Consider the following 218,769-nt stretch of genomic DNA (forward strand, 5'->3'; position numbering starts at 1 on the left):
TGTGGGTGGGGGTGAGAGAGCCAAAGGCACGGCACAGCACCCAAAATAGGCTATTAGGCCCGTGCTGAAGAAGACGATCTCATCTAGCTGCTTTTGGCGATGTAGGGGATTTGGGATAGCCGGCCGCTGTCACAGACGTGATTACGTCCTGTGGCGCTCGACTAACAGCTTATGGCACAAAGCTGGCACTAACGACGAGAGTAATTTGAGCTCGCGCAAGAGTCCCATCTCCATCGCGGAATACCTGTTCCAAAGTCAGTTAGATTTGGAGAGTGATGTGCATTTCTATCGAGCTTCTGATGCATGTGTGAAGAGCCAGCCTTTCCCTCCTGGGTATCTTAGTCGGCCAACCAACAGTCACTTACATCAAGGCGCCCCAGAATGACTATCAAGGGCTTCTTTCTCAGAAGAGCTACCCGAGAGAGAGATATATGAGAATCTTTCGGCCTGTTGACATGCCCCAACTGTGTACAGTACTTGGTCCCTGAGATATTGGGACCTAGTAGTATGCGTGGCTGCAAAGTCCAGCTAGTGTCTGACTCTTCCCATGGTGAGAAACGTAACTGGTGTTCATCCGCACATTTCGGTAGACGGATTCTGAAATACAAGTATAATCTTCAAGAGGTTGCCTCACAGTGCATCCAGAAGGAAGCCGGAGTAAGACCAATTAGGCGAACCGTAACGTCGTACAGCAGGCGGCACCCACCAAAGCTATGCGTCGTACATCGTAATGCGTATTATTAGGTAGCGCAATAGTCTATTGCCTCGATCAGTTCTGTCACAGTTATCAGCTAGTATTGGAGAAATAGTTGAAAAGGTCAACGGTAATGCCTCCGTTCACCCTGTCAGCAGCCATCCCTCACAAGGTGAATCTAAGATTCTCACAATACTCGTGCCGATGCGGAATACACTGCGCTGCCGACACGCTTATGCGCCCTCGAACCGAAAATCAGGAGTTCGTACCAGCGGCACAGGATGTAAGCAGGCCAATCTCATCAGTCATCACGTCCGGTCAAGTTTCTGCTTGGCAAAGAGCCACACTGCTCAATAGCACAATCTGAATTAATATGCCAATGCATATACGAAAGGCTTCGCGGTCTAGATTCTTCGATCCTCGTGCGCCATTGGCCATTTGCTCAGCTTCGTCGCAGGACAAAAACCAGACCCAGTGTGACGAGCTCCTCCAGGGCGCACAATGCGTCCGTCTTCTCATGGTAGCGGGGGCGTGCAACTGAGCCGGCTTCTTCCCGCCCCTACATACATTAGGGCTGAGGGAGATACACCAAGCGCACATGGAAACCGCATGGTGCTGACAGGTACTCATACTTCCCGCGCCGGGCCACGCAAGCGGTACAGCATAAGCTTCAACGACAGCCGCACCATCGGGTCTGTTGTGAAGCCATCGCGAATGCCGGTGAATCGTGCCATGACGGATGGATGGCGCCTTGCTTTGCCTAGGGGGCTAATGGAGGGCATCGCAAGTCATAAACCACCTTGCCAATGACCGTTGGATGCTACCGAAGACTGTTGAGAAGCACGCAAGGCCGAGATGCTGGTCCATGCCATGGAGGTTGGTCTGCTCCTCCCCACCCAGCAGCATATGCATGTGTGAGCCTGTGCAGAATGCCCGGAGTCTGGCGTCTTGTAAAATCCCGTAAATGGAGTGGGCCAGGCAAGCGATGCGATTTGTCGTCGCCAGAGCCAAGGGAGCGAGCCAAAGGAGCAGAGCCAACCGGTGGTGCCTGTTCCCTGAGATTATCGACTCTTGTGCATAGACTTACAGTAATTTGATCTCACCTGAACAGGCTGCGGGCGACCAGTCAGCAGTGAGAAGAGGCGAAATGGGAGAACACGAAGCGCCCAATCGAATCGAATCTGCCCAGTCATGGATCAATAGCACATACGAACATACGAAGCACAGCTGGAGACGAAAGTCCTAGGGTTTCTAGGTTGTGAATGGTGAATTTGACGAGAGCAGCGCCAATCTCCGCCTATGGGAGACTCAGAAGCAGTTCCTGCCCTCTGACTGGCTGTTAAGCCGCCCTGGTTCCTTCCACCCAGGCCCATGCATTGGGGAGGGGTACGCAGAAGGAAAAAAAACTGAACCTGGCATCGACATTTGCATTTGCATCAAAATACGCCCCAAAGCAAAATCTGGCCTCAATGCACGAGCAATTGAGAGAATTCATCTGGCTGGCTCTCATCCGGTCTCCCAAGCGAACACTGTGTTTTCTCTCCATCGCCTAGCCGACCCCGGTCTCTTTCCCGTGTCCTGCAAAGGACCATGCAGATGAGCCCAGCGCAAACGAATAGGCGTCCAGCATCGCTTTTCAGCCTATAAACCAAGACGGGGCCATTCCAACAACTAAGCTTTCTTAGCCGGCTGCAAGGATGCACTCTTTATCGTCTCTCAGCGGATTATAGCTCTTACTGCAGACCAGCGCAAGTGCACTGTAGCCTACAAGCCAGGTGGTCTGCAAAGGCGACGATTGCAATTCCAAACATCCCTGCACAGAGCGGGGATGCAGCGCCCCAATCGTGGGGAGAACAGCCCACCGCATTCCACACAAGTACGGAGTACTCAGAATACAGTAGGTATCAATCCTCAATGTTTATGCTACTACCTGCTACAACAAGAACAGGTGGTATTAGTATGCCCAGGTTACGTTTCGGTATATGTATGCTAATCTGTCGGCACAGCTATATCCCCGATTGTACGTTTGCATTTACCGCTTTCTACAAAGACGGGTCTCGTGATAAGCTACAAAGCCGCCAAGTCCGGTTGCAGGGTCTGGGTCTTGCGATCAACAGCATCTGAAGATGCATCGTCTTGATCTGTGTCATAGCTTTCTACATCTGTGGAGAAGAAGGACGGGCCACCTAGAGACAACTAATAACGACCTGCCTCACATGCAGGCTTGCAGACGGGCTATTGACGCCATTGACGACATCAGATATAACTAAAAGCGAGCGAACAATTCCTAAAGAGCCATACCCCGAAGGAAAATGCGGAGGTAGATGCATATCTAGGCGAGAGGCACATGCCGCCCCCAAACAATTCAGTCACAACCTCGGCATGCTATGGTCCTCGAAGTGCCCGCTCTCTACATGGTATTTCTTACAGAAACAGAGGTACGCGTACTGCAGTCGTCAAAGCAATCGATGAGAATCGATCTCGATGCCACCTGTGGACTCCAAATCAGTAGCCCGGGTGAGCAAGTAGTCACCCGCGGCCCTGAGCTCCAGAGTTGGCGGAGAGCAAATTGAGTACCGCTCTCTGAGCTCCGTGAGCGCAGTCATCGTGAATCTCGCTTAGAGCATCTCATCTCCCGCGACGGCCCTACGAGTTATGTCGATCATTATGTGCTTTCCTCTAGCGCCAGTACAATTGTCAGATGAGGTCGTACTCGTAGCAATCGAGTCTCCTCGGAACAAGCTTTACACTATGTAGAGACCAAGATCTTCACTGACCTTCAAAGGAAATACTAGTCATAAGCGGTGCCGTTAGGTGGTCATGCATCTGATCAAGCCACTATCTAGCAACCCCGCGATTTGGCATTTCAGGGACGATGCAACATGCTAGCCTCTAAGCGCTACTCACGACGAAATACTCTGATAAGCATACCTCCTGCGGCTTTACTGGAATGATGTACTCTTTCGATAATATCGTCTTTCGGATCTCCTTTAGCTATTGATAAGTTCCAAGGTTCAATGGCACCTCCTGGTCACCTGGAGCTAAATCGGTCACGGTCACTCAGAACAGAATACAAACCGCTTCACCGTTTCCGCTTCACGTATCAATTGGACCCCAAGTTTTAATTCATCGACTCAGAAGCCAATTTTTAATGCGGCCAACCGGCCGTCGATCTCAACGTGGTCCTTGGTTTAGCCTCTGACGTGATTCGTCCAGTTTCAGCGCCAAACTTCTAGTCTCAAGCTACGGAGTACTAAGGTGTATTTGCGCTACGGGTTCCAGATTGTCGGCGACCAACAGACAAATACGACACAAGTACAGTACGAGTACACACTTGATGTAATGGAAAGGACACCGTTACAGAGAATGGATCGCGGCATCGGGCTTTAGACGATGATCAACCCCAGTTTGATGGGCCCCGGGGCAGTCATTTACATTCCCTTACAAAGAGACGATCTTTCCTAGCCGTCCACCGAGAGCGCTGCTAGAGCCCCTGATGGAATGCCCGGCGGATTTGCCAGGGGATTTGTCTCAGTAGTAGTTCCATTTGGTTGCCCGACACTACGGAGTTGGCTGCGTCCGTGTACGAGTCCTACTCGTGATGGACGGTCAGCGCATCTTATCGAATCTCCGACGACACCGGCAGTCCTCCTGAGTCCATATGGGGAAAAAATTGGGGGTTCCTGAAGCTGGTGCGGGCAACAAAATTAGTACTTCCATTCAAGTCATTTCGATACGGCCGCAGACACAGAGAGGACTTGTATGAATACGACAGAAATGCCTTTGATCCGGACCGATGGTAAATTGGCATCCATGGGAGCCCTGACTCACAAGAAACCAAGAACCTTGCCTTTCACATGGCGGCACGTTGTCAGTTCCATCCACCCTCGATGCAACACCGGCTAAAAGGATTTGTTAATTCATGCGCTTGACCTTGGCAACTGACGATCGATCTCTCTCTTTCTCTTTCCGTCTTTCTTCGTATCTCTTTGCCCAAATAGTCAATTTCGACCCCAGAGACGTTGCATACATACATCTCTACCTTATCAGCCTGCATTCTTACACCAGTTCGGCGAGGAATGCATGGCCGAAATACTACCTGTATTCGCCTACATGCATACAAGCTCGCTTCGGTGATTGCGCATCTTTCCATGCTGTGACTGGCGGTGTGAACTGCAGACGGAGACCCGATTACATTACTGTACGGAGTACTGTATGTGCAAACCATTTCCGTGTGCATACGCTAGCACACCGTCGTGTACCAAACTTGTTTGACGCTATTCTTTGAAATCAAAGATGAAATCTGGGCGACCTCAACCTCCGCGGGCTATCAAAGTCGTGATTTTCAACACAGGAGGTAGGCTTTGCGCCTCCAAAGTCGGTTACCAGGATGCGGGTCGTGGTTGAATGCCAGTAGTACCAAGGCTGTCTGGCCAAATCGGGCAATGTCGTTTCGATGCAGACTCGGTTATGTTGCCGTCTTCGAAGTTCTGAAACCAACGAACGTTTCCGGCCTTTCTCTCGGCCGGAATACACTTCTGAATCTCACAGGTGGTAGGTCAACGAGCCTGACTAAGTCAACGTGACAGCTGCCATTACAAGCATGTTATCACAGAAGCACAACAACTTGACACAATTTGAGAATCGAATTCTTCCCATTCAACAACAAAATTCCCAGTGGATGAAGAATGTCTGTGCTTCTCGGAACTTCTCACCCCGGCTGTCCGGAAGTTAGCGCAGTCTCGGCAGCCAGATATTTGATCAACTCTGAAAGTTGACCTTGCATGGGTCTCGTCGTGGGCCGCAAAGCCAAGGCAAGATAGCGCAAGCATTCTGTCCCTCGTATGGGGCATGTACTGCGTACTCAAGCTTAGAGAACGGGGCCGGAGCTGAAGCCCAGGTGCACTATCGCCAACTAAGCTTGAAATCAGTACGGAATACGGAGGATAAATCTGCTTCCCCATTGCCGGGAGAGCTGGGAGGTAAACTTGGCATCCGCGCGCCCTACTGTACTCCTTCGGCGGCAGTTAGCTAAGATCAATTACGAAAGTCGACCATACGAAGACACTACTGTGGCCGCAAAAGCTAGATTGGACCTTTAGGTTCGATATGTTCAAAAAGGGAAACCTGGTGAAACGATGGTCCGCTGTCAAAGTAGGCAAACGACACCTGACAGCAGGCGAAACAACCCCAAAGGGACTTGGCCGTGGGGACCTTACCAAGCGCACATCGTACGAAATTCACAAACTATCAGCCGGCCATGGCATCATAATTTCGAATGGAATGTTCCAGGGACAATGTCTCAGCTAACAGCTCGTTTCAATAGCGGTTCTTCTAACATTTGGCGACTGAGATAAATATGACACAGGCAAGTTTTTGAGGAGAACGCAAGCCGGAAGCATCTACCAGGCTATGAGACGACTGCCAGACCACCATCTACAAAACTGGAGCCGGATGCCACCAGTATCGGCCGTAGTGGTGCGGATATAGCCTACCTGCTCGTATCTGAGTTGGTAATACCTTGTACAGAGTACAGCTACTGGGGAACGAGCAGGTATCTGCTCTCATTATCCCCTGCTCGTATGAGTACGCTTTCCCTTGCAAGGCTCTGGTCTTGAAATCGCATCTTTACAGTACAGGCACGGTACATGTGAATTCCCCAGCTTGTCCACAAGGCTAGGTAGCAAAGTCTCAAAAGATCCGACGTACATGTACATACCGGTACCCTGGGTAGAGCAAGAAGCCGCGCGGAAAGGTTTATTATAACCTGCGCAGCTAATGCGAAGGAATGAAGCATTATATGGCGATGAACAGCGCCAAACGGCGCGACGAGTCATGCATATCGGTACGGTACAGCTGAAAAGCGCACATGGAGGGTCCCTGTGTGTAGCTCCTCTGTCCACAAAACGTGCAGGTAAGAAGGCTGAGCATGTTCTTCGTCAAAGGGGGACCCAAGAGAGGTTCCCTTGACGCAATCTGAAATTCTCACTCGCAAGCGACGGCCACATGAGGAACCCCTGACGTGCACCAGCGGCCGGAATATACCCGTAGGTATTTACGGGCAGTTGGATGAGCTAGACGTGGTGCTAACGAATTTCATCTCCCTCTCGGGCTCAATCTTGCGGGAGGCGTTTCTTGGTCCGTCCCCTGTTAGCGGCAGCTTCTATCCTGTTTAGGCCCTTAATGTTTCTCGAACACCGTTTAGACGCGGGCTTAGTTTCTCGCTTGGTTGAGATTTGCACCGATGTCACCACGGTCGATAAGCTGAATAGATGGGGGTTCAGAACGCTGTCTTTCTCATTCGGCAGAGATTGCCCGACGAGTAAGCAGAGTCGTGCCCGCGGGACGCATTCTCCTCCATCTTATGCTTACTCGCCATGGATTCGAAAGCTGGCCCTGAACAGTGATGATTGGCCAAGCATACGGAATATAACACCCAATGAGTGAACACTGAGAGCTCCACAAATGCAGGTACAGAGCGCAGAATATGTACGAGTACAGGTGCGTGCGAAGTACCGTGACGTGTGATGCGAGTAAGATGGCCCGCTTCCAGAGCGCGGAGCTACAGATGGGTCTTTTACGTGGAAATGTGATGCATTGCGGAGTGTCTATGGAGAATACTGGTGCAAGAATACGGAGAAGGAGTACAGTCTAGAAAAAACAAGGCGGCATGATGTGGATAAGAGGAGCTGATTCGAAGCAGCGCCGTTTTACTATACAGCACAAGCGTTCTCACCGGCGGCAGAGATGTCACCTGCTTCGATTTAAGCGACAAGTTCCTTACTACGGAACTAACTAAACAGAGCGGCCGAGTATCGTTTTGAGGATCTGCAACGGTGGGAATAAGACCGGCTTGATCCATGTGGCTCTATGGAGTCTGCATCTACGTGTATCCCCAAGTCCACCAACGACAGTGTTGGCCTGCGAGCTGGACATCAGGGTGGCATATAAATTGCTGGCACGAACGATTCAAGGTCTTGTCCCCGAGCCCATTGCATGTACATGAGACAGCAGCAAGGCTTCAGGCTTCAACCAGGGGTCTCGCGAGGAAAACGAGCCCAGCAAAAATTTCATCCAACATCTCAGGATGAAGCTGTGTGCGCACGGCGCCGGACCCCGATGCTTGTCTTCGGCAGCATGGCCGACTTGGTCCTAGTCTTCTCCTAATGCTGCGGCGGAGAAAAAAAAAAAGCACGCGGCGTGGCGCTCTCTTGTGGCGTCGTGATCCTTGAAAGAAGATGCCCACTCGGGGGGGCGACGGATGGCAAGAAGCGGCCCATAACGCCGATGGCACCCAGCGTTGTGTCCTTTCGGGTGGAAATGGGTTTATGCCGATCGTGGAGCTACGGAATGGCGTTTGCTTGAGAAGCTTCCATGGCACTTTTTTTAGGCTTCTGTGCCGTGCCCAGAGTGGTTCTGGCAGGTTAACCTGAAATTACTAGATGCTAGCCTTGGAGCAACAACGCTGGTGCGGCGTGGCGTCGACAGGGGGAGGAAGGATTACTTAGGACGCCGACTAGAATACGGACGGGAGTGGGATGCAATGGTGATATCCCGCAGTTCATGGGAACACCGAAGTGGCGCTTTTCTAGAAGGCTTCTAGTCCAACGGGCATGAAGGAGTGTAATGTGAGTGAAATGAGGTTAATCACATTGCGCTGGGAGTCTTTGCCTTGGCGGATGACAAAGTCCGGCTACGGTGCTACGGGTGTCCGGGGTGTGTGGTTCGATAGCAGCGTTGCATTTGCGGCTCAGCAGCTGCAGCGACTTCTCGAATCGACACATTCGTCCGGGCTGCTGTTGGGTCGTTGGATCGGGGGGTCAATATATGCTGGCTAACATCGCCAACCAGCGTACGAGTACGGATATACACGAGTCAAGCATACAGGATGCCCAGACCTACCTACCTGGCACGTCACTTGAACAAAGGAAATACGGATATCGTTGGTTGTATTGATTATCAAGCACCGACTCTTCCTCTCGACTTCTGCCCGTCCAACATACATTGTATGCTTGCTCGCCTCCATCACAATGTCACCGTGCGTTATGTGTTGAAGACAACGGTTTGTGGGTTCAGTTCTCATTGAATTGCGCCCAGCACTTCGGACGAATTCACACTCAGTTGCACGCAGGCCGCGTCAGCGAGGACAACGGCGATGGGCTTCTCCAGAGCAATCTTAATCGGCCAACCTTTTCTGTTTGTGAATCCTGTGTGATTTGAGTGCAAGTAGCTGGCAAGGTTGTTCGCCAGAGTGCTGGCTAACGCTTCAAGCGTTTCAAATGACGACTGGCTCATGACCTGTTGACCGCTCAGTATCTAGGACTGCCCGTATCCGGCTTTCGGAAAGCTACGCTCGTAGCATGGGGTTTTCGAACTTACCTTGACTGTCTCTCCTTCTATCATTGTGAATATGTCTTTGTCAATATCAAACTTGTCGATTTCAATACTAGCAACAACGACCTGCTTGGCCTGCCTCTCATTGTCGTTGACGCCGATGAGAGTGGGAACTCTCAAGTCATGGATCTTAAGGCTCAGGCCTCTTGGTTGAGGTCTTGACTCGCCATCTCGTCCAAAGAGGGCTATTCTGGTGAGACTCACGCCGCCTCCCAGCAGTGAGGCCTTGGGCAGGTGCACGGTGAGCTCGAGGCATCGAATCGTCGATGGTTTCAAAAACGAGGTCTGGGCCTCTGAATCTTCATCCGTCACCTTGGCCCTTCCGTTGCAGTCCTGACCGGTGAGATCCTCCCAGATGGTGTTGACGATGTCTCGTAAACTTGAAAACTGACTTTTCTTAGCTGTGTCGCCTGATCCTGACTCTCCTGCGTGCTGGCTCTGTTTCTCGAGTGAAGCCAATATCGCCTTGCTGAGCAAGCCGTAGTGAACGGTATCGGCCTGCACGCTGTCGGCAGAAGATGACCCGTCGAAGGCCTCCTTGAGCATGACGGAGGCGGAGACGCTCAGCGGCTGCGGTTTTCCTTTTCTGTTCCAGGCATCGGATGGTCCCTCAATGGATGTCTGAAGATTCCGAACCTTCACTATGGCGGGAGGCTGTCCTGCCAGGAAGCGGACACGCCAGTTTGGCTCCAGGTCCGCCATGTCTGTCTTGTCTTCCCCCGGCTTATATGCAGCTGAGAGTTGGGGCAGCAAGCTATGAGTGAGGTGGGTGTTGAATAAGCAAGATCGACGCCCTTCCTTTTCTTGGTGTTTGGGCCGTCACGGCCTTGCGGGATGCAGCAAGTCAGAGTTTTGCCGAGCTGACGCTGTTTCTTCCTCCACGTTTGAGAGCTTCTCTCCTCAGCAGGCCGTGAACCAAGTCTCTCTTCTCAGGGCGTTGCAAAGGCAATGAATTCCACGTCAATTTCTCGTATGTCTGGCGTTTTACTCTGGTGATGCAAGCGGTCTGTTCTGTTCTGGCTCACTGAGACGGTGAGAGAAGGAGGGAAAATGGGAGCGAAGGCGGGGTTAGAGGGCCAGCGAAAAGAAAGTCTGGCTGTGCAACCGAAAAAACGTTGTGGCCAATGCAAGGGAACAAAGTGCCACGCAAGGCGAGACAATTTAGAATTTGGCTGAAACATGGCCTTATCGGTGGCTTGAAGCCGCATTGTTTCCCAGCATATTCTACTTTATTCTAGGTCTTATCTTGCGCATTTTTGCTCTCTGATTTTCTTCTGATTTGTATTTTTTTCCCGTGGTAATGCAGGTGGCCCGTTGGAGTTATGCACACTGTTAGCGCTCTTTTGTCCGAATTACCCTACAAGGTAGTAACATTTTGAACAGTATGATGTTATATAATGCGACTGATGACGGGATTCAACGACACGGACACGAATAGATACGTAATTCATATACGGGTATTAAATTATAAATGAAAATCTATCTTGATGAGATGGTACACAGTCCTGCTGTGCGCCATGATCTATGCGGTCTAATAATGCCTTGGGTTCCGTTTAATCTACCATCTAAGTATTTTGTAATTCCAAACCTCTATCCTGTAAACGAAGGACATGAAAACTCCAGTCTATTCTATCCATACATCAAAATCATCAAAAACATAAGAAAAAAGAAAATGGTCATTCAATCATCAGGCATGTTCGTTAAATGTCGGCCTTGTCGCACTGAGGCACATCGCCGTTGGTCACTTCCTTGATGAACTCAGGATCTGGGTTAAAGAGCATGACGTGGAAGTGTTCCACAGCATGAATAGACTTCAAGGCTGCCCAGTTCTTGAACCACATGACCTACAAGCAAAAACGTCAATCAGAGATAAAATTACCACAAGAGGAGGGGGTGATCCCAACTCACCGTGTTGGCGGGCATTCGGGATCGGAACGTCTTGGTCACAAAGTCGTCAATCTCCTTCCTCGCCTTGTCCGTCAAGTCCCCCGTAGCAGAGCGTGCCTTGAGCTCAAACTTGGTCCAGACGACCAGGTGGACGATGCGGCGATCAAGACCGTACGGCCAGTCGTTGTGCAGGATCTTGAAGTCGTCTTCGTGCTGGAAGGGTGCGCCGCGGGCCACGACGGGCATGTCCCAGCGCAGGCGCTCCCTCAGGACAAAGTTTGCGATGCTGCCGTGGATCTTGCCCAGGCGGTAGGTGAAGGCCTTGTAGCGGCGCAGGTCAGAGGGCACGCGCTGGAACCGCTCCAGGTTGTTTGTCCGGATGAGGTAGCTGACTTCTTCCCATGTCTGGGTGCGATACTCCGAGTCGGGCGTGGAGACGGTGCGGAGGTCTTTGGGATTGAGGCCGACGAGGTACGGCGGGCACTGGGTGGTGCGTTCCGTCTCGGGGACGTTGATGTGCCAGAAGGGGAGGCTGGCGCTGGGAAGGGTGATTGTGATGTTGAGGGAACCCATTGTTTGTTGTGATTTTGGGTTTAAAGTTTGTTGACGATATTCCCAGGTGCTGGCGTTGAGAAACACGGGGAGATGGAGAGTTGTGGGCCGGAGAACGCCGAGGTGGGATTCCGGAACCGGAACGGAAAACGTTGCCACTCTGCCCGTCACGATAAGCTTCGAGATATGGGTAATAACAAAGAACAAGGTCTCAGCAGGGTATCCCGGGTTTCTTCAGAGATGGCTTGCTCAGTGTCATGAAGCATTCAAGAGGGTGAGAAAGGGACTCGCGGGGTACATGGCGATATAAGAAGCAAACGGTTTGCTCGTTTCGTGCCAGAAGATTCTCCATCAGGGCACATGAATCTCTGCAACATTCGACTCCACCGCAGTGCGCAAACTGGAAGCTCCGGAATGTGTCATCGCGGACTCACCAACGGCGCATGTGCATTGGTGCAAATGACGCCGTTTTGGCACTATCTGGGCGGACTCTTGCTTGTAACGCTTGGAAATGTTTCCTTTGACTTCTTTTTTGCATCAGATGCAACGTTGTCGTGGAAAATTCGGAATGCTTGGGGGCACGGGCCATTCAAGAGCCGGCGTGCCGCCACGGGGTCTGAGTGGCTGGCTACAGGGCGCTACAGGGCGTAGTTTAGTGGTTGCAGCGGCACTGATGGGCGTCGAGGCCCGCTGGAATGCTCTCCAGTTCCATTTTCTTGGGGGCACGGGATCCTATCTATGGGGCCTCTTGTGGCGTCTGGTACTATGTAAGCCGAATGGCGTTGCAGCGATAAAGAAAATGGCCATCTGCAACCTTGACTTTATCTTCTTCTCCAGTCTCCACGACGGGGGGGAACAAGGCCGATTAAGTAGTTTCTTTTTGAAGAAGAAGCACTCTGCACTGATATTTGTAAATAGAAGCCTTCTCTCTTCTTCTCACCGTCCACCCCTGGTCAGGAGAATCCGTTTGGAGACTGGCGTTTTGCACCGTCGTTCGATGCTACAAGTTTATACAGAGGCGGAGCTACAGCGGGAAATTATCGTCATTTCTTGCAGTGGACCAAACCTGTTGTTAGCGAAACAGTAGCAATATTCTGCATGACCATATTTGCTTTTTTTCCTTCTTCTTTCGTCTGTTGCTAATGGACGAGATATTGCAAAGTACCTCCCTTTTTTCCCGTTTCTTTCTTTTTGCCCAATGCTGTTTGAGCTGATTCCGAGCAATGCCGATGCTCCCTTAACCCCACGTGTTTGGAGCCAAACCGGGCCGTTATAGGAGGTCCGGAGCTGATACGGAGGTCGTATCGTGGTAATGTGTCGATGCCTAACTAGAGTCCCGTTTCCGAGTTGAGCAATTTTCTTTCCAGAGACATTGGGATTGGGATTGGGATTCAGTCGCGATATTAATATATGAAGTATGCAGAAAAGGATTGAAGAGAGAGAAAACCACGCGATTGCTGCTGCCACAAGTACCAGGACACATCCGTCTTCAGCCAGGCGGGAGGCTTTCCGGATGACCTCTACCGAGCAGAGCCGGCAGTAGTGCCGACTAGCAGACGTTAGTACCTTGCCTGAGTAAGGATACAGATGATGAACCTTGCGGAACGTTGTCTGAGAAAAGAAAAAGAGACATGTCACCCGTGCGACTGATGACTTTGTGCCTGAACCTTTCAAGTACACGACTCCTTTTTGGCCCTTACCCGTCCATGGCCAGAGTCTAGAGCTTCAATCTCGTTGGGAGTCGAGGGATTTTTGCCTGCTTTGAGGGATTACAGCATGGGCACGCAGCCCAATGGCAGTGCCTTTGGGCAGCCAGACGCAACATGCATCGTCATGATTTGCCGCTGCCTGTGTATCGCATCTGGGCGCCGATGCATATCGTCGTGCATATATACATGTGCGAGGTACCCCTAACACGAGATGCAGTGAGAATAATAGAAACCAAAGCTCATGATAGCAGAGGGATAAAAAAAATTCTCCTTCTGCCACACACACTTTTGTCTAGTTTCTCTCTCGCTTTGCCTCTTTTCCCCTCAATCCCTCACACAAGCAGCTGAAGCGTGGTATTCTGTTGGGAACCGATTGGCACGGCGGCACAGGTACATGTGCCAAGCTCAAAGAGAACATGAACACCACCCTCTCACACAATTGGCCACTTAGTTAATAAGCTTGGGCCGTGAAACCAGGCAGACAAGAAAAAAGAAAAAAAAAAGTGGCGGGGTTCATTGCTGAACTGCGGATCCCACCTCCCATTCACTGTGCAAAGTGGATGGCATTCAGAACAGGCTTTTTCCCGGGCCTCTTGTCTCCGACCTGGCGGCGAAAAATAGACTTGACCTGGAAGCATAGGAGTAGGAGAGAAACGGTCTGGCTCAGCCCCGAATGATTGGTGGTCCCCTCAACCCCCGGCCTTTGGGCTCCTGACAGCGAGGGGATTCGGCCGGGATAAGTTGCGCGGGCTCTCTGCTAGTAGGTCGATGCGAAATGCTGGTGGAGCGTCGTGGTTGTTCAGGGGAATCGACACGACACAGCACAGCACAGCAACGATGGGATCCAGAAATTACGGTCAAAAGTTGCAGCAACAGCCATTGACCCAATAATAAAGGGGCTGCCCCGTTTCTGTTAAAGCCAGAGGTTCTGCCGTCGATCTGTGGACATAGGAATTGCTTCTTTTTTTCTCTTCATCCATAATCCTGATCCTGCCGGAGAATCTGTGTAGCAAAGCCTTGGGAGCTAAAGCTGCTGTTGTGTCCTCGTACGTATTGCCTCAATCTCGATCCCGCCCCCTCAACCATCATACTTGCAACAAAAGATGCCGTGAGCCTGCTGGCGGGCGTCACTGATTGACGTCAACACGACAGAATCAATCACAATCAGCACCAGCACATGCAACAGCAGCGTAATTAACTGGGTCGTGCTAGATTGGCTAAACATCCTGCTTGGGGCAAAGCTCAATTCAAATCCACCCCGCCAGTCCATCATCCACCCCACCTTAAGACCTGATACCTCCCCCCTTCTCGAACCGCCAAACCAAACCAACCTCCATCTCAATCTGCCTTTCTATTAAAAGCTGCGAATCGCCGCAAATCGACGCGTACGAGCTCGTCTCACAAGCAAACACTCGAGCAAACAAAACACACTCAATCACAATCACAATGGCGGGAGTCAAGAGCGCTCTGCCAACGCACCTCATGCCAAACCCCGAAGACAACGGCTTTGAGCAGCGTCACCATGGCAAGACTCGCAGTCACATGGCAAGTAGCCCCTCGTTTCCTTCATTCTACAGTCTGTTGCTCGTCACCGTCGTGACATTGGTCTTTACTTGCGATGCGAGCCCTTGTGACGAGAGAAGAGACAGCTAGCTCGCGCTTTGGCGGTATAGCTATGGGGAGCTCCCCTCAGTCTGACTTGATGACGGTACCCCTCATGGCTGTGCCTTGGTCATGGTAATGCGCGCACCACGCCAGCTGGCGAGGCGACATGGCCATTGAGTTTGGAAAAAAAGCCCTTGGGAAAAACTAAATGGCCGCGGGAGCTACCTGACGTCTTTTGTGCACTTGCCATCAGGTGATGGCATTCCTGATTGCTGAGGGTTCGCAGAAATGGTGCATCTGATCACTGCCAGCCAAGCTCTGCCTATGTCAACAGCATCTTCTCTTCCCTCTTTCATCTTGCCCGCAGCACGATTTGATTTTGTCTCTTTCTTTCTTCCCATGACCGAACTTTCAAAATGTCTCCCAGCGAAGTGCTTCGTGAGCTCCAGCTAACCGATCATAATCAGGCTTTCGAGAACACCTCGACCAACGTCGCTGCTGCCCAGATGCGAAATGCCCTGACCAACCTCGCCGAGACCGTCGAGGACCCCAAGGAGAAGAAGGTTAGAAATAATGATATACCAACCAAGGCGTTGCGCAGCTCTGCTAATGCATTGGCATTTTTAGCTGTTCGAGACTGAGATGGACAACTTCTTTGCCCTGTTCCGACGATACCTCAACGACAAGGCCAAGGGAAATGCGGTGTACGTTTTATAACCCCCTCTTTCTCTTCCCCAGTGATACTATGCGACGAGGGTTGCTGACAAAAGAGCTATAGTGACTGGGACCGTATTGCCCCTCCCGCCCAGGGACAGGTCGTTGACTACGAGGACCTTGCCAACACTGAGTCCGTCCAGTTCCTGAACAAGCTCGCCGTCCTCAAGCTCAACGGAGGTCTGGGTACCTCCATGGGTTGCGTCGGACCCAAGTCCGTCATTGAGGTCCGTGACGGCATGTCCTTCCTCGACCTGTCTGTCCGTCAGATTGAATACCTGAACCGCACCTACAGCGTCAACGTGCCCTTCATCCTGATGAACTCGTTCAACACCAACGATGATACCGCTGCCATTATCAAGAAGTACGAGGGCCACAACGTGGACATCCTCACCTTCAACCAGTCAAGATACCCCCGAATCTACAAGGACTCGCTGCTGCCCGTCCCCAAGTCATTCAACTCGTCCATCACCGAGTGGTATCCTCCCGGACACGGTGACGTCTTCGAGTCCCTGTACAACTCTGGCATCCTCGACCAGCTGTTGGAGCGCGGCATCGAGATCATCTTCCTGTCTAACGTCGACAACCTGGGCGCCGTCGTCGACCTGCGCATTCTCCAGCACATGGTTGAGACCAAGGCCGAGTACATCATGGAGTTGACCAACAAGACCAAGGCCGACGTCAAGGGTGGTACCATCATTGACTACGAGGGATCCGTCCGCCTGCTCGAAATCGCCCAGGTGCCCAAGGAGCACGTCAACGAGTTCAAGTCCATCAAGAAGTTCAAGTACTTCAACACCAACAACATCTGGCTGAACCTCAGCGCCATCAAGCGTGTCGTGGAGAACAACGAGCTGGCCATGGAGATTATCCCCAACGGCAAGACCATCCCCGGCGACAAGAAGGGCGAGTCGGACATTTCCATCCTCCAGCTCGAGACGGCCGTCGGTGCCGCCATCCGCCACTTCAACAACGCCCACGGTGTCAACGTTCCCCGTCGGCGATTCTTGCCCGTCAAGACGTGCTCCGACCTGATGCTGGTCAAGTCTGACCTGTACACCCTCAAGCACGGCCAGCTCCAGATGAGCGCTGCCCGATTCGGCGACGCCCCTCTGATCAAGCTGGGCAGCGACTTCAAGAAGGTGTCCGACTTCCAGAAGCACATCCCCTCCATCCCCAAGGTGCTGGAGCTTGACCACCTGACCATCACCGGTGCCGTCAACCTGGGCCGTGGCGTGACGCTCAAGGGCACAGTCATCATTGTTGCGACCGAGGGAAGCACCATTGACATTCCCCCGGGATCTATCCTCGAGAACGTCGTCGTTCAGGGTAGCTTGCGTCTATTGGAGCACTAAACGCGTCATCCTTCATTTTTCATTCACCCAAAAAAATACCCAGTGCTCCAAGATTTGGAATTCATCATCGTATCTATTATCTCCATTTTTCTTTATGTGCTGGCATAACGAGCGAGTTAGGGACTGGCCGAATAATGAACAATCAGCTGAGCTGGTAGCTGATGGAAAAAAAACATGTAGTGAGGCAAGGGCGGAGGGAATGTGTCAAGGACATTCATGATTGTACCGATGGCTAGGTCGGCATTGTGTAAATACAGCTATGGCCTAGTAGTAATTGATGCAATGAGATGGCATGTGTTTTCAGCGTGATGTTGTGTGTCCTTCATCTATAAAAGAGAATGGAGAAAATGTTGGCTCTCGCTTTATTATCATCCATATCCAATGGAAAAGAAGAGCCATGGGGGGCGACGAGCGCTAAGCCGCCAACGGGACCGAAGGACCATGAAATGGACGCTCACATTGATTGCAAGGCGGGATCAACCTTGCAATTGCAGCCGTAGTCACTGGTATTCAAGCCAATGAGTTAAACCTGTGTGTCCGTCATGGCCACCTCATGCTTGTGCCGATCTCCTGGCGGCACGGCAAGTTCTCCTTTTCTTTTTTCCAGGGCGAAAAGTGGTGGCGTCTATTTTGAGACACTTTGGCATTTACGGTTTTGATTTGATGGCAATAGCTTCAACAAGAATAAATGGAACGGAACTATTACTCGGTGGCAACCAAACTATCGCTTCATGTTGGCACTGCCGGGAGCATTTTTCGACTAAGAAACTCGCCTCTAGCAACAATTACTGGCGACCCACCCTATTCGGACGGGGTAAGCTGGCTAAACTACCTAGTCAGAGTGTACCTTTTTGATACTTAGAATTCATTATCTACAGTTAGCAAATCAATGTACCTATGTGTAGCGTTTGCTGAATCGAGATAGAAATGGTATCATTCAACCCCTTTAAGTGGCTACAGCTACTGTATCGCGAAGTCGACAACGCGTTCACAGAAATCAACGAACATCCAACCCAATCAAATCCTCTTCGCCAAAAAAAATGCCGCTCCAACCTCCCCCAACCGACAAGCACTTCGCAACATCAGACGAGGCCTTTACAGCGCTCCAGGCCCACGCGCGCAACGAAGGCTTCGCCATGGTCAAGAAGCGGCCGTCCTGCTACGAGGACGGCAAGCCGCGTCGCTATGACATTGCCTGCGTGCGCGGGAACGGCGCGTACAAACCAAAGTCTGCAGGGCTGCGAAAGTCCACGACGAAGCGCACGGGGTGCCCGTTCAAGATGAAGATTGTGCAGAGGAAGGACTCGGATGATCTTTGGGTGCCGGGGATTCTTTGTGGCGAGCATAATCACGAACCGGACCTTCCTATTGCCTTTCCGGAGCACCGGCGTGGTGCGTTGACGGATGCCCAGAAGACCATTATTAGGGCGCTGCTGCATCACTCAAATCTCTCGGCGAGGGGCATCATTGAGGTGCTGAAGCATCAGTATCCTGATGTTCTTCTTACAGAGAAGGATATCTGGAACTTGCGGCGGGAATCTATCCTGTTGGGGTGGCCCATTGTTAAAGAAGGTACTACTACTACTACAAGTACCGGAACTACGAATACAGGTACTACGAGTACATAGTCCGCTACGGAGTACTAGCAGAAAAGACAAACTTGAATCCATCCTCATCCAGAACAGCCGCCATCTGACGCAGTGGTGGAGTCGGGTAGGGGGCAGGAGATTGCCTATCGATTACTCTTCTCCACACGGAATGTGAGACAGGAACAGGATTTCCCCTCCAAGCGAGGACCCAATGGGCTTGGGCTCTTGACGCTCTTTTGGAGATTTTGCGGGGATGGCTGAGCATGAAAGAGAGACAGGGGGTTTGCTCGGGGAAAGAGGAGAGGCACGCCGATTTGGCAAAAGAGGAAATGGGAGAGCGATACAAATTACTACAGCACGAGTATACTACTAGTTGAGGGACAGAAAACAAGCTTGTTGTGGAACAGAAATAAAAAAGATGAGGTAATAAAAAAGGGGGGCGGAGCTGAAGGTTGTTGATGAAGCTATTGGATGAGTTAAAAGAGGGAAAAGGGGGGCCTTGTTTTTTGGTGTTATTGATTTTCTGGCTAGTGATGTGATTTCGGTGGATGAGCGAGCGACCTGGGCGAGCACAGCCTCGATGCATCGGCTGGGGGAGGGGGAAGGACGGCTGATGGTAGAATGTCATGATTGCCTCTTGTTGCGTTCGTTTTGCATTGTTCTCACCAAAGGATGAAAGGGGATGGGGAGAGGGCAGAAAAGCATGATGTTGTTGTTACGTATTAGGGCCGCGTAACGTGCAGATGGGGGATTCGTGTTTGCGCATTCAGAGTTCAGCTATGGGCTGCGTGCAGTGGGATGATGCCTGCTCGTGGTGCTATGTTCGTGGGGAATATGGCGAACAAGTCGATGACATATCTGCGTGAAGGTTGCGATGGAAGAGGAGCTTTGCATAAGTCTTCGTGGGTTTGGTGTTGTGGAGCGGGAGCGGGCTGTGTCGAAACTCTGACGGGACTTTAGGCAATGATGAGGAACTTCAGACGAATGGAGAATTCACGAAAAGTTCAATCAACCAACATCACAAAGGTGCGTGAGGTGCTGTGCTCTCTTGGGAAATGTGCCGAAATGCATTGCATTGGATGGGCTGCTGATCGCGACGCGGACGCTATAAAGGCGTTTTTTGGTGCTGGAGATTGCCCGTTTGGGAATGAGCCGGACAGGGGCATGAATTGGGGCCTGAGTGGAGTACATTATTCTGCGCGAGGCGGGTTGGCTTTAGGGGAAAGGCTAGAGCAATTGGGCTTTGTGATGGTTGGGAAATATATGGGATCAATGGGATGGGATGCTTCGGCTGTTGGTTGGCTTTTGATTGCGGGATTGCATTTGGGGGGTGTTTTCCAGGCCGCAGTGGGACTTAAGACATGACAAGAGTGAGTTGCGAAACGGCCTGAGCGGAAGAAAGCTTGAGCTTGTCTGAAGTGAGGCGAGAAGAGGAGAGGCAAGGAGACAGGCAACGCGCGCGAGAGAGAGGGGAGCATAAAAAGAAGCTTTTCAGGCTGCATATGGCGCGGATGACGATGCTGATGGACCCGGGTCTACACGAACCTCTAAAAAACACGAAGTCGATAAAAAAAGTCAATGGCGCGCTGAAGTAAATCCCGTATTTGACACAATTGTGGCAATGAGCTATCGACAAAGTGTGGCGGCCGGATTGGAGCCAAAAGGGTGACGCTTCTGCCGTCGCCATTGGCCCTGGGAGTTGATTTGTCGGCGCCGGCAGCTCAGAGTTTCTTTTGATGACATGGACAAAGCTCGTTTTTGGCTCACGCCGAAACGAAAAGGCTCTTGCATTGCATTGGATTGCATGACACAAACACGAATATGGAGATGGAGAGATGGAGAGGACGAGCAGAAAAGCTGTAAGCGAGGCGTAGGATTGCGGTTCCCCAAGACTCCATGGCGCCAATTTCGCTGCCTTGTGCATGCGTCTTGGTGTGTGTACCTGCTACAGTGCAAGTTTTGACAGCAGTGTTGATGTACTATTGATACTGCCGTCGACCTCTACTATTGACTTGCTCCAGCTCTGTGCAAGGTGCTGACTCAGGCGCTTCTTCTCTCAATCTCTTGGCTCCAATCTCTTCACTGTTTTTCTTCTCAGGGCTTCTTCTTGTTGCCGTGCCGTTGCAGCCGCCTGGCATTGACCCGGTGGAATTTGATGGCCCGGCGAGATTGGAATGACAGACAGCCCAGGAACAGTGGACACGGCGCTAGGCCAGGTTGATGTTATTTCCCGGGGGGCACAAAAGCTTGGCCTTGCGCAACGCCTGCGAGTGCCTGGAACCTCATTCAACTCCATTGAGTGGAAGCCCGCGATTCAATCTTACTCGTCGAGCCGCTGAGGGCCTGCTAGTCTCTGGTAGGTCTGGTGCTGTCCATCCATACAGGTTCCAAGATTGCTGCTCGAGCTGCTAAAGCTCACTGCCCGCTAGTGGGTGGCGCTGGGCGGGCTGAAGGGCTGGCCAGGGGTTCCTGGGCGGTGCTGATAGGCCCACTTTGCAAAGCACTGCAGCAAGTGACGTGAAAACTCCAGTGCAGTCGAAGCTTCAAGGTCTGATGCAGCACGCTAATCCAAGCACAACCTTGGAACCCCCCCCAGGCAGGCCGTGATGGGCGATTTGGGACTGATCGCTAACACCACGGCGGCTGCGCTCGGCCCCCTCCAATTCCCGCGCCCCCTGCTCGAGACGAGATGCTGGGAATGGAGCCTCCTGGGGGGGCTCTTTTCGTCCAATTCCAGGCCGCCTGCTCGCTCCACTCCTGGCGTTGTCTGCTTCAGACTTAATTACCCGTTGCCGTCCTGCTCCGGCCAGCTCTGCTCTTTTTTTCTTGATTCTGCTTTCTTTGCTCGCCATCTTTGCCTGATCACTCGCTTTCTAGGCCCTTGTTTCATTTGAGTGTAAGTTTTTTCTCCATCTTTTTATCGAGTTTCCTGTTGCGGTGTTGTGTGTCTGTGTATTAGTTGCTGTCTTTGGTTGGAGATGGAGACAAGAAAAGGCGATCGATTCCTCGTATTCACACGAGATCGATCGCCTGCGCGCAGCTACCCCTGCCCTTTTTCTTTTTTCCTTCCTCTTCCTGTCTATGCTGTCAATTATGTCCATCGTGGTCGAGCCAGCAACTCCGCAATGACAGAATCCACTCTGGTGGGCTTGCTTTACAGCGTTTGCAGCTGAGCCTGTATCAATGGCCTGCCAGCTGAATGGTGAAGAGGCAGTGGCAATGGTTTGAAGACAGTTGAAACCGTTCGGCGGCTGTCTGTCGGACGGAATGCGCGTCTGCCAGCTGTAAACGGCCCAGTCCTTGCCTCCTGTTGTTTCATCGTCCTCATTCCTATGCTTTCCTCCCGAAACTTGGTTTCCTCCTCAACCAACATACCAGTCACATCATACTCGCTGCTTGATCGACGTAACAAAAAACTGACCATTTCTTCCTGCATCAGTCAAACGCTTCTTCTCGTCTCTCGTTCAGAATTTATTTCGCGTCCTTCAAACAACTCAAAATGAAGTACTCTGTCGCTGCCATCTCGGCCTTTGCCGCCGTCGCTCTCGCCAAGCCCGAGTTCCTCAACTCTGCTTTCCAGGTCCAGGAGGGCAAGCCCTTTACCCTCGAGTACTCTGGCTGCTCTTCTGGCTGCGAGATTGTTCTCCAGACTGGTGCTAGCACCAACCTGAAGGACGTCAAGGTTCTTGCTTGTGAGTTTTCTCTCCTCATTGAACAGGTTGCCAAACAAATTGCTAATCGACTGTGCGACAGCTTCTGCCACTGGTTCCTCCACCACCGTTACCCTGGAGGACATCCCCTCTGGCATCTACAGCTTCAAGATCACCGACAAGAGCGGCGAGAGCAACTACAGCCAGCAGTTCTCCTACCAGGGCAGCGGCAAGGCCGTCTCCAGCGCCTCATCTGCCACCAGCGCTGCTGAGTCCAACACGGCTGCTCCCACCTCCGAGACCACTACCGCTGAGCCCACCAGCACCAAGGCTTCCTCCACCAAGGAGCACTCCACCACGCTGGTCAAGTCAACCACTGCTCACTCCACCACCGAGGAGGCCTCGAGCACCACCGCCCACTCTTCCATCCCCCCCAAGCACAACTCCACCACGGTTGCTCCCACACACGCGGCTACAACCACCACTGGTACGTATTCTTTGACTTCTCGGCAAAACTTGTCCTTGTTTGCCTCGTACAAAGCTCGCTTCAGAACCTCGCTAACCGATGTCGCTTTGTGGTTACAGGAAGACAAACCACTGCTGCTTCTACTTCCTCAAACCCCGCCATTACCACTGTTCCTCCCGGAAGCGCCGCTGGCCGCCTCTCTTCTCCCCTCGCCCTCGTTGCCGGCGTTGCCCTCGCCATTGCCTTCTTCTCTTAATTTTGTGGATAGGAGGCATGGGGGGAGCGGGAGTCCCCTCCTTATTTTTTGCGCATTAAGGATTTTTTCTCTGGTACACGGTTAAATTTAATATCTTGAGGCAAGATTACGTTGTTGTGTTGCTTTTTTCTTCATACAGCAGGGCAGGTTGTTAGGAAATGGATGGAAGAAGGGGAGGGTGACGTATTCCCGGCGTCTGTCAACTTTTTTCCTATTTATTGACGATTGCATGGAATACTACCTACTCTTCTTTTGACGATAATGTCAGCCCCTGCATGTACTCTAGTGGTATACTAATGCATTATATCCCCCGTTTTTTTCTTTACTTTTTCTTCTTCTTTAACTTGGGGGATCTACACGACGATGTCCTATTTTGATGCTGTGTGCAAACGTGATTTGTCTGTTGATCTATGTACGTCTACGTTTTAGTGTAAGAAGACTGGGGTGGGCTGCGAGTTCGCCGTTTCTCGTTGGATGAGATTGAACCGTCGCACACGGATTGACAGGCCGGATCGATGCAGGAACTGACCGATTGTAACGGTCTGATATCATAATAAGCTGACGCAAGGGGCCGTTTCTTTATCCGTGCTCGGAGCGAAAATCGGGAACATAAGCAGAGGCTACGTACTCGTACACGTGGTAAGACGTTTGTCGCTCGTGTGCAGGTACGAGGAATCCAGCAGAGTTTGGAGATACGAAAGCTTGTTCCTAGATATCAGCTTTTGTGATGTCCACTAGGTGCAAATCTATCAGGGGAAAGAAAGTCTTCGTAAAGATTGAAGTGCGGGCAACTTAAACTCTATATACTGGATATTCGCCTAAATCCTATCTGTCATGGTTGCTCTCTAGCTTCAATGCGTCAATTGATGTACCCTGCAAGGGGCTCTCTCTGCCTCATCACGTTCTGCCAAGGTACTCGAAGCACTCAGCCGTTGATTGTGATTGAATATGCACTCAATCCTGTCGTCACACTCTGTCATTTCCTCAACATCTGTGGCTGGTTGCATGGCTTGTGAGTAACATATCGATTGGGCACCTGGGCACTAATATGCATGATGCGCTCCTTGCGATAGTAGTTGCGCCCCGGCAAATTGCCGTGCTGTGAGGCACGGGATTTTAAGTGTCACCGGCGTCTGCGCTTGAGAGGATGGTTTCATAGGGTCACAACGCATTAAAATTGAATTGAATGCAGCCCGAGCACATATGAGGAGATTAATTGGTGTGCCATTGTGTGTAGCTAGCTAGGTATAAAAGAGTACTGATGCCCGACCCGATACCCATAGCACTACCAAATAAATCGCCCGTATTTTTTTTTTAGCAGATATAACTTGAGAGTAATCCAAAAACATGCCATCCTTGCGTATCATCAGTCATCCTCCCATATCGTACGTGTGAATCGTTTCTTCCCCTGACTTTTTTTTTCTTATCTGGCCATGAGTCGCCGTCCGTCGGTATTCAATACGGCGACTCAAGACATTAACTAGACCAGATTGGAGGGCCGAGGCAAGGGAAACCCTTATTAGTGCATGTGGAGTAGGGGAGAAAGACGGTCAGGACGAGTAGCATCGGACCGATGCTCCGCGCATATTCTTCCATATTTCCTTCTATCCCTTAGTGGTGGTTGATTTTCCTTCTCTTTGTGTTCTTTTGATGTTTTCCGTGTTGGAGCGGGCAAATGCGTGTCTCAGCTCTCATGTGCGAGAGGACTGAGACGCTACTGTCCCTTGCTCCGGATTTCATATGAGACAGTGTCGGCACAGGCACGTGTCTTTGAGTTGGGATTGAACGACTGCCGGAACGACAATTGTTGGCAATGGTGTCGTCTTCAGGTATGCTTGTCGTCCAATCCAATTGGTTAAGAGTAATTGCTTACTCTTTGCGCAGACTACTGAGGTCATCCTGAACCCAGGGCGCTATATGCGAGACCTCATGGTCGACATAAGGATCGTTGGCTGTGCCGTACGCAGAATCGCCAGCCTTGGAGTCTGAAGTGCCCATGCTACAGATACTCATACCATCTGCATTGGTATAACTGGTAGAGGTCTTGCCGGCACCACCGGTAGGGCGATCCATGGCGGCCAAACCAGCCGGGAGTGTTTGGACGTTTGGCCGCGAGAGGTCATCACGGGCACCACCGTTGGCATCGTCGACGCCTCCGCTGCCAACGACACCATCGGTATCTGTGGTGTGTGTGCTCTGGCTGTGGCCAGCATCGGTGGCCGGTCCGCCTTTGTTTTGGACGTCCTCCCTCCCGGGCTGCGAGAGAGAGAGCAAAGCAGGGTTCCCAATAGCGTTGGTCACGCTTGCGAATGGCTTCCGGATGGCAAGGCCTTTGCCCTCGGTGTTGGGCTCTTGTGGGTTTCCGGCGGCAGCGGGAGAGAGGTCGAAGCTCGTGGGGTACTCCATGCTGGTAATGAAGGTGTGGGTTAAGCGTCAAGGCTGTCAAACAGGAGTGAGCGTGGAGAAAAGAAAGAACGAATGGCGCGTTGCAAAAGGAGTGTCGAGTGTCTGGGGACGTGATGGATTGGGTTGAGGAGTTATGCTCGGAGAAAAGGGGAGGGTGGTGGATTGATGGGTATTTATACCTCGAGAGCCCGCTAGTGGTAAGGCATCCAGGCATGAAGCAAGCAACGAGAGTGGCTTTTGCACGCGATGGGGGAGAAGGCGAGAGATGTTGGAGCAGGGGCGGATGGGGATTCGTGCTGATGTCACTGGAAGCCAGCTTCGCAGTGGCACTGTTAACGCGTCGCCTTGGGTCGTGCCTTACCGATCGTTCCCTCTCCACCCAAGCACCGCCCGGGTTGTCGACTAGCGGTTTGCCTGAACTAGGAGAGATGCCGTATGCGAATGGGCTATGGTACGGCTTTGTCCCAGGCGGAACGGTTTATCGACGGCAGCGCGCGAGAGCGAAAACGAGAAAAATGACACACGCGGCATTGAAGAATACGGATCACGGGATAACGACGGACGCGCGAGTACTGTACGCGAGACGGTAATGCGCTAAACTCAGGGTGTATGCCGGTTTGGCACTGGTATCCTTGGGGCGGCCAAAAAATAGACCAAGTGTGTGAGGGTACTGTTGCATTGGAGACAGGGCTTGCAAGGGTGAGAGGAGCCTATATCATTCAAACAGCTGAGCTTTGCCGGCAGAGCTTATACGGTAATGCTCGTCTCGCAAAGAAGCTCATTTCTTGCTGGCAATGCCTTACCCATGGAGGCAATGTACCTTGGGTGGTCTGGTGCCTGATTCCCCCTTTTCGCGCCATGCGTCGACTGTGCTGGAGCTCGAGCTGAGGGCGATATGATTTGCCAAGCAGCCGGCCCTTAGCCCACATGAATGGGAAAGGCAAGCACCAGATGCGCTGGGATATCACGAACGACAAATGTCCGCTTTGGCTGGCCGATCCCGTGCCTACTAGGACATGTGGCCTTGGCGGTGCGCCTCAAGCCGCTTGGTGCTGTGAACGCCGCCTTGCTGTATGGCTCCCCTGGCACTGCCTTGGAACACATTGCATTGCATGCATGAAACAGCTCGAGGGGGATCATCAAGAACACGCAGCTCCGTTCTGCCTTGCTCGTGGCTTCAGACAGACGGGGTGCTGGTTCTCACCTCTCGGTGGCTGAATATACGGTCAGGGCTGAGTTGATGCGTGTCTAGGCAGCCTCTCCGAGCGAGCGCGATTTAAATCAACATATGAATTCATGGCTGTCAATTTCGCCACTGGCCTCGGTTCCTTGCAGCTTGCCTTCAGAGAATCGAAATGCAGCAGGGAAGGCTGCCATGCGTGATGAGACTAGCTTGAGGCGCGGCCAGAATGTACCAATTCGCCTAGCAGCATGCATGTGCATACATCCGCCCCAGAAGGGCCATGACCGGTGGTGCGCGCTCTACGAGTACACACTCAAAGGATTCTAATGAGGCCCAGCTTGAATGAGTTTAGCTGCCCAGCAGAGGGCGTCGTCAATGTTGATGAGGTGCCCGTTATATCAGCTGGGCAGGTTTGCTCACCGCAGCATACTGCAGCGCCTTGCTCCGTCACCGACCCTGTGTGTGGCACCCAACCTTGGGACGAGCTTACGAAGACGCAACAGCTCGTCTCATCTTGAGCAGCCCACAGGCTTTTTGATGCTAAACTTTCCAATTGGATCCTGCAGCTGCGTAGCGTGCTCGTTTCGACTAGCGATGACCCAAGGATGCGAGCGCAGGTACAGAATTGATGCTTCCGCGTACCGCTGTACGTCGTCCGCGAGCCAGTACTCGTATTTAGGTGTCAAGGTACTGAGGCGCCTCTGCTATACGCAAGGGATGCTCCTTGATGTGACCCCGGATGGCGTGAAGAAAAAGATCCATGGATGCCTCGTGTGGCTGTAGAGAGAAAATGTGATAGATCTGTTGTGCCATGGCTTGCTCATGTAGCCGCCTCCCACAGAATATTATTCTGTCAGTTTCCTAGGTTCCCTCCTAATGTATCCAGTGTGCAGGAACAAGGCACTTGTCGGCTGCATGAACAGCAGGTTTGGAGCATCTCACCTGCTGTACTCTGCAGCCTGCCAAGCTCGTTTTGAGCCGACTGGCCGAGAACCCCGCGGCAGCCGCACCTTAGTAGATACATGCATATTGGTGACACTCCAGGATAGTAGCCGACTTGTTCTTGTTCCTGGATTTATCCATGTCTAGAATCATCCAGGCCCAATCGGCGGTCGCTGATATGCGATCAAGCGTGGTTGGAGCTTTGCTCATGACCGACGTTGATCTGGACCCCTCATTGGCAGATTACCTTGCACACCAGCTGCAGTTGAGGGAGGGGCAGCAGGCGACTACCGACTGGAGCTTGTTTCAGAGGGATGGCTGCGTGCTTACTCCGTAGATACGGTACCAGGGCATCGAATCTGAAGACCTGACAGGCTGCTTCTTCGGGCACTTGGAGAGCGCAAGCAGGGCCTAAAGGCCTAGGCGCAGATCTCCGTCCAAGGAACATGCCAGTCCGGGAGTTCCCAATACGGGAGTCGATTGGCCAGAGTCTCGACCCTGACAGCTTCGAGAACGCTTCTTTCTAGCGCGATAAGGTCTGATTCGCTCATCGTCTATTAGGTGCTAGGTAGGCAAATTAACCACAGCTGTCTGTCTCACACGGCCGAGGCCCGGACCTCGTAATTGTCCACAGGTGTCAGAGTCCGAGACGCGAGGGCGCCTCACTCGTTAGCGATCTAGACTTCACCTGAGCGGGCAAAAAGCATTCATCCAAGACAAGTGGCCTTGGCATTGCGAAGAAGCATGGGACGATCATCTTTTCGACTAGCCACTTTTCCCTCTAGGCCTTCAATCTGACAGCTCAACTGAGCACTCGCGCCTCTCGTATCCGCTATTTTTCTGCATGTCTCTCCCTCCCATTTCCTGCTTTGTCTCAGGTACTCGTGACTCAATTTTCCAAGGCGGCCAGGGCTTGGTCCAGAGTATTACCCGTCAATCTATTTGCTTGGTGGTCAGCATTTGCTTCGTGTCAAGTAGGTGAATTGTGACGAGTTGCTTTCTGTGTACCCACCTCTCAAACACATCTCTGTATTTCTTCGCTGTCTCCTGGACAACGGTCTCGGGAAGCTCGACCTAGAACACATCTGTCAGCCATCACCTAGTCACATTTTGGTAACACGAGTCAGGGTGTTGAATTCTGGACCCTCCCCCTCATATTCTCTCATCGGATTGTTTTCTCCCATGCGGAGATCGGGGAATAGGAGCTAGCCAAGGGGGAGAGGGACAGCCCTGCGATATGTCTTACATTAGGTTTACCCTTGAGCCCATTGCTGGTCAGGTAGTCGCGGACAAACTGCTTGTCGTACGAAGGGGCTTCAGTGCCGGCCTTCCATTCGGTGGCGTCCCAGAATCTTGAGCTATCACTGATTTTTGGGGGTCAGTAGGCGTCTATGTTTTAAAATTTGGAGTGCGCTTTGGGTCTTGCGCGCGATGGCACTTGACAGGTCATAATCTTGGATCTCCTAGGAGCTCTCCGATCATTCCGGTAGGGCATGGGGTGGGCGATTGGCTGATTGACTTACGGGGTCAAGACTTCGTCGACCTTTGAAACGTTAGTTCATGGTTATTTTGGGATTTATTCAGAGGCAGCCTGGCTGGGCTTGAGGTACCCGCTGCCGACATGTGAAAGGAAAGGTTGCCTTACCAGAACGACTTCATCGGTAGCCTCGTCAAGGGCAAATTCGCTGTATGGAGCTATTAGCTGACAGTCCAGCAGGCAGCAAGGCGAGAAATTATGAGAAATCAGGTTTCAGGGCATGTATGCAGAGAGCGGCAATCCCAAGGTGATCGGTCAGTTACACAGGTCTATCCCCCCAAAACAAGGGGACCCGCAACAGAAGGATTCATGGCTGCATGAGAAGTGGCAAGGGGAGACCGGAGCGAGATGAGAGCAACTCACAACTTGGTGTCGGCGACAATGATGCCGCGCTCACGGGCGTAGGCAGCGGCGGCGCTGTACACCGACAGACTGAGCTCTTGGATGCGGGCGGCATACTTCTCGCCTACAATTTCGACGGCCTGCTGGGGGGAGATGTTCTCATCTTTCTCGCCTGCAGGGGCCTTTGTGGATGGGGTGTACTATTTGTTGGTTGTCAGTTTTTGAGTCGTTGCTGAGCTGAAGGCCGAAGCCAAGGAAGCGGTGGCTGTTGTGATTTGTGACAACGATAGACTGGCAAGCAGAAAGGGCTATTGGACGAGGAGAGCCGTAACTTACGATGGGTCCGTTGGGGAAAGCGCCGCATTTCTGTAACCCAGCAGGCTGAGGAATGCCGTGGACGGTACCATGGGCGACGCTGAACAAGGATTGTTAGCATCTTGATCAAGAGAGCCGGGGGGTGACTGGTGACCGGCGGCGATGGTATGATGGCTGAATGCCGAAGGTTGTGTGTTGGCCAATAGAGCTAGATGGGTGAGGTGAGATGAGGCGAGATGAGGAGAACGTACTATTCGCTCCAAGCGCTGCCGGTGATGTAGCCTCTCACAATAGCTTCCTAGAACGTCGAAAACAAGAATCAGCGGTCTGCGGTCCGTCGATAAAAATAGAGCATCTCGTGTGTCAAGAGATGTCACCGGCAAACTCACAATGGGAAACACCTTGAGCCGGCGGCACACCATGGTTCGACCCCGGAGCAGGCCACGCTCCTCCGGCGTCAAGGGAGCTGAGCTCGGCGCCGACAGGGATAGCAGGTGGTGTTTCAGGCCGGGCACGCTCTTCTCGAGCACGGAGAACCAATGGGCTGAGATCTGGGTCAAGATGAGGCCCTTGCCGGGGACGCCATTGGAGAGGACGACGTCGTAGGCTGAGATGCGATCGGTGGCAGTGAAGAGCAGGGACTTGTCGTCGAGGCCGAAGAGGTCGCGGACCTTGCCTGTGGAGAGCTTTTCCAGGGACTGGAGGGAGATGGAGGTGATGGCTTCGGAGGACGACATGGTGGGCTTTGTTTTTGTGAATGATCCTACCGTGACGTTGATGCCCGATTATTGATCCTTTTTGTTTATATCCAAAAGGTTGCGTGTAGTTGATGAGTGGATAGGTGAGTGACTAAGATCTAACTTTCAACACTGAGATGAAATTTTGCATGTGGGGGCCGTGATCTACTAGCCCGCCGATTTGTGGCGTTTGTCCCGAACAAAATACGCTCACTGGTCTCGCCGTTTGTATGCGAGAGCTATTTTTGGGCGGCTGAAGTTTATTCGCAGGGTACGGAAAGGTAGCTGAGTGGAAAAAGATTTTGGACTACAAATGTGTAAGTTGGATGTTAATGACAACATGAGATGTAACACAATGGAGATGAGCTTCCATTTGCTTGAAGCTCTGTCATGAGCTCTGGTGGATCCAGTCTTCGGCCGTATGCGGAGGCTTTCCGTTTCGGCGCCCCGCTTCACTGCCGTGACTGTGAGACGGATTTGAGTGTTCGAGTTAATATTGCCTTCCCAGCTGCGAAGTGCCTGTGGTGCTACATTACCCCAATATATGCCTGAGATTTTATTCATCACGGGAATCTTCACCGATGATGTCATGAGCACATTTTCCAGTATTACATGGATATTGCCAGTGAATCAACTCGTGCGAACCATCATAATATACATGTACACACCATATATGTAATAGCGCACTTCTTTAGAATTTTGAGATCAATTTTACAGCTTTACTGGCTTGAAATCTCAATTGAGGGCGATCTCATGTAGTGGCGGCGGCTGGCGCTTCGGAAAAGTCGCCTCCCATGCGCTTTGGGCTTGAATCAGCAGAGCTTCCTGGTGTGCTTTGGCCGCAATTTGCATGCCAAAGGGCCTCCCGTTGAACTCGAGATAATCAAGAGGCACCGTAGCAACTGGGTAACCTAAAGTACATTTGTTAGATTGACATATATAATCTTTCAGGGTTGCTTTCGGCCACTCACCTGCTGTGAGGGCAATGCCAAACATTGGGCCATCTCCGGGCCCGATGATGATGTCGACATCGTTCTCCTCGAGTGTCTTATCAATTCCATTCTTACCACAGAGCTCGCGAGCGCTGTTCATAATATCGTTATACTCGTCATCGGTCATTTTTGCCTGCACGGCTCTGAGGAGAGCTGCTTGATTATCCGCACCTGCATAACTGATCAGACCATGAGATCATTTCATCTATACACACATGTACGTAGGTACGTGTAGACTCACCAGGGGGAAGTTCTTTGTCTGCATGGGTTTTATTAAACTCGATGAGATCTTCAAGTGAATGTATTTTGCTGTTGTCAACTCCCGAGAGATAATCTTTTATGAGATCCTTGAACGTTGTGTCTAAGTGGCAGTCAATGACATATTCCGAGGCGTGTTATTTGGTGTAGCTTTACCGAAAGCGTTCCATATTTTAATTCTTCCATTATCGGTTGATTCCTCTAGTGAAATAAGAGTTACAGGTTTTACAACTTTGACTACAGACTTCAACGTCTCGTAAGCCTGTTTCCACTCTCGTAGCTGGCAATGGTGTCAGTGAGGAAGCAGATTGGAATGAGGGGCCAAACCATTTGATTTGTTGCCTGTTCTTCATATTTGACGAGTTTCGTATCAAAAAGCCATTTTTCAGGCTCCAAGATGCCGACCCGGATGTTGCCCCATGAACCAGTCGCGGCGCTCTTGTATCCACCTTCCGGTATCGTCGTCTTGCTCGGATCTACAAGGATTTGAAGAAGATTTGCGAGGTCCAAGGCCGATTTGGCCATAGGACCAGCGGAATCCAACTCAAGAGTGATGGGGATGATGCCAGTTTGCGACACAATCTTTACGGTAGGCTTAATCGTATACAATGCAGACCTATCGCTGGGCATGATGAGGGAGCCCATGGTGTCGGCTCCGACGGCAATGGGCGAGAATCCAGCAGCGACTGCGACAGCAGAACCGGTGGAGGAACCTCCAGGGCTCTAGCCACTTGTTAGACGTGCATTATCCCGAAACATTCTTTGGGGGTGATAGTTACGCTGTGACCGCCAATGGAATCATCCTCGCGAAGGCCACCCCGGACATATGCAGACTGCGTCTGGCCACCCACAGCAGACCACCCCAAACTCGCCATATTCGACCTTGATTAGGAATGAGCGGCATTCTTTTGTACGGAAAGGCAGACAAACCTATACCAAGACCACTCCTAAGACAAGTTAGGAAAGGTTGCCAGCACACCTGCATCGCGATGACTCACAGATAAGTTTGCTTTGCCAATGATGATGACGCCAGCATCTATGAGCTTTTGATGGGTTAGGTCTCTTCCCTTAAAACTTTTTCTGAATTTTATTACCTGGTTAACGATTTCTGCATTCTTCCTCGGTCTGGAACCGACAAGTGCAAGACTGCCGCCGGTGGTGGGCAATCCTAGCTTCGGGACGGTGGCTATGTTGTCCTGGAAAGATCTCACATGTTAGAATGAGATCTAAGTAATGAAGATACTGGGACGAGAATTGAGCACTTTGAGAAGAATCGGAATGCCATGTAGCGGCCCACGAACGTTGCCTGCAGCTCGTTCCGCATCAAGCCCAGCTGCTGTCTTGTCCAGAAGCTCTTCCGGCGCAACGGCAATGACAGCTTTTAGATATCCGTTGTATTTGGCTATTTGGCTGAGGTAGAGCTTGACTAGTTGCCTGCTGGTGATGGAATTGTCATTGAGCTTGGTTTCAAGCTCAGATGCGGTGACGGTGAGAACGTTGATGTCAGTCATGATTGGTGAGGATGAGGCAACGTGTGAATGCAAAGATGAGAAAATTGTTAAGTGAAGAGTATGTGAAATGAGAGATGATAATTTCTGCCAGTTTGTCGCATCTTAAGGAGCAGAGCACGAAGGATTCGACCACCAGTGTGTTGGCTGACTGACTCATAATTGCATTTGGTGTGCACTCTCTCCATTCATACAGACTCTTCAACATGCGGCTATCTGTATGGTGTTTTTAGAGGCAATTGTGGGCCATTTTGTCTTTTCATCACTGTCATGAGATTTGATCCTCATAGACCTCTAAATGCAGTCAAGTACATCACTTGGTATGCGAGTCCAGGTAAGGTGTTGCAAATATATACTTAATTGCGGCAATGGATGCGAAAGAGCTTGATCATAATGCTATACCGGATCGTCCTTCGGCATTTAGAAGCTTGCTGGAAAGCTGAGCGCTCTATAAAGGGGAAAACCGACTTCGATGGAGCATCTCGGCAGATGCCACGTGAGTTAGCAAGTGTATGAGCAGGGGAGAAAGCACCGATAACTGCGTATAGCTGCGTATTACGCGGAAGACCCTCTCATTTTACGCTGAACAAAGTCCAAACTTCTACAGATAGCGATATATCTGAATTTATGTCTCGTAAAGTCTTCTCCGTCGGTCTACTCAGTTGTCTAACGGTGTCCGGACTTCGCTTATACTAGTGCACAATAATTGAGACAATTAGGCGTCCTCAACATTGAAGCTCATTCATGAATCTTTCATGCGGACTTCGATCTCCAAACGCTCTCGATATGAACCATTTAGTCAGATATCAGTCTTCGGGTAACGGCATTTGTATCATGTTCAGGCACTCCGAACCCCATGTTTGTCGCCTATCTGTATGTGACGACGTTTACCTGGAGCCTGCCGGGTGTTCAGCTGCGGACTTGGTTGCGGATCGGATCTGGATAGATATTAGGCACTTGTAAAAGCGAGCGGAGTTTCAAGGGTTTTGTACATCGCTTAACCAATGGAGTTGTTCGGCATTCAATTGTTAGATCTCGACGAGGTGGAAATGATTTGCAATCATGTGGGGCAGGCTTTCATTCCATCTCCTTGATTACAAAGTCCGGAATCCTTCGACTGAGAATACATGTATTCAATCACCAATAGCAGACCACTATCATTGCCTATTCCGTTGCTAGTGTATCTGCATTCGCCTAGTTGATTCACATGTTTGACTAGCACCCGGTGAACCAAGACCCTTGGATCTCTGTGTAAGTAGATCATACAGTGCAGGGCGTGCGCGTCGACATAACCTCATTTCTACATCATGTACGCCAGCCTAAAATTGAAGATCGGTTTCGGAAATGTCTGTCGCGGTGTATAAAGAGGCTATGGACTTGCTCCACCAAACCATCATATAGATGATCATCTATCGTTCATAAGATTTTGTTGCTCTCATACTATCATAATCCGACTCTGTCCTCTTATATTGAGCGATGGGCCAACCTCCTATTCCACCCACTCCAAGTGAGGTCAATGTCGGTGGTAAGACGGTCATAATCACCGGCGGCAATGCTGGTTTGGGCTACGAGGCCGCCAGACAATACCTTACACTGGGTGCCTCTCGCGTGATTCTGGCGTGTCGTTCCATTGCTCGAGGAAAAGACGCCGTAGCATCGCTCCGAGCTGACCCTACCGTCAAAACGTCCAATCCCGACGCCTTGATCGAAGTGTTCGAACTCGACCTCGACGACTACCAATCTGGACTTCGATTTGCTAAGAAGGTGAAGGATGAGGTCAAGGAACTTGATATCCTCTTGAACAATGGTGGACAGGTCTTTTTAGGGTATGAGAAAAGCAAGAGTAACCATGAGCGGAACATGCAAGGTGAGAGAGAAAAAGGAGATATGACCCGACGGCTGTACAGAACTGAGAAAATGCTGATTTTTTTTCCATTGATTTAAGTGAACTGCTACACCCACCTTCTCATTTGTCTTGAGCTGTTCCCGCTCTTGCGATCTACCGCCGCGGTTAGAGGATTGCCTTCTCGTATCACATTTACGGGCTCTGCCACCCAGATTAAGCAAAATACTCTATCCAAAAAACCTATAGCGCCTGACAGCTCGGTACTCAGCCACTTTGATGATGAAGCTACTTTTAGCAAATTCTTTCGTTACGCTGATACCAAAACTGTTGTCAATGCTTATGTTCGCCGCCTGGCTGCATTGGCGCCCTCCGAAGTCATCGTCAACAACCCATGTCCTGGCCTTGTGCAAACGGGGCTGGATAAAAATCTTCCATTCTACCTGAGGATCCCAATGGGGCTCGTACGCAAGTCTATGGCTCGTACAGTGGAAGAGGGAGCGCGAACGTTGATCTTTGCAAGCGTCGTTGCGGGACCTGAAACCAATGGCAAGTTTATGCAGCATAACAAAGTCGACCCGTACGTGCACTCGAAAATGTATACCAGACCATCATAGCATACACTGACAACAATTAATAGAGGCGCTGCTTTTCTCAATACTCCCGAGGGAGAAGAGTTTATTGGCAGATTATGGAGGGAGTCGGTGGAAGACATTGCCGCCTTGGATCTCGCACTTAGTGTCTACGCTTAAATTTATGATTTCCACGGTCTCGTCATTCCTGTGTTAATAAGATCCAGAGCAGTTCATTATGTATTAGTGATTTACATTTTGGGACATTGTTTCAAGCACCTATTTCCACATAACGAGTACTTATGTAAAGTAGGACTACGTACAAGAAAGTAATGTCTACTGGAATTTTTTCTCGAAATGTCGTTTGACAATTACCATAGCTAGATCCTGAGCCCGCCTTTTCCAACCAATCAGAGTTAGCTTCGCTGGCATCACCATGTACCTGATTAATATTTTCAGCAGCGAAAACTCCAAGCCTACACAAAAATATCTGTGAGCTTTTCGTTGACATAACGATTGCATACGCAGAGTGCCTGTCAGTGAAGACCCAGGCCGCCAGCATCTGCAGTACAGCGGATATCCTGGGGTTGTCATAACATTGAAACATTTTGTGCTTGGTCCACAGCGCGAAATTGTCAACGATGCACTACATACGCCTTCTCGCACCGCCCAAGTTGGCGATCAGCGGCTCCAAGGCTCGACTAGACCTCGTCATCACAATAAATACGGACCTGAGCGACTCGCTTCTGTTTGTGCAAGACTCTCTCGAAATAATCATTACGGCTGAAGTGGCGTCCTCCTCTGGCAAGACGACATGGGCTCTCACTGGACGTAACGAGTTGGTCTGGAAGCCAGGCATGAGAATTCTCAAGCCAAGCCTCAATCTTCCCTTACAATTTATCAAGGCGTTGGCGGCCTCTTCCAAGACTGAAATATGTATTAGTGCTAAGCCAGCACTTTCAGCGACGGGGGTGCAGAGCATACTCATGGATTCAATCAACTCTGCCCAGGACGAGTTTGGAGGAGGATTAATCATGCCTGTATGGGCGGAAGTACGCGCAAAAGGGCATAGCGACGACCATATTTGTACGCGAAGACTATATTTCAGCGGCGAAAATGAAGGAGGAGAGTTTCTCGAGATAGAGGAAGAGCTAGGTGAGAGTATGGCTCGCCACGTCTGGGACGGAGGACTTGTTACACTTTGCGCTGTCGCCGGCATTCCCGCAGGCAAAAGTTACGCCTCGAATCAAGGGGTGACCATGACCGCCATGCGAGACATATTGTGCACTGCCAGCGAATTAAACATTCTGGAGCTTGGTTGCGGCGTCGGCACATTGGGCACTGGTCTCTTCGCTGCGCTCCGACATATGCGGCCGGCTGGGTCTGGAGGTTGTACCGTCTTGCTGACCGACTTGGAAGATGCAGAGGCCCGGGCAAGCCGTAATATTTCTCGCCTGCAAGAGAGTGCGCACATGACTGGAGAAGACACCGCTCAACTGTTGTATGAGAACCTGGACTGGGAGGATGGCAGGGAAGGCCGCTTCGGGCCGCAAGTCCAAGCCAGGCGTTGGGATCTAATCGTGTTAAGCGACTGCACCTACAACGAAGATGGGCTTCTCTCCTTGGTTGAAACACTGTCGGCCTTGCACGCTTCTAATGTGAACAAGGCCACGGGGGAGTCATTCACGACCAAGGTCTTTGTTGGGACGAAGCCTCGGCACTCTTCTGAGAATGCAGTATTTGGCCTTCTTGATCAAGCGGGCTGGCAAATGCAGGCGAAACAAGTATTGCCACTCCCTGTCCTAGGATCGGAGGCTCAAACGGTCGAAATGTACCTGTTTGAGAAGTCATGATGGGTATCCACGAATCGGGGAACCTCAATTGTTGGGCAGCTCCCGCTTTGAGCTGCAAGTAGCGTCAAATCGACTGCATAACTGGTTCACACAAACCTACTGTCCAGATTGCATGATCAAACCCAAATTCATATTCGATAGCAGTCATTATGATCCACTCGGTAGTACGTCGCTCTACGACTCGGAAACCATTTTGCGACAGAGCTCAGATTTCACTGGCGAGCAATATCTCCTGAATATAGCCATAAGCGCTGCGGATCAAATTCTCGAATGGGATGATTTGTCTGGGCTAAAGTCTCTCTTCGAGAGTGAAATTGGTCAACATCTTCAGAACTTTGAGTCTTTTCAACTACTCATACAGCGATGATCTCATAGTCCTTCCAAAAAATATCGTGAGAGCTGGAATGTGGTATTGACCTCATGGATTATATGCTGGATATCATGATCAGGGGCCGATGGGAAAATAAGTTTCTATGCATGGCTGCGAGCAAGAATCACGTGCTCGTTATCCGCCGATTGAAAGAAGGGCTCAGCAAATGGTAGAGTTCAAGGCCGACTTATTGGACGGGCCCCAACCTGAGTCACAACTGATGGCGAGAGTGTCTGTAGAAACCACCTCGGAATTGTAGAGCGTTAGTCGGACAATAAAAATATTAAGAACTGAGCTGTTGTATGAAGCACAATACCCGCGCTCTTGACTCTGTTTTTTACCTTATTTGTTCTTAAGGCTTTCATAAACTTGTGATGTGCGCACCGGCCTAGGCTCACTAGCTGATAGATGTGACTATAAGTTCTGAGGGATATGTCGATCTTTGGTGTCTGCTGTAAGCTCTCTCTGATAGGACTTGATCCTATACCACCGACTACATAACCCAGATTCATTCAATCCACGTCAATCCCGTGTTCAACTACATTCTCGGTCGCCCAATACGACAACCCATCCAAGACCTCGCATCGTATCCATCACTGAAGCGGACAATGTTCCAACGTAGACTCTGACGATGATCCGCTTCAATGAAGAAATAGCTGTCAGTTGCTCATTAATTCGCAGCAATGCCTTTCGAATAAACTGCGAGTTGTCCTCGCATGGCTCGGTCAAGAAGCTGGAATTATTGCCGTGAACGAAAGTTTCCAGTGTCGTTAGGTTAGCGCATCTTTCTTGAAGAAGTCGCAAGCTCTGCCGGCTATCTTCCCTGAGTTCGACTCCATAGGATCGACCCTTTCTTTTCTCCACGACAGGGAAATTGATACATAAATGAGTGAGTAATTTTGTATTCACAGGTCCGATGCGGTCCAAGAAGGATTGAAGGAGGCCAACTTGTTGCTGCGTTGTATCTACCAAAGTAAAGCGATTCATACCGTAGAGCACTGCACATGCCTCGCGATATATCTGTCCATTGATATGTAGCAAGGCGAGCCAACGAATGGGTATATCGGGCGCAAATGTCTCTACTCGAGATCCATTGTCTTGAAAAAGATAGATTGGGTGCCCCATCACCAGCACTCGCTTGTATATATCGAAGCGAACCCTTTCGGGCAAATCTGAGAACCCCATCATACCAGAGACCGGTGGCTATGAGTCACGCCAGGTGTCGAGTCCGCTCGAGGTGATGGTAAGATGTTTTGGAAGGGGAAGACAAATGAGTTGAGATGTGAGCCTTCGTATCTTCGAAGCCCGTAGGTCGGCCTTTTATTATTGAGGTACGATATTATTATCAGACACTCGGCGGGGCGTATCGAACGTCAACCCTTTGAAATACGTCCGGGGTAGTGGTTAGCCGATCTTGGGCGGGTGGGCGTCTCAGGGCATGGCGAGGCTGTGAGGAGTTATGATATGGTCTTCGTATGTAGGACATGTCGCAATATATTTGTCTACATACCGATTGTGATGAGCCTCTAAGCGTAGCTCAGAAGAAGGATAGAGAACAAGTTAGGATATCTTTGGCCTGCTGGTGGCGTTTGAGGAGAGAAAAATTGTACTCGTACCTATGCATAGGATCCGTGCTTCTTGTTGGGTGGGCTGTGAGCTAGCCAAGAGGAATGTTTATAACCTAACAATACTAATGCGACATTCTACCAATGTTGGTGCTGTACTTTGTACAATTAAAAGTAAAAAGGCTACGAATACCTCTCCGTCTCCCATTTAAAAAGGAATATTGAAATGAATGGGCTGTTGCACTTGTACGGAGGGTACTGGTTACATGGAAGTAGAGCCCCAGATGTGCCTGTGCCGAAATTTTCTGTTGCTGCCTCGGGTCCCGCATTTGGCACTTATGTTGGAATTAATGACGTGGATTTTATTATGCCTATCTTTGTGAGATCTTCTCGAGCAATTCACTCTGTGCCATATAATAGTCGCTTAAATTTACAAGAAATAGTAATTCGGCCGTTCCTCTAAAAGTTTGCTCCACCGCACTGGATTGACCGGGCATTGTGGAACCAGTAAGCCGGGAAATCGGCCTTTCTTGGCTCATACCACTGGCGAATATCTGCCAGGCCGGAGGGGAAGATAGTCTGGGATCGGAAGTTGCCAACATCATCCTGGCAGTCGCCGGGCTTGACGGTAAATGTGCAGACAACGTCTAAGAATTCTGTTAGCCATGAACATTGTAGGCTTTCCGATATGAAACTTACTATCTGGCAACCAAATCGATCCAATCGTGTCCCAGCCAATGGCCTTGCACTCATTAACGGTGTTGTAAGTCAGGCTCTGGCTTGGGCCGGTATAGTTACTTTTACAAGTCAGCAGCTGTTCGGCAGACCAGTATTACTGAAATGAACTTACGGGCCAGCCCAGATCCAGATAGTGTTTGGCGCACGACGAGCGAGCTATATAGCCTTAGTAAAAGATAGTATTGGATGTTGTGCTTTATTACAAACCTCTGGGATGGGTGGCTCAGTTTGGCCTGTAGGTGTGCAGTTGCCAATCTGAGCAAGAGCTGCAATAGAGAGCAAGACGACGTTCTTGATGCCCATCATGGTCGTAGATTGACTGGTTCCTGGAGCAAAATGATGAAGAGGATTGAGTTGCAAAGAGTTGTAGTGAAGAGGAACTAAGCCAGTCGAATATTGAAGGCAACTAGGAGCCGACTTATATATATTTCCTAACTGACGTGAAGAATAAAAGTACTAATACGAATCTCACCATATTACATCATGCACACAAGGCTTTGGTATAATACGAGTCCTGGAAGGTATTGTGAGGATTCTATTGGAGCAACTAAGAAAATCCAGGGCAGGGGCCGTGAAGCTAATGTCGGTTGCCTGCAAGCAATGTCTCGAGGCGGTGAAAATCCGTCCATAGGCGTTGACTATGGTAGAATTGTAGACAGTTAAAGACAGAATTAGCCTCGACATAGGTCTTACGTCAGAATCAAGAAGGGGAAAATGGAGTCTTATTTAATTTACTGCGGATGAGCTGAACGAGAAGGATCAAGTTGAGGCACTACTAGCAGGAAGGATCGCTAGATCGCTAACGGAATACGATGGCCTATAATCTTGGATCATGATTTGCTCACGGAACTCCGCGGGCATGTGAGTGGGCTGAGCTAAATATAAGCCTAAACAAAATCCCGACAATCAACAGGGTCACCTCTAAGACGAATGCATTTGCCGAGTCTCTGCTGAGAATAGTTCCGACAAGACTAGGTAGACATGCTTCCTATCTGTACCCCTGAGTTTCTGTAATTTTTAGTCAGCCAGGATTGAGCTGATTGGGCACTGGAGCCAAGCTGACTGCAGCCACGTATTACCGTATACGGAAATATCACACCACACAACCGCTCAACTCAACTCTTTGCAATATACGACAGAACACGATCATGATCTGGCATAAAAAAAAACCAAAAAACATACAACAACCGGTGTTCGCTGATGGTCACCCACTCAACTACTAATTTGTCTCTCATTAGCTTGACTCTGGGAGAGCGGACGGGATCCCGTATTTTCTAATGGATATGGTCGTATGTGCCAGGACCATCGCAACTCGGACTCAAATTCCAGCTCGCAACACAGCAGCCAAAACTTCAAAAAATTTGCAAAAACATACAACAGCCGGTGTTCGCTAATGGTCACCCACTTAACTACTAATCTGCCGGTTAGTGGCTTGTCTATGGGGGAGCAGACGGGACCCCGAATTTTCCACTACCTATGGTCGTATGTGCTTGGACGAGGCGTTGGGAGTTCTCATATCGCCGATGCTTCTGAAGCCGGTGTGCGCCAGCGGTCATCCAAATAACTACTAATCTATCTCTTATTAGCTTGACTCTGGGAGAACAGGCAGGATCACGTATTCTTTCCATGGCAGATATACTAGTTTGAGGCTATATTTTGGTTGCTATATGGGACTATCATGGCGCCTAGATAGAAGGCTTCAATAAGTCTCAGTACAACAGTCCACTAGCCAAACCGCTCTAGTTACCGCTGGGAAGACCCTCTATATGTTAGCTTATGTGACTTAGGAACCGTTTATAACTGACAGCCGATAAGCTGGATTAAAAACCCTCAGCCCGGTATACTCCCTAGCACACTTACTATAGTAGTATGGGTGTAGCGACCTCAGCAAAATCCACTCTGTACATCGCACTTCGTTCATAATGTAATAATAAGGTATTCACAATATACAATTAAAATTTTTAGTCTTTGTGCAGAGTGTGGAATATGGAGAATCAAATTAGCGTTGAAGAATGTTATTACTATCGGCCCCTTTATTATATATAGCTTTTTTCACGGGCATTCCCTACCTGAAGGCGAATACTGTGTTTTCGACCCTAATAGGTCTGAGAGATGCAATAATATTTATTCCAAGTGAGCTCTAGGTGTTCCTATTATCGCCGGAATATCTCATGGCCTAAATAATCCTCACAGACCATACTCAAGCTGAGGATAGATTGGTTATACACTTTCCAGGGCAAAGATTTGGGATCAGCTGAACTATCAAGAGACGAAATGAAATCCCGCAACCTCTCGTTGAGCGGCAGTCTCTCATTCGTCCAGGCGGCAGTATCTCTGTAGCGGATAGAGTATTGGATTCCCAAAGGCTGCATAACCTCTTTCTCGATCCGCTTGAGGCGAGAGGCTCCCCAGTCGCTTAAGAATCTTGGCCAGGGACCCCTGAAAAACTGTTCAATAATTCTCCTGAACTTGACGGGATCCCTCGTAAAGGACTCGTCAAGAGATGTGCGACTGAAAATACCGACCGATCCCTAACGAAACAATAGTTAGAAAATCGATACTGTTCTCAAATGACTACCCTAGTCAATCTTACCGTTGAAGGTCGGCCACCACGACTTGGTCGATCGGCTGTGACTGGTGGTTGGTTGGTAGAGGTAGGTGCTCGCGCCGACAAGCCCTTTATCAGCTTCTCAATATCGGCGATCTGGCTGTCCAGTTTCTTAACTTCTTCTTGAAGAAGTTGTGGTTCCGACTGACTGCGAGGGGTGGCAGGGGGAGTCACCGGTTGCTTCGATCCTGGAGGGCCAGCAAGATCTGTATGTTTACTGTCAGTATTCATTGTTATCTTTCATTGTTAATAGCACGTGTTCTACAAAGCTTAACTAACCAGTAGCCTTTAGATTTTGGATACGGTGATTCAATTGGACAACCTGAGCGATCAAATCACTAAGATCAGGGCCTGATTGCTGATGGACTGGTGGAGGGAAGTAGGAAGGCGATTGCTGAGCAGCGGGAATAGCAGGGAGAGGAGACGGCTGCAAACTGGGAGCAACTCCAGCTGGAGTGCCATGGCTTTCGCCGCCTAATAACGTCAGTACGCCAGGAACAGATTAACTATGTACTTGAAGACCACACCGGGTAGGGACTCACTCTGTCTCAGCACGTCGTGTGCCGGCGGACTGGATGTAAGTTCCTGTGCCGGAATATGCTGGAACAGTTCTTTTGCACAGGCTGCTGCAGTTGCTGCTGCGTACCGCTGCCACGTATCGTTCTTGTGCGAGTCCGCATAGTCGCATATGCCCCGTATAACCAAGCAGGGGAACGTGTTCATGAGTCCGGCAGCCTCCATCTCAAAGCAAATACAGTCCTCTCCCGTCTGTAGCGCAAGCACTTTCCTAGTACTAGCATCTTTAACGAGCGTATTACCTGATGCGATAACTCCATAATGGATCTTGGGATTTTCGGAAACCCTGGGGTTACGTGGTTTTACCCTGTTCAGGTCACAGGTGGAGGCGCAGTCACCATCTCCAGTGTGTCCATAAGAGTCCTCAAACAGTCGGTCATTATGAGCCTCCTGATAGACGTAGGCCTCGCGCATACCAGGGTTACGCTTGAGCATGGCTCGGAGGAATTCGGGGATGCGGGTGATCCCCCGCATCTCGTGCTGTTTTTTCAGAGCAGAAACTGCGTTAAGAAGCACCGTGGGAGGTCTGTTTAGCATGCCCATACGCTTGAGCGTCCCCCCTTGGAGAACGTCGACAACATTCTGGATAGCTTTGACGAAGTCATATTGCACAACGCCACCGCTGGTTCCTTTGGGCTCACTGACGACGACGTCGCCAAGTCGAATATCCCTGTCTTGGCGGGGGACGCCAGCTCCAATACCGACCATGAGCCCAAATCGGACCTCAGGAAAGGACATCAGTAATGTTGTAGCAACATTTGACGCCGATGTAGTTCCGTATTCTCCAGCAGGAAGCGATGCTATGACCACGTTGTGGACATCGATATTGCCCCATGTATATACGTTGGTGTCTTGGCGAGGTTGAATAAAGTCGAAAGGCTTCTTGTGTTCATCATCTAGCATAGCGGTTGCCGCCGCTGCCTCCAGGGGAAGGGCGCAAATCCATCCGATGGTGTATTCTTTGAAGCTTTTTGTAATTGAAGGTAGACTCGCCATGGTGGCCGTTGTCGGAGATATTTTTCGGGTAGAAGTGAGTTATGTGTGTAGATGTTTGTCTTGTCCAGAAATTGAAGCTGGAATGGCATATCTTGAGAGAAGAGCTGCCGGGAGAAGAGCTACTCTGAGAAAGAGAGCTGGTATTCCTCACTACACGAGGCAATACTCGGAGCACGGTGTGAATCTTTGGAAAAGAAATGTCAAGGGCTTTTCCAATCTTGGATAGCTGATGTAATATGAGGCTCTTCTCATTACGCATGCATTAGATATCGCTGGTGGACACGCATGAGCACCTCGTGATGCCCACACGTGCCGAATCCTGCTGCATATTGATGGAAGTTTGTTGGCACGCAACGCCCAATTTCGCCTGTAAGACATACCGGTTCAACTACTTCATCCTTTGGGTTCCCAGCTCTTTGTTGGCATGAATATCATCGAGGGCTCTAATCTCGCCACGTCATGTACGTATGGATTGTCTCATGCACTCCCGGTTGGAAAAGCGGGACATGAGTCCCAATCGCTTTCGCTCATGCTCCACGAAGCAGTGGTTGGGCTGGTTGGGCGTCGAAACTTGCAGGCCGCACTATATCATTATCTGATAACCTTTCCGCTGCTCAGGCATTAATACTTCATCGATAGACAGCAACAGGCATATTTTCGGTGAGAAGGTGGATATATCTCAAGTTCTCAACTTACATGAGGTTGGGTTTATGACTTCAATGGCAGTAGACCCACTCTTTCGCTTTCGTGGGGGCCATAGCTAACAGAACATTGAAGCTTTAAACCTCTTTACTGCTAAGGTAGTTAATAACGAGATACAAAAAAGAGAAGTATATAATGAGCATATTTTGTAATTCTTTAATATAACTCTGGACTCACTGACATGTTGCGATTCCTTTCACAATCGTAGTATGTACCTGTAGTTTTGGAACTGGCGGGGTAGATCTGATGATGGGATCGGAGCTGAGGAGCTGGGCGACTGAAAAAGGGGAAAAGATCCAGGAAGCTCGCTCCGGTCCGGACAGCAATTCTGCCCCTATAAATAATGTGATGTAATATCAATCAATCAGCCTTATATCGAACTTACACACAACAAACCTCCACCCATAATGAAGATTCCCATAAGGCGCCTCCTAAAAATCTGAAGCATCCACCACCGGCACTGGCGTGGTCGTCACCTCTCCCCCTTCCTCCGCCTCTAACCTCCTAGTACAAATGGCCTCAGTGATTTTCTGCTCAAGGAAACCGAGGCAGCCCTGGCCACACCAGCTATCGTCATCGGTACGAAACAGCTCCATCACAAGGCGCAAGGAGCTGTCCCGCGTCGTGCGAAACTCTGGATCCTGTATCTTGTTCCGAAGATTCAGCAGATTTTCAAACACTTTGTCTTTAACCTCCTTGACCTCTGTGACGCGCTTGAACTCATACTTGAAGCTTTCTGCAACACTCTGGGCCTTATCCCGGAGATTTCCCATGCCCGTCCAAGTCTCTTGATGAAACATCTCAAGACGGTGCAAAGCCTCGATGCTATCGCACGCCGCTCTTTGCTGGTATAGATTCTTATGCAGTCGTTGCTCAGCCTCCTCGACGTCCCATTTCAGCCGCTCTCTGGTACTTCTACTAAAGAAACCAAGGAACCTATTACTCCAGCTCGAGGCTGCGTCACGCGCGAGGTAAACCCTCCGCTGCCTCTCGCCCTCGAGTGCTTGGTAGAGACGCAAGCTCTTCTCGTGCTCTATCTTGGTATCACGGACGGCCGCGCTCTGTATTTCCAGCGCTCTCATCTCACTTTCGAGAGTGAACACGAAGCGCGTGGCATTGTCGCCGTCAGCCATGCACATTGTCGCCCTCGTACCAACCTTCCACACAACTTGCCTGCCGAGTTCGCATAGGTGGCTAAACCGCTTTGTTACCAGGTCTAGCTTCACTATCATACTTTTGTCGACTCGCTCAATACGAGCCGCACCCCGCTCGATCGTCAGTAATTCCGTAACCACATGTTCGATGGCGGAATAGGCATCGTGCCCGGTGTCGCGTAAATTCTCGTCACAGTCGCTCTCAAGGTGCTGGATCTCATCTAGTCTTTGGCATAGGCTTGTCTGGAGGTCTTGTGTCTGCCACTTGAAGAATATGAGACCGAAATATATCCCGACTGCAGTACATGTAACTGTCAGCTAGAGCGTCACTGTGGGTGGACATAATTTTCCCGTCAGGTTAACTCACCCGTCCTACCGCTAGGATTCTCGCTGAAGTCGACTGCTTCAGCCCCCCTAGCTAGGGGCAACCTGGTGATTTTCTGAGGGCCAAGGCCTACAACACACCTGACCATTTTGCTGATGCTGATCAAGTGTTGTATGATGAATGGATCATGCAGAGCGCAGAGGTAGGACGCTTGTTAACTACAACCACCACAACATGCTACAATGTCCACATTCAAGACCACCTACTCATCGTACTCTTGGGCAGAAATACATATTGGCTAGTTACATGGATATATTTCTGGAGAATTGCTATTCGGGCAGTAATCTTTTGTTACTTAGGTGGTACAACTCACAGGGACAGCCGGCAATGGTAAAAGAAAGGGTGAAGTCTTGGCATTTTTATAATTAATATAAACAATGATTATAATTAAACCACCATAATACTGAATTAGTAGGAAAGAATTTCGGGTATTAATTAAATATGGCATAAAATATATATTAATTAAATTTATCTGGTGTATACGACTCTGACAGAATGGTTTGTTGGGCCGCATTCAACCAAGATAGCGCTAGTTATATGTAATCACACACCTACATGTATGCGGCCCAATGATTACCTAGCCTTCTCATTGTTTACAGGACGAGCAGGTTGGGGAGTTGTTGGGCATCGAGACTGGTATTGACAGTTGAGTACCACCCAGTATTGATGGCGCCTCTATATATTTCCATAGGTAGGCCTCGAAGGCAATCCCTGAATATAGGTACCTAGCAACGCACAGCATCAATTGAACTACTCTGAGTTGCCACAGACTTCCAAACACCTGTTTGACCAGAACGCCTCACCCAAAAGAGAGAGGGAAAAAAGATACCTACAATGGCGGCAGCTGACACTATTCAAAGCATCGCCGTCGCGGAGCAAAGAGTCCTCACTGAGGAGTATGGGGGCAAGTTATCGAACAAGTTCATCGACGAGCTCAAGGCCGCCACACTATTCCAATTCGACTGGGGCGAACTGCTAAGCGCTGCCCCGACTGCCTTGTGCTTTATGGGCTCCTGCTGGTTGGCAGCTGCGAACCCGACGGCTGAGATGATCTCTTTGGCTGATGTAGTGCCGGACGGGGGTTTCAAGTATATGACAAACCTAAGGAACCCGACACTTAGGGCGTGTCTTGTCGACGGTACGTGCCTAGGCATTTATATCTAAAGCAGGAGAAAAAAGAAGAAACACATGCTAACATGATGGGCCTTATGTAGTGTGCAACAATGGCGGAAGGCAGGCTTTCACCATTGCCGGCCAAAATATGGATGCTTTGCAAATAACGAGTCGGCGTATCTGTGATGAGAGAATTGATATCGTATTCAAGCGTTTGGGACCGTGTACCGCCAGCAAAGATGCCCTTGAGGATTTCAACGACGCCTTGCAAGATTTGTCTAGGGACACACACAGGTGTGCCGAGTTGGCAGCTGAGACGCGCGAGGCCTTTGGCAAATGGAGCAACATGGTCGGCGAGTTGAACATGTGCATGGAAAACCAGATGGGTAACACGAGCATCCATGCCTCTGACGTCACAAAAGAACAACACGTGGCTGAGATCGAGGAGAAGTTCGCTGTTGAGGCATCCGAAAACACCAAGAAGCAGGTCATGAGGGCGGCCCGTGAACTGGAGAAATCGGAGGGCCGTCTCGACAGAGCCCTAAGCGACGTGCCCGGCCCATGGGCGACGGTCCTCCAGGGGGCCGTTGTATGCTACACTCAGACCATACCAGTCCTCATGGCCGGCATGCTTCCCGTCATCTTTGGTAAAGAATACAAAACCGCCGACGGAACAGCGCAGGCCGGCCTTCCTCAGGGAAAGTGGCCGCCACCACATGACGACCCGTCCTTCGCCAGGGCCACTGAGATCCGGGATCTAGTCAATCACTTCTACAGCTTTATCGGTAACGAGAAGGGTCCTATCGACTGGGAAAAGTTCAAGGGGTCACCAGGAGCGGGCGCCAACGAATTCCAGGGGCTGACATACTTCCTGGGCAACTTGCGAGGGCTACAGCAGACCACAGATGTGACCGGTACGAAGGCAAACAGGAAGCTGATGACGGCCTATACCACTCTCATAAAAGTTGGAACTGAGATTCAACATCACCTGAGCCAGCAGAACAAGATAAATGCAGTGACCAACCCCAGCGAAAACGTTGTCCGGGGCTGGAAGAAAGAGGTCAAGAAGGCGCGGGACACCGTGCTCAATCTTACAACCCAGGCCAACGCCAGATCCTCCGGCAGCGTCCCGAGGCCGTTTGGCAACGTAAAGTTCCACTGCAAGCCTGATTTGTCGGCGCAAAAAGCGCAGCTTAGCACGGCCTTACAAACAGTGCAGATAGCGCAAGAGGCAGTCGAAAGCGCGCAGTCAACATATGATGCCGCCCTTGATAAGCAAGAGAAGACTGCAATATCCATGGCTAGGATCCAGGCCAAGCTTAAGCAGCTCCATGAGACGGGCCAGAATCTGGAAAAGATCAAAGACGTATTACGCGACTGTATCTCGGTCCTAGTCGACCTAGCTGTTCAGATCCGTAAGCTAGAGCAGTTCTTTCTTATGCTAGCGAACGTCATCGATCACATTGTGCTGCCACGAGCTGAGACCTTTACACGCGAAATGACCAAAGTCGGCCGCCGTGCAAACAGAGACGGCGCTATTAACGCGGACGATATCACCAAGCAGACGATATATACCTCAACTTTACAGATTAAGGGCTACTTTAGCGTCTTGCAGGACGTCTCGGAAATGTATACACTCGTGCACCGGAAATATATCAATGAGGGTGTTGACTTGTGCTATCAACTCTCCAAGGGCACAGCGAGCAACGACCCTATGTTTACACTACAGGAGCGGCTAGCTAGTTATTCAGACAAGTCAGCCCGGGAGATCTCCACGCTGGCCTCTAACAAGCAGGCAGAGGTCCTTCGCTCTCTAAAGGACCGCGCCCGGAAGGCCCTAGAGCACACGCAGCTGATTGAAAACGAGGTCACCAAGAGGGGTATTGCGGTTGAAGAGTCGGACAAGTTGGCTATAAAAGAGGGCGGGGAGGAACACAATTCTGAGGCCAAGAGTATAGTGGACAACGACGTGGGCCTGACGGCTTCGGAACAGATAGATAGTTCAAACTTTTGAAGAGGGTGCTGGTCTCAAACAGCCAGGTTATGGTTAAAATGGAGCCAACTTCCACCACATGAACTTTGTAAACCATACTGATAGCAAATTATTATTCACATTCCAGCGGCAGTGAGTATATTTTCTCGTGAATTTTTTTTTATTTTTTATTTTTATTTTTTATTTTATTTATTTATTTATTTATTTATTTTTGGCTGTCGTTGATGTGAGCTGTTTACAAGACACTTAGTTCTGTGATATACCTTCAATATATAACGGAAATCATTCGCATGTAGCCGAATCAAATGCTTCTCCCAAAGGTCCTAGGGGAGGCAAATCATTCGGAAAACAAACTTACATGAAGTATCATTCAAGGTACTTCTGGGGTTAGCCCTAAGTCAAATATTGACAAACAAATTATAAAGTGGAAGATTCAGAAGATCGCAAACTTATAGAAGACGAGATCGTGCGGAAATTTTCAGCAACGATAGTATATTGAGGTCGCTGAAGATGTTGCCACAGATATAGCAATGTATGGACGTTTTGGGCTGCCATATCATCATAGCTTATCCGGGGCCGAGACAGGGGCTACATGCTTCAATTCAAATAAACGAAAAGCGAATCTCCTCCCGCACCTTATCCGCCAACTCCAGCGCCTCTCTCCTCCCATTTCTCGAGAAAACGTTGAAATAAGCCAAAAAGCTGTTGACTCCTGAGCTCGGATGCGGCACCTTCTGCCCACGTTTGACGAGGCAACCACATCGGCTGATGTGTTTTGCAAGGTCAGGCCTGCGGGCTTTCAGCTCTGCACAGATATCGTCCGAATCAAAGATGCCTTGGCAAGAGGATGGATAGTCGGCCGGAATAAAGACCATGACACATGTGTACTGAGCTCCATGTTTGAATGGCTGAGAAAGAGAGCGAGCGCGAGACTGATCCGCAACGGCGATGAGCATGGCTAACCCCCAATAGTCGACTCCGTACGTTGATTCAATGACCTGCGAGCCCGTCATACCGAGTGGACGCGGATTTATTTCAATGAGCCAAGCAGTGGGCTCTGGAGCTTCGGACACAGTGTCGCGAGGGTGTAAGTCGAGAACTCCATCCTGCGTTTCGTAGTCAACCGACGAGTACTCGACGCGGCCTTCCAGATGCATGATCCCGTTCTGCAGGCCGAGCTTGAGTAACGTATCCAGGAAGCTGTTGCGAAGCACATCGATTTCGCGAGCGGGCAGTGCCGATGGGTATACGCTATTCAGCTCATGGAAGCTGTTGAGCGACCCGACGCTGGGACCGTTGAAGTCGGCGGTTTTGGGGAAATCGTCGCACGCCTCGAAGAAGAGGATTTCGCCGTCTAACAAGACGAAGTTTGCATCAACTTCCGGCCCCGAGCAATATTTCTCTATCACAAACTCGGACCCATGGCGAGATGTGTTAATGGATTTGACGGCCGACGTGAGAGTATCAAGAGAATCAACGCGGAATACTCCCTCCGAGCTCCACCCATTGCATGGCTTGATGATAAGAGGGTAGGGAAGATTGTTTTTGCTGACAATCTCGAGAGCTTCGTCTGGACTAGATGCCTGATAAGCTTGGTGCCCTGCAAACACGCTTGTCAAATACTTGTTCGTAGCAATGCGCAGCGCATCCGGTGAAGCAGTCTGAAGACCTAGCTGCTGCGCGGCTTGAGCAACCTGAGTCGCATAAGAGTCGCAGAACGTTACGATGCCGTCCACTGGTTTACCATAAGTTTTCACAGATTTGATAATTCGATCGGTGAAACCCTCTTCTGGGGGGTCTGTTAGCTTGGTTGGAATAAATGCTTCACGCCAGTGTGCATATTCCGGCCCTTCTAACCAATGTCCCGAGTTGTCTAGAACCACCATGTTGATACCAAGGGCTGCGGCTGCGAGATAAAGGGACGGCGCTGTACTACCACCATTATCGGGGTGCGCGCGAGTCCCTTCTACCAACACCAATGTTCGACGTCGAATGTTCTCAGACGATATCCAGGGGAATGAGAGCCTATTCTCAAGCTCGGATTCGACGGCGAGAGACAGTGCTTCAAGTTCATCGTCAGATTCTTTCTCAGAATCATGGTGCAAGATCAAGCCAGCTGCGGCAGCCGAGAAGAGTGCCACAAGGTTGCTGCTGTCTGAGGGCGTAATTGCTAAGCCGCTGTAGCTCTCGAGAGGCTCTGCAAAAGACACAGCTGTTTCCACGAATTGATAGTCCCTTAGACGCAAAGGGATTATGTCCGATCGCACGATATGTCCCTTCTGCAGAGGGACGATAAGCTTCACCACACGTCGAAGCCCGCCGGAGGATGCAGTCGTGGCGCGGAGACATTGGATGAAGAACTGAAACGCTCTGGCCGAGCCAAAAGATTCGGGCGAGATGCTCTGGCTCGAATTTTCATTTTCGATATGGATATCATACGCGCCCTCGAGGTTGTCAAAACGATAGGCTGAAGTTGACGAGTTAATGTGCTCGAGAACGATGTCCAGCGACTGCCAGAGGCTTTTATTGATTGGTTTGTTCAGGAGACGCCATGAACATTCCAAAAGTAGCGCTATTGCATATTAGTGGAGGGGGTTATTGCAAGCTGAAGTACTCGTATGGACGTTGCCCACCTCCATCGCCTGTCGACCGAACATGAATCTTTTGAGAGGCCATCACAAGAAAGTCATGTAAAATACAAATACATGCTAAACACGAATTGTATTCACATTATATTTAAATATTGATCTTCTTTCTCTCCTCTTACAACTGTTGGGGATCGAGGATAAGACCAACAACACACTCAGTTCACCCGTGTTTATCCGGCGACAGTTTGAAACGATTTGTGTGACTCACTCATTGCTCAAGAGGATTTGATGGGTCTAAATACCTTACCAATCCCAATCCTACATGTTGTCACGCTCGCACTATACGAGCTCTGACCGCTCCATACATTTCGGAGTGTTACCCAAGACTGTATTTCCACATACCTCTCTCCTTAACGACTATTTCCTTTTTCTCTCAAAAAGCCGAGCGGTAATATTATAGAATATATAAAGCACAAGGTATCGAGTCATCATGTTATTCACATGACCGTCGTTTTAGAAGCTAGCCGTATGAAGTACCGATGTTTTACTAGTGATTGAAACCAGAACAGGCTCAACAAATATCAGTTGTGTGCTCTAGACTTTCGAGATTTCTTGGCAAGAAATAAGTATAGAGTACTGATTCATCTAGCATGAAACTATGAGAGAAATATCTGGTTGATCAACTGGGAGTCGCGCTCGTTTCGTAAAACCTCAATTGCACTACCACATCGCGCGCCGGTAATTACGGGATAAGCCTGTAAATAAATATTAGGGCATCGCAGAAGCGCAACCCACCCCCTAGACGAATTAGTAATGGATGCGATTCTGGCTGTCCGCCTAACTACATGTTTATTGAGTTACGAAATCCTCCTACAGTCTCTGTGGCACCTCATAAATCCACAAGTAAGAGTAATTTATAACAAAGTCTGATCAATGCTATTTCTTCCTCTTTGGTATGTAGACAAGTCGCTATCTTAGCTCTTACTTCCGGTGACTGACCTTTGCAGGTTTAATATTCATCAACTTGCGGTGAATTCGCTCCTCACAGAATTTCTATCATGGTCCGCCCAGACAAGAGATGCGATGGGTGTTGGACATGTCGACTTCGCCGAAAAAAATGTGATGAAACACGACCTGAATGCGCCAATTGCACTGGGCTGCAAATTACTTGCCATTACGGCAGGCTAAAACCCGAATGGCTTGATGGGGCTGAGAAGCAGGAGGCTATGGCTGCCAAAATCAAGTCGCAGATTAAACAACAAGCCGGCTATCGTCGAGAGAAACATCACGCTTCAGCAGTAGCCATGAGCTTTGCAGCAACAGCCCAGGAAAGAGAAGATTCCGAATTCGTCAATCTCTTCCCGAGACATGACCTCTCTTCAGATGAAGCGAGATCCCACATTGATGCCATGTGGCCAAATGCGACAACTACATTAGGAGGCGATGGCCAAGACTCGATGGGGGTCGACCTGAGTAAACACGAAATTCCCGAGACTCTACCAGGATTCAACTTTGCATACAGTCCCCAGTTGGGGTCCAGGCCTGGCTCAGAGATACTCTCGTCCTGGGGAGAAGATGAGATGAATCATCTTATGAGATACTTGGACCATGTGTTTCCGTTTTTATTTCCATTCTACCGAACCAGTCTGCTTGATCCCGGACGAGGCTGGATCTTCCAACATATTGCACAGAGCAGGGTCTCTTTTCATTCAGTAATAGGTATAAGCGCCTATTTTTTCAGCGTTGCTCTAAGCGAAAAATATTCAGGACGAGAGCATGAAATGTGCAAGACAGTAGTCTGGTCCAAACTCATACAACAAGCGGATATGTGTTTCGATATGTTGCAACAGGATATACAAGAGCTGAATGACCGGGGCGATGAAGCAAGCTTGTTAGATAAAGTTCGAGTCATGGAGAGTATTGTCCAGTTTCTCATTTTTGAGATGGCAGTAGGTAGGTCGGCAAACTGGGCCAATCATTTATCGCCTACCATCGCTCTCTTCCGAGGCATATTACAAAATCACGACCTGAACAACTCTATATCTCCATTAGTCGATATTTTGAGTAAGATTGCTCAGCGTCCACTGTATGCCCTCAAGAAAGATCATTATGTTTGGGACAATAGACAAGAATGCTTTCGATTCTTCGCCGGCATTCTTCTCTTCATTGACACTATAGCGAGCACCTCTCTTAGACGGCCACCACAGCTACTGGAGTATCATCCACAGTTTCTTACCGATAAAGATGATGGAGAATACATCAAGGGCGAGGCTCCCATCCGGCTATCTAGACTTGTTGGTTGTCACAATTGGGTTATTCGTGTCGTTGCAGAGATCTCGGCGTTGGATGTCTGGAAGAAAGAGAATATGAGAATGGGCAGCTTTGAGACAGAATTGGCTGAGCGTGCTCGCTACATTGATCAAATTCTTGAGGAGGGTATTTTACAGATGGACAATTATTACGCCACCGATACAGGTATGTGACGCTCCGTTGATGCTAGTCGGCTGCATCATCATAATTTGTATCATATATCTGACATTTAGGCAGTAACATCGACAAGGATCTGGGCTTACGCGGCGAGAATATACCTTGCCGTAGTTGTCTCCGGCTGGCAGCCAATGTTGCTAGAGGTGCGGTCTGGTGTAGCACATGCGCTTCGTTTATTACAGACAGTAGTTGGTTCCTCGCACTTGCGAGTACTAGCTTGGCCGCTCTGCATCGCTGGTTGCATGGCTGAGCGCTCTCAAGAGCAAGCCTTTCAAAACCTCTTCTCTGAATTGGATAAGACTGCACTAATTGGGATATTGGGCGAGGCATTGCGAGTCATGGAGAGCGTGTGGCAAAATCGAGGAAACATAAGTAGTGAATCGTGGGATATAGAGGCATGCTTGAATATCCTTGGCACACCAGTTCTGCTAGCTTAGGGGAATGCCAATCTGTATCATACTCAACAAGAAGAATGAATTGTCAATATTCTAATGTATGAAGCTATCGCCGAACCACTGCAATCCTCGCACATAACCAAGGCAACACTTAATGACGGCCAGTGAAGAACTAGGTGGCTGTGAAATATCCATTCTTTCCATCTATTTACCCTTCCAGAGGCCTACAACTTCTTCCACTGTGGTAGTTTTGACCTCGGGAAATACTTTGTTGAGAGATTTCTCATCCGGTGTATCAAACAAACCGGCGATGATGTATTGGCCGAATTTAGAGAAATACATCTGCAGGATGTGTTTTGGCAAATGTTTATACTCCGCAGCGTTAGAAGGCAGCTCACTGGCTTCACCCTTCTCGAGCTTCTCCAAACTATCATAGGTAACCTTGAACTTAGATCCTGATTTTTTATTTTCATTGTTAGTGTCTCGCAAAAAGCGATGTACCACATAGCGTCTAGAATGCCGGTGAGCTTACCGATAGCTTCTTCAAGCAATCCTAAAAACTGATTCAAGGTCACTTTATCACCGTAGCAAAACATTTCTTCCTCCCATTTAGGCAAAGTGAGTGCCTTGACAACAAAGTTAGCTACGTCTCGTGTATATGTAAATGAGACGAGATCGTTGCCAGTGCCAGGGATGACTGCCGCCTTGTTGGGAATATCAAAGATGAAACTGATTAGTTCCGAAATATGAGTCTCTATATATGGCATTCCATAATAGTCGAGGAAGTAGCCATTGTAGAATCGTGTCCATTCGAGATTGCTTTCGCGGAGTTGCTCGATCGAGGCGAGACGCACTTGATGTTGTAGTAAGCGTAGGCTTTTTGCACCCATCAGATCCATGTTAGCAAATTGCTATTGAAGTTAAAATTAAAACAACGGTATATACTCCAAAAGAAAAAGAAAAAGATGGTAGTTAAGAGTGCTTACTTTTCCTGAGGTATAGGTACACCCCATTCGCTCTGAATAAAACGCTTTGTTGGAGATGACTTTGCAGCTGCCTTTATGAGGTTCACTTCAGACACTCCAGCTTCCGGCGCTATCACTTTAATGGCCGATATTACGGTGTGTACATTGTGCTCCTCCAAAATATTGGCTACCGCATCGATATCACCGTAGTCGACGTTGATCAGAGGAGGGGCGTTAGGGGACGAATCCGCAGAGGCCTTGCAATGCATTCATGTCAAAAAGAGACGCTTATTAACGCCATAGCAGCATGAAGCGAGTAGTCAGTGATAGGTGTTCACTTACCCCACGAGCAAGCAAGATGACTTTGTACTTCGCGGTGGCGACGAGGGCGTCACTGATAGTCCTACCAACGTTGCCCGTACCACCAGCGATTGCAATCGTAGTAGACATGATGCTTTAGGATGAAACAACTTGCGGTGTTGTACAAAGTGCAATAGTTGAAAAGAAGTCGTAAATGGAAACGAATAACTGTATTGGAGAGATTGATGCTGGATTTGTTAGGCTACCGAAGCCGATCCGGTTCTTTATATACTTATTTCTCCTCCCAGAAACCCCCATTAACGCTGTTCCCCTCAACATTACGAATAGGTTGCAATTTGTCATAACGTGCTCTATTTCGCTTGGCTCGGAGCTGTAACAATTTGATAATTGCCATGTATATCTGTGAATATCTGTGATTCTCCTAATTTGGCATGTCTCTTCTTTGCTAACCCCCATTGGGCGTACCGCGCGCGGAGCTAAGAAAGGGATAGGATAACGACCTTAAACCCTTTCCGGTCACCCGCGCGGCGAAACAGAATTGTCGTAGGATTATACAGGAACAGGAAAGGATCTAAGTAAAGGTATACAATTAACGAGAGTAGATAACAGTTACTAAAATATTGTATCAATAGTGTGGAGACTGTACCAATGAGCACGATGGCTCTCTGATAACCTGACGCCTTAATGGGCAATGACAACACTGGTTACAAAAACTCATAAGTTTCTATGACATTGACTTTTCACATGAGCTATATCTCTCGTTTCAATAATATGACTACGTTCCGAATAATAATTAAGGTGATTAACTGGGTTATAAAATTAGCATAGGTTACTATTTCCCCTATGTAGGTATGCCCCAGAAATTTTACCCATTACCAAGACTTGCGCTCCCAAGCCTTCACAAGCTCATCTACCTGTTCCGTGGCATCCACCATGAGAAATTTCTGCTTTGCCACTACAGATCTCGTGGGCTGGAAGAATTCAGTCAAAAAGTAGATTGTATGACCAACCTCAAAGCTGCCAGTGGTGTAGCCACCTTCTTTACTCAGGGTTTCATCCATAGGAACCAGGCCGAGATATTCAGCCGTCTTCCAGTTGTTTTTGCTCCCAATCACACGGTTACCGTAGAAGTCATCCGACCAAAGGATAACCTTGCCACCATATTTTGACGGCAACATTAGACCGTCTCCTCCGCCGGTGTAGTTAGTCGGGAATCCCTCCGGATGCACATAGGTCGGAACTCCCTTGGACTTGTTGATGTCAAAGGTTAATAGCCCCGGAGCAACTCGATCGTTAATGACAATCTTGTCTCCCGACCGAACAATACCACCCGAAAGAAGAGTATCGTTGATATTTTTTGGCTCATACCATATTTGTGGCGTACCAGCCTTGTTAATCTTGACAATAATCTGGCCAAATGTTCCTATGACGTAGGTATTCCCTTGACCATCCTCTGCCATATCTTGGAAACCGGTGATCAGCTTTCCTGTTCGCTGGAATACTTGTCTCTGTAGCGGCACCAGGTCCGTTATCCAGCGAATTGTGCGGTCGTTGGTGTCATATTGAATCACACTGTTGGGGCCGGTGAAATTTGCCAGCGCTGGGTTTCCAGAAGTTGTTGCTTCAAAGGCTGTGTACGAAGTAGCTGCAAAGTACATCGACCCCATTCCATCGTAGTCTATTCCGGTAATGGAGTAGTCGTCATTGCCGGTGATTCCAGGTATAATGATCTCCTCATATTCATCACGATAAGGATCATAAACAGCAACCGAGGCATTGTAGTAGAGACTGCCATTTGTCAGATATAGACTTAAGGACAGAACAAGAGAGATAGAAGAATAGCATACCCAAAGTATATTTTGCAGTGCACCGGATCCCAATCCGCATTCTCTGGATAAAGGTCCAAAATAGTTGCATTGAAAGAACCTTTAAAAGGAGGACATGCGCCAACAACTGCACTCGCAAAATATGCCCAGATGAAAGGGCGTGAAGTTGATGTATACATGATGAAGAATTTGATTATACCAATTCAAAAATTGCTGTCTAGTCGCCAAGAAGCCAATCAATAACTAGATGATCCAGCCAATTCATTTCCTCCAGAATCCTACTCTTATATATATATATTAAACTGTACTTACACGAAGCTCTGATCAAAGCTGCGTACTCGTATGCATACCTAGGTGAGGGCTTAGACGAGGTTGAGCTGACAACTTCGTCACCACGGATATTCTTCTCTTAACTCCGGGCATTCTTTACCAGTATTATGCAATGTCCAATAATCATCTGTCAGCGTCCTCATCGCAGGCTGTGCAAATTTTATCCTTTTTTTCCATCTCCTATGTTAATAGCAGCGCTATGCTTCACGCCTTCTCTTTTTGAGGCTCATTCGTTAGTCTCTATTTGGGGTACAAAATACGGTGTAAATGTATCAGGAGGTATTGGTCATGCTTATTCATTTTAGATTTCATTTGAAACCACCACTTTTTGGCTTGCGACTACGGGTTTGGGGTTCGGTACTCCGAACAAGGCCGAAAATCGACAGCAGCGGAGGCACGATCGCGGATTGTATGTCTGCTAATGAAGAACGAAGACTTATCGGACTCCCGGCTATTAGACGAACCCGTTATATCTGGAATCGGCGTCATGGAGCTATGCTTTGATCGAATCCGCCACGCCTTTGGAAGGCACTTTCACTGGGTCTTGAACATTTGGGAGTAACCTGATATACACTTTCATGTGCCTCTCTAAATCTACCAATCATCTATCAGGTATAGTGACCAATTGTAAATGAGGTATACGAAGCAACCTATAAGTATTTGCCTAGGCTGCAAGCTATTCATCTGTTCGTCTGTTAGCAGCTTTGCCCATCTCTCTGCTGACAGATTCGTTCTGCTATTTTAGATGAGCTCCGCCTTGATGGCTTGAGAATCTATAGCATATTGATTACTACGACGCTATTCCGGAATTAATATCTCCGCGCACGAAATCCAGAATTGACAGCACCAGAGTGGAACTATCGTTGTCTTAACATAAATACCTATAAGAGCATTCTAGGAAGCTTCTTGTTGAATCATGGTACGGGATTTATATCAACTATGGGTGGGACTGGGTGATGCTGATTCTACCGGCGATGCTAATTATTCAATGACATCGAAGGAGCAAGACCTGTCGAGATCAACTTACCAAAAAAACCATATCAGATTACTAGACAAATACTCCTATCCTATTTGAAGCATGAGAAATTAAATCTCTATCTCTCTATGATATCGCTCATTGTGGAATGCAGCGACTCAAAGAGTTCGGCATCATTGTTGCCCGAGCCGATGCACAATAATGTGCTACTGAGCATCATCATCAATTTGCCAAAAGATCGTTTCTAAATAAGTGTTGAAGTATATTCAAAAATACTCTCAGCTAAAATAATCCCCTCCTTTAATCATCTCTTCGACAAACTTGAAGCTTGCAGATACAGCTTCTTGAGTTCCATATCCTTTAGCTAAGTGTGCCGCGATCACCGCTATGATAGGATTAGTTTCTTATTATCTGAATTATAGCAGGTGAGCTCCAATTACTTACGAGGGATGGAATAACTTGCTCCAAACAGCTTTTTAGGGTTCTCAAAACGAGATGCCACTATAAGAGGCTCTTCACCGCCGCACAAAACAAAATGCAATGTCGTCATCCCATCGGTCTCCTCAAACATCTCTCTTTTAATAATAACATACTCGGGCCCTAAACTTTGTAGGGTATTTGCCATTGATTGTACGTCCTGAATACTTTTTGGATAGTCGACCGGGATGCCGGCCTCATCCAACAGTGCTTTGACTTCAGGAACTGTTGCAGAAAGGACCTTTACTGATGGAAGTATTTCTTTCCTGAGTGCCGTAACTGCTTCTTGTTTTGGGGCAGGGCCTGTTTTGAAGAATAATTCAGCATCCAGAACTGTCATTAAATGTTCACTTTGCTGTAAAGTTCTGGCCACAATTCTGATTGACTCTGCAGAAAACAAAGCTCCTATAATCACAGATGTCAGGTTTGCAACATTTAGCAGTTTGTATATATGATTATTACTAACCGATCTTGACCACTTTGCAGTCTATCTTGCGAAGAGCATCACCTGTCTCATTTATAAGGTCTTCGAGCGCTGTTGCAGTAATATCTACAGGCTCCTCTCCATTTCGTATAGCTGAGCCAGCAGAAACTGTTATAACGGGCACTCCCTGTGCTGTGATTGCCCTTTCGTCAGCTTTCAGGCCTCTGTTGATATCAGCTCCAATTCCCGAAAAGAAAAGCGTGTGTAGAAACCTACGAGTTCACCAACTCATCTGAGCATCCAAAGACTAACACGCCACCAGGTTGCATTATTTCAATATTATATTTAAAATTGTTATATGTAGTGCCTCGTGTAACAAATTTTCTATGAAAAGTAAAGCAGCCAACAGGGTGCGCAAGAATGGGATGACATGCTGAGGTATCTACGGGTAAGCCAAGTCCTTAAAATGTCTTTGGGCTTTTATGGCCTAAAAACACGGCACCGTTGGACCGAGTCATTTAGGCGTCCAGGGTGCGGGAATAAGAATCCATGTTGATCCTTTTGCTAGCCTGTCTGCTAGATTGGCCCGCGATGTAACACATACGGCTATTAATATGGTGCATGCGAGTTCTGAAACATGGGACCAGCCTATGAGCTATCGTATTGGATAGCACAAACAGACCTTTTGAATAGTGTGGCCGTTGAGCCAACACACAGTAGCTTTACTTGAATGTCCAGAGCGTTGAGATATGATTAACCTATAAAACCTTAAAATAGACAAGTATAAATTATTGTGCTAAGTAGCATCAGGATGCGTCTTTAGGTGTTTATAGGTATTTATGTCTCAATGAAATGCAATTGCCCTGAAGCTCAATGGAAGCCTAACACTTGATATACACCAGCTGGCTAGCTACGGTATTGATAACAAATTGTGTGTCCAGCTTGGAATATACTCAAGGCCATATAAACAGATGGATACACAGTATATTATTCCAGAAAAACTGCCCGATCATCCTTTCCTCACCCTGAGCCTAGCCGTGTGAAATGATGGCATTTGAGTTCTCAATACACTTATTGTGACGCCTATAATTTATTTTTAATATGTCAGTAGATGATTGCACAGTCTTAATGAACAAGTATCCACGTACAGCATCTTCAGGAGTTGCTCCGGGATAGAAACATGACACTCCTGTATCAGTAGTGACGCAGCCTTCCTGTAGCTTAGAGCCCCTGCCATATGCCTCAATATCTGCACTTGTGTAGGTGCAGTAAATGCCCTCCTCCGCTTGCTCACATTGTGACTCAAGAATGGCGCGTTTCGCAGTGACACCATCGCGGAGCTTGATTGCAAATGCCCAGTACTCACGAGCAGCAATATCAGCTTCAGGTGCACGCTTCTCCTTTGCCGAGTCATCGCGGAGCTTAATAGCAAAGGCCCAGTACTCACGGGGAGACATTTTGATGGGCTTCGCCAACAGAGTTAGCCATGTATACTTTTACCAAATTTGCTCTGTTAGACATTACCCCGAGTTCATTGATAGGATGGGGAGCAGCAAGACTGCTTGCAATCAAGAAGGCACTGGCGACGGCGCTGGTGAACAACATGGCGATGGATGGATGCTCACGAGTAGAGGAAGTAGAAGATATGGTAGAAGACAACGACTGAGATAATTCTTAATGTTAGGTCAAAAGTAGAAGTCAAAGTGAAGGAATGTTACGTCTTTTATCCTTGGTTCAAGATCTCATCATTCAGCCGATGCCCTAGTTCAGAGGTACAGTACGGAGTATACAACAGCTAGACACGACTACCTATCCATTCCCTTCCCTCTTTCAACTTTGCACACCTACTTACACATCGTTTTCCGAACCACGGAGGAGTGCTTCGTAGTTGGGTATCAAGCCCTAATTTTGGAGATAGGCCGCGTTTCCCGTGAACATGCCTCTGTCTAGCTGTTAGTACTGAGAGCGGATTTCCGTGATGACCACCAGACCAAATTTGATGTTCTTACTTGTGTCCAGACTTCTTAGTGGTGACTGTAACCTCCGCTCTGAAGCAAAAGTTCGCTACAAACCCATGCAGAACTCGATGAGGAGTCACTGTGATCCTCAATCCTTGCGCCGAGTCAGCTGCCGATGAGCCGACAGCCTCCGCACCACCCCGGATTGTGGTCATTCCGATCCATCTAACCGCCTTACCAGTTTATCTTTCGTGTAATTTTGGACCCCAATGCTACATCTGTTGCCGCCCGGAATCGAGATGGAACCAACCATGGGTTACAATGCCGGGGTGGATCTGCGTCAGGCCCCCTGTGGCTCGCCTCACATGTGCGTCGCTCCTAAAGGAAGATGCAAGCCATCAACCGTGCATGAGATAAACTCGCAGGATTGTCATTTAATCAGCATAGGGCAGGAAGCGTGGCTGGTTACGGATCCTTGGCTCAGATCTGACTTCTGACGTCGCTTGGCCTCATCGTGATGATTGGAGGCTTGCTGCCGATCTGCTTTTATTCTTATGCCACACCTTGCCACACTGACTAGCAAATCCTTTTGCAACAACAAGTCTTTACCTTTTTATTGGCCGCAGTCATTGAGTCGGCTATAATTGACCGTTTCCATTATTAGGAAGATACAGGTATCTTAGTAACCCGTATCATTGACCTCTGGCGCTGCTGTTGGTCGCTATCCCTGCAAGTGACTTAGAAGCTGCCTTTTTGGCTTCAAGATCATGCAGTTGGTAGCAACAATCACCAAGTCTATCCATTCCGCTTGCATTAGGGGGACATCGGCCTGTCTAGCCTAATTCACTATCTCGCCGAGAAGTTGATGCCTCATTACAGGTACCATTCTGCACCTCGGTCAATACAGAGAAACCGTCGAGCTACACCAAATCCTAGAGTTTGTTGGACAGAGCTGCAAGGCACGCGATACTACCATAACTGAACAGCTTAGCAAGCCGAACAGCGCTAATAAGCGCTTATCTATTGACGCGGGGCTATGATCCATTCCCCTGTTTAACACTCATCGTCTTTGTTCCATCCGATCCATAACTCTTGGTAAGTTCTGTTGTCCAAACTGACTCAAGTCATCTTGCATGCAAGACACGTTGCTAATGATGCTGGTTGATTTGGTTTCGACGGCAGGTAGTAAGTTGGATACATGGCCACCTGAACATTTCTTTTTTGTCTATTCCACCACAAGTGTAGCAACCGCAGCAACTACAGGTATCTATATTTAGTGGGTTCGAATGGATTCTGAAGTCGCGGTTAAGCTTCCCACCTGTCTTTGCCTCAGTACATTCCTCCTGATCTTGAGAAGAGATACATGCAGGAATACGCAAACAAGACCACTCGTTCAAATAAATGACGCATGGAACTTTTGCAATTAGAAATCCTTTTTTATTTGCGCGAGTTTACTCGCCATCTATTGATGCCAGGATTGCGCTTCCTGGAGGAGGATCTATGGTGGCAATCAACATTTACATGGATATGGCGGCACAGAAGATCAAGACGTCTGACTCTGCTTGGTAGCCAATCCTAGGAGAAGACTTGATCCATCGCTTGTAAAACTAGCCAATGATACCAAAAGAACTGATATTGTTGGTGATGTTGGTCATTGACACGAAGAGCCGCCAGGTTATCCAGCCCTAGTTACTTTCGACAACTTGCAAGCCGAGGGATCTTTTCACATATGATCAACAAGGGTATGAGTATGACTTGAGTATCCATCGGGGAATAGACTATTGGACTGTTGGACTGGTACTATAAAGACATCACAAGGATCATGACACCCCGTTGTATCTTCAAAAGTTCCATATACTATCTCTAAGTTCCACCGACCTTGACAAAAATAGTAATGTCCTAGGTAAACCAATCTTCATCCATTTGGCGGGGGATTGGACGAGAAGTTTGGGGTCCGCTCATTCAGAGTTTGCTCTGTCTCCTGGCGATCGCGCTCCTTGCCTCGTTGTATAGGTATGGTTGGATATGCCTCGTATGTTGTCGCGGGGATTTGACTTACGGAGTTCATATTCCGACTTCAGATGCTTGCCCAACTTATTCTAAGATCCCAACAGGTCTCCATCAACATCCCCATCATTTCTTTTTGTCTTTGACATTTTCCCTTCAGTCATTCTTCATTGTGCCTCATATTCTTCTTCAATCACATATTCGCTAAAGAATCCTCTCTAGCTCCTTTTACTTCTGTAGATTCAATCCGACCCCCTTTTCCAATGTTAGGGCACAAGGAGTATGACTACTCTTCCGTAGAGGGAGAAGAAGAAGAGGCCTTCCTAAGCAATGGTACTTCCGAGAGAAATGAGAGACAACCGTTGCCATTGACAAGGTCAAAGCTCTCCTGGTTGCTATATGCCACCGTAACGGTAACCTCGCTTCTTACAGGAATTGTCATTGGTTACAATTCTCGAAGAGGAACAGTTGAGAAAGGTCTTACGTTTGCAGACACCTCTCACCTCAGACTCTGTAAGAACCTCTTGTCCAAATGTCCCGCTCACAAGGCTAAGATTTTAGACAACGGAATAAATTTTGAGACGCACGAGCAACGATTCAATGGTTCGCTGTTCAAAAGAAGTGCATACAGTGGCCCTCCAACTCCCGAGATGGATCAAACCTGGGGTCGCTTCACTGAAGCTGGCAGTAGTATGTTGGTCAAAATAACTGAAGGTCCGCTATTCTGCTCTCCAGCATCCTTTCTGACTACCTTTGGATCCAGAAACAATGCCAGACTATCCTCCAGTGCTGAATATTTCGACAGAAGATGCGCGAGCATCCACAAGCTATCCACTCAAGACGGCAGTTCATCTCAATGAGACACAAAACATCGGCTATATGGCCAGTTTGGGATTTTTCCATCAAATTCACTGCCTTGTCAGTCTATTTCATTTTAATGGGACTATAGCAGCAAATGCTGATCCTTTGCCGATATAGAACATGCTTCGGAAGTTCATCTATCTCGATTATTACAAAGAGACCCAGCCCGATTGGTACACACAGCCATATCTACAAGGCCATGCAGGTGAGAAAGCATTTTGCATGTCACATTCCACTTCCGATTAACAGAAACAATTATGGCTAGATCACTGCGTCGATATGCTGCGCGAATCCATCATGTGTCACGGCGATACTACCCTGATCGTGTACCACTGGATCAATGGTTATGCTGATCCAGTACCCGATTTCAGTACTATGGTAAGACTTTAGCCATGGCCAAGGCACAGCTTACTGGTTTCTAAAGGTGCATAACTAACTTCATCTGACAGCATACTTGCCGGGATCCGGAGGCTATCTTAGATTGGATGCAAACGAACCAAATCATACTCAAGGAAGCAGTTTATAAACATGGAGAAATGGATCTTCCTGAAATATTTTGAAGTAAAGTGTTAGAGTAGTAAAATTGGACTAAGCTCGAAGATGTATCTAAAAGATGAAGGATGTAAAAATGAACATCAAAGTGTTGGATCTGCATAACCAGAATCACCTTTGCTAAATTTAATGTGTTTTTGAGGACCATCTGTAAGGTAATGACTTTATGTTCCATGTACGGAGTATTATCTGTAAAGTCGAAAGATGATCAAACTAACGATGTCCAAAACTCGGCATCTTTGCATATAGACATTGTCGACGTCGCCCAAAAGCAGACGTTGATCGTCCGTGTTAAAGATGCTATTCTTAGTACAGGGGGAACTGCAAGCCGAGATGCCTAATGTGATATAATCTGGACTAGCAAGGTCCATCGTCTGGAATCACAAGACGATTTTGGCTTATGCCGTACTACCCGTATGCATGTTGGTGACGCATGCTCAGCCGTACAATGCATCCCATTTACTCTCCGCCTTCCTTCGCCCTAAAGGATAAACCATTGAGATTCCAATGGTACTTTTTCCAACAATGTGCAGGGATATTAACGCCTCACAAGATTGGCCTAAAGTGCACGAATAGTATAAGGCGCGCAAACACTTTCCCGGCCATCCTACAGCAATCCTATACACGAAGGCATATTCCTTGGCTCGCCGGTTCTCGTTTCAATAAACAAAGCAAAATTCCAACGATAAGATCTCAAATCGTAATCCCAATTTCCTAGCAATATGCATTGGCCGAGTTGGTTTCGATTGACTACCGATGACTCAGTTCCCAAATACCAACACATTGCATGGTCTGAGTTCGCTTTCGATAATGCATCTACTCAATGGAAGCAGCGATTCTACGTATTATGCAGCGTCTACATTGTGACTGTTTTTATTTTTATAGCCGGCTTTCTATTCAAATCACCTAGCGTTGCTGAGATATACGAAACACTAAGAACTGATGCTATCTTTGGTACCAGTAAGTCAAGTGTCTTCAAGATGGCTAGCTGATAACTAATTCAAGACATAGTTCCAAGAGAGCAAGTTCTATTCACACCAAATCAGACATATCATGATATATTTCGAGATCCTTTGGTACCTGAATCAGATAACCTGACACTCTGGGATGCACTGCAGCCGCGTATGTCATCGCTTGTGAAATGCCATATCCCCTCCTCATATCAAAACCTTCTTCCTTGCCTTTGGCAAACACTAATTAAACATCATGTTCCACGTAGGAGGTGGAGGATTTATTATCATTCCAGATCCACAAAAATATGGCCTCTCCGGCGGGCTTCCTTTGGAAGACGAGGATGATGGAATTGTGCGAGAAGGATACGGCATATCAATGTTTCACCAAATACACTGCCTAGTAAGTCGCGGGCTCGCAGGTTCACGGGTGAATGATCACAAATCTAATCGCAACGAAAAAAAGGTAGCAATCAGGACCGCCTTTCGAACAAAGAATTTTGACGACGATCATCTGAATCACTGTTTCGAATACCTCCGCCAATCAATAATGTGCACGGGAGATACAACTCTAGAGAAGGTCGTTGTCGACGAAAATGAAGTACTCAAGCCGGATATTGATGGTTGGGGCACTGCACATGAATGCAAAAGCTGGAATATGCTTTATGAGTTTGCTGAGAGCAGGCGGGTGAAGGTAATAGGTGACTTATAGGGACTTTGCCATATGTCCGAACACTCTGTGGGAGCATTGAAGAATGCCTAATTTGTGTTAACTTGAGATCTTTTGGGCAATTTCCCTTTAACGCCGTAACTCGTTTGCCGTTGTAATATTCGTTTCGACAGGTCGTCCAAGGTTCTCGCATCACGGTGCAGATGATTCCGAACGCTACCAATAGAGAACTTTTAGTACCACCCACCGTTAGATTATAGACTAAAGTGGTATCTTTCGGCAGTTGGTAATATGTGCTGAAACAAGTGTCGGTTCCGAATCATCGGCATTTGTTTATGGTGGAGCGCTACAACAAAGATGGCAGAAAACATACATGTACCTGTAAGTACATAGGTAGTTAAAGAAACCACATGTTTATCGCCGCAGTGCAAGCAGCTCCAGTTTTAAGCGACGACTGGCTCTGTCAGTAAACTGAATCTGCAAGCTATTGGTAAATTCGTGGTCATCGTTCCCCGTTGAAAATTGCGTGTTACACAAATAGCGGTGTGGCAATGGGTAATATACATTGAAGATTAACGAGATGTGCCTCGCCATTCTTAAACGGCAAACCATACCATAATAAGGGACGCAACCTTCTTTAATTCTCTTTATTTCATATGATGTCTCAGTCTCTCCAATTAAGTTTCTTCTTTGACAGAGTACTGGGCAGTGAAACGGGTGTGGTCGGGTTTCTTTCATCACGATCGAGGGGAACACCGTTCTTCGTATGATCACTTCTTTACTGTAGTCAACTTTCTCGGCATCTCACCTGTCATAGTTGATTTAGGCTTGTTCGATCATTTCATGGCGGAAAGCAACAGGCTGCCATGATACATGACAATTCCAGCGTTGAGTTCTCGCCTGTACACTACATATGTGGCCTGTGACCATCATGAGATAACTGAAGGAGGAAATCCCCAACATTATAAAGATCCTTGTTTAAATATATTGTAAGTTCCGCAGTAATTACCCATAACGACATCATATGATCTTGGGTAGTCCAGCTTAATGGAGCCGCATCCATTTTCATGAGCTAATGCACAATGCATGCTTGGGGCTGCCTCGCTTAGGATACGATGCCTAAATCAATACCCATGTGAAGCCCCAAGTTGAACAACATTCACCTCAACGACAAAATCTCATCGATATGTAAATGGACCGTATAGTAAGTGGTGGCTCTAATGAATCCATATGGAGACAGTAATATTACACCCTATAGGACAGCTCGCCTTTACGTTAATAACCGAAATGGGGACAGCAAAGTTTCGCATCTCTGTCTTACTGGGCTGTGAGTAGAAGTCTATCGTCAGCTATTACCGGGAGACCGCCTATACGCATGAACTCGTATCAGCTACCACAAGCGCTCTGAAGGATGGTAGAGAAGTCCCTATGGGTCTGATGACCTATGTAGGATGAGCTGCAGCTCTATGTCTTTTTACATCAATTGCGAGCGTGAGTAGGCAATACATGTATATAAACACCACTCCACATAACTACAAGTAGGAAGTTTTAAGTCTTCTTTAACCATTCTGCTTCTATCATAGTATGTGCCAACCATGTATTGTGCGGCAGCCTTCTTTTTCGCTACACAGCTTCTCAGTCCAGTCATCGGGGCACAAAATGCTGCCACAACCAACTTTACTTGTCAACCAGGCCAGCCTTGCTGGTCTACGATCGCACAGTGGCAGGCCTTCAACCAGACTATAGCAGGGCGTCTGAAGATTACAACAATGCTTGCCAGCCCCTGCTTCCCAAGCTCCCCAAACTTCAACGACACCGAGTGCGCCGATATTCGCCAAAATTATACCAGTGCTCAATTTCGGGGGACTGTATATGGCGCCATGGACATAACTCAATGGGAAGCCTGTGGTTCGGCGAATTGCTATCCTGGCTTTCTTCAGCCTCAGAGGCCGACGTGTGCGCTGGGAAGACTGTCTGCACTTTATGTCGATGCCGAAGAGCCTGCGGATGTCACGGCCACTCTCGGATTCGTGAGACGTCATGGGATCCGTCTCGTTGTGAAGAACACTGGCCACGATGTTCTAGGACGCAGTGCTGCTGCCAATACTTTGGCTCTTCGTGTCTATAATCTCAAAAACATGTCGTTTCATTCTTCTTTTACTGCCCGCAACTGCTCTACCTCCAACAGACAAAACGTGGGTGTAATCGGAGCTGGTGTCAGTGCAGAAGACGCTGTTGCATTCTTTAGCAAGCAAGGCATGATGGTCACGGTTGGTGGGTGTCCTTCTGTTGGCATTGCTGGAGGGTTTGGCCAAGGCGGCGGCCATGGCCCTCTTGCTCCCAGTGTCGGGCTGATGGCTGATCAAGCAATCGAGTTTGATGTCGTTACCATGGACGGAGTATTCCGTACAATTAACAAATGCAACGCCCCTGATCTATTTTGGGCAATGCGTGGCGGCGGAGGGCAATCATACGCAATTCTGATCAACTACAAGTTTCAGCTACACCCTCAAGTGGCATGGGCAAACTGGCGATTGGAGGCCACTCTCACTCCTCCCACGGATAACATAACCCAGAATACGCTCCTGCGCGACATCCTTACAACTTTAGCCGATCAACAGATTACATGGTCTGAGAATCGTATCGCTGGCTATAATGGTATTTCTCCAACATCGCTCTCGATGATGGAAATGCTACCAGGCGGTGAGAAGCCGTTACAAACACTGCAATCGGTAACTGCATCTTTTCGCAGCCTCATCACCAACCTTCCCGGTGTGAATATTACCTTGGATTCATACGCATCGTATCCTGATCAGAACGCCTTCTATATCGGCAACACAGAATACTGGAACTACCTTTCAGCCGTTGGGGTTTCACTCATAACCACCAGTCGTCTCATCACTAAAGACAACTTCGAGTCGCCGAGAAAAGTGAACTCATTGGTTACCAGCACCCTGAAGGCCATGCAAAAGGTGGTTGACCAGCTTGGAGCGCAACTGGCACCACAGGTACAGTTTCAGTTCCTAACATCCGTACCTAGCAATACTCCAGATTCAGACCAGGAGACAAGTGTGAACCCTGCCTGGCGAGACGCGCTATGGCATTTCGTTTCTTCAGCTGCATGGTCTCCAGATACACCGGATGCAATTGCTATGCAAATCACCGCAGCAGCCCGAGCGGCCTTGGATATTATCAAGGAGCCTCTTGCTGTTCAGGCTGCATACCTGAACGAGGCTGATCCTGAGGAGCCGGATTGGCAACATATTTTCTTCGGAAAGCACTATTCCAAGTTGCTTCAAATAAAGCGAAAGTGGGATCCAGACACTTTACTTAACTGCAAAAAGTGTGTAGGCTATCTTGGACCTCGAGATCCAATGTATTCTTGCGATGGAGATGCTCCGAATCCCTCGGTCCCATATCCATTCACATGAAACCTAATTTCTTGTTGTGCGAGGAGAGTTTGAAGCTTTTTGCAATGTCAATATGTAAATCTTAATTATCGGGTTGCAAATAGCTTCAGGCAGTGTGAAAATACAATAATAGGATGATGGCTCAAATATCTATTCAACATTGGCTGTCGATTGAGGCTTCAACGGGGTATGGACAACATTTCCCCGCGCGTAGACACAAGAGAAGCGACCGCTAATAAGAGAAAAGATTGACATCTCCTGCTTACAGAGAGCGTTTACACACAAAGAGACTGTGATGGGGGAAAAAAATACAAAAAGAAAGACTGACGGGTGTGGGATTCGAACCCACGCCTCTTGCGAGATGCGAAATCCTTTTGAAGGATCAAGATATTATCTTGAGTCGCACGTGTTAGACCACTCCACCAACCCGCCTTAGCGTCTTTGTTGGAACTCCGACGTCAAAATGAGCCCTATACGTGAAGCATCTTCAAACCACATGGTTCCCCAGCACGAACTACCCAACTCCTAACGACTTCACCATCATTAATGTCGAGAGAAGTCTGAATCAGCCGCGAGAAATCTGACAAAGAGCCTGACCATCTGGAAATGGCAGCCTCCTATGAGCTAGCTTCATTGGCTTTAGGCTGTTCTCATTAACCCCAACACCCTATAGATAGATCTACGCCTTTGTGCAGTACGCTGTCATTAGATTAGATGTACCATTTATACACCGTTATGTGCCATCTTTTGGTGACTACAGCACCTGGCGCCATCATTACCATATACATGTCATTAAGAACATGGTTCCAAAGGTGTCATAAATAGTACACGTACTTGAGACTTACGCAAGCCCATTTACAAATGCCGCTGGACCGTAGAGGTCGTCAGCATCGTGAACGTTCTGATTATATGTAAATTATGCGTATTTCGATCCGTTTCCGGAAAGAAAAATACTAATCAAAGTTATTAGTGAGAAGCACACGTAAATACATTAACTATATTGCATATTCTGTCAGAAACTGAGTGTGTCGTAGTAGTGGCAGAAATGCAAGATACCATTAGTGGTCTAGCTGGCGACATAGTAGAAGTGGTCCTGAACTGTTTTGGAAACACATCAATCTATTGGCAGATATTGACATGTAGGCATCTTCATTCGCTCAGGATACGGTGGGGTTCTTATCAAGCCTAAATACATGTACCTGTAGCTCAATATAATAGGGCAGACGCCTTCCAGCCTGATCCAACTGGTCAGGTGATCATACATATACTGATCCCAATGCGACATTAAAAGCCGTTAGGCATCTATGACGTGAGCTCAGGGTATTTCCAGCCGTTAATATCGTGAGACTGTAGCGTCTTTATCAGTTGTATCACTCATGAAAAACTCTCTGGTGTTGAGTTTGGGCTCCTTTACAATACGATACCATCACTATGAGCGCTAAAAATACAGAAGAGGTGATAGAGGCGAGTTCCTCGCACAATTGGCGATATCGTGCCAAAATCAAGCTCAAAGCACTTCTCCCTGGGCAATCGTCAAGAAATGAAGCCGTGACAGAATCATCCAGCAACACATCGTCAACTTTGCCCAGCTCCTCAACGGTCGCTCCAGATGCAGAAACTGTTAGTCAGACTTTGTCTAATCCTTCTGTGCCAGTTTTGGGGTCAACCGGCAATCTCAAAGACTCCACATTACAAGATGAAGTTGCAGATACCATTGAGAGTCCTAACATATGGCTGAAAGCCTATAAAGCTGCCACGCCCGACACAAGGAAATGGATCAACAGTTTACCAGAATTGACTATTTCACAAGATGCCAACGACCAATCATGGGTAGCAGATATTGTCGAAGTTGTACAGGCGCTAGAAAAGAAGCATCAAGACAGCGCTCTGCGGATAACGGTAGGGCAAAAGGAGATTGCTCTTAGAGATTATGTAACCCCAACTGTGAAATGGCTTACACTGATCGGCGATATTTCCACTCAATTTGCCCCAGCTCCGTCTGGTATTGTATGGTCAGCCATAAAAGTCCTTCTACAAGTATGATCTCATGGTTACATTATTCCACGCTTGTAAATACTGAGCTGACCTAAGGAAGGTACCAGTAGCGGGAATGGGAGAGACTGCTGCTATCTTAGCATCTACCGCAAGAGTCCTCAGCATACTTAGGCGCGGAAAAGTGTATGAGATTGTATTCACAAAAGACAATACTGCTCCTGAGTTGTTGCAGAATTTGGTCGATGGACTTGTTGCGCTATATGCTAAATCTTTAGACTTGCTTGCGTATACGGCTCGACATCTAAAGAATCAATATCGTCAAATCCTTGAATGGATTTCGAATCCCGGTCAGGCTACGTCTCTCATCATTGAGTTGACACAATGCGAAACAGCTCTAGATAGGGCAGTTGAATGCTGTGAGGTGGCACGCGGTGCTAATGCAGATGAGGCACATACAGAACTCCTCTTAAATCTTCATCACTCTGTTGATCAAATCGATAACAGGATGCGTCGACTTTTTGATGAGTTGGAAATCCGAGAGATGCTTGAAGCCCTTGACTATTTTAGCGATGTTAAATTCGGGGAACAGCACCAGAAGAAAGTTGAATCGCGAACTCCGGGAACAGGCACGTGGCTTCTAGCTCACCCCAAGTTCAAAACATGGGATGAGGCCGATGAATCAAGTATATTGTGGTTACAAGGTACCGGTAAGTCTACACAGAGATAAGAATGTCCCCATATGTGATATGTTCTAATTTGACCAGTGGGTGTGGGGAAATCGTTTCTCGCATCTACTGTTATTGATCAGTTTCTCAGCAATGGTGCGGTATCGCATAGTTCCAATCGGAAGAATAATCAAGGATTTGCTTATTTCTACTGCGAACGAGGCTCTAGTAATCTAAGTGAGCCTATCAGCGTACTTCGCAGTTATGTTCGACAGCTCTCTATAGTTCCTTGTTATCCAAAATGCATGCAAAAGGAACTCGTTGAGCTTTATCGAGAGAGCCGGAAACAAGGAGCTAAGCTGAGCACAAATGTCTGCAAAGATCAAATATTTGCATCGGCCAACCTTTATCCTAGGACAACGCTCGTCCTAGATGGCTTGGACGAATGTAATGCAAGCGAGAGAGGGGCGCTTATCAAGACCTTGGCCGAATTAATACAGCATGCGAAGAATCCCGTCAAACTTTTCATTTCAAGCCGTCGAGAACAAGATATTGCGAAGCAACTCGAACTTTCTCCTATCATCGAAATTAATGCTCATGATAACAAGGAGGACATACGAAAGTTTGTTGACGAAAGAATTGAAAGAATAGAGGAGACTGGGAAATGGATCTCCGTTTCTCAGGATCTTAAAAACAAAATTAAGGACACTATTTGTGCCAAGAGTGATGGAATGTGAGTTGCTCTACTTATACTCGGATATGGCCTATAATAACACTGAAACAGGTTCAGATGGACCTTTCTACAAATGGATCAACTTTCGAAGCTTCGCCAAGCAAAACAGCTTGAAGAACGACTTGGCAAACTCCCTAAAACTTTAAATGCCGCTTATCAAGAAGTTTTTGAACTGATAGAGGAAGATGGCGGAGGGGAAATTTTAGAGCGTGCCGTCAAATGGGTTATGTGCGCCGAAGATCCTCTAACGACTGACGAAATTCTCGACGCTGTTCGACTTTCTCCGAGCGGTGATGGAGCTACCCTTTGTGTGGATCCCATAATTGCCGAAGAGACGCTCTTAGACATCTGTGGCCACTTGATTGTTAAGGATTCCCGTTCGAAGAGATGGAAGTTTCCCCATTCATCGGTAATTGAGTATATCGAAGAAGTGCATCAATGGAGCCTTCAGCAAGCCCATTCATTCGTTGCAAGGATCTGTCTTTTATATCTAATCGATGACGACAGCGTACAAAAGATGAAAAATAGGAAAACTGCCGGTTTCTTCCCCAGAGCAAACGGTGTTCAGTACTACATGGAGACAAGCTGGTTCATACATGTTTTAGCAGTTGAGAAACTGGAACTACACGAATTTGAGGTATCAAAACTTCTGAAGATATTTTTGGAAATCGACAAATCTTCTCAAAAGAGTAGTCAGCACTACCAGTACTGGGTCGACTTTTTCCTCGTCTGGAGTAGACGTGAAGGCTTGCGGTTGCCGAATCGCAGATATCAGAAGTTCCTCCCCATTGAAAACTTCTACCCTGCTAAAGACCGCATATTTGGGATATGCATTTTCGGCTTCTATCATCTCTTGCAAGACTACTGGAAGTCCGGCATAGACGTTTTGCCAGTCAATAGGAGAGGTATGGATTTACTTTCAATCGCCGCATATTATGGTCATCTGAAAATCTGTGAGAAACTCATAGAGCTTGGATTAGATGTGAATAGGCAGTTCAATGGCCATCCAGATGACTCTAGCGCATTGACAGTTGTTGTGGAAAAGGGAAGTGTGGACATGGTGAGATATCTCATCAGTCAAGGGGCAGACCCAAATCTTCCTCTGAATGGCCCTTCCGCTCTATGCGCTAGCATATCTAGACGGTATGGGAATAACTCGAAATGTACTGAGCTTTTGTTGGATGCTAAAGCAGATCCTAACCATGGATGCGGCCCACAATGCAAATTTACCTATCCTTTGGAAACTGCCGCTTACAAAGACAACATCGAGACGGCAAAGCTCCTGCTCAGAAAAGGAGCAAACGTGAACCTCGAGAGTGAAATCGGAGATTATGGTACCGCCCTGGTAGCAGCAGCGCAACAAGGCAACGGAGAAATTTGCCAGTTACTGATGGAACACGGGGCAGACGTTAACGCCCCCTTGAAAGCCGGCAAATACGGCAGCGCCTTGGCTGCAGCAGCATCGGAGGGCTACCACAAGATTTGCCAGCTTTTAATTGACCATGGCGCGGATATCAATGCCCCATTATATGGAGACTATCAGAGTGCACTTGCAGCAGCGAGAGATGGAGGCAAAATCGCACGGCCAGTATGCAAATTATTAATAAGCCTTGGGGCAAAAGACAATGTGTACTGGCACCAATTACGATACATTGTCCAAAACCCGAATAGGCCGTCTGCCCAGGATGCCGCGCTTGAGCGTTTCACATATGACGGCCTACCAATTGGAGAAGACTTAAGCCCTAACAGATCCAGTGATAGTACTATAGACAGCCTTGATCTGTTCAAAGTGCGAGATAAATTTTAGGGGGGTGTAGTTTATTGTGTTTTCCTCTACCGTTCAGACCCCTGTCTGTGCTTAAAAAAAAAAAAAGTCTCTATAATCAATTAACAATACTAACATTTGCACAAAAGAGCTTGAAAAGTACCTTGGGTATCAGGCGCGAGACGTCCCTAGGGACCATTGCTTGGCTTGTCCAAAGCTAGCCTTTGCTTCATAGATAGGAAAGGCTATTGAGTATGGGTTTCTTTGGAGAGATAAATAGCGCTGATTCAGCAACTATAGTTACTGTTAGAATAATGGAACGAGCGATTCGTGTAATATGGATGTTGAAACTACTATTGCGGTGTAACAGCCTGCATCTGATAAGTTTGTTGACCAATTAACAACTTGATCCATTTTCGTTCATGATTATAGACAATCATCCCGCACAGCCAGCTAATCAACCTCGAATCACTGGCAGGGCCTAGCTAGCCTAACAACAACCCAAATACGCAACGGAGAAAGCAATTACACGCAGCGTGCGTAGGACTTTAAAATAGTGCCGAGCATAGCATGCTAGTGTTGTGGCGATGAACGCCGGGATCTTGTTTATTCATTGATATATCATCATCTAATCGAAGTACCCAAATTTTTGCATCCTCTTCTACAAACGCCTTCATGGACTATACAACCTCGTTCGCCTTAAGCCTATACCTTTATATCTAGATGGTAAGATCTAATGATTGAGTCTGTGTCGTCAATAGCCAGGGGGCGAATGTCCGCCATTTGCTTGATCTTGGCAGTCCTGCGCATAGTGTCAATATCGCCCGTGCAGTGAAGCACCGTGGAGGAGAGAGGAGATGCGTACACTTCCTTAACTTGATCATCAGAGAATTCCGAGCCCAGGCCAAGCTGCTCGATTCGGGCCTTGACGGCGTTCCAGCCTGTAATTCTTGAATTAATGGAGACGTAGCGTGTCACTAAAAGTAGACGTTAGCATGGAGGACTCGATAAAAAAGGTGGTGGGCGTGGACGCACTTCCGAAGTCGTGCGGATTGATGATCTCGTAGGTTGATGGGTTAGCAAGAATAGCTGTAACACAGTCAGCGCTGGAATAGGGGTGACTGTAACTTCCTCATCATACCCTTAGCATGGATGCCAGCCTTGTGAGTGCTAAATGAGAGTTAGTAAGAACAGTCAAGTAACCGTCATTAGTTCAATGAATAGCTTACAATGCCTATCTCAAGGTTAGCGGGGACAAGGTAAGTAGGCTTGGACACAGGGGCAAGAAGAACGTACGCAGAAGCCTGTCACGGGATTGTTGAACTAGGAACGAGATTAGCTCAACACATCAGAGTTCAGAATGCTCTCCTTGTCCTTACTGGGATGTTGACCTGGACAGCATCGGCAACCAGGGTTTCTAGGCTCTTCAATGCCTTGAGGTTATACTTGGACTTGACATAATCAGGTGCTGTTACAACCATCCGGGCCATCAAAGCACCACTTCTCTTGGGGTCAGCGGTTCTGCTATTCCTCAAGACGGACAGTTGTCCTACTTACAGCGGAGTGATGCCATTGCGTTCGCCGATTCCTAATACTGAGGTATCGACATGTGTGGCGCCAGCTTCGAGCGCGGAGTGTGCATTTGCAACTGCGCAGCCAGTATCGTCGTGAAAATGTGTCTCTAGGGTCAGCGTTAGCTAAGGGTTTCATAAGTTGGGAGCTAGATGATGGCCAAGGTTACCTATGTCGCAGCCCACAACGCCTATACATATGAGTTAGTTACAGGAATCTGCAGGTGATATCAGAAGATGCGGGAACTGACCTCTCAGTGTCCTGATCAAGTCGTAGACCATCCTTGGCGTGGCTCCGCCAACTGTATCAGCAACACCTCTGGGATCCGTTAGCTAATCGAACGCATGCGACACGGTGGGAAAAGATGTCCGTACACTCGGTCGACACCAGCCTTGTCACAAGCTTGGTAGAGGTGTAGGATATCGACGAGGTTACTCCTGAAGGAGTCTTCGCTTGAAAAGCGCACTTCGACACCCTTGCTGAACTTGAACTTAGCTCTCATTACGGCGGCATGGGGTAACTTGTCGGTGGCTAGCGAACCTCTTGACATAGGCAATGACCTCCATGGCAATGTCCTTAATCATTTCCATGCTCTTACCGTGGGAATATTCCCGAAGGAAGCTTGATGTTCCAATAACCTAACATGGCATAAGCAGTTGAGCAATCGAAAGAGGATTAGAGAAGGGAGGCTACCAGGTCGACGCCATCCACGCCGCACTCGACTGCCTTCTTCGCATCTTCCATATTACAGCGGACGTGCGTAAGAATCTTGGCCTAGATATGCATAGTATTTAGTTACATGTCCCATCTGTTGAAAGCGACAACTGTCCCGCTATCAAACTAAAGCCATTGAAAACGAACCTTGAGACCAAGCTGACAGATGGCCTTGCAGTCATCAAAAGAAGCTTGACTAGCTACAGGGCTGGTCAGCTCGATGTAGTCTACACCGAAGTTATCGCTTTACCAACTGTGTTAGTATGCGGTTTATCATATATTGTGATTGTGATGCTGTTTACTGACAGTGCTTTGGCGATCTTGATCTTGGTTTCGAGGTCGAAGAAGGCGTTTGCAAACTAGTAGCGAATGTGAATATCGTAGAAATGAAAAAGAAGTCGGGTCGACGTGGGAATTGAGGATTCGTATTCGTACCTGCTCTCCTTCTCTCAAAGTGCTTTCTAAGATACAGTTTCAGTCAGTCGCTGTGATGCACACGAGGAGGGGCACTAGAAGGAGGGGAAATTGCCGTACCAATGATCTTGAATCTGCCAACATTTGAGATGTAGTCCTGAACCATCTGGTAGGGAGAAGACGCCGGCGTGCCCCGGGCAGGATAGACGCCGTTGCTTGTCTGTGCCGAGGCAGCAGCATTGTTCGTTGAGTTTGCGGCGGGCGCTGTGTCTCCGTTGCAGGTACCGCACATGATGTCGACTGTACTAGCAAACGCACGCGGGTTTAAGTATCGACGATGGTGTTATTGTTGGAAAAGGTGTCTTCGTCTTCGGTCCGCGTCGAAAAATGCAACTTGAACAAAATAAATAAGTGATGCTGGAGATTTAAAAAGCTAAACGTCCGTTACGTGAGTCAAAAGCGATGCCGCTGTCGGCGGAGGTTTTTGCGTTTGTTTCTACCTACGTAGTTGGTGGGGGGCACAAGATTCAACAGATTGAGTTCAATTGGCCAATCTCGATCTAATTCGATGCTCCCCAGACGGCCCACATGAATCTAGGCACTTGAGGCAGTAGATTAGACGAAACTTAGCTCTACGTCACAGTGCGCTCGCGTGTCCAGTGCAAGTTAGCGGAGTAGCATTTTATATATGCCGTTTACCTCAAAGATGGCATGTAGTGAGTGATATTTAGCATACAATCATGATGTCCCAATTACCTTTTTCATCACTTTCGTGTTTTATCGCGTGAGCAACAATCTGTCCATCCATGAAACCATCAATATAACACGGCCCAACCACCTTGAGCTGTTTCATCTTCATACCTGACCCGGGAACCAGCCGCGCTATACACGGGAAACGGCACCCCTTGAAGAAGACCATTTCATCACCCTTTTCCGAATTACACGGGACAAGCCCAATATATCCTTTCGATGAAACTACAAATCTCTTGAGAGAGGTGGTGATTTTTAGAGAGTCAGTCAACGTCGGGGATGGCGCTGCAGATCTCATGCCTCGCTGCGCCTGCCATCCCATAAGAGTATGCCAAACCGAAAACCAAGTCTTCATTTGTTCCACTGATGATTGTATAAGATCCTCCGGAGGAACTTCTTTGGTAAATCTCCCAGAGGTTGGGTCTCGCCACGGCATCAGAGATTGTATCATTTCTTTAGTCAGAGGACCCATGCGACGGAAAACCTGGTCCCCGGGCCATATGCTCAAATCGGTGCAGACAGTCCTGCAAAAGTCCACCCATTTCGTGTTTGGAGAATGACTATGGGCAAGTTGCATCCAGTGGAAGATGATTCGCCACATCTCCTCATCAGTAGACCCGTCCGAGACCGTATCACCAAGAACTGCGACGTCGTCTAGGATGATGCCTTCCACCTCGAGTAGAGTGTTGTTGTTCTCTGGAAACTTGACCGAGGCTTTTGTTCCCAAAGCAGCATCGTACATCAACAAGGCATTTATCTGAGTTTCATCTTCATTAAACTCATTCCTGATAGACCAATCTGGCACCCATGAAAAGAATTTGTCGTTCCGCAGCCGACCAGCCGCAGACAAGATGTCAAGTGAGCCAGATTCTTGAATAAGCATCCTTGCTGTAGTGATGTAAACGTCTTCCAGTCCCTTAGCATAGTCGGGATAAATGAAAGAGGGTTTGTTGTCAAGTTTTATAAGAGACAGAAGAGCATAGACTTTGTCCCGAGCATCGGTGGCATCTCGTCTATTATGCATGCAGAGATATCTGTAGAGGAGGTATGAATCAAGGTTCCCGACAATCTCAACTGCTACTGATCCCTCAAAATCCTTTTTTGGGAACAGCGATGTCAAAACAAGCTGATCAGTTTTGATTCCATGGCGGAGCTTTGCGTATATTTGCCGTGTCTTCTCGATGTTGTCAACGTGAGCAAGTAGAAGCTTCACCGCAGAGGCGTATCTTGGTGGAGCATCGTTGGTTAGATATGAGGTACAGCAGTCCGTTATGTGAGCACGCATAGTGCGGGCTGCCTCCTTTATCATGGCCCATGGTACTACGGTCGTTCGATAGATGAATATAGGTGAAGAGCCAACCACGCTCTCTTGTAGGGTCCACACGCGATCCCACCATGATTCCCGAGTAAATTCTTCAAACGTTTGAATCAGTGTCTGCCAGGGATATTGCGACTCTTCTGATCCTTCAAACGTCCCTCCCCATTGCGGTACAGTGCTCAGATGTTCATTGATCTTAAAGTCGACAGCTCTTTCTAGGAAAGAAAAAAGAATCGAACTCTTCTTATCATCATCAAGCGACCTTGAAGAGTTACTTTCGTCCCATACAGGGGGCGAAACTGCTTCAAAATACTTCTGGCCGTAGACACGGAAGCGAAATTTGTGCAACTCTTTCACTTTGTCGAAATAATTGTCGGCGGCCAAATCAATGCCAGCTCCGAGAACGACAAACACTGCGGCGGCAGACGAGTAGATACGATCCATGATTGATACTTGCGAAGAGCGTTCCGTTACATCTGCCTGATTAATGCAGACAGCATCGGCCCAGAGCTGCAAGCTCCATCCAGCTCGGCGATAGTAGCGAAGGGCAGTCTCTAAGCTACGTCCGATACGTTGCTCATAGCCGTTGATATACAAGGTGCCATCTTGAAAAGTTCCTCCCCAGACGTATGAGAGAGCCACATACTCTGGAGTATCGTTGAGGGAGACCACGCCGATCTTGCAGTGGATATCAGCCGCCCATTCGTCGGGGAGAATAGTGAGAAGGCGAATATCTCCATCTTTGAGGGGTAGTCTTGGATAGAGCACCTGTAGTTCCATTTCTAGTAGTAAAGTACTTGATGGGTAGAGAAATGTGAAATGTTTGCTAGCAGCCTTGAGTTAAGTCTCGGCTCAAAGCACGGCGACGGCCACGATACACAGACCTATATGTATGTAGCGAGTACTAGCTTACAAAGGCCATAAGGCCAGCATATTACTAGGGCCTATACGCAAGTTCTGCCCTACAATAATAATCAGGAGTCTCAGCCCGTTGGATGCCTTGATGCCGTCCCATTCTTCGCTAACTTGAGCATCTCAATACCGAGATCGAGGCTGGTGTCCTACAAGTACCTCAGCTCTACTTCGTAAGATGGTCAAAGAGGGTCTCAAGCGCTGTGTCGCTCAATTCTACTCACACCAGCTGAACTATTCCAGCACCAATACTATTGATATCACATGTACACGATGAACGAATCAAGCCAGAGTCCCCCAAACAAAGCATGAGATCCCAACACAAACTTGTATAAAGCCAAGACCCTATGCCGCATGTGGATAGTTTCCGCAGCCATAGCGTGGGCGGCCTACAACCCGGTTGCAAGCACTTTCGGTCTTGTCCCACCAATCAGCCTCAAAACGGAAGCACATCAACGCCACCATCAGAGAGAAAGTCAATATATTAATGCGACTACTCATAAACCTCAATGTTACCCCGCGCGATAAACTCACATCCATGTGAATATAAAAAGAACACAAAGTCGGGGTGTAATGGAGAAGCAGAGTGCATCTTCTTTAGCACTGGCAAGCCTTGACTGGCATTTATCTTCATGATACTACTCTACGTCTTTTCCCCGCTGGTGGCTGAATAAATTTCGATATAAAAGAAAAATGTCCATCCCAAGCCGAGACCACACTCCCGAGAGCCATGAAACCGATGCGTTAAACTCTTCGGCGCCCATCAACTCAGAGCTTCTTGCTATCGAGAAGAGCTCCTGGAAGCGGGCCTTGCATCGTGATCGCTACTACGGATCCCTTCTCTTCAACGTTGCAGCATTCATCCTCCCCGCCCTCTACGGCACACTCTCAAAACTCTGGGTCGCCAACATTGATTCTTCAATGGTCGTAACAACAGACGCCTTCACCTACATGAACACCGCTTCCGAAGCCGTCAACGAGGGCCTCCCAAGAGCCGCCTGGGTAATCATTGGGGACGAGGCATCTCGAAGCCTTTCCGAGCGCCTCCAGCTGACCCATACTTTGATTGCGTTCCAGTCGCTGGTGGGATTCCTCCTCAGCGTAGTATTTCTCGGCGCTGCTCCAAAGTTCGCCGACAGCTTTGTGCCAAGGGAAGTCCGGGCGGCGAGCTTGACGTATGTGCGCATTACTTCTTTCACCGTCTTGAGCGGCGCGATTGAAACGGCCGTCGCATCGGCAACGAGAGCCTTGGATAAGCCTGATGTACCGCTGGTCATCAGTTCCATCAAGTTTGCCGTTAATATAATCCTGGATCTACTGATCATCTCTCGCTATCATGTCGGCTCCTTCGAACCCACAGTCAATATGCAGGGCATTATTCAACTGGTGTGTAACCTGACTGCCGCATTGGCTGGATTGGCTTATTTTCTCTACTTCGTGAGCTTTTCAACGTGGCGAAAGCATAGTCAGTTCCCACTCGACGACCACGTTACAAGGACCAACAGATCCCTCTCGCCAAACCTCCGAGGACTACGCGTCTTACTGAAGCCTGGAATCATCTTCTTCGCCGAGTCAGCCATTAGAAATGCATTATATCTTTGGCTCGTTACCACCGTTGTTTCTTTAGGATCAGTTTATGCTACCGCCTGGGGAGTCTTCAACACTATCCGCTGGGGATTGGTCATGGTTCCTGTACAAGCCCTCGAGGCAACATCTCTTCAATTTATCGGCCATAAATGGGGACAGTGGCGACAACTAATCGGAGTCAACAACCGGAGGCCAAAAGCAGGCTGGAAGGAGATTTTCAGTCTCATTAGCCCTGCTCTACGGTCACTTGTGATAGCTCTCGTCGTCGAGGTCCCCATCGCCATCTTTCTTTCAGCCTTTGGCGCCCGGCCGTTTGCACTGTACATCAGCGGATCGAGTGAAGTTGCCGATGTTACTGCGCACATGTGGCGGACTATTGACTGGTGCTACATCTTTTATGCAATGTCAACGCAGCTTGCGACCATTTTGCAAGCAACCAGACCCAAATGGTATCTGTACCAGAGCTTAGCAAGCAACTTGTTGTATGTTCTACCATGGGCGATAGTGTGTCAGGTTGTTCATTTGGATGAGGGAAATGCATGGACATATCATAGCCTCATATTTGGAGGCAGCCTTGTCTTTAGTTTTGTCGACGTTCTTATAGTAGTCGGCGTGTGGATGTGGACGTTGTGGGCAGGCAAAGCGAGATTAGAAGTGATCCAAAGTTAGTTCGATTGGATTACTTGGATTACCACGATGCTCCGGATTAGTAGAATCCAAGCTGACGAGATGTTTCTTGGTATTGTTGATCACAGTTGTCTATATATTAATAACAAAGAAAGTCCGATGAAGACCATATTGCTATCTTGAATGTGTTTCCCCATAATTTATCGTAACAAATATCGGTTATTGCCTACTATTTCCGTTAATGAAGCCATATCCGATCTGTCCGTCGATCGGTCCACAGCCACCCGGAGCGGAGTGGGTCTTCCGTACGCCGTATTTAGGCCTTGTTGAGGGGTTGCTTCATAGGATGAGATGCTTTAGATTCACTCATATCAACTGCTTCAAGATGTCCATGACGACCGAAGACTGTACCAAGGTCCGGCCCGGCTTCCCGCGGCCGGTCCCCGAGACGTCTGAGAAAGTGTTTGAACAGTTTCAAATGAGAGACAAGGTCGTCATTGTTACTGGAGCAGCAGATGGTATTGGTCTTGCTGTGACTGAGGCTATGGCAGAGGCGGGCGCAAACGTTGCTCTGTGGTATAACTCGTATGATGGGCCCCCTAAGATTATAATCCCTGTCAACGATACAGCGAGCTTATACTGAGACCAAGGAACGATGCGGCCGTGGAGAAAGCAAAGACCCTTGGCGAGACTTATAAGATCAAAGCTGCCGCATACCAAGTCGACAGTACGTGACGATGTGTCTGCTATTGAAGTTCCTGAAGGATGCTAATTTGTTTAACAGTCTCTCAAGCCGAGCAGGTGAGCACAAACATTGCTAAAGTAGTCGAAGACTTTGGCAAGATCGACGTCTTCGTTGCAAACGCGGGTGAGTTATAAGCACATACCTACGTCACTTTGAGATTCATCGATGCTGACACTGCTGAAGGTATGGCAATCTCGCGGCCCATTCTAGAGCAGACTCTAGACGAGTACCGCAAACAGATGTCTGTAAATGGTCTGTATACCAATCCTCTTCCACAGTCCAAAAAGCTCCAGCTTCATGCTTACTACCTAAATAGTGGACGGCGTAGTCTTCTGCTCCAAGTACGCCGGCGAGGTCTTCAAGAGCCAGGGCTTCGGCAACTTCATCATCACATCCAGCATGAGCGGCCACATTGTCAACGTGCCCGTAGATCAACCAGTGTACAACGCCACCAAGGCCTTTGTCACGCACTTCGGAAAGTCTCTCGCCCGTGAATGGCGAGAATTTGCCAGAGTCAACATCGTGTCGCCCGGGTTCTTCGACACCAAGATGGGCGCTAACCCTTTGGCCATCAACGAGGCGTATCGGATGGCCGCGCTGGGCAGACAGGGCCATGTCAAGGAAATCAAGGCCTTGTACTTGTATCTTGCTAGTGATGCATCGACGTACATGACGGGCAGTGATGTTCTCATCGACGGCGGCTACGTTCTTCCATGAGGATCAAATTATATTTGTATAAGTCTGTGGTCATATAACAGCAAAGTATATAGAAATCTCCAGGGCCATAGCATTATCGCCTCTTATCAACTCCAATATCACAGATTTAAAATGTTGCAAGATATATGTGTCATCTAATGAAGTGAGCTTTAGGGGGATCGCATCATGTATGATTACAACTTCATCGAGTTTTAGTCCAGCATTGTCCTTCTTTCTTTTGCTTCAATGATGGGGATTTGAACTTATTGCTAGCTCTTCACATTCCTCCTTACCCGCTCATGAACCATATTCAGCAACTTTTGTAACATTTTCAGACTATCTATACCTATCTAATAATGAGCCACATCTAATGAGTGTATACCTAGGAGACTTCGCTCCTGCAACATAAGATCATCAATCGTTCTGAATATCCAACGCTATTTCCTTCCTGAAGCTCATACCTGACCATAAAACAATCCTTTCTCTTCTCTCAAGTAACTGGGAGCAACAACTCCATCTTTTCTCCCTCCCGTCAGAATCTCCCCACAAACAGGTCTTTACTAACATTCATTGCACCAACGTTCAAAAATTCCCTCACTAAGAAGCGTGCCCAATTGTGCCCTCACCTCTTCATTCCCCAAGTTTTGCATCATAAATCTGTTGAAAAGCTCTCCAATCATGTTCCGAGTCAGCGTATGGCCCTCTCCATCCATGATCTTCAGTTTAGCCTTGTAACCAAGTTCCCAAAACGCCTGCACGGCTAGTTTCGCATGCGTAAAGGAAATCTGCTCATCGTCCAGGCCATGGATTAACACCACGGGTGTAGAAGCGTCTGTACGATCGATGTATTGCTTGTGGGTCGGCGCGTCCCATTGAGTAGCAAGGTATTGGAAGAATCCCATCAGTCGCGCGCGTCTCGCTTCGTGAGTCTGTACAGGTACATGGCCGCAGTCATAGCCGCGGTCGCCATCAAGAGTTACAGACGAGGCCTCAGAGTTGGCTTCATCCTCTTCAGAGCTGGTTTCGTCCTTTTTAGGCATCTTCCACAAAGCGTTCATCACTGCCTTTGTCTGCCCTTCCATAGCAATGTATTTGAAATCCCTGTAAAACGGTATCACCGGGTGAACACCCAAAAGCCCCCCAAGGCGCTCTTCGGATTGCATGAGAAACGCCGTCGCAGCCGCGAATCCTATTCCGAATCCCACAAGGAAGACGTTTTCTCGACCAACTATCGCAGCCTCTGTCATGACCACAGTCTTGATCGTGTTAATACAAATACTAAGGTCCTTCCATTGGCTCGCAGTTGCCGTCTCGTCGGTCCCGACAGGGTTGTCAGTCAAGAACCAGCGACTTGCCATAGCAGGATCATGGACTGCGTCTTGGTTTGTGCCAGCTGTCTCCCGTAAATCATAAAACGGTAGATCGCACATGACGTATCTCGCTTGCCCCATAATACTGGCCAACGTATATGGCTTCGTCGCTTGTTCGATTTCGTACAGAAGCTTGCGTCCTGAGGATTTCATGTCAGGTAAGAAGATGAAGGATGCTGTGGCCTGTTGGGCCTGAGCGTTTTGAGGAATAGAAAACATGACGAGGGCAAGTCTGTAGCAAGAAATGTGTTGTTTGAAACTGGTTATTGTTATGCTCCAATATAAAGTAAAGAGTAACAAATATTCCAGCAGTTAATAGAGAAGTACACAAGATTGTTTGATAAAGGAGGTGAATGTCGAGTGCGGCTTCAATGTCAAGGAGAGCCCAAGGTGAAATTCTGGTCACTTGTAATTCACTTGGTAACAATTTGATCCTCAAGTCAATTGAATATATTGGTATTGAAAAGGATGAAAAGCAGAAACCAGGGCCAGTGCAGCTCCTGTTTATTTATATAGCCCAGCCCAAAATACTTATCTCGAGAGGCTTCCTGAGTTGCTGCGCAACGGGAACCTTATTGACAGCCCAGATGAATATCGCTACTGCTCTGCGGACTCTGGCAGAGACAGAGTTTCCCGTACTCCTTCAGGTAACAGTGTAGGAGACGACTTCAAGCCATCTTAGGCTAAGCATGACACTCCATTGAATTCGAAGTTCGTCAAATCACTATAGTGTTAGAAATAGGCAAAGAATTATATTCCAAATGATTTATATACGACTTGGCGCCTAACCGATAGATCCCCCCTTTAAACCTGGTTAAATCCACATTGAGGATGATCCCATAACATACCTACTAGGTACCGTGTACTATATACTAAAGATACAAGAGAAGGAAAAGTAAAAGTCAATATTATCCCAGATTATCCGTTCCCATGTCAACGCCCATTATCGGAACGCCCATTATCAGCAAATGCCGCCATGCTTCCCTTACGCCGTAGGTCTCCTGCTTTGAGTTTCCGCACCACTTGATATGATCGATCCAATTCGTTTTCCACAGCACACCGTATCCTCAGCGCCGCCAAAGCCGGCCACACGCTCCTCTCGCCACGTAGAATCCAGTAGTTCAAGGTATCCCGTGTAGGCGTCTCAAGCAAGCGAACGAAGTCGCCAGCAGTCACTTCTGGGACCAACGTCATCGATGCCGCCGGCACTTGCTCGTCAACAAGGAAACGACGAATGCTTGCCGGTAAAAGACGAAGTGAATCCAGTTGCCGCAAACGATGTCTGATTTCGAGCCCCACTACTCGAACAAGGAAAGCCGAGAGTTGTGTGGACTTGCTCCGGGTCTCCAGTAAAGACGGCCCGTGCATGTCGGACTGTAAGAAGGGAATAAGATAAGGCCTTGCCTGGCTGACGATAAAGTGATTCACGTTGAAGAGCTCGGCGATTCGCCGAAGGGGAGAGTCGCGGTCTGTGTAGGAAGCATGCGTCCAATGACGGAAGTCGGTCGTGTTTGCTGGAGCCCAGGGAACAATGTTGCCGTGAGCATCTTTACACAAGATTGTAGCTTTGGAGCGGCCATATAGGGATGGGGAGGAGGCATTGGAGGCGACTGCAGCCGTCCAAATCAACTGTCATTATTAAAGTCAGCACCGTAATAGTGAATGTATGGAGGTTCGTTAATTATCACGTACAACGTTCGGGGCGGTGATGTAGTTCAGGAGAGTTGGGACCCCTGCCCCCTGACCATCTGTAGCCACTGTTATGTTGAGCACTCTCTTGCTGCGGTTGTACGCCTCCTCAAATGTCAAGTCACCAACATTTGCCCTTACACACTCCTCGAGGACGGTGACATCTAGGAAGTAACCCTCTCGCGAGAACCTTCTAATCCTCCGTAAAAGAGTCTCCCATCTCGATTTCAGAGATTGCTCGGCAGGAATTTGGCCATCCTCTGTGGTTCCCTTGGATGCAAAGGCGCTGAGATCGATACCATCGCCCCGAAGCACGCCTGGAAGCTCTTCCTCTGTATGTATTGCTACCAACGCAGCGATTAATGCACCAGTTGCCGTGCCAGTGATGATCCGTGGGAGCAAGCCTCTAAGGAACAGGGCCTTGACCACTCCAAGATGGCACAGACCAAAGATTGCACCACCTTGGAGGACCAGCGTAGTCCGCCCAAACGCCTGCCTCGTGTCATGAATAAAGTCCAACTTCATCTGGTTCGTCAACGCCTTTTCGTTCGGATGCAGGCTCGAAGCAGCACTCGTCGGAAGAGCGCTAATGTCCTCGACCGACTCGGCCACCTGAGCAATGTATTCCTCGATCAAGTATTTGGTCCCAGAAAAGGATCGGTTGTATAGTTTTGGTACGGCAATGTTGCCGAGGTTGCGTACGAGGCCAGACCGGAGCAGGTTGACGAGCTGCTCGTAGTTGTTTTCCTCTCGTGCGATGATGAGCGAGTCTAGCCGCTCTGTTATGAGCGCCCAGTCGTAGTACTTGGACGTTGGATTATTCCTCCTGTTCAGAGATAGCAGTGGATTTAGTACAATTCTCAGGTGCACTGATAAAGACTGATTCATCTACGTACCATAGATCGAGCCCCAGGAGGTTGTCGAGATGAAGAGCCGCCTCTTCCCACTCCTCAAAGGTCTCTGCATTGCGCAGCAGCTCAAGCCACAGCTTGACGGGGTTCTTGCGCGTGTACCAGCTCAGGAGCTTCTTCAAGGGCGTCAGAAAGACGATCATGACGATTGGGAGCATCAACGAGAGCGCCGTTACCTTGCGCCAGAAAGTAGCCACGTCCACCACCACCCTACAGACGGCCAGCACGAGCCCCATGGTTGATGGTTACGCCGAGGAACGCCTGATGACGTCCCAGACCATCTCACGAGGGTAACTCTGCTATTGCTGTAGCTGTAGCTGTTGCTGTAGCTGTTACTATTGCTGTCACGGTGTCGCTGTCACTGCCGCCGTCGGTCGGTGCACGTTACACGTTGCGTGTAAGCAGTGGGTCGGTTTGGGTCGGTTCAGTCGAGTTCAGTCAGTTCGCAGCGCGCCGAGGCATCGTAAGCTGGACTCTGTCTGTAGTCGTCGTTGTAATCCCGTGATCGAGAGATCGGCAGAGCAATCAATCGATGTTTCCGCTGCGAATCAGCTCAATCGCGGCGTGTTTGTTGTTTGTCTGGTGAATCTGCAGCAACGCCCTGGCCTGCACCACGGCAATTGATGACATTTCCGGCGTTCCTTTTGCCGTTTTCCCACGGCCTGGCCGCTAATTAAAAGGACGAGCATGTGATGGATTGTTGAGCAGCACAAGTATGAGATCACCCAGGAGCCGCGCCACAGCGCCACATTTCTCGGCCCAGAACATTCAATGACAGGCGCGGATGCATGACAGGGGGGAGTTTAGCATTAGCACCATGCAGGAGCACGTCCGGAGCATTATCGATAGACATGTAGCAGCAACATGCATCAAGGCGACAGTACCTAACAATTGTATTGGATTCGTTTACTGAACTACCTCCTACTAAACAGCTGGAACTACAACTCTTTCAACCCCTTCACCTCGAGAACAATTCCCGTGCCCTTCTCAGGGATTCTCTCGTTCAAAGTGGAGGCTTCGCAGGGACCACATTTCCTCTCAACGTTTTTGACTGGGGCTGTCTTGCCACCGCTAATAAGTGCCTGGATCGAAACGGCGTTGGGGAGCGTCTTATTATCCATTGTCTCAACTCGTAATTTACGAAGCAGACTAGCTGGCTTACACCGAAGAGTCAGTAACATCAGAGCACAGTATCGTAGCATTCGTTCGATTTGAACAAACGGATATGTAACCCATCAATCGACGGCATGTACTTGCATGTTGGAAACTATTGTTCAAAATACCTATCAAATGCATATTGCTCCAGCATCTCCCTTTTGTATCTTTTGTCCCAATATCAAACTACCTAGTACTCAACTGGTAAATTAGTTTACATTATAGTAGAGGCTTGGCGACTCTCCGTCGACAAGCAATGGCTCTCGTCTTCCTCGGGTGAATCTCTTCCTGGAAACGCCCTATTCATCGTCGTCGTCAATCACGTTTCGCCGTCTGCCTGATCTGCCACTGGTCTCCATGGGTTCCACCTCATCTCCCTCCGCGTCTTCATCGTCCTCCGGCTCCTTGGTTCGCTGCCTCTTGGATCGTGGGGCCTCATCCTCATCGTCCAGAATGTCTTCTTCCTCATCATCATCAACACCGCTCTCCATCTCCTCTTCATCACTGCCCACCAGGAAGCCATCATCCAAGTCGTAGTCTTCATGTCGCGAGACACCCTGGGGCAGGTCGTCATCAGAGTCATACTCTGGACGCCGTCTTTTGGGTCGCGCAGAACCGGGTGCTCCTCTCTTCCGGGCTGCTCCAGACCTGGCGCCCTCTAAACCACCAATTGACAGCCCACCACGACCGGATCGTCCCACTCCACCGTCCATCTTGGCCACGGCATTGTCGCGCTTTCGCTGTGCCTTCATCCGCTCCTTTTCGGCCAGCTCAGCTTGCTTCTTCTGTAACTCGGGATCGACCACTGTCTTGATAATCATCTCACCGCCGGCCGATGACTTGCTGGCTAGAGCCATTCTCTCCGCCAAAACGGATAGGGCGTTGTCTCCAACAGCCTTGTTTGGCTTGATTGTGTACTGCTCCGACAAGTGGCCCACAGTCATCAATAAATTGCTACTTAATTCGGCAGCAGCAGCGTAGTAATGGCCATCCTTCAATTCATCGTAAGGCTGTCCGGGGCCTGGAGCCAACCCCTTCTTGTTGATCTCGTAGTGTTCGCCTGCGATGGAAATGGTAACAGAGCCATCGCTCCACCGGTAGATGTTTGTGTTGCTTTTCAGTTCGTTTGTGCTTGCATCTCTGCAAACCCGAACGACATGTTTCGGGTGCTCTGCTTTGGCGTTTTCAAGATCGAACGCGGAGGGTTGGAAAGTTTCTTCTTCGTATGGCTCGGGGAGAAACCTGACAAACTTCGGAACTCGCATCACACGCAGCTAGCCCATCCGTAAGCATTTTGATAGTCAAATGAGAGTTTGAGTGCTTTCAAAGAACATACCGAGTCATCGGATGGTTTGGGAATGCGATGGCGATATGCTTGCACGGCCATGACGATTCTATCCTTAGTTTCCTGTCGTGACTGGCTCCCATCGTACTCTCGCGGCTCGGCATCGCCATATGCTTCGGGATCTGAGGCGAGGTCATCGTCGTCTAGAATGCGCGCCTGGGGAGAGGCATCCACCTCATCGCCCTCGTCGCCGAAAAGGTCATCGCCGCCCTCGTCGATGGCGTCAAGGGGATCCTCTGAATCGGACATTGTGTGCTGCTGCGGAAGAACTAGGCCAAGAAGAATTTATTCGAGAGTTTCTAGGCGCACAAGAGATCCTCAGTGTAGCAATGGGCGGTATAATTGATGCGCAGGGATAGGAATATTGGCGGCACTGTGATTTCGAAATCTGCTGCGCGAGGCACGTTTGCAGAGCGCGGTCTCAATTCGAGCAGCTCGGCGTTTGTGGCTAGTGCGTTGTCGTCAGCCACACCTGCTACTTGAGCATCAGAGCGCGAGGCACAATTGGTTGGCTTGACTGCTTAGTCAGATTTTACACCTAGTTGAGCCTCTCTTCCGGATATCGGGACCAGTTTTGGCGCTATCCATCCCACAAGGCTGGGCCATTGAATGCTGTAGGTACTCAGTAGGCTTATCAATGAGATTCAAATATGGCGCCATTTGTGTTTGACAATGGATATTTTAATTATTAAATAGCAAATAAAGCATAGCTGGCTATCCAGAGGAGATATCAATCAGTGCAGAGACCAGTTGTTGGGTCTGTTTTTGGCGGGCTGATTGATTGCATGTGACGTTGATGTTGGGTTTCAGAACCATCTCTTTTCAACTGCCACCTTCAAAAACAAGTCAATTGCTGGATTATATTCATCCTACTCGCTTCGTCAAAAAAATTCACATCTTTCTTGTAATAATCATTTTGGTAAAGTGATCACCAAAACATACAGCAGCCATAGGCATCAAAAGTTCCAAAACGCGCCGCTAATGGCTGACCTGAAACCTCCACACGCCTAACCTTAGCCATGGCTAGCCAAGGGAAAAGCGAGATTGTCCTCATTACTCGATCCAAACGGCACTAACTCCCCCGTGCCAATACCGCGAGGCTCCCTACTTTGTACTTTGTAATAGCGCCCATCAGTTCCTTATTGCAATGGAACGGGCCTCGCAAAAGTCGTCGTAAGTAACTCGTGCTAGTTAGTCTAAAACTCGTGCTGGGACCAACATCCCGTTCGATAGCTGGTACTTTGTAGCATTTTAACAGCTCATCCTTCATCTATCCCTTCAAAAAGCAATCCGAATAGAACATACAAGGTGAACCCGGTAGCGAGCACATGCCACTCAGCCCTGGACCAGCCATTCTGCACCCCTATTTTCTGCCTGCATAGGATCCCGTGACAAGGCTGGAGCCCCGTCTGCAGTCCATCTGTTTGCTGCACCCGCCCTTTCGCACCCCGCCTTTTTACAATGTCCAACCTCTTCTCTGGGATGTAAGTGAGGCCGTCAAATTCCGGCTGTTTCTTCTGTTTGTCGGTTTGCTTTCTCGTCGTCTGCTTTTATCCCTGATGTTGTCTCTTTTGGGAGAGACCTTGGTAACGCAGCACAGCTGTTGCATTGCCTTGTCCTTGTTGAGAAAACTACCCGATTAGGCTTCATTGAGGGAGGGGGTCCTGAAACAGCGTCTCCCAGCGGTGAGGGGCAAGTGTCTCGAGCCGCTGTTCACATCTGATATCCAGATATCATCATCGTCGCAATTGAAACTCAGTCGCCTTGGAATTCCATTGGAAAATACTCGTCATGGCAAATCTCCCGGCTCTTGGGCTTCTGTCTTGCACTGCTCAGAGGCATTCAATGGCTTGAGACAGTCTGGCTGGGCACCCTGGGCTGAGGAGCTCCCAAGGTGCCACTTTTAGGCATTATCGATATCCAAATGACAGCCCATCATCTGAGCTGCTGCATCGGCGTTGCCTGTCCGTCTCGTTTCATCAGAATGGACACTCAATATGAGTATTTATTCCCACGTGTCATCAATCTCAAGTACCGTTACGGAGCGGCTGGTCGATAACTGAGCTTTGACAGCTGTCGAGTCGACACGTCCTAGTTGCATCCCGCAGCTATTATATATGCTCCTAGCAGACGACCAAAGACACCAAGATCACAATCTCCACCCCTGATCCTAATTTATCTATTTCCTCTTTCGTTACCCCTTTCCCTCTTGTTTTCTATTTATAAAAGGCACACTCAGTCCCTGCATACTTCGGCATTTCGTCTCAACTTAAGCCTCATTCGACAACGCTAGAGACGCTTTAAGCGAAGCCCACGTTGTCTCTACCTTACAGTACTCAAATCTCTACTCCGCTATTCACTGCACCATCTCATCATCACATCTCTGTCGACTTGCTTTGCATCTATCATCTATCATCTATAATATATGCCTCTCCGCTAACCAGGCTTCAATCTTAGCAACGCTCGTCTCCGAGGCGGGCCTAAAAGCCCATCCCCATCACAAAGTGCCCAGCCCCCCCTGCATCCCTCCTCCGACGTCGCCTCATCTCCCAAGATACCTTCAGCCAACTTACCTCAGAGAACTCCTTCTTTTCCTACCCCAACTTCTCCCGCCCAACCCGCTAGAATGGCTGATTCGGGTGCCCCCAGCGGCGATGATATCATCAACTCCTACCACCTGCCGCGGCCGCTTCCGCTGTGGCTCAACTCACATTGCGCAAAGCACATTGTCAAGGGGAACTTTATGACCCTGAGTGCTCGACCAAAGACGGTTGAGCAGGGGGAGTGGGTTGCTCATCAAGGTTAGTATCCCACATCGTCGACCTTTGCTCCTCATCCATTGCTGACCAATATGGTGTAGTCGTCGAGCACTATCGCAACCTCTGGAATTTCGTTCAGGTAGTTCACGCCAAGGAGGAGAACGGAAACACCATCTGCAACCCAACAACTTGTCCTCGCATGTCCGCAGGAGCGTAAGTAAACCACTTTCTTCATCTCAAACTCATCTTTCAGTATGCTCACACCAACTGCCAGCAACCACTCCTTCACTTGGCTCAACAGTCGTCGTGAGCCAGTCGAGCTGCCAGCTCATGAGTATATGACACTCATGCAGCGATGGATCACCGGCAAGATCGACGACACCGCCATCTTCCCAACTGACCCCGCCGGCGTCTCCTACTCTCACAATCCCGCCATGTCGTCGACGCCACTCTCACAGCTCACCAACCCAGGCGAGGCTGACTGGGTCGGCAAGCGATCTGGTTTCCCGGACAAGTTCATCGACATCTGCCAGATGATCTTCCGCCAAATGTTCAGAGTCTACGCCCACCTTTACTGGGCTCATTTCTCAGAGCCCTATTATCACCTCAACTTGGAGAAGCAGCTCAACAGCTGCTTCTCACACTTTTTGCTAACAGCCACTGCGCTGGACATGCTGGGGAAGCAGGAGCTGGAGCCTATGCAGCCACTGATTGACCTCTGGGCAGCAAACGGAACGTTTCCCCCTGAGTCCAAGGTCTACGAGTATGCCAGCATCCGGGCTGGTGAGCGATTGATTCAGCTTGCAGGCGTCGCACAGTAAATGAGTATTTTTGATGAGATTTGCGGGCTTGGTATGAGATGGGTTTCATGTTTCATCTGGAATACAGGTGCCATGATTAAAGACAGATAGATGAGAAGCATTTTGTTCTTTTAGGGTGCATGTAATCACAAAATAATAAATGGCTGTTTCGAGCACAAGAGCAATGGAAAAGAAAATCTACTGTTACACATGACATGAAAAGGCTACATCGAGGCATTGAAGCAGCAATATAGCATGCAATATAGACCAATTCTTGTTCGGTCGTGATTAACCCACAATGCTTTCATGTTGTGAGTGCAGACCTATACAAGTCTCAGATCATAAGTCAGATCCAGCACAACTTAAAGATATCAGCGTAGATATACCTACAAACTCATGATTCTCTTTGTATCTCACCTTCTATCATACTTCTCCTCGGTTTCCCACCTTCTTAGAGGTATTGATATGAGTCCTATCTCCTAACAGAACTACGTCCTATCTATACTCATTATGGAACTGTTCACGAGGTGAAAACAGGTCGAGGAGCCCAAGTGAGGTTAGGATCTCTTAATCGAGTCACTCATGGTTAACATTGTGAGCTTTTGTTCGTCTATTGTTTCATTCTCCTGAGTTCCTAGCGCCGTTGATACTCGGGCCTCATTTTTTGTCATCAGGTCCCCCTTTGTTTTAAGAAAAGGGTCAGACCCCAACGAAACCTCTCAGTCCTTTCTTTATTCTTCGTTTGCTCCATTTGCTTGTGGTGACCCTTTTGGCTACTTATAACATGAGCTTCGTTAGATTCATGAGGATAAAAGTCAATGGAAGTCCACCCATAACAAAGGATTAAGGCCTTCCTCACAAGGACATTGGGTTCATTGCCAAGTAGATGGAATCCCAGAGTTGTATACATCAATGGTAAGATGAATGTAAACAAGGCACACCGAAACTTCAATCATGACATTAAACCCTCGAGAAATAGGAGGTTATCATAGGCAAATATGATATATGATGACGCTCAAAAACTACGCAACTCACACCTCAAGAGTTTTCATCCCTGTTAAAGACAGAAATTAACAGACTTATAGGCTTCCAATCGTTTATTGACAGTAGTTAGTTACGTCATTTATTCTTCAAAACATCGCTCAGTCCTTATCCAAGATTCTGAGATAGCACAACATCCTCCCCTATATACCTCTCATTGCAAAGCATCTATATTACTTCATCCAGTCTATCTTCTACTTCTTCTATACAACAGGCCTTTTTAAATAATATCACACCTATTATATAGGAAGATCCATCTACGTTACCTGTCAATAGTAGTCAATATATTCAACAAGTATATCTCTCATGTACTCCTTCGGAAAAGTCTTTTCAGCCGCATACACAAACGTATAGACTCGACCAATCCCCTTGGCCACAACACACATCTCTCCCACAGAAACTTGACGGCTCACACTCATTCGTGCAGACGTCAGATAGCCCTATCCACTATCGAATAGACTAGCCATGCAAAACCCCCCTACCTTGCATCTCACGATATCCTCCAATTTACCCGGAAGATCAAAAGTGGCAAAATAGCCAAATACCACTCTTCAAGCCAACCGGTCAAACAGAGAGCGAGAGAACAAGGGAAATCTTCCCACCAGCCAAGGGTAATCGGTACACAGACCACGGACTCGACGCCATTGTGGCCCGAGCAAGGCCTCGGAAGCACCTAATCTTGCGTTTCATGCACGCATCTATCAATTATCATCCAACTACCACCTGCTTAGGTGCGTATAGAAAAAGCAGGGTTTTTTTTCCTGCAGCTTGGCCCTGCCCTGCAATGCCGGGCTCCTCCTCCCCCCCAGTGGCGATTTGAGAAAGGGCCCATCTCGACTAACTGTCTCCAGGTTTCTTCACATCATACATGGAGCTATCAACAAACGTACATGAGCTATCCTGGAGCTCCCGGCTCGAGCAATGGCACACCCAGCCTGTCACAGGTCAAATCCGAAACCGCAAACTCTCTTGCTGCTGTTTCAAACAAGGGAGGTCTCTTGTTCGTCCAGGTTAAAAAAAAGTCAAAATACCTGTCAAAGCGGGCATCAAACCCTGGCCTTTGCAGTAGCAAACCTTCCGAGCCATCGACCACGGGCATATCCACCTCCGAGCAGCACAAAGGGCTTCGGGTAGTCCGCAATCCTCTCTTCGCCCAGTTGCAGACGCCGTTGCCATCGAGTGGAGTCTTGGTAATCCTAGCCTCCTGTAGGCGAGTGCTGCTCGTACATGTATCGTAAGCTCATCGTCACTTTTGCACCACTTCCTTACCAACAGACGCTCCGAGCTCAGCCTCTCTCATCGACATCGCCACTAACCCCCTTCGCCGTACATGACCATGATCAGTTTCAGGTGGGCGGCGTGATCACCTTCATCGCCATAAATAGACGATATTGCCCTTCGTCGCTCTCCAACTGTGCGTCGTTGCGGGCAGTCTAACTTACTAATTGTCCAGGCGAGGGCGTTTTAACCCCCCTCATTCGCATAGCCGATGAGGCACTTTCCCTTCGCCTCACAATAAAATCAAATAAAATAAAATACACTAAAAAATATCCCTGGAAGAAGGGTCCTTGATTTTTTACTTTTATTTTATTTTTTTTATTTTTTTTCTCTTCCCTGGCGCGCAGGGCAATGAATCGGTGCGCGATCCTCATCCAAGTTTTCCTCTAAGCTCACGCCCACTCGGGAACTAACCCCCGGACTAAAAGAGGCTTGGGAAGCTCTTCACCGCCAGTGTAATCGGCTCTAAGCTTCTTCTACTCGCGGGAGATGCCGGGAACTCAGCAAGACAAAGAAAACAAAAATAAGAAATTAGGGAATAAAAAAAAACTGAAAGGAAATCGTCTCCGGCAAAAGCGGGAACGGACGTCGTACCGGCGATACCAAGATCAGTAGTAGTAGCGCCTACGGAGCACCAAGGACAAAGAAAGCAGTCGGTCGATGCTCCTACGCGCCATGCCATGCGCCCGTACGGAGCACATGCTAACCTACAGCGTACATATGCAATTCGTATGCGTGCGGATGCCTCTGCGGAGCGTCTAGGTGAAGGGTTGAAGGGAGAAGAGACGGCGATAGGTGACGGATGCCGGTCTGGAGATGCAACAGGTCCCCCATGTCAACCCTATCACATCAGACAAAGCCGTAGGCGAGACGACCGGGCGTCCACAGACCAGCCTGGTCACGATCCAACCCCAGCTTCCCGTGGCATGCTTGCAGCAGAAGCATGCAGCTGCCTGTGAGAGAGAGGGCAAGGGTTTGAGCCTCAGGAATGCCAAGTTTGCCCAGAGAGTGCTCGCAGGCCGTGCTCACATCGTTGGTGCGCCTTTCAGAGTCAAGGAGTGATCCGTGCTGCGGAGAATCTTCTCCATATTGAACAAACAGGCGCTTGCCTTTGCCGCCGTATAAGGAAGGATGACTTGCAAAGCCCATCGACCAAAGATCACGGGTGAAACCTTGGGATGTCATTCCATATGACGGAAGATGGCCTTTTGTCGCATCTGCCCATGTGCGTGTGTGCCACCGGAAGTATGCTGCCTGCCGGCTTCTTTTGCTTCTCGGCTTTTGACTACACCGACTTCTTCCTCAGGAGATATTGGCATGAAAACGCCCCCGTTTGCTTGACACTTGCAGCAGCTATCCATGACACGCGTAACATCTGTTTGAAAAATCCATTCTCTAGTTGAACAAAGAAGCTTCTCTAAATCTTCCGTGTCGTGATTTAATATATGCAGAGTCCGTGATTGGAGGACGCGATCATTCAGTCTCCATCAAGATCCGTCAGGTCGATTCACCGCCGTCGATTTAGCTCACACGCTTATCATTCTTGTGTAAGAATGTTTCAGAATAGTTTATCCACGCAAGCTCACTAGCAAAGCGGTGATGGAATGGTTCGAGTGCTGCGCTGGAAGTCACAAGAACTCGAAGCTCCAGCATCTCTCATCACCGTGCGGGCTTTTCTCTTTTTTTTTCTTTGTGTTCTAGGGTAGCGCGAAACCTCGGTCCCCATAAGAGCAGAAGCTCCGTCCGGGTCGTGATGCCGTACGCAAGGATATGGGGCTCTCCGGCGAACGGCGGTTCGGTGACTCATCTGCCTAGGGTTCCGCTTCTCTCCCGTGATACGGACAAGGAGCATGAAATTCGTGCTTCTGCGTCGGCGCGGTATTGACCGGCCATGTGAGGAAGAGACTTCCCGCTTACTCTCTGCCCCTGGCTGTTCATATTTTAGCTTGACTTGAATCTTTGTCTCGTTAGACATAAGTCCTGCTATGCGTATCATCTCTGGCAAAAGAGTTTGGTGTTTTGGGTAACAGCGTTCGCATTGCGTTCTGCATACTCGAATCGTTCTAATCGCCGCCCGAGGTGGAGCATAGACCGATACGTTTGATCGAGCATGCAATCGAAAGCCAATTACAAATAAAAGCATGACTTCATCGGCTATCGATACTTTTGTTGACCTTGAAACCACGCGTTGAGCATCGCTCATTCATGCATAGAGTTTCGTTTTCGTTCCTGGCTAACAAGGCACTAACATTCAGCCATCGCGGCCCCTTAGAACAGCTGCTTGTGTACTCTGCGAGACAAGATTGTAACAACGGATGATGACGATCCAGGTAACCCTTGGTATTTTCGTGCTAAACACTGCTGCTCTTCCATACGGAGCAGTACTTGCAAACGGAAGGCTAACGGTAGAGAAATGTACCCGTTTCGTACAGTACTCCATATTCGGTGGATTCTTACATTGCTGACCGCACATTCGTAGTGCATGATAATCCCAGTTCAGCTGGGACTTTAGCGCACTCTTCCCAGAGTCTATTCTTTGACGGCATACACGCTATCCCAGCGTTTGGAATAGTTTGAGAAAAGCCAGCTCTTTCCTTCGTTATTTGCGTTGAATTCCCACCAGGCTGGAGGCAGAAAAACATGGCTCATCAATTGCCCTGTCGACGAGTCAGTATCAGTGCGTAGACTAAAATTGACGACTCTGTGCCCACGAGAGCGTGTCAGATGTGCTGCTGCAATGATCATAGTTAGGCCCATCAAGCTACGCACATACGAGCTACTACTAGCACGGGCACTAATGGCCAGTCCTCTTATGCAAGGGCGACGAGTGTACAAGTCATTAATAAATCGACGGAGACAATTGAACAAGTAAACGGGCGGCGGACTGTCAGCCGTTAGTTGGGCGCTGCCGTCGATGCCACCGTTGTGGGAAACGGGTTGGGCGTGGGTACGACTCCGTGCTTGCCTCGGGACTGTGAATGGCCAGAGAAGACTGAGTGAGAGAAAAATTCTCCAGCCGAGCCAACCGCAGTCGAGGATGATGCATAGGCGCATGTGAGTACGTGCTGGCCAGCCCTCTCACGAGTCAAGCTGTTATCATGAGATAACGAGGGCTGTGGGCGAGAAGAAAGCTTCTAGGCGTTCGACATCGTACATCTTGCCAGCTGAGCTGTATGGTTGGGTACAAAGGCCAAGCCTGAATTCTCGTAACCTTTTCCTGTTTGTATTTGGGGCCTCTCCTCAGGCCGATACATGTGGTGTCGAAAAAACCACTCGTAGGTACGAGTACGTATCCACAAGAGGCGCAGCAGTCAGGCCCTCGATGAGGGAGGTACTCCGTGAATCCGACTTTGTAGATCCTCATGGTGTGGCCACTGGGCAAGGCAGATACGTAGTCGAACATAACTGCAGAGTTTGGGGTTAATGAGACTGCATAATTAAGCCGGGACTTCCTGTGTCGTCAGAGCCGGCCCAGGTGGCACTTAATCATGCCACGACCCTGAACTGAGACATCAAGAAGTGCAGACTCTCGTCTGGCACCACCAGGAGACTTTTCTCTAGACAGCCGCAGACAGCCGCTGAGCAAGATTGGGCCGGATGGCAGGCTGGCTGGGCCAAACCTCAGGTTCGCCTTTCGCCTTCAGTCCTCATTGAGGCTAGACCCAGCAAGCCGCATCGCCGCGGTTGAATGATGAGCGGCTCGAACGGGGCCAAGCTGCTGGCTGCTGGCTGCTGGCTGCTGTGCAAAGTCGCACAGAGAAAGGCAGGGCATTCTCAGCTTCAAAACCGGTGAAACAAGCTCGATTGATTGGCCCGAGGACGCAAGCACTTTGGGTCTCGCCAATTGGCCGTTTTGGACGGGTTTTCACAGATCACAGCAGGTTCTCCGAGGCAGCGTCCAAACGGATATGGCCGTCTCGTCCCCGAGAGCGAGGCAGCGGCCAGCGAGGGCCGATAATTCGTCGTGGAGGGCGGCGATGCATCAGGTCGACGGGCCTAAGGGGTGAGAAAGTAGTGTCGATGCCCGAAATGAAACAGGACGGACGCGCAACGCGTCAGGAGCAGCCAAACAGAGCACCGTGATGGGCAGCAACAAACACACCGACAAAGCAGCAGCGGAGATGGTGCAAGCAAGTTGGCGGAGGCCGGCCTCATATGCGGCCAGTCACAGTGGAGCTTGCTGGAGCCTTTGGTTGGAGCAAGGCATCGCAGCAGAGACAGACCAAGGCCCGTGTTGGAGGCATGCACCAGCCACGGCGGTCCACTGCAGAGGCAGCATGGCGCATGATGATGAGCAGGACAGACAGGCGAGTGTGCGAGTGTCCCGGAGATGGAGACGGCAGACTGGAGACTGGAGACGCTGGAGACTGGAGACCAGCCACTAGAGACTGCAGAAGATGGGGCACAATCGATAAGTGATTATCTAATGGTGTCAGTCAGTGTTGTCCCCGTCTGGTTGGTGAGCGCATCGTCATGCATTGGTGGCTTCACTTGCCTGATACGTGTTGCAGGATGCGAGGCAACGCCAAAACGGCAAAGCGGATGACACTATCGTGTGTTCTAAATTGGCTGCCCAGAAGGCATACATGATGCTCTCCCTACTTGTGCTTTAGCTGCTACTGTACTGTACTGCAACTGCTCGTGCTAAGGTTAGTCATGCGAGTGGCACCAGCTGCGGTACTTGCGGCCGCCGCACCGCAGCGTGCACAGCCAAGTACCTACCTCACGTAATCACAGGTCAGGTGCTGTTGCTGCACTGGCAGCCCATGACTGGTCCACAGTACGAAGCGCCCCGCCCATGCGGTCGTACCTCGTCAGCGAAATTGGGCTGAGAGGTACATTGTCAGCCCACCTTTGCTTCTCAGGTGGGTTTTGTCGCAGTTGCGGGAGATCCAACCACATTCAGGCATGAGTGGTCCAGGCCAAACCAAACATCTTGCTCGCCTGATGGGCACCATGACACCCAAACAGCCCGGTATCTGCCTATCGATTGACACATCCTGTGACGGCTCCCTGGCGGATGCCGATACGATACGATAGCATGGACCGATAGAGCCAGAGGAGGGGGGTCTGGGAGAACCGCGGAGAACTGGGGGGGGTTTGACTGACCAGACACAGCGCGAGGGCACATCACGACGACCAAGGCGGGCAAATAGGATCGGGGCCGTGATGTGACAGACCACTTTGGAAGGCCATCTTCCCCATCGACGCTCTCCCTCGCCCAGTCCAGTCATTCGCAGGCCACCACTTCGTACGAGCAGCACGCCAAAGAAGCAAGCGCTCTCATTAGCAAGGCTCTCTCAATGCACACTACGACTGGCCCGTCCCGAGCCCTCAGTGGTCACAAGTTACTAGTAGCGGGTATGGCGCACCGGGTTGTGCGGGAGCAGCAGCGCCGTCCATCGCTCCCTCGTCTTTGGAGGGCTTGGGTTGGGCAGCAGCAGCATTGAGTTTCGTGCCCAACCTATTCTCGTCCTGTCATTGAGCATCTGGCTCTCCCCATCTTGGAATTCTGCCTCCCGGCGTCACGGATGCCATCCCGTCATGACCCGCTTAGAGGTACCGGCCTTGACAGATTCAGCCATGCGCCATGTCGGACGCTCATTCGTTTTCAGTACCCGCCCTGCTTCAGGCGAGTCGAGTCGGAGGTAGTTTGCCTCTGTCTCTGTCCCTCTCTCTCCCTGGGCGGCTGATGGGTTGACGATGGCGTCGTGGGTTGAATGTTACTGAACTGAGCGACTGGTCATGACGACAGTCTCATGCCCATCGGCCATCTGGTCAGGATGATCCTCGCCGGGAAGAGAGCGGCAACGACGGCGGTCTCCCATAACAAGCGCTACCTGTGGCAGATGGAAGCTATTTCGAGTCACAAGAGGCAGCTTCCCCCAGGCCGATCAGGTGTGGATGGCCTCTGTCGATGATGACCATGCCGAGGCCGACTTGCTTTCTGGTACTAGCAGACGTATGTAGCAGTCGAACAGAGTACAGGATAAGATGTTCTGCTACGACGACGACTACTGCTAGTCCCATCCCGAGTGCCACATGAGATAGGGAGGGGATGGAGTTTGGGGGGAGCCGGGGCCAGGGATTAACCCAGCTTGGTGAGTACTTCGTGCGAGAGCGAGCGCGACACAAGGGTGACAAAGCACAGAGATGGAGGAGTCCCAAACATAGCGACAATGACTTGGACTTGCATCACATCGGCAGACAAGACTCTCGTGTACTGTCAGTAGGCATACAGGTCTGTATGCCCACCATAACCCTAGCCAGAGATCCATTGGACCAAGCTCAAAGGGTATAGGGGCTGGCTCCGAGTGTCCGTACGCACGCACTTATTGATAATGGCCGTACTTACTAATCGTCCTAATCGTACGGGCGCATGGTCGTCCCAGGATGGGGTACCAGCACGGAGTGTGAAAATTTTGGAAAAAATGAAAAAATCCAGCAAAAAATAAAAAAACAAAAAATCAAGGCAAAAAATAAAAATCAACAGAGGGCAGAGGCAAGCTCACTGACAGGCATCCCTGCCACTCTGGGCCCAAGCACCAGGCCCATACGACCTAGTAGACAAACCCGTTTGAGGCCCGACATACTGACGAGCGCTACGACAGACAGAGTAGCATCTCAAGTATCTAGGTCAAAAACAATACAAGCGCAGCACCACCCACTCGTACATATTCGTACATGGATGCTAGATACGTACATGTACATTACATACGCACTACCTACAGAGTACATACATGGGAGCCCGAAAGCGTGGAATCCTCGGAGGATGTGTACCTATTACGAGTCGAGCCTAAGCACTCTCAGCCCCATGCGCGCCGGCGGTTGGCAAGAAATCGATCGACAAGATTCGGCCTCAGGCGATAACGCCGGTATCGTGTGTTATCGACACGGGGTGTCTGTTATCCTGTTATCCAGCTATGAGTCGACGTAGGTAGTATGTCGGTAGACCAGTATCAGCTTGGCTAAACCTGTACTGCCGCTGCAGCTGTTACTAGGTATGAGGGCTCTCCCCAAGACTTCCAACTCCCCACAGCAGTACGAAGTAGCCCTTTGAGTACATATAGAAATCCCTCCTCCCTCAGCATCTCTATCTTTGCTCAGTACTAATCCAAACATTGAACGCCATTCGACGCCATCTATCCTCTTGTTTTCTGTTCTGCTTGTTTGTTTGCTCAGCAGAGAAGAGATCAGTGGTAGCAGCAGCCTGTGCTACGAGTGCAATCAGTGAGTCAGCCCTCCTCTCTTCCTTGTTTTTTCGCTCCGGCCCCCCTCTTCCCGGCTTGTGTTCGACGAGCGTTTGCCCAGTGCAGTGCTGTGTCATCATAGCCCTCATCATCCTCGTTACTGCTTCCATATAACTTTATACTGGAATCATAACAAAGATGACGTCTATCCTGTCCTATCTTATCCTGTCCGACCTCGTCCCCTTTCCCTTTGACCTTTTCCCTTCCACTTTCTCCCCCGTTGCGCGTCGTCGGTTTATTTTTATCTTAGTCGCCCGCCTGCGCACCTCCTCTCTCGCATCAATGTTTTTTTTCCCACTTCCCACTACACTTAGCACTTAGTACCACTTACTGTCCCGTCCGTCTCCCGCACTTAAACCACCCCACCCCTCCAGCGCTAAGAGAACCGGCCTGTCTGTTTTTCTTAGCCCTGCTCCTCTTCCCATCCACCCACCAAAAGCCAAACCCAACTGGCCCTTTTAGCAGCCTCCATCTTATATCACTCGACCTCCCGCCCACACTTTGCATCTGCCCATCACCTCTCAACGCTGCTTGACGACTTTCATGACTTGCATCTGCTCTGCGTTTCACGACCCTTCCCCCTCCAGCATCACCCTTTAACGCTGTCACGAATTACTGCCCACGCACGTTGCTTGTGATTTTTTTTTCTTCTTCTTTCTCAACCCCGCTTCATCATTGCTCGGCTCCAACAAATAAAAAGCCACCCTTCGCTAACATCTCGTCCTCGGAAGACCATCAACAGTATCAGCACATCACGACTACTGTACTCGTTTTCATCACATTTCTTCTCAGTTTTCCTCTTCTTTCTTCTTTTCTTCTTTCTACGGGTCGTTGTTTTCTCTTTCGGTTCTTTGACGTCGACCTTTGCATCCTCTCAACCTCACTCCGTCGCCTTTGACGGCCCCCCCTCACACAGTCACATCTTCTCAGAATGGACAACTATTACTCTTCAGCATCCATGGCTATGGACGCGAGCCATGAGCAAAAGTTCTTCAAGGCAGAGGAGACCAACGGCCTAGATGACAGCCTTCTTGATCACAGCGGCATTGACTCAGGCTTGGAACTTTCCCCTCCTATGGACAACAGGCGAGAGTCATTCGGCATCGGAGGACCTCTCTTCTCTCCCAAGACGGAAGATTGGCACTCTGTCGACATGCAGTCGCTGCCTTCCAACAACCCCTTCTTCGAGCCGCATAGCACAAACCCCTACATGCGCTTCGACCAGCCCTCTGGCAACCCTTTCATCTCTTCGGGCAATCCCTGGGCCATGAACGGAGGCTCCGGAGCAGCCACGCCTTTCCAGCGCTTCAGTGGTATGGCGACGGATTTTGATGCCAACACTTCCATTTTCCAGCAGCCCATCCACGCTCCCACTCCTTTCCCCACCTCAGGCAACATGTTCGCCGGTCTGGCGGACAGCCAGGCCATGCAAGACGCCAAGAAGATGCGACCTAGCAGCCCCTCCATCCGATCGCACAATGATCTGCGACGCGGCGATGGCATTCGCAAGAAGAATGCTCGCTTTGAGATCCCCGCTGAGCGGAACTTGAGCAACATCGACCAGTTGATTTCCCAGTCGACGGATGAGCAGGAGATTAAGGAACTCAAGCAACAGAAGCGACTGCTGCGAAACCGACAGGCAGCGTAAGTACACTATTCACATCATCTTGGCACTGCGCATAGAAAGCTAACTGTTTCAATAGTCTCGACTCTCGGCAGCGCAAGAAGCAGCACACTGAGCGCTTGGAAGATGAGAAGAAGCAATTCACCGTCGTCATCACTGACATGGAAGAGGAGCTGGCTAGCCTCAAGACCAAGGTGGAGCAGCTCATGCTCGAGAAGCAGCAGTGCGTCGATTACATCGAGACCCTCACCCTTGAGAAGGACGAGATGATCCGCACTCACACTATCGAGACTGGTGAGCTGAGGAAAAAGGTGGGTGTCCTGACCGACCATGTCCAGCGCCTGGAGAGCAGCATTCCCCCCAACGCTGCCGCCAACGGCTTCTCCGGTGCCTACGACGACATGGACGATGCCATGGATTTGGCCGGTGCTTGGGATAATGGCTTCCTCAACGACTTTGATGAGGTCAAGCCGCCCATGACTGTTGCCCCTGTCAAGAAGGACACCAACCCCTTCACCTCCGGCTCTGAGAAGAGCTCCTCCCAGGGTGGCTTGTTGTTCATGCTTTTCCTTGTTGGCGCCTTTGTCATGTCTAGCCGCTCGATGCCCTCCATCCCCCGCGTGTCGGAGGATGTCCGAGTTGCATCGGCGACTCTTCTCGACAACGTCCTCAAGGACGCCGGCGTCGACCCCTCGACTGGCACGCACGCCATCGCTCCTCAGCCTTCCGGCGTCTCTTGGGGACAGCCCGTTAGCGCTAGTGTTATGGCCGGCATGGCTGCTGATGGCGTTGTTGCGCCGTCCATGCTTGTAGAGCTCGGTGATAGCCTCATCCAGCCCTCGCAACAGCAGACCAACGAGCAGATCTTCTCCCTCTCTGCCGCCCAGTACAACGGAGTCAGCGACCACGACTTCCTCCGCGATGCCGCCGGTAGAATGCCCACCAAGGCTCGCAAGAACCTGGCTCAGTCTCTTGCTGAGATGCGGGACGCCGCCAAGCAGTCCGGTGCCGCCGAGGTGTACACTCGCACTCTCCTCTGGGATCAGATCCCCAACGATGTGGTCCGAAACTTTGCCAGAATGGTTGTAGAGTGCAACGGCGCTCAAAATTCGCAGCAATGCAACGAAGCGAGATCATGAAGGAATTAAAAAGACCCGGCGCGAAAGACAAAAAAAACACGAAATCTCACGATGACGAATCAAAAAATGGCTACAGTAATGCAACGATCAACCCTCTCCACCCTCTATTCTGTCTTGGTTCAATTTCATTTCTCCGACAAATTTATGCTACTTCTTCTTACTCTTCTCTTCGTACAGCCCTTTCCCACGATTGGATAGGCTGGCCTTTATTTTGAGTCGCCTCGGGGCGACTCCCCACATGCACATTATTTGAGATTTTTTGCTCACGCATTCACCCCCCATCTTCTTGAATTTGAACAAACCGCTTTCTCATGAAAACCATCTACTTTGGAGTCTCTTACGATTTCTTTGCGGATCTAGCGAGCGAGCAAGCGTTGATTTTTTTGGCGATTGATTTTGATTTGATTTTGATTTCCTTGTGCTATTTTTTCTTTTCCTTGTGTTATATTTGGATGGCTTTCAGCATTTCTTTTTCCACCCCCTTTGGCTTTTTTTCACCTTTTCTTTTTGCTGGATCCTTTCGACAGCTGGTGGGTCGAAAGGCATAGGACACAAGCAGAAGCAGCAGCACAACAGGCATGCTACAGGCCCCAGTCCAGTACATGCTTGTACTTTTGAAAGGCATGGTCTTTTTTGGATATTGGGAATCTGTGTGCAGGATGGAATACCTGGCACCGAAAGAATGATATCTACGAGGCATGTCGATACAGAATGATGACAGATTGGAACCAAATTGACGATGATGAGATTGAGCACCTGGAACGGGCTCTTCTACCCGACACTCTCTTGAGAACCCACCTCAGCGACGAAAAATACGATCCCTGGGTGGCTTTCCTTTGTACTTGGGCGGCATTTTGGACATAGCTTTTTTATTTGGAACGAGCCACACAGATGGCCTCTTGGGTTTTGACGACATATTTCATTTCAGATAGCTTTTTCTTCAATGTGAACATGGACATAGATCCAGCTTACATTCACAATGCCTTGATTCCCTTTTGCCGTGACCGTGACTGTATCCAAACTTGTGTGTGTGCCTGTGTTCACTACCTATCTATGACTGTGGTGTGCTGCAGCCCATGCATGCCCTTGTGCCTGGGCGAGGGCTAAAAGTCAATGACGCCCTTACCCGAAGCACAATGCATACCTCGACAGTCTGCTTGCTCTCTAGGGAAATCGACCTGCCCATCTTCAGCGGCATGGACGGCCGTGTGCCTTGAAAGACGGCACATCTTACCACCTGCTACTACCACTCGAGGATAGTGTAGCCGGGACGAGGATGAATATCGTACACAGCGGGGTGGAGCCGTGAGACATACCTGGAAGCGACGTGATGCAAAGCTGGGCCGTGGACAGACAAGGCTCATCTTGGATTGAGGGGAGGCATTGGGTTGACATCACACCGCCAGCGAGGCAGACGGTTGGTTCTGTCTTAGTCCGGGACTTGGCGTTGTATTGCTTGTGACCTAAGCCTCCTTGGGAGAGAGTCTGGATGGTAGATGGAGGGAAGGGAAAAGGTGGTGGTCATGGACTTGGAGGTACCGTGTGGTCGTCTGGCGGCCGCAGTGCTACCATCTACTTCGTATCTACATACCACTACCTACCTACAAGGTAATGAGTGTATAATACTAAGCTCGCACAAACGTCATGCGTAGTCAACGATATTCCGACTACCTTGTAGGTACTCTAGTGGCCGCGTGTGTGTGCCTCATTCCTTGTCACTGACACAACCAAATGCTTCCCAAGGGAGCGGATGAATGATGCCATCACGAGATTGAGTTTGTAGGTAACTGACTACTACCTGCCTCGCCCTTGCCACCGACGGCTCTCGATAGGAAGAAGGTACGAGAGGGAGTCCAATAACTGCTACCCGACGCCAGAAAAAAGTTCAAATAGAATAAATAAGATAAAATAAAATAAATACACCAAAATCATTACCCAAATAACAGGCCTGTGTGAGCTTTGCCTACCACGGAATAACATAAATCGAGCAAAATAAGAACGACAGGATTCCCAATAAACTCCAGCCCCCTCATTTTTTTCGCCCTCCCTGTTTCCAGTCCATCCCACCTCTCCCATTCGCCATAATTACAAGCAACTAGTCTGCGAGGTGCATCCACGAATCGGCGAGCCATTCTCCATCTGCAAGAACTGATCATCTGCTCTGTTGCCAGCCAATTGCCTCCCAGAGCCGGCCACTACCTCGGGTTTTTGGCGAAATGGATGAAACGCCCACGCCTCCAGCCAATTCGCACGCGCACACTTATTTCAGACGCATCCGCTCTAGCTCAGGCGAATGGCAGCTCTCATGTACGCTTCTGGAAGACAAAGCCATGGCTTTTGCTAGCCCCGGGTCTCTGTTTTGGCTCCTCCATTGACACGACGCCAACGGCCGCTGCTGATACACCCCTCGGGCCGATCCTGGTGGCCTTGAGACTAAAAGATCCATCGCCTTGAAAAATCGATAGGCATTGGGAGGACCGCTGCTGATGCGACCCAGGCGCCAGAATATCAAAGTACCTCTGCCGTGTACTCGCACTTCAACTGCGGAACGTTCCTACTATACCTTTGGTGGCAAGCAAGCGGACGGTCATATCTCGTGTACATGACAGAGGCACATCCACCGACCTGCCTGGGTGCATATACGCATACCCGCATACACACTTACATGCTCGTACCGCACATACAAACAACCATACATGCATCTTGCATGCTCGTACAGAACTCTACCCGCCAAGAGCCAATGCTAACAAAGCTGCCCTTGTCCCTTACAGCTGCACCGGTCGTGACACCTCCATTGAGAACCTCCCTTACCCGGGACTAGCAGAGTGTCTGCCAGCAACGTCGATTGTGAGCACGCCGACTTGATTGTGATAAATGACTCACGAATTGATACCCAAAGCCCGATGGCCATTGGTAAGCAAATGGCCAACGACAGCAAGGAGAGAGAGAAAAAAAACTACAACAAGGCAGGGTTCGGCAGCACTTCTTGCACCAGCCCACTCGTACTAGGTCTCGATATCTGGCCGCCTCCACAGCAAGAGTCTGCTCGTCTCGTCTTCCATCCAATCTCATGGCGACAGCTGAACAACACATACATACGTGCCCGCCTACATACACATACATCATGTACGTGCGCACGCACATGCATCCGGACCACCTACTCGTACCGACATGCGCAATCAGGCATCAAAAACGATCCCCCAGCTAGGGCAAAGCTGGTAAAACAGCCGCCCGCACAGAGGCATCGCCAGACCCGCGCTCCCATTTGCTCCAAATCTCCGGGTTACAGCTGCAGCTGCCTCTGTGGTCCTTTCTTTTCCCTTTCCATGTTAGCGAGTCTCTGGGAATGAGCACAGCAGCTGGTTTGTTTGGCTGTTGCTCCTTCAGTGGCCGCATACAGCACACGCTACACACATGGACGGAACAGAATGCTGTGGCCTCACAGCCATACATCTTCAGACTCTCGCAGTTCACATACACAACCATACATGCTACATACAGACAAAACATACATGCCGCAATCGCCTGCTATGTACATGAGCCGTCCACAACGCCTAGACTACAGTATGCCGCGTCCATGCCTCCGAGTGGTACAACAGCAGCACCCCGCAAATGTGAACCGCAGGACGCAGGATGGGTCACAATGGAGCGTTCTTACTTGCTGTTTAAAGCCACACGAGGGACACGCAATGCGGCAGTGGGAAGAAAAAGACCCCATCCCCGTGGATATCCAATAACGGCCGCTGAATAAGAGAGGAAATACGCTGAGAGAGAAAGGGCCTAGAGCCGGGAGGCACTACTGAGCCCTCATCGAGTCAAGGAGATCTGCCTACCTGTGACCCCCTATTTTTTCTTGCGGTTTTCCGGGTTATACTTTTCCTTCCATATCCTGCAAACACGTTAGCTATCAACGCCTCCCAAAGCCCTCGTCTTCTCATTGGGGCTGGACAGTGTAGCACATCACAATCCTCTGGAGCTCCTGGCCACTATCATGAGACCGCAAACCGTCGCAGCCATGCATAGCCTCCTCCAGGAGGAAGAGTGTGATCAAGTTGCACGGATGGGTCGCAAGCGAGGTCCGGCCACTCGGGAGTGATGCATCACAGCACACACAAGGATGCCCACAGCTGACACGACGAGCAAGTATGGATGCGTTTTGGTGACTTACCACGTATTTCCTAGTGTCTTGTTGCCACCCTTCTCAGCCCGTCGATAATACTGGGCTGCAGCAAACTGTACTCCCAAATAAGGGGTCAAACATCAGCCTCACGTAACGGATCGGAGTCTGCGGGGAGGGGAAAAGCGGCCACTCTGCCCGTGCCATTTTCGATTGGACATGCGCAACTTTGCGCCTTCGCGTGCCCGCTCATTCCTCATCGACGCCCAACTCTGGGGTCTGGTGAGACGTTGGGCATCAACCTCGCCTTTGTCAGCCAGACTGGCCACGAGTGGCAAGCCACAGCTTGTGGTGCCTTGGTTGATGAGGCTTGGCTCTCTTTCGTGCCATGAGACGGATTGCAAGAGCAAGTTATGTCATCGATGTTTTGACTAATCGTCGACGTACCTTGTCCTTTTTACAGCCGTAGCCTTCTAGGTAGCACCAGGCAACCTCGTTCATGGCGTCTTTGTTCACTCGTCAGCATCCGGAGCTTTTTCAGATACAGGGCTGCATCTGCAACTCACCAGTATCGCCCAAGTTTGCCGCTGTCTCATAGTACTGTTCAGTTTTGGAGCAGTGGTCAGTATCTAATCAGCAAAGCCCAGAAGCCGACCAGTCGTCAACCCCTGATATCGAAAAGGCAATATGCATACCTGCTTTGCAGCGACTGGGTCCTTGTCGATGCCCCAGCCGTGGCGGAAACAGTTGGCCAATTCGAAGATGGCCAGGACTAGCTCTCCCTTTGCAGCTCCTCCCTTCTTGAGACCGGCCTGGATGGCCAATTGCTCGACCGACGCAGCGTTAGAGGCCGCTGCCGTTAGATAGTGGACCGCTCGCGCAGTATCTGGCGTGCAACCCCAGCCGTGCCTATGGGAAGAAAGCAAGGCTGTGTTAGTCCGGATGCTCTCTCTTCTTAATCGCCTGCTAATCATATGATGGCCATGTCACGTAAAATCAAATGATGTGATGTGATATGTGAGGGCGCGCTCAAGGGGAAATCGAGACAATCAATGAGGGGGAGCTGGAGCTCTCTCTCCGTCTCTCAGGATTCACCGGCAGCAGCGCATCGCCACCGCAGAATGGAAATGAAATGGCTAATTGGGATCCAGGCCATGGTAGCACTCACCTGAGTGCCAGTCCATAGAGAACCTGGCTGAGGGGATTGTTGGCGCCGCTCTCGTCTGCAAGGCGCCCGAACATCTTGGTCGCTTCCGCATAATTCCCCTCCTCATGCAGTCGAATCGCCTCTTGGATGTCGGCATCGATTTCCTTGGACGAAACAGGCCCCGAGTTGGCCGAGGGGCTTCGGCTGCGAGAGGCAGATGCGTCTAGACTCATCTGGGCCATGCCGTCTGAGGCATCTCTCGACGACGGGCGACTCCTGGCGAGGTCGTTCTGCCCGGCTAGCATGGTTGCCCGCTTCTCCCACTGCAGCTCTGCGGCGTCTTTATCCTGCACGTCGGCTGCTGGGACCACAATCTCCGGTAGGTTCTGCGGCACATGGTCAGAGGTCTCGGGCGGCCGACTTAGATGCAGCCTGTGCGACAGGCGTCTTGCCGCGCTCTCCTTCTTGTTGGACGCCGACGAGGAGGCAGAGGCGCTCCGCGACTGGTCTGAGTGGAAGAAGTCGAAGCTCCGTCTCGACTTTCGGTGCTCGCCGCTAGTCGACGTGGGCGACAGCAAGCCGTCGTTGTTGTGGCCTCCCTCGTCCGACGCCATAATCACCTGCTGCGAAACAGTATCGGAGCGAACAAAAGTGATGTCTGGGCCCTGATCATGCTCTATAGCCTCCTTCTTCCGTAGCGCATCCCGGAGCCCCATGATTGCAAGAGTGCTTTAGTAGTTTTTGGTGTTCTGTAAGTGAAGAGCTGAATGTCTGTCCTCTGGTGATTGTCCTTCTAGTCCAGCACAAGGAAAAAGCAGCACAGCAAAGGCCCTTCTATATCTCGCAATGATAACGCCGTAGTGATGCTGATCATGAAATGTCCAAGCCCCCCCGATCTGTCACCCAAAAATAGAATATGCTGCTGCTCTACGTCGAATGATGGCGAGGTCCGCAGGCGCAGGTTCAGGGTTCAGTGAGGCAGTCAGCCAGTGGCTGAGGCAGAGAAGCCAGGCTGATGTTGGTTAGTCAGTTGTCAGTATCAGTTCCTCTTTGTAGCACTGACTGACACGATCGAATGCTTTTGTGCAGTGCAAACAAAAGGCCCGCCTCGGGTTTCTTTCTCAAAGAAGAGCAATTGGGAAAAAGGAGGCCGAATTTGCTTGATGTCGCAAACCAACAGTGACAATGGGATTTCCCCGTGCTTGATTTTCCCGCGCGGCAAAAGGATTCGGCGCTTCTGATGATGGGTTACAATACAAAAGAGCACAGCACAGTTCAATTGGGGAGAAGAGAGAAAATGGCCAGGCGCCGTCCCTTTTGAAACTGGTCTAGGAACCGCCAAAGAAAATAGAATTACCCCCCAATCTGGCATTATGGAGTCAATCTTTCTTAGGATTAGAAGTCTCCAGTCGCCCTTGGCAAATAAACTCCATCGTATTCTAATAGCACCGAACCAGGGGGGGGGGGGGGGGGGGGGGGGGGAAGGAAGCCAACTAAAAAAGGTTCAAGGTTAATATTGGTGCCCGTGTTTTTTTCATATTCGATCCATGAACCTAGACAAGGGCCTCCCAAACTATCTTGATGGATTTGATGTCTTGATCATTTTAGGGGAGACGCTCGGGGCTCTATCCGGCCGCTGTGGGCGCCGATCACCGAATCTCTCTAGCAGGCCGCCTTCGCTAAAGCGCGGTAAGCCAACGGTGGTCGGTTAGGGGAGGAAATAAGAAATAAGCACCAGCCCAGCGGCCGGGCCCTCATTTTAGGAGTTAATGTTCGAGAGAACAAAGGGACAGGGGGGAGGTTTTACAGATGTTGAACAGTTAATACATCAGTTGATTGAAATTATTTAATTCTTCTTTTATTTCTTTCTGTCCTTATTATTATTTGTTACCAACATGTTGCTGTTTTCCTAACAAAGAGACTTCTTTCTCTCTTCCTCTCTTCATCTATTCTGTCTCGTTCTTCCGCACTGCAAATCATCTTTCTTTTTTCTTTTTTCCTCTTTGCACCCTAGGCAAATGATTGATATCAAAAGTGCTGCGTAGCAGGGTATCTTGGTATAAAATCCATCCCTTGGTAGTAGAAATAAAACAAGAAAAAAGAGAAACCTCATCAATGCCATGGTTGCCTCGTCGGTACTATAGAAGAAAACAGAAGACGGAGCCTATCGCATGCTAAATAAATCAAGAAAGGGCACATTGTCTCAAATCTCCAAAAGAATAGGATCATGAGACTGCGCGTTGGATCGAATTCGGTTCGACCAGTCTACGGGCGGTGGCTGCTTGACTCGGCTAAAGGGGGAGGTAGTCCTTTGGGTTCTCAAAGTCAGAGTCATCATCGTCGCCCTCGAGAAACTCGGCCACTTCGTCCGAGTCGACGTCGTCTGAATCAACCGATTCATCTTCGCTCGAGACGTCCTCTGCCTCGTCGCGCTGCTTGGCCTGGTTGCGGAGGACGCTTGCCCTCTCACGATGGAGCAGCTTACATCCCCTGGTTTTACAGATACCGGTGTTGCTGAAGTCTGGGCATTCAAAGACGTGGCGATCGGTGCAATCTGCACCCTTGTCACAGTAACCGCAGAATCCAAATGCCGCACACACGGGGGCACTTGGGGAGGCATTGGAGTGAGTAAAGGGACAGTCAGGCCGGGAGCATTGCCCCTTGGCATAGTGCAAGCAGTTCGGGACACGTTCTGGAGTAAGCTCATGGGAGAGGTCGCATGCCTCGCCATTGGGACACTTGCCGTCTTTCAAGAAATCTTTGCAGAGGGCCACCTTGTCAGGGTCGTGAATGTATCGGCAGCTTGGGCCTTTCGGACAAGAACCTAAGAGAAAAGGCAAGTTAGTGGTTAGCGTCCCTCCCATCTATGTCGCTGCCTCGTAGAGCTTTAGGATGTTTCGTCGTCGTAGGTGTAAGAAAAAAAGTAACATTTACCGGTCGTGGAAAAGATTTTGCACCGTTGATCGAGTTTTTTGACCGCACCGGATCGACTGCATATGTTAGCGCCACAATCATCCCTGGGAGTTGAACATACCGATGGTCTCTAACTATCCTCTGTGCGACAAGGTTTCCAGTCTTGGTACGATGGAACTTGACACCAGCAATGACTGTCAATTTTGGCGTCATGGCAGGGGAGGCGGGATCGTCTGAAAGTCTCTCGTGAGTAATAGTGAGAAGAAGATGACGGATAGTGACGCATGACTCACCAGGAGCTTTTACAAGCTTCTTTCCTCCGTCTAGAACGCGGAAGCGAATGCCGTTGACCGATATTTCATTCAATCCTGTCGAGTTAGCGCTCATGCTCGTACCCGCAACCCCAACAACTCCCGCTTGATGGCGAAGGTAGTCGCCAAATCGTTTCTTTTCTCGAAGGCGTCGCTCTTTGAGATTTCGCTGTCGCGTCTCTTCGATAGCTTTAGCCCGATTCTGGCTGTCCTTTTCGTATATACTAGCGTTTATGAGTTGGCGGTGGCGGTCGTTTTTGGATACCCAGCCCGAGGTTGTGGGAGCGGGACTGGGCGCGGCCGAGCTGGAAGCTGATCCAGAGGCAGATCCTGAAGCATTAAGATGCAGAGTCCTGTGGCGGTGGGTGGCGGCTGGCCGGCTGCTATACCCTCTGCTGGGATATGGTGCGCCTGCTTGGCGATAGACATTTCCTTTGGCAGCGTCAGTTTCGTCATCGTCTGAACGTGTTGACACTATACGAACCTCGATGGCGATGTGGGTGATGCGATGGTGGCACAGACTGGTAGCCGGCTTGCTGGTTCTTGTGTCGGTTGATCTGGCCTAGAATAAGGTAGTGAGCACTATGAAGTCATCGCGGGACAGCTGATGGTCTTACCAGCGAGCTGGCCGATGCGCGCCAGAAGCTCCTTGTCCTCTTCTGACATGGTGGGGATGGGAGATTTCGGTCGCAAGCTGTGTGTTTGATTCAGTGTAAAATCTCTGAGAAAAGGCACTGGATTTTCGTATGTTTTGGCAGTGATTTGCAGCTCAAACAAGAAGCAGGTGAAATTATGTTGGGTCAAGGAAATGCAAGGCTACCGAGTTGCCTGTGGGCAGATTAGTCTCGAAAAGTGGCGAGCAAGATTAGTCATCAACGCGCTCACGTCTTTGCAGTGCGAGGCTGAGTAAAGTAACAAGCCAGCCATTCATCACTTTGCGAATTGCCCAAGCAAGCAGCCGCTTATCCTGTATATCGCCTGTGCCTATTCTCACCATCGACATATCATTGCTGCACAATCCGATTCTATTCTCTGCACATCCCAGCCATGGCTTCTTGGGAGCTGCTGGACGAAAAGGGCGAGTCGGAACTTCACAAAAGCCGTCTTCTCAACGTTGAGGAAAAGCCGTTCAAACGCATCACCAAGCGATTGTCTTCCATCTCTGCGATTGTCTCTAGCGCTATTCAATCCGATACCGCAAGCCAAAATGGAGGCCAGACCTCGAGCAGTGCTCAGCTACAGGAAGACCTAACGTTCGATTTCGCCGCCTTTGATAGCAGCATTGCTCGCTTCCAATTCCTTCATGATGCAAACGAGCGAGAGCGAGAGCGATACGAAGCAGACAAGCAGCGCATCCTTGCAGAATGCCAGGCCGCCCGAGAAAACAATGCGCGCCTGCGAGAGCAGTTGGAAGACGCAAAGGCGACTCTGGCACGACGGAAGAAGTTTGACGAGCTGGCGGAGAAGATATTGTCTAATCGCCTGCTACGGCCACGCGAAGACCAGTTCGCTGCTCTAGAGAAGCTAGAAGAGGAATGCAAGGAGCTGGAGCGGGAAAGCGAAACATACAGCGGAACATGGAAAGAGCGGAGAGATCAATTCAACAGAATCATGGAGGAGGGCATGTTGCTAAGACGGCAGATCAGGGACGAAAAGGAAGAAGTAGACAGGAGAGAAGGCATGAACGAAGGCGGGGAGGAAGAAGTGGAGGAGCAGCGTGGTGGCCAGACACCAGGTATCGAGCCAAGCAATACTGGGACACCGCGTCCAGATGGCGACGGAACACTGCAAGAGACGCCTCAACCAGCAATATCGGTGGACGGACCGACACCGTCAGCAGGCTCACCCCGGCCGGATCGACTGCAGCTTCTATCTACAGATGCCGGAACAACTTCAAGATTAGGGAGCAGGGCTTCGACGAGAGAATTATCACAACCTCCGCTACGAGATGACGATTCGGGCACCGAGACTGGAGAAGACGTTGAGATGGACGATTCAAGGGTTGAAAGGGATGAGGAAGAGGGCGAAGAAGATGAAGACGACGACAAATCGGGCGCAAGAAATGATGATAAGATGGAGGTTGATAATTAGATTGGGCTGTCTGCATAGCATTGCTTTTATTTAAAAAAACGACGGATAGGATCGTTGTACAATTAGGATACCCGAATTGAAATCCCCCCAAAAGGGGATGGAATACCATTGTTGGGTATCCGGTGATGTGGACCACCGCTGTGTATTATTGTGTATTGTGTATTATATCGTACGTAAACTCTTTTTTTTTTCTTTCTCCCTAATCATCCATCTCTCTTTAAGCATCCTCCGTCTTGGCCTTCTCCAGCGCCGCCTTTGCATTCGCCAATTCCTCAGCCGAGGCACTCCCAGTCTTTTCTTCGGACGCGACAAGATCCTCCAGCTTCTCGACGGCCTGGTTGATCCGGTCTCTCAGAGGCTTGAACACGGCTCTCGTCTGCTCGACAACCATTTTCTAAAGAGTAGAAACACATCAGTTCCCTCAAATCTTGGTACCAGAATACATCATGCTTCAGCGTATAGAGATTTGTACATACGTGCTGCTTCAAGATGTACGTCGCATTGCCATCTTCATCGTCCTGCCCGCTCTTAATCTTTTCCTCTTGGGCTTTAGCTTCAGCCTCTTGTGCCAGCAGCTCCTTGTGATATGACGCTTCTTCTTTCAGGAGGCGGTTGACGGCGCCCGTCGCGATGACCAGAGGAGAAGGAGAAGGCATTTTGGGGATTGCTTCTTTGGAGAGAGTCGGGAAAGGGGGAGGCTGTCGAGGTCGGGAGGAGATGGTCTGAGGAAAAGAAGCAAAAGATACGACGGACCTGAGCTTTATAGGTCAATAGCAAAGGGTTTGTTGTCTGGGATAATCTGGGTTGCCTGTTGCAAGACTGCGGTAAAGCAGGTGCCTAGCAGGTAGACGGTTTGAATCCCTGCGTGGGGTTCCTGGATCCATGGCGGGGCAGCTCAGCTACAGTAATAGCACATCACCAAAAACTTCACTTTGCCGATTAGAACAGACAGACATTTGCATAAGCAGCACGTTGAATTGCCACAACTAGGCGGCACTACATATTCAATACTACTTTTATTCTTTCAAAGTAGACAACGTCAAATCATAAGCAACCACATTCAAAGCACTGTAATTCCTCCAAAGTCCGTCTTCACGGCAAGCTCATACATCACATTGATGACTTCCTTGAATAATAGCCAATCCTCCCAAACACCTTTTCTAAACAGCTAATCAACACACAGAATAAAGAAGAAAAAGTTGTCCTGTTTCGACATCCAAGGCTCGAATTGTCATTTTCCCCTCCTTCCTTTATCCAGAGCAGAGAACCTCCAAGGTTACATGGTATCTCCCAAACGCCTGCAACTCCGCCGTGGGCGATTCGAACAAAAACAAAAAAAGACCAGTTGCCCAAGATGCACAGCATTGTAGTTTTTTTTTACATGCACAAAATTTTTGTCATTTTTCCCAGTGATTGTTAAGCAGTCTATGCTTCGACAGCAACTGCCGCAACGCTCACGGGAGCAACGGACTCAGGTTGGTCTTGGTTCGAAATCTCGCCGCCAGCTTCCCGCTCAGCCCAGGCACCCCAAAGGCCTCGCTTTCCTCGTACTTTGATAGGGTCACCGAGACCGGAGCTCTGTTCAACCTTGATGGCATCCTTGGTTGCAAGGACCAGACATTCGAAGAACATCTTGGTAGCTTCAGCCTTGGTGGTCTGCTTCTCGGGCAGTAGGTTTTGGAAGACAACCGCCGACTTCTTCCTCTTGTCGGCATCATTGGCGGCCTCGGAGCCAAACAGGTCTCGCAGGATGTGAACGGCATGCTTGGTACCAACAGACACGGGGCCGCTGTCGGCAGGGTGAACGAGGGGCAAGGTCGTATCTTCGAATGCGGGCATAGGGCTGCTTCTGTCGCCTCCATCCGCATGATCATCGTCAAAGTGAGCCGCGCTTTCGTCGGCGGGAATTTCGAGAATGGTGCCGTCAGCTCCCACGCTCTGGTTTCCGAAGGCGTTTCCGTCGAGAGTGAAATCGGTATCATCTCCCAGTTCCAGACGAGGAGACTTGATGCCCAGCTCGCTCTCCACATCGGCAACGCCAGAGTCACGCTTGCGCTTCAGGTCGTTCGCACCACGCACCATGTCCAATGACAGCATACCACGAAGTTCAGGTGCCCATCCCGTGCTTCGACCTTCCATCATGATGGAAGACACAAAGCCGCCCGTCTTCTGCATTTCTGCCAGAGCCAGTAGTAAAGGATCGCGAGGGAGGTATGTAGCTGGCTTGGTAATGTTTTCTCTGTGTGCCTGCTGCTGCTTGATGTGAGTGCTGGACAGCGCAATTTCCTCATCCGGCATCATGACGCGCTGCTTTCTAGCGCGTTGTGTAGGTCGCTTAACGGGGGAATCTTCCGCGTCATCTTGGGGTTCGTAAAGATCTGTGTGGCCGTGGCGAGAATACTCCTCTTCAATCTCCTTGGCAAACTGATCATCAATGTCTGACAGAGGAGACTCCGAAATTCTCTCTCGATTAATGTCGAGAGCAGCCAGGCCAGGGACGGCGGACTGGTCGTCAGGGTTGAACTGGAAATCATCATCGCCCATCTGGATATCGCCCTCATCGTCTGCAATCCTGACGCCGCCATCTAGATCCATGCGAGAGTCTTCGGGACCAGCGCCTTCCTTGGATCGGGGCATAATGTCAAGCTCGCTGAACACATCGTCCTCAATTGATCGGGCAGCGGGGGCATCTCGACCCATTTCAATGCTGTGGCTAGGGCCACCATCCATGTCGAGACCAAAGTCGAGCTCGAGCTCAAGGTCATCCATGGGCGCAAGCGCGTCCTCATCCAGCGTCATGCCGCCCTGAAGATACTGGCTGTTGTCGAAATCCTCCTGCAAATTGATGTCTCGAGTGTTGCTGACGCGTCCCTTCCTACCGACTTGCGTGGATGACACATCCTCGACTTGCGAAAGCAGCCATGAAGCATCAGGCGGGGGAGGCAATTCGAGGTTGTCGTACGGCGTGATGCGATCGGGCAGAAGCAAGGCCTCGCGATTGGTAACCTGAAGGTTGGCAGCCAGATCGTTGTTTCCACTAGATCGGAAAGCCTAGCAAGTAATTGTTGTTAGCATGACATGTAACTGCAACGTAACAGTGAAAGAAGGCAACAGCCACCCACCATTTTAATCTTCATCATAGCTTCATTACAATCATCTAGCAAGTATCGTGTTTTGCGCTGGTATATCCTGACGACACCGAGCAGGAGTTGGCCGCTGAGACGCAGGGCCATGGGCGCCTGGTTCGGCGTGATGATGGCCTCGACACTGTCCGTGACATTGGACTGCAAGATGTGATTCTTGGAGAGCTTGCGCTCGAGGTTGGCCGACAGCCAGACACGGGCAAGCGGCCCGGTCTTCTGGAGGAGCGTCTCCGAGTAGAACATGGTGGTGCGCGAATGAGTCGCACTGGTGGTAGTGGTGGTACTGGAGCAAGTCGAAGTGGGTTGTGGATGTGAATGTGATTGCGAATATGCAAAAGCTCACTCAGCCAGTGAAAACGGTGCAGGGACACGAGCTTGGAGCAAGAGTGGAGGTGAGTAAACACGGAACAAGGGGCGCGTGTTTTGGCGGATAAACAAGTCGCCTAAACCGTGTTTGGGCCTGGCTCACGCGCGATGGCAGCCGCGCAAACTCATCAAGTCAAAGAAATCCAGTCGCCTAGGGCAAGTCTGCTGAATCGCACGAAACGGAGCGGCGAGGGCGAGGCGACGGGGGTGGCGATGGGAAGTGCAAAAATGGCGAGGGAAAGCAAATGGGTTGTGTGAAACTCTCAGGTTGGCGAGGGGAGACGCTTCGGCCAAGCTGCCGTAAATTGCGTGGCTGGGAGGAGTGGCTGGTACTTCGTACCATGTACCTTGTTGTTCCATTTTCGGTGGTGTCCGGAGGTGGAACATTAACTTTTCCGGCGTTAGAGTGGAGGTTTCCGCCCGTCGGAAGTCGGTGGGCCAATGGCTTGCCTGATTTGGCCGTTGAATTGCTGCCCTCTGAGGCTTGTGGTAAGTTGTCCGTTTGTAGCTTAAAGTTCGCCTGTAGTACAAGGAGTAGAAGATATCAAAGCAGTGTGGGAAATATGTGAAAAGTTCGAACTATTTATTATAATAGGTATATATTTAATTCTGTAGCATATCATTCCGTCGTCTTATGAGAACTCGGGGCGACCAAGCAAGCATGCTGACATTGTCATCGTATTATACTCGTACATTAGCCAATGACCTACTAAGGCATTCATTCACATGTTGGTGTGACGGAACATTATATCAATGCCTCCTATAACGTGCCTCTTCAAAAGTCCTACTACAACCCGCTATTGTTGATAGACTTCCATGCTGTGTGGTAGCAATACCCGGGCTTGTCTGCTGATGCCAAGAGCCTCAAAGTCCTTCTGTGCTCCCTGCATCTCGTTCTAAGATCACTGCTGCCACGACATCCCATCTCTGGCACATGCCGTTTTGTATTCCGGCACCCGCAGCTGGACGTCTGCACGCTTCAGGCATTGGGTAATCTATCTTTAGTCACAGAGCCATGTGCATAATGTTACCCAGCCATGCCTGACTCTACTTTTTGATGCTACAAGTCTCTCGTTACCCCTAGTGGTGTTACTACCGGTATTCTATTTCCATAAAGAGCGGCGGGTTCTTCCAGGTCCAGCTCCTCGAATAGGCTTAATCTAATATCCAATTTCTCCATAGCAGGAGACTTGACTAGCGGAGAATTGTCGTTGGAGGGACACATTGACTTAAAGAATGTTATAGTACATGGCTATGAGGCAATTAACTGAATCAATTGAATAGAAACTACCAAGCATTGCTCATGGCTGGCATGCCCACGCACGAGTAACTATACTTGGGTAATCGATATAAGAGAAAACGTACTGTACAAGGTAGCCCGGCTATATTAACTTCTGGCGCAAAGTCGGAGAGTTCAAGGATACAAGGCCCGTAAGAGATAGGCCGCGTTGTCCACCCAGTTTAGCCGCGGTGCCGCTAAGCCCAACCACAGCGTTACTTGGCGCCGCCAGTACCTGCAGCCCCCCTGTAGCGCTCCTTGTTCCCCAGTCCAGTGGCGAGGCTAGCGCATCCATTCCACTGGAGCCTTGGAAGACCACCTTTCCATGCAATTTCCATGATCCCAATTGCTGATGCTTCACCGGTCTGTACGTTGGCCTCTTCATCAGGGGATGAGGATCGTGACCGCCAGTGGCCGCTGCAAGACGAAGATCCGGATCACCCACGCAGCGCCCTCTTGCGATTTCGAAGACGCATGCGCGACCAACGACTCTCTGCGAATTCCATCTCTGCCTCCCCCATGATATCTGGCCCTTGATATCAGCTTGGCGGTTGACTCTCCGGCCCCCCTTTTCCATCTTCGACGTCATCTCGAAAACCCAAAATGCAGCTGCCGTGGGCTGGGCAGGGCTCTGGCAATGAGTCCCTGCTGCCAGTGGCTGGCGTGCCCATCATCACCGGAGATGCGGCCGATTCGTCGCGGCCGGGCAGATCAGAGTCAAGGCCAGGACATGCCCGGTCACCATCGGCGCATGCGCTGGTAAGCCTGGAGATTTCCATCCATTGACACAAGCGCAAATTGCTAACTTGATGAAAGGGAGTGGCCAAGGAGTATTCCTCCATGACCCCCAGCGAAGCCGCCGCGCAACTACGAACCTCGCTTACTTACGGCCTCACGCCCAACGAAGCCTTGAAACGACTCAGCGAATACGGACCCAATGAGATCCCCCACGAGGAACCAGAACCGCTTTGGCTTCGGTTCTTGAAGCAATTTCAGGAACCATTGATTGTACTCTTGCTAGTATCCGCGGGAATGTCGCTGCTCTTGGGCAACATGGATGATGCCATCAGTATCACCGTGGCGGTAACCATTGTCGTTTCCGTGGGGTTCGTCCAGGAGTATCGATCGGAGAAATCTATCGAGGCTCTCAACCACCTAGTACCGAATCATGCACACCTTGTACGAGGCTCGCCGAGCAAGTCTTCTAGTCTACCGAAAGCCCCCAGCTGGCCCCCCAATGTCAACGGCCTTCAAGACCCCGCCGACAGCTCTGGTTTAATCACACCAATCGAAGATATCCTGGATGCGACTTCGTTCAAAGTCTCGGCTTCTCAGCTTGTGCCCGGAGACTTGGTCTTATTTACTACTGGCGATCGTATTCCGGCCGAGATTCGAGTTACCAAGGCGGCCGACCTGACCATTGACGTCTCTAACCTCACTGGTGAAACAAAACCCAAAAGGATAACAACCGAATCGCAATACCACGGATTAAATCAAGGCTTCAATCAATTTCACAAGCAGTCATCCCTTGCCCCAGAAGCACCCACAAGTGCTGCTGAGCTTGACAGCACCGCTAAGAACGTTGCGTACATGGGCACATTGGTAAAATCTGGACACGGCCAAGGAATTGTTTTCGCAACTGGCGGGAATACTCATTTCGGATCGATTGCTTCAAGCGTTTCTGGGACAGAAAACCCTAGGTCACCTTTGCAGTTGTCCATGGATGACCTTGGCTCACAGCTGAGCAAAGCATCATTTGTCGTCATCGGATTGATTTCTCTTGTTGGTTGGCTGCAGGGGAAGAAATTGCTGGAAATATTCACCATTTCTATTTCCTTGGCTGTTGCAGCCATCCCGGAAGGTTTACCCATCATTGTCACCGTTACTCTAGCTCTTGGTGTGCATCGGATGGCCAAGCATCATGCCATCGTGCGCTGGATGCCCAAAGTTGAAACCCTTGGCTCTGTCAATGTAGTGTGCACTGACAAGACCGGTAAGTCCTCTTTCCATGCCGCTCGTGAATCCTAGGTGCACTGGATGCTGACCTCGGCGGAAATAGGCACACTGACAACTAATCATATGACTACCGTCGAAATGTGGTGCTTTGGAGAGGACGGCTCGTTCAACGTAGCTTCAGACGCCGAGGTTGAAGAATTCAAACCGACGCCAGCTGCCCTACATATCCTACGAATCGGAAATATTGCAAACAATGCACGACTATCCAAGAATTACACCGAGAGTAGCGGTGCCACGAGTGCCGTCTTGTCCTCAACAATGGGTCGTGAAGAGGCATCTACTTTTACTCGCTGGGTTGGCCAACCAACGGATGTAGCTATGCTCGACTTACTTGACAAGTTCAAGGAACACGATGTACGAGACTCCGTGGGCCCTCGCATTACAGAAGTACCCTTCAGCTCGGAGAGGAAGTGGATGGGGGTTACTGTTGGAAGCGAAAGAGAGTATGCATACATGAAGGGGTCAATCGAGAAGGTTCTCGCCGCTTGCGACACGTATATGGAAAAAGACGGACGAGAGATTGTACTCGACAATGCGCGACGCCAAGAGGCCATGGCAGCCGCCGATGCCATGGCGTCTAAAGGGCTTCGAGTGCTTGCTTTTGCTAGCGGCCCAGTGCCCAGATCCTCAAGAGCGCGCTCATCAGCAACTGACACACGAAGCAACACACCCGCCGATGGTGCGTCCAGCCCGGTCATTCCTCTGGGCTCTGATGATACCTACAAGGGACTCGCATTTGCTGGCTTGGTTGGTATGAGGGACCCCCCTAGGCCTGGCGTAGAACGCTCCATCCGACGACTGATGCGAGGCGGCGTCAGAGTCATCATGATTACCGGTGATGCAGAGACTACGGCGCTTGCGATTGGTAGACAGCTAGGAATGAATGTCGCTATTCCTAGCGCTCATTTGCCAGGCCAGAATGCAGTCAAGGCTGTCTTGAGAGGAGATGAGATTGACAGGATGTCGGATGGGGATCTCGCCGAAGCGATGCAGCACACTACTATTTTCGCCAGAACTAATCCGGACCACAAGATGAAGATTATCCGCGCTCTCCAATCCCGGGGAGACATTGTAGCAATGACGGGCGATGGTGTAAACGATGCGCCTGCCCTCAAGAAAGCCGATATTGGTATTGCAATGGGACGTCACGGAACCGATGTTGCTAAAGAGGCAGCGGACATGATTTTGACCGACGATGATTTCTCCACCATTCTACGGGCCATTGAAGAAGGCAAGGGAATATTCAACAACATTCAAAACTTCCTCACATTCCAGCTTAGCACGAGTGCGGCAAGTTTGGCCCTGGTATTTGTCTGCACATGTTTCGGGTTCAAGAGCCCCTTGAATGCCATGCAGATTCTCTGGATTAGTAAGATTTCCCATTCAATTGCTCGTTCTATCAAGGAGGTGTTTGACTAACATGAGAGCAGATATTATTATGGATGGTCCTCCTGCTCAGTCTCTCGGCGTCGAAAGCGTTGACCCAGATGTCATGAACAGGCCACCAAGAAAGCGCAATGATGCAGTTCTCACGAACAAACTCATCCAGCGAGTTTTAACCTCAGCTGCCATCATCATGGTCGGCACTATGCTCACGTACCGGCGACAGATGGCCGACGGCGTCGTCACCCGCCGGGACACTACCATGACCTTCACTTGTTTCGTCTTCTTTGACATGTTTAACGCTCTTAGCTGCCGCTCTGAATCAAAATCGGTGCTGCGTGGCGAGGTGGGGCTATTTTCGAATAACTTATTTAACTGGGCAGTTTCTCTGTCAATTGTCGGTCAACTGCTTGTCATCTACCTTCCATGGCTTCAAGAAGTTTTCCAGACAGAGGCCCTTGGGCTGGGTGATTTGTTCCGGCTCGTCATTCTTTGCAGCACGGTGTTTTGGGCAGATGAATTACGAAAGTATCTGAAGTACGGGCGGCGGCGTTTGGGCGGCGGGTATAGCCAAGCGGTATAAAAAGAGTGCATGGTATGGGAAAAGAGAAGTAAAAAAGGGACGGGTTGGGGCTTCAAGAGGATTGTGATATAGGACGAGAGGCGACTTATAAGGGGAATAGAGTAGATCCCCTATATACCTATACATAGTTAGCAGATACGTATTCTTGCATAGCATTGTCGCATTGGACTTTCGATAAATGGTGGAACAGAAAATAATTAATGAGGAGTATTTACTTAAAATATCCATCGATACCTAAGAATTGAAGAACGTAACCTGGTATTGGCCTTGCTGTTACTCGTCTTAGTGGAACCAAGCGGTAGTGACGCGGAGAACCCCAATTTCAGGCCTTCTGAGGGTAAAAGACACAATTGATGAGGATTGAAGCTAATTTCATATAAGACGCTCAATTTTTTTTTTTTTAATTTTTTTGTTTATTCTGTTTAATATGAATGATTCGTCCGTCAATTTCACTTGATTTCAAGCATCAAGTTCAGGAGCAGCAAAAGCAAGTAGAAGTCCCAAGTTAGCCCCTCCACCACAGCCCCCCATATCGTGCAGCAACACCGGTAGTAGCCTATCTGTCACCAGAACACCACCAACAAGCTTCAACCTCCCAATCCGCCAGCTGGTGACCTCGGGCGGTGCAGCGACTCTAATTCGCCTCGAAGACGCTTGCCAGGGGCAGCTATGCGCCTCCTCGATACTCGTTCTCAGCGCCAATGTCAGCCTCTAACGGCGTCCTTCGCGGCGGCAGCCATGCTGTAGCAGCGTCAGCCGTCCAAAATGCCACCACCGAGGCCGAGATACGCGCAACGCTTGCCGCCCTCCACGAACGCGAAGCAGCCATAACCGCGAGGCTCGATGCGCTCCTCGAGTCGCAGGCCGACCTGTCGCGGGATCTAGGCAGGTTGGACCTCTTGCGAGCCGGGCTGGGCGCTCAGGTGATTGCGGCTCGATCTATTAGCAACGACATGCTCTCGACGGCAGCAGACACGGCCGGGCGGCTCAGCAATAGGGTCAAGGAGCTGGATCTGGAAAAGAGCCGCGTCGAGGACACGCTGGGCGTCGTGGAGCAGGTGGCCGAGCTCAAGGCGTGCGTCAATGGCGTGGTTGGATCCATGGGGGCGCCGCAGGACTGGGAGGCGGCGGCGGCGTACATTGCCCGCGCAAGCAAGATCCCAGAGGCCATTACCAAGGGGGCCTTTGCCGCCAACATTGTGCCCAGCGTCGAGGTGCCTGATGCGCCCTGGGTCACGCTGGAAACGGCCAAGGAGAGCCTGTGCGGCCTCTTCCTGCGGGAGTTTGACAAGGCGGCGTCTGAAGGCGATGGCGCCAAAGTGACGAGGTTCTTCAAGCTGTTTCCTCTCATTGGGAGAGCTGAGGTTGGACTGGATGTCTACGGAAAATACGTGTGCCAGGGTGTCGCGGGTACGGCTCGAGCCACTCTCAAGGACGGCATGGCGGGCCAGAATCGCAAGGAGGGCATCATCTACGCCAACTCCCTGACGAGGCTCTTCCAGCACATTGCACAGATTGTCGAGGGCCACGGAGGGCTCGTCGAGAGACACTACGGCGCGGGAAAGATGGTCCGCGTTATCGAGCGCATCCAGATGGAGGCAGATGTTCAGGGAGGCATCATTCTCGACACATGGGGCGACGAGCGCGGAGTCGACAAGAAGCTGACAGACGTCAAGAGCTATCCTTTCTCATTTCTGGTCCAGAGCTTCTTACCACAGCCTCCTCGAGGGGGTATCCCCAGGATGAACTCACCTGCGTCAGGCATGGGCAACAATCCTCGTAGCAGCGAGGACGAGGGAGTCAACATGAAGGAGGTCGATGGTCTGCTGCATGAGATCTCCGTCATGCTTGCGCAGTGGTCATTCTACACTCGATTTATCTCAGCAAAGTCCATGGTATGTACAACCTGAGAATATTATCTTCTCCTGCTTGACTTTCTCTCTCTAACCACAAATTTTTTTTCTCGCACAGGACACAACAGATCAAGATGCGCCTCTGAGACTGGCAGAACTACTTGTCAAATCAAAACTATACGGCAAGGTGTCTTCTAAACTAATATCACCCTATAATGTCATGTCGACCTTTTTCTTCCGTCGATCCGTTGAGAAGGCATTCCAGCTTGATGAGTACCCCAGCGGCCTGTCTTTGAGTTTGAATAAGCCAATAGAGGGCAACACTCCCTACATAATACTCGCGGTTGACGATGTTATGTATATTGTCAATGCCGTGCTTCAGAGGTGCTTATCCACCTCGCAGAAGGATGTTGTTACTTCCGTCGTTCCATCGGTCAGTCGGGTCCTTACCGGCGACTTTGTGGGCATGATACAGCGCAAGATGCGCGACGAGTCTTACCCCAAGGCGGCTATACAAGGAGGTTTCCCGCCGGAGGAGAAGATTATACAATTCATTGTTCTCATCAACAGCTTGGACATGGCCAACGAATATCTGGTTAGAATTATCCACGGCCGCATTGGCTCCCCGGATGGACCAGCACAGCAAAAAGAAGAAATTGAGGCCCAGCTAAAACAAGCATTCCCATTCGAACGCGATGTGGTGGCTGTTGTGGGCGCGCTGCGCGCACTAGAGACGGCGTTCATTGGAAAGACAACAGAACTGCTTAATGAAGCAATTCAGGTCTTGTTTAATCAAGTGGTCAAGCTACGGCTAAGACCGGTCCTCAGCGACACATTCCGCGACGCTGATTACACGCTGACTGAGCAAGACATGGCGGAAATTGCCCAGGAGAATGACGAAGCAGAAGGAGTTATGCTGGACCAAGTCTCACGTCGCTTCGAACACGGGTGGGATCAACTGATGAAGGCTATTGGCCGACTCCTGACGCCGGGCACATTCAGCACCCTTATGGACATGACAGCGCGCTACCTGTCTCGAATTCTGGAGAAGAGGATCCTTGGCTACGGTGGAAAGACGAGCGCATACGGTGCAATTCGCATGGAAAGAGATTTCAACGCCATAGTGGACGTCGTCTCGCGAGGCAACTATAGCGTCAAGGAGGTGTTCAGCAGGGTGACACAACTGCTCATGGTTGCGAACATGGAGGACGAGGAATGGGATGAAATAGTTGCTCAGGACGGAGAGGACGGCATCGACTGGGTCCTGACGGAAGACGAAAAGCGAAGAGCGAGGAGTTTGGTGAGAGGTTAAAGAAAGAAAAAGGGCGTTTTGTAGTATAAGAGCCAGATGTATGGTAGTGATGTAGGTGGATTTGCTGAGTGTGTTGAGTTTGCTGGCAGCGCTCAGTGTTGTTGACATACGGTATATAGATAGACATATGCACTCAACAAGGCAAAAAAAGAGTTATAGAAAGAGTGTTAGACAGCAAAAACTACAGCATTTGGATTGTCACTGCCTGAGCGAAGATTAAAAAGTTTTTTTTTTTTTCTTTCTTTTGGAGCTTTTGTCTCTTGCTAACGCTCCAATGAATGACATCTACAGTGCAGTTAGATGTAAGTGGCTCAGCAGCCCTCGGAGTGGCGTCGGAATCGCTACTAATGCACGTCTGATTCAACGTGTAAGCCGCCAGATGAAATTTTCCGCCCACCCTACATTTCATAACGGCGAAACCGGCACCATATATAATTCATGAGTCTTCACAGCTTTTTAACCATTCACATATCCAGCTGAAACTGCCATGACTTCTTATTCATTTTGAGTACCATCTCACAGCCAGATATTCAAAGTGCACATACAAAATATCATATTTTGCCCCGCCACCTTCGTCATAATTTCCCTACGTCAACTTCATCGAGGCTTGCCTCGAGCACTTACAACGTCGACAGCGTCACTCTCTCGCACCCTGGCAAACACTCGCATGATAGCCCCCATGGAAACCAGAATAGTAAAAGTTGCCCCGGGCAAGGGCGCTCAGCTCGGCCGTTTCGAAGCCTCCACCGGAACCTCAAAGGTCGAAGAATGGCGCATCCTGCCCGAAGCAAAAGATGCCGTCGCCGCTCTGGAACAGGCAGCAAACTATCTCAAGACCAGCGACACGCCCGTGGCTTTCCCCACGGAGACGGTTTACGGTCTTGGAGCTGACGCAACGCGCAGCGGCTCCGTCAAGGGCATCTACGCCGCAAAGGGCCGGCCGTCGGACAACCCGCTGATTGTGCACGTTGCGGACCTTCACATGCTGCGAGAGCTGCTGGGCAAGGAGAGGGACGACGAGGATGCGATTCCGAGCAGGTATCAGACGCTGATAGACCGCTTCTGGCCGGGTCCCTTGACGATACTGCTGCCTAACCCGCAGCCTTCGAAGCTGGCGCCGGAAGTTACTGCTGGACTCACGACTTTTGGTGCCAGGATGCCGTCGTCGCCGTTGGCTTTGAGTCTCATTAAGCTTGCTGGTGTGCCTTTGGCTGCGCCTTCAGCAAACGCCTCGACTAAGCCGTCACCCACGGCAGCGCAGCATGTTAAGGATGACCTGGATGGGCGGATTGAAATTATTCTCGATGGAGGCCCGTGTCAGGTTGGCGTTGAGAGCACCGTTGTGGACGGCCTTTGTGAGCCTCCTGTGGTGCTGCGTCCAGGAGGCATCGGTTTGGAGGAGCTTCGGAGCTGTCCTGGCTGGGAGAACGTAGTCAAGGCCTATAAGGATCACAGTGAGGAGGGAAAAGCAGCACCGAGGGCACCAGGAATGAAGTACAAGCACTACAGCCCCAAAGCAAGGGTGGTGCTCTACGAGTCTACGTACAAGGACGGCTTTGATGGCGTTTTGCCGTCCGATATTGGAGTTACTGGAGCTACAGAGAATGGCAATGCGCAGAAAACCAACGGCCATTCATCAAAGAGAATAGGTGTTATCCGGACACAGCGGTGGAAGTCGGGAGCGGGCCTTGAGTGTGGCGCTTTACAACCTGCCCCCGTCGACTCAGACGCACACGACGACGAATATCTCAACCGTGCATATCAAGTATATAAGGGGGACCTCAAAAACAGCCAGGGAGAGGTCATCGGCGAGCTTTTCGACATAGACCTGGGACAAGACACCAAGAGGATAGCTCAGGGGCTATTCTCTGCTTTGCGGGAGTTGGATCGACGAAACATAGACACGATTTTTGTAGATGGCATAGAAGGCGAGCTGGATATTGCCGCTGCCGTTATGAATCGCCTGCGTAAGGCGGCTTCGGAGATTAGATCATGAGAGAGAGAAGCAATGCCGGAATAGAACCAAAAGAGGAAGATGCATAGATTCGTTATACCCCTGCCCTGTATATAAACCGATCTCGCGTTTCAAAGAATAAAGAAAAAAGCAAGGAATAATCAACTATAAACGTTAATCTTTTAGTGCAACAGACCGCTGTGAACGACATTAACTCCAACCAATTCCCAGGTCTTGTATTTACAGCCCCTGGCGAAGCCAATCTGTGAGCTTCGACTTGCCGAGCTGCGCCAGGTTGTTGACACCCTGTTCGCTGAAATCGATGCGGCCCAGGGGAACGTCCTGGGTGGGCGCACGGCTGACCCGCTGGACGATGATGGTAGGGTCGGTCTCCAGGATGATGCCGTCGTCGACAATTTCATCGATGGCCAGCGAGACGAGGTCGTAGTTTTCGACAATGGTCCTCTTATCCACAGATTGCCTAGCTTGGGCATTAGTAAGAAGCTTCCAGCGACGGGCACGGAGAGTACCGACTTAAACAGGAGGTGAAGAGAATCACGAAGAGCCAGAACAGTGTTGTAGAGCAGAATCTCGTTCTCGTCGGCGGCACCGACCACGTAGAGCATGACGTCGGACTCCATCTTGTACAGGACAATCCGGTTGTCGTAGAGGATGATGTCGCCCGTCTGCTTGGCGGTCTTGTCAATGAGGCCCTTCTCGAATGCCTTTTGCGCCTTCAGATCGGTATACGGGTGGCTCGATGTGCTTGCGCTGCCTATTAAACAAGCTCGCCATTAGCAATTGCGCACGCAACAAATATTCGGGGCGCAAGCTGTCTGTCCAGCTCATTGTCTACGAGGATGCGTACCAGAGGGAGCGGCGTGAGGCGGAGAAAAGTACTTGGCGAATATCCTAGAGCCATCCTCAGTGCCGAGGATGAGGATTGCCTGAACGGCGAAAAGGGTCATTCCGGGAGACATCTTGGCGGTTGGGCTGATTGTGATGCTGCGATGATAGCGATACCAGGTTCAAGCTCCGACTCGCAACGGCTTCACCTTAAAGGTGTCCCCCCAAAACGAGCCCCTCCAAAAACGGCAGGCCTCGGCCCAACCTTTCGCCGCTCCGGCCCTTAACGCGTGCCGCCGCTAGAGTCGCGTCTGCAAAAAGCACTTTACGCGTCTGGGGAGGGAAATTGGGCAGAAAACGCGACTCCACCGCCCTGCCCTTGCAATTGCCCCTCGTTTTTGCCGTAGCTTTTGCCCAAAACCCCCAGCTCTGGCAAAATCCCTTGCTCGTTTTGGACCATCGCCAGCCTCAAATCCCTGCCCCATTGCACTGCTCCAAGATGTCGACGCCAAACCGAAGGCAGAGGGACTCGCAGTCCGCGACGCCTCGTCGCTCAACGCGGAATTCTGAGGCTGGAACTCCCGCGCAATTGGTGTCCAGCCCGCTCTTCTACCAGTCCTCGCCAGCTCCCACACAAGGCATCGATGAGGTCATGGGAGATGTTTCGTCGCCTCTGCGGCAGATGTCCAATAGCCAGAGCACGCAGCCTACCAATGGGCATGCGCCGAGCTCACCTCTGAGGCAGATGACTGATACTCAGTCGACTGGCCAACGAACACCTCGAGCCAGTGCTGGCCTTGCCGGAGGTATGCTTCACTATTATATGCAGACATACAAACGTATAGACTTGAGGTTCATGCTAACCATTGAATTCGCATAGAATCTTCTCCCATTCGATACGAACCTAGCTCTAGCCCTGGCCGAACCCCGAGGCTGCACTCGGATCTGCGCAGTGAAAGCAGTGGCCTCTTTGTTGGCTCCAGCCGTGGCACGCCTTATAGACGTGGAGACATCAATTCAGACACCGTCAGAACACCTCGTGCTCCTCGACATGTTATCCTGGACGAAGCAGGACGAGTAATGAGGGAGGGCCAAGCTCCCGGCTCTGACGCTGCCTCTTTCGCGAACCGAGACCCTAATACCTCTGAAGCCGACCATCTGGGTGGCGCCGGCCAAAGTCTCATCTGGGGTACTACTGTGTCCATTGATGATACCTTTGCCACTTTCAAGGACTTTTTGCGACACTTTACGCTCAAGTATCGCATGTACAGGGATGGCCTTACGGATGCCGAAGTACATGCTGCCCCCGACGCCGAATCCAAGCCTTACTGGGAGGCTCTGCAGAACATGCTATTGCTTGGCACGACCAGACTTTACCTCGACATTTCAGATTTGAATCTCTACCCACCAACTAGGAAGCTATGGCATCAGATCCAAGCCTACCCTCAGGAGGTGGTCCCTGTCATGGACCAGTCTGTCCATGACTTGATGCTTGACATTGCTCAGGCTGAAACGATGAGAAATCGGCCATCACAAAGCAGTGCCGGACAGCAAGCTTCTCAACGAAGCACCCAAGGTTCTGAGCCTGTATTTCCTAGCTCCGACAGGCCTGATGAGGGCATCACTCCTACACCTCGTCCCCGAGACGAAGAACCCACATTGGAGGATCAAGTGGCATCTTCACTTTACGTCGTGCGTCCGTTTGGTCTTGATAATATGACTAACTTGAGAGACCTGAACCCTTCTGGTAAGTACCTTGATTTGTTACTGACCTGGTCAGGCGAGAGAGAAAAAAAAATTAATAGCTAATACGTGTTAGATATGGATCGCCTTGTATCTATCAAAGGTCTTGTTATCCGTACCACCCCCGTGATCCCCGACATGAAAGACGCTTTCTTCCGCTGCAACGTCTGCAACCACTCGGTCAACGTCGGATTGGACAGGGGCAAGATTCGAGAGCCTACCGAATGTCCTCGTCCCATGTGCGCTTCCAAGAACTCGATGCAGATCGTCCACAACAGGTGCTCATTTGAAGATAAACAAGTCATCAAGCTTCAAGAGACCCCAGACAGCATTCCCGCCGGCCAGACGCCCCATTCCGTCTCTGTATGCGTCTATAACGAGCTTGTTGACTTTTGCAAAGCCGGTGACCGTGTTCAGTTGACTGGCATCTTCCGTGTCAGTCCTGTGCGAGTGAACCCGCGACAAAGGGCAATCAAAAGCATCTACAAGACCTATGTGGATGTCTTGCACGTTCAAAAAGTCGACAAGAAGCGCCTTGGAGCTGACCCATCCACACTTGGTGTTGAAGGTGAAGATGAGGTGGAAACAGGCAAAGATGAAATGGAAGAGACTCGTCGCATTACGGCCGAGGACGAGCTCAAGATCCGAGAGACATCACGTCGTCCTGATATTTACGAGCTCCTTTCCAGATCACTGGCTCCTTCGATCTATGAAATGGACGATGTCAAGAAGGGTATCCTGCTGCAACTTTTTGGCGGCACCAATAAGACCTTCCACAAAGGTGGTAGCCCCAAGTACAGAGGCGACATCAACATTCTCCTCTGTGGTGATCCATCTACGTCGAAATCGCAAATGCTGTCATATATCCACAAGATCGCTCCTCGTGGTGTTTATACAAGTGGCAAGGGTTCTTCAGCTGTCGGTCTGACTGCATACGTTACCCGTGATCCCGAGACAAGACAACTTGTTCTCGAATCTGGTGCTTTGGTACTGTCTGACGGAGGTGTTTGCTGCATTGACGAGTTTGACAAGATGAATGAATCGACTCGATCTGTCCTTCACGAAGTGATGGAGCAGCAGACTGTGTCAATAGCCAAGGCCGGCATTATCACCACTCTCAACGCCCGAACCAGCATTCTTGCTTCTGCCAACCCCATCGGCAGTCGCTACAACCCCGACCTGTCCGTTCCTCAAAACATCGACCTCCCACCTACCTTGCTTTCCCGTTTTGATCTGATCTATCTCATCCTTGATCGAGTCGACGACAAGACGGACCGTCGGTTGGCAAAGCATCTTTTGTCCATGTACCTGGAAGACAAGCCTCAGTCGGCACCCACCAGCAACGACATCCTCCCTGTCGAGTTCCTGACTCTGTACATCTCGTATGCTCGCGCCAACATTCAGCCCGTGATTTCGGAAGAAGCCGCCAAAGAGCTTGTCGACAGCTACGTCGCAATGCGCGCTCTCGGCCAAGACGTCCGCGCCGCAGAGAAGCGCATTACAGCCACAACTCGACAGCTCGAAAGCATGATCCGTCTCGCCGAAGCCCACGCCAAGATGCGTCTCTCTGAGACCGTGACAAAGGACGATGTTCAGGAAGCTTACCGCCTCATTCAATCTGCCCTTAAGACCGCTGCTACGGACTCTGAGGGTAGAATTGACATGAGCCTGCTCACAGAAGGTACTAGTACCGCGGAACGGAAGCGCCGCAGCGAACTCAAGGACGCGGCACTCCGGCTGCTGGATGAGATGACTGCTGGCGGAAACACAGTCCGATGGAACGACGTGTCCAGGAGACTGGCTGAATCTTCGAGCGTGCCCATTGAGACGGCTGAGTTTAATGAAGTAATGAGAGCGTTGGAGGCTGAGAATGCCATCATGGTGTCTGGCGAGGGTGCGAGAAAGAGTGTCCGGAGAGTTACAGCCGTTGTTTGAAGAGGTTTCTCAGGGATTTTAAGGGAAGAAAATTTGGGTTTACTGGTTTTATTATGAATTTGGGGCACGCAATTGTTTCTGATGGCCAATTTGAAAAGGAGATAGAACGCTAGATAATCTAATGCAAGACAGCTTTGAGTCATTCTTAATTCAAAATCACACGAGAGCATGAAAGTCTTGCATTTTCGTTTAGGAAAAGAGTAAGGTGAATAAAAGGAAAATTCGAGAGAATGAATTCAAACAAGTTGTTATCCTAAAACAATAAGAAAAGCTCAACTCCCTAGTCCAGTCCTCTCCCGCCTGCTCACCACAATTACTATCCAACTTTACAAGTGCAATATACTTCTACTTCCATCTACAGTGGAAGACTGGACGCGCGTATTATACAATCTTTGTGATCCAGCCCCAATATACAGATTTTACCAGTACTTTCTCTCCCGGCCTTCATATACAAAGTTGGCCCCGGCAGCCACAAACAGAGCAACGCAGAGCACACTAGGTCCCCAACGGTCATAGTAGCGAGCAGCCTTGCGGTTGCGAATAGATCGGCTTCGGTAGAGATAAATACCCACGGAGTAGAGAAGACTAAAGATGGCTAAAAAGGTGAAAATGCCAGCAATCCAAAAGGCGGTAGGGGTAGGGTGATCTCCAAAGTTAAGAAGAGTAGTGGCAATAGTTCCAATGTAAATCGAGTACTCAATCTAGACACAAAAAGTCAGTAAGAAAACAAATTCATGATGTGGTATAGTTCGATTTGAATGCGTTTCAACATACCCATCCAAGGAACGTCCTCTCGGCGGCAAAATACACCTTGGGCTCTACGCGAACCGGAACATAAATCTTCTTGCCCGGAGGCGCTTTAAACCTCTTGTTTTGGATCGTGCTGTTGCGGAAGAGCGTTGTTAATCTATCAGACCGAGGGATTTCGCTTCCGTGGGGGTGCGGAATGACGTATTTCAAGACGCTCCAAGCACCCGAAGCCGCGGCACTGGCCTTTGTTGAGAAGAGGACGCGGTAGTAGTGCCAGCCACCGACTCTACGGGCCTCTTCCAGCTCGTAATTTTCGTCGTACTCGTCATCAGAGTCGTAGATGGGGTAGTCTTCGTTTGCAGTTGGCAAATCAACCGTCTGGCCTTCCATGTCGGTAGCAGGGCCACGAAGCCTAGCCCCGTGTCTGCTAGATTCGCCATTACCGGCACCGCGACGGACAGCATCCAGCTCCTCGTCATCAGAATCAAGTTCTTCTTCTTCGTCATCTGATGTCGTCGTTGTTCCAGAAATATCAGGTCGGCGGATACCAAAGTCGTGGGTAACGGGCTTGCGGATATCGACATCCATCTGAGGCATCCAGAAAGGAAGAAGCTTGATACGGTTAGGGAACAGGCAGGCAGTGCCGTGAATGAATTTGGAAAACTTGGGAACAGCCTCCACCAGATGAGATGAGATGAGCTGTCTGATCCATTCCGGCGGCTCCTGTCCAACCTGTGTCTGGAGCTTCACCTCAAGAATAGCGTAGGGGAAGCGCACGACATCTTCAGGAGGCAGCTGCGAAAAGGGGTAGTCGACTCCAATATCCATGCGTCTCCAGTTGTCACCAGAGCGAGCACGGCCATCCAGGTTATCTTCGCGAACCATGGTCAGCTCAGTATCCAGAGAAATTCGGACACGAGCATCTGCAGGCAACTGGAAAGCGGTTCGGTTGTAGAAAGAGCGGCAGACAGGCTTGTATCCGCGCTTCAGCACGGAGTACTGGATTTCTGCAGCAAGTCTCTCGTCCTCGGCAATGGCCTTTTCCGATTTCTTGCCCTCCTTGCGAGCCTTTTCGAAAATGGCAGCGGGCAGCAGCTCGCCCTTCATGTAGGCGTTGACATTCTTCTCTTTAATAGAAAATCGAGCCTTGACCGACTTCTCTCCAGTCCAATCCTCTCGGTGAGTTTTCCGCTCAACGAAGATGGTCTCAGTCTTCATGCCACCATACCATCGAAGTCGAATAGCCTCTGCTCCTTCGGTCTTCTTCAGACGGCCCTCGTAGAGATCCCACTTCTCGGGATTATCGTAGTAGATGGATGTGATAGCCTGGTCCTGCTGCTCAAATTCCTTGCTAGCATTGAAAACTAAGACAGGCAAGTGCTTGAGGATAATGAGCTTGAGTTCCGTCACATTGTCGGGATGCACCCAGTATTTGGTCGTCTGTCGGATAAAGCTGGCCTGGGAGCCACCGGCCGCGCTGTCACCCTTGACTGGGTTACCTCTTGTTCGAACGAGATCATACAGCTTGGACAGCTTGATGACGGAGGCGTCGTAGTTTTCCTTGTAGAAGGGCTTGGCTTTGAGTCGGGTATCGAAAGCGGGACGGAGGTGCCATCCGGTCAATTTCTATTACACCGCAGCAGTTAGCAAGGCTACAACAGACAGCCGCAGACCAAAGAAAGAGTTTGCCCACATCGTGCTTCTTGATAATCTTGTAAAAGCCGGTGTAATTGAGCTGGACAAACTTGGCCAGGTCGTGGACGTCGGCAATGATGTCACTAAGGTCCTCCTCCAGCAGCAAGAATTCCTCTTCGCTAGGCCCATCTTCGCCGAGACCGCGCTCGTTCAATCGGTTGACAACGTCCTTGACCTCGCGCTCGCTGACAGCAATACGGCGAGAAATCTCCATGGCCTTGACCTGCTGCTTGGTGTGAACCTTTTCGAGCTCCGTCTCCAGCTTGCCCACGAAGCGCGTCTCGTCATCCTCGGTCCACTCCTTGTGGCCGGAGCCATTCGCGGCCAGAGGGCCTGTAGCATCTCTCAGCTCGCCCTTGAGGCCATTGTAGTCGATGTAGTACCACTGGTACTCTCGGATGATGCTTGACCGCAACTGCTCGCCGAACTTCATGACGACGACGCCCGGACCGACTTGGGAGGTTTTACCACGAGGTCGGAGGGCTGTCCAATTCTTGTCGATGGCCTTTAAATCTTTCGCAATCAGCATGGGGGCACGGGCTAGCGAGCTCTAACAACGATAGTCGCAGGCGACGGAAACGCAATGGCTGGGATCGAGTCCAATTGACGACAGCAAAACAGGGACGATGCGATGCAAAAGCGAGAGAAATCAAGGAACGCGATGCAGGCTTTTGTCGATGCCGCTTCCGAGGCGGGAACTCACCTTGCAGATGGGACAAGGATACTGCAGCGAATAAGAAGATGCCGGCAGGGTGGATGCGACGAATCGTATCCTTTGCTCGAGGCAAAAAAGCAAGACGCAGCCAAAATACTCTCACTCAGCTCAATATTTTCGATTTTTTCTTCCTTTTCTTTGCTTGGATGCTGCAAGAGGAAATAGTTCCAGACCCCTTTGAATGCCGTCTGAACCTTGGTTCAAATCGAAAACCCCACCGACGGGCTAATCTTCAGCTGCTTTGGGCGAATCACGGTGACCAACTTGGCAACGTGAAAGGCGGTTCCAGCGGCCCACAGCGGGCTACAGCGCTGAATCGACGTGCGTACGGAGTTCGGGTTGCGCCCAGATCCACTGGAGCTTCAAAGGCTACAGAAGGTTGCCCCACTACACGAGCAGCTAGCCGGCGAAATCACAGCGCCATTGTTGAGCCGAAGTTAGCGGCAGCCCGCTAGAGCAATCGATCAAGCATCGACTAGCATCAATTGATTGCTTAGCTGGATGACCGCATGCAACGGGCTGGGTGGGGCAATGCGAGCAATCAATTTGATCCCAATTTTTTTTTTCTTACGTTTGACGATTGCTTGTAGTGCAGATGGTACTTTGTCTGTGAAAGTTTAAAGGATTTGACAAGTACCAGGTACAGGTAATTACGCTGATTGGATTTGAAGGTAGGTACGAGTCTACATCCGTATCCTGTTCCGGCTAATACCAGAACATCATTGATGCCAAAAGTTAGACCCTGACTGAAACAAAAACTTCCATATAGATATCCATATTATATATACCCCTCCATCCATATCAATATCCTCTCCCACCATGCCGGCGCCCATTGACGACTCCCTCGAGGCCAGAGTCTCCCCCGAGTGCCCCCAAGAGACCCGCGATGTCCTCTACCACGCCTGGGGCCACGACCTGAGCGGCTTGAAGAAGCTCGTCAACGACCGCAGCAAGGCCAGCCTCCAGGACCCCAAGACCGGCGAGACCCCGCTCCATGCCGCGATCCGCGCCTGTGGCCCGGCCGACGAACCGAGCGGCGAGGAAGACGAGGGCGAGGATGGGTGTGTGGAAGAGGCTCGCGAGGTCGTCAATCAGCTCTTCTTCTCCGGCGCCATCTGGAACGACGTCGATGCCAATAATGAAACGCCCGCCTGCGTCGCCTACCGCCTTGGCCGAAAGACTCTGTATAACCTCTGCGTTGATGCCGGCGTTCGCGCAGAGATTCTCCTTGCTTTGATGGACGGCTACGAAGAACTCTCCTCTGGCGGAGACGACGAGGACGAGGACGAGACTATGCAAGATCAGGAGCAAGATCAGGAGCAAGAAGCCGCTACTGATGAAGCAAAGGCCCAAGACGGCGAAGTCGTCGAGGCGGCAGAGCCCCTCAAATTCGTCCCTCCCGATGCCAACGAGAAGCCCGTCACAAGCGAAGAGTACCTACAGTCCGACCTCACCTACGACGACAACAAGCTCCTCGACTCAGACCTCAACGGCGTCATGATGGCCTGGGAAACGGACATCATGCGCCGCTCCGTCGCCGCGCTCATCCCCGACGCACAGCCCGGCAAGCGCATCCTCAACATCGGCTTCGGCATGGGCATCATTGACGGCATGTTCGCCGAGCTCAAGCCCTCAAAACACCACATCATCGAGGCGCACCCCGCCGTCCTGAAGCACATCTCCAGCCCCGAGTCCAAATTCGGATCCTCATGGGAGAAGAGCGGACCCGAGGAAGGCGCTTACAAGGTCTTTGGCGGTAAATGGCAGGAAGCCGTTCTCCAGCTCATTGAGCAAGGCGAACTTTACGATGCCATCTACTTTGATACCTTTGGAGAGGACTATTCGCAGCTTCGCATGTTCTTCATGGAGTACGTTCCCGCGCTGTTGGACCAGGAAGGCCGTTTCAGCTTCTTCAATGGGCTTGGTGCGGACCGCAGAGTGTGCTACGATGTATACACAAAGGTCGTGGAGATGCACTGCGCCGACGCGGGCCTGGATGTGGAATGGGAGGAGAGCGACGTTGACATGGCCAAGCTCAACCAAGACGGTGAAGGAGAATGGGAGGGTGTTCGACGACGATACTGGACTTTGGACAGTAAGACCCCCAGCCCTAGTAGCGCATACATATACGGGATGGCTAACATTGAACAGAGTATCGACTGCCTGTGTGCACTTTTATGGGTTAAAGCGAACATGATAGACTTCAATCAGATACCCCAGGCGCAATGCTTGCTGAGCATCATCAATAAAAAAAAAAACAAATTCTATTTTAGTCTTCTTTTCTGGCTATCATCTTTAAGTACCTCGGGCTCAAACAAAATGCTCAGGGTGCAGGATACCGGCCAAGTTGCCCGCCTTGGCACGCTTGAGGGTCAGAGCAGCAATCAGAGCAGCTCCAACACCGCTACCGTCCTCGGCCGCCAGAATCTCGACTGGATCGTCCTCCTTGGGGTTAGCCTTCTGAGGCCAGTCGAGAATCTCGCGCAGGGCTTGTGCGCCACGGGCCTTGAAGTGAGGGTACTTGTTGAAGACGGATCCGTCAGCACCGACATGGCAAGACTCGTAGTTCTTCTTCTTGCAAATGGCCGCAACACCGCAGGCAGAGAGCCTAGCAGCTCGTGTTCCGATGAGCTCTGCCAATCTGCGGACCAGCTCAAGCTCCGGTACCGTAGGCTTGATGTTGAGCTTCGACTGGAAAGTATCATACGTCTCCTGAAGGTTCTCGAAGGGGTCCCTAGATGGTTTATTAGTCTCGTGTAATACTCGCCATTGTGAAGTCCCAAGTCTTACTCTTCAATTCCAGACAGGAAAGATGAATCCAGAGTATAAGGTCTGCGGAGCAAGGAGATGTCCTGGTTCTCAAAGACATGGACCTCCTTGTTATCGTGCAGGTCTACCAGGACCAATCGGAAGATCTCGCCCAGATAGAGACCAGCAATCATCTTCTCGAATGCCTGCTGGCCAGGGCGAGGAGAGTCGTTGTCGATTGAGATGTCGTACTTGGTGCGAGGCAAGACCTTGTGCTCGTTGTCAAAAGCACCCCACTCGCAGTTGATAGCCATGGGGCAGTCAGGGGGGAGGTTCATGTGCGCCAGCTTGGGGATGGAGCCGCAGTCCTCCATGTAGGCGGCATTGCATCCAGTTCCAAAGATGCAGCCAATCTTCATCTTGGTATCAGTGTATGCGGAAGCAATCAATGTTCCCGTTGTGTCGTTGATCAAAGCCGACAGTTTAATGGGGACACCCTGTCATATAATGCGTGAGCAAGTTTCCCTTGGCCATGCCCAAGCTGAGGCGTCATAGGCTTCACTTACACGCTTAGCGATAGCAGCCTCAAACATTGGCACGACATTGTTTCCTTCAACGCCAGCAATGTCGAATCCCTTGGTCCAGCGCTGGAGAATACCCTCGTCGATGTGATGTTGAGTGGCCGGATAGGAGAATGTGAAGCCAAGAGGTAGCGGCTCCAGCTTGCTGCAGTCGCCGTGGTGAGTCTCGACGAACTGGTGAAGGCAGTCTGCAATGTACTCCCACAGCTCCTCGCTGGATCCAGTCTTGAGCTCCTCTGGCATGCGGTACTTGGACTGAATAATGTCAAACTCCGACTTGCGGTCTGTCAGAGTGATCTCGCAGACACGCAGATTGGTTCCACCCATATCGAGAGCCAAGAAAGAGCCAGTCTCGTACCCATCAGGGTAGGACATGACCCAGGTAGGGTTCATTGGCTAGAGGTTTGCGTTAGAACAGCCTGCATTCATTCCGAAAGGGCACTTTTACGCACGATGCTGCCACCCTCGACGCTGAGACCTTGGAAGCCAAAAGTTAGCATGCATGACGACGAGGATCAGCATGATCAGCACGCGGTGGCACCATACCTTTGGCAAGTTCATTGACGAAGTGGTCAGTAATCTCCTTGAGCTTGCTGGTGTCGACGGTGAAGATTTCCTCCAGCTTTCGGACTTCATTGAGAAGATCCTTAGGGATATCCGCCTTGGAGCCTAGCACAATGGTGGTCAGCATTTCTGCAACAGGTCTGACAAAGATCTAGTTCTCTGAATGCTAATGGTGAAGAAGAAGAGCAGGTACAAAAAGGACCGCAGGACCGCCAAGTCTCTATAAATGATCTTCTTGAAGAATATTTGTGTCACGACGCGGTTCTTCGGGCCAGATTGAGTGTCTGTGTAACTTTGCGATGACGTTGCAGCGGGACGCTCTAATCCTTTGCATTGCTTATCCAACAACTTGCCAAGGCGTGCAGTGCAAGACACTTTGGCCATTGAAGGCTAAGCACGCCTCACTCGTGTCTTTCTGATGGCAGCGTAGACAATAGCCCAAATACATCAGTCATATCGACGACGTTCTGATACCCGCAAAAATCCCTGTCTTGGGCAAACATAGCCTGATATCGGGAAGCGCGGGCATCACAAGAGGTTTGCAAAGCAACAGCAGGTTGCCAGTCCCCCTTGATGGCCGATTAAGCAGATTTGGGAGAGGGGAAATAGGAATACAAAGGTCGTGCAACCAACACCAAGACCTAGGACACATGGATGTGTATTTCGACGTACCCTTTCTGGAGGGAGGCGGGCGAGGTCCAAGTCCGACCATTTTTACAGCTTGATCGCGGGGTCTGGCGGGGTAGCTGGGAGTGTAGAGGGAGGTCCCCTGGGAGATGCGTATGGCAGTAAAGCACACGCAGTGAGTGAAGAGGTACGAGATGGATTGGTCGCAAGCGGCAATCCAATTGTCGAGGTGGAAAGAGATTGTTGGCAGAGGAAAATCGCAAGAATACCAAGGCCAAAGGTCAGAAGCACAGGGAAGCAGGTTGGAGCTATAAAGGCTTCCCAAGGTTGGGTAGCTGGGTCCCCTAGCCTACAATCCCAGTTCTGGTTGGTTGCCGAAGACGGGCAAACGGGCTTGGACTGACTGCCCAGCTGTTATACCGGTACTGTACGAGTTAGGCTTTGCTCCCAGCGCTGTGTTAGTGGCTGTTTGCCCCATCCAACCGGTACACGGGCTTCTAGGCAACCCATTAACGAACAAGCCGGATCATCGCATACCAGACTTGATGAGCGTTTTAACTGGAACCACGTAGTTCTGCAATGGCATGTATTTCTGCAGGAAATTGATTTTGCAGTGTCATCAATACGAATTTTTACAATTGTATCCTTGTTTTCCCTTTCCAATTCTCCACGACCATCTCAGAAAACCCAACGTGCAGCATCTAGTAGGCTGTTTCCGTCTTCTCAGATAGCCTTTCAAGCACTACCGGTAGATTCTAGAATTAGTGCGTGCGATCCTGCTTGTCCTCGCAGACAAATAAACTCGATGCACCGCTTATCGTCATGTCTCCACATCTTTTTGCCTCCCATGGACGCCCAAAGACTTACTGGAGAGCTCCAGCAGGGCGTTTCATCAAGACCCTCAGGTGCCCTACGTGCTTGGAGAACGGAGGTGGAGGTGTCTTGGCCGCCACAAGTATGGGGTACTCCGTTCTCGGTGGGCAATTCACCCGGGCTGCCTGTAAGCGGTACATATTCCGAAGCCCGGAAATTAATATCGCCGCGACAGCAACCAGCGTGGCCTCTGGTTGGCCAGCCCCAAGCTTCCCTGTAGCTTGTTCGCTATCGTTATCGAATGGGCGACGTATGCTTCTTGGCTTGCACTAACAGAGCGAAGCTGCCACAGTCTCGCGATCGAGAGACAGAACTCTGTTGAACCTCCGTCCCATTGCGCAGGGCACGCCCAATCAATGCCCTCGTCAAGATGAAGTCGTTGTCAGTAATAGCAGCGCTGCTGGGCCTTTTGGCCGCTGGTCCTTGCAGCGCCTTTTCCACCGTCGCTCTGCCTGCCAACTTCAAGCCCCCACCAGTCTTTAAGAACAGCATGTTGGTGCACGTCATTTCGGTTGAGAAGACCTACGCAAAGGAGCAGATCAATGTCATGTTGGAGAACATCTCCGACGAGCCTCAAAGCGAATACTTTTTGCCCTTTACCGCGGAACAAATTGCCCGAGTTGGTGCCGTCGAAGCCAAGGATCGCAAGGATGACACTGTTGGACCCTTTGGAGTTGACCTAGTTGAATACGATGCTCTCAGGTATGTGCAGTCACTTTCTAACACCCAATTGAAAGGTGAACGTTGTTGCTAATCAATGTGCCTATAGCGACGTCCAGTACTACCGCATTACACTGCCCTCGCCTCTCAAGGCTGGCGGCCAGTACCCTCTCGCCGTCTCTTGGGTATACCTAAACTCATATCGCCCACTCCCGGCCTCCATTGGCCAGGACGAGCAGCAGTTCCTGGTGTACGACTTCTCCCTCTTCGCGCCATCGGCTTATACGACCTTGAAGCAAAAGACCGAGGTCAAGTTCTCAACCGTTACCATTCCAGACTACACCACGACATTCGGTCCCGAAGGCCAGGAGTATCCTCAAAAGGTTGGCAGCAAGATGCTATACGGACCCTTTGACGAGCAGCCTGCCGGCGCCTTCTTTCCCGCGCAGGTCAGATTCGAGTTTACCAAGCCTGTGATCCACGTGTCGACCCTCGAGAGAGATATCGAGGTCAGCCACTGGGGCGGCAATGTTGCCTTTGAGGAGAGATACACTTTGTACCACCTGGGTGCCAACCTCTCAACTCAATTCAACCGTGTCAAGTGGGCGCAATCTCAGTTCTATAACCCTGCTTCCACAGCCTTGAAGGAGCTCAAATTCCCTCTTCAGATTGGGAGCGTCGACCCTTACTTCACAGACGCCATCGGAAACGTGTCAACCTCTCGATTCAGGAGCAGCAAGCGAGAAGCCATGCTGGAACTGAAGCCACGTTATCCCGTGTTTGGCGGCTGGAAGTACCCGTTTACCATTGGCTGGAACACCAACGCTGCTAACGTCTTGCGCAACACTGCCGATGGAGGCCATGTGCTCAAGATCCCCTTTTTCGAGGGACCTAGGCAGGCTGAGGGTGTAGAGTACGGCGAAGTCAACGTCCGAGTGCTCTTGCCTGAGGGATCTGAGTAAGTTTTTCCCCAACTTTACATCTACATGGGTCAGCAGCTAACAAGAGAGCCAGAAACGTCAAATACTACACCAGTATTCCCGACTCATCAATCGTTGAATCATCCGTTGATGTTCACAAGACCTATCTCGACACCATTGGCCGGACATCCGTGACCATCAAAGCCAAGAACCTGGGAGACGAATTTCGATACCGTGATCTGGTCATCACATACGAGACTCCCTTGGCTGGCACCCTCCGCAAGCCCGTAGTGGTCTTTGCAAGCATGCTTGCAGTATATGCCGCAGCATGGGCGCTTGGAAAGGTGCAGGTGGGATTTTCCTCCAAATAAAAATCATCAGGGTTAAATCTATAACTCTTTTTGGGTTGCCGTATTTATCGGATAAAAAGAAATCATGGATGTGTAGGCAGATGTGTCATTAAGTGGGCGTTTAAGAGCATGCACGATCTGGCAAAATGATAGATGCGATGAGTAGATGCATGGCGCGCCAGATCTTAGCCTGCTTGCAGTAGCAGTATAGCGAGCCAGTGGTAGAATTTCAAGCAAGATTCTGTTTTTTTAGTTAATGTCACTATTTCAGCATCGCACATCATAGCAGCAAATCTGTATGTAGCTGTATGGTGATGTTGACGATGGCATCTTGTCCAGCTCCTCATTGGACAATGTAGGACCTACAAGCACTGCGATGACGCCATTAGCGCCTCGCGATGATGGTACGAGCATGGATTGATCCTTCAAGCTGCGAGCCAAGACAAAAAGGCCCAATTAAGCAGATGCCTCACTTCTTCAATTCGATATCGTGAAAAATGCGTCAGCTCAGCCTCAAAGCTGCTTAGATTTCGGCAAAGGCGAGAAGCAGCGTGAAGAAACGATGAGGCTGTGCCGGTAGCAAGACTGACACTCACACCTTTTTTTCAGGTCCCAGGTGTCTTTAGCATTGATGGCTCCATCCTTGAGAAGCCAAATGCCCTGCGTCGGCTCGTACGTGCAGATGGTGGAGTGGCGCAGGGCGCTGAGGACAGGGGTTAGAAACTTGGCCACGGGATCGAGACAATGGCAGTGGATGTGTCGTGCCATGCCCGAGCTGTAATATTTATTTAAAGATACGGGCGTCTTCCCTCGTGCCGAAAGAAGCTTTATTCATCCTTCTTTCGTAAGCTTGCAACGTCTCCTACAAGAATCGTTCGTTTCTCTCTCTCTCTCTACACACCGACACAGGCAGTAAGCAGGTGTACCGTCAACACAGAGATCCAATCGCCAGATCTAGAGCCTCTGTGCTACCCAGTCCAACAATTGCACAAAGCGACCCAACATAACACAACCTGCAAACAATGTGTTTCCGCGTGGAGCCAAAGGCCAAATACTACTACCAGGAGGAAATCATTCCTTCACGGCCGTACCGCTATCACCATCACCATCACCATTCTTCCCACCACTCGCCGCGAGCGAGCTACTCGGCGGTTGAGCGCTACAGCCCGCGGGTCAGCACCAGCAGCTACAGACGCAGCGTGCCGTCGAGGGTCGTGTATGAGGAGACGACGCGGAGTCGGTACTGAACGGGCTTTGATTGGGATCAAGGATATCCTGTGATTTTATTACTCTCTCTTTTTTTAACGATTCTATGGTACTGGTTATGGGAAATGAGACACATGTTGGAGGCTAGAATAATGGGCGGATTGGGATGGAAACTCGAGGCAGGCGATGGCTTCATGAGGATATGAGAATCTGGAAAGCGTTGACGGCGTTGGATACATATATCTCGCCTTTACGTTCTAAATGAATGAAAATACATGAGACACATTCTAGATGCCTCGTAGTCTGTACACCAGACGTTGCCAGTGTTGCGTCCAAAGGCCATCCGCCTTGCTTGATAAGTCGTAGCCGCACTGAATGAGCGCCTCATCAGAAGCCTCCCCCGAATCTCACCAGCCAAAGCTGGCCTCGATCATCCAACAGGGCGGGGTTCTCCTTATCTCATCACCACCACTAAATTACTGGTATCCATTGATCTCTTTTTCGAACCCTCGTATCTTGCGCATCGCTCAAGTGTGTTGCCAAGTATATATACAGCCATTATTTGCTAGCCAGCAAATGACATCATAGTCTCAAAGACATCCGCCACCGCAGCGAACCTCGTTAGACGCCATCTTTGCAAGCTCCAAGCGTCTTGATTTACCTTGGTTGATTAACCTTCCATGTCATCCGGTGACATGTTTCTTGATCTTGGGCTGTCGACTATGTGCCATCCAAGGATAACTGTAACTACTGCTAGTAAAAGCGATTGCTTTGAACCCACGCAGCTGAACTCTCGACTCTTGACCCTTGATCCTTGACCCGTTCACACATGGCAGCCACCTCGTGGATCGTAACAAATAGCCTGCCATACATACAAGAAAGGGAAACAATTTTCTTTGATTCAGTGTTCACTGAACAGTTGTCTGTCGTTCATCTCGCTTGCATTGTGCCATTCTTAAATCTCCAAAACCGCAACACCTTTGTATCGTCATCCACTCAAACGTGGGCCTTTCAATCATGGGAAACACACTATTGAAGCTATTCAGCTCTTCCATGTATAAAACGGAAATCAAGGCCTAGGTGGAAGGAACATCGGATCTAGTACTCCTGCGAATTATATCATAACGCCACCCGCAGTCCCAAGGATTTACCTGCTAAATGAAAACTAACGTCATGATGTGAGTGATAGCTACTCGTGCTCTCTATTTCTACTTCTACATCACTTTTCCATCTCCAAAAATTCTTCTCATTTTTTCTTCGACTTGAAAGTTTCAATACCCACTCATATCATATCATCATGTCTCAACCTTTTGAAACTCCAGTTGCCCAGTCGCAACAATCTTATCAGCCATCTTCCGATGCACCTCCGCCAAACCCACCGGAGAGCCAAGGACATAGTTCCCATGAGACGTGGTCTAACCCTGCTCCCATTAGGAACCGCGCTCTTTCCATCCGCACCAAGAACAAATCTACTCCCTCCAAGGGCCATGGTCGTGGTCGTGGGTTTACTTTCCGCTCCCTCCGCGAGTCCGTTCAGCCCGAGCTCTCTCGCAAGCTGTTCCGTCTAATCAAGCTTGAGAATGATCTCATTCACACACACGAGGCTGCGGGTCGCGAACGAACTGCCATCGCCACGCAGCTCTCCGAATGGGGTGAGCAGACCAGCGATGAGGCAGTCAACGACATTTCCGACAAGATTGGCGTTATTCTAAGTGAGATGGGTGGATTGGAGGAAACGTACGTTAATTCGCTAGATTTGTCGCGCACTCATCTCAAGATGATCCGCGACACCGAGAGGAGCGTTCAACCAAGCCGCGATGGAAAGAGCAAGCTTTACGACGAGTTCCAGAAGCTCAAGGCGAAGGAGCCTCAGAGTGCCAGGCTGGTCTTGCTAGAGCAGGAGCTTGTTAGAGCAGAGGCCGAGAATCTAGTCGCCGAGGCGCAGTTGACAAATGTTGTAAGTGATGAGACTTTTGCAGATTAGCATCTTCTTCATGTATATCATTCTACCTACTAATTTTGCTTTTACAGACTCGGCAAAAGCTCAAAGAAGCATACGATGTCGAGTTCAGCGCAATCATAGAACGCGCCGAGAAGCAAATCATTCTGGCCAAGCATGGTCGTCGTCTCTTGGAGCTTCTGGACGATAAGGCGCTGTCGCCGGGAGATGCTCGCATGCCCTATGAAAACGGCGCTCAAGCTCGCCAAGTGCTGAATGATGCTGAAGATGATCTCAAAGAATGGCAACCAGAGCACCACCACAAGGCTCTAAGCGAAAACGGATCAGAGACATCCAAGGGCAAGAGTCCGGTTGAACCCAGCGCTTAGGCAGTGCTGTGAGATGAAGCCTGGTGTTGCGACTTTGTATGACTTTGACTGAGAAAATGCTCTTATTTGTGTCTTCCTCTTCCCCCTCAACAATGATCCTGCTTCTGGTTGGGAGTTTTGTTAGAGGGTTTGGCGGTTCTTTTCAGGTTTATATATGCGTGCTGTTACGTTTTGATAGCATATCTAGTTATATCCAATCGATGCGACTATTGATTTCTTGTTTATTACGTCGTTCTCTTGCAGTAGCACCCAAAGATATTAGTAAATACTTGATGGTGGTGCTTGAGGTCTGATGTGTAAGTTCTACATCCCGGGTAAGCCTGCACCCAAAAGCTCCCTCACTCAATAAGCCAGCTCTCTTGATAGTGATCTTGACACTCAGAGTACGTGAGACTACCCAGTAACCGTTGGGAGGCTTAACGAATAATAGGATAGTAATTTGTCGAAAATATGAATAATAAACAAGTAATACACGTCTTACTCATTCATGAATCATGACAGTCCATGATATGATATCAACAATGGGATGTGAGCTATTACATGTGCTGCCATTATTACATGCATATGGTATACAGATGAATCATACGTAGGGTAACCACAAAACAACTCGTCAAGATGAATCCATCACGACTCGCGTGTACTGTCACACATAAACTGTGAGAGCTGATACTTGCAACAGGGCTATCCCCTAACAGACCCGCAATAATGGCGAGTGTCCCGTCTTACCGCCTCTCGATACGTGTACTGATACTGTCCCATATTTCCGGCAGCCGTTGGGCACACCGGCACTGGAAAAGGGCCCCTACGGACCTCGGTCAATGGCCCCAAAGACCCGAAACTGCCCTGTTGGCTGGGGCTCTAAAAAAATCCAAAAATCCCACCGGGCGCCTTAAACCCATTGGCCATCCGCTGGACCGGGGGACTCGCTCAAAATCTCATTGCATTGCATTCCGACTGTCCTCGAGGCGAGACGCTGCGATTGATTGATGTTACCCCGACGAGCACCGCAACTCAGGTGGCAGAGTCTGCGTTGTGTCGTCGTGCCCAATCAGAGCTGCATAGGCTGGACGACGCGACGGAGCGCTGCTGCTGCTGTTGCTGGTTCTGACGTTGGCAGCTGGAGCCTTAGTAGAGCGCGAGGTATTACTACAGCTACAGGCACAGGCACCCATAGTGCAGGTACCGCTACCGCTGCCCCTATCCCTATCAGCACTCCCCCCAGCACTCCCAGCGCTGCTGCTTCGCTGGCCAGGATGGGTCTCCGTGCCCCGCCCCCTCCATCTGGTCAAAACTCCTCCGCCTCCTCGCAAGCTTCCCAACCCTCCCAGCGAACTGCGCAAATTGCCCGTCACCTGGAGAAAAGCAGCGATTCTTCGTCTTCGTCTTCTCCATCCGCCACAATGTCCGGCTACACCGTCCGCAAGGTTGCTGCCCAGAACACTCTGGAGCACCGCGTCTACATCGAGAAGGATGGCGTCCCCGTGTCGCCCTTCCACGACATTCCTCTCTTTGCCAACCAGGAGCAGACCATCCTGAACATGGTTGTCGAGATTCCTCGATGGACCAATGGCAAGCTCGAGGTACGCCGTCAACGAGATCTGGCAATTCGCTGAGCATAGCTTTTGCGAGGAACAGGCTTGGGGAGAAACTCGAACCTCTTCCGCCTTTTCTTGACCGATCTCCTTTTCACTCCTTTTTGGACACCGCTGACGTATTTTTCACCTTTGACCATTAGATCTCCAAGGAGGAGCTCCTTAACCCCATCAAGCAGGACGTCAAGAAGGGCAAGCTTCGCTTCGTCCGCAACTGCTTCCCCCACAAGGGCTACCTCTGGAACTACGGTGCCTTCCCCCAGGTATGCGATGCCAAAATCCCTTACCCCAAACCCGCTGGGGGCACGCGCCATTATACATGACGACGAACTGACAATCATTTGCCTCCCAGACCTGGGAAGACCCCAACACCGTCCACCCCGAGACCAAGGCCAAGGGTGACAACGACCCTCTCGATGTCTGCGAGATCGGTGAGCTTGTTGGCTACCCCGGCCAGATCAAGCAGGTCAAGGTCCTCGGTGTCATGGCCCTTCTCGACGAGGAGGAGACTGACTGGAAGGTCATTGTCATTGACGTCAACGACCCCCTTGCTCCTAAGCTGAACGACGTTGAGGACGTCGAGCGCCACCTGCCTGGCCTGCTCCGTGCCACCAACGAGTGGTTCCGTATCTACAAGATCCCCGACGGCAAGCCTGAGAACCAGTTTGCCTTCACTGGCGAGTGCAAGAACAAGACGTATGTCGTGCCCGGTCCCCTATTGATTTTCTTGCGAGATTGAAACTGACAGCATTACAGCTATGCCATGGACGTCATCCGCGAGTGTGCTGAGGCCTGGGAGCGCCTCATCACCGGCAAGACCCAGCCCGGCAGCGTCTCCACGTAAGTTACAGCTACCTTTGAATGCCACGACGAGTGAGCAGATTGACTGACTTGTTTCTCCCATTAGCACCAACGTGACTGTCCAGCACTCTCCCAGCCGCGTGGCCCCCGAGTCTCTGCCTCCTCTGCCTCCCCACCAGGACCTCCCCCCTGAGAAGATTGACGCTTCCATCGACAAGTGGTTCTTCATCAGCGGTGCTTCTGCTTAGTATGCTTAATTTACGATGAAAGTTTGATGGCGTCAAGTGTATCAAATGCATAGTCTTTGATGGTATACCCTGCCAGAGTTGAAAGAAGAATCTAAGCTCTGCAGTAAAAGTACAAAAAAAAGTTTCATGACACTATATCGTACATCGTTTTCGTGCTATCCGCAATTGGCCTCATCCAGACTGTATTCCCCGCCCCTCATAACGCCGTCAATGCATTGGTAATATAAGACAACAAGACTCGTAGACTTTATTCGGACAGATCAGCTGCCTTTTGCAATTGGCGCGAGTGACGGTCGACTTCCTCGACTAAGCCCTTGATGTTAATTTTGGAGCAGTTGAAGTCCATCTCCTTGCCGTCCTCTGCGCAACTAATTAGCTCAGTTCTTGGCTCCAGCTCCCGGTATATCTAAACGTACTGAATTTGACCTTTAATGAGCTGCTCTCTGGGGAATTTCTTGGGAGTAAACTCGTATGGACGGCCGTTCCATTTGCACGCACGTCCGGCGGGAGAAAGGTCAGGAACAGGCGGGCGGGCTTGGCGCAGGTCGAGAAGGGATTGAATTTGGCCGTGACCTCGGTCATGAATTTCGTAATCATCTTGCCGATACGGAGAGCCGCTGCGGGGGTAAATCGACGTGGGCGGAGGGCGGGATTGGGCGATTTGTCGCTTTGATTCGACTTTGCGCATAGTGGGATGCGAAGACGATGTCGAAATTTGGTGGACTGAGTGGAGACCCGGTATGTGCATATCGCTGTACAAGGTACGTAGCTGCCACACCTGCCGAGCCAATGATGACATGTAGTTTCAATTGCTCTAAGCTGTCAAGATCAAGGTACTTTTTTTTCCCCTGCCAGTAATACCGATTTTTATTTTTTTATTTTCTGCGCATCGCTGGCGAAAATGTCACTGGAAGGGCTGCAGGAGCGGCTGGCTGCTTTGCAGGAGACTACGACTCAACTAAGAGAATTAATCGATCGGCTGGCAAATGTGGAATTCGAGCCTGGGTCGGTGCCGCTGAATATCGAGGAGGAGGGGAGTGTGAGCGGAGAGCTCAGCGCGGAGGCTGGCTTGATACTGAAAACTGGGTTGGAGGATCAACAGCTGTTGTTCGAAGAAGCTAAATACCTGCGGAGAGGCGGGCATGAGAAGGAGAGGCTTGTGGATGGCATTGAGAGGGTGGGAAGTGAACTGGCCAGGTAAGAGGACATGGTTCAGCATGAACTTTTCTTCTTCCTCTTGAAAAGTGTTCTGGGGAGAAGGTTGGCATGTGCTAATGAGAATAACCTTGTGTAGCTATCGAGCAACGCTTCGAAAGGCACGGTTATCGGCAAAGAAGAACTTGGAGCGAGCTCGGAGGCTTGAAAGAGAGCTCATGGTACAATCCTTTGTCGAACCCATTTCCGAGACGAACACCTCCGCAGGCGGTAGCACCGAAGAAGTACAGGCTGTTGCTCGACCCATACGGCATAACTACAACCAGCATCGACAACTACAATCCAGTCTATCGGAAGAAGACCGGCAGACGGTTGGGGCAGCCAGCAACGTTACAAATGCCCTGCGGCGGACGCACGCCCTCATCGCGGCGGAACTAAGCAAGAGCGAGTTCGCACACCAGACGCTGACAGAGTCGTCGGCTGCGTTAAAGCAGTTGGATCAGTCGTATACCTCGCTGGACGGCATGCTGGCGAGCTCCCGAGACCTGTTGGGCACACTGCTCAGGTCTCAAAAGAGCGATACGTGGTATCTGCAGACAGCATTGTACATGTTGATGGTGACTGCAGGATGGCTCGTGTTTAGGAGACTTTTGTACGGACCACTATGGTGGCTTGTGTGGTTACCCTTGCGGATATTGTTTGGGGTTGGCACCAAGGCTGGAAGTGCGGTGATGCATAGTCGGAGCCCTGGACAGTCTGGAAAGGCTGGGGTGGTGATTGATGGGAAGATTAGAGTGGACGGACTACCGGATGAGAGCCTGCCAACGGCAGTTGTTGGGCGAGACTCGAAAGTGGTGGAAAGTGAGGATGAGTCAATGGTTGAGAAAGTGGGCAAGATTGTGGATGCTGTACATGAGGCGGATGAATTGGGTTCGATACCAGGCGAGTCTGAAGGTGATCATGACGACAAGCTACAAGAAGGAGATGCTGCAGAGGTCGTCGTAGAAGATTCACGTCCTAGAGACGAGCTATGAGACAAATTAAGTATGAAATAGAATAAGAAAATAGGTTGAATATTCATAAGCCCTCCTGACGATTGTTAAATGTGTCAAGCTTGGGATGCTTCTACGACTTTTAAAACTCCAATTTAACCCCAAAAACACAGCTCGCTTTTGCCACCCCTTTTTTGAATCCTTCCTCGGCGTCATTACGTTGTTACCTCTGTGGTCCAATCTGGGCAATGCTGCTGATCCAAGGAAGACCCAGCTGGTGCATCTCAACCGCCAGCTGGAAAAGGTAATCGAGACTTTTGATTTCACAAACCCTATCAGCACAAATGACCAACTTACGACGTCAAAAAGGGGGGATATCCAAACTCACCTCTCACACTGCGTCTTCGCCTTGTGGACGTTATCTCCCCACACATAAACGCCATGGCGCCTCACCAAGACGGCATACGTATCCGGGTACTCCTCCATAGCAGCCTCAAGATACTCCGTCAAGTCCTCCTCATGAGGCGTGTTCTCAATAACAGGAATACGCAGCGTATCGTGGTACCCCAAGTTACCCACCTTACCCATGCCCTTGCCAAAGCCCTTGATCTGCTCAATGTTGTTGATCTCGAAGACGCTGCTGCCCTTTGCCTCGAGGAGTAAGGTGACGAGGACGGCCCAGTGGGAGTGGGTGTGGATGCAGCAGCCGGCGCCGCGGCGGGTGAAGGCAGCGAGGAAGAGGGGCGTGCACTGGGAGGGCTTGTAGAGAGGGGGGGAGCGGAGGTAGGTTCGTTGCTTGAGGGAGGGTTCTTGGTCTTTGAGGGAGAGGACGTAGATGTCGGCGGGTTTCATGAGTTCTTTCTGGACGCCGGAGGGGGCGAGGTAGACGAGATCGCTGGTGGCTGGTTAGTGATGGGGCTGTGTCTTGATACTTTTTATGATGAAGTATAAGTGAATATCATGCTGTATAAGATGGGTATATGATATGTACGCTTGAATGAGAGTGAGAGAGTGAGCGTATCACCGGCTTTTGCCTTGGTTTTCACTCCGCTCGAGATGATATGAGAGCTCAATTTAAGCTCATCAATGAGGGATAAATAGTGTCATAAACAAGGGACAGTATATATACTTACTCGTCTCTAATGGAACATCCTCCTCCAGTGCCGGTAACCCATCCCAAAGTCCAAAACTTGGCGCACAGCGAAGGGATGAGGTTGGCAGGATGCTCAGGGTCCGAAGACGTAACGAGCTGATCAGGGTTCTCATGAGCAGCAGCCATTGTGAGATAAGCTTCACAATAAGTGGAATGATAAAATAATAATGAAACAATTATGAGCTCGCTATGAGTCTAGCTTTGTAGATTTTGTAGCTACATGAAGCAGATGCGAATGCGATGCGATGCGAGCTTTTGCCCCTCTAGTGGCTTTTCGCTGCCCCTCCATTGAGAAAAAATGACGAGCTTAGCTGCGATAGGTAGCTGGCCGAAAACGTGGGAGGCGCAAGGGCCACCTTTATCTCACGATCTCGGTTGTTGGATTTAAGATTTGATCGGATCTACGGAGATGCGGAATACGGAGCTTTTAATAAAAAAAAAAGATAAATGACGAGGATGCTGGATACGAAATGGAAGAACGCCTGCTTTTGTCTAGGTATGAGGTAATGCGATCTATGAGCTCGATGCATCGTCGCGGCTCGATTGAGATGGCGGCTACATGCACGGTACGCTGCTCTGTGCCACCGGGACGTTAGCACGCTCGGTTCCTGAAAGTATATTTCGTACAAGCTGCCGTCCTGCGATGTGGTTGGCTGGATGCTTCGCCCTAGTTACTAAGCCGCAAGCAGGCGCTCAATGTTCAATGCAATTTCTCGACGTTGAATTGGGTTCATATCATTGGCTCAAAATCAAAGGCGTCCTATCCCGCGTCACACTCGCGTTCGCACTACGCCTCAAGATGGGAGGGAAATGAGAGCTCTTTCGGACGGAAAACGCCCGCTGCTTCTTTGGCAACTCTGAGGTACAGATGTCTCAAACACAAGTAGGGTTGAGTTGGTCCTGAAATTACGGCCCCAGGAACCTGCATTGTTAGTGCAAGGCAAGGCAAAGCAAGGCCACTTAGTTGCTGTAGCTCTAAGGGGGAAACGGCTCTCTCCTAGGACGCTGAAAGTTGACAGTCTTGAGCATCAGGACGAGCTGGCTTTCTGGAAACTACCAGAACTGAAGTTGTGAAATATACGAGTACTCATAGCGTGATGGGGTATCTCCCACCAGCACCTGTCATCTTATGGGTACCAAGGTTCTAACAACTGGGTACGCGCAAAAGCATCGTCGGCCAAGTTTTGTGGAAATTGCCTGTTACCGCTGACAAGTCGGATATCGCTTTGCCCCCGTAAGTACGACCTCAGCTGCGCAAGGAGCAGATGTTCCCTATTTGCCAGGGGGCAGTCAGCTTCACCAACCGCAAGCCGGTTAGATCCCCCTTCGGAATCTTGCCCCGTCTGGCACGGCCATGCACCGATCGCCAATGGTGCCTCGTATCGCGAGGAGCCTTTTGCTAAGCCAAGCCCAGAGGGTACAGTATGAAGGCTCCAGGCCGTACTGGGCTGGGCTTGTATCTCACCCAAACGGAGCATCGTAACCCCTGGCGGCTCCGGAGGCCACAGGCTAAAGGGCTAGCTTTCCGGGCTAAGGCAGTAGGACGTTGGATTTCTTGCTTGTATTTTAAGGATTGAGTTTTGCTCGGGCTCTGCGCCAATGCAGAGTGCAAAGCGAGCCCCCGTGGGTCTTCGGTGTTTCGTATCAACGGACAATGGTGTTCAGTTGACAGATATGGGAAGAAACGAATGTGTGGCAACGGCCAATGTTGATGTTGACGTTGACATTGGTGTTGATGCATGCTCGTTGCCTCATAAACAATCATCCATCACCATGTGACAGATTCCAGGCGACGATCAAATCAAAGGACAGGCTTGAACCTCTTGTCTTAGTCACTAGTACTGGATATGAGCACACCAAGCCAGGATGGCCCGCTCTAGTGCCGCTTCATGCCCCTGCAGGCGCTAGCCAAAAGGAAGAAAGACACACGACTGTGATGGCAGACGGGCTTGGCCATGAAGATGGGGTGAATAGTAAGAGAGCGTCATTTCACGCTGGGGACATTGTGTTGCATGGGTCAATTGCCTGCACTAAAGTGCTAACGTAGCAGTTGAAGCGGGCAGACGGCCAGAAAACAAGGCAATACAGGTGCCGCCGCATGAAATACAGTAGCAGTAGCAGCCCCGGGAGAACAAATCACGGCCTCCATGCACCACGGCGGGAAGAAATGGCCTGTAACCACAGCTGGTGGTCCCACAGGCCGCACACAGCCTCTGTTAGGCCGTGGCCGTGGCCGAGATGCCGAGCAAAAAATCAATGACCGCATCGCACAGAATCCATCCATGGCCTGGAGCTCAAGGTTGGAGGGGGAGAAGATGGCAAAAAAGGACGTCCAACGTGTCCTAGAGAAAGAGGAGGCGAAGAGGAGAATGAGGCGGATCGTCACGCCAAATACGAGGCCCCTCGAACGTACAGCGCAGCATCGAGACAATGGCGGGAGGGCGAAAAGCGCCACAGCATCGGGAAAGTGGTCGATTTTCTTTTTTTGTATCAAAATATGGATCAAATGCTTTTTTGCTTTTTCGATTGGGGTCAGCGCCTCCAAGGGGCACGGCTTCTTATTCCTGCGGCTGGACATCGTTGCGCCACGCAATTAAACAATTACAATGCGGCGCTTCCACAGGGGAAAAAAGGCGTTGCAGTTCTTCAACCCCAGACGTACGAGGCACAAAGCACAAAAGTCATATGGCCGTGGATATGTTGAGATACTCGTCCAACTGCAGAATGAAGCTTCATGCAGCACACACGCCCTTGTTTCTCCAATGTTTACATGTACGAGTACCCAAAAAGTGAGGTCACCCAAGCACAAGCAATGCAATGCTCGGGTGGGGCCCTCAGACAAGCCCGGGTTTGCCTCCATCCCTTCTCTCATGCTACTGTAGCTCGTACTTAACGCTAGGAGATTTCCGCTGGACGGTACATGGCCCGTACTGTGCGGGAAAAAAACACGCCGGCGATGCTTTTGAGCCATTGGGTCTCCTTGAACTCTCTGCCTGGCTGCTACGCGCCTGGGCCTTTTTTGCTTGGCCATCGGGTGCAAGTATTAAAGGGAGATTGTCCTGCTCCTCGGCCGCGGAGGCTTCTCTTCTCTCCTCATCCTTCGATCTCTAACCAGTCTCTCGCTCTGCAATCGACATTCGTTTTTGGTGCTTCCTTGCGACTTACACTATAACTCGCTTAATACTTACAACAACAACAACAACTTAATCAATCACGATGCGTTTCACCGTTGTTCTGTCCGGCCTCTTCGCCGTCCTGGCTGCTGCCGCCTCCGAGTCCGGCTCGCCTACTTCTGCTGCTCCGGCTTCTTCTGTCTCTCTCGACCCTGCCCAGCAGTCCCAGTATAACTGTATCCATGCTTGCAAGGCCGGCGATGTCAACTGCCAGGCTCACTGCATTGCTGTATGTTGAACCCGCTGTTTACCCTCTCTCATTTCCCCCAGCATGAAAACATGATGAGCAAAAGACGACTTGACTTACACGCAATGCTCCTACAGGTTCCTTCTCCCGACCAGTCTCAGGTCAACGCCACCACTGCTTGCGTTGCCAAGTGCCCCCAGGGTGACGGCAGCCCTTCCCAGACCAACACCTACAAGCTGTGCGTGAACAAGTGCATCTCGGACCACTACTTCGTCACCTCCGAGGGCACTCCCTCCCAGACCGGTGCTGCTGGCGACCACGCTGCCTCCAACACTGGCACTGACACCGCTGCTGCTCCCACCGGCTCCTCTGGCTCTGACTCTGGCTCTTCTTCCTCTGGCAACTCTTCTGGAACTGGCACCCGCTCTGGCAGCCCTACCCGAACTGGCGCTGCTGCTACCTCAAGCACCACCAACGCTGCTCCCGCCATCATCGCTTCTGGCGGTGCCCTCGCTGGTGTCATTGCTGCCCTCCTGGCTCTGTAAACTTTGAGATATCCCCTTTGATTTCATGTCATCTTTTTTTCAGTTCGGTTTTGGATTGGTTAATGGAAGGGGTTTAATTCGGGTTTCGGGGATTTAATGATTGGGGTTGTGTATTTACATCCATGGCTGGATAGGGTAATAAAAGGTGTCTGTTGGGACAGCAAAAGATTCTGCTGCTTCTGTGTCAAGTAACCAACCGTGTTGGAGCGTGAAATTGTATGAGTCGATGAGGTTGTATGAAGGCTCATTTCTCATCGTAGACGCCTGATGTGTTTTCGAGTGGTTTCTTGATCCAACAGCCGAGGCAGGTCGGCATTCTGGCTTGTGCGCCTGGAGCAATCGTCCGATGTGGGGAGATTTTATCGTTGTGAAAAAACGATGAGAGTCATGCATGGGCCACAGACCCTGCGCAGATCGTAGGCCTGCTATGCATTCTTACTGACTTACCTAACCAGGACCTCTTGTATCTCGTAATACTCCGTATGGATGCAGTCTTTTGCGCTCGTATTCATGTGTGCACTTGTGTCTTGCATGTGCCATACAGTACGCTGACGACATACCGATATTCTACTGCGTAATCGCATCACATCGATGTATTCGATATCAACTCTCTGCAGCGACACATGAAGGCTATTCATGGATGGTCCTCGTGTTATAGCGGCAAAGCCTTAGCGCCTGTCACATTAATGGGGCATCTGCTCTATGCATCAGATAGGTAGAAATCGACGTGCTAACTTTTAGGCTCTCCATAGACTCTATTCTATTTTTTCTTTTCGCTATTGACAAAAGATTGAAGCCATCATCGAAGATGGAGGAGAAGAGCAGAGACATGCTGTCTCGTACTACTGCTGGAGTTTTCGTGTCAGCATCGACAATTGGTCCGGGGTTACCTCAGCGCGGCCGGGTGCTTCAAGTTGGAAATGGATATGTGGCATCTTCTGTTTCCGTGTAACCACCTGGTCGCCTCCCCGATTTTTTTTTTCTCCAAATCTCACCCGGAGAAAAAAAGAGCGAGAAGAGCGATGATGCCATTAGCAATGTCTGGTCAATTGGTTTCGCTCGGACACGGGCAGATAAGCCATGGATACTCCAGATAGACCGGATGACTTGTAGTCTTTGCCTTTTCGCCGTATTTCCACCATCAATCCCGTAGCTGCGCCTTCAATTGATTTGATGCCATCGAGATGCTTCTCTTCGAATCGTCTCGAAATATATCAGCAGGCCCACACGTGGGTTGCAGCGGCGCCAAAAGCTGCTTCATCCGGGCCTCTTCCATTGGCCTGGCTGGCATCGGGAACAGCAGCCCGGGTACGTACTGGGCGAGTTAAACCCAGCCTGGCAGCTCAGACCCCCGCATCGACCAACTAACCTGGCAGCTAAATTCCGTCTGTGGCCCTTGACAGCTTCTACGTGTCCTCAAGAGCTTCCCCAGCCTTCTTCAACGGTGCACTTCTTCCCATTTATTTTCCCTCTTCTTTCTTTCTTCAATTCAATCTCCCTTGGGATTTTAGATTCATTCTCCTTCAGCGCTGGGACTGCCCTGTTGGCACAACTTCCTTCTCTTTCTTCCCTCCCCCGCTCTCTGAAGAAACCGCTGGTATAGGTATTTTGCAATGAAGTTCAACAAGGTCGCAGCCGCCGCGGCTCTGCTCGCTGGTGTCGCATATGCCGAGGATGTTGAAGAGTCCAAGGCGGTCCCGGAGATTCCCACCTTTACTGTAAGCCAAGCTCTCCCTCTCCAGATTGGAAGCTTCAGCTGCTGTTGCTGCTGCTACTGCTGCTCTGGCGGCATGCGTAAATGACCGGCTGTGTGCTAACAGAGATTCTCGTTGTTTAGCCCACCACCATCAAGGCGGACTTCCTGGAGCAGTTCACCGATGACTGGGAGTCCCGATGGAAGCCTTCGCACGCCAAGAAGGACACTAGCGGTTCCGACAAGGCTGAGGAGGAAGAGGAATGGGCCTACGTTGGCGAGTGGGCTGTTGAGGAGCCCTACCAGTACAAGGGAATTGAGGGCGACAAGGGTCTTGTCATCAAGAACGCCGCCGCTCACCATGCCATCTCGGCCAAGTTCCCCAAGAAGATTGACAACAAGGGCAAGACCCTCGTTGTTCAGTACGAGGTGAAGCTCCAGAGTAAGTTGGCGCCTGCAAAGAAAACGAGGGCATCCGGACATGTACTGACATGTGTGCGCGTGCAGAGGGACTGGACTGCGGTGGTGCCTACATGAAGCTCCTGCGAGACAACAAGGCTCTCCACCAGGATGAGTTCAGCAACACCACTCCCTATGTCATCATGTTTGGCCCCGACAAGTGTGGCCACAACAACAGGGTTCACTTCATTGTCAACCACAAGAACCCCAAGACTGGCGAGTACGAGGAGAAGCACCTCAACACTGCTCCTTCCGTCAACATCGTCAAGACCACCGAGCTTTACACTCTCATTGTTCACCCCAACAACACCTTCTCCATTAAGCAGAATGGTGTTGAGACCAAGGCTGGTAGCCTTCTCGAGGACCTGGCCCCTCCCATCAACCCTCCTAAGGAGATTGATGACCCCAAGGACACTAAGCCCGAGGATTGGGTTGACGAGGCTCGCATTGCTGACCCTGATGCTGTCAAGCCTGAGGACTGGGATGAGGATGCGCCTTTCGAGATTGTTGACGAGGAGGCCACTCAGCCTGAGGACTGGCTTGTCGATGAGCCCTCTGTTATTCCCGACCCCGAGGCTCAGAAGCCCGAGGACTGGGATGACGAGGAAGATGGTGACTGGGTTGCCCCCACCGTCCCCAACCCCAAGTGTGACGATGTCTCCGGCTGTGGTCCCTGGTCCAAGCCTTTGATCAAGAACCCTGACTACAAGGGCAAGTGGTCTGCCCCCTTCATCGACAACCCCGCCTACAAGGGTGTCTGGGCTCCTCGCAAGATCAAGAACCCCGACTACTATGAGGACAAGAACCCCGCCAACTTTGAGCCCATTGGAGCTGTGAGTAGCACCCCATTTCTATCTAGTTATCTAGGACCGCTATGTTCCAAGCTTGGTTGCTAACCGTTTTTCTCTTTAATAGATTGGTTTCGAGATCTGGACCATGACCAACGACATTCTCTTTGACAACATCTACATTGGTCACTCCGTTGAGGATGCCGAGAAGCTGGCTGCCGAGACCTTCTTCGTCAAGCACCCCATTGAGGAGGCTCTTGCCAAGGCTGATGAGCCCAAGTTTGACGACACCCCCAAGTCTCCCTCTGACCTCAAGTTCCTTGACGACCCTGTTCTGTTCATCAAGGAGAAGCTTGACCTCTTCCTCACCATTGCCCAGAAGGACCCCATTGAGGCCATTAAGTTTGTTCCCGAGGTCGCCGGTGGCATTGCCGCTGTTGTTGTCACCCTGATTGCCATTATCACCGCTCTTGTCGGCCTTGGTGGTTCTTCTGCCGCCCCCAAGAAGCCCGCTGCCACCTCCAAGGACAAGTCAAAGGACAAGTCCGAGGCTGTTGCCAGCGGTGCTGACAAGTCCAAGGGAGAGGCTACCAAGCGAACTACCCGCAGCCAGTCGTAAAGGGTTGGGTGTATTTCCTTTGTCAGAGCGTTGTTGATCGAAGTAATGGCCAGATGTGGGATGAACAGAAATATCCAATATACCAGCATCTGGGGCCAAAGTCCGAAAAAGAATTGGGAAGCCAAGGGGACTGAAAATGAATACTTAGCAAAAATTGTTATTTAAAAAAATGGGAATCAATTGTTATTACTGTTCCTTTGAGATTTGCGTGTTCAGTGTCATGTAGGATCCATTTGTATCGCGATGATTATACAAAGGCAGTTTAGTGTAAGCCAGCTAGCAAAGCCGATGTGGAGGATCAGTTATTGCACAAGAGACGCCAATGAGTAAGACGGCGGAGGTAAATGCAATCAACACGTGGCGTGTAATATTCTATACTATTATCATCACTCGTCAAGCTGAATTGATTGTTTTCACCATACTGAAAAACTCGATGAAATGAAGCTACGATGATACTCGTGTTGGAAGGTTGGTCACAGGTCGTTCACAGAGAGCGCCAAGCCGTATAAGGAAAGCTACCTAATGATTCCACGATATACTACGGAGTATACTACTGGCGCCTTTAGGCCATTGACACGATAAGAGGGGAAAAGGGCAGATAAGCCGTTGCTACTGATGGACGGCGTTGGCGCTGGCGGCGATAGCAGAACAGTTTATAGCATTTTCTCGGTAAAGCTGCCCGTGATCGGAGCGCCAGAGTTCGGCAATTGTATGTAATGAGAAACAAAAGTGCGGTACGACAGTAATCCATCTCAAACGTAACGAAACGGCGTCTGAATCGTTGCCCATAGGCGGCCTTCGGCATGTTGCGGCATCGGCTTAACAATTGGCAGCCAATCTAAGCGGCTCCCCACACAAACCCCGTCTGTGGTCATGGTTCCCCGTTTTTTGCCTCCTCCCCCACACACGGCTACGGCCGGTTGCTTTGGGTTGAAGAAACGGAGGTTGATAAATAGGACGCTGGCCTTTTCTTTTCGTTCTCGTCATTTTTTGGCCGACGGCTTGCAAAGTTGCTAACTGACTAGGTGTTACCAGGAGCGGGCAGCAGTACATAGTCTTTGTCTTTGTCTTGTTTCTTCGTTGATATACCGCCGCCTACCATGCGCCGCCTCCTCTCGGTCAGCGCCTCTGCCAGTGCCCGCGGATTGACTGCCGCTTCCCCTCGGTCTACCATTGCCCTGACCAAGATGACCTCCAAGGCTCAGGCTGCTACAGCCGTCAGGAGAATCCATGCTACAGCCCAGCAGCTCAAGCCAATGGACGCCCTGTCGTCCACGGCCACCAGCTTCCCCACGACGCACGAGCAGATCGAGAATGTGCAGAACACGCCCTACTTCATCGACAACAAGTTTGTCCAGTCGACGACGGACAAGTTCATCGACCTGCCCGACCCGGCCACCAACAACCTGGTGACCCGCGTGCCGCAGATGACGCAGGCCGAGATGAAGGCCGTCATTGAGAGCTCCGAGAAGGCCTTCCAGTCGTGGAAGAACACCACCGTGCTGTTCCGCCAGCAGATCATGTTCCGCTATGTGCAGCTGATCAAGGACAACTGGGACAGACTGGCCGCCAGCATCACACTCGAGCAGGGCAAGACGTTTGCCGATGCCAAGGGTGATGTGCTTCGTGGTCTGCAGGTCGCCGAGGCTGCCATTGGCGCCCCCGAGCTGCTCAAGGGCGAGGTTCTCGAGGTGTCCAAGGACATGGAGACGAGGACCTACCGTGAGCCTCTGGGCGTCACTGCCGCCATCTGCCCCTTTAGTGAGTTTCCTGATCACTGGTTCCTGAAAACTAGACGGCAATGAGCTAATAAGTCGTTCTTTTTTACTAGACTTCCCTGCCATGATTCCCCTCTGGTCTATCCCCATTGCCACCATCACCGGAAACACCGTCGTCATCAAGCCCTCAGAACGTGATCCCGGTGCCGCCATGATCCTCGTCGAGCTGGCTGAAAAGGCCGGCTTCCCTCCCGGCGTTGTCAGTGTCATCCACGGCGCCCACGACACCGTCAACTTCATCCTTGACGAGCCCGCCATCAAGGCCGTGAGCTTTGTCGGTGGCAACAAGGCCGGCGAGTACATCTACACTCGCGCCTCTGCCAACGGCAAGCGTGTCCAGGCCAACCTGGGAGCCAAGAACCACGCCGCCGTCCTCCCCGACTGCAACAAGAACCACTTCATCAACAGTGTCGTGGGAGCTGCCTTTGGAGCTGCTGGTCAGCGCTGCATGGCCCTGAGCACACTGGTCATGGTTGGCGAGACCAAGGAGTGGCTCTCAGAGGTTGCTGAGCACGCACAGGCGCTCAAGGTCGATGGCGGCTTCGAGGAGGGCGCCGATCTGGGCCCTGTAATCTCCCCCCAGAGCAAGGAGCGCATCTTGAGCATCATTGACAGCGCCGAGAAGGAGGGTGCTACAATCCTGCTCGACGGCCGTGGCTTCAAGTCTGAAAAGTACCCCAACGGCAACTTCATCGGACCCACCATCATCTCCAACGTCACTCCCGACATGACCTGCTACAAGCAGGAGATCTTCGGCCCCGTGCTGGTGTGCCTCAACGTCGAGACCATCGACGACGCCATTGAGCTCATCAACAAGAACGAGTACGGCAACGGCGTTGCCATCTTCACAAAGTCGGGCGCCACCGCCGAGACGTTCCGCAAGAACATCGAGGCCGGCCAGGTGGGCATCAACGTGCCCATCCCCGTGCCGCTGCCCATGTTCTCCTTCACCGGCAACAAGAAGTCGATTGCCGGAGGCGGTGCCAACACCTTCTACGGCCGACCCGGCATCAACTTTTACACCCAGCTCAAGACGGTGACGGCGTTGTGGCAGAGCGCAGATGCCGTGGCCAAGAAGGCCGCGGTGCACATGCCCACGCTGCAGTAGAGGGCGAAATTGGGTTGAGCGGTTTTGGATTGTTTGTGTGTTGAATAGGACGGAATGATGGGAAAATTGATGATGCCCTGATGAAATGAAGGGTGGTTGTCTCACAGAACATGCATGTACTGTACATAATATAGCCACGAGCAGATGGGCTGGACAGCATGGGAATTGCTTTTTTAGCAGAATGAAATAAATCTACGTTAAATCCAGTATTATGGACGATTAATATGGTGATGATTTTGTTATCGGGTTGCTGAGGTGCGAGATTAGGCAATCTATCTACTGGGGGACGTCACATGCCACCTCTCACCTCTCCTCAACTTCCATCTTACTTATCACGCAAGACAAACGTGCATCAACCCCCATGTTTCCTCCTAAGCTGCAACCTCATCTTTGCATCCTCTCTTTTTACATCGCCATCAACTAGAGTACATATTCTTACAAATCAGTCAACATCAAGATCAAAGATACTGATAATAGTCCCAAATAGTATATACATGTTCTAAGTCACAATGGCCCTCACTCTGACAGGCCTCCCATACACCATCTTCACAGACATCATCTCCCGCCTCTCCGCCACGGAAGCAATCCTCTGCCAGCGCATCTCCCGGGCCTTCCGCGAGGCCCTCACCAGGAACGACCTCTGCATCAGCCTCATCCTAACGCACTTCCCGCGCTCGCTGGAGGGCAGGCGGCTCAGGGCGCTTCTCCGGGCCGGCGACCTCGGGGCCCTCGAGCGCGGCGACTGGGCCGCTGTCTTTGCGAGGCTGGCGCGGCGGTACTTTCACCTGGGCAACGCCGTGCCGTGGAAGGTCGTCAAGGTGCCAGTGCTGAAAGATGACAAGCGGCTGAGGGGAGTGACGCCGTGGAATCGGTTTCTGAGCCTCAACGGCAAGACGGCGCCGTTCCACTTTTGGGACCCGGTATGGACCGTGGCCTCGGCCGAGGGGTTGTTGGTGTATCCGGCGCCGATGGGGGAGGATGTCAGGTTCCGGGCCCGGGATCTGGAGACGGGGGTTGAAGTGGATGTGCCCTTTGACATGAGCGGCAAGATTGTGAGGCGAGTCCGCATCAGCCATGGGATTCTCATGATGGAGTGGTGTGAGCAACAGCCAAGCCGTGCAGGCAACGGAGACGCAGCGATACATCGCCACTATGCAACCGCTTACACCGTCCGCAGGATTGGACCCTGGGACGGCGTCATTCCCCGGCGTGATGGCCAAGTGTCAGCCTATTCCTGGGCCTTTGAATTCCTCTGCGAGTGCAAGATTCACCACCTCGGTCTGCCTATAAATCACCAGGATCGCTTCTTCTCGACGCACAACGCTACTCACTACGTCGTCTACACATGGCAACCTGCGCGTTCCCCCTGGGAAGACGAGCCCCTTGAGCGGCTCACAATATGGGAGTTTGGAAGTCCCTCTACATACAGACCATCCCAAGATCCATTTGGAACAGCAAACCGAGACGACTCCGGCCCGCGTATCATCCGCAGCATGACAAACGGCCAGCTCCGCGAATGGGCCATTCGCCAGAGCGACACGCCGGCCCTACGTGTCATGGCTCTCGACGACTGCACCTGGGACGCCGCCAAGGGCTCTGCCTGCGGCCACGTCTTCTTCACCGAAGAGGAGCATCGTTGGTCTGCCGGCCCTCACAGCAGCTCGAATCCGCCACGCCTACATCGTGTCAAGACGACGGGGATCCCGCTGATAGGTGAAGGCCCGCGGTGGGTGGACGACTGCGGCGGCGGAGGGGGTGTCAATTTGCCCTTTTGCTGCGACGGACGGTGGGCAAGACGACTGGCGGGGGCGGACGACAACATTTACGATGTGGGCGACGACAGTTCTGGCGATGGCAGCGAGAAGGCATGGAACAATAATCACTCGCATACATGGCCTGGCCGCGCTCCCTGCTGGCGCCACGACGACTGGCCCTACGTGACGCTCTCCGAGGTCTTTGACGCCGCGGCCGGCGTCCGCGTCATTGCCCGCGAGTGCTTCATGCTCGAGACTCTCTCCGTGCACATCCGGCCCAAGATCCGCATTCAGGGCATCGGCGAAAGTGGTGCCAAATTTACTGCCAGAGGAACTACAATGTCACGCACAAGCAGGCGCAGAAGGAGACGCACACGGAGACCAAGTGCTGCGAGGAATGGCAGCGGGAGTAGCAGCAGCAGCGGAAGCAGTACCACTTCTCACCAGAGTCAGAATCAGGCACCCGAGGGGAATGAAGCCGCTGCCAGCAGTAGCAGCAGCAACAGCGGCAAGGGAGGCGTCACGACGCAGGGCCCAGACGGGCAGGAGGTCCAGTTCGCGGACGACGTGTGGCCTGAGATGATGGCAAAGGGCTTCATCTGCGGAGACGAGCGGTGGCTCGTCGGCGAGGACGCCAAGGGGGATGTCACCATTATCGTCTTTTGAAGCATTGACGACGATATTAAAAAAGCGAAATATACACACCACACATCTGATCTAAATCCCGAGAATGTAGATAGGATATTAATAAACCCCTCATAGCGTGTAAGCAACAAGAAACGAGACGTCAGTTGAGGCTATGCAAGGAACGAACGGAACGGCAACTAAAAAATCAGGAACAGGAAACATCACGTTACGTCTCATGCCAAAGGGTGGTCACGTTCTCAAATCTCAAACCCACAAAATTAAGAAGAAAATTAGAAGAAAAAAAATCACTCATTTGCTTCGCCATGCCGTGTTCGTTTTCTCGATCCATCTGGTGGCGTCACCATAATCGTATGTTGAGGCGTTTGACCATTCCCATTTTTGTGTTTCCATTACACCTTCTACATGCTTCTCGCTGTATCTACAACAATGTCCAGATATATAAAGACAATGGTTTGCAGAAAAAACAAAATACTATGCTCCCGCCCCTTTCGTGATCAGATATAAAAACAAACAACAAAAAAAGCGATCAAATCAGTTGTCAAAACGTATTCATCAGCAATGCCCTTATAACAAAAAGCAACAAAGAAGAGATGGTGCGTTTAAAAGCAGCGAGGTTCTTCTGAGCTCACATAAACGTTTCCTCCTCTTTTTGCCCGCCATCTCTCCTTTTCATTTCATAAATTCTCATTTCAGTTTCAAACTCAGTTCTCAAACTCTTCTCACATTCTTTGCTTCAATTCTTGGGCACCTCAATTCTGGGGTACTTCAATTCTTGGGCACCTCGATTCTTGGGTACCTCAATTCTGGGGCACCTCAATTCTTGGGCACCTCCATAAATCCGCCATAATACGAATCCAACCACGCGGCCGCCTGCTCGCCAGCCTCGTCAACGTTGGTGTCCCATCGGCCAACGCAGCCAACATAGCCGTCGGGACGGACGTTGACGATAGCGACTTCGCTAGGGCCGAGGCTTCCCAGCCACTTGTCTGTGCAGAAAGCGCCTCTGGTGTCTAGCTCGGGGACGTTGTCGATATAGACGGTCCAGCGGCTATCCTGCAGCAGTGCGGGAAGGTCTGATATCTCAATCTCAGACTTGGGCATGGTGGCTAGACACATCATTTTGATTAGTAAAAGGCACGTTGGGAGGAAGTGAAAAGGTAAGGGGGAAAAGGCCGCAAGGCTGCTACTCACTAATCAAAGCAAATGTGAACAAGTGGCTGACTACCGTGTATCTCTCAGGTCGCGTATACACATCTTCCGGAGCCGGCAATCTTGGCTGCTTGGCGTAGGATGCGCTTGCGGCAGCAGAAAGCTGGCTCACCAGGGACTTTGGAGTCGCCATGGTGCGGCAAAGAGTCTCCAAGAAGGGCCTGGCCTGTATCACATCCCACATAAGGAGGTAGATACGGAACTGGCCCAGCATGGGAATGTCGAGTTGAATGTCCACTGGGTTGGAGTCAATGTATCGCGATACCTTGGCCGGGGGCAAGAGACATCCCGGACGAGCGCCGCCCAGGATGGCCGAGTTGTCCTCTGGCCGGGTAATGTTGAGGGCGCTCTCGCTGTAGTCGGCGCCAATACCGGAGATGAAGCGCACATTGGCCCTAAAGTTCTCGGCCATGGCGACGGCATCTCCACCGGCAATGCGGTTGGCATGCTCGTAATCAAAGTTGACGAGATCGAGGGCGATCTTGCGACGCTCCACCTCGTAGCTTTCGAGAAGATTGGGCTTGGCCAATCCACGGCATGCCAGGTTCAACTTCCAGGCCAAATTCCACGAGTCGTGCATGGATGTGTTCATGCCCTGGGCGGACTTGGGAGAGTGAGTGTGACTAGCATCTCCAGCAAGGAACACCCTGGTCTTGACATCCGTGAAGCGACTCGCCACGCGCTGGCCCACTTGATATCGCCCAAACCACTCAATGTACTTCCAATCCAGCTCAAAGGGCGCCATGATCTTGCGGGCCTGCTGCATGACAAACTTTTGGCCAAGCTCACGGCGGTCCGCGCGGGCGCTGGCCTTGAGCTCGATGTAGAAGCGCGTCATGTTGCGCTCGCGGGGAACAATGAGGATCGAGCCGTGCTCCTCAGAGTAGACAAGAGTCTTGGACCAAATATCAGGGAAGTTGGTGATGAGCTCGCCGTCCAAGACGCCCCAGATATCTGGGCGGGACATGCCCACGGCCTCAACGTTGGACATGTTCTTGCGGACCTTGGAGTGTGCTCCATCGCCTATTGAGTTCCCATGTTAGCCAGATGTTTTTCTTCTTCTTTAGACTTAGATTTGGTAATTAATTGACTTACATCCAACGAGATAATCGGTCAAAATTGTCTTCTTGTCCTGGTTGACATTGGCGTAACACCGAACCTGGACTGGCCCTGACTTTGGCACATAGTGAGACTCAAAGGCCGTGTTCCGGCGCACCTCCTTTCCGCGCTTCCTCAGGTCGTCGACGAATAGGCCCTCAACCATGCCCTGGTGGACAAGGAGGATGTAAGGGTCCAAAACATCAATGACGGGAGGGTAATGCACTTCACGCCCTAGACGGTGCAGAGGTGCATCTGCCGTACTGCGCCAAAAGGAGATGTCAAAGACTCTCACGCCGCGCTGCAGCAGCGGATCAGCCAATCGCATCTGCCGAAACGTCTCAATTGACTTCGGCTGTAGGCCATCGGCTCTGAATTCACCAAATTAGCGTCCAAAAACGGAATTGGCCAGTAGAATCTGAACAGTGTTTTGAATAGAGCAAAAATAAAGTCTACAAACTACAAGTTGCAGCAGTAGATGGGCAGAAAACGGGAAGAGGAAAATAAAAAGGGGGTAAGTTGCTCGAGGCCAGCTGAAAGGGATAGGCAGCATCTTTTTTTTTCTTATTGGGGACAAGACATACCGGCCAACAGGCGTTTGGTCCGCCCTATCATCTACAACTTCAACGTCGATGCCGAAACGGGCGAGATTCGCTGCCAGCATGAGGCCTGCGGGACCAGCGCCAACGACACACACCTGGCAGGTGGTGGGCGGCTCTGGCAGGCTCCGGAGAAGGGCGAGAGGATCGGTGGCATCCTCCTCGTCGATGGGCATCTCCTGGTTCGAGGGGCCTGGCTGCGGCGTTTCTTCCTCCATCTGGTTTGGACTGTTGGTCCTGGAGGTTGACGATCGTGAGGGACTGACGACGCCCGGCGCCATGGTGACGGACGTAGGTTGAGCTGAGTTGTCAGCCAGCTTGAAGGCTCTCACTGCGGTTTGCTTCGAGCCGGGCCTCTTTCTGTACTGTATCGACCTGCTAGACGCTGTGGGCAGCCGAAAAAGAACGAGCTCGCTCCACTGTCCGGGAGCCTGGTTGCTTTTCAATGGCCGTGGCTCGCCCAATTACCACTTTGCTTTTGCGCACTCCAGCACGCTGTGCCCGATGAGAGCGATAGAGAGAGATAGGCCTGTCTGTCTCAGCCGGATCGTCTCAGGAGAGGTTGCGACCGTCTCCACCACACCTCTTTTTTTTCTCGTTGCTGCAACGCAACTGCAATGCAATGCGATTTTAGGGATCCTCTTGGGCCTTTGTGCTCGACCTTGTCCGAATTCCTCGTACAGTTACAGTACGAGTACAAGTGCCGCTCTCAAGCTTTTTGGCCCCCTGGCCTTTTTGCTGCGACGAATTGGATGGATACCGGGGCCCGGATCGGGGGGGTTATTGGAGGGTCTGGGCTAGAAACGCAGGATGATGCGACAGTGCAGGAAAAAAAAAAGGGTTGAGGTTTGAAGCTGCAAAAAGGGCTGTAGCTGTACAGTAGGGCAGTACAGAGCAGGAGGATGGAAAGTCGTTCTTTGGTCCAAGTGTGTCACGCGGCGTCGAGACAGACGCTTACAGCACACAGCAGCCCCGAGCCCATTTCCCTCGCCTCTTTATCTATCTCGTTCCAGTGTTGCTTTTGGGGGAGGGGAATTGGCCAGGCGTCCGCTACTAATACTGCTTTCGTCTCCCTAGGCCGGAGCATCAGTACCTGTAGGTCCCAAGGCAGCTGGGGGAAGGGAATTGGTAATAAATAAGGGCTTTTCCAAGCACGGAGTACGAGGCCAGTACTCGCCCAGACGCTGTGCCGGCGACGCAACGCGCGAGTACCTGTACAGTGCCTTCAGCCCAACAAGCGGCGGCTGCGAGGCCGGGCCCCAGCAGCAGGTCCAGAGTCGGAGAGGCTGGAAGGAGCGACACAGCAGCTCATGGCCCCGGTAAAGCCCGACGCACGTACGGCAAAAGTGGCATGACAGACGGCCGTCCTGGACAGCTGTTGAGAGCAAGATCAGCCCATTTTGCCGTCAAGATAATTGTCATTGGCGTTGCACCATGTCCAGGCGCTGGCTTACCGATGGCTTAGCCTCAGTTTGCGCGCCGCTGATTGGTTGCAGGACCTTCCTCGGAGAGGGCAAGTGGTGCCATTTTGCACCGTGGCCGCGCCTGCTCTAGAATGCGGCTCCACTCCGCTCCATCCATCCAACGGGAGACGAGGATTTAGAAAAAAACGAGAGTGGAAGGCATGGCTTTTGGCTCATGCTTTCCTGCTTGCTGCTCCTGCTCGGGAATCTGCTGGAGATTCCAGAGAGTCATGGAAGGACCCAGTTACGAGTACATCGCACATCGCACCCTGCCTGTCAATTTCCCTCCATACAAGCATTCCAATTCTCTTCGCCTTTTTCGCTCTGTTTCCGCCAGGGTCCATCTCGTCCCGGATGCTTCTTTCCCAAAGGGGTCTCAAGGGTCCAGTTCTTGTGTTTCTCCTCAACCGTCGCGGCCGAGTCAGCGGCTCCGGTTTTACAAAGTACATGTACGAGGTACTTTGCTTCAAAACACAGACCCTGGTCGGGTTCCAACTTACAAGCGGCGCCACGGCGCTGTGGCACAGATAGACTTTCTCAATGGTGGCATGCTGCATGTGGTTGCAGGTACATCTACAAGTACTGGGTTGTGTTGCTTTACTCCGTACATACAAGCAGATGTCAAATCATTCATCTATATCCAGAATGAGGCTCCTCTGAGCAGCCAGTCGTCTTTGACTCGTGGCCCATATATGCACTCCATACTCGCTGCTGTGGCATCCTGCATTGCTATCTCGCCTTATCGGGCCTTAGCCTACATGATATTGCACGGCATTGATGGTGATCTGTCTTCCGAGCACGATGCTGACTCGCCGACTTCGACTCTATCATATGCTACCAGAGTACTAACCTGCATTAGCGGTGCACGTCTGTTTGCAGCAAAGTATAAACGGCCTTGATAATAATAACTCAACTCCTGAATAGCATCGTCATTCGGTGGCTACGGAGCCCTCGCGAATAACTCCGTACAGTAGATCTTGCTCAGTTTGTCCAGACAGAACCTTGCCCTGTACGCCACCATACGATCAGGGACACAGGTACCAGAGTACTCTCGTATAATAGTCCACGATTCGCCAATCATCCAAGCAGCAAACAACTCCCCCTTCTTTCGCTTCTGCCAACATCGCGTGATCACAGCGATAGCCTCCCGCCAGCTCATGCCATTTTCGACACCAAGATATCTGGTTGGGTGTCAAGGCTTGAACACGTACGCATGTGTTTACACACACTCTCGCAAAACTCCACGGTGGCTTGCATGTCACCTTGCTAGGAACGGGGCATGTCGTCCGAGATCGCCAACATCCATCACTCGTAGGAATAAGGGACTTCTTATTAGCCGGCACCACAAGTTGGTTCACCCAGTATCCCGTGTCCTGAATGTAACAGCGGTAATACCTAGCAGATGGTATATAATAATAGGAGAAAGTAGCAATAGTGGTATGTACTAGGAAAAATGTAGCATGGTAGCATATACTAAGAAAAAGGTAACGATAGCTGCATATACTTGAACATCCAGTCACTGGGATGATGCAAGATAACCAACTTGGGGTGCTGGCTGGCAAATCCCCAGAATAATAATGGATAGTAAATCCTTTGCATATTACAGAGTAACACTGCTAGGCCACTAGTCGTTCACCTCTGGCCATTGTGGGACGAGTTTCAGGTGCTATAAACCTAGCTCTCCGGTATTCTCAAGTAAGACATGGCCGAAAGGGGTTTGAATCGCCCTCCTAGGCCATCAACAACACCGTGTTTCGGCCATATTTGCATCAGCCGGCTTCCTCATTCATGCCGTGGGGACGAGCACTGTGCTGTCGTTGGCCTCAAAGGGTGCAGCTGGATCCTCAATGACCTGTCGTCCGTTATAGTTCAGCATGGATCTCTGGCCTCTGCTTCGAACCCGGAACGAATGCCAATCCGGGTATACTCGCAAGGCGGGGAGCATCCCTCCAGCTTCTGGCATGATGACCTGACCGCTCCGCCCGCTGAGGATTTGCTTCACGACTGCCTCGGCAATGGAGTCGGGCTCTTGTGACGGCAGCAGGAAGGGCGCACCCTGGTTGAAACCGGTGAACAGCGCCGTCTTGGACGCTCCAGGATGGACCACCACGGTGCGGACTTTGGGGGCGTTGTATCGAGTCTTGAGCTCAGCTGAAAGCCCTTCATGGAACGACATGGCTGCAGCCTTGGACGCGGCGTAGTCTACCAGGTTGGGGACCGTGACCCATGAGGCAAAGGATGTCACCGTCACGACCATGCCGTGGTTCTGAGCTACCATGTGCGGCAGGAAGGCCTTGGTCACCCAGAAAGGGGCCAAGGCGTTGACGTCAAACGTGAACCTCACATCCTCGGGCGTGGCATCTAGAATGGTCTTTCCGCGGACGACGCCGGCATTGTTGATTACAACCGTGGGATGCCCGATTTGGCCGATTACCTTTTCGGCGACGGCGGCCACGTTTGCTGGCGACCTAATGTCGCAGTAGAAGTGGTGGACTCTGGAGGCTGCAGGAAGTCAGCCCTGCAATGCAATGCAGCTGAAGACATGAGTGACGGAGTCGGTTGGACTTACAGGCCGTATATGTCATTCGCTGGACATCCAGCACCACCACCCTGACCTTGAGCTCGTCCAGCAGCTTCACTATCGAGGCGCCGATTCCTGCCGCGCCGCCCGTGATGAGCACAATCTCCTTGGACCAGTCATACCTGTCGCTGACCCAGTTGTTGCGGACTTTGTCTGAGAGCCAACCGCTGAGCCCACGAGCCACGGCAACGTAGAAGAGCAGCCTAAGCCTCCGAGCTGCCTTGGGATGCAGGATCGAGAGGTCTTGGCCCTTCTTGGTGTAGCGGGCAAGCAGAAGCAGAGGCAGCAGGAGGTTCGGATTCAGAAGTGTTCTGCGAATGAGCTTGAGAATCACGTCGGCGCACAGACCTTCACGCGGTAAGAAGCCCTTATGCATCGGCATGGCGATAGAAGAGGTGTGATGTGATACCGTGTAAGACGTAGAAGGTGAAGTGAAACTCTTATCTAGAAGCTTAGTCAACACCTAGATTGCCCTCTTTTGTGTGGCTTTTCCAGGGAATCTCGAAAAGAGCTCGCGTGCCTGGGTTGGGAGATGAATATATCATTGATGACGCTGCGCCGCAAAAGCTGCCAAGCATCCAGCCGATCCGACAGTGCGTACAAAGTAAACAATGCAATGTAACCACGACAGATTTCCTTTACTTTTTTTTTTTGTCTTGCTCTCCTTTGGTTTGAAAAGGACAGCGCGTTCTGGCATTTTAACAGCCGGTCAAGCCTAATATAACATTTCCAAACACGGCAGCACTAAAACTATCCTTGCCATGAGTTGCGCAATCCCGAGCATCTCATACGCTGCAACTACCGAGGTTTGACTTTTATCACAATGCGGGGAGCAGCCTTCTCAATTGTTCCAAGATGTTGAGGGCGAATCGACGTCCTTTAGTACTCCAAAGCACATACAGTAACAGCAGTTGAAGGATCAAATTGTCCCGTGTCTCCGTATTGAATGTCTCCCCCGCATTGCTCCAGCCAAGATTGGATCGCGTGCACGGGTAAAAGTAAACGAATAGATGGCAGCGCTATCACATGTTGGGGGTTGTATTGAAGCTAATGAACCAGGTGGAGAAGCTGGAGATGGACGAGTTTTTGTTGGCCGAAGCTCACGGCTCTGGTTTATTACCGCTTTGAGATGCCGTGGTGGGAAATGTCCAGCTAATGGTAGTGCATTGGCGTACGGAGCAACCAATTCCACTAACAGCGCCCTCTAAATCGCAGAATTTCCTAATGCGTCTTGCCGACGAACTGCTCGCCTCCAGCCCCGGTTTACCAAGATACTATCAACAGCATCACTTGGCAAACAGCTGGAGAGCTGGACACGGCAGAGCACTATTTGCGGATATCATTGCTAATTAGTTCATTGCTAGCCGGCGTGACTCTCTCGGAGGCCGGCGATTCACGAGAAGAAGCTCCGGCAACGGCCTCTTATCAGAGATTTAACTAGAGTCGGAGTCGCTCAACCGTTGTTTTAAACTCTTGATATCCTATCCGATCTACTACTCTACAGACTTAAGGGCAACCTAATCGGACATCACAAGCTGCACACATCGCCAGGGCCATTGGGATACTCGTCTTTAGACTAAACGGCCTATTACTTACAAGCTTGTTAAAGAGTGGGGGAAGAAACTAGCAATTGGGTGGGGGGCTTTTGTCTCTTTGATTGAAGAACAGCATATAGAGCTTTGGCTCTTCACTCATCCGCCACCATGAAGACTTCACGGCTCTCCCTCCTTCTAAGGCAATCTACATCAGCCCATCTGCGGCTGCAGTCAGCTCACCGTCTGCAGCGACGCAGTCTGAGCGCCGCCGCAGGCTCAAATGCTATCCGTGACCTCCTCAAGGTGTCCCCGGAGGTGTCCGATGCTATTGCAAACAACAAGCCCGTTGTTGCTCTGGAGTCGACCATTTACACCCATGGAGCCCTAGGAAAGGATCTGGCACGGGAGCATGAGGACCTGGTGCGCAGCACTGGCGGCATCCCGGCTATCATCGCCATTGTAGATGGCGTGCCGAAAGTGGGTGTTTCGACAGATGAGATTGTCCGGATGATTGAGGAGGAGGGCACGTCCAAGGCTTCACGAAGAGACATTGCCTACTTGGTTGGCATGGTAAGTCTGCGTCCTTTACGCCTTTTACAAGATACAGTCTTTGCTGACCACTTCACCAGGGCCTCGCAGGACGCAAGATGCACGGCGGTACAACAATCGCCGGCACCATGCTCTTGGCTCGACTAGCCGGTATCCGAGTCTTTGGAACCGGTGGTCTTGGTGGTGTCCACCGCGGCGGTGAAAACTCGTTGGACATCTCTGCCGACCTTACGGAGCTGGGAAGGACACGAGTTGCCGTCATCAGCAGCGGCTGCAAGGGTTTCTTGGATATCCCCCGCACATTGGAATATCTCGAGACTCAGGGAGCCCTGGTATCGACCTTTGCTGATGGACGCACCGGTAAGATTGATTTCCCAGCTTTCTGGGCAAGGGACAGTGGCGTCAAGAGCCCGTCCGTCGTCTACACCGAAAAGGAGGCCGCCGCCATCATTCTGGCTCAGGAAAAGCTCGGTATCGAGTCCGGCATGCTCTTTGCCAATCCCATCCCCGAGGAGTTTGGCGTTCCCTCACAGGAGATGCAGGATCACATTGAGCTGGCCGTAGCGGAGGCGAACGAAAAGGGCTTCACGGGCAGCGCCAACACCCCCTACGTTCTGCAGAGGCTAAAGGAGCTCACCGGCGAAAGGGCAGTCATTGCCAACAAACAACTGGTCCGTTCCAACATTGTTAGAGCGACCAACATCGCGGTGGAGCTGTCGCGCTTGCTGAGCAAGGGAACGAGCTCGTAAGTTTATTTTTAGGGGACATAGTTTGTATTTGTACTAGTATTTCACGTGGATGGCTCTAATCAGTAGATAGAAGTTCATCAGATCATAATGTGGCGTTTGCATCAAAGACCGAGAATAAACCTTTGGCTCCGCTGAGAGCAGATTCTAAAGCTGATATCCTTGTCGCTGGGTCGGTTGCTGTCGACCTTAGCTGTGATTATTCCAGTCTCAAGGGTGGCGATGGCCAGCCTCAACCCCATACGTCTAATCCTGCCAGCATAACCCAATCGATCGGCGGTGTGGGACACAATGTTGCCCTAGCTGCCCATCGAGCAAGCAGACAGGCTCAAGTCAAGTTTAGTAGCATGGTGGGCGATGACATGTAGGCAGGCTCTCACGTCTAGAAAGGATGCTTAAAATGCGATTCCGTTACTAACACTTATATAGTGCGGGTGCAACAGTTCTCTCAGCTTTGGAAGCCTCAGGACTCGATTCCACATATGTCAAGAAAATTGACCAGACGGAGCATCCTGGAAGTCGAACCGCTCAGTACGTCGCCATCAACGACAGCAGCAAGAACCTCGTCATGGCCATGGCAGACATGGGTATTTTCACGCAACACTTGTTCCCCGAAGACTGGAAATCAACCATCAAGGCGACAGATCCCAAGTGGTTAGTTGTGGATGGCAACTGGAGTCCCAAGGGCATAAGATCATGGATTCATTCGGCCAATGAGCACGGAAGCAAGGTCGCCTTCGAACCGGTCTCGGTTGAAAAATCCAAGAGCCTCTTTGGCCCCCAACGCGGAGTGCCAACACTCGGCGTCTACCCTAACCAAAGCGTCGACCTCTCTTCGCCCAACATCTACGAGCTCTCGGCCATGTACTCTGCCGCCAAGGATAACGGCTATCTAGACAGTCCGGACTGGTTCGAGGTTATCGATTCCTTTGGCATGCGTGGAGCCAGAGACCGGTTCGTCCGTCTCACATCAGTGGAGTTGACGGATGCCGGTGTACCTGTGCAGTCTATCCAATTACTTCCCTACATCCCGACATTAATCACAAAGCTCGGATCCAAGGGCGTCCTTCTGACCACCATTCTTGGGAAAGACGACCCTCGGCTTCGGGACCGAGAGAGTGACGAATACATCCTAACTCGATCATTTGATGGGAACCCTGCGATTGGCGGTATCTACATGCGGCTATTCCCTCCAGTCGAACATGTGGAAAATATAGTTTCCGTGAATGGCGTTGGAGATACGTTCCTTGGCGTCATGGTGTCGGGCCTTGCTCAGGGAGGAAGAGTGGACAAGCTGGTGGATGTTGCTCAGAGAGGAGCGGTGTACACGCTGAAGTGCGCAGAGTCTGTGAGCAAAGACGTTTCAAAATTGGAGAGCGAACTGGAAATAGTTGCATTGATGAAATAGATTTATTCATCAACAGCATAATGATAATGACGTAAATAAACATGAGATTAAAGGAACATGCAGGTTACATGTAATTGATGTGATGTTCAGCCTCGTCTTGGACGAGGTTGTGATGGCCCCGCCGCCCCACTTAGGCCTGCTTTGGCTGCAAGGCTGAGCTCCAGACCCAGAAAAAAATATTCGAAAAAAGATTCCCATTGAAATTTTGCAGGCCAAACCGATCAACCGCTGCTCAGCGCTTCCACATAGCCGCACAGTTCAGCAAATATGGCCCAGCCTCAAGACCCCGATTTCTCAGAGGACGAACTGTCCGAAAGCCCCTTGTCATCGGAAATTGACTCTGATAATGAATTCACAAGAAAGAAGAAGCCGGTGATTGCGCTGCAGGAGAAGGACTCTGATGAGGAAGACTTGGAACGATTGGTTTTCGGTAGCAAGGTCAGCTTTGGAGAGAGTCTTTTCAAGAACAATGGGCTGTTTGGAACGTCAGAGGAAAAGGAGGGAAAAGAATTGGAATTGGCCGATGCGGACACTGGTGGACTGGAAGATGTCGACGATGTCGATCTGTTCATGATTGATACCGCTCCGAGCGGCGCAGTCCCTCAGGCCCCAGCTGCTTCTGCTGCGAAGAAGTCAGAACAGGGCGATCCGGCCGCCTGGGAGGACAGCGATGACGAACGATTGGGAATTTCCCTTGCGAACCACACACGACTACGAAAACTGCGACTTACCGAGGCCGAGGACATTGTGAGCGGCACCGAGTACAGCAGAAGACTCCGACAGCGCTATCTCCAACTCCATCCTGCCCCTGCGTGGGCCAAGGACGCGGAGGGTCGCCCAACAAAGAGACGGCGGCGCTCGTCTGCTTCGTCTGGCTCTTCGGAGGAGAGCGGCAACGAGTCCGATGGCGAGGTGTCTGCCCAGCCTCTGGAAGAGTTCCTGCGAGATGTCAAGAGCCTGTCTGGAGCGGGCGGCCCCAAGAAGCGACGACTCAGGCCAGAAATTATCGACATCCAGAGGACACGAGAGATTTCGGACAAGCACCTTGCGCCTGTGGAGTGCCTGTCTTTCCACCCCGAGTTCCCTGTCCTGCTGTCGGCCAGTACCGCATCGGTGCTGTATCTACACCACATCGCCCCCGACGCCCACCCGGTGCCGAACCCCCGGTTAACCTCCGTACAAGTCAAGGGCGTCGACATTCGAAAAGCAGAGTTCCTGTATCCCGAAGGCGACAAGATCTTCATTGGTGGACGGAGGAAATACTTTCACCACTGGGACCTCAAGTCTGGCGTCGTGCAGAAGACGGCGCAGATTCTGGGCCACCGCCTGGAACACAAGACGATGGAGCGGTTCAAGCTGAGCCCCTGCGGAAGATACATGGCCATTATCGCATCGACCCGCAAAGGTGGCGGCATCGTCAACATTCTCAGCGTCAGCTCACTGCAGTGGATTGCCGCTGCTAGACTGTCCAGCAGAAATGGCATCGCGGACTTTGCGTGGTGGAGCACCGGAAATGGAATGACCATCTTGGGAAAAGACGGCCAGGTCGGCGAGTACAGCGTGGAGAGCAGAAGCTTCGTTGGCCTCTGGCGCGACGACGGTTGTATCGGCGGCATTGTCATTGCCCTCGGTGGTCATCAGGGCCCTGAACTGATTGGTGACGACCGCTGGGTGGCTATCGGCTCCAACACGGGCATCACCAACATCTACGACCGGACAGAGCTTCTCACCCTGGATGCCGACAAAAATATTGTCATCAAGGAGACGCCATCCCCCACACGTGTGTTTGAGCAGCTTGTCACGCCCATCACCGTGCTCACATTCTCCCCTGACGGCCAGCTCCTCGCGTTCGGCAGCAGGGCCGCAAAGGATGCTCTAAGGCTGGCGCACCTTCCGAGCTGCACAGTCTACAGGAATTGGCCGACGGCGCAGACACCGCTGGGGAGAATAACGACGGTGGCGTTTGGCAAGGAGAGCAGCTTGTTGGCGGTGGGTAATGATACGGGTAAAATTAGACTGTGGGAGATCAGGAATTAGACATTGATTGTTGTGAATACAAAATTCTGAGCGGATTGCTTGTTTTATTCGAGTTGCTATCTTGACTGAATTTCTCGCCCTCTGTGAACTCGTGCCGGTTTTTCAATGTCCTTAAAGGGTATTTTTTTCCTTTGTTCCTCACGCCTGATTCGTGAAAACGCCTTTAGCTCTTCTTCCCATGTCATAGTAAACGCCTTATTCAAGTATGGTCTTAAAATGAAATCTCTTCAAACAAGCTCCGCATCGCCATCTTCGACAAGAGCCTTGGCGCTGGACCACCTCATAATGAGTACATCCCCGTTTGCTGCCGGAAGAATAGTGTCGACATCCGTTCCCCTGCCAAAGACATCCTTCTCCCGTAGCAGACGAACGAAAACTGCAGTGTCCAGGTCCGGGGAATCAATCATACTGACATTGCCAGCCGTGTCGTTAAGATTTTGAAGACGCTGTGGAAAAGACGAGAGGAAGGACGAGAGGTAGTGGTTATGAAGAAGGGCTTGGTGTCTCGTTGCATAGGCCAGTTCGGTGGGAGAGAGGCGCTGTCTTAATTCTTCGGTTGAGAGGTAATGGAGAGTGTGTTTATCGATCTAAGAAAAGACGTATTAGATGTGTGAGACTTTTGCAGAGTATGGATGATCATCTCTACTCTCAGTCTGCTTGTGATCGACTTACTTTGGCTATTCGTGTTCTCAAATAACTCCGTACTAAAAACTTGTATCGTTCAAGCTCAGTCTGGATGACAATGAGAGCAAAGTTGGTCTTGGGATCCATGTCACCGGTCATGTCCTCAATCTTTTCAATCTGGGACTTGATCTTGGAGTTGACTCGCTCAAACAGGCCATCAGCAGGCCAACTAGGGTGCAAGACGACATGATTAGCAAACAGCAACAGCCTTATTTAAGACGACATGTATTCCAAGTCCAAAAACACATGTATGATGCCGAATATCTAAGTAGGTAGATACTCACTTGAGCAGCTCTGGCGCTGATCTCTCGGCGACCCAAAGGCGCGTCAAGGCCTGCAAGTCTCGAGTCTCGAGCGGGATGCCATGAGAGGCGGGATCAACCTCTCGGAGGATATCATCGATATCCATGGCGGATGATGTTCCGGGGTGTCCTTGTCTCTCGGACCTCGGGGTATCAATCTCAAAGGACGGTCCCCAAAGTGAAGCCAGCGCTCCGGCCCTTGATTGAAACTTCAGGTTGGAGCACAGGGCTCTGTGGTGGGGTTCTGGTCTGCCTTAGTTCAATCTACATGTCCAGATTCGGTCCATATGTGGTATGTGGAGGTACCGAGTACATATGTTGGGGTAGACGCGAAGTCGCTGTGAGCGGGCGCTGCAGGGCTGCTATAGCAGGTTCGATTTAGCGAACTTGTAGCTGTTCGTTCTGAGCCTCTAAGTTTGCGTGTATCCAAGTAGAGGTCAAATTTGATGAAAGATCTCACGCGTCATTCTCCCTGCATAAGAAAGAATTAAACAAATCATCAACAGAGGCTCTAATCATCCATTGTGATGGAATCACAGTGGAATGAAATCAATTGCTAATTGCGAATTGAGCAAAGCCTAATGTGGCAACTCGATACTAATCTAAAGCAGTACTGGTATGATGCACCTCCAAAGCTGAATTGGGTTTACCACCCAATCCTTGGGCCGAGGCAAGTCTCCATCCCTATAAGGTGGTGCCTGAATCTGTATAAAGCAGTGACACCCCAATTCTGGGGTAAATGGCTTTTATTGCCAAGAAACTATCTCTTTAACAATTGAGCAAAAGAGCAGGCCATCTTCTTGTTTTGTTCATTATATACATTCACTAGATTCATAATTCATCTTTCATAAAAGCAACAATGGCAGACGAAGATGGCGATGGCCCCCAGCCTTATGCTGCCTACCTGCGGGCCATTCTCCAAAAGGGCCTGCTGGCCAACGAGCTGCCCATCGTGACAACAAATCCAAACTCGCTCGAAGAGCAGGCCAAGCAGAAGATGACCAAGGCGGGCTTCGATTACATCAAAGGCGGAGCTGGTGAAGCGGCAACAATGGATGCCAATCGCCTTGCTTTCCGCCAGTGGAAGATTATTCCTCGTGTCTTGAAGCCTACGACTCCGCGTGATCTGAGTGTCACCATCTTTGGCCAGAAATTTGGTACGTAAAAAGAAATATCATGAGTTGCCGTCTTTTTCTAGCATTTCTTGTAAACGGAATAAACATAAGCTAATCAGTTGGTAAAGACGTTCCCATTCTCATGGCGCCTGTTGGTGTCAATTCACTATTCCACCCGGACAAAGAGATTGGAGTTGCTCAGGCCTGTGCCGAGTTACGTGTCCCTTTTACCTTGAGCACAGCTGCTGAATCTACGTTTGAAGAAATCGCGGCTGCAGCTCCAGAATCGCCAAAGTGGTTTCAACTATACTGGCCCAATGACGAAGAGATCACAGCCTCGCTCCTCAAGAGAGCCAAAGAGAATGGCTTCACAGCGCTTGTGGTAACTCTGGATACTTGGACACTTGCTTGGAGGCCATATGACCTTGATACGGCTAATGTTCCCTTCCTCCTCGGTCAAGGAGACCGAATCGGCTTCTCTGATCCTGTCTTTAGGCGCAAGTTTGCCGAGATGAGCGATGGTGGAACTCCCGAAGAAAACATGCTTCAAGCGGCTATGTACTGGATTGGAGAGACTTACTCTGGGACATCTCGTTCTTGGGAGGATCTCAAGATTCTTAGAAAGCACTGGGATGGGCCCATCGTCCTCAAGGGCATTCTCAGTGTCGAAGATGCTGAGCTGGCTGTCGAGCACGGCATGGACGGAATCATTGTCAGCAATCACGGCGGCCGACAAATTGATGGTGCTATAGCAACTTTGGACGCCCTCCCTGAAATCGTTGATGCTGTCGGCAGCAAGATTACCGTCATGATGGACTCTGGCATTCGCACCGGCGCCGACGTTGTCAAGGCTCTGGCTCTTGGTGCCAAGGCCGTCTTTGTTGGGCGACCAGTGGTTTATGGACTAGGTATTAATGGTAAAGAAGGTGCCGAGGCAGTGTTGGCCGGATTACTGGCCGATCTTGACTTAACCATGGGGTTTGCTGGAGTCAAGAACATTGCAGAAATAAAGAGATCGATGCTGCGAAAGATTCAACATTCTGGAGATGTCAAGTCAAATCTTTGAAGAATTCTATCTATACAACAATGCAGAACAAGCGAGCGTATGGCTCAATCATATAGACGATTTACTATAGTCTACATGTATTCATTACGACTGATGATAGAATTGTACATATCTATACACATTTAAATACCAGATTCCTCACATATTTCACTCTAAGTCTTTTTCCATACCACACACAACAGAGAAGTTGTAAAACTACCATCATGGCTTCCAATTCTTAGCCGCCAAGTCCTGCACTTAGAATCTTCTGGGTACCGCTAAGAAAAGGACTACTCTTGTTTCTTCACAAACTCGGCTGTCTGCTCTTTTCCAATAGGCGCGGATCCATTGGCTTTTGTATAAGCCCAATTGAGAATGCGAGATGAAGCGAAAACGAGCACTCCGGTAAAAGAGTGAAGAAGCAATTGCTGGGGAGTGTTGAGGACTTCAAGCAGAGGGTATGGATACCTTCAAAAGATGTCAGCTTCTCATCACTTATAAGAACCAGCAACAAACGTACCATCCATTTCTGCTGTGGCAATAATCAACCCAGCATTTATACCCGAAGGCGAAGGCAGCACTGAGAGCCGCAAGCCCAGAGGTGGATAATGTCCAGGGCGGGCTAAACAAAATGTAATCCAAGCTTTGAAAGATTGCCGGCGCAAGATGGAAGCCCAAGTTAAGAAGTAAGGGAAGCTTGAAACCAGCCTGGACTATGAGATTGCGCCGCATCGCAACGATTTCCCAGTATAAAACGGTAACAGTAATTTCGAGAGGCGCACCCAGGACAGATATTGCGTTCTTAATATTGAATATGGCCGAGCTTGAAGTAATGTCGGCCAGAGCTCCTAAGGCAAAGGAGACTGTGGACAAGCCCAAACCAATGTTGGTGATGTACTGGAAGTGCCATCCAAAGCCATTTGTTCGTGGATATTTCCAGCGTGTCAGACAGTAGAAGCAATAGGCGAAGTCAGCAGTACCGAGTAAGTGAAAGAGGAGAGACAGTCTACGGGATGGAGATGAGAATTGCTGGAGCGGATGTCGAGCCATTGTGTTATGACTGAAAAGTTGTGATGAGTATTCTAATATGCGTATTGATTGTAAGTTGAATTGATATCAATATTGTAGATTCTGGGAATAAGTGCTTTACATGTACTTACATCGACGTTCTGAGCAGTGGAGGATTTTCATCCCTCGGCTTAGAACGGGTATATATAAGATACACATCCATTGATACCTATATATACGCCAAGTATGCTTACTGTGAGCGGCATTTTAGTAAACCTTATTGATCCGAGCCATCGTTGTTTGATTTGTCTTATTTATTACATGAAAGACACTCCTTGGATCTAGACAGAGTTGTAAGAGTGGAAACACCAAGCATTTGTATAGTAATCAGATGACTTTTCCGGCTCCTTCCCGAGGATTAACTCCATAATTAAGCATTTCAATTAGATAGATTAATATCAAAAATTTTACTTTGGCGTTTCTCTAGAAATTATGAGTGACACTTTTCGTCTTGGTGCTTGTATCACCGCTGTTAGGAAACAAGTACATGTAGCGTGTATGATGTCTAGTATCTAACTACTCCTACTATGAGCAGACTATGGATCGTTAAAGTATATATGTATTCAGTATACTCAATAAATGATGTTAAAATACCGTATAGAATTAATGCATGGATGTAGTCTTACATCGATATCACTACGCTCTTATGAAGGGACAGTGTGAAATACAGTGCGAATTACTCACGGTATCCATCCGAAAATGCGAATCACCTACATACAAGGCTGCAGCTCACAGCCAATGCTCAAAGCTAATTCGCCCACTCCATCGCAGCTCTCCAACACGCTTTCAGCCTTCCCAACCCGCGACAGGCCATTGCTCTCGACGGCATTGAACCTCTGATTCTCGGAGAAATTCCATATCATCTCGAATTATTGGCGACCATGGCTGATTCTGCAGCTGAAGACGACAACCGCTCGCAGAAACGCAGCCATGCAGAGTATGCAGAGCAAGACGGCTCGGGTAAGGGCAATCTTTCGCTTTGGATTCAATAATCGTACGCGAGGCTAACTTACGTGATTCTCCTCTTGATAGACTCCTCGTCGGATGACGACATGGGACCGCAGCTCCCTACCGAAGCCCCAAAGAAGAAGCGCCGCGTCTTGCCTTACGAAAAGCTATACATCTCTGCGCTGCCAAAGTCTGCCCGATATTCGAAATCGCTGATGCACAAAGAGCAGGTGCTCTTTGCTACGTGGACCCCCTTGACCGAGTTCCTCATTACATCGTCTACCGATGGCGTTGTAAAGTTCTGGAAGAAGATTGGACAGGGCATCGAGTTTGTCAAGCAATTCAAAGCACACAATGGCACCATCACCTCTGTCTCGGTGAGTCGAGACGGGCGAAGCTTTGCGACTGCTGGCGACGACGAAACCATTAAGATTTTCGACGTCTTCACCTTTGACTTGCTTTCCATGATCACCTTGAAATATGTTCCCAAGTGCGTTTGCTGGGTTCACAAAAAGGGGGCGTCTTTTCCTCTTTTGGCTGTGTCGGAGGAGGCCAAGCCATTGATACACATTTACGACGGTCGGGGCGAGCAGGAGGATGCGATTCACACGATAAAGGGCCTGCACCGGAGTCCAGTTCATCTTATGGCGTTCAATGACGAATATGATTGTGTTGTTTCGGCAGATGAGAACGGCATGGTTGAATACTGGCAGCCTAGCGGAACCTACGAGAAACCCAGCAACGTCTTCGAATACAAAAGCTCGACGAACCTATTTGACTTCAAGAAGGCCAAATCCGTGCCGACATGCCTCACAATATCACCCAACGGGAAGAGCCTTGCAGCATTTTCATTGCCAGACCGGAAAATACGCATCTTTGACTTTGCGACGGCCAAGCTGCATAGAACCTACGACGAATCGCTCCAAGTCGCTGAGGATATGCAACGAGCGGGCACAACAGCACAGAAGCTGGATAATGTGGAATTTGGCAGGCGGCTGGCTCAGGAGCGGGAAATTGAGTCCCAGACCATGAGAAACAGATCAAACGTCATTTTTGACGAGTCGGGGAACTTTATCCTCTACGGTTCAATGGTGGGAATTAAGGTCCTCAACACGTATACGAATCAGGTTGTCAAGGTCTACGGCAAAGATGAAAACTTTCGCGCCGTGAACCTGGGCATGTACCAAGGGCAGCCTCAGAAGAAGGGTATCGTGTCAGTCGAGATGGGTGCTTCGAGCAACCCGCTTTTGCAGGAGTCAGAAGCTCGCGATCCGATTCTGGTCGCCACGGGCGTCGGCAAAGCTCGATTCTACATGTTTACAAATGAGGAGGAGATATCCAAGTCGACGCGAGACGTCCAAAACGAGAAGCCTACTGTGCTGGGAGGCAAGGATAAAGCGCAGGCGGCCAAGAAGGTCGAGACTGGCACCGGTGCCATACTACACACTACATATGGTGATATTTATATCCGCCTCTTCCCCGACGCTGCGCCCAAGGCGGTGGAGAATTTTGTCACACACGCAAAGCGCGGTTACTACAACAACACAATATTCCACCGTGTGATTAAAAAATTCATGATTCAGGGCGGCGATCCCCTTGGCGATGGCACTGGCGGCGAGAGTATTTGGGGGCGCGACTTTGAGGATGAGTTTAGCAGCCTGAAACACGACAAGCCTTACACGGTGAGCATGGCGAATGCAGGTCCTAATACGAATGCCAGCCAGTTTTTCATAACTACAGAGAAGACTGTAAGTATTGAACCAAGAAGATTTTGATTGATGAGAAAGAGATGAGAAAGCTGACTCTGTATTGCGCATAGTCTTGGCTGGATGGAAAACACACCATTTTCGGACGTGCGACACAGGGCTTGGATGTGATTCATAAGATTGAGAATACGAGAGCACACAAGGAGAGGCCAGAGGAGGATATCAAGATTCTCAACATTGATGTCATGTAGATTTGCAACTTGCCTAGTGTTGGAGCAAGCGGTCATACTGCTTTTTTTGTTTTTATTTGCCATAGCACGAACGATATCACACAGCGTTTGTACAGTGATAGGGTTTCATCGAACACAAAGGTACTAATTACGGTAAGAGGTAGATGATCAAGGCAATGTTGCAAAATGAGATATTACATCTGTCCTCACTCTACGAATATTTCGAACAATATGAATCAGCTCTTGTCCTCTGTCTTACGAAGACCTGTAGGGCGAGAATGTGCACCAAGGGCGTAAGGCTGCCACCCCTGTCATGTCAATGTCAATAATAAGCCAATCACACGATTCCAATTCTCCACGTCAAACGACAAGCTCGCACAAAGCACCGACGTCGGACCACAGAGCTAGAGTGAGTAATTCAGGGCTGACTTTTAGTGGGAGCGGCAGCCGCTGCCGGGGACGACAATCATTTGCAATTGCATGTGGGAGAGTGGGATAATACCAGCAGTGGCGTCTTAGTAGTTGCATGCATTTCAAGCGCACATGCAGGTGGCCTGAGCTGCTATTTTCGGCACTTTAAGAACTGGAGCTCAATTTCTGGATAGCTGTCAAAATATTCATTCATTTATATTCACATCTATACCCCAAGGAGACGAAGCAAAAAGAGGTTGAGAGTAGAAGCTTCTTCGAAGTATACTTGCATCGGTTCCCAATCAAGCCACCGCCAATATCCTGTCAATCAGCTTCTATTGACGTCACTCAACCCTCCATCTACAACTTTTTTTACTTTTTTTTTTCCCTCCTCTCCAATTTGGAGTACAGTCACCTCTCTATCGTCCTCTCTTCTTCTTCCGTCACTCCAGCTTTTGGCTAAGAGTACGATTTCATCATGTCTACCGTATGTGTGCTCTAACCCCCAATTGGCGCTGTCCATCTCCAGCTCTTGTCCTTTGCCTGTTTAGTGAGTGACTCACCAGACCCTTCTAGTTCTACATCGAGAATAAAAATGTCGGCAACCAGGCCGACTCAGAAGATTGGCGCAGTAAGTCTATCCTCCTATAGAATCATGCACATAAATTCGTATTTACTGAATCGATCCAATCTTAGTTCGCGGCTACAACCCTCTAACCCCTCCCGATCTGCTACAACACGAGATTCCGCAGACGGCAGAATCAAAAAAGACAGTCATCGAGGGTCGCAATGAGGCCGTAGCGATTGTCAATGGCAAGGACCCGAAGCACCGCCTTCTCATTGTCGTCGGCCCTTGCTCGATCCATGACCCCGCCGCTGCACTCGCCTACTGCGATCTGCTCCTCCAGGCCAAGGAGAAGCACAAGGATGAGCTGCTCATCGTCATGCGCTCGTACCTCGAGAAGCCTCGTACGACCGTCGGCTGGAAGGGTCTGATCAACGACCCAGATATCGACGGTAGCTTCAAGATTAACAAGGGTTTGAGATTGTCACGCCAGCTCTTCGTCGACCTGACGAGCAAGGGCATGCCCATTGCCAGTGAGATGCTGGATACCATCTCTCCTCAGTTCTTGGCCGATCTTCTCAGCGTTGGCGCCATTGGTGCGCGCACAACGGAGAGCCAGCTGCACCGTGAGCTGGCAAGTGGACTGAGTTTCCCAGTTGGCTTCAAGAACGGCACCGATGGCTCACTCGGCGTTGCCATTGACGCCATGGGCGCCGTGAAGCACCCTCACCACTTCCTCTCGGTCACCAAGCCTGGTGTTGTCGCCATTGTTGGCACAACGGGTAATGATGACTGCTTCGTCATCCTGCGCGGCGGTACCAAGGGCACCAACTATGATCCTGAGAGCATCGCCGAGGCCAAGGCTTCTCTGGACAAGAAGGGAGCTCCTCCCAGGTTGATGGTCGACTGCAGCCACGGAAACTCACTGAAGAACCACAAGAACCAGCCCAAGGTTGCCAGCGTCGTCGCCGAGCAGGTTGCCAAGGGCGAGACTGCTATCATGGGTCTCATGATTGAGAGCAACATTGGCGAGGGTGAGTACTCCCACGAGAAAACTCGAATTCTTCGTTTTCAAAGCTTGTGCTAACTTAAATATAATAGGTAACCAAAAGGTACCAGAGGAGGGCAAGTCCGGTCTCCAGTACGGCGTCAGTATCACAGATGCTTGCATCCACTGGGCAGATACTGAGGTGGTGCTTGACAATTTGGCCGAGGCCGTGAAGCAAAGACGAAAGGTTTTGGGAGTCAGCATCTAAGTGTCCAAAACTTGTGCAATCTCCATACCTCCCGTCCTGTCACGGACATGCAGCAGTTTGCCAAGCCAGTTGATTGCTTGCCATTATGATGCCAGCGTGTGAAGTTTTGCCCTGTTACGGGTTAGATGTGGTGCAATGAGTGTTCTCTTTTTCTACATGGGGCTTGATGGAGGGCCAGGCATGGGTTGCGTAAAAAACGCCTCCTTGGATGTATATATACATAACAAAAGTTTCAGGGTGTCTTTTTGGTACACCACAGCCAATTCCAAGGCTAGAGAGATGATGGATTTGTCGAAAATGTGTACATGAGAGAAATGGTTCAAAAATTGAATAAGGTGAATGAAAATGAAACAAATTCTGGTGAATGCAAAAATGGCGCGGAAAATAATTGACAGACACATGAATATGCTGCCATTTCCATACATGAAGCCATCACCACGGCCTTGCCTTTTGGGGCTCACACTGTGCGACGCAGCAAGGCCCCCTAGCTTGATCCAGCCAAGCATCAGCGAGGCTATGTATGTACTTTTAGACGGTATGCTGGGCAAGCAAGCGCAGCCAGGCCAATTTTCCGACGACGCAGGACGACACTCTCTTTATTCCAAACCTACGCATCAGCCATCAATTGATCCCTCGCCAGCGCAAGGGCATCGCGCGCTCCCTCGATTTCCTTTTCTTTTGCCTTCAAGGCTCTTGACTTCTTCTTTTTCTCCTCCCTGATCTTTTTCTAAAACTGTAATACAGAGCGCTACTGCTCTTTTCTACGCGACCCGCCATCTTACTCCCACCGCAGCAACACGCGCCAAACCACCATGGCGCCAAACTACTCGCCCCCAGACTCGCCATTATCGTCAGCAATGGACTCGTCAGAGCCATACGAAGAAGATCTCCACGATGACGAAACGACGCTGCGGCCGTCCAAACGCCAAAAAGTCGAGGCCGGCTCGACAACATCGTCGGCCGTGATCCCCGATGCCGAGCACGAGCCGGTGCCAGAACCCGATCCTCTCGAGGGCATGTCGGACGTATCGTCGGACACGTCAGGCGACATCCCGAGCTCCCCCGTGAACGCAAGGCTGGAGGAGGAAGACTTCCAGGACCAGGTGACCATCTGCGACTGGGACGGCTGCCCTGCAGGAGACCAGGGCAACATGGACAAGCTGGTTGAGCACATTCACAATTCGCACATTGAGAACCGTCAGAAGAAGTACACGTGCGAATGGCGAAGCTGCAACCGAAAGGGCTTGCCTCATGCCAGTGGCTATGCCTTGAAGGCTCACATGCGGAGCCACACCAGAGAGAAGCCCTTTTACTGCTATCTGCCTGGTATGTGTCTTTTGGAGAGAGATATCCCTTGTGCTTTTCTCCTTTTTAGATTCGCAGCTCCTCCATACAATATCGTCCGTCATATTAACTAATTGCTCAACAGAATGCGACCGCTCATTTACGAGGTCCGATGCTCTAGCTAAACACATGCGCACCGTTCACGAAACCGAAGCTCTCCGACCATCCGACCCTGTGCCCAAATCGATGCAATCAGGGCCCACAGGTCGGACCGGAAAGCTCAAAATCATCATCAAAACTCCCCAATCGCAATCCGCCGGACAAGACGACGGAGATGACGCCAACGGCGAGGTTCCTCCGTCAGAGTGCTTTACGGCACTCACCTCGGAGCTCTTCACCGAAGATGAGCTCGAACTTCCCCTCGCCAAGCTATGGCGCAAGTGCCACTGGGAGGCGACATGGGCAGAGGAGGTTGGAGAGGCGCTCAAGAACGAGTGCAAGCAGTGGGAGGATCTCTACTACAAGGAGTGGCTCGAGAAGGAGGTTCTGCTGGCGCAGGTCATCCAGAGCGAGGTGGACTGGCATGAGCGCCGCCAAGCCATCATCTCTGGCGCTGCTGATGTCCAGCTCCCCAGCAGCACGGAGGAAAGAGATGAAGAGGCTGGCAATGGCGTTCACAAAGAAGCCGTCTCCGCGACTGCTGACAAGGAATAGAAGCTTGAGAGACGCAGTCTTCCGCGGGAATTTGTGTTTTTGCAATATGGTAAACGCTGGATGTAGAAATTTCGGTGAATAGGACCATCGGACGGGGCTGGAAGGGATTGAAGCAAAAAGATGGGCGTGCATGTAGAATGCAACGGGGAGTTTTGGGAGTTTTTATCAGAGGACACGCAAAAGCGGGCTGAGAAGCAACCGTAATCTTGATCTTCTTCTCTTTTTATTTTCTTTTACTATCAAGTATCTTGTTTGTTTTCTTATTGCTTTTACTTTGCGCTTCTTTACTCTCTGGACCAGCATGGGAGTCCAACTCTAGATACATAGTATGCAGGGAAGCAGAAGGCGATGTGCTCTCGGGTTTTTCCTTGGTCGCATGGTGTAAGATAGCAATGGAACATACCAAAGGATGATTCAACATGGCTTATTTGCTTTGTCCATACTAATACAATACTTGATATCTACTAGGCATCTTTATTCGACTGCTTTCACTATCTCAGCATCACTTCTATCCTTAATAATTAGCAGATGAGATGCAGCCTCTCGTCTTCTCTACCCGCTGTAATTATCACATCCATAGGTAAGTAATAAATAAAGCAAGCCACCGTCCAAATAAAAATAATATTCTATCAGCTTCAACCACCCAAATAACCATACCAACAAATATCAAAGTACCAACTTTCTTAATAATGCTTCCAGGTTCCTCGGAAAAACAATCCAAGGCGGGACCCCCCTCCAAAATCCCAACCCGCCGATTTCGCATCCCCACTAAATCTTTCAAAGTTCCGCTGCGCTGCGTTCATACTTTCGTCCCTTCATTTTCTCTAGTACAAAACGGATTTGAAATCCTCGCCTTTTTATTTGCGCGGCGCCCCAGACTCAGCTTCCATTATATCCCTGAGATACAAAAAGGAAGATACTCCAAGTTCTTTTTTTTTTTTTTTTTACAGCTTCCTTCATTCCTTTGCTGTTTGCTACCGAGTTTGCTTTTTGTGATTACTTCGACACGTGCTTATCAAGAAACCAAGTGCGCCACGGAAATCGCAAAACTCGCCACTTGCAACAAAACAACCAAACTAGTACCTGCATACATACAACATTCACAAACAAACACCGAGAGGACAACAGAGAAGAATCCAAATCAAACAAACAATCTACTGGTTATCCTATCCATCTCGAGAATACAAAAGCGACGGCATTGCCGTAATCCCGCACCATGAGTGCCATCCTCTCCGCCGACGATCTCAACGACTTCATCTCCCCCGGAGTCGCCTGCATCAAGCCCATCGAGACCCTCCCCGCCGCACCCCAGCAGTCTGCCAACGAAAACGAAGTCATTCTCGATGGACAGCAACCCTCTTCGTCCAATGCCACGCCCGCTCAGATCTCTCTCACAGACTGCCTCGCCTGCTCCGGCTGCGTCACATCCGCAGAGGCTATCCTAGTCAGCCTGCAGAGCCACACCGAAGTCATTTCAACGCTCGATGCGGCCCCGGCGCTGCGCGTAGTAGGACCCGATGCGAGCGGACATTTCACAGTCGAGGGCCTGGAGAATGAAAATGCGAAGCTGTTCGTTGCCAGTGTAAGCTCCCAAACGAGGGCAAACCTGGCTGCTGCATGCGGGCCAGGCGTCTCCGAAAGCCAGGCCGGATATATGCTGGAGAGTCTGTTACGGGGTCCCGAGGGACTTGCAAAAGGAGGAAAGTGGAATACTTCATTCGAGTGGGTGGTCGATATCAATGTGGCCCGAGATGCGACTCTTGCACTCGGTGCAGCCGAGGTCCTCTCTTCCCCCACACCGGGCGTCTCAAGGCCGTCACAGCCAATCCTAGCTTCATCATGTCCTGGCTGGGTGTGCTATGCAGAAAAGACTCATCCATATGTTTTACCACATCTATCCAAAGTCAAGTCGCCACAGGCCCTTATGGGCACCATCCTGAAAACATCGCTGAGCCGGAAGCTGGGCATCTCGCCCAGTAGAATATGGCATGTGGCTGTCATGCCTTGCTTCGATAAGAAGCTAGAGGCCAGTCGGGAAGAGCTCACCGATGAAGTGTGGGCACGCTCTGGCTTGCCTGGAAAGGGAATCCGAGACGTCGACTGCGTCATCACGAGCAAAGAGGTTCTGATGCTGGCAGAGTCAAGGGGCCTCGACTTCTTCAGCATGTCCAAATCCGCATCATCCCTCACACCCTCAATACCCTTCCCGGATGAAAAACTCCAGGCATTCTTGTTTCCAAGCAAGGGCTCAAGAAACCCCTCACGTGTAGCTGGTTCGTCCGGCGGGCTGTTACACCACATTCTCCAAACCAGGGCCGCCCAAACGCCAGGCTCCGAGATACAAATCGTCCGAGGCCGTAATGTTGATGTTGTCGAATACTTTGTCACGGTAAATGGCGAGCCTATTTTCAAGGCCGCTCGGTACTACGGCTTCAGAAATATCCAAAATCTCGTCAGGCGGTTGAAGCCGGCTCGTCCGTCCCGCATGCCGGGCGGAAAGCCCTTTGGGAGTGCTCGCCGCCCGGCAGGGAAAGCTGCCTCTCTCGACTATAGCTTTGTTGAAGTCATGGCATGCCCCGGCGGCTGCACTAATGGTGGTGGTCAAATCAAAGTCGACGATCCCGTGATTCTTGAACGCAAGAACATTTCGGAGAAGCCAGGTCCGCAGGAGCAAAAGGATTGGCTGGCAGAAATCGATGAGGCATATTTCTCGGGCGAAGATTCGCTGGTCGAACACAATGGCTGTGGCCCCGAGAAGGTTGTTGGAGGCATTTCCCATTCATATATAGACGATACCCTGGCGTACTGGTCCAGCATGACGGGGATAGGGTTAGATAGACTGGCTTTCACGAGCTATCGTGAGGTGATTAGCGATGTTGGAAAGGATACAGCCACCGAGAGAGCCGCCCAGCTAGCCGGTAAAGCTGACGGTGGGTGGTAGGTAGCTTTATATAGAAATAATGAAGCAACGATTCAAGTATCTCTGCTGCCACCACGCCGTGCAAAGCCAAAGCCTCCTCTACCACTTCCATCCGGTCCTCTAGGCGCTCGAATTGCTTGGTGCTCGTCTCGCCCCCCCTGGCCTCGCATGGGAGAATCGCTGCCTCCTCGTCGGAGCGACTCTGGCTTCGGGGAAGAGCTGGGGTCGAACAGCTCCCTCCTAGGGCCAGGTTGAGCGGCAGGTCGCCGAGGTTCAAACTGCTGTCCGCTGCTCTCGTTATTGATAGCACTGCTGCTGTTGTTATTGCTGCTGCCACTGCCGGCATTGTTGCCGTAGCTATAGCCGCCGCTGTAGTTCCCACCGCGCCCCCTACCACGCCCACGGTACGACCCTCGTCCTTCCGTCCTCGGAGGCGTAACGGTGCCTGTCCCCGGCGACGACCCGCGCGACGAAGGGGCGGACTCGCCAAAGATCTTTGCTCGGGCCTCGTCGTAGCGCCGCTGCTTCTCCTCGCGGTCGCGCTTCTGCTTTGCGCGTATTTCGTCGGGCGTCATCTGCGCCTGCTGCGGCCGAGCGTCATCGCCGTCGTCGAGGGACATTTGTGCCAGGCCCGTGACGGGGTCCTTCTTGGCGATGACGGGCTTGCGGCTGAGGACCTTGACCTGGGGCTTGAAGGTGGTGGTGAGAGGGACGCCGCCGCCGTTGGCTTCAATGTAGTGGAAGGTCTCTGTTGTCGAATCGCTGTTTCCCGCAAAGCAAAGTCAGCAAAAAGTCATTGCGAGCAGCTTTAGTTTGTGAAAGCATCTTCCATACGCTGATTCCCATAGTTTCCTGTTCGCCTCGGCGTGCTGCTGCATGCGTTCTTGTCTGCTCAGGTTGGGCTGCGGAACGGCCTGCGGCTCCTTCGTGTCTTTACGGTCGAGCCGGTCAGCTTGAGCTTCCCAGTCGTCGTCCCAGGCATCGGGAACGGGAACGCCTCCTGCTCTGCTCATCTTGTATAAGGATAACTGAAAGAATGAATGAATAAGATGATTGGTTGAAGCTAATAAGCAAAGAAACCGTTGAAGGACAGCTTCGAAGCTGAGGAGTCGGATGTTATAACTTGGGTATGCTCGCCAGTCTTTGTTTCCAAGGCATTCGCTGCACAGCAAATCCCAGATTTTCACGTCGTCTGCTGTTTTGCTTCTAGGCTGCCTTGACGCCCTTGTCCAGCTACGTAAATCTGCGCATCGAAGCCCGTGGCTGCATGGATCAACGCTCGCCGTGATGTTCGAGAGGAAGCAGGTAGTCTGCTTTATCGAAGTTGGGATTTGTTTGTGTGGTTATAATTTTGACGCGCGGTACCTGCCAAGTACCGAGGCTGTGGCCCGTTGCGAAAGTAAATTCTGCGGTGTCGGCGCTCCGTTGAAAGTACATCTAGGTATCTATTTTCGGACTTTTTCCTCTGCGCTGGATCCTTTTCCGGCTGCGGGGAGCCATTTGGTGGGGCGGTAACTTCTCAAGGTGCTCTGCAGTTAATTCATTGGCAGCAGGGAGTTTCCTCTGGGTGGCATGAAGTTTAACCAAGCACCTCATAGCCTACATAGTTTGGACGACGATACCCAAAGTTTGGAGTTTCTAAAGTTTCCTTTCTGATAAGAAAAGGTATGAAAATGGATCTACTCCAAAAGTCAACTCATGGGCTGCCCAGTTAATGTATCCTCTTGCTAGTCTCTTTCTCAACTGCCATGGCTGAAGCATCGAGTCCCTCGGCACCTGCAGCCTCAAACGCTTCCAAAAGGCTCAGGGAAGACGGCGAGGCTATCAAGAGCCGACTTTTGGATCAACACTTCCACATCAGTAAGCGGTTTTCGTCCAGTCTCCAAATTTCACGTGCCTCCGTGCTGCCCCTGTGTGTCACATACTGACCGAGAGTATCCGTTGTTTCAAGCCCGCTATGTAGATCCGTTGGTACCACGAAAGACGTCAGACCCTCAAAATTGGCCAAGGGGTGTGACGCCCGAGATGGAGCAGAAGTGGCTGGCTATCATTAAGGAGCATCGTTCTACTAAGACTACCTAGGTTGCTAGGTACGGGATATTAGGTATGGTGGGCATTTGGTGGGAATTGGCGAGGCTTTCATTTTACGATGTAACGACAACGCATAAGGGCTGTATTGTACTTGATTTAACAGCAAACAGCTTTTCTTTACGACTGTAGCCGGCGATAACAGGGATGTTACTCAATATCTGTGTGCTTTACTCTCATTTCGCTCTTGACGCCATACGATGGCTAGCTGCTCTAATAGAACAATAGAACCATCGCAGATGGAGGTAGTAAGTAAAAGGGTTCCTGTCACGTTGGCTTGGCAACGTTGCATTAGCTATTGAACATCCAGCTCTTCCTCGAAATCAATGTCCAGGCACGCTTTCGGCATGTCCGCGCTGGTTAATTGTTGTGTCTATTGTAGTCCAAGGAAGTGTCACTCCCACACTCTGAGATGGAAAGGTGGGTTCAACGATCTCTCCCGGCGATTGTCACACTGTCACGCTAAACCCAACCTCGAGTAACATCGCGCCGTGGCCAGAGTCGAGGGATACAAGAAAATCGCTCTACAACAGCTCACGATGGCCTCCTACAGGACGGCATCGGTGGCAGATATGCTACCGACGAATTGTCACTCCAAAGCAAGCCAGCGGCGCCATGAAATGGTCGTATCTCTCGATTCGCTCTTGGCGAGAGGAGAGCAGAGAAGAGGCTAGAAGGACACTAGAAAATTCTGCAATGCTTAAGGGCTAACGCGAAACCGGCGATAAGACTATTCCACGTGTAGGAATACTCACGACGTCCTTCAGTGTTGGAGTCGAAGAACCAAAACTCAAGTGCCACACTCCAGCCACAGCAGGTTTCTACATACTGATTGTGAGGCAGCGACGCAGAGGCACAGTGCGCAGCCTGTAACGAGCAGGCACCACCGCTAGTTCACGGCGATGGAGCAATGAATACGGCCGTCTTGATATCAGCTCTAGGAATGCATCATGTATGTAACGACAAGATGTGATCCCACGTCAGCTGATTTGCAGCCAGACGAGGCTGAGCCCGCAGCCTCTTCCAGTCTCCCTTACCGAAAGAGCTATCCCTGCCTTGCCTTTCCCCCTCATTTCTTGGAGTAACTCGTGCATGCGGGATGGCGTGGCAAATGCGAGTCTTTTCTTTTTCCGCCTCAGGTAGATTGGGTCTGGACAGCGCCAGACCAACCTAGACGACTTGGCGGCTGGCCGTGTTGGTCGTCGGTAACTTCTGCCTAGCGAGTCGCAAGTGTAAAGAGGCAATGGAGAAATTATCAATCACAAATTCCAGACATTGCGACAGCTGCGGTGGCAAGACTTGAATCGTGGCTGAGTCGTTGCTTTGCACTGTACAGATGGATGCTGTATAATGGAGTTTCTTGTGATAATATGGCCTCTGCGGCAAAGTATATGCACCTCGTGTTTCGAGACATCTGTAATACACGAGAGTGTGCTTGAAGCTCATGGACTATCAAGATATTGCAGGACACCCTTTCGCGGCTTTCTGGTAGGCATTTTTCGTTGGCAGTCAATCGGCCGGGTCTATTGGCTGGGAGGTGGCGGGACAAGTTCCACCAGACAGTGTGATACCCCAAAACCCCAAACCTCCCAGCGGCCCAAGGAAATGTGATACTTGAGGGCCACTGGCTGACGTTACGAAGGAACAAGTGGCTAGTATCGCAACAACAACAGAACCGCGAGCCTCCCTTGCTTCACTAGGCTGGGGAATGGAGGCGAGGCTTCAATACCACCATAACCGGCCAGTGGCGCCCGATCCTGTCGCTCACCATGTAAGATTGTATGCTTAAGGCTGCTTTGAGCAACGAAACATGAAGAGATCAAGCTGTGATCCTTGAATGCTCTCCGCTGTTTGTCCAGCTTATAGCGGGTACAAGAGTGGCTTGGGAGTTGCTCTCACTGGACCTGGATCGTGGACACCATTACCAGATTGCCGGGACTTATGTTGCAGCTCCTCAGCAGCACGGCATCCGTCTTTCTTGACTCACACCGCCACCAAGAACACACGTTTTCGCATGTACTAATCAACTAATGCGATGTACGGCAACGGCACCACACGTGTCATACCTGCTAGGTAGTAGGTAGAGAGCTGAGCCTCTGATTGACGGTGTACTCGTACCTGGATTGATTGGTAAAGAGAGGGACGGTGAATATCTGCAGCCCCGCCTCACAGTATGTGTAGGTATTTCGATGCTCTCTCCACCTCCAGTCGTTTGTATGAAATGCTTCAGTACTGTGCTGTACTGGTACGCACGCAGGTCATCTCCACTCGGTGAAGAAAAGGGCCCCCGACTCCAAAAATGCGATGCTGCAGTTGAGCGGCAAATCAATCGCCAGCGGCCGGCCTGTAGCGTTGTAATGGTGACAGAGGCTGCTCCTCCTTGTCTCGGGAAACGCGGTACCCGAGCCCTTCAAAACCTTGAACGGCGGTGATGTTTTGATTCGCCGCCCGGGCCAAGATCTCGGAAGCAGGCCCCTGTCAAGTTTATTAGCCACCGCCTTGCCGAGTCTATTCGTTTCCACGGCGTCCACGTCTGTATTGGCAACCGGCGTTATTCACCTTTTGCAACGCAGCACGACATGTACAGTACCTTGCTTGAGGTTTTTATTTTATTAGTGCTACCTCATGTAGGCAAGGTATTTAGTGAAGGGATGAGACATTGAACAGCACAGAGGCAAGGGGGTGCGAGCTGAGGTGGTACTTTTGGTCCTCCGTCTTTGAGCCCAAGATCCCGTACTTCTATCTGCATCTGTAGGTACCTGTACTCGGTCCCAACACGGCATATTAACCATCAACCCTCAGCAAACCCCGGATGCGAATACGGAGCCGTGGTGTTGATTTGAGGCTAGCACTTGGCAGTCCCAGTCGATGACCTGTGTGTTTCGGTTCAGCTCATCATCATCATCGCTGGCTGGCTGATCAGCAGGACTCGTTTAAGTACAGGTACAAGTACAGGTACAAGTACAGGTACACGCTAGGCGGCGGGCTGGGCCAGATGCGAGGAGCGCGGTCGCGATGCCGCCATCGCCAGCTCGCCTTCGCTCAATCAATCAACTAGCAGCCGGCCGCGTGGGAACTCCGCAGTGGATGACGGCCTGGCTGGTGGTGGCTGAGAAGTTGCAAATGTTGGGAGGGGGGTCTTAGGTTCCATGTTGTCTTCGGGCCTGCAGGCTGAGAGCCATAGAAATGCCGTTGCCGCACTGGCGCTAGGGGAGCTGGCAGACAGAGGCTACTGCTACAGCGCGCTCCACCCCTACAGCCGCCGCCGCGAGCCCTCCGCTAGCCGGCCCACACACTGTACGGGGCCCTGCGACAGCGACCAGCACTCAGTGGCCCTACTGTACGAGTCCTCGGACTGACGCCTACGGGCAGCTTCTTCGCCTGGGCTCACTTTTGCCCCAAGAATCCATCCATTACCAAACAACTTTTTTTTTCCTGCTCCTTTACGCGCTGCTCCCATCATCCCTCATCACCCAATCTTGTTACTGTATTTTGTCTTCTTCCTGCGCAATCACCGCTCCTGGTGTCGACTCTCTTTCCCTCGACCGACCCTTGGCGAGCGCGACGCCATCCGACTGCAAACGGCGCTGAATCCCTTTCCCCCCGCCCATCCCATCTTATCCAGCGTAGCCTTGAGTATACAATACCGATTGTCCCCCCGCGGCTTCACCATGTCTGGCCCTGAAAGCGCCCATGCCGGAGGTGGCTACGACCTTCTGAGGAGGGCAACTCAAGCAATGATGTCAAAGTACGTTTGTTTGTCTTGTCTTTGTGTCTTTGTTCGTCTTTCAGCCCTTTATCCCGCGCTCTGGAAGTCTCCGTGTCGTTCCGCGAAGCGGCTTGGCCCCGCCATCATAGCTTCTCCCACGATAGCCTTGCGAGCTACCAAGTAGTAGCTCTTCATGGGCCATATATTTGAGTGGGACAAAGCAAATCATATTCACACCTCATCTGCTTGTTTCACTTGTTTGTTATTGCCAGTTTCCCGTCGAGCCAGGAGGAGGAAATCAACCATGACTGCGACTCAACTGCCGGTGGAGATCTGGCGCGCAAGTGGCGCTGGGTTTGACACAAAGCACCCGATGTTGGGCGTTGAAACAACTTCAACAATGTCTCGCGACTCGACTACTTGAGCCAATGACTGGTGGTTTGCCTGGTGCTTCTGGCATATTCCAGTTTATGCTCCGCCTTGCAGCCTTTCCGCTCTGATGGAAGCCAAGAGACAGGCATTTCACGCAACGGCTTATCAAGCCCGTGGCGGGGTGTCTTATGAGCTTACTGCTATCAACCACTCGTCCTTGCGGGCAACCCGAAAACGCTTGCACATGCCAATCGAAGGGGAAAAAACTTCTCTTACATGGAACCAAGCTTGTCCTGGAAACTACGGCTATTTTGCGGAACCATGTTCGTCATACCCTGGCGCTTCAACTCATATCCAGGCCCAACCAGGATACGGCTAGGAAAGCTACCCGTCCGCCTTTGAGCGCCTCATCTGGCCAATTTCCTGACTCATGGTCGACCCCTCCGATTCACAATCACTGCCGGAGTCTTATTCTGCGAATCTGTTCTGTTTCACTCTACGAGCAGATTAGTAAAGAACAAGACACCCTTTTCAAAACTATCCGGACCATCGGCCGCTTGGCGCTTCCAGAGCCTCTTGAAATTTTTTTCCCTTACTATCTTCTGCACAACCCCGCCACAGCATGCATGCTTTTAGGCCTTCTACTTCCAGCCTTGACCAAGTTTTTGATATCCCCACTCGTCTAAGTGGCCGTACCGGAGCAAATTTCATCTCGTCATTCCCCTTTCTTCGCGCCTGTTGCGCCCGGCGTTTGTACAGCCGGATCCGCTCTCGGAATTCCCATCTCTGACTGCTCAGCCCTTGGACTGTCCGGGTTGCCTGGCCGGCCGCCTCCGTGTTTTCCTCGTCCGTTATAATCAATCTTTCCCCCTAACGAGTTAGTGCACATCACGACTTCAATTCCCATCCATCCTTTCCTTGGCGCCAGCCGCGAACTAGTGTTCCCACTTCAATCAACCATTTCCCCGCGCCATTGTTGATTTTTTGCCTAACCAAATCTTTTTATCATATTTTTCCTCGTTGCTTTTTCTTTTTTCCGTTTCTTTTCCTTATTTCAGTTGACCATGCAGGGTACTGACAATTCCGCAAGAACCGCCGCGACGGACGAGGATGGCGCGGATCACATCGGCTTTGAAACCCCTCGATCCGGCATAGCCACTCCTCACCCCGACCCTCAAGATAAACGCCTGCCCGGAATCATGAGCTACTTTGCCCAGGTTCGTGAAGACCTTCCTGCAAGCCAGGAGAGCTTTTCTACAATGTCAATACCGGAGGGAGGCGTGCCCTCGGCCCCGATGCAAGGCCAGCAGTTGCTGGACTCCTTATCCACAAAACTACAGTCACTCGAGCATGCTGAAAGCTCTCAGCCTTGCGGACAAGAAGCTCGTTGCTCCCGGCAGTCTAACTCCTTGACTATTCGCACGCGCGCTAGCCAGGAAAAACTGACGGGATCAACAAACTCTTGTCTACCCTCCGTCACTTCACACTCTTCCTCCTCCTCTACGAGATCTGCAGCACCAGAAACTACTTTTTCGGACGAGGAGATTAGGAGTGCCGGTTCATCAGGCGCTTCTAGTCGCTCAGAAACAGTAAAGTCTATGGGTTGTTTGCAAGATCGTCCACTTCTTTCCCAATTATCTACCCGTCCTTTCTCAGATACCGCCGCCGCATCAATTCCTCATCCTGTGCTACATACACAAGCTCACAGGTCTTCTTCTCAAACTCTACACTCACAAGATGTGGCGGGGCTTGGCACAACTCAAACTAAATGGTATTCGCTTCAAGGACTGAAAGAGCTAACTCGTGGTATCATATTCAAGAGCGGCCCGCCCACTCCTACCAGGGCCCTCTCTACAGCCCAACCAGCCCCAGACAGTAGGGACACCACTCCCAATGGATCCGGCACTGATGGCGCCGAGACAAGTGGCACGCAGACTCCCAAGAACTCTGGAGCCGCTCAGTCGGCCAAGGGGAGATTGACCATCAAGATCGTTGAGGCGCGAGGAATTCGCAAGAGCCGTGACCCTTACGTCGTGGCCGTGTTCCAGCGGAGTGAGCTCATCTCTGGTGGACCTCATGCCATCGAGGAGGAGGAACATGTCATAGGAACACCGGCTGGTCTCGGCGCAATCCCAATGAAGCGTCAAGTAAGCGATTCTGGCAGGCCTATGGCAATCCCAATGCGCAGCCGTCAGAGCAGCAACACCAGCATTAGTGACTACAACACATTCCGCAACCGAACCTCCCGGACCCTTTACTCAAGTCCTAAGTGGGACGCAGAAGCTGTCTTGTAAGTTTATCCATCATCCCACTCGCAGTCGTTACCACCGTCCACCGTGGAATTAGGGATGCTAACCGTCATTGTAGCGATGTCGTCGATTCGGATTTGCAGGTAGACGTTTCGGTATATGACCATGCCGCAAATGGAGAGGATTTCCTGGGCCATGTCAACCTCGAGGCCAAAAAGGATAGCCCTGTCAAGGGATGGTTTGCGCTGCAGGGACACGCAAACACCACCGTCGACAACATTCCGACGGGCGAGATATTTGTCGAGGTCACCTACCAGAGGACGGAAAGGAAGCACTTCGGTCCCACCGACTTCGAGGTCCTCAAGCTCATCGGCAAGGGCACTTTTGGCCAAGTCTACCAAGTTCGAAAGAAGGATACCCAACGAATTTATGCTATGAAGGTCTTGCAGAAGAAGGTCATTGTCCAGAAGAAAGAGGTTGCACACACCGTGGGGGAGCGAAACATTCTCGTTCGCACAGCTACGTCTGATTCGCCGTTCATCGTTGGACTAAAATTCTCATTCCAAACACCATCTGAACTGTATTTGGTGACCGATTACATGTCTGGTGGAGAGCTGTTCTGGCACCTCCAGAAGGAAGGCCGATTCGATGAGAAGCGAGCCAAATTCTACATCGCCGAGCTTATCTTGGCAATTCAGCATCTCCACAACAACGACATTGTCTACCGAGACCTCAAGCCCGAAAACATTCTGCTGGATGCGAATGGTCACATTGCGCTTTGTGACTTTGGGCTGTCCAAGGCAAATCTCACAAAGAACGACACCACCAACACCTTTTGTGGGACTACGGAATACCTCGCACCTGAAGTCCTTCTCGATGAGTCAGGATACACGAAAATGGTCGACTTCTGGTCGCTCGGCGTCTTGGTGTTTGAGATGTGCTGCGGATGGAGCCCCTTTTACGCCGAGGACACCCAACAAATGTACAAGAACATTGCCTTCGGCAAGGTTCGGTTCCCGCGTGACACGCTTTCTCAGGAGGGCCGCAACTTTGTCAAGGGGTTGCTTAATAGAAATCCCAAACACAGACTAGGAGCAACAGACGATGCTGAAGAGCTTAAACGCCACCCCTTCTTCAACGACATTGACTGGAACCTCCTCGCCAAGAAGCTCATCTCTCCACCCTTCAAGCCAAAGTTGAAGTCGGCAACGGACGTGTCATATTTCGACCCAGAATTCACTACCGCCCTGGATCAGAATGGCTCTCTCAATGAGCGAGCTGCTGCACTGGCGAGAGGATACGCCGCCTCTACACCGCTCTCACCATCGGTGCAGGCAAACTTTCATGGGTTCACCTACGTTGATGAAAGCGCACTGGATGATCACATGCGTGACTTGTCGAGAAACGACGACGAAGATATGGATGACGCTCACGCCAACGGTGACGATGATTGGGATAATCTAGAGGATATCGATCCCCGACAGGCCAACAGGATGAGTGGCATTGTCAAATCTGGACACGACGAACAAATGGTTGGAGGCGCGCATTTTGACCCGTAAATGGCATATCGGTTGGTTACGGCACACGGGAGTGGAAGGTCTTGCATGGCGTTTGTTTATTTTCCCCTGTTTAGTTTTCCTTCGTGTCATGGCAATGCAGGTCGACTTTTGTACCTGGAAAAAAGAAATTGATATCCCGAAAAACAACCACGACGATGTCGATACAAACGGTTAATCATGGCATGAATTGCATCAAGGGGTTGGTTGGGTTTTGCATTTTGCGCGTTGTTCCATGGCTATCTGTGCAGGAAAGGATCCTGGAGTTCAGGTTGAGCCCGAAGATGTATGATGATGATGATGAAATGGAATTGACTCAAAGTGCCAGACTGCTCGCACAAATGTGAACAAGTCTGATGCAGCAGATTCCAGAGAACATAAGAATGGAAAAAAGAAGACACAAAGAAAAAAAAAAACTATTCCGGCATTGAAAGAGAAAGAAAGAGAAGACTTCACACACCACACAAGATGTAACAAAAAAGGGAACCTCGGACAGAAGAGAGGGTCAAAAACAAAAGCAAATAAGCATTTACTTTTTTCTTTTTCTTTTTCTTCCTTAGGCTAGTAGGATCATGCCGCCTTGCATCTCATCATGTCTTTTGTTCGTGCGCGCCATTTCGGTGAACTTTTTGCCTCTGGCGCGTGTGTGTAAATTCATGATGAACGAACGATGAGAGAGTAATAACCGAAGAAGGGAGCTTTTAGTAATCTTGGAAAACGTATATATATTTAATTAATATCATTTGCCGGAATGACGAGGCTACGATATGATATGATGCGATGTCAACTATTGTGTGGTCATCATCTTAATTGGAGGTGAATATTGCTGTTCATCATTGTAATCAAAAGTGATTGCCGTTGAGATTCCACATGATTGTGTTGTTCCTGGACACTTACCACAAGAGGCTCTGAGACAATTCATTCTAAAGACAATTCATTTTAAAGGCAACTCATTCTAGATTATTGTTCACTAGAAGCATGAATGAGATTTGTCACTCTGCACGAGGCGGGCACACATGCAAGTTTGCATATCTTGATTGATATTGGCATTCAGAACAATGTCCTACATTGAATCGAGGGCTGTTTGAGGAAAAATGTACAATGGGATATGTAAAAATGTATCCCTTTTGACAAGACCGGCATCCTTGTTCCTAGCCGCAATCAGCCCGGCCAGGAAATTATGGATTGTCCGGTATGCCACTGCCTCCCCCTCCTGGCTCTTTCTCTCTCTCGTCTCTTCTTCCTCCACTCTTTTTCGTATATCAAACTCCCGCTGAGCGTCAAAAGTGAGCTTTCTGCACTAAACTGACGACGATTTATCCCTTCTTTCTCTTTCCTCCCCTACTCTATTCCACCCAGCTGACAGGATTTTCTCTCCTTGTTTTCATCCAAGAACGCGGTTTTCGATCCTCTAGTGGTGGGGCTCCTCCTCCTCCTCGGCCTCGAGCCAGTCAGGCAGCTGAGCAACGCCAGTAGCGGACTGGGCGGAAGCATCCTGGCCCTCGATCTCAACGGCCATGGACTCGTAGGCCTTGAGGTTGTCGGCAAGGTTGGCCTCCTCGGGAGAGGCAGGGGTCTTGGGCATGGCGAAGACCTGGACCTGGCCTTCAGCATCGGACTCCTTGACGGCGGGGGTCTTGTAGGCCTTGAGCTCCTTGAGGTAGAGCTCCTGAACGAAGTCGGCTAGAAAGATATTGCGTTAGTTGACACGTTCTGGTTGAATTTGCCTTGGTCATGTATATCAAGCTAGTTTAGCTAAGCTGGAGTGTGCAGAGGTGGCGGGAAATAGCGCAACGCTTGTTGCTCGAGTTGTCATGCTATCTCGGCGAAGATGGAGTGTCGGGTTGGTGAGGTTGATGGTTTTGATCAAGGTATCTCCTTGTAGTAAAAGTGGCCAGATGAAGAAAGGTAGCAATCGGAGGTATCGGCTATAGCTTTTGAGGGTATAAAAAGTGACAAAACAGATATTGAGCTTCTTAGGAATTCCCAACCAATGTAAAATACAGTGGAAAGGACAGGCCACCTCCAAGTTGACAACAGACCGACAGCAGGTGATGGATTGGTTTGGACATAAAGGGAAGATATAAGGCGCATTTCCATACCTCGTCGTGAGACGGTTGGGGCAATGAAGCCCCTCACCTGGACGGCATTTGCTCTGGCGGCGCGAGCAGCAACAGCGCGCTACATCGACAGAAACAAGAACCAGTTAGCAATGGACAGTTCCGGGCTGAGGTGTGCAAGGCTTATGCCGGGCCAGCGCATCGCATCGCATCGCATGCGGGGAGGGGCGAAGATGACGATGGCGGCGACGTGGACAAAAAGCCCAGTAAAGAGAGAGGGTTTTTCGCATCGGCTGGGAATGATTGATTGGGAGGGGAACAGCAGGACAGAAAACTCACAGAGGCCCGGGACAGTTGGCTGAGCATCTTGAAATGGCTTGGGCGTTGCTCAATTGGCGGAGAGCAAAAGGGCGGACCCGGACAGAGGTTTGGGGGAGAGAATGGAGACAGGCTGAGGGTTTTGTGAAAATCGTGATGCCGAACACTGGGAGACTTTCCCCGGCTAAAGCATGGCCAGCCAGCCCGTCACGCGGAGCGCCGGGCTTTTTTTCTTCCTCATTTGGTGCTTTGTGCCTGGGCTGCGGCAACTTTTTTTTTTCTTCCTTGGTGCCTCAGGTTATGAGGGATGAGGAGCCACTGCGTCCACTAATTCCCACTGTTTTTGGAGCTGTTCCAGCGCTTCAGCGCCGGAGAGGTCGCTAGAATTTAGCGGGAGCTTGCGGAGATGGGAGAGCTGCACGTGACTCGGAAGAAGTCGCGTAACATCCCGAAGACGACGTCAGGCCACGCAGAAGCTCGATCATGAACATCATCCATTGCTATAAGTATAGTATAGACTATGGCAAATAAACATCAATGGATCTATCTTTGCATTCCACAGCACATACATATTCTGATTGATTTAACTGCTGCTTTTTTTTTTCTTTAGTGGGCGAATTGTTTGCCATGTACATTACTTACTAGGCGTCATCATGCAGGGGAGCCGCTTACATGTACGCACAGCAAATCTCAATGGGCCACCAAGAGCTCCATCAAGCATCTTGCATTACAGTACGGCCAAACTGAGCAGCTCTCTTGGACAAGATGTGGGGCTTGAGGTCTTGATCAGATGTTGATGGCAGCTTTGAATTATACAACAGAACTACAAACAACACGGTTCAGTCCAGTTGAACTGGTAGGTAGACTGTCACACAACCCCACTACACTTTGTTAGTCCTCCTCCTCGCTCTCCTGCTTAGTTATTTTCTTCCCATCATCATCACATTCAGACTCCCAGTCACATAACTTGCTTCGTTGCATTTGAGCTTAGTGCCTTCGGTCTTCTCTTGTGTTTTCTCCCCTCTGCTTGTGATCCTTCGTTTGATCCCTCACATAGACAGTTCCCGATATTCAATTATATGTAAATAATCCGAGATTACACGGTACTTATCATTACAACTGTAGATAGACTTTTTGCATTCAAAAATAAATTCCAAATGTTGAATTAATGATATCATAAAGGCGTAAGCTGCCCGTGCAAACATGATGGCTTACACATCTCTATATACTCGGTATAAACCATTCATTCCCATGTCCGTATTACTATTCAGAAGCGACCGACTCTCCCAATTCAAAGAAAATATTATCTCCAAACGCCAACAGACATACTGTACGTATTTGCATGTCTGTGATTGTGCATGTTAAACGGGGGTATACCAATGGCATCATGTGCCTATTTCAAAACGCTTTTCAACCAAGACCGCATCATATAATCACAACATTCGCCGTATATAAACCTCCTTACGAGGCTTGAGCCACCGATGCATACTCCTGCTTCGACTGGTGCTCTTTCCTGGTCGCTCGGCTCCAGCCAAGAGCAATCGAAGCCAAGTAAATCAGCGTAGTAACGCCAGCCACGACCGAGTAGGCAATGATGTAACGCGTAGGGGCGTTGCCGAGCTGTAAACCGAGACCGCCGTTGACAATGCCAATAATCATGAGCGCACGTCCATACCAGCAGTGAAGGTGGCCAAAGAAGCCACGCTTCTGCGTCTTGAGATAGTTGATGTGGTGAATCAAGCCAAAGAGGGGCTGCAGGCTGATGAGGGGAACGAGGATTATTCCCAAGCGAGAGTGAGCTTGGTCAAAGAACTATAAGGACGAAGATTGTCAGTATGGAAATTCGGATTGGTACACGTAATGAGAGAATAAGAGAAAAGACATACCACGTTCTGGTTTCTGGCAATGGTGACACCAAGTCCGAGTCCAGCCCACATTCCCAGGACAGCAATAGTCTGCCAAGATGCGTGGATATACCACTTCCCGATCAGAGGCATCAAGGCAGCGCCGAGCGGATACATGATAACGAAGATGACCGACATGAGGATGCCGTGGGCACTGGCCAGAGTCTGGTTAGTCGAGCTGGTGGTTACACCTGATACAGCGCCACCATCACCATCACTATCGCCGTCGCCGTCACCAGAGCCGCCGGAGGAGCCGCCGGAGCTTCCACCGCTGTTGCTGTTGCTGCTGGACCCGACAAAGGGGTTTGAGTCGGAACTGATGCTAGCTTGGCCCAAGTTGACGTGGAACTGGGTCATGCTATCGTGTTGTGTGAGAATGGCCGCCGGGTTCGTCGAATCCAAGGAATCTCCCGACTTCCATGCAGAAATCCAGTTCGACTGGCCGGTCAGGTCAAGATTGGTGCAGTTGCCGCACTTCACATTGGCAACCATGTTGCCGTCAATCACACCAGAACCGGCCAAGAGCGTGACGTCGTTTCTGGCCTTGTAAGTGGGCATGACGTGGTTGGCACCCGGCCTCGTGCTGAGCGTAACATTTCCATTACCATCCTGGTACATGATGAACATCTGTGAGTGATCCATCTGAGTACCAATACCGAGTCCGATCCATTGCCAAGATGTGGGAGCCTTGAGCTGGAAGAAGATGTCGCCGGATCCCGCCTTGGCCGAGGCCTCAGGGACTCCCCATTCGAAGCAGACGCCGTCGGTAGGACAGAATGGTGCTGTGACGGCGGAGGCAGCGCCGATGTCTTAGGCAACTCTTGTTAATTACAAGGTATGGCCAGAGGCGCGGAGTAGACGGATGCGACTTACAGAGAGCAGTGGCAGCGGCAGCCAAAGCCGTGCTTTGTGAAAACCTCATGATGTATACCCGCGCGTATGTGAATGCGTCTCTACACTCTGTATTGAGACGTTCGTATGATATGAAATAATATAGGAGATAAGATCGAGAGGGGGTGTGAAGGGAATCGCTCTAGTTTATAACACCCGCCAGGAGTTGTGTGACAAGAGGTGTCGCTGCGGGATGTCACTAGTTACTTGTTGACAAGCGTCTTTCTAGACATCGGCAGAGGGAGCGAGCATTGAATACTTAAATGTTCGAGGCCTTAGTTGGGACAACGATAGGGATGTCTCGGGCTCGTCCGGCTCCCCCCAAGGGGTGAGAAGGGGTGTGTCGAGACGCATTGATGCATCTTCCCCCTGCAAGTCTGTTTCTATTTTTTCCTCTCTCCGGAACCTCTAGCTGCTTTACAAGCCCACCGCAGTCTCCAGCCTTACACCAGATGGGCATTGACTTCGTCACTAGATTACCCAGATGGGTCCAGAAATTAGACTGGAATACCTAATAGTCGCTTGAATCTGTCCGGCTTGGAAACAAGACAAGCCGGAGCCGGACCATAGATGATTTCAATGTTGATGTTGATGACGAAACGAGCCTTGTAGGTACGCACATCTCTTGGCTAAAGAGGTCGTTGAAGGATTGAAAATGGCATAGATTCAACTACCTCCACGCTCGTCATGTTCGCAGCACTAGTTTCAAGTGCAGAGAAGACTAACATTGGGCAGTAGCAGTTGAGGGGAGCATGGCCTAGATCGCAGGTTGACCAAAATGAGGCTGCCTCTAGCGGGGGCACACCCCAACTCTGCAGTCCCAAACCAGCGGGTTATCACCCATGCAGGTTGGAATAAGACAGCAATATCCCGTTAGGGCCTTGGCTCTGTTTTTGCTGGCACCAGTGGGAGACTTCCTCAATGTAATCAAGGACGCTGGTTGGAAGAACAGGCATCCAGGGGTGCTGATGGTTTCTGCTGAACCGCCGTGCGTGTTTCGTGCACAAGGCCTCCCGTCTTACAGCACGGTAGTTGTTCCCCAATCTCAAGCCACCACGGCAGAGACTATCTTTGGGGGCGACGCCGACGCCGTTGATGTAAATCTTCATCATGCCGGCATTAATCTTGCCGTATGCTTCTTCGCTTCGCCCGGCTCTCCTGTTCTATGTGGCCTTCTCAGCGGAGCAATCCATCATCCATCTGCCAAACAAGTCCTTGACAGCAGACCGACGGTAGAGACGGCACGTGCTGACAACCACGACAAGGAAGAGTGCCTGGCGATCTCTTGTTGAGTGTCACAAGCGAGGCGCAGACAGCTCTCAGACGCGCAGCCAGTAGGTACTTCGTAGAGGCGTGGGCGTGTCTTCTGTCTGCTTCGGCCCTTAGCTTGGCGGCAACAGAACGCGAAGTGGCTTACAGTAGTGAGAAAAGGTATCTCAAATACCTGGTATGGGTCAGACATTGAGTGCTGACCTGTTTGGCCCGCCGGAGGATCTAACTGCCCGACCCGGAGCAACATCTAAATTCAAGATTCGTTCTGACCTTGAGCATCCTTTAACGGTTCCTGATCTGATTGCGATGATCTCGTTTCTGTTGTTTCTGCCGTGAAATGACGATTATCGCGATCAAGATGCCGGTATATTCATTGACTTTCTTAAGCTCTCCAGCCACTGCGTTGAGCCGTATAGCCATCACGCCTCTTTGTCGTGTAAGGCCAGCTAAAGACGGGCACCTGGAAAGCTTCTTTGCGGTGCCAGCACTGCCTCGTTCTGAACGGCGCCATCCCGCGCTGGCGCCCGCTGCTTGATATGGCAAGCTAGACGCGGTGGCTTTCTCGTAAAGAAAAGTAGCGAGCAGACTATGCAAACCTTTGTCAAAGTCTAAAGCCTGTTTTGAACTTTTTTTTCAAGGTGTCAAATGGAAAGCAAAAGAGTCCGAATTTGTTCTTGCGAGATAGAAATTGAAGTTCACACACGTCTGAAAAAATGTCCGGTACCTAATAGAACTTACATGGAGCAACTGCAAGCTCTTCGGGCCAATAGCACCTTCCGCAATTGAAGCCTTCAGCTTCTCCCCCACAAAGTATTACGTTGTACTACTCCATATTCCGACTGCCCCGGTTTACATGCCTAGGTACCGACTTACATAACATTGGGGCTGGGGCCATGAAGTTATCACCAGAACCTAGGGGAAAAATAATAATCATAGAGGCAGATACATCGAGGATCGGGTAGATTAGGGGGGAAGGAGCCTCATCCGTATCTCGCAACCAATATCGACGTCTAATACTGCAATTGCACCAAATACCTCTGCCTTTGAACATCTAAATGTCCCATCCATTAATATCTTCCCACTAGCTACTAGCACTGCTACCTCATCTCACTCACCTAGTTTCCAAATCTTACGTACCTATGTCATCTCACAACGAACCACTAACACGTCCCTTACTCGTACTGCGTCTCTCGTGCCTGGAAGCAACGCTGCGCCTCCAGCTTCGGCTACATTGATGTCTTCCACGTTAACAGGGTTCCAGTGACGGATCTCTCTGCTATCTCCGCTCCCGTCTACGTGAGCATACCACAAGTGCCGCCAACTTCAAGGTTGTTATCACCGACACATGATGCCCAGGTCCAGGGGGGTGTGTGCATATGTGATCATGCCCGATCCTACACACTCCATGTTGCTCACTAGAACACGGAGTAGTCTCAAATCTGCGGACTAGTTGCTCAAACTATCCTCTATCCTATGTTGAAGAACAATTACAACGCTTATAGTCTCAGCCACGGCAGTTTGCACGAATGAATAAGCCCGACATCAACTGACTCGAAGTAGTAATACATGTTGATACCGCCAATTCAACGAATAAGCCCGATATCATCAACTGCCTCAAAGCGGCAATACATGTCGATACCGCTAATTCAGGGCAGGCACAACGTACACAAGTCAGTCACAAAGAAACGGTCAGTAAGACCAACCCAGACCTATCTTTCTCTTCAACATTGTCTATATTAGGCTTCATCTCCCATTTCTTTTCCAATGATGTGGAATCACTCACACCATTATTCAATGCCATTGTCTCTATCCTCTGTCATGAATCAACATCAATGATAAGAAACATAGCGCTTACGCAGAAGCACTGGGAGCTTGAAACCCTTTCAAAACATTGATGACCTGTACAAGTTCGCAGCCTATGCTTGAACATCCGCATTGCAAAGGCCGGTAAACCCACGAGTCAAGCTTCATTGCCGAATAGTATTCCCGGCAGGGACTGTGACAACGCCCCTGTGTGCCACACTATCGAGATTAACCCCAGCACTTCATCAGCAATAGAAGCTCCGTCCCAACAGGGACGCGTCATCATTAAACTAAGAACACAAGTCTATCGTGATGCATATTTTTGGAGGATACGAGTACGATAGCAGGTTGAAGCTAGTAGCAATGCGCCAGGACTGTCAAACATACCGAGTATTCCATTTATCTAACTCAGCTACCAACTATGAAAACAAACCAAAATCTCTAAAATCTCTCTTGGGCGCGTGTATCTAGACAATACTGTCTATCCTACTCTCTAGAGAGCCCCGCCAATAAACGCCGGTTCAAATGCCGATGCTGCTGCTACTAATGCTTCTACAGCATCGTCTCTAGTCTATTTTAACGACTTGCCAAATAACCCCCGCTCTCCAGCAGGCTTGACGAAGCCACAAAGCTGAATCCGCCAAACATGTCATCTTTGGATGGGCTGGCCGGCCAAAAGTCCCTAGACGAGACTGTAGGGCTCAGCGAAAGCTCCGTGAATTCAGGCGCAAAATTCTCAGCCAATTCAGGATCGGTGATCATGGGCTGGATGGGTGGCTCCATCTCTCGTGCGGCTAGCTTCTTCCAATCAATCTTGCGAAAGAATCTATGCTTCTTCAAGGTCTGCATATCCTTGGGCATCACAGCACCTAGTCGCTTGTTGGGGTCTTTTCTGAGGAGCCGGGTAAGAAGGTCCTTGGCATCCAGGCTAAGGTAGTAAGGCAGCACGAGCTTTTGCTTGACAATATTGTCCTGGATCTTGGCATGGTTTCCTCCCCGGAAAGGTGGGTTTCCTGTCATCAAGTCGTACGCGAGAGCCCCAAACGACCACCAGTCCACGGCTTTGCCATATTTCTTCCCCAGAATAACCTCAGGTGCCATGTATTCAACGGTGCCCAAAATGGAGTTGCAGCTGTCTTCGGACTGTTCGACTGCCACCTTTGATAGGCCAAAATCCGTCAGTAAAAGATGGCCCTCTGCGTCGAGGAGGCAATTTTCGGGCTTAAGATCACGGTACACTACACCCAAAGTGTCATGAAGGTGGGAAATGGCCAGAAGCATTTCAGCCATGTAAAAGGCGGCCACCGACTCGGAGAACATCTTCTCAGTGTTAAGATGAGTGAAAAGTTCTCCTCCCTGGCCGTATTCCAGAATCAGATAGAGCTTTTCTTGGTCTTGGAAGGCATAAAATAGCTTGACAACAAAGGGGTGCCGGTTCACTGATTCCAAGATCTGCCGCTCCGTCTTGGTCTGCTCAACCAGTTTCTTGTGAACGACTAGAGACGCCTTCTTGAATTGCTTTTGAGCATAGAGCCTTCCGGTTGCGCGCTGCTTCACCAGTACGACTGTGCCATAAGTTCCTTTGCCTAGGCATCGAAGTGGCTCAAAATCTTCCGACGTCATCTTGCGCCTCGGGTTCAACCCACCTTCCAGGGTTCCCATAAAAGATCTCTCGCGCACACTCTCGCTCACGAAGTCGTTCTCCAGATTGACCTCATAACTAGTCGACCCGCCATCAGAAAGCTCACTGCCGGTTTCACTTCGGGCCCCATCTCGGCTCTGGGAGCGGCTTATCTGCCCCAGGCTTGTTGAAGAATTCAGGCGGCTGCCATTTCGAGACGTGGATGACGAGCGCGATCCCGGGTCAAGGCTCAAAGGTTCCATTTGCAAACGCAGTTTGGCGATTCCCGAGATCCTTGGCGAAGCCGTGCCACGCAAAATCGGGCTGCAATTAGCGCTCACAACATCATCGATGCGCGGACGGCCTCGATGAGCTGAAAGGCGTGGGGTGTCGATCCCATTGTCGGAATCCTCATCGCCAGAGGCCGCTGGCGTGATCTGGAAACCACGTACTGTGGATAGCGCCTTTGGGGGAGAGCTCGCTTTCTTGATCATGATGACAAGAAATGCGGCTCACCACTGTGTCGAGATTAGAAGGTGACAAAATGCGATGGCTAGGAGCTTGTCAACTCCTGTCGCAAATCTCGTCGCTTTCAAAGCGTGCCACGGCGGCGCTCCGGATCTACACGATGCGCGGATTCGGTTTGACGCTGGGATTCAAGAAGGCTCGTAACACGCATCTGGTACCTGAAGAAGGATGTGGGCAGATCAGAGGTTTGGTGTATAGGCATTTGCGAGTGTCCTTTTTGTCAAAAGGGAGAGTCTGAAAGAACCAAGGGTATCGTCTTTGTTTCACCAAAAGGTGTAAAGAGGAAGAAGAGAAAGGGAAGCGAAAGAAAACAAGGAAGCAGCGGAAGAGGAAGCCGCCGGCCAAGCCACAGGCTGAATATTTTTAGTAATTGGATCAAAGCAAAAAGTGCATGTGCCGGGCATTTTTTACAGCTTCACTGCAGCAAGCCTCAGCTCACTTCTTACTCGTGCTACTTACTCGCTATAGCCCTTGCAAGCCCTTGAAACCTTCCTTGCTAGGGAGCTGGCCGCGGGGAACGGCGCGCTTTGCTCCAGAATTTACTGGACGGTTTACAGCACATGTCAGCGCAAAGCAGGGGAGCGGCATGGTCCGCTAAACCTCGTTAGGGCAAAGTTAGGCTGCACCCCAATATCAATGCAGGTTGAGGCGAGTGAGAGAAAAATTGAAAACAATGAAAAAAAAGTTCCATTGATCAAACAAAGCCTCTTTCAAAGGTACCTTTGATTGACTACCTCGCGCCAAGAAAGGTAGCATATGTGGATATTCACCGTGTACTCACTTGTATATCACATGAGGCGCTCAAAGAGCTGAATGAGTGTCACGAGCTGTCATTTTCCCAGTCGACTTAGTTACCGGCATAATAATCACAGGGGAGCATGCAATCTCAGCATTCCTGCGTCATGGTGTTTTTCCAGGGTTGCAATTGGTCCAGCGACTTGCACATGCCATGCGTGTTTGGCTGGCAGCCCCGGAATGCCAGGCAATTAGCGGCAGCTCCGTCGGTGCACGAGCGAGTTGCCCTACACTATTGTCGTCAGATTCGGTGCGGTGCCTGAATCTGCCGCAGACACTCTCCAAATCCTTCGATAAAGCATCCGTGCAGGCTTCTATCAGGTAGCTCAACTGGTTTAATCGTCCAAGTCCTACTTCGAATCCAGAGACTCTTTCGCTTATCCACTGTAGATGTCGTGTAGGAGAGCAGTAACCCAGCAGTGCCTATCCTGTGTGTCTTATCCTGAACTCACATTCTCCCGGCGCTTACAGATGCGACCTGCTTTGTTCGGGGCCCCATATACAGTACAACGTGGACAGCCCGACTTGCTGTATCTGTTGACTCGTGGCAAACAAGTACTTTCCATGAGATGAGTGCATGGTCAAATGCATTTTATAAGCACGGCTAATGGCGGAATTATGGTCCTAATGCATGTACGACGTGGAGACGTGAATAGCCAGTGATTATTGTAGCTCTTGAGCCATTTGAAGTGGTCTAGAACAATTCCACCGTCTAATTGTAAAGCTCCGTTCCTGGATTTTCGGCCTCTATTATACTGGCTATTTATTTGTTCTAGCTCAAAGTGGCAAATTTTGCCAACTGATGAAGAGTACTACCT

The 218,769-nt window shown here is 50.4% G+C and overlaps 72 protein-coding genes across 72 annotated transcripts; 37 read left to right on the forward strand and 35 right to left on the reverse strand.

The window, feature by feature from the left end:
- Positions 1 to 8,773: 8,773 nt before the first annotated feature.
- Positions 8,774 to 9,790, reverse strand: T069G_07015 (dihydroneopterin aldolase domain-containing protein; the record flags this gene model as incomplete). Its single annotated transcript, XM_056174225.1, has 2 exons — positions 8,774 to 8,992; positions 9,074 to 9,790. 2 exons carry the CDS (start codon positions 9,788 to 9,790, stop codon positions 8,774 to 8,776), a joined length of 936 nt encoding a protein of 311 aa, XP_056027804.1.
- Positions 9,791 to 10,788: 998 nt separating this feature from the next.
- Positions 10,789 to 11,548, reverse strand: T069G_07016 (uncharacterized protein; the record flags this gene model as incomplete). Its single annotated transcript, XM_056174226.1, has 2 exons — positions 10,789 to 10,932; positions 10,997 to 11,548. The coding sequence occupies 2 exons, from the start codon at positions 11,546 to 11,548 to the stop codon at positions 10,789 to 10,791; spliced, it is 696 nt and encodes a 231-aa protein (XP_056027805.1).
- A 3,134-nt stretch (positions 11,549 to 14,682) lies between these two features.
- Positions 14,683 to 16,910, forward strand: T069G_07017 (UTP--glucose-1-phosphate uridylyltransferase domain-containing protein; the record flags this gene model as incomplete). The annotated part of the gene is made up of 4 exons (XM_056174227.1): positions 14,683 to 14,781; positions 15,309 to 15,404; positions 15,469 to 15,545; positions 15,620 to 16,910. 4 exons carry the CDS (start codon positions 14,683 to 14,685, stop codon positions 16,908 to 16,910), a joined length of 1,563 nt encoding a protein of 520 aa, XP_056027806.1.
- Positions 16,911 to 17,950: 1,040 nt separating this feature from the next.
- Positions 17,951 to 18,538, forward strand: T069G_07018 (FAR1 DNA-binding domain-containing protein; the record flags this gene model as incomplete). The annotated part of the gene is made up of 1 exon (XM_056174228.1): positions 17,951 to 18,538. One exon carries the CDS (start codon positions 17,951 to 17,953, stop codon positions 18,536 to 18,538), a length of 588 nt encoding a protein of 195 aa, XP_056027807.1.
- A 3,460-nt stretch (positions 18,539 to 21,998) lies between these two features.
- Positions 21,999 to 22,871, forward strand: T069G_07019 (ser-Thr-rich glycosyl-phosphatidyl-inositol-anchored membrane family domain-containing protein; the record flags this gene model as incomplete). Its single annotated transcript, XM_056174229.1, has 3 exons — positions 21,999 to 22,191; positions 22,253 to 22,636; positions 22,735 to 22,871. The coding sequence occupies 3 exons, from the start codon at positions 21,999 to 22,001 to the stop codon at positions 22,869 to 22,871; spliced, it is 714 nt and encodes a 237-aa protein (XP_056027808.1).
- A 1,869-nt stretch (positions 22,872 to 24,740) lies between these two features.
- Positions 24,741 to 25,277, reverse strand: T069G_07020 (uncharacterized protein; the record flags this gene model as incomplete). Its single annotated transcript, XM_056174230.1, has 1 exon — positions 24,741 to 25,277. One exon carries the CDS (start codon positions 25,275 to 25,277, stop codon positions 24,741 to 24,743), a length of 537 nt encoding a protein of 178 aa, XP_056027809.1.
- A 3,014-nt stretch (positions 25,278 to 28,291) lies between these two features.
- Positions 28,292 to 30,333, reverse strand: T069G_07021 (SAICAR synthetase domain-containing protein; the record flags this gene model as incomplete). The annotated part of the gene is made up of 9 exons (XM_056174231.1): positions 28,292 to 28,340; positions 28,415 to 28,476; positions 28,649 to 28,766; positions 28,926 to 28,945; positions 29,048 to 29,087; positions 29,303 to 29,481; positions 29,618 to 29,696; positions 29,848 to 29,894; positions 29,986 to 30,333. The coding sequence occupies 9 exons, from the start codon at positions 30,331 to 30,333 to the stop codon at positions 28,292 to 28,294; spliced, it is 942 nt and encodes a 313-aa protein (XP_056027810.1).
- A 735-nt stretch (positions 30,334 to 31,068) lies between these two features.
- On the reverse strand, positions 31,069 to 33,094 carry T069G_07022 (amidase domain-containing protein; the record flags this gene model as incomplete). The annotated part of the gene is made up of 10 exons (XM_056174232.1): positions 31,069 to 31,244; positions 31,305 to 31,496; positions 31,567 to 31,686; positions 31,740 to 31,863; positions 31,911 to 32,306; positions 32,363 to 32,465; positions 32,514 to 32,530; positions 32,582 to 32,626; positions 32,678 to 32,779; positions 32,846 to 33,094. The coding sequence occupies 10 exons, from the start codon at positions 33,092 to 33,094 to the stop codon at positions 31,069 to 31,071; spliced, it is 1,524 nt and encodes a 507-aa protein (XP_056027811.1).
- Positions 33,095 to 34,567: 1,473 nt separating this feature from the next.
- Positions 34,568 to 35,686, forward strand: T069G_07023 (short chain dehydrogenase domain-containing protein; the record flags this gene model as incomplete). The annotated part of the gene is made up of 4 exons (XM_056174233.1): positions 34,568 to 34,958; positions 35,037 to 35,101; positions 35,150 to 35,514; positions 35,575 to 35,686. 4 exons carry the CDS (start codon positions 34,568 to 34,570, stop codon positions 35,684 to 35,686), a joined length of 933 nt encoding a protein of 310 aa, XP_056027812.1.
- Positions 35,687 to 36,147: 461 nt separating this feature from the next.
- Positions 36,148 to 37,359, forward strand: T069G_07024 (lysine methyltransferase domain-containing protein; the record flags this gene model as incomplete). The annotated part of the gene is made up of 2 exons (XM_056174234.1): positions 36,148 to 36,661; positions 36,734 to 37,359. 2 exons carry the CDS (start codon positions 36,148 to 36,150, stop codon positions 37,357 to 37,359), a joined length of 1,140 nt encoding a protein of 379 aa, XP_056027813.1.
- Positions 37,360 to 39,753: 2,394 nt separating this feature from the next.
- Positions 39,754 to 40,338, reverse strand: T069G_07025 (uncharacterized protein; the record flags this gene model as incomplete). Its single annotated transcript, XM_056174235.1, has 4 exons — positions 39,754 to 39,941; positions 39,994 to 40,091; positions 40,145 to 40,188; positions 40,240 to 40,338. The coding sequence occupies 4 exons, from the start codon at positions 40,336 to 40,338 to the stop codon at positions 39,754 to 39,756; spliced, it is 429 nt and encodes a 142-aa protein (XP_056027814.1).
- Positions 40,339 to 42,185: 1,847 nt separating this feature from the next.
- T069G_07026 (uncharacterized protein) lies at positions 42,186 to 44,212 on the reverse strand (the record flags this gene model as incomplete). The annotated part of the gene is made up of 4 exons (XM_056174236.1): positions 42,186 to 42,563; positions 42,626 to 42,846; positions 42,920 to 43,114; positions 43,183 to 44,212. 4 exons carry the CDS (start codon positions 44,210 to 44,212, stop codon positions 42,186 to 42,188), a joined length of 1,824 nt encoding a protein of 607 aa, XP_056027815.1.
- A 1,133-nt stretch (positions 44,213 to 45,345) lies between these two features.
- On the reverse strand, positions 45,346 to 46,541 carry T069G_07027 (uncharacterized protein; the record flags this gene model as incomplete). The annotated part of the gene is made up of 2 exons (XM_056174237.1): positions 45,346 to 46,364; positions 46,436 to 46,541. 2 exons carry the CDS (start codon positions 46,539 to 46,541, stop codon positions 45,346 to 45,348), a joined length of 1,125 nt encoding a protein of 374 aa, XP_056027816.1.
- Positions 46,542 to 47,287: 746 nt separating this feature from the next.
- Positions 47,288 to 49,580, forward strand: T069G_07028 (uncharacterized protein; the record flags this gene model as incomplete). Its single annotated transcript, XM_056174238.1, has 2 exons — positions 47,288 to 47,591; positions 47,668 to 49,580. 2 exons carry the CDS (start codon positions 47,288 to 47,290, stop codon positions 49,578 to 49,580), a joined length of 2,217 nt encoding a protein of 738 aa, XP_056027817.1.
- Positions 49,581 to 50,161: 581 nt separating this feature from the next.
- T069G_07029 (ATP-grasp domain-containing protein) lies at positions 50,162 to 52,235 on the reverse strand (the record flags this gene model as incomplete). The annotated part of the gene is made up of 2 exons (XM_056174239.1): positions 50,162 to 52,131; positions 52,193 to 52,235. 2 exons carry the CDS (start codon positions 52,233 to 52,235, stop codon positions 50,162 to 50,164), a joined length of 2,013 nt encoding a protein of 670 aa, XP_056027818.1.
- Positions 52,236 to 53,205: 970 nt separating this feature from the next.
- On the forward strand, positions 53,206 to 54,630 carry T069G_07030 (fungal specific transcription factor domain-containing protein; the record flags this gene model as incomplete). Its single annotated transcript, XM_056174240.1, has 1 exon — positions 53,206 to 54,630. The coding sequence occupies one exon, from the start codon at positions 53,206 to 53,208 to the stop codon at positions 54,628 to 54,630; it is 1,425 nt and encodes a 474-aa protein (XP_056027819.1).
- Positions 54,631 to 55,233: 603 nt separating this feature from the next.
- On the reverse strand, positions 55,234 to 56,444 carry T069G_07031 (nmrA-like family domain-containing protein; the record flags this gene model as incomplete). Its single annotated transcript, XM_056174241.1, has 4 exons — positions 55,234 to 55,484; positions 55,562 to 55,905; positions 56,016 to 56,251; positions 56,337 to 56,444. 4 exons carry the CDS (start codon positions 56,442 to 56,444, stop codon positions 55,234 to 55,236), a joined length of 939 nt encoding a protein of 312 aa, XP_056027820.1.
- Positions 56,445 to 57,187: 743 nt separating this feature from the next.
- T069G_07032 (uncharacterized protein) lies at positions 57,188 to 58,320 on the reverse strand (the record flags this gene model as incomplete). The annotated part of the gene is made up of 2 exons (XM_056174242.1): positions 57,188 to 58,103; positions 58,163 to 58,320. 2 exons carry the CDS (start codon positions 58,318 to 58,320, stop codon positions 57,188 to 57,190), a joined length of 1,074 nt encoding a protein of 357 aa, XP_056027821.1.
- A 1,405-nt stretch (positions 58,321 to 59,725) lies between these two features.
- On the reverse strand, positions 59,726 to 60,677 carry T069G_07033 (phosphomethylpyrimidine kinase domain-containing protein; the record flags this gene model as incomplete). Its single annotated transcript, XM_056174243.1, has 4 exons — positions 59,726 to 59,832; positions 59,892 to 60,329; positions 60,391 to 60,572; positions 60,625 to 60,677. The coding sequence occupies 4 exons, from the start codon at positions 60,675 to 60,677 to the stop codon at positions 59,726 to 59,728; spliced, it is 780 nt and encodes a 259-aa protein (XP_056027822.1).
- Positions 60,678 to 61,419: 742 nt separating this feature from the next.
- On the reverse strand, positions 61,420 to 61,805 carry T069G_07034 (uncharacterized protein; the record flags this gene model as incomplete). The annotated part of the gene is made up of 2 exons (XM_056174244.1): positions 61,420 to 61,431; positions 61,497 to 61,805. 2 exons carry the CDS (start codon positions 61,803 to 61,805, stop codon positions 61,420 to 61,422), a joined length of 321 nt encoding a protein of 106 aa, XP_056027823.1.
- Positions 61,806 to 64,576: 2,771 nt separating this feature from the next.
- T069G_07035 (uncharacterized protein) lies at positions 64,577 to 65,734 on the forward strand (the record flags this gene model as incomplete). The annotated part of the gene is made up of 6 exons (XM_056174245.1): positions 64,577 to 64,826; positions 64,875 to 64,979; positions 65,077 to 65,231; positions 65,292 to 65,379; positions 65,440 to 65,552; positions 65,624 to 65,734. 6 exons carry the CDS (start codon positions 64,577 to 64,579, stop codon positions 65,732 to 65,734), a joined length of 822 nt encoding a protein of 273 aa, XP_056027824.1.
- Positions 65,735 to 66,448: 714 nt separating this feature from the next.
- On the forward strand, positions 66,449 to 67,388 carry T069G_07036 (uncharacterized protein; the record flags this gene model as incomplete). The annotated part of the gene is made up of 4 exons (XM_056174246.1): positions 66,449 to 66,686; positions 66,738 to 66,848; positions 66,946 to 67,079; positions 67,143 to 67,388. 4 exons carry the CDS (start codon positions 66,449 to 66,451, stop codon positions 67,386 to 67,388), a joined length of 729 nt encoding a protein of 242 aa, XP_056027825.1.
- Positions 67,389 to 68,941: 1,553 nt separating this feature from the next.
- T069G_07037 (FAD binding domain-containing protein) lies at positions 68,942 to 70,777 on the forward strand (the record flags this gene model as incomplete). The annotated part of the gene is made up of 5 exons (XM_056174247.1): positions 68,942 to 70,078; positions 70,163 to 70,178; positions 70,254 to 70,354; positions 70,409 to 70,415; positions 70,464 to 70,777. 5 exons carry the CDS (start codon positions 68,942 to 68,944, stop codon positions 70,775 to 70,777), a joined length of 1,575 nt encoding a protein of 524 aa, XP_056027826.1.
- Positions 70,778 to 72,187: 1,410 nt separating this feature from the next.
- On the forward strand, positions 72,188 to 75,956 carry T069G_07038 (ankyrin repeats (3 copies) domain-containing protein; the record flags this gene model as incomplete). Its single annotated transcript, XM_056174248.1, has 4 exons — positions 72,188 to 72,793; positions 72,852 to 73,458; positions 73,516 to 74,149; positions 74,201 to 75,956. 4 exons carry the CDS (start codon positions 72,188 to 72,190, stop codon positions 75,954 to 75,956), a joined length of 3,603 nt encoding a protein of 1,200 aa, XP_056027827.1.
- Positions 75,957 to 76,619: 663 nt separating this feature from the next.
- Positions 76,620 to 78,906, reverse strand: T069G_07039 (HMGL-like domain-containing protein; the record flags this gene model as incomplete). The annotated part of the gene is made up of 17 exons (XM_056174249.1): positions 76,620 to 76,716; positions 76,780 to 76,891; positions 76,950 to 77,003; positions 77,056 to 77,084; positions 77,144 to 77,148; positions 77,211 to 77,237; positions 77,294 to 77,414; positions 77,472 to 77,595; positions 77,656 to 77,676; positions 77,737 to 77,804; positions 77,861 to 77,965; positions 78,027 to 78,124; positions 78,180 to 78,260; positions 78,348 to 78,444; positions 78,507 to 78,559; positions 78,636 to 78,661; positions 78,735 to 78,906. The coding sequence occupies 17 exons, from the start codon at positions 78,904 to 78,906 to the stop codon at positions 76,620 to 76,622; spliced, it is 1,290 nt and encodes a 429-aa protein (XP_056027828.1).
- Positions 78,907 to 79,341: 435 nt separating this feature from the next.
- On the reverse strand, positions 79,342 to 81,462 carry T069G_07040 (heterokaryon incompatibility protein (HET) domain-containing protein; the record flags this gene model as incomplete). Its single annotated transcript, XM_056174250.1, has 2 exons — positions 79,342 to 80,661; positions 80,725 to 81,462. 2 exons carry the CDS (start codon positions 81,460 to 81,462, stop codon positions 79,342 to 79,344), a joined length of 2,058 nt encoding a protein of 685 aa, XP_056027829.1.
- An 825-nt stretch (positions 81,463 to 82,287) lies between these two features.
- Positions 82,288 to 83,850, forward strand: T069G_07041 (uncharacterized protein; the record flags this gene model as incomplete). The annotated part of the gene is made up of 2 exons (XM_056174251.1): positions 82,288 to 83,663; positions 83,736 to 83,850. 2 exons carry the CDS (start codon positions 82,288 to 82,290, stop codon positions 83,848 to 83,850), a joined length of 1,491 nt encoding a protein of 496 aa, XP_056027830.1.
- A 343-nt stretch (positions 83,851 to 84,193) lies between these two features.
- T069G_07042 (enoyl-(Acyl carrier protein) reductase domain-containing protein) lies at positions 84,194 to 85,270 on the forward strand (the record flags this gene model as incomplete). The annotated part of the gene is made up of 5 exons (XM_056174252.1): positions 84,194 to 84,393; positions 84,459 to 84,535; positions 84,593 to 84,676; positions 84,737 to 84,805; positions 84,870 to 85,270. 5 exons carry the CDS (start codon positions 84,194 to 84,196, stop codon positions 85,268 to 85,270), a joined length of 831 nt encoding a protein of 276 aa, XP_056027831.1.
- Positions 85,271 to 85,809: 539 nt separating this feature from the next.
- Positions 85,810 to 86,838, reverse strand: T069G_07043 (uncharacterized protein; the record flags this gene model as incomplete). Its single annotated transcript, XM_056174253.1, has 1 exon — positions 85,810 to 86,838. The coding sequence occupies one exon, from the start codon at positions 86,836 to 86,838 to the stop codon at positions 85,810 to 85,812; it is 1,029 nt and encodes a 342-aa protein (XP_056027832.1).
- Positions 86,839 to 87,552: 714 nt separating this feature from the next.
- On the reverse strand, positions 87,553 to 89,455 carry T069G_07044 (patatin-like phospholipase domain-containing protein; the record flags this gene model as incomplete). Its single annotated transcript, XM_056174254.1, has 4 exons — positions 87,553 to 88,248; positions 88,312 to 89,134; positions 89,205 to 89,335; positions 89,396 to 89,455. The coding sequence occupies 4 exons, from the start codon at positions 89,453 to 89,455 to the stop codon at positions 87,553 to 87,555; spliced, it is 1,710 nt and encodes a 569-aa protein (XP_056027833.1).
- Positions 89,456 to 90,673: 1,218 nt separating this feature from the next.
- Positions 90,674 to 91,968, reverse strand: T069G_07045 (leo1-like protein domain-containing protein; the record flags this gene model as incomplete). The annotated part of the gene is made up of 2 exons (XM_056174255.1): positions 90,674 to 91,648; positions 91,711 to 91,968. 2 exons carry the CDS (start codon positions 91,966 to 91,968, stop codon positions 90,674 to 90,676), a joined length of 1,233 nt encoding a protein of 410 aa, XP_056027834.1.
- Positions 91,969 to 93,180: 1,212 nt separating this feature from the next.
- Positions 93,181 to 95,299, forward strand: T069G_07046 (mob1/phocein family domain-containing protein; the record flags this gene model as incomplete). Its single annotated transcript, XM_056174256.1, has 4 exons — positions 93,181 to 93,203; positions 94,177 to 94,520; positions 94,580 to 94,691; positions 94,753 to 95,299. The coding sequence occupies 4 exons, from the start codon at positions 93,181 to 93,183 to the stop codon at positions 95,297 to 95,299; spliced, it is 1,026 nt and encodes a 341-aa protein (XP_056027835.1).
- Positions 95,300 to 105,778: 10,479 nt separating this feature from the next.
- Positions 105,779 to 107,610, forward strand: T069G_07047 (bZIP transcription factor domain-containing protein; the record flags this gene model as incomplete). The annotated part of the gene is made up of 2 exons (XM_056174257.1): positions 105,779 to 106,491; positions 106,551 to 107,610. The coding sequence occupies 2 exons, from the start codon at positions 105,779 to 105,781 to the stop codon at positions 107,608 to 107,610; spliced, it is 1,773 nt and encodes a 590-aa protein (XP_056027836.1).
- A 3,843-nt stretch (positions 107,611 to 111,453) lies between these two features.
- On the reverse strand, positions 111,454 to 113,590 carry T069G_07048 (uncharacterized protein; the record flags this gene model as incomplete). The annotated part of the gene is made up of 6 exons (XM_056174258.1): positions 111,454 to 111,499; positions 111,779 to 111,843; positions 112,175 to 112,233; positions 112,294 to 112,327; positions 112,423 to 112,636; positions 112,896 to 113,590. 6 exons carry the CDS (start codon positions 113,588 to 113,590, stop codon positions 111,454 to 111,456), a joined length of 1,113 nt encoding a protein of 370 aa, XP_056027837.1.
- A 1,575-nt stretch (positions 113,591 to 115,165) lies between these two features.
- Positions 115,166 to 116,764, reverse strand: T069G_07049 (uncharacterized protein; the record flags this gene model as incomplete). Its single annotated transcript, XM_056174259.1, has 6 exons — positions 115,166 to 115,698; positions 115,809 to 115,864; positions 115,909 to 116,020; positions 116,081 to 116,509; positions 116,583 to 116,660; positions 116,716 to 116,764. 6 exons carry the CDS (start codon positions 116,762 to 116,764, stop codon positions 115,166 to 115,168), a joined length of 1,257 nt encoding a protein of 418 aa, XP_056027838.1.
- A 381-nt stretch (positions 116,765 to 117,145) lies between these two features.
- On the forward strand, positions 117,146 to 118,189 carry T069G_07050 (tho complex subunit 7 domain-containing protein; the record flags this gene model as incomplete). The annotated part of the gene is made up of 1 exon (XM_056174260.1): positions 117,146 to 118,189. The coding sequence occupies one exon, from the start codon at positions 117,146 to 117,148 to the stop codon at positions 118,187 to 118,189; it is 1,044 nt and encodes a 347-aa protein (XP_056027839.1).
- Positions 118,190 to 118,406: 217 nt separating this feature from the next.
- Positions 118,407 to 118,845, reverse strand: T069G_07051 (tubulin binding cofactor A domain-containing protein; the record flags this gene model as incomplete). Its single annotated transcript, XM_056174261.1, has 2 exons — positions 118,407 to 118,583; positions 118,666 to 118,845. 2 exons carry the CDS (start codon positions 118,843 to 118,845, stop codon positions 118,407 to 118,409), a joined length of 357 nt encoding a protein of 118 aa, XP_056027840.1.
- A 769-nt stretch (positions 118,846 to 119,614) lies between these two features.
- On the reverse strand, positions 119,615 to 121,575 carry T069G_07052 (conserved region of rad21 / rec8 like protein domain-containing protein; the record flags this gene model as incomplete). Its single annotated transcript, XM_056174262.1, has 2 exons — positions 119,615 to 121,240; positions 121,312 to 121,575. The coding sequence occupies 2 exons, from the start codon at positions 121,573 to 121,575 to the stop codon at positions 119,615 to 119,617; spliced, it is 1,890 nt and encodes a 629-aa protein (XP_056027841.1).
- A 2,005-nt stretch (positions 121,576 to 123,580) lies between these two features.
- T069G_07053 (e1-E2 ATPase domain-containing protein) lies at positions 123,581 to 126,959 on the forward strand (the record flags this gene model as incomplete). Its single annotated transcript, XM_056174263.1, has 5 exons — positions 123,581 to 123,736; positions 123,794 to 124,418; positions 124,476 to 124,970; positions 125,037 to 126,362; positions 126,424 to 126,959. The coding sequence occupies 5 exons, from the start codon at positions 123,581 to 123,583 to the stop codon at positions 126,957 to 126,959; spliced, it is 3,138 nt and encodes a 1,045-aa protein (XP_056027842.1).
- A 701-nt stretch (positions 126,960 to 127,660) lies between these two features.
- Positions 127,661 to 130,124, forward strand: T069G_07054 (COG4 transport protein domain-containing protein; the record flags this gene model as incomplete). The annotated part of the gene is made up of 2 exons (XM_056174264.1): positions 127,661 to 128,854; positions 128,931 to 130,124. The coding sequence occupies 2 exons, from the start codon at positions 127,661 to 127,663 to the stop codon at positions 130,122 to 130,124; spliced, it is 2,388 nt and encodes a 795-aa protein (XP_056027843.1).
- A 679-nt stretch (positions 130,125 to 130,803) lies between these two features.
- Positions 130,804 to 132,120, forward strand: T069G_07055 (telomere recombination domain-containing protein; the record flags this gene model as incomplete). Its single annotated transcript, XM_056174265.1, has 1 exon — positions 130,804 to 132,120. One exon carries the CDS (start codon positions 130,804 to 130,806, stop codon positions 132,118 to 132,120), a length of 1,317 nt encoding a protein of 438 aa, XP_056027844.1.
- Positions 132,121 to 132,318: 198 nt separating this feature from the next.
- T069G_07056 (clathrin adaptor complex small chain domain-containing protein) lies at positions 132,319 to 133,058 on the reverse strand (the record flags this gene model as incomplete). Its single annotated transcript, XM_056174266.1, has 3 exons — positions 132,319 to 132,559; positions 132,613 to 132,853; positions 132,947 to 133,058. The coding sequence occupies 3 exons, from the start codon at positions 133,056 to 133,058 to the stop codon at positions 132,319 to 132,321; spliced, it is 594 nt and encodes a 197-aa protein (XP_056027845.1).
- Positions 133,059 to 133,423: 365 nt separating this feature from the next.
- On the forward strand, positions 133,424 to 136,602 carry T069G_07057 (MCM2/3/5 family domain-containing protein; the record flags this gene model as incomplete). The annotated part of the gene is made up of 3 exons (XM_056174267.1): positions 133,424 to 133,730; positions 133,805 to 134,671; positions 134,744 to 136,602. 3 exons carry the CDS (start codon positions 133,424 to 133,426, stop codon positions 136,600 to 136,602), a joined length of 3,033 nt encoding a protein of 1,010 aa, XP_056027846.1.
- A 419-nt stretch (positions 136,603 to 137,021) lies between these two features.
- Positions 137,022 to 139,576, reverse strand: T069G_07058 (VTC domain-containing protein; the record flags this gene model as incomplete). The annotated part of the gene is made up of 4 exons (XM_056174268.1): positions 137,022 to 137,303; positions 137,377 to 137,858; positions 137,901 to 138,978; positions 139,046 to 139,576. 4 exons carry the CDS (start codon positions 139,574 to 139,576, stop codon positions 137,022 to 137,024), a joined length of 2,373 nt encoding a protein of 790 aa, XP_056027847.1.
- Positions 139,577 to 140,581: 1,005 nt separating this feature from the next.
- On the forward strand, positions 140,582 to 141,948 carry T069G_07059 (uncharacterized protein; the record flags this gene model as incomplete). The annotated part of the gene is made up of 2 exons (XM_056174269.1): positions 140,582 to 141,857; positions 141,914 to 141,948. The coding sequence occupies 2 exons, from the start codon at positions 140,582 to 140,584 to the stop codon at positions 141,946 to 141,948; spliced, it is 1,311 nt and encodes a 436-aa protein (XP_056027848.1).
- A 124-nt stretch (positions 141,949 to 142,072) lies between these two features.
- Positions 142,073 to 144,367, reverse strand: T069G_07060 (hexokinase domain-containing protein; the record flags this gene model as incomplete). Its single annotated transcript, XM_056174270.1, has 6 exons — positions 142,073 to 142,496; positions 142,553 to 143,007; positions 143,077 to 143,487; positions 143,544 to 143,569; positions 143,638 to 143,760; positions 144,328 to 144,367. 6 exons carry the CDS (start codon positions 144,365 to 144,367, stop codon positions 142,073 to 142,075), a joined length of 1,479 nt encoding a protein of 492 aa, XP_056027849.1.
- Positions 144,368 to 145,525: 1,158 nt separating this feature from the next.
- T069G_07061 (ribophorin I domain-containing protein) lies at positions 145,526 to 147,106 on the forward strand (the record flags this gene model as incomplete). The annotated part of the gene is made up of 3 exons (XM_056174271.1): positions 145,526 to 145,857; positions 145,925 to 146,773; positions 146,830 to 147,106. The coding sequence occupies 3 exons, from the start codon at positions 145,526 to 145,528 to the stop codon at positions 147,104 to 147,106; spliced, it is 1,458 nt and encodes a 485-aa protein (XP_056027850.1).
- Positions 147,107 to 149,588: 2,482 nt separating this feature from the next.
- Positions 149,589 to 150,619, forward strand: T069G_07062 (eisosome component PIL1 domain-containing protein; the record flags this gene model as incomplete). Its single annotated transcript, XM_056174272.1, has 2 exons — positions 149,589 to 150,248; positions 150,323 to 150,619. The coding sequence occupies 2 exons, from the start codon at positions 149,589 to 149,591 to the stop codon at positions 150,617 to 150,619; spliced, it is 957 nt and encodes a 318-aa protein (XP_056027851.1).
- Positions 150,620 to 152,019: 1,400 nt separating this feature from the next.
- On the forward strand, positions 152,020 to 153,260 carry T069G_07063 (inorganic pyrophosphatase domain-containing protein; the record flags this gene model as incomplete). Its single annotated transcript, XM_056174273.1, has 5 exons — positions 152,020 to 152,199; positions 152,355 to 152,474; positions 152,564 to 152,907; positions 152,968 to 153,051; positions 153,119 to 153,260. 5 exons carry the CDS (start codon positions 152,020 to 152,022, stop codon positions 153,258 to 153,260), a joined length of 870 nt encoding a protein of 289 aa, XP_056027852.1.
- Positions 153,261 to 153,507: 247 nt separating this feature from the next.
- T069G_07064 (39S ribosomal protein l53/MRP-L53 domain-containing protein) lies at positions 153,508 to 153,857 on the reverse strand (the record flags this gene model as incomplete). The annotated part of the gene is made up of 2 exons (XM_056174274.1): positions 153,508 to 153,620; positions 153,677 to 153,857. 2 exons carry the CDS (start codon positions 153,855 to 153,857, stop codon positions 153,508 to 153,510), a joined length of 294 nt encoding a protein of 97 aa, XP_056027853.1.
- Positions 153,858 to 154,161: 304 nt separating this feature from the next.
- T069G_07065 (sec20 domain-containing protein) lies at positions 154,162 to 155,449 on the forward strand (the record flags this gene model as incomplete). Its single annotated transcript, XM_056174275.1, has 3 exons — positions 154,162 to 154,457; positions 154,555 to 154,699; positions 154,742 to 155,449. 3 exons carry the CDS (start codon positions 154,162 to 154,164, stop codon positions 155,447 to 155,449), a joined length of 1,149 nt encoding a protein of 382 aa, XP_056027854.1.
- Positions 155,450 to 155,630: 181 nt separating this feature from the next.
- On the reverse strand, positions 155,631 to 156,686 carry T069G_07066 (uncharacterized protein; the record flags this gene model as incomplete). The annotated part of the gene is made up of 3 exons (XM_056174276.1): positions 155,631 to 155,721; positions 155,796 to 156,302; positions 156,541 to 156,686. The coding sequence occupies 3 exons, from the start codon at positions 156,684 to 156,686 to the stop codon at positions 155,631 to 155,633; spliced, it is 744 nt and encodes a 247-aa protein (XP_056027855.1).
- A 3,090-nt stretch (positions 156,687 to 159,776) lies between these two features.
- T069G_07067 (uncharacterized protein) lies at positions 159,777 to 160,465 on the forward strand (the record flags this gene model as incomplete). The annotated part of the gene is made up of 2 exons (XM_056174277.1): positions 159,777 to 159,962; positions 160,058 to 160,465. 2 exons carry the CDS (start codon positions 159,777 to 159,779, stop codon positions 160,463 to 160,465), a joined length of 594 nt encoding a protein of 197 aa, XP_056027856.1.
- Positions 160,466 to 162,078: 1,613 nt separating this feature from the next.
- On the forward strand, positions 162,079 to 164,024 carry T069G_07068 (calreticulin family domain-containing protein; the record flags this gene model as incomplete). The annotated part of the gene is made up of 4 exons (XM_056174278.1): positions 162,079 to 162,183; positions 162,303 to 162,600; positions 162,666 to 163,450; positions 163,533 to 164,024. 4 exons carry the CDS (start codon positions 162,079 to 162,081, stop codon positions 164,022 to 164,024), a joined length of 1,680 nt encoding a protein of 559 aa, XP_056027857.1.
- A 1,100-nt stretch (positions 164,025 to 165,124) lies between these two features.
- On the forward strand, positions 165,125 to 166,910 carry T069G_07069 (aldehyde dehydrogenase family domain-containing protein; the record flags this gene model as incomplete). The annotated part of the gene is made up of 2 exons (XM_056174279.1): positions 165,125 to 165,785; positions 165,856 to 166,910. 2 exons carry the CDS (start codon positions 165,125 to 165,127, stop codon positions 166,908 to 166,910), a joined length of 1,716 nt encoding a protein of 571 aa, XP_056027858.1.
- Positions 166,911 to 167,419: 509 nt separating this feature from the next.
- On the forward strand, positions 167,420 to 167,928 carry T069G_07070 (uncharacterized protein; the record flags this gene model as incomplete). Its single annotated transcript, XM_056174280.1, has 2 exons — positions 167,420 to 167,830; positions 167,896 to 167,928. 2 exons carry the CDS (start codon positions 167,420 to 167,422, stop codon positions 167,926 to 167,928), a joined length of 444 nt encoding a protein of 147 aa, XP_056027859.1.
- Positions 167,929 to 170,125: 2,197 nt separating this feature from the next.
- On the reverse strand, positions 170,126 to 172,499 carry T069G_07071 (FAD binding domain-containing protein; the record flags this gene model as incomplete). Its single annotated transcript, XM_056174281.1, has 4 exons — positions 170,126 to 170,418; positions 170,504 to 171,544; positions 171,617 to 171,990; positions 172,204 to 172,499. The coding sequence occupies 4 exons, from the start codon at positions 172,497 to 172,499 to the stop codon at positions 170,126 to 170,128; spliced, it is 2,004 nt and encodes a 667-aa protein (XP_056027860.1).
- A 2,968-nt stretch (positions 172,500 to 175,467) lies between these two features.
- On the reverse strand, positions 175,468 to 176,644 carry T069G_07072 (short chain dehydrogenase domain-containing protein; the record flags this gene model as incomplete). The annotated part of the gene is made up of 2 exons (XM_056174282.1): positions 175,468 to 176,183; positions 176,251 to 176,644. 2 exons carry the CDS (start codon positions 176,642 to 176,644, stop codon positions 175,468 to 175,470), a joined length of 1,110 nt encoding a protein of 369 aa, XP_056027861.1.
- Positions 176,645 to 177,965: 1,321 nt separating this feature from the next.
- T069G_07073 (indigoidine synthase A like protein domain-containing protein) lies at positions 177,966 to 180,500 on the forward strand (the record flags this gene model as incomplete). The annotated part of the gene is made up of 4 exons (XM_056174283.1): positions 177,966 to 178,367; positions 178,427 to 179,091; positions 179,166 to 179,456; positions 179,522 to 180,500. The coding sequence occupies 4 exons, from the start codon at positions 177,966 to 177,968 to the stop codon at positions 180,498 to 180,500; spliced, it is 2,337 nt and encodes a 778-aa protein (XP_056027862.1).
- A 267-nt stretch (positions 180,501 to 180,767) lies between these two features.
- On the forward strand, positions 180,768 to 182,537 carry T069G_07074 (uncharacterized protein; the record flags this gene model as incomplete). The annotated part of the gene is made up of 1 exon (XM_056174284.1): positions 180,768 to 182,537. One exon carries the CDS (start codon positions 180,768 to 180,770, stop codon positions 182,535 to 182,537), a length of 1,770 nt encoding a protein of 589 aa, XP_056027863.1.
- A 227-nt stretch (positions 182,538 to 182,764) lies between these two features.
- T069G_07075 (GINS complex protein domain-containing protein) lies at positions 182,765 to 183,630 on the reverse strand (the record flags this gene model as incomplete). The annotated part of the gene is made up of 3 exons (XM_056174285.1): positions 182,765 to 183,124; positions 183,210 to 183,390; positions 183,506 to 183,630. 3 exons carry the CDS (start codon positions 183,628 to 183,630, stop codon positions 182,765 to 182,767), a joined length of 666 nt encoding a protein of 221 aa, XP_056027864.1.
- A 752-nt stretch (positions 183,631 to 184,382) lies between these two features.
- On the forward strand, positions 184,383 to 185,704 carry T069G_07076 (FMN-dependent dehydrogenase domain-containing protein; the record flags this gene model as incomplete). Its single annotated transcript, XM_056174286.1, has 2 exons — positions 184,383 to 184,680; positions 184,767 to 185,704. The coding sequence occupies 2 exons, from the start codon at positions 184,383 to 184,385 to the stop codon at positions 185,702 to 185,704; spliced, it is 1,236 nt and encodes a 411-aa protein (XP_056027865.1).
- Positions 185,705 to 185,973: 269 nt separating this feature from the next.
- T069G_07077 (FAR-17a/AIG1-like protein domain-containing protein) lies at positions 185,974 to 186,733 on the reverse strand (the record flags this gene model as incomplete). The annotated part of the gene is made up of 2 exons (XM_056174287.1): positions 185,974 to 186,151; positions 186,204 to 186,733. The coding sequence occupies 2 exons, from the start codon at positions 186,731 to 186,733 to the stop codon at positions 185,974 to 185,976; spliced, it is 708 nt and encodes a 235-aa protein (XP_056027866.1).
- An 899-nt stretch (positions 186,734 to 187,632) lies between these two features.
- T069G_07078 (cyclophilin type peptidyl-prolyl cis-trans isomerase/CLD domain-containing protein) lies at positions 187,633 to 189,656 on the forward strand (the record flags this gene model as incomplete). Its single annotated transcript, XM_056174288.1, has 3 exons — positions 187,633 to 187,711; positions 187,784 to 189,447; positions 189,519 to 189,656. 3 exons carry the CDS (start codon positions 187,633 to 187,635, stop codon positions 189,654 to 189,656), a joined length of 1,881 nt encoding a protein of 626 aa, XP_056027867.1.
- An 868-nt stretch (positions 189,657 to 190,524) lies between these two features.
- Positions 190,525 to 191,867, forward strand: T069G_07079 (DAHP synthetase I family domain-containing protein; the record flags this gene model as incomplete). The annotated part of the gene is made up of 4 exons (XM_056174289.1): positions 190,525 to 190,533; positions 190,623 to 190,677; positions 190,743 to 191,645; positions 191,713 to 191,867. The coding sequence occupies 4 exons, from the start codon at positions 190,525 to 190,527 to the stop codon at positions 191,865 to 191,867; spliced, it is 1,122 nt and encodes a 373-aa protein (XP_056027868.1).
- Positions 191,868 to 192,679: 812 nt separating this feature from the next.
- T069G_07080 (zinc-finger double domain-containing protein) lies at positions 192,680 to 193,865 on the forward strand (the record flags this gene model as incomplete). Its single annotated transcript, XM_056174290.1, has 2 exons — positions 192,680 to 193,193; positions 193,297 to 193,865. The coding sequence occupies 2 exons, from the start codon at positions 192,680 to 192,682 to the stop codon at positions 193,863 to 193,865; spliced, it is 1,083 nt and encodes a 360-aa protein (XP_056027869.1).
- A 1,216-nt stretch (positions 193,866 to 195,081) lies between these two features.
- Positions 195,082 to 196,806, forward strand: T069G_07081 (uncharacterized protein; the record flags this gene model as incomplete). Its single annotated transcript, XM_056174291.1, has 3 exons — positions 195,082 to 196,343; positions 196,419 to 196,488; positions 196,534 to 196,806. 3 exons carry the CDS (start codon positions 195,082 to 195,084, stop codon positions 196,804 to 196,806), a joined length of 1,605 nt encoding a protein of 534 aa, XP_056027870.1.
- Positions 196,807 to 196,838: 32 nt separating this feature from the next.
- On the reverse strand, positions 196,839 to 197,798 carry T069G_07082 (uncharacterized protein; the record flags this gene model as incomplete). The annotated part of the gene is made up of 2 exons (XM_056174292.1): positions 196,839 to 197,547; positions 197,620 to 197,798. 2 exons carry the CDS (start codon positions 197,796 to 197,798, stop codon positions 196,839 to 196,841), a joined length of 888 nt encoding a protein of 295 aa, XP_056027871.1.
- A 4,746-nt stretch (positions 197,799 to 202,544) lies between these two features.
- Positions 202,545 to 206,762, forward strand: T069G_07083 (protein kinase domain-containing protein; the record flags this gene model as incomplete). Its single annotated transcript, XM_056174293.1, has 4 exons — positions 202,545 to 202,621; positions 204,045 to 204,171; positions 204,775 to 205,244; positions 205,322 to 206,762. The coding sequence occupies 4 exons, from the start codon at positions 202,545 to 202,547 to the stop codon at positions 206,760 to 206,762; spliced, it is 2,115 nt and encodes a 704-aa protein (XP_056027872.1).
- Positions 206,763 to 208,170: 1,408 nt separating this feature from the next.
- On the reverse strand, positions 208,171 to 209,185 carry T069G_07084 (ATP synthase complex subunit h domain-containing protein; the record flags this gene model as incomplete). The annotated part of the gene is made up of 3 exons (XM_056174294.1): positions 208,171 to 208,442; positions 208,862 to 208,940; positions 209,159 to 209,185. The coding sequence occupies 3 exons, from the start codon at positions 209,183 to 209,185 to the stop codon at positions 208,171 to 208,173; spliced, it is 378 nt and encodes a 125-aa protein (XP_056027873.1).
- A 1,413-nt stretch (positions 209,186 to 210,598) lies between these two features.
- Positions 210,599 to 211,963, reverse strand: T069G_07085 (cytochrome domain of cellobiose dehydrogenase domain-containing protein; the record flags this gene model as incomplete). The annotated part of the gene is made up of 4 exons (XM_056174295.1): positions 210,599 to 210,949; positions 211,024 to 211,232; positions 211,278 to 211,850; positions 211,915 to 211,963. 4 exons carry the CDS (start codon positions 211,961 to 211,963, stop codon positions 210,599 to 210,601), a joined length of 1,182 nt encoding a protein of 393 aa, XP_056027874.1.
- Positions 211,964 to 215,583: 3,620 nt separating this feature from the next.
- Positions 215,584 to 217,122, reverse strand: T069G_07086 (protein kinase domain-containing protein; the record flags this gene model as incomplete). The annotated part of the gene is made up of 1 exon (XM_056174296.1): positions 215,584 to 217,122. One exon carries the CDS (start codon positions 217,120 to 217,122, stop codon positions 215,584 to 215,586), a length of 1,539 nt encoding a protein of 512 aa, XP_056027875.1.
- Positions 217,123 to 218,769: the final 1,647 nt, after the last annotated feature.

This window comes from Trichoderma breve, chromosome 4 (genome assembly GCF_028502605.1).
Source record: "Trichoderma breve strain T069 chromosome 4, whole genome shotgun sequence".
Taxonomy (NCBI): domain Eukaryota; kingdom Fungi; phylum Ascomycota; class Sordariomycetes; order Hypocreales; family Hypocreaceae; genus Trichoderma; species Trichoderma breve.